The sequence below is a fragment of the Anolis carolinensis genome, chromosome 4 (genome assembly GCF_035594765.1).
Source record: "Anolis carolinensis isolate JA03-04 chromosome 4, rAnoCar3.1.pri, whole genome shotgun sequence".
NCBI classification, from domain to species: Eukaryota; Metazoa; Chordata; class Lepidosauria; order Squamata; family Dactyloidae; genus Anolis; species Anolis carolinensis.
This window is the reverse complement of record NC_085844.1, coordinates 161,576,426-161,821,355: the sequence shown is the minus strand read 5'-3', so window position 1 is coordinate 161,821,355 and position 244,930 is coordinate 161,576,426. Positions and strand designations below refer to the sequence as shown.

General features: G+C 39.2%; 5 protein-coding genes across 28 annotated transcripts; 3 read left to right on the top strand and 2 right to left on the bottom strand.

The window, feature by feature from the left end:
• Positions 1–11,888: 11,888 nt before the first annotated feature.
• usp33 (ubiquitin specific peptidase 33) lies at positions 11,889–56,968 on the bottom strand. Of its 5 annotated transcripts, none has more exons than XM_016994873.2 (24): positions 56,946–56,968; positions 48,325–48,445; positions 46,441–46,494; positions 44,982–45,044; positions 41,829–41,981; positions 37,065–37,167; positions 36,477–36,546; positions 33,731–33,844; positions 32,721–32,799; positions 32,020–32,422; positions 31,105–31,245; positions 29,524–29,636; positions 28,299–28,471; positions 28,117–28,211; positions 27,640–27,673; positions 25,391–25,436; positions 23,323–23,503; positions 23,061–23,187; positions 20,722–20,888; positions 17,762–17,843; positions 15,744–15,852; positions 14,971–15,073; positions 13,941–14,009; positions 11,889–12,955 (listed from the first exon to the last, which is right to left on the bottom strand). In XM_016994873.2, exons 2-24 carry the CDS (start codon positions 48,403–48,405, stop codon positions 12,798–12,800), a joined length of 2,718 nt encoding a protein of 905 aa, XP_016850362.2. In that variant the 5' UTR covers positions 48,406–48,445; positions 56,946–56,968; the 3' UTR covers positions 11,889–12,797. The 5 variants fall into 5 exon arrangements, with proteins under 5 accessions (XP_016850362.2, XP_016850360.2, XP_003223123.2 ...); XM_016994871.2 differs by lacking the exon at positions 56,946–56,968 and adding an exon at positions 54,958–55,104; XM_003223075.4 differs by lacking the exon at positions 56,946–56,968 and adding an exon at positions 54,958–55,104 and having other exon boundaries at positions 28,117–28,187.
• Positions 56,969–57,066: 98 nt separating this feature from the next.
• On the top strand, positions 57,067–114,899 carry miga1 (mitoguardin 1). The gene is made up of 16 exons (XM_003223077.4): positions 57,067–57,344; positions 60,572–60,741; positions 64,677–64,854; positions 66,419–66,555; positions 68,126–68,252; positions 69,610–69,746; positions 70,448–70,571; positions 86,485–86,585; positions 88,631–88,749; positions 88,912–88,984; positions 90,628–90,714; positions 91,942–92,040; positions 92,779–92,913; positions 111,139–111,192; positions 112,267–112,383; positions 112,517–114,899. The coding sequence occupies exons 2-16, from the start codon at positions 60,643–60,645 to the stop codon at positions 112,736–112,738; spliced, it is 1,809 nt and encodes a 602-aa protein (XP_003223125.2). The 5' UTR covers positions 57,067–57,344; positions 60,572–60,642; the 3' UTR covers positions 112,739–114,899.
• A 2,636-nt stretch (positions 114,900–117,535) lies between these two features.
• nexn (nexilin F-actin binding protein) lies at positions 117,536–170,045 on the top strand. 11 transcript variants are annotated; one of them, XM_062979559.1, is made up of 15 exons: positions 120,652–120,901; positions 146,049–146,195; positions 147,692–147,777; positions 149,330–149,521; positions 149,680–149,758; positions 151,186–151,334; positions 155,229–155,273; positions 157,205–157,402; positions 157,592–157,771; positions 160,378–160,563; positions 162,568–162,765; positions 164,012–164,233; positions 166,827–167,012; positions 168,369–168,726; positions 168,809–170,045. In XM_062979559.1, exons 3-15 carry the CDS (start codon positions 147,751–147,753, stop codon positions 168,820–168,822), a joined length of 2,034 nt encoding a protein of 677 aa, XP_062835629.1. In that variant the 5' UTR covers positions 120,652–120,901; positions 146,049–146,195; positions 147,692–147,750; the 3' UTR covers positions 168,823–170,045. The 11 variants fall into 11 exon arrangements, with proteins under 11 accessions (XP_008112329.2, XP_008112332.2, XP_062835629.1 ...); XM_008114122.3 differs by lacking the exons at positions 120,652–120,901; positions 146,049–146,195 and adding an exon at positions 117,536–117,629; XM_008114121.3 differs by lacking the exon at positions 146,049–146,195.
• Positions 170,046–174,341: 4,296 nt separating this feature from the next.
• On the bottom strand, positions 174,342–198,880 carry fubp1 (far upstream element binding protein 1). Of its 7 annotated transcripts, none has more exons than XM_016994875.2 (22): positions 198,680–198,878; positions 194,798–194,888; positions 193,873–193,935; positions 193,043–193,084; positions 189,451–189,490; positions 188,160–188,209; positions 187,999–188,070; positions 187,373–187,430; positions 186,355–186,517; positions 186,172–186,270; positions 185,971–186,072; positions 185,445–185,547; positions 185,247–185,347; positions 184,273–184,414; positions 183,321–183,481; positions 181,830–181,981; positions 180,734–180,813; positions 179,657–179,782; positions 178,876–178,950; positions 175,081–175,140; positions 174,850–174,995; positions 174,342–174,485 (listed from the first exon to the last, which is right to left on the bottom strand). In XM_016994875.2, exons 1-22 carry the CDS (start codon positions 198,791–198,793, stop codon positions 174,477–174,479), a joined length of 2,049 nt encoding a protein of 682 aa, XP_016850364.1. In that variant the 5' UTR covers positions 198,794–198,878; the 3' UTR covers positions 174,342–174,476. The 7 variants fall into 7 exon arrangements, with proteins under 7 accessions (XP_016850364.1, XP_062835628.1, XP_003223100.2 ...); XM_062979557.1 differs by having other exon boundaries at positions 174,346–174,485; positions 174,826–174,995; positions 198,680–198,879; XM_016994876.2 differs by lacking the exon at positions 174,342–174,485 and adding an exon at positions 174,492–174,627 and having other exon boundaries at positions 198,680–198,879.
• A 276-nt stretch (positions 198,881–199,156) lies between these two features.
• On the top strand, positions 199,157–229,143 carry dnajb4 (DnaJ heat shock protein family (Hsp40) member B4). Of its 4 annotated transcripts, none has more exons than XM_008114133.2 (4): positions 199,157–199,358; positions 218,169–218,795; positions 224,153–224,727; positions 227,380–229,143. In XM_008114133.2, the coding sequence occupies exons 2-4, from the start codon at positions 218,585–218,587 to the stop codon at positions 227,611–227,613; spliced, it is 1,020 nt and encodes a 339-aa protein (XP_008112340.1). In that variant the 5' UTR covers positions 199,157–199,358; positions 218,169–218,584; the 3' UTR covers positions 227,614–229,143. The 4 variants fall into 4 exon arrangements, with proteins under 4 accessions (XP_008112340.1, XP_008112341.2, XP_003223128.1 ...); XM_003223080.4 differs by lacking the exon at positions 199,157–199,358 and adding an exon at positions 199,392–199,571; XM_062979563.1 differs by lacking the exon at positions 199,157–199,358 and adding an exon at positions 201,496–201,611.
• Positions 229,144–244,930: the final 15,787 nt, after the last annotated feature.

The window sequence follows — 244,930 nt, the reverse complement described above, 5'->3', positions numbered from 1 at the left end:
GAGGAGGGAGCAAGCTTGTTTTCTGCTGCCCTGGAGACTAGGATGCGGAACAACGGCTTTAAACTTCAGAAATGTTTTAAGAAGAAAGACTGAATGTGGAATCTATTTCCAGAAAGTACCAAAAACCACAATCTCACCACAGATTCCCGTTCTGATGGTTCCTCTTGAGAACTGTTAACTGTACATACGGAAGGACATTGCTACAAGCACATCTTAGCTTGTCCCATGAAAACAGGACAAACAAAAAAGAAATGGGCACACATCTGACATCAGAACTGGGAATATTAAAAACAAACAGGAAGACGTTTCAATTGTTCTGGACACTTTGTCACAATTAATCTTAAAGTAAGCCTACTCTACACAGAATTAATCCATGGGTGCATCTACACTGTGGAATTAATAAAGTTCAACACCATTTTAATTGCCATGGCTTCATATTTTGGAATCCTTGGTGAGGGGCACTAGCTCTCTTTGGCAGAGAAGACTGGCTTGTTTTCTGCTGCCCTCAAGACTAGGACGCGGGACAATGGCTTTAAACTACAGGAAAGGAGATTCCACCTGAACACAAGGAAGAACTTCCTCACTGTGAGAGCTGTTCAGCAGTGGAACTCTCTGCCCAGAGTGTGGTGGGGGCTCCTTTGGAGGTTTTTAAGCAGAGGCTGGGTGGCCATCTGTCAGGGGTGCTTTGAATGCGATTTTTCTGCTTCTTGGCAGGGGATTGGACTGGATGGCCCACAAGGTCTTTTCCAACTCAATGATTCTACATACACAGTATGTCTGACCTGTAGCATTTCCAATAATAGTCCCGTATTTACGCCTCTTCCAGCACCTTGAAGGCGATGACAATTTGGATAATCCTCCCCTTCCTGATGATTTTGACAAACTAGCACTTTGGCCCAGGTTTTTCTAGATTTTATCCAAGATTTTATCCTTTGTCCTTGAATGTGATTTTTATGACTTGTTTTTATTGTTATTTGATCTGTTTTATTGCTTTGTTTTATTGTTGTGGACTGGGCTTGGCCCCATGTAAGCCGCCCCAAGTCCCTTCGGGGAGATGGGGCAGGGTATAAAAATAAAATTTTTATTATTTTTATTATTATTATATAAAAAGTCAAAATTGGTTGGTTGGTTTGTACCACAAAGGCTCCTACAAGGCTTGACTGATCTGCGACAAACTGGGTACACAGTTCCTTCATTATCTAACTTAAAATAACTGTGTTGTTTGAAATATAATAATAATAATAAGAAGTAGTAGTTTATTTTTATACCCCGCCTCCATCTCCCCCGAAGGGGACCCGGGGTAGCTTACATTGGCCAGCCCCGGATAAAACAATAACAATATAAAATACATCAATAGACAAAAACATACACAATTATAAAATTTAAACATTAACCAATAAAGATGAACAAACCTAATAAAACACGAAATTAAAAACTGCAAGGTTGAACACCTCTTGGGGACCAGAGCTGAAGGGAAAGAAAAGGTGAAATAAAACGTGACTGGGAAAGAAAAAGAGTGAAGCAACCTGTATGAGTGGAAGGAAGGAAGGGGGGGGGGGAAAGGAAAGGGGGGGAAGATAGTGAAGGGGACAAGGAACAAGGGCCTGATTTAATTTGATTGAAGAGTAAGTTAAATTAAATGAATAACCTTAGTCTTTAGGGTTAGAAGAAATTGGTTGATGATTTTGCCATAAAAAACACAGGGTGATTGGGCAATAAGACGCAAGCAAGGAAACAGAACCCAGCAATAAAGAACCCAGCAATAAACAGCCCATCACTTCCTTGTAGGTGCAAAAAGGGATCAATTGAAGGTCTGGGAATGTCAAGTCACAAGCAGGGCAATAAAGCCCCAACCGAGAGCCGCCTTAGATGTAGGGATTGGAAACAGCATTTTGATGTAGCTTGATCTTGATCAATTGGGCCAAATTGAGGGTTCAAAAAAGCCCAGGTGGTATACTGATATATTGAATGATTGTAATCGGGAAATTGTGGGAAAACTTGTTTTCCTGAACTGTTTTTATAAACAGCTAATCAGAGGTACCTTGGGAGGATGAAAGGGGAATGGAAAGGAAAGAGAGCCTGGAAAAAGGATGTTGGGAGGTGTGAAATGTTATTGGAAATCCCATAAAGCCCCAACTGAGCGGTGTCTCAGGATGGCACTTCCTTTCATGCTCCCTGCAGGTCTCTATTTTACAAAATAAAATCTGTGTATTTCATCTCAGCCTCATTGGGAAACTGGCCTCAGAGGTTAAAGAAAAGGTTTGCCTTAAAGAAAAGGGGCATTGCAATGAGGAAGGGAGGGAAGAAGGAGATGTAGAATAGAAAGCAAGGGAAGAAAGAAAGACGGGAAGAAAAAGGGAGAAGGTGTATGCGGGAAACGAAGAACGAAATAATAATAACAAATATAAATTTTTATTTCTAACCCTCCCTCTTTCCTTAAGGGAAGTCAGGGCGGCTTCCAGAAACAATATAGCAAACATTCAATGCCATGTGTAGTATAAAAATACGCAAAACAAAATAAACAATTTAAATTAACAGTTAAAATAAACAGTTCAAAATCAATGAATCAAACTATCTTAGAATTAACATAGTTGATCAGGCTTCATAAATAACACGTTTAAGCAATTAAGAGCTGTATAAAAATACAGAAATATAAAAATATTAAAAATATACAGTTACCCTGTGTTGCCATGGAGACATTGTGAGGTATGCTGGAGAAAGGAGAAAGCAGGCAAGCAGTGGCCCCTCAGGCACTGGGGAGCAACACTGGGTATATATAACAGTTGTGAAATGTTTTTTTTTTATTGTGATTGTTTTTATGATTGAATGTTTTACACTATTTACCTGTATTGCCTAATTTATTGTTTATTTTTCTGGCATTGAATGTTTGCCTTTTATGTTGTTAGCCACCCTGAGTCCCCATGGGGAGATGGGGCAGAATATAAATAAAGTTTGATTGATATCTATCACATGCCCATATCTATGCTCACACACATAGAGGATTTCCCATAAATGTATACACCCTTTGATAGCTAATACAGTGTTCCCTTACTTATCGCGGGGGTTACATTCCAAGACCACCCATGTAAAGTGAAAATCCTCAAAGTAGGGACACTATATTTGTGTTGTTTAGTCTCACTGATGCTGTCCGACTGTGTTGTTTACAATCTCACAAAGCTGCTTCAGCCTCCTTTTCTCTCCCTTCAGCTTCTCCTTCCTTCCTTCCTTAGGCTTCTCTTTAGGAAGGAAGGAGAAAAAGAGAGTAAGGAAGGAAAAATCATAATTTTTATGGTTTATTATATTTTAGTGTTTATTGAAAAACCACGAAACAGCGAATCCGCAAAAAGCGAACCGCGAAGTAGTGAGGGAACACTCTATGACTTTCTGCAGTGCTTCAGTGTTAATTTATTGTAACATGAGAAAGCCCCTCATTAAAGTCAACAATCACGTTTTACTCCCAGATGTATCAGTCAATGCCACACAGTACAGATTACAGTATATGTACTTTTAAAGAGCCCATGCTCTCGCCTATACAATGCCTGAGGACATCCATGTGTCACCCTCTCTTTGGCATCAAATGTGGGGACCTTCTATATGTAATTTTTTGTTTCTTTGTGAAGCTATTTGTATAACCCCACTACTGGGCACCAACCATCCTTTGTAGTGGCAGTAGTTCAAGGGTAGTTGGTGCCCAGTTGTGGGATTATACAAATAGCTTCACAAAGAAACATAAAAAGAGGTAAAAGGTCCCCACATTTGGTGCCACAGACGGAGTGACACTGCACCATGTTTCTGAACTCATCCAAAAGCAATTACACTCTGGTACTGCTCTCAAAGGCATAAAAATGTAATGCAGAAATTATTACATAAAACATATGTGGAAGAGTTATCTAACCTGTGCAAATCCTGACTGACCTTAACTTATTCACAACTTATACGTCTAACAGTCCTGTGGCAACCCTAAAGTGAACCGAACCTATCGTAAGATTTCCTTGGTGAGATTTGTTCAGAATTGCTTCCTCAGAGGCTGAGAGAGTGTGACTTGCCCAGTGGACTTCATGGCTGAGTGAGGATTTAAACCCTGGTCTCCAGAATCATCCATTGCTCAACCCACAAAACAGCACTGGCTCACTATTCATCCACATATATAACCATCTTATTTTCTCTAACACAACTTTTCCTCACAGAAGTCCATAATATCAAACTACTCTTAGCTGAATGTGCCCTTTAAACTTAATTGTAATAATAGCGTGGAGAAATCACATGCCTTGGTTTCTTGGAAGATTTGTGGTAATGTAATAAGTATGCATGTTAAATCCTATGCCATAATCTCCACTGCACAAAAACCTTTCTGCATGCTCATGATTATATTGCAGATTATAGATTGTGGAGATGAAAGAGATTTTTGTGTTCAGTTACACTAATAGGACAGAAGGAAACTGAATTTCAAAAGCAAACCCTCAAGTTCAGTGGAATTTTCTTTCAAGTGGAATGCACTGAAGTGAGACTTTATAGTAACATAGATTCTGTTAAGGTAAACTATTTTTGTGCTATGCCCCAAGACATCTGTTTTCCCCCAACAGGAACACTCTGCTTCTACTCAAAAACCTTTAAAAAGGAGTCAAAGAGGCAGTAATGTATTTCTTGTACACACAAAAATTTTTCCATGGCAGCAAGTGACTTCAGATTTAACTGACAAATAAATTGTGCATATACAGTATGCACTTTCAAGTCGTCTGTTGACTTCAACCCCGTGAATTTTATAGAATTTTCTTAGGTAAGGAATACTGAGAGATGGTTTGCCAAATAAACTAATTTGAAGTTTAAGGAGATCATTCTTGCTGAGAAGTCTTGAATACTTTATGACTGCAGTTGCGTATTAAGTAACTGTCCTGGTATAACACTATTCTAGGTTCCAGATAGAAAGTAGAATGCATTGCACAGTATTGTATAATGCAATATTATGTTAAAATGTAATAAGCAGGATGGACAACTTTCAGGGTGCTATACTTTATTCCTGCATGGCATTCCTACATGGCCCTTTGGTCCCTTCCAATCCTAAAATTCTCTGATTCCATTAACTTGCCGCCTTATCTCAGAATACCAATCAAATGTATTTGAGGCAGTTGTGAGACAAATTAACACAGTACAACATAGTGTTAATTAATGGGAGTCATTGGCACATATGAATTTCTTAAATTTTATCTGCTAGGGGTGCATCTATACTATGATTAATGTAGTTTAATGTTATGGTTTAATACTATAAAATTCTGGGGATTTGTAGTTTGGTGAACAGTTGAAGTGGCAGTTAAAGTGGTGTCAAACTGCAGTATAGATGTACCCTTAGAAGTCTAGAATATGTATGTTATTTGTGTGGACAAGGCCAATCCCACATACAAGCTACGGCAGAATTAATAACTTGCACAGGCAGTATACCTCTTATGCATAGGCCTGATGAATTTGACATAGCTGTATATATCTCATTCTGTCTCTGAGCTGATGAGAGATGACTGATAAAATGGAATTATTATTATTATTATTATTATTATTATTATTATTATTATTATTATTATTATTATTATAAACAACTTTATTTGTATTCTGCCCTATCTCCCCAAGGGGACTCGGGGCTGATTCCAACCTAAGGGTGGATTCCAACATACTGTTGTAAATACCGTTGAATTATATAAATGACTTCCCAAAATATCAGTAGTATGGCTTGCTAGGGAGATACCAAGTGAGGGAAGAGAATAGTAGGTAGTAGACCTTGTCTCTGATGTGTTTGATATACTTGCCAATTTTCTCTGAGAAGTGATGTTTCCAATCAGTTTCATGTAGAATAGCAGAGTAATAACCATATGAAGTGATCCCACTGGGAAAAAAATCCTTTCCTTTCCTCATTGTTATATTACGTTTCCATAAATTCAATGAAGAATGAAACTTGAAACAGAAACACACACCAAATAAATAAATAAAATGTATTGAAGTGATAGACAAAATGGTGAAAAGCAACTGATGATTATAAATACAGTGAATAATGCAGTAGCACAAGTGGCAATAATATTAAACAAGCACAGCAACTAAAGCAATAAATACGTACTAAAACAAGGTATAATAATTAAGCAGTTAGAATGTCATTAACATACAATGAAATAGTAAATTGTTATCAAAATATAATAGATGTCAAATAGTAGTTCAGAAAAAATATCAGAATAAACATTAAAGCTCAGATTAATCTTTCATCCATTATAGTGGTACATCACAATGTTTAACTTTTGGTTATTAAAGAAAAGTATATATAACACTCTGATGGACAGCCCAGGATTTTAGACCATTACAGCAAAACAAAATAAATCTCAAATTAAATTAAAACAAAAAGTCCAAAAAGCCAAAAGTTCTTAACCCAAAAGTTTTTTTACCAGCAAAAGGTGTTTAAAAATACTACAACAACAAGAGAAATAAAGGTTAACAGGAAAAAAAGCTTTAAAAGGCAAGTATATTACAGGCTTTAAAGGAAGAAAGGGTAGTACAGAGAAAAAGCCTGGACCTTGAGACTCAAAGTGGTTAAAGCATAAAACCTGAGCAGAAAGATGACCAACACACAGCAGCCTCGTCCTTTGTTTCACACATTCACAAGATTGGGTGTTTCAAGCAATACCCCTTCCCCTTTTTGCATCCTGATTAAGTGCTATAACCTCTATATTAATTAATATACCAAAACATACAATGTGAATTTGATTTAATTGTGAAGTCTAACCTTTAAAACTCAAAAGGAATAAATCACTGGTAGATCAAAGATTCCACAGAGTGTCCAGCCGTTATTCCATGAATCTGTCACCCAACTTTTATTTAAAGGAGAAACATGGATTTTTAATCTTGAAAAGTAGTTTAAAGTTTAAAAGTGAAGCAAGGGAAATTATCAGACTCACATAACAAGGCCTATACCAACTAACATGAATGTAAAAATAAGAAGTAATTTTTAAATAGGAATTATTCCTATTTTATGCAAATTATAATATTGTTGTGTAAAAAAGAATCACAAAGCACAGAAATAGAATTTCTTAATTACTTTAACACACATCATTTTAAAAATCATTTATTGACCGCTATGCTTATCCTGTGCTATTTCATACTCTAGAGACAGGATATAAACTGCCAGCTTCTTCTTCTTCTTCTTCTTCAGCATTAAAGTTTATTTTTAATTGGTGGGAGATTTTGCAAAGAACAATGTAAATGTTGCCTTATCTTTAAACATTGTTCATTAGACCATCTTATAGGATGATTTGTTTTCCATGGCTTTCTTCCAATCTTGTATTTGGTATCTTGTTCTTAAAGGCAGACTCTATTCTAGTGGTTTCCAACCTTTGGGCCTCCAGGTGTTTTGGACTTCTGCTCCCACACTTCCTAACAACTAGTAAGCTGGCTGGAATTTCTGGGAGTTGAAGTCCAAAACACCTAGAAGCCTAAAGGTTGGGAACCACTGCTCTAGTCTCTAGTTATGGCAGTGGTTCTCAACCTGTGGGTCCCCAGATGTTTTGGCCTTCAACTCCCAGAAATCTTAACAGCTGGTAAACTGGTTGGGACTTCTGGGAGTTGTAGGCCAAAAGACCTGGGGACCCACTGGTTAAGAACCACTGAGGTATGGTTAGTTAGCAGTATTGTGAAGATGCATCATAACATTTATAAGCCAGATTTTTCCTGAATCAAAATGTCTGTTACTTGGAAGCCATCAACCTTTAAGCCTTAGACAATGTCCTTTTAGTAGGCTTCCCATAAGTAATTGATTGACCACTGAAAATAAATGATTGAAAAAAAAGCCTAGAATCTGATCCAACAGTTTTTCATATGTCCTGTTGTGGTAGCTTAAATACTAACCAAAATAGAAGCACAAAAACACACTTTATAGTACAAGAATTTAACATCATACATTTTTTATGATGGGCAGTGGAAGAATAAAGCATCACATTTGCTGTGACATTTACTTAGAACTTCTATTTCTAGAACACGTTATTTTAGATTCCCTTTGATACACAAAAGGTTTTAGTCGAAATTGGTTGATTTATTTGCAAAGATGACCTTCAGAACTGTGGGAATGTTATCGTGGCACTGAAACTGCTCCTACATGAACTCAAGATCCCTTCTTTCAAGCATTTATTGAGTTCATATGGTAGTGGCAAGATGGAAATTAAAATGACATTGTGATTAAAGCTTGGGTCATGTAACTAAATTGGGTCAATTCTGACAATGAACAGTAGTCTGATTTAATTTCAGTCTCCTTTATTTGAGCTGGTTTTTTTGTTTTTTGTTTTTGTTTTAGTAATAATAGCCATTTAGAAGACTTCTACTTCAAATTCAGTTCAGGGTAGAGCTAGTGCATCACTTCCACTGTATACTGTTTTGCCTTTTTTTGTAAGAAGGAAGTTCGCAAAATAGAAAATGTTCTCCTGTACTTTAGAAAGATAAGGTAATATGCAGTGGTGGTGTTCTGCTTATAGAAGCAGGATTGAGCATCATTGTAGGCAGGCAATCAGTCCTCACTCCTTCCCATAGCAACCTCAACACCTCCCTAAAAAACTTGTCCTGGTGCGGTTCTACAGAGACAGAATATCCCAGGATCAATCCAGAATATCAAACTCCAGATTGGCCCAGGTTTGGTCCTTACTGGAAAGCAAGGTGGGTCTTTATCACTAGCCTCCAATGAAGATGTGCCCTTGGGGAGTAGGAAACCCCCTGGTGTTGGTTTCAGATTGTAAAGACAGTGGAAGGGGTGAGTTCTGTTACTTACACCAGTAAACCATAACTTGATCAAAGTTTTAATTAGCAATTTTGATTCATCTTCCACATTTAATCCACAAAAATAAGAGCAATTAAAATTCTGGCAAAGAGGAAGTTCGACTAATTGGGTTGAAAAATCTCATCAAATGCTTGAGTCTCCTTTTGAAGATTTGCTCTGGTTGGGATGAAGGACACAAGCATGTAAAAATGTCAGCCTATGCAACATTTCAGTTCTTTTTGATCTACAATTTGAAAGGTGGCAAGAAGAGAGAGATCGGTTGCTATAGGAACCAGGACATCTTTCCTTGAAACAGCATATTACAGAAAGGTAGCTAGATAAATACTGTACGTGCAATACAGTTAAACCAATTAATGCTTTAGTTTCCTTTAGAAACTAGTCTGCAATTCAATAAATGTTTTGAATGATAATACACTGGGGTATATAAGAGAAATACATTACTTTTTCCATACAAAATCTGCTAACTATTCTGCCATGTACACATATTCCAAGGGCAGCTACTTTAATATTCCGGTTTTAAACATTTATCGAGCTATTAATTATTTGAGCAAAGATTCTTGGCTGCAAGGGTAGCTTCCTTTAGCATGGCAAGAACATATTTTCTGGGTGCTACAACTTTTCAGCATCCAAAGTATAAAATATCATGCTCTGTTCTTATGCTTTAAACATTTTTTTAAATGTAATAATGTCACTTATATGGACAATCTTATACACAGAACATCCTGAGAAGAGAGGTACAGCTAATTTTCTCAACTTCTATATAAAGCTGGTTCATCATTACAGCATGACCAAGAAATAGAAATGAGGGTAGAACTTTGGAAATGAAGACATTTAGAGAGGAACAGGCTTCACTGTCACTGTTTAGATTATCTTTAATAAAAAGAAAATTTATTTTCTCCTATTCAAATATCTAAGTACAATTATTACAGTGCCTTGCAGAAGAACTCACACATACACCCCTATTTGTTGTGCTACAGCCTGGAAATGAAATTGTCTTTTTTATCACTTTAAGTCCACAGGATACTCAACACAGTACAAAATATTTTTGTTTTGCATTGTAATTATCTTCTGCAGACTAAATGGCGGCCCATTGTAAGTAAAACACAACTTGGATAGACTGTTGGGTTAAAAAAATTGGCTTTCTACCTCTGACATCAAATAACTAACTGGATGCTTGATTTCTTTCCAGAATGACTTGGTTTGTAACATTTAAGAAGCAGCTTCATTGTAAACACACGTCACATGCAATGGGGAAAAACAGTATGCCATTTCCAAGAACAGGAGGTTGTTTTTAGAATGATGTAGTTTAGTTTTAATGACTGAACCCAAAATGCATTAAGTGGATAAAAGTTGCCCGTTCGTGTTTCCTGTGTTACTCTGCTTTAAAGTTTTATTCATGTTATATCTTCACCAGATCTGAATAAAAAGTGGAGAGGCAAGGAGTCCCTCATCATCACTTTACCAAAAAAGCAGATATACAACTTGTGTAGCTGTAACAGAGAGTTTATAAAGTGTTAGATTTGAGCACTAATATTTTCTGCATCCAGCCCTTAATCTTGCTGACACAAAGCAAAAATATCCATATACTGCCCTCCATATATACAAACAATGATTTCTAGAGAAATTCAAATATAGGCTGGGTATTCTTTCTCTGGAAATCTGAAACCTAAAATGCTCCCAACTCCAACTGTCCACATAGGTAGCTGGGATAGTGACTCTTTTGCTTTCTGATAGTTTAAGGTACAGCCTTTGTTTCATGCACAAAATTATTAAAACTACTGTGTAAAAATACCTTCATGCTACCTGTAGAAGGTGTGTATGAAACATAAATAAATTTTGTTTAGAATTGGGTTTCATCTCTAAACTATTTCATTATGTATATGCAAATATTCAAAAATCTAAAAAATTCAGAATCCAAAACGTATCTGGTCCCAGGCATTTTGGATAAGAGATACACAACCTGTGTCTCACTCTCACCATGAAAAGACTTGCCGACAGATGAAACATTTCAATTTCCACAGAAAGGCAAAGAAGTTAAAACCAATATTGTTTTCTATAACCGCTTATCTTTTTAACTTATAAAGGAGACTGGACCTTTGTATCCAGTTAGGTTATAACTAATTATTTTGGAGAACAAGAACTGCTACTTGAGAAACCACTGTCTTTCCAACAGCTGTGATATTAGTTTGGTTTATACCAAGATACTAAGGGTCTTCCATGCGTTTTGTTTTCCAAGACACAGACAGATGAAATGCAAACCCAATATTTCTAAGTATGTTCATAGATCATAGAATAATAGAGTTGGAAGAGACGCCATGGGCCATCCAGTCCAACCCCTTCTAAGAAGCAGGAAATCGCATTCAAAGTACCCCTGACAGATGGCCATCCAGCCTCTGCTTAAAAGCCTCCAAAGAAGGAGCCTCCCACCACAATCCGCGGGAGAGAGTTCCACTACCGAACTGTGGTGGAAGCTCCTTCTTTGGAGGCTTTTAAGCAGAGGCTGGATGGCCATCTGTCAGGGGTGCTTTGAATGCGATTTCCTGCTTCTTGGCAGGGGGTTGGACTGGATGGCCCATGAGGTCTCTTCCAACTCTATTATTCTATGATCTATGATCCTACTTAGAAATATTGGGTTTGCATTTCATCTGTGACCAAAATATGACTAACAATTTAAGGTCACCCACACATCCCTTACAGATAAATCTGCATACAGAGAATCTGAAGCCACTGTATCAAAGTGATGTGGGGGATAAGATTTCTTCCATATGGATGTTTTTATCTTTACTGGATTGTACTTACAAACAAGGAGTGCTTTGTGCTTCATCATGTAGTGAAACAGTTTCAATACAAAGCTTCATACCAGAATAGAATATAACAGTTATAAGCACAGTTCACTAAGATTTTAAGAGACTTGCTGACCTTTTTCAGTTGTGTCTGATTGTCATTTCAATGGCAAGTACTGAAATTTTAAAGAAGCTTTTGAAGATAACTCCAGTCCAAACAATTTCATCTTTCATTTTTTATACTGGATAATGTAATGCTCGTTTATATTCCTAAACACACAGCTTTTCACTATGGATAATTTTCAAACACCTTACCATTTTAAAAACTGTTTTTATTGATCTAGCATTTAATAATATTGCTTGTATGGTAGCAATATTCAGGAAGAAAGACATTTGGGTGACATTCAACACTTCAATATGAATAATCAAGAATGCTTTTGCAATCTTCTTGTGTGGATTCAAGTCAACGTCTGACATCATAAATCATGCCAATGAGCATTGCCTAACTATACAATATTTCTTTCCACATGAAACTGTGCATTAAAAAAGTCTAGAAAATTTCTCCAATGCACAAGCAATAAACATACCCACTTCATGCGCTCAAGAACACTCTTAACAATTATGGTTTTGCTTAAATACATACACTATTGATTATACTAGATTATATATGTCAAAATTATCTTAAATATTAGATAAGACGTTATTTATATCTGCTAACAAAACAATGTTCTATCTGAATCATTCATATACCTGACACACTGAAACAAAACCATTTGACAGTTTTAGTTCATTATGTTTCTTCTATACTGCAGTGCAAATAAAAGCAACACCTAACTTTTCCTGAGTTTTCATAGGAAATTAGAAACATAATTTATCTGTTAAATTTCATCTCTTTCCATCTAAAGGGTTCTCCTTTAATCTTGTCTTGACTAAATTTGATTTGAAGAGTCTGTAAAGATCTGCTGAAAAGAATGGTTAAATCTTCCATCGGTACTTCACATACTTACAGTTAAATGAGACAAGTAAGTTACATTTTCAAAACAAGACCTGTCTTTGAAAACTCTAATATACTTTTAGAATCTGTATACAAGTGCCAATTGATTTTCCACAGATGAAGTAATGCCCAATGTCTTGTCACCTCACAAATAAAACAGCAAAACAAAAGATCTCGGGAATGTATGTTGAGTTGAAGATCACTCCTAAAAACACACACTTGATGGCTACAGAGCACATGTTTCCAACTCAATCTTATCTTCACTCTGTAGTGATTCAGGTTCACTTTGAGCAACTGGTGGCCTTAGTACGATTTCTGGTCCTCCCCCATATATTGACTGTAGAAAATTCCATGTTTCTTCAGAAATCTGTCCGGAGTCAGCTCCTAAAAAGATATCAATTTTTGGTGAAGATAGTGTGGACATATGAAGATTTCAATAAGTTTTAGTATATTTTGCTTGGAACAGAACAACCAAGCATCTCAACCTAAGCACATACAAATATTTATTGATTCAGGGCAATTATTTAATTTCACTTCAGATTCAGATTCAGCTCAATCTTATATGTAATGTGATATTCTGTTGCCAGGAGTAAATGTTTTATTACATCTCCAAGTCATTCAAGGAGGTGACATTCAAAACAAGTATTGACGTTAGAGCAATTCTATCTCCCACAACTTTACTCTCTCACTTTTTGAGCATATATTTTCATGTAACTCCCAGAAAATTTGTCCAGATGTTTTCCCTGATAAAAGGTATACTCTTAAACAAAGGTATTTCTAAAAACAGAAGATAATCTTTTCATAACATCAATATACTGACTGAAAACAAATTGAGCACAGACTTTTGAATCTGAAGTTCCAATCCAATTCTATTTTTCGTCAGCTTCAAGGATGATATAATACCTTGTACAAACATGAAAAGCCTCCATATACTAATAGTTTTTATATGCTGATTTTAAAATGCAAAATTGCTCAACTATCTAGATCTAGAGTAGTGGAATTCTGCTTGCATTGGAGGAATGCAACAGAGAGGCAATTTCATCCTAATTGGCCCCCTTTAATCCCCAGAAGGGTTGGGAGACCCTCCAGAACAGCAGGGGATGTGATACAATGGGAAAAAGAAGTTATGGAAGTCGCCTCCCTACTCCTTTCATCTGCTGTGGAGTTTCCAATGGATCCTGGTATCTCCTGCAAAGAGAATGAACCCTTCTATTTACATAATGGCTAATTCGGATCTAGCAAAAGTGCAGTCTTTGTATATGGCAGAAATGGGGATACACACACAACAAATCCTACACACATAGCATCATTGACAGAAAAGGAGAAATAACTGCATTAAAAAATCAAAATATTATCAATAAGTCCATACCTTGTTTCAGAACAACATTACCACATTTGTTGACAGCAATTTTGGCATTATCAATGGGTCCTGGAGGATCTAGTATACAGAAAAAAAAATATTTGTTGGAAAGTTATGGGCAATGCAAGATTTAAGAAGTAAACAAAGAAACAACAGATAAGCTACATTTGTACTTTCTGCTTTGTTTATTTTGCCTGCTCCCAAAATTTAAATAAATACTGAGTTATTAGCACAAGGTTCATGTGGGAACTTACTGGGAGAAAATCCAAGTAACTTTTCTACAGGCACACAAGGAACCAGACATCTTTAGTTTTACTTTTGTCTTTTTTTTTTTACACATTGGTTGCCCTTGTACAATAAACAACTTTCTAAAAACCTTTCTGGAGAACTGTCATTTAAAAACAATTCAAACAAACTATCAATTAAAAACATAATGGAAGCTCCTTAAGCAGCAGGCGTATATAGGAGCTTCCATTATATTTTTAATTGATAGTTTGTTTGAATTGTTTTTAAATTACAGTTCTCCAGAAAGGTTTTTAGAAAGTTGTTTATTGTACAAGGGCCGGGCTGTGGCGCAGGCTGTTGAGCAACCAGCTGCAGCCAGCTGCAACAAATCACTCTGACCAAGAGGTCATGAGTTCGAGGCCAGCTCGGAGCCCCGCGTTTGTCTCGTCTTTGTTCTATGTTAAGGCATTGAATGTTTGCCTTATATGTGTAATGTGATCCGCCCTGAGTCCCCTTCGGGGTGAGAAGGGCGGAATATAAATACTGTAAATAAATAAATAAATATGCATAGATCCGTTTGAATCTACAAACAGAACATCTTCCACTGGTTTCATTGCAAGCTGCAGTAGTTTCTTGTATGCACGTGCATCATGTGCCAAATCCTGTTCTCATTATTATTTTTTTGCCTTTTTTAAACAAAGTATCTGCATGTTGTCAGACTTGTACCGGGGTAATTTACTGATGGATAAAATAGTAAGTGCATAGTATAGTAAGCTCTACTGCATATGTGATAAACTTTCTGGAAGCTACTCACCACTGTCCTTGGCCTTCACAAACCCCTCCCATTCTCTGAACCACTGCATACTGATACAATAGAATATGGACGGCGAATCTTCTTCCTGGAATGCCTTATTGAGCTGAAAGACGTAAAAACAAGTTCTAAGACCACAACATTTGTGCTCCTTATGAAGTTCCCTTGTGTATATTGGGATATATTTCTGAGCAGTTTTCAGAATTATACTCTTAAGATGTTCCAGTTAAAGCTACAGAATAACAATTCCAATAAGAATTTTTTTTTATATTTTTATTTGTTATATTTACCCCCAACTGTGGAACTCAAGGCACTTAAAAAAGCTACAACAATGAATAGCTTTTTTAACATTATTCATGTTTATGAATAAGGTAATACTATTATAATTTCTTTACTATTTGATCTTGCATTCAAAAACAAATCTTTTCAAGCTTGCTGTGAATCTTGCCCTTAATGTTATAATTTTATTTTCACCATCACACAGCAAAGTGGACAGTATGCATATTGTGGGTGTGTGGGGATCATTACAAATTATGAAGACCTGAATAAAAATTAATGTAGACATCTTGACTTGAAACTTTAATTGTCCTTGTGCGAACAGAAACTTTCCTTTTATTTGTGGAATCATCCAATCTGCCAAATTAGATTGTGGGGCCAATTCCTTGTAGTGGAGGCATACCACACACAGAATGCTTTTCAATGGTGATCCGAATCATTAATTTTAAGAACATAACAAAAAAAAACCCCACATCTTTTTAAAAGGAAGAACAGATTACCCGAATAAACATTTCCAGTTCTGTCTTTCTTCTTTTCTCTATTTTCTCTGCTTCCACTTGGCAGGTATGGCAAACATACAGATGGTTAACAGCTGGTCCTCCGCCATACCTATAAATTGTGGAGTATTAAACAATCCTTGATCTCTAATTTGCATTTTGAGATATATATATATATATATATATATATATATATATATATATATATACACACATACAATTATTATTTTCCATTAAACAACAAATACATTTATTTTGATCAATATCAGCTTCCTACAAAATTAGTTTGATTTAATTAACAAAAAAAGTCTTTCTCTACTACAGGGGTGGACATTATGTAGTATTCCAATTATTACTGGTTTATGGTTCCCAGCACCTCCGGTTAGCATGAGAGATGCTGGGAGATGCAATCCAATAGCAAAAGTGGGCAGAGTGCAGCCTTCTAAATGTTGTTTGACTCCCAACTCCCAGTACTTTTCCTATTAGCTATGCTGACTAGGCCTCATTGTAGGTTACAGTCCAGAAGCATCTCTAGACAGCCCTGATCTCCAATAATAATAAACTACAAACATTTTACCTATTCTTATATGGAAATATGAACTCCTTTTTATGTGTTTTCAACAAGTACAGCTTATGTGCATGTAAGGGGATTGCCTAGCACTACCTATCTGAACCATTTTATCCCAGTCTCCAGCAAAAAGGGCCTTTACAGGAATAGCAACTTTTACAAACTTTAAGAGGAAAAGAAACCTATTGATATGTGGAATTCAACATTAAAGAACACATTCGCTATTAACATATTAACAGTATGTTCTGCTGTTGTCTAAAGTTAAAAGCTGAAGGAGATGTCCATAATTTTTTTAAAAAGATGCAGTAGGGATAGGGGGAAAAGCATATGAGACCCCACTCCCAAAGTATAGCTACCCCATGAGCCTGCTATAGAGCATTAACTTCAGGTAATTACTTCAGGCTTAAGTCTTCTAATACATATGTCAATATTCTCCACAGAGCTTACATTTCATGTCATTAGTTCAAAAGTTTTGGCATATGAAAGACAACATTCTGCCCTATTTTATCTCATTCTATTAAGTGAAAATTAAAACTGGAACCCAAACCTCTTGTGGTGTGTACTGTAAGCTATATTTATCCACTACGCTATACCTTAGAGCTAAATAATCTTGGCAAGGATTGTTTGGACAAAAGTAGAATCAGAAAACATAATGCAAACATATTTCTGGGACAGAAATAATGATGAATTCAGAACATCCAGTTTGTCAACCTTGCATATATTTCAAATATTTTATTATTTTGAAAACTCTCTTCCCTTAGTTTAATTACTCTAAAATGAATAGTATACAGGATTTAAAGTCAAATCCTTCCCATGTTTCCCATGATTTCAGCTGAACTGTGTTCAGTAAGACTTACTCCAAAGACAGCATGTGCACAAGTGAAGCCTCAATTCATATTTCTTTTCGGGTTTAGAGAATAAGAGGTTACTCCACTCTTTCGCACTGACACATGGACAAGGCACTATAATATCACCTGATGGTGTCAATAGCAGTATTTTTCTATCTCTAAATTGTGTAGTTTGTTAGAAGCCAATCCCAAAAGTTTTATTAAAAACACAAAGATCATTTTAATTTATGGAAAGAAAATATTGTTTAAAAAGAAGACTTTGATCCAGCAGAGATTTACATGAGCAAAACAGTGGATGTGATCTTCATATAAGCTCCTTTTTCCCAGCAGCCGCTTCCCTACAACCACTTTCAATGCTGTTATGGAGGATCACATTTGTAAGTATATTTGAAATATCTGAAAGTATAAGGGTGAACAAAAATTGCATCCCTGCCTTTTGTTCAGATGTCTTTGTTGAATTAAAGATCTGAGAAATCAATACTCCAAGAGAAGCAAGAAAATATGTTGTTCAGTTCTGTATACAGTCTATAAATATCAGCTTCTTTTTACCAGATACTATTTGCCTAGATTAGGAAAAACATTATGTTTCACTACTGGAAGCTTACCTGCTATACAAGTTATCCCAGATGTTCTGAGGCAGCATTACGACCAGGTCCTCAATAGATGTAGCCTTGTATGGAGGAACTCCTGAAGTGAAGACAATTTCAATGAATATTTTTATCATTGTAAAATATTTGTAAATTAGCTTTGTTTCTGACTATAACAAAAACAAATGACAGAAACTTTCATCAAGTTGAGTAATTCAGGCTGTTATAGTTGAGTCCGCTGGCAATATTACAAATGGTAGTAGGAGTACTAGTAGAGTGAGCAGGTGCCAGATGAAGAACAGCAAAGGAAACGGATTGGGGAGATACTTATGGCACCTTCTGAAGAAGACACGTTTGAAGGGTTTTCAAGTGACGAGGAGTCAATGAGTGAAGAAGGAGACGGGATGGATGTAAATAGAGGCACTAAGAGGGTTACTCGGGAGCAGGAATCAGATGAGGAATGAGAGAGGAAGAAGCTCCAGGATATACTTACTACTCCCACAGAGGATGAGTCGTTTTTGGGTTTCTCTGGGGATGATGGGTCTGAGAGTGATGAAAATGTGGAGGGCACATTGGACTGGACTAGGGTACAAGAAATAAGGGATATGTGTGCAGAGCCAACTTCTAGTGATACGTTTGTGGGGTTTTCGGGACAGGAGGATTGGCAAACAGGTGATACATCAGGGTCATGGGGAAACCTAAGTCTTGATAGGAGATGGAGGAACTGGAGGGATGATAGCCGGGGTTCACGTGTGACGACAGGAACAGCTGTGGGGGATGATGATGGGGTGGAGGCCAGCTCATCTTCGGATAATGATGTGTAAGTTAAAAGTGGGGTCTGAAATGGGGATCCTTTGCAGAAGGCAAAGTGTCGTTTTGGCGTAGGTTTGTCACTGCCTGTTTTTCCTGTTGGGCTTTGGGTCCTCGCTCTACAGTTTGGCGTTCCTGGTTCCTGTGATTCTTGGATTTGGACTGGACTATCGTGAGTGTGCTTTCTCCCTTCCTGGACCTTTGGACTGGCGACTTCGGCTCTGTTTGGCGACCTTTGGTAATGACGTTTGGATTGGCTTATTGTGGATGCAGCTTTCTCCCTTCCTAGCTTGGATTGACTTGACTTCGGCTCCGGTTACCCACTTCGGAAAACTACCTTTGGATTGGCTATCGTGAGTGCGGCTTTCCCAATGAAACCACAAAATGGTGTTTCGTCATTCCTCGGCTCTGTTTGTCAACGTTGCCACGTTCTCCTTAGTGTTTCAAATATAACTTTTCCCAAATTGTGTCTAATGAACCCCCTCAACTTTTGGATTAAAAGGTTTGTAACAAAAGGCTTGTGTGACAAAGAAAAAACTCAAAGTAATTTATTCAAATCAAAGAGTTGAATCCTGACATAATACACTAGTAGTATTGTACTTCTAAACATGATTTGTGGGACACTATTGGAATTACTTTTATAGCTTCCATCTGAGGCTGCATCCTCAAAAATGTGAAATACATTCATAATGTCCAAAAGAAACAATAAGTTGAGTAGTTTGATTGTCAGAAGAAGTACCATGCCAAATCTGAGAACTTACAACCAAGCTATTATTTCAATCAGACAACTAAAGAAAATAAAATTTTCACTGTAAGTATTTCTTTAGAACGCTACCATAAAATATACAGTAATCATAGCTGCATATGTGAGTCAGTAAAACAGCATCCAGCCATTATGGATTAGATCCTCAAGGTTTTTAAAAGTACTGGATATGAATAAATCGTAAAATGAATAGGATTTGGGTCATCTTTGTCATTTAGCACCTTTAGAGGTATTCTGCTTTCAACCCAAAACTAAAATTGTCCAAGAAATTGTAAAATTATATAGGTTTTTAGGCCTGTTACTGGGCTTATTGGCGGCATTGATTCAGAAAATTGCACTAGATAAGACTACATCAGCTCTAGTTTCTTATATAGTTATATGATTTTGTATGGGCAAGCAGATGAAGACTGGTATAGGGCATATATTCTGTATCTCAAAAACTAAAGCTGATAGGGGGAAAACTGGTGCCATTTTTGGAACCAGCAGGTCAAATATACCCAGAAACAAGGCTAACATTTGAGGCACCAAAATGTATGTTGGTCAGTGTTATTATTCAAGGTATAGTCTAAAGAAGGTAAAATCCTGAGCTAAAATATGTTTCTGTTTGGAACAGAACATTGTTCTTCTAAATGGGGAAACTTTAAAGTGTGTTTTAAAATGAAATATTCCCCTATATCCTGTGAAAGGCAACAATTACAAAACCAGCCTCTAATTTCACTTGAAGTGGATATATATGATTAAGAACTTGATTCAAAGAAATTCATGAGCTCTTTTATTTTGGATCTCACTACTTTGGAAGTAGAGTTGATACTGCTTGTGTTTTGCACCTGTCCAACTAATAGAAAACTGACATCCTCTACCCTAATGCTTTTGCGTATTGTTTCGTACCTGAAATCAGCGAGTGCTCTTTGTTGATTTAGGGCATACTAGAGGGGTTTTTTTTAATAACAGGGTCAGATGTTTGGTTTGTAAGAGGGTAAATGAGTGTGTATGAAAAAGAATTCAAGTTTGTGTGAGCACAATCAGCAAAGTAAATAATTCCTATCTTATACAAAACTATGATCTAAGGCCACTGATGATTATTTTAAGCATTCATGAGCAAATTACATGAAATTGATGTGTATAATTTTAAATCAGCACTAATGTAGCCTTCAAAAGGGTGCATAACTCAAAAGCGTTAAATGCTAAAGAAGCTGTTCCTACTCTTAATAAAACAATAAGGGAGGTCAGGGCACATGATCACATCCTGAATTCATTAAATAAGATACTAAATTCTATAAAACGGCAACAGTGAAACTCTACTGGCAAACAGGCAAGGTCAAGGAGACAGTAAATGTATTGTTCCAAAGCAACAAAAGAAGCCTTAATCTTCACAGGAGGACAGTTTCCATAACAGCACTCTCACCTCCATGTATGCAGAGGAAATCGTTATTTGAAATAGGACCTGGCTCTGCAAAAGTTCTGTATTTATTCAGCCACTGTCGGGAAATGTAAAATTGGAGGAGGCTTGGTTCCATCACATTTAGATTTGACAGCTTTTGTCTCTCTCTTTTGGCTTCTTCGTTGCTTTTTCTATTGGAAAAAAATAATATCAAAGATCAATAACATTCAAACGAGTCATGGGCACACAAGGTAATGGTGAGGAAACAGATTTTATCCAAGCTTCTGTTGAAAATAAGAAACCATGATCACTTTTATTCATATTGAAATATTCAGTTCAAATAACACACCGATAATTTTTCAGATTCATAGGCCAATATTCAGTTATTAGTCCAATCAGATTAAACAACATGAAGCAGCGAAAATAAAATACGTACTTAGACACAGATTCAGACACAGATTCAATAGATTTACTCTACTTGGAAGTAGCTAGGCCCTCTTGCTCTGTTTCTCTATAAGCTATACTTTCAATTTAAAGGTGTCTAATGTCTCTTCCATGATTTTATGATTCTGCCTCTGTCTGCATTGAAAGAGCAGCAGCAAAAATGAGGATCTAAAAGTATTTTTACCTGAAACTGTAAACATATTTTAAAATACCCTATCTATTAAGGAAAACACAGTACAAGATCAGTATCTGTGAGGGATACATACGAAGACACCCCCGTGGATACCTGAAGCCACAAATAATAGTGAAGCTTATATTTTGATCACACTTGGGCCAGAAACATATCATAGGATAGCACTGGAGGTTCTATAGCTAGGAATAGGTTTTTAACTGGTTTTAAGGGTTTAAACTGTTTATTTTTAATACTGTTCATAAGTTTAATTCCTTTTAAATGTTTATATCATTTTAGATTTTAATTGTATTGTATTGGTTTTACTGTAAGCTGCTGAGTCTCTTTTTAGAGAGAAAATGTGGGATATTATTATTATTATGAATAATAATAATAATAATAATAATAATAATAATAATAATAACAATAATAATAGATAGCTACAAACACTTCTGTAAATTATGCTCAGCTCTTACTATGCAGGTTTGCTATCCCATCTAAGAAGAATGCCTGTAGATATACTGGCAGTTTTCTGAATAAGGATCACTACAATTAGTTTCCTCTTCATTTTTAATTTTGGGACCTATATCTTAAGGCAAGTTCAATTTCTCTAATCAGTTAATTCATCATTTTTCAGAGCCTAGATTTCTTCTCTCATTCATGGAATGTATTTGCTGCTAAGGCTGAAACAGTTGTTTTTTCTTCCTGATTTAGCTCACATTTCCAAATGAAAAAAAGCCCTCAGTTACTAGAGCTTATGCGTTTCAAGTAACTACAGTGAATCTCCTTGTTCTTCAGCTCCCAGCTGCTGATCTACTAACAGCGTCTTCCTGTTGCAATTGCATTTTACAATCCTTTTACATGCACACTCCTATGAATTGAAATGAGGAAATTGCAGTTATCCATTCAAAGAGATCTCTCTGCAATGTTCAAGTTCACTACAGTTACAAAATCCTGCACATCTGCAGGGAGTATAACAAATTATAAAGTAACAGGACTATCACATTTAAAAGGATAGAATCTGAGGCACTTCAGATCATACTTTAATTTTCCAACAGAAATACATAGTTGTCAAAGCAATGTTTTCACGGTCATAGTTAATATGATTATAATATTAAAATCAAATCTCTTAAGCTTATCCAGTGCATGACTTCATAAAAAGGCATGAACACTGCTTTTTGTCTTCTTTTTTTTTTTTGCATGGATTAAGGCTAGGCCAACAATTCAATAAGCTCCAAGAACAATATTAAAGGGAAAACATGGAGAAAAAAGGTCCCATGGAAAGAACAGGAGATGGTAAAACTGTAAGAATGAGGGTGGTGCACCAAATTTCTGCACACAAGCATCTTCAGAGAACCAAAGCTTCCTGTTCAGCAGCTGATCAAAACCCTAAGTAATAGAAAGAACTAGCCAGCTTTGCTTGTCCTTCTCTTTAAAATTCATGTGTAACAAACTTAAAAGAAATTTACTGAAGACAATGAGCTAAACTCAAGCTCCACGTTCCATGAACAGATGGGCCCTTCTCTCCATTTGGGAAGGGAAGGAATTAACTAGTAAAAAGAAGCAGGGAAGCAAGCTGAGCCATCTTCCACCAAATATTAGAAAAGTCCAAGCAGGAAAGAGAAAAATAAATGAAAGACATTCCCTGCCCTTCAGCTGATGGCGATGAGAACTCTGCTCAAAGGAGGCTTCTGCTGGCAATAAAGCAATCATAGCCATTACATCCAGCATTTTTCACTTGCTTTCTCACCTGTAGAAGAGGACATATGCTTCGGCATTTTGGACAGTAGATTCTGTTACTTCAGTGACGCTCTGATCATCAAATTCATACCATCGGTTATTTAAGTTGTTCCGGCAATAAGCTATATAATGGCCATCTGAATTCAAGAAAAAAGGTAATGTTCAATTTCAATGCAAGCAATGATTAGCTTTTAATTACACCACATTTCCATATAATGCAGTATGCCACAATATACACAACTAGAAAGAAAGCATATACTATATGTACTTACTGATGGCAGTTCCATGATGGCAGATGACTGATAGGAGATCATACATCACTATCTGAGCTGGACTATCCTTAGCAAGAAAAGGTTGAAGATCAAGCCCTTCCAAGGGAAAGGACACATGGGTCCCGATTTTTGTAGAAAACATAAGGTCATGCCTGAATCGCTTGAGATGAATGCATAAAATCTGGAAAGAAGAGTTGTCACTCATTTGTAAATTGATGTTTACCTCATTGTAGTATTAGATTATCAAACGATTTAAATTGTTAGCAAACTGGTTCTGTGTTCTCATTAAAATATAACTCTAGCAGGGCCATTTACAAATGCCATGGCTTCACCATGTCTGCAAGTGCCTTAAGCAATATGTCCTCTGGGAAGGAAACATACCCCTAAGCATTGCATCCTCCCTGTAGTGTCTCAGAGACCCTCGAGTCATGACCCCGTAGCCATTATGGATCAGACCGAAGAAGATATGGGGTTTGTGCCCATTCAGCAAGATTCTGCTCCGTTCCAGATGTCCCCTGTTGACAGTTCTAGCCCACAGTTAATTACAAAGGCCCTTGAGTCAGAGCCTGGTTCCCCAGAGAGCGCTCCTTTTGATCGAAAATTGTTTTGGGAAACATCTCGCTCGGAGAAGCAGAATAGGATAAAAAGCGCTAGATTAGCGGAGAAAGCAAGCGCTAATTAAGCCAGTTCCCTTGAGAGTTTCCTGGGAGGTTTGCATCTGGCAAGTTGTTGACTTTAGTCCACTTTCCCTTGGGAAAGAGTGTTCAGACACCTGGTTTGAGGGGAGATTGAAGTCCCATAAAAGTTCTGTGTGCAGGCGGACCTTTGCGGTGTTCAACGTGTCAGTTGAGGAAATCACATTGACTCTAGTATCTGCGACGCACTACTCTCGAGTAGACCAGGCGTTGCATCTCATCTCCCTGCCAAGCCTGGACAGCGATTCAGCTCTACCGCCACTAACTTTGCCTTGCCTTGTATCCTAGCCTCGAATTTGAAACCTGGAACTCTTTGACAGACCTTGCTGTAATCCCCACTCAAACAGCTTAGAAGTTTGAGTGTGTTTCGGTTATCGGATTTAAAACTTTGAACTCTAATACTGAACATCTACTTTCGTATTACTGGACTATATTTGGCCTTTTCTGAAAGGACTATTGCTGGACTATATACTCTGCTTATTTTTGTTTGACTCCTTTATTTCTTTAATAAAGATATTAGATTGTTTATTGGCTTCCGTGTCTGGTTCCAAGTGCTCACGCTGCCCTAAGGCGTCACACTCCCAGCAAACCAATTTCTCTTCATCGTTGGAATTTGCCCCCTACTTTCGAGCATATTTTCCTTTGGGTGCCCCTCTTGCTTTCTCACCTTCCTTATGACCTCTCTCTCCTATAAGAATTGTTTATTCAGTAGTTAAAGCAAGTGTACCACCCAAAATACATTTTACTAATCCAGTTTATTGGGATGTAACTTTTTTTTTGCTGAGAGATACTACCATATATCTTTCCAACCTCTTTTACATATCATGTAATCTCCAAAACCACAAGAATGAATGATTCTTGCATGGATTGCTACTTTAATAATTAGCCAGAAACATCTTATGTATTAAAGGATACATTCACAGATGCATATTTATTCTTCATTAACTAGATTGTCAAGTGATAACCTACGTATAAAAAAAGCTATTATAAAGTATATATCAAAGATATTTAATTATCATGCCAGAACAGATCAAATGAAATCCTTCTCCATGGAAATAATTCACATATCTACCTACAAATCACACTATGGAAATAATATATTAACTGAACAAAAAGCATATGAAAATCATGCCTAACTATATAACCTACAAAGAGAGCATGTATGGCTACAACATAGGTTTTAGCAAGAATTCTTTTCATTTACTTTAGCTGAAAATCCATCTCAAAGATCTTACATACTGAGTAAGTGATCCAATGTAATCAGACATAAGCATATTCCAGGACATTAAACAATGCAGCTATAGTTTAGTATTCACATTGATCCATTATTAAAAATCAGCAATGATATATAAAATATATTTCTAAAAAATTACCTCAGGAAAGTGTTGAACTTTGCAGAATTTTACTCCATTTCTTAACCTAAAGAAAAATAAGCATTTAGCAGAATTTTAAAGATAATTTATTACAAATATAGACAAATTGTTTCAAAAATGCTAAAAGAAAATGGTATTAGGAAGGATAATAAATCCATTAATTCTGTCCCACCCACAAACACTGAAAAAATATCCAGAAACCACCTTTCATAAGTTAAACATTATAGTTATACACACTATTACTTCATACATCATAATGAATATATTAAGTCTTTTTATGCAACTAAATAATTAAGTCCATACAGGATGAGGCAGCACAGGGTTTAAATTATTGTATATACTCAAGTATAAGGCAAGAGTGGGTTTTGGAGCCAGAATTACGGATTTTGACGTGTCCTGTGAATGCCACAGGTCTTTCTGTGGAGAGGAAAAACATATTCAAGTCCTTTCTCTACTCCACACAGAGAAGGGAAGATTCCCTTTTTTGGGATAAAAGTTAAAATACAGTATTAAATTTTATCACAAAAAGGAGTGATTCCCCTTTCTAAGTAGAGTGGTGAAAGGTGAGAGCTTAGTCCATCCTGAGGTAAACAAAAAGAGGCACTGATCACTTCTACTTTCTTAGTGCTCCTTTTGAGGGTAAAGTCCTCAAATTCTGCTAATTCTTTCCAACCCAGCAGTAGCCCGTAATCCTGCTTCAAAATCTATGTCATGCTGAATCTTTAGAGAAACATGGCCGGGGGGGGGGGGGGGGGGATGCTGTAAGAAGAGTAAGAAGAGGGAAACAATCCCTTACAACTTTGTTTTTTGATTAGAAAACATAGTTATTGAAAAGAAGCAACCCCTGAGTTACCAACATCCGCCTTACAAATTACTCATAGTTAAGAATGGGGATGAGCTAACAGGAAGTGAGAGAAATCTACCCCTCGGAGGAGAAATTCACTTCTGGAAGAGGTATTATCATGGGGAAAAAGTGTCTCAACTGATGCTTTATTACCAACCCTTGTTTCTACAACAAGCCAAATATTTCAAAATCCAAAGTGAGGTGAAATATTCTGAACAGTGGAAAAGAGCAAAACAAACTCCACAGGGGTGTTAACCCTTCCCTAGGCTATCCAAAGCATATATATTTTTGGCTGGATTTACACTTTAAAAATGTACCTGTTCCAACTTACATACAAATTCAACTTAAGAACAAACCTACAGAATTTATCTTGTTTATTATTTTTGGGAATGCCTGTAAATATGGGATGTGTGTGGTCTTCTAATTATTGATAGATTGGTGCTCCCTTTATCCCTAAGCTAGTATAATCAACAGTAAAGAACCACAGAGTGGGAAGAGACCACATGAGCCATCCAGTCCAACACCCTGCCATGCAGGAAAAGCATCATCAAAGCATCCCCGGCAGATGACCATCCAGCCTGTTTAAAAGCCTCCAAAGAAGGAGCTTCCACCACACTCTGAGGCAGAGAGTTCCACTGCTGAACAGTTCTTATGGCCAGGAAATTCTTTTTAATGTTCAGGTAGACTTTCTTTTCATATGATTCTCACCCTGGTTTAAATCTTTCAGTTAGCCTGAGAATAGATCCACTACATTACTGATATTCACATGAAAGAGACTAACCATTCAGCAACTAATGCATTAGATCTACTATAGTGATACAGTCACCTCAGTTAAAACTTTCTGCATAGAAATAAACAATAAAAATTCAAGGACTCGTTACACATATCCCAATTTTTCATACACAAAAGACGGGTTGCAAAAGCTCCACAGTATGCACATATATGGCAAACCCACACTGTTCATATCCCCAGCAATCTGTTGCATACATCAAAGATAGATACAATCCAGTCATCCTCAGTACATAACTCCAATTTCTGTTAATAGGAAGAACTACTGCAGAGCAGAGAGCCAAGATATCCTATGCCTAAGTAGCCACCTACATGTACTACTCAGAATTTAATTTCCAGTACTTGCCAAGATCTAAGGCAAGTAGTCACTTGCAAATTCAATGCAATACTTCAGTCCTACACACCTTTGCATGGAAATAGGTAACAGGTAATTTAAAGTAATTAAAATCTCAAACAAAGAGACTTAGTTTTGTAATTGAAAAGAAGATTCAATATAAATAAACCCACATACAGAAAAAGTACTCCTAATAATCTCACTGCGCAGTGCTGATTCCACAGTTTGCAAAAACATTTAAATAGAGGTATATTTGAAAACTTTTACAAATAGACCACTTACTTTTTACATTTTTCACAGCTGTACATATTGTCACCTGCAGACACCACAAGGAAGGAAGCATAACCATTATTCCAAAACAATTCAAGCACTTCACTATCCACAAGAACCTACACTGGACATTTTTAGTTTTGCAATACAGTATTTGGACAGTGTTTTCACATGATAAAGAACATGTATCTTAATAAATTCAAGGATCAAGTCTTCAGTTAAAACTTAAAACATACTGATGTAGATTAAAAAGGGTAATGACTTCTCAAATGAATATTCTGACCATTTTCTCTTTGATTATACTTATTATCAACCGATATATCTAAAACAGGATAATGGGAAAATACTAAAAACTTTATTTATTTAATTTAGATCCAACTTTTCTTCCATATGGGACCGAAAGGTACAAAAAGTAAAAGGAAGATATTAGTCTAATGAGAAGAATATACTATTTTTTAAAACCTTTTACCAAGTATGACATTTTCTTACCTTTCAGTTCATCTCTAGCAAAAAAGGCAGCGAGGCAATCTTGTAAGGTAACTGTTGGGCCCCAAAACCAGCTAGGAATACATGAGACAACAAACCTGAAACATCATTGATAAAAAAGCAAATGTTCTGCTAGTAGAGCAGAAACATAATAAAAAACATTTAAGCAATGCAAAAAAACCAACCTTTTGAAATATTCCACAAAAAAAGCTATCCATCCTTGAGGAGCATATGCTTCACCACATGACCCTGCTTTGACAAGAGATGTCTGATGACTTGCAGAGTGCAGCTTAGCAAGGTCTTCCTTACCTGGAATAGGCAATGATAAATCCTGGAAAGTTTCCAGGGTAACTGACACCTATGTGAAAGAATAAGACATTAGGCCAACCATAGTTTTTAAATGACTCCAAAGAGTTTGAAAATATTCTGAGAATTTAAGTTTACATTTAATCCATTTACATCCTGTTTTCAGTCTATCAATGAGACTTTAGGAATACAGTGTTCCCTCATTTATCGTGGATGTTACGTTCCAGGACCACCCGCGAAAAGTGAAAATCTGTGAAGTAGGGACACTATATTTATTTTAATATTTATACATTATTTTAGTAGTTATACACTATTTTAAGTCTTTATAAACCCCGTGCTCATGCTTCTATCCTCCTCCCTCGATTGTGAAGGCACCATGCCCGGGTTGCAGGAGGACGTACGTGGGCCCTGACCGCCATCTGGGAACCCAGAGGCGTGACTATAGCGAGGGACGGTAGTGGCGGCAGCGATTGAGATGTGCCCTCTGCCACCTGAGCACCATGAGGCAGAGAGGGAGCGGCGAGGTGCCTGGGATCACCTCGCCTCGGGATGTGGCCCCATTGAGAGCCGGGGAAGGAGGGAACCCATGAGCCTGGCCATCGCCCCTCCATGCCTCGGCTTCCTGCAGAAGGCGCGTAACAAATGGCAGCCAGGGCGCTCCTCTGGGCTGCCGTGGTGGCGGTGATTCCCAGGTGAGGTGCCAAGGAGAGATGCAGCTGGCCCTCCATTCCTCGCCTCCTCCTCCTCCGGTAAGACCCCATCTTTCCCACCTGTCTCCTTGCCTGAAACCATGGGTCCGCGAAAAGCGAACCGCAAAGTTGTAAGGGAATACTATAACACCATAAGCCGCACTTGCAATTGTGTATATTGTTTGTTCTAGGATCACTACTAGGTGACAAACACAACACAATTGATCAGCCTGATCGCTCAAGCTATATTAATCCAGTCATGCTTTGCATATAATAAAAAGGCGTGTTAGTTTAATTTTAAAAGCTTTTTTCCATGAAAGGTAACTTAAATCATAAATTATGGGAACAGTTGGTAGAAGAACATGAAAACATATGGAAAAGATGGAAAGAAAGAGAGCTTCTTTCCCAAACTTACCCGATCACAGGTCAGACACTGCACTGAACTTACAATAGTTCCATCAAATATGTCTGAAATAACACTCCTGTATTGTTTATGTTTCTTCTTTTTAGAGGATGATGCAACTGGAACTAATATAAAAAAACAGAAAGAAATAAAACAAAAATTAGAAGGCACTCATTGCCATACAATTCCCAAAGTGTATACCCAGTGGAAAATATGGGAGGATTCTGCAGAGAGACTGCCTATATACATCTATGGGGCCTGGGTAGGAAGAAGAAAAACTGGGTGGGAATCAAAAGGCAGAAAGTAAAGCTGTACCAGTAATTTATTTCCGAGGCTGTCTTTGGCTAAATCTGAAGATTCAAGCCATGCGAGGGGAGTGAAATGTACAAAAGCATCATAAAAAGCAAATCTCATTTAGCAAGATAAAAGAGAGAAAATTCTCCTGTCAGGGAATCTTCCCAGCTAGCAGCTTTGGAAAAAATGTATTAAATATGAATACTGAATAATTACACAATCTTGGGGAAACCATAATGTACTTAAATTAAGCTGCAAAAATAATGCAAATCCCCAATGATAAGCAATCAACTAGGAGAACTACAATACTATATATTATATTTATTTATACCCTGCTTTAACTCCACTAAAGGGACTCAAAGCGGCCTGACATAAAAGAATTTGCACAGAATTTAAAATGTACAAATATACAAAATTAAAACAGAATGAAACACAATCAGCATTAAAAAAATTCTAACACTTGTTCTCTTGTGTACTTGTTCTCAATTTCAATAGCTGCCTTGATATATACGTAAATATATTCTGCCAACTAAAAGGTTACAAAAACACCAAAGGCTCAAAATAAGAATCAGACACAAACTTCTTAATGCCCCATCTCACGGCTTTAGTATTTGAGAAGCATGCTAACATGGCTCCCACAAGATCACATGTGTCTAACTCAAGACCAGGGGCCAAATCTGGCCCACCATGTCATTTTATGTGGCTCTCCAGGTGCTTGACTATAATTCCTGTATTCTTCATCATTAAACATCATGACTAGATCGGATGGGAGCTTTGATACAGTAACATCTGGAAGGCTGCTGTCTTTAATCAGGATAGTGGGATTTGGATACTAGGCTTCTGGGCATGGTGTCTGACATTGCCTTTTCCCGTCTCAGAGCCACAAGTGCTGTTGGGCTGCACTTCCCATTACCTCAGGCCGTATGGCACAAAATCAAAAGTGAAGAGAGTTCTCTTTCAACCACATCTGAGGACCCAAACTGGGTAAAAATTAAACAGCATCGAACATAATGTAAGCAAGTTACAGTTGGCCTTCTGGTATCCATGGATTCTCCATCCATGGATTCAACAGCTCTTTGAAGGCAACCATAATGCTGATGTGGTCCTTGACGGAAATGAGTTAGATACACCTGTACTAGATGATAGTAAAATGCAAACAACAAGCATCTCAATTCAGTATCCACTATGAAGAGATGAAGGGGAACAGAATAATCAAAATGTATAGGGAAACCCTATAAAAATGTTAGAAACAATATAGCCTTCAGAGAAATAAGAGAGTAAAATTAGAAAATGTGATACCCTTTTTGTGTGAGGGTGCCAGCCCAGACCAGAAGGAACTTGATTTAGGGGGGCTGGTTGATGGTCGTGCATTGCTTCCATCCTTGGAAGAAAAACTTTGTGGAGCTGACACATCATTCATATGAACATCATTGACATAATCTGTAAAAAATAATTCCTTATTGTACAACGGATCTACAATTTTCACAAATGATAGAAAGGTATTTGGTACTTGTATTTTCACCAAGTATTATTAAAGTAAAATTATGACAATGAAGCTGGTGCTACTAGCTTGCCAAGACCAAGATTTTAATTTATGTTCCATTTGCCAAGGGTTTCAAGAAAGTGGCACATCATCCTCCAGAAAACATGAGAAATAATGGTAAGAAAGGCAGAAAATGAACAAGGTTTGAGAGTGAAAGAGTATCTCACACAATGGAAGAGCTGAGGAGATTATATGTCAAGCTGTCGGAAAAAGAGGAAAGCTATGGAACAATAGTTTAGAAAGCATAGTAAGTGACTACTTTGTGACTACAGGGAAAACCCATAAACCAATATTATTGTTTTTCCAAGAGTAGTGGCCCAACTTTCTGGAATCTGTCGGAAGCCCCAATACTTTTCCCCCCTAGTTTTTTTTTAAGTCATCTCTCACATTTACAAAAATAACGAAGTCTGGTCCCTTTCTTTCTAAGATTACGGCCCTTCATTCTTATCCTTTTTGAAAAATCCAGGTATAACAACATTAATATTCATATATTCCTTATTCCAAAATCAATACAAAAATATTCCATTATACAAGAGTCAACTGTTGGTTTATATTAGAGACATGTTAAAACATGTTATGGTAGTATGCTGAAACAAATGCTGGGAGAAGACACATGGATGGACTATTAGGTAGCCATTGCTGTGACACTGAAGTTGCAGTCATATAATCACCTGAGTATCTGCTGTGTATTTGCACTTTTACTGTTTCTTGGTTATTCAAAAGTTCAGCCATTTCAAATAAATTGTTTATATCTTTTTCTATGTTTTCCACAGAACCTGCTGGGTTCATTTTGGTACACAAGGATTTCTCATTCTGATGGTCTTTAGATACACTTTCCTCTTCCTCAATTAACATCGCATCCTCTGAAAGGTTCTCTATCACAGGTTTTGACCAAGATTCAGCTTCTTCTTTGTCAGTGTTGTCACATGACTCAGAATCTCCATCTGACTGGCTCCTCTCGTCTTCTCCTCTCTCTTCTGCAATTGTTGGGCTAGTATCTTCTAGTGTGACAACAGGCTCTTTTAACTCTTCATGTAGCAAATCCATTAAACAACGCAGAAATTCCTGGGCATCCTGGAATTTAAAACAGTATATTTTTATTGAGATAAGTAATTCAGAGAAGACAGAGAACATTATTGTTTTCCAATATGATTTTCCTGGAAATCATATTCTGGACCTCGGGGGACAAAGATAAATGAGGGATATATGTAGTGATGTGGGTTCAAGGAGAGGTATTTTAAAAATCAAAAGATGCTTCAACCTGGTTTTCTGCCATTCTGTCCTCAGGCTAGGAGAAAACAGTTTTCAGGTATTACTACTAAATTATTTCTCTACTGCAGCATTTATAGATGGAACTTTAAGAAAAATGTACCTGTTGGGAATAGCCTCGAAATGCCGGATTAACTGTTTTGATTCCTTGGAACAAATTTGTAGGGACAACAGCTCCAGGTCTGGAAGAAAAGGTGCTTTAAGGGAATGCATTGTACAACTTTTCAAACTATTTAGAATGCGTCACTTTACTACTACTCAACCTGCAGAAGCTCCTAGAACAGTAAATCAAGACTCTCATTTTATAGTAAAATCCTATCATGTCTATTGCGAACTAAATCTAAGTCCAACTAGACTTAAGTAGACTGCAACTTTTGCATATATAGCTTTTGGTACAAAGACTCTGTCTCTAAATATTACAACTATTTCTGAATCTGATTAGACATTTGATGATGTAAACTGCTTGTAATACTGATTGAGTAATAACCCCTTTCACCTATTATTAGAAGCTTCTTCTCTCTCATATGTTACAATTTCGTAAGCTCAAAAAAAGTGTAAAAACCAATGTGAGAAGATGACTAGGGATAGAGACTTACACTTCTTCAAATCAAGCTGTTCAGGAAAATAAATTGAACTCCCAGAGGTAACTTTCTAGTTATTCCTGGAAACCGAGTGCTGGACGATATGCAGGTTTGCCTGATATAACATTCTGAATGTTATATTTTTATCATGCATTTTGGCCATATGCAAGTAAAAGCATTACTACATTACATTACAGACTGAAATTCTAACATATGCATTGACACAGAAACACAGCCAAGTGATTTCAATGTGGTTTTTCCCCAGATATGTATACACAGAATTGTACTCAAAGAGAAAGCTTAAATCACCAAACATGTCATTCTGCTTTTACAGATATATATTTGAAAATTTCTTATTAAAACTAAAGATACAGAAATTACCACACAATTAAAATATGGCATTTTGAGCTGAAGCCTGACATCACTTAATAGTCAAGTTCAAGTTCACAAGAAGTCATATTCATTGGCCTTTAAGTGAACTTCCAAGAGGCTGACTTACAAATAATATGACAGAATGGAAGTAATACAGTACCTGCTTTTATGCCAAAGTTCTGTCATGAGCTTGTAGTAACTTCTGCATATAGCAGGTTTCTTATCAGTCCGAGCTAAGTTTCCACAGTCAAGGAAAAACTGTGTCAATGGTGGGCTGGTAATAAAGAAAAAGAGCACTAGTAATGTGAGCTAGTACCAAATACGTCAATATTCTTGTCACCATAGTTATGTAGTTCCTCATTAGGTAAACTCCTTTTTAGTCTATGGCTGGGCTGATAAACTCATTACTCCACTTTCTCTTTCTTCTACTTTGTTATTGTAAGCAACCTTACATGTTGCTCATGAAAACGGTATTTTCACCACTCCGAGCAGTTCTAATACTTAGCAAAATCAGGCCTTATCATTACACAATGCTGGAGGTTTCAAAATTATGAAGTGTGTTGTCAAATGCAAAAACCTGGGCTGCCAATTAACACACAAACTTTACTTTAAGTCCCAATGATTTTTGCATTACTTAAATTTAATGAATACAACTCTTCATACAAAGTTATTTGCTGGGACATAACCTCTCCATTACACTAGAGTAGTAACTAATTCATCTCTATTTTATACATAAATAATTTATGATGGAAATAAGGAAGTTGTTGTGAATGAGCCTTCTGGGGTCAATGATACTACTGATAGTAGCAGGAAAAGAAAGACTCCTCGGGAGCAAGACTCATTTGAGGAGTTACAGAGAAAGAGGCTTAGAGAGATATTTGAGGAATCAACAGATGAGGATTCATTTGAGGGTTTTGAAGGGGAGGATGGACTTGAAATGGATGTTGGGGATGTGGTACGGGCAGAAGAGGATGGCATGGACTGGACACACGCTCCAGAGGATTGTGATGGGGAGACTGGGCTCACTGGTAATGGGGACGCTGAGGAAACATGGGATCCCTCAGGATCAGACCCAAGGTGGTCTAATTGGAGGAGTGGAGATAGTTCCACAGCTGCGGGTAGGTCTGGGCGTCGGCAGAACGGTTCCAGCTCGGATGAGGAATGGGAGCAACCTGTGGGAAGGGCGGTGCCCGGCTCAAGTACTGAAGACAAGTTGTAAATAAATTGAGGGCATTTGGCCATTGGGCCCTTGCGTGTGGCAAGGTGGTTGTTGGGCGCCATTGGGTTTTGTGTTCGTGTTCCTGAAGACTGGCTTGAGACTGTGCAACCGACGTAAGTTTATTCCGGGTTACTTCTACGACAGGGGCTGGAGCTGTGTGGGTTTTTCTTAGACTGCACTGTGATTACTGTCTGCATTAGTTCGCCTCCGTCGTTTTGGCTACTTGTGTCAGCCCATTGACGAGGACTTTGCTGTGACGACTTCTCATCTTGGACCTTGGACTGGACATCGTTTTGGCATTACTCTTCGCTCCCTATTCCGGCTTGGCTTCGTTCTCAACCCTGTAACTACTCTCCGTTGTCGACCGCTGGCTTTGTTCCTGACCATGAAGTAACGCTCCGCTCCCAATTACAGTTTGGCTCCTGGTTCTGCAGTTACGCTCTGTTACCGACCGCTGGCTTCGTTCCTGACTCTGCAGGTACTCTTCACTCCCAATTCCTGTTTGGCTCCTGGTTCTGCAGTTATGCTCCGTTACCGACCGCTGGCTTCGTTCCTGACTCTGCAATTACTCTTCGCTTCCAATTCCGGTTTAACTCCTGGTTCTGCAATTACGCTCCGTTACTGACCACTGGCTTGGCTTCTGACCCTGCAGTAACTCTTTGCCCTTCATTACCTTGTTTCTGGCACCGGTTTGTTTGCGCTGCCTCCGACGGCAAAGTTTGGCCCGGTTTGGGACATTATTTGTTTTGAGCCTTAAAACTATTTGTAGCCCAGTTGGGATTCTGTTTATTTTGGACCCTTGAGAATTCGGCCCGTAGTTTATTTTGCCTTCTCCAAAGTATCCTGCAATTTTGAGCTGAATCTAAGCAGTTTTGTTTTAATCCGGATTATATCTCTGGATAATCTGGATTATACTCCGGTTTGGTTTTTTGGAGTTTTTTCAGTTTAAATGTTTTTTCACACTGAAGTTTAAGTGTTGCAACCTCCTGTGTTTGTTTTATGAGCTATTTTGAGTTATACAATAAACTGTATTTCCATCCATTGGCTGGCGTCTGACCTTGACAGAAGTAGAGTTCAAAACTTTCTTTTAAAATATTAAGAAAAAGTCTTTGTTTTATCCACTGGCATTAGAACACATATTCCTTTCTGATGTGGAATACATACATTTGATCACTTGTCCTTCAAAAGTATTTCACTGCAACTTTTGAAACTTCCATAACTAGAAGTTTCCAGTCTAATCAATTAAACTGTTCTAAAACAATTAAGCATACTGTAAAAATTAAAAAAAAATCTTTCTTACCCTCAGTGTCATGACACTATTTGACTTTTTTAGGACATAAAAGATTAACACCAAAAATCCCTGCTCTTAATGGGAGGCTTATATAATTATAGGAAGATATATAGAAAGAATATTCATACTATTTAATTTGAGTTGTACATTTTGGAGCATTGCGAAGAAACATACTTTAGCATGCACTTTATCAGAATTTTCAGTTAGTCTCAAAGAGCAGGCAACTTCTATGGCAATGTTTATGCAAAGATGTTGTATATGTTAGAGAAAGGCTAAGGTTTCAGTTACCGTTACTGGATTCTTAAAGAGTTACTGATCTTCAACTCTAGGCTAGACTGCTAATTTGTCTGGAATTTCAGACAGCTGAAATACAGTCCTAAAAATAGCTTTTCTTACCAATTTGAAAGAGCTTGTAAAGCTGCATTCATGTAACAAGTGTTCCCAATGTTTTTCAAACCGGTCAGTCCTGCAAGGAAGGGGGAAATTGCCAAATGAGCCAAAAATTAAATCACTGTGATATATACAAGGAAAACTAATCCTCATAATAATTTGCAATCTTAGAATTGGTTGAAATTACCACATTCCATTGCCTATTATTATCACTCCTGGACAAAGGAGCTGACAAATACTTATACCCATCTATTTCAGGAGTTTCAGATGTTTGCACTTTTGAAGCACACAGAATTCCTTACTAAGTTTACAGCAAGTGACATGCATTTGCTTGTATACTAACAGTTATGTTTGGGTTTCATTTTACTGTTCACATAGCATGCTTTAGCAGTAGATTAAAAGTAGCCCATTTATGGATATCAGATTCATTACATGAGCAAAGCACTTTTGGAATACAGACTGCATGGGAAAACTACTATGAAGACACTGATCAAAAAAAGCAAAAGCACTGACTAGCAAATAGGCAAATATATTTACCACAGAAGCAACTTGTGTCAGTGACTGTTATTCAGGTGAATTATCTACTTAAATTACCTCTTGCCTTGAATTCATCTTCTTCATCTACTTGTATATCTAGGTCATCAAATGTTGCAATCAGAGGAATTTTCAGTGTTGGGATGCTAGGCAACCTAATATCCTTCAGGAAAAAAAAATAAAAAGCATAGCATAAGAAACATTTTTGTGAATATGATTGTCTTTGCTTCCTCTATACAACACAAATTTATTTAGGGTTCGAATACATATTACACAAGCAAAGCCAAAAATATAGTGATGTGTAAATTCAAGCCGAGCATCTCTTATCCGGAATGTTCAATGTATACAAATTTTGTTTCATGAACAATATTATTAAAAATATTGTTAAAATCTATCTTCAGGCTATGTGTATAAGGTGTTTAAAAATATTGTGTTTATATTTCAATCCCATCTCCGAGGTATCTCATTTTAATCATGCAAGTATTCTAAAATTCAGAACACCTTTGGTCTCAAGGATTTCAGGTAAGAAATACTCAGCCTATAAAATAATTTGGTCTTAAAACATTACATATGAAGCAGTACAGATTGCATATTGGAAGATCAACCAGCTGTGCTTGATTTTGTCTTTGTTGGAACACTGAACATAGTGCTGCAACTGATGCACACTGAAAAGTGCATTACAAATGAACATTTACATAATATTTCTGATATACAATTGGCCCTCCACTTGTACTGGTTTCATTTTCACAAATTGCAGCTGTCTCTGCTGCTGCCCTATGCCATTTTTAACAGTGACTTCAAGTCTTGTGAGACTGAGGGAGATCAAGAATGTGTGATGAGGCTTGTAAATCCCTAAGAAAAATGCCATAGGACATAGAGTAAGGCAGCAGGTGGGCATACTAAGGCCAAGCTGACCAGATAGAATAGAGACACTATGTCCCACAGCAGCAACTGCTGCTCTGCCATGGCCTTTTATTTGTGGCAATGTGTCCAGCCACTGGCTTCTTCTCTGCCTTTCTCTTCCCACCTAACCATTTCCTCGCAGTCATCCTCTACTTGGATGCCCAGTTCCTCCCTTCCTTTCTTTGCCTGCCCATAGCCTTTCTTGGTGCCCAGGTGGAGGAAGGAAATAATCAAACAGGTATGTGGAGAAGGAAAGGGAGGAATTGGAAGTCCCTTCCTTTCTACACCTGTCATTTTGCTTGCTGCCTTCCTCCCTCCTCCGTACCCACCTAGTGAAAAAGGTCAAGGGCAGGTGGAGAAAGACTGCCCAGTTCTTCCCTTCCTTTCTTGGCCTGCTCAATTTCCCACTGTCATAATCTGTCCTGCAGCAAGCGAGCAGCTAAGCGGAGAAAGAAAAGAGTGCCCTGTTCCAAGCAATGAGGCAGGCAGAGAAAGGAAGGCCCTTCCGGTTACTCTCTTCCTTTCTCCACCTGCCCACTTGCTCACTGCCTATCTCCACCTAGGCAGCAAGCCAGTAGGGAGGCAAGGAAAGGAAGGAATGCCTGGTTCCTCCCTTCAGAAGAAGATCAACCTGTGCTTTATAAATTACAACAAAGCCTTTGATTGTGTAGAAAATAAAAAATTGGGTGTGTCACAACATTTCATTGTTCTGACAAGCAAGGTGTATCCAGGACAAGAAACTACTGCCAGAACACAATACAGAGAAACTGAATAGTTTCCAATTGGCAAGAGGTCAAACAAGGCAACAGAAATTATGGATCCATGCCGCCACGTGCACTCAAAATGTTTTTTAACTCACAATAGATATCTTTGGATCTAAGCAATTATTGTCTTCTCCTTAATGAAACCAAATGTCAGCTTTTCTCTGAAACTCTCATCTACATTGCCATATAATGCAGTGTAGACTCATATAATACAGTTCAGCTGCATTATATGAATCTACACTGACTGTGTTATATGATAGTGTATATAAGGCTATGAGTTTTTGCACTCATGTAACAAGCTTTCTCAATGTAAAAGTAGTTATCACTTCATAAACAGACTTGTCTAGAGTTCTCCAACCTTCAAAAGTGTCGCACTAGAGCTCCCATTATCCCAGTCAGCAAAAAGAAATGAATTCCCAATGTTATATTATAAATACATTCACAATTCTGAGATAAAATATATAATGTAAGTAATATAAACAAACATAATATGAGATAAGCACTACTGTTCTCATTAAAAAATAAGAAAAAAAATCCCCTGGAGATGATTGAACACACTCACAGGCAAGCCTAAAGTGGCTGTTCTGATTCTAATGATTAGTACATTCATGTAGAGTTGTCTAGGTGCAGCCAGAAGAGTGTTGTTGTTATATATATATATATATATATGTCTGTATATATCCTTTTTTTTGGTGTCAGGAGCGACTTGAGAATCATAGAATCGTAGAGTTGGAAGAGACCTCACGGGCCATCCAGTCCAACCCCCTGCAAGCAGCAGGAAAATCTCATTCAAAGCACCCCCGACAGATGGCCATCCAGCCTCTGCTTAAAAGCCTCCAAGGAAGGAGCCTCCACCACACTCCGGAGCAGAGAGTTCCACTGCCGAATAGCTCTCACAGTGAGGAAGTTCTTCCTCATGTTTAGGTGGAATCTCCTTTCCTGTAGTTTGAAGCCACTGTTCCATGTCCTAGTCTCCAAGGCAGCACAGAGCAAGCTTGCTCCCTCCTCCCTATGACTTCCCCTCACATTTTTGTACATGGCTATAATAATAATAACAATAACAACTTTATTTTTATATCCCGCCCCATCTCCCCGGAGGGACTCGGAGCGGCTTACATGGGGCCATGCCCGACAACAATACAATAACAGCAATAAAACAATAAAACAAGATCGGCAATAAAACAATGGCGCATCAATAAAAACATAACATCAATAAACAGTTATAAAAGTCAGCACACAGCATAAAATGGTTAAAAACAGGGCTAAAAACACGGAGCTGGGCCAAGGGGAAAAACTTCAGCATGGTAGAGGTAGTTTCACAGTTTAAAAATCAATAAAGTGCAAAATAATCATGGCCAGGCAACCTATTATTAGATGGGCAGGAAAATCGACCCTATAATAATTAACCCTCAAAGGCTTTTTGGAAGAGCCAGGTCTTAAGGCTCTTCCGAAAGGAGAGTAGGGTAGGGGCCTGCCTGATCTCCCTAGGGAGGGAGTTCCAAACCCGGGGGGCCACAACAGAGACGGCCCTCTCTCTCGTCCCCACCAGCCGCGACTGCGAAGGTGGTGGAAGCGAGAGGAGGGCCTCCCCCGACGAGCGGAGAGAACGTGCAGGTTCGTAGGGGGAGATGCGGTCTCTAAGGTAGGTGGGTCCCAAACCATTTAGGGCTTTGTAGGTGATAACCTGCACCTTGAATTGGGCCTGGAAAATAAATGGCAGCCAGTGGAGCTCCTTGAACAGAGGCGTTGAATGCGCCCTGTAAGTTGCTCCGGTTAGAAGCCTGGTTGCCGAACGTTGGACTAATTGTAGTTTCTGGGCCGTCTTCAAAGGCAGCCCCACGTAGAGCGCATTGCAATAATCCAGTCTAGCGGTAACTAAGGCATGGACCACCGTAGTCAGATCAGACTTCTCGAGGTATGGTCGCAGCTGGCGCACAAGTTTTAATTGTGCAAAGGCCCTCCCGGCCACGGCTGACACCTGAGCCTCAAGAGTCAGCCCCGAATCCAGGAGGACCCCCAAGCTGCGGACCTGCACCTTCAGGGGGAGTGCGACCCCGTCAAGCACAGGTTGCCACCCAATACCCCGATCAGACGAACGACTGACTTGGAGGACCTCTGTCTTGTCAGGATTAAGTCACAGCTTGTTCGCCCTCATCCAGGCCAATACAGCGGCCAGGCACTGGTCCAGAATCCGAGGGGCTTCCTTGGATTTTGGTGGAAAAGAGTAGTAGAGTTGGGTGTCATCCGCGTAGAGATGGCACTGTACTCCAAAACTCCGGATGACCTCTCCTAGCGGTCTATCATGTCTCCTCTCAGCCTTCTCTTCTGCAGACTAAACATGCCCAGCTCTTTAAGCCGCTCCTCATAGGGCTCGTTCTCCAGAGCCTTGATCATTTTAGTCAACCTTCTCTGGACCCTTCCAACTTGTCAACATCTTCCTTCAACTGCGGTGCCCAGAATTGGACACATTATTCCAGGTGTGGTCTGACCAAGGCAGAATAGTGGTTCCGAAATAACTTCTGCTAGTTCCTTCAAGAAACTAAAAATCACTCCTGGTGTGATAGAACTGGCCATCTGCAAAGTCGTTGCCCAGAGGATGTCCGGATGTTGATGTTTTACCATCCTGTGGGAGGCTTCTCTCATGTCCCTGTATGGAGCTGGAGTTGACAGAGGGAGCTCACCCGCTCTCTTCGGATTTGAACCACTGACCTGTCGGCCAGCGGTACTGCTGGCACAAGGGTTTAACTCATTGCGCAACCAGGGGTTCCTGTATATATTCCAAAAGGCAGTTAATGTAAAAAGAATGCAATCCAATGCTACACGAATAGAAGTCGGCTCCTCATGGCTACTAACATTCCTTGCCTCGATTTGCCCCACAGGGTGATCCAAATTTTCAGGGCAAACTGAATATGTTTGGTGGAAAATAACATTAGGAGATCACAACTGAATACCTCTGTGAATTTTCACATTTTTCATTAAACTTTCTTATAAGTGTTCATCTGAATACTTTTGTATAGAAAGTATAAAAACCTGAATAAAAATTTACTTGAAACATTTTACAAACTCTATGGAAACAGAAAGAAAACCAAAGAAACAGAAAAAAAAATTACAAAGCTATTTTCATATAAGATCCTAAATGAATTATTTGCCTACTTACCTGCATGTTGATGTCTGGAGCTTGGTGAGACAGTCGTACATTTTGCAGCAAAGAATGTGATCTCAGTTTTCTATCTAGAAACACTTCTTTGCTGCATGCATAACACCAGACACGTAATGTCGTAAGATTAACTGTTAGACAGTGCTTTGTTTCCTAAAAAAACAAGATCAGTGAAAGTAAGAAAAGTAACAAAACTAAGTTTTTTTTATTTGTAAGAATAACTAATATAGAAGATAAAGCTTTTGATGAAAGGTAATAGAGTAACTATTACATTTTGGATACTCTTCCCAAAATGATAACTAGAAAACAATAAAACCAGCAGATAATCTCCTCATATGCCAATAAGATGCTGTGTTGCATTTCACTTCAGATAAAATTTTAGCAGGTAACATCCACATGTGACCTGTGTCGATTGAGGCAATAATCACTTACTGTGTTTCCCCGAAAATAAGACAGTGTCTTATATTAATTTTTTCTACCAAAGATGCGCTAGGTCTTATTTTCAGGGGATGTCTTATTTTTCCATGAAGAAGAATTCACATTTATTGTTGAACAAAAAAATGAACATTTATTATATACTGTACATTAGTTGTCATTACAAACCAGCATAACCAGGCAAACTGTGAATCCCATCAAGAATTTCTTGTTACTACCAATATTTCCATGTACAACACTCTATGGTACGTACATTTACCGATCCTGCATGCTCTGGTGTTCTGTTCGATGGGCATGCTTCCAAACAAAAACTTTGCTAGGCCTTACTTTCGGGGGAGGCCTTATATTTAGCAATTCAGCAAAACCTCTACTAGGTCTTATTTTCTGGGGATGTCTTATTTTAGGGGAAACAGGGTAGTGACATGGGCTGGAGCTACAGGACATAGAAAATGTCATGGACTTCTGTTGTCAAGTATGCACATCATGGAAAACAAGTTGAACACAGCACAAACTAAATCTGCAACATAGACATTCTGTATTCTATTGCTGAGGAGGCCTTGTGAAAAATGATTTGTGCCTGTTTGGGAAAACACGAGTCTGCTTCTGACAGCTCTCCTGCACTCTCACCTCAAGTCTGGTTGAAAGCAATCACAACAAGATGAATGGATGAGATTAGAAAGCAACAGAATTACAGATCTGTGATTATATGTTAGGTGGGAGCATACAAATCAATGTTCTGTTTCCTTCCTATAACTGAATACATGCAGCTCAAATGTTTTCTCCCTATATGAGATTCTCTAGTTTCATCATGCCTTTTTCAAATACAATGAAATCTACCCAGTGCAATGCCTAGCAGCTCTTCAGAACTAGGGAAAATGTCGGCCGGGTTGTGGCACAGGCTGGAAAGCAAGCCAGCTGCAACAAATCACTCTGACCAAGAGGTCATGAGTTTGAGGCCAGCCCGTTCCTGCGTCTTGTCTCTGTCGCTGTTCTATGTTATGGCATTGAATGTTTGCCTTTGTGTGTGCAATGTGATCTGCCCTGAGTCCCCTTCGGGATGAGAAGGGCGGAATATAAATGCTGTAAATTGTCTGTTGACTTGTTTGAGTATCTGGTTCTTTGGTGGCAGAACTGGACTCTGAGGAAATCAATTAATCTGTCTATGTTTATCAAAGAGAATTGTTCTTGTGCAATATTGTTGGTTGCAATGACGAGTAGCGTGGGTCTAATTTATAGCTCATATAAAGGGTTATATAATGTTTCCTTCATGTTCTATGTGTATGTGTTGTGCGGATGCGCTCACACATATACGTCTTTCTTTCTAATCTCACTCATTCTATATAAGGTGGTGGGTGAAAAATAAATGGGATTTTCCAAAACAGTTTTTTCTTTCTCTCTGAAGCTCAGAACAAGAACTATGGCAGGAGAGAAGAATGAAATCCTGGATTTTTTTAATCTGCATTCCAGCAAATAAGCTTTTTAACTATTTGGTGAAAAAATAATACATTTTTCCCACTAACCTTCCTATCTCTGGGTCAATGTGTCATTAATTTACTTCTTTGTCTGCTCCAGTTATTTTGGCTTTGCTCAAGAATTATGAAAACTCTGGATTTTTTTTTACTGTTTTATTTTAATCTTACATACTATGCTGGACTACTTTAATAATATCAGCTCAAGAATAACACCAATAATGGAAGGAATTTTTGCTTCTGAAAAACTTGGAGTTGGCTAAAAGGAAATTAGATTATAAAAGCATCTTGCATTATTTGACACTTTACAATAAAAGTTAACTCAACTATAAACACGAGAACCATATTTGTAGTGTCATTAATTTTTGTTTCTCTTGCTACAAGAAATCTATTTCCTATCTTAAAAGTAGAGCCACAAAAGAATGTGGTTGTGCTAGTTATACTTTTAATAGTGTTTTGCAATCATATATCTCCTCCTTACATCAGCTTTCTGCATTATAACATGTTTGGTGCAAGGAAGTACAATTCTCAAATAATCTCCCAAAAAATCTTGGGAAACATTTTACACAACTTTCTACTTTGAATGTAATGACTCTCACATTACCACTTTAAATAAATGTTTAGTTGCATATTATGGAAATTAGTGCACATTTACCATCCGTTGGATTACACTATACCATTTACCAATAAACATGATGACAAAGTTATTAGTTTCCAACACAATTAATACTATAACTATAGGGTAAGATTTAATCATTCCAGGCTCTGAATATAAACAGGAACTGTTCATACACAGCTGAAATCCAAATCTATATTATTATTTTTTTCGTGTCAGGAGCGACTTGAAAAACTACAAGTCACTTCTGGTGTGAGAGAATTGGCCGTCTGCAAGGACCTTGCCCAGGGGACACCCTGATGTTTTTAGCATCCTTGTGGGAGGCTTCTCTCATGTCCCCGCATGGAGCTGGAGCTGATAGAGGGAGCTCATCTGTGCTCTCTCCAGGTTGGATTCAAACAGGCAACCTTCAGATCAGCAACCCAACCTTCAAGTCATCAGTCCTGCCAGCACAAGGGTTTAACCCACTGCACCACCGAAGGCTCCACCTATATTTTTGTACATCTATATTAATAAATATTAATAAATCAGCTGTACAAAAAACATAGCCATGAACGTCATCCCAGCACACTTGAAAATTTTCAGAAATTTTGACTATGTAATATTAAAATTTAAACAGACACATAAACATACCTGAGAATGTATGGTGCTGTGATCTATATGGGATTCTCCACAACCAACATATGAGCATCGATTCTGTTACACAAAGCAAAATAATTATTAACAAGCTGTAACACATTGTATCTTCAGGAGCTCAGTCCGCAACAAGTTCCTCACATATGACAAATTATTTTTATATTCTTAGCTTAATAAGAGATATCCAGATTCAACTGAAAGCTTCTGAAAATGAAGGGAAAACATGTAGTGCCAGAAGTAGTTTCCAGTTGAAAGGAATACTATAGTGCTTTTTGAATCAGATTCAATGGTAAAAGCCATACTGAAAGCCAACAAAATGAAAATTGATGTCAATGGCTCTGTAACACACTTTTTCAGCATTATTTTAAATCACAACTAAGTATTTTCTACTGATTCTTGCATATTAAATACCATGGTAAAAGCTTAGGAGCAGTGCTAGACGTGGCAATACTGATGACCTCAAGCACCTCTGCACACCTGTACCATCATAGAGCTTATATCACAATTAAGGACTACGTATTTTTAAAACAGCTAAGTAAGACATTCAATTCAACAAGTTAAAGATTTTTTTTTCGCGTCAGGAGTGACTTGAGAAACTTTGTGAGAGAATTGGTCATCTGCAAGGACGTTGCACAGGGGACGCCTGGATGTTTGATTTTATAATTAATAAGTTTCTAATTTCATTCTTATATAGAGAAGAGCATTCCTAAGTCTATCATGCATCAATTGTAACTTTTTAAAAATAACACTTTAAAATGTTTTATTTTATGCATACTTAAAAAGGACATATTGATACAATAACTTGAACATGATACAGATACCCTTACATTATGCAACCTTTATTATAATAAAGAACATTGAACTTTTAATGACTAACAGAGCAAAAATCTAATATTAAGAAATGTTAAGGCAAATGCAAATGACTTTCCCCCCAAATTATTTATGAATTATTTTCATCCACTTGAGCATAGCTAACATAATACTGCTTTCACAATAGATTTGAATATAAAAACGAATTTAAAGGTGATCTCTTCATACAACAACTTAAAAGAAACATATCCCAAAATGCCAAGCAATGTACTACACATACAGTAGAGTCTCACTTATCCAACATAAACGGGCCGGCAGAATGCTGGATAAGCGAATATGTTGGATAATAAGGAGGCATTAAGGAAAAGCCTATTAAACATCAAATTAGGTTATGATTTTACAAATGAAGCACTAAAACATCATGTTATACAACAAATTTAGCAGAAAAAGTAGTTCAATACGCAGTAATGCTATGTAGTAATTACTGTATTTATGAATTTAGCACCAAAATATCACAATATATTGAAAACATTGACTACAAAAATGTGTTGGATAAGTGAGACTCTACTGTACTAAACTTCCATTACAGACTACCCAGTAGTAGGTGAATATTGTTTCTTGCATATTATATAGTAATTCTGCTTACCTCTAAACATGCCCAAAGATTTGGTCCTTTTATTTTACAGTCTTGGCAAGTGCCCTATTAGAAATGGTAGAGAATTATGCAATTAATAAAATTAATGGGAAACAAAACGTAAGAAAAGCAGAAAATAACCACACATTATTCTTATTCTGGAAAAATGAAATGTTTTGTAACTGGCTAATTAAGGAAATGTGCTATTTTTATAAACTGCCAATAATTGGAGGTAAAACACATACATGAACTCTATTCCATGAAATCCATTACTGTTCTATATTTTTGGTTCTACTATTCCACAGAGTTCCTATACAGCAGCTTCTGTCATTATATCTAATTAAAAATTATATTGCAGAATGCAATTATTTTATTTCATATTCTAGGTTGAACAATGCCTAGCTATACGTATCTAGAAATAAATAACTCTTACTGAGTTCAACAGAATTTATTTCTAGTAAAGTATACGCAGTCAGTCCTCGAGTTATAAACATCCAACTTACGAACAACTCACAGTTAAGAACAGGGATAAGACAACAGAAAGTGAGAGAATTATACCCCTAAGAAGGGAAAATCTGTCCAGAAAGAGTTATTATGGGAAAAAGGTGTCTCCACTGAAGTTTTATCTCCAACCCTTCTTTTCATAACAAACCAATTTTTTCAATATACAATTATCACATGGACAGAAAGTCAGGTGAAATCTTCTGAACAAGCAAAACAAACACTACAGGGGTGTTAAGCCTTCCCTAAGCTATTCAAAGTATAATACACACAGTAGAGTCTCACTTATCCAACATAAACGGGCTGGCAGAATGTTGAATAAGCAAATATGTTGGAGAATAAGGAAGGATTAAGGAAAAGCCTATTACACATCAAATAAGGTTATGATTTTACAAATTAAGCACCAAAACATCATGTTATACAACAAATTTGACAGAAAAGGTAGTTCAATACACAGTAATGCTATGCAGTAATTACAGTAGAGTCTCACTTATCCAACGTTCTGGATTATCCAACGCATTTTTGTAGTCAATGTTTTCAATACACCGTGATATTTTGGTGCTAAATTCATAAATACAGTAATTATTACATAGCATTACTGCATATTGAACTACTTTTTCTGTCAAATTGGTTGTATAACATGATGTTTTGGTGCTTAATTTGTAAAATCATAACCTAATTTGTTGTTTAATAGGCTTTTCCTTAATCCCTCCTTATTATCCAACATATTCGCTTATCCAACATTCTGCCGGCCCGTTTATGTTCGATAACTGAGACTCTACTGTACTGTATTTACGAATTTAGCACCAAAATATCACGATGTATTGAAAACATTGACTACAAAAATGTGTTGGATAATCCAGAACATTGGATAAGTGAGACTCTACTGTGTATATGTGTGTGTGTGTGTGTGTGTGTGTGTGTGTGTGTGTGTGTGTGTATATATATATATATATATATATATATATATATATATATATATATATATCTCTGGAGTTACACTTTAAAAATGTACCTATTCTGGCTTTCATACAAATTCAACTTAAGAACAAACCTACAAAACGTATCTTGTTAGCAACTTAGGGACTATCTATATAGGACTGCAGCTCATAAGTAAAACATTTAAAGGCAATATTAAATTCCCTGCCCCAAACCTTAAAAAAAATTTTTAAAAGGTAACTGTAACAAAATCTTACATTAAATACAATTCACTAAAGATACAGGAATAGATGTAGAAAATACATAATGTCTACATCTCAAGATTTAAAAGGCAATTGTTTTATTCATTTAAGAAGACAAGCATGCTGCCTTTTTAGAACACTAAGATAGATGACAGGAGTTGAACTTTAATAAAAAAAAATTAAGAAAGCAATAAACTAATCAATTAAGACTCACATGAGATTTTTGTATTAAGTCTTCTTTAGTGATTTCACCAACAGATTCCAAATGTGAGCAATCATTGCTTAAAGCTGACATTTTAAGAGGAGTCGCTTTCAGGCCCAGGTATTATCTACATCTTGAAAAGAAACACAATGATTGTACTCAGAGGGGTGACTAGGAGAACCAACAAGGTTTAAAACCAAATTATGCAGTATAAACTGTTTATGATAGCAGAACAACAAAACTTGGGCATACAGCATGTGCCTATAAAGTGCTTTTGATCACGTACAAAAAATGCAAATTGAAACGTCTCTAAACAGATCAACAGATTAGTTTACAATTTTGTTGCCTATTACAGCATCTAGCATTTTGAGAAATATTTTAAATGAAGACAAAGGCTGAACATTATTAAACACTGCATTTGTTCTCAACCTTTGGTCCTCCGAGTGTTTTGGACTTCAACTCTCAGAAATCCAAGTCAGTTTACCAGCTGTTAAGAATGGTAGGAGCTGTAGTCCAAAATACCTAGAGGACCAAAGGCTGACAATCACTGATATCCAAATCATATTTGCTAGAACTTAAATGGGTCACTTTCAAATATTAAAAGGGAAGCTTTCAAGAATCAAATTCAAATAAAAAATAAAAATTCAGCAACTTAAAAGGATTTCTGAAAACTGTGTAAATACTGTATTTGTAAGGATTTTTTTATCAAAGGAGAAAAATCTGAACAAGGATCTTGCTTCACAATTTAAACAATACAATGATGCATCTAAATGTAGATATCAGACCCAAGAGAAAATCTAACAACTCATATTTAATGTCAAAACTCCCAAATAATCTGATGTGCTCAACCATACTGTAAATAAGAACACACTACAACCTTTGTTCTTGACCCAGAAGTTCTCTGTTCCACTGAGGATGGGGATGAGCCCTGCTCTTGTGGGCTAACCATACCCATATTTTCAGTTTTTAAGATCTGGAGAAATTCACCACTAAAAGAATCCTCAGTTAAGAAAATTTCCGAAGCCTCATTTATTTAGGGTTTTTTGTTTGTTTTTGTTTTGTTGTTTTTTGGTGTCAGGAGCAACCTGTCGCTTCTGGTGTGAGAGAATTGGCCATCTGCAAGGATGTTGCTCAGGGGATGCCCGGATGTTTTTGTTGTTTTTACCATCCTTGTGGGAGGCTTCTCTCATGTCCCCGCATTGAGCTGGAGCTAATAGAGGGAGCTCATCCGCGCTCTCCCCGGGTGGTATTCAAACCTGGCAGCCTTCAGGTCAGCTACCCAACCTTCAAGTCACAAGGCTTTAACCCACTACTCCACCGAGGGGCTCCATTTACTTAGATTAGGTAACTAATCCTAAGAGCAATTCTCAAAAATAGTTCAGTATTCATCATCACAATGAAGATAGCATAGCTAAATAAGAGAGACATTGTCTGATTTCAGATGTGACATGAAACTATGGCTAAATATTATGGTAATGAGTCTAGACAAGCTTGGGCTCAATCAGTCCTTCCCAACCTTTTTCAATCACAAGTGCAAGGACATTAGACACTTTCACTTTGATTATACACAGTTTAGTGATGCAACCAAACCTTAAACTGCACTTCCTTAACTACAATTTACTAAAATAGACTGACCTCAAAGGACAGTTTATGGCTTTCAATAGGCCACTATGATTAGCTTAAAGTTTAGGAATAATACTAAACAGTTGCAGTTAAATAAGAAATAAGCAAAAAAATATTCCAATCTATTCCTCACAGCTGCACTGGAGAAGAAAAGGAAAGAATTATATGAGATCTAAGATTTGTTTAGTGATGCGAAAGCATCATTTTGCCTGAATGCATTAGCTACAGATAGAAAGCGACTGAACATCAAAATTCATGCCTATAATTCTTCCAAGTAAGAAACAGCATTTTACCTCACAACCAGATAGGGTCAGTCAGTTTGAAATGAATTTATTTAAGCTGGTTAAGCAGGATTTAAATCAGATTTCCAAATCTAAAACAAATAATTCAATTTAGGGTTGTTTTGGATGTTTTAGGGTTCCAGTTTCCTTCAATAACAGCCAGAGTGGACTATGAAAAGAACCAATGAGAAATGTATTTCAGCCACATATTGAAATAATACCTGCTCCTAAGGAATATGGCACATTGGCTGGGTATACACTATAGTATATTAACCTACAGACAGTGTAAGACCACTGGAAAGATCCTGATGAATTTCAACAAATTAATGTGCAAATCTCCCTGGAAACAAGTTTTCATCATCCCGTTATAAACCTAGGTACTACTTTATGAGAAATACTCCTGATCCCCCTGCATCAATAAACGAAGGTACAATGTTCCCTCACTTATTGCGGAGGTTAAGTTCCAGGACCACACGCAGTAAGTGAAAATCCGCAAAGTAGGAAAACTATATATTTATACATTAGTATTTATACATTATTTTAGTAGTCACACACTATTTTAAGTCTTTATCAACCAATCGTGAGTTGATAAATTGCCTCCTTCTCCTCCCGTTGCCACTTGGGCTCCTTTTCTCTCCCTTCAGCTTCCCCTTCCTCCCTTTCATAGGCTGTAAATTGTAATTTTTTATGATTTATAATATTCTTTTAGAGTTTATTGATAAACCTTGAAACAGCGAATCCGCAAAAAGTGAACCGCGAAGTAGTGAGGGAACACTGTATATGCAGTCCTTTCAATGACAAGATAATGTTTGTTAATTATTTTGAGTGAACCATTGTACAGGGATACATTTTGCTGGGCAAAGTATTCAAAATAAATAGCAATGTAGAATACCTTTGGCAATTATAGTTATCACATTAAACAGTTCTTTTGAAATCCTGAAATACATCAGTCACTGTTAACTACTAGGGAGACAGACAGTATAGAAATCCTAGAAGAAAATGAGGTTGAAAAAGAATTCCTTGAGTCTAACTCCACTGTCGAAGTTGTAAAGACCCAAAGGACAAATGTGTGATGACACATAAACCAAGGAAACGCACAAGAAGCTGGACAAATTCATGGAGAATAAAGCTATCAGTGGGTACTAATCATGATGGCTATATATTACTTCCTATACCACTGCTGTGGAACATGACTAAAGAGCAGTGCAATGCTAATGTCTTGCTTTTGGATTTGTTTTTGTGTGCCTTTAAATCATTTCTGACTTATGACAAAACTATGATGAACCAATTTTGGGGCTTTCCTTGCAAAACTTGTTCAGAGGCAATTTGCCTCAGTCTTTCTCTACTGCTGGAGTGTGTGACTTGTCCAAGATCACTCAGTACGACTTCAAACACTGGTCTTCAGAGTCATCATGCCTTTGAATTTCACATAGAAATTTGATTGGCTACCAAGAAGACTGAATGTATGATGAGAGACGCCTTTGAATTGATCCAGCATACTCTAATGTTAAAAGTTTTTCAAGACATACAAAATAGACCCTTTAAAGATACCCTAGGAAGAATATTGAATTTATGTAATCTTTCTTCTCTACAATGTTGTGTATGATTTCTTAGGGCCCTTCCACACAGGCATATAACTCGAATATCAAGCAGAAAATCCCAAAATATCTGCTTTGAATTGGAATATAGGGCAGTCTGGACTCAAGATAACCCAGTTCAAAGCAGATATTGTGGGATTTTCTGCCTTGATATTCTGGGTTATATGGCTGTGTGGAAAGGCTCTTAGAGGTTATCAATAAACTCTGCATCCACATGATACACAAACACTATCTCTATAAAGTTATAATTTCTGTATAGTATTGAGTAACATTCGTTGAAAGTGATTTAAAATTTGGTAGCTTCACAGATGAAATTAGTGTAACACTTCATATCTGTAGGGGACACATTTCCTGACTTTGCGTGGATTGATGAAACCACGGATAGTGCCCAACCCCAAGACGTCTGGCCCAATACCACCATAGAGTCACACTGGAAGATCTAGAAAATGGCTAGAATACATATTATGTTAAATGTGAATAAATGAAAGAACAGATACATGGGTCGTACTATATATCCAATGCAGTCCTTAAAACACAAATCTGTGTAACATTAAGAAAAACAGCTTCTGCTTTTACTGACATTTCTCCTTTATTTTTTAGCAAATGCCATTAATCTTTCAATCTGTTTGAAATCCGTATCTTCTCACAAAATGGGTGGGTGGACATTACAATTCAGGATGAGAGCATCTGTAAGTGTTCTCTAATTACTTGTGATTCCTGAAACAATCATACAAATTTGTCTTCAGCAGATTTCTCTCCTCACAGCATGTACAGATGTGTTGAAATAAAGTATTGTAATTCTATTATCTAATACCGTCTTCCTGTTCCTCATTACATCCAAAAACAAAAGTGCAATACAAATCAGTGAAGAATCAGCAACTTAGATATAGAATCTTAAGTCTTAGAAAGAGACTAGGAGCCCCTGAACACCTTTCCATTCTTTCTGAGGACATCTGTCCAGTTATACCTGCCTGCTTTTCCCAAGAGAGCCGTCTTTCACACAAAAAAATATAATGCAAGTTTGCATTCTATTACATTTTGTATGTGTCCTGTTAAAACAGAAGCAGTTGCAAGAATCTAAAAGTAATGCTAAAATCTGCTCCATGGTGCCTGCACTCCTCAGTTTCAATTTGGGGGGGGGGGGGGGGGGGGGGTATTGGTGTTGAGAATCTGCCGTTCTGCAGTGTATTCTGCAGATTGATTTTTTTGCAGCAGAACTGCTGTCCCTGCACTACTGCAAGCTGCAGTGGTGATTTTAACCATTCTGTATACCAAACCTTGCTCTGCAGCACAGAAGGGCTGTCCCAACTATTTATTAAGGAAAATATCTGAACAGGCAAGGTAATAACATGAAACGAAGTTTCACCTCACCCCCTTCCTCTCCCTCTCTACAGCAACATTCCTACTTTATATTATACCATGAGATAGTAAAAACATGGTATTTTATCAACATACCTCTTCATCCAGATGACTATATTCTCTTTCAACATACTTTGTTTCAGGCAATCTTTTAAAATATGTTTTATTAGGGATAAAACATGCAGGGATAGGGAAGAAACGAGTAAACCCAAGATTGTGTGGGACAAATATGAAGGTAGAGAAGACCACCTGTTGTATCCCTTCCTTAAACCACAATTCCCCCAGTATGTTATGGGGGAAAGAGCAAGTAACTTTTATAAAGAACTTCTGTAAATAGACCACACTCCACAGATATACAAACCCCATTTGCCTAGTTTCCAACAGACCTCACAACCTCTGAGAATGCCTCCCATAGATGTGGGTGAAACATCAGGAGAGAATGCTTCTGGAACATGGCCATACAGACCAGAAAACACACAGCAAACCAGTGATTCCGGTCATGAAAGCCTTTGACAACACCTAGATCACACTTTATATCAAAATTTTCCAGCATGGTAAAGACATAACCTAGACCCATGTTTTCTGTTCCCAAATGTTTTCCTCCGATAAGTGGTCTTTCTCTTAAGCTGTCAACATGTAGGAAGTAGAAAGTTACTAAATAACACTCATCATAACATCTTCCATTCAGTATTTCTTTCCAAGGCCAGCTGAATGTCTAGATTCAAACCTATTTGGGCATTTTTGTCTTTTGAGCCCTTATTAGCAACTCAGATGGTTAGTCTGAAAAGGGCATTTTGCATGTACTCAAAGGTGATTGTTCTTATTCTTATCATCACTGCTTAATTGCAGCTGATAAAATAACCTAATCAGTGTGTCCAATCTGAAATTGCAAAACACTTTATTACAATGTAAATGTAAAATATTTCTTTGCCCCATATCTGATCCCACGCATTTCCAGGACTGAACACTTGTTGTACACATATTCCCTAAAAAAATGAAAAAGGAATGCCTTAATATCAACAGCAGGTTGAGGCATTTCCTGTGTGCAAGTCACCTATCAACTTATGACAACCAGTGAATTTCATACGATTGTCTTAGGTAAATGTCATTTTCCCATTTCTGTTTTTTTAAAAATAGAACCTATGGCACCTGATACAAGTTGATCAGTCTTTATCCAGAATTCTAAAATAGTACAAAATCCAATTTTTTCCACACAGGTGGCTGAGAGAGTGACACCTTTGCTTTCCGAGGGTTCCATGCGCAGGCATTTTCTTGCATGTACAAAAACATATATTAATGTCATGTTCAGACTTGGGTCCCATCTCCAAGCTATTTCATTAGTTATATGGAAATATATTTTCCATATGAATAAATAAATAAATAAATAAACGAACAATCCCAAAAGTAGCATTTCAGAGAAGAGAGGCTCAACCTGTATGCAATGGTGGTCTCCTGAACCTGCTAAGCCTCCAAGATTAAAAGGGATGTGGTGCCTTTAAGGTATTTAGGCTTGGGCATCTTTTACCCGCAGCTTGACCAAAATGCCCCCACAGAGGGAATATAACACAGCACCCTTCCAATAGGACTTTGCAGCCTTTCAATCCAGTTTAGGCTGCAACGCTATGCGAAAGGAAATGAAACCTTACAGACCTCAGAGAGGGGCAAACGTGCTCAGAGGCTTTCTCTCTTCCCTGTGCAAGTTTTGACACAACACTCAGGCATAAAATCCTCCAACATTTCTCTCAATGCTACAGCCACAGCCGCCGCCTCCTTCTCCTCCTCACCTGTCTGTCTCCTCCAAGGCTCATCCGGGGACTCTGAGCGCGCTGCTGAGGCCGGCCAGAGATGGAGGACAAGAGAGAGAGAGAGGAGACGCCTTCCACTTCCTCCTGCGTCTTCCTTCTCTCCCTCCCTCTCCACGCATGCGCACGCAGCACCGCTCCCAGGCAAACCGTTGCCCCCATTCTATCGCCCCAAACAAAGATGGCGGCGCTGACTTTTTCGAAGGCGGAACTACGAAAGAGATATTTGCCTTTAACAAAGATGGCGGGGCTGATTTTTTTTTAATCCCTAAAGCGAGAGCGCCAGAGATATTCTCTTAATAAAGATGGCGGGGAATGATGCGTCCTTTTTGTTATAACGAGCGCCTCCCTAGAAGGTGAATGTAGAGATAGTCATGATTCACACACTAACGTATATAGACTGCCTCGCACGCCTAAAGCTTGAGAGTGTGCTCTCGCTCATCTTCAGTCCTGTCTCCTTCCCTAATCACTTTAGATTATTTTCTAATTTTAGGATCTTCTTCCGCAAAGCAGCACACACTTTGGAGTCAACCCCACTGACAGAGTAGCAGATCATAATAGAAAAATCCAGTTTGCCTTTGTGGTGATTTAACACCGCATCTTGTGCCTTGTTCTGATTTCTAGTGTAATAAATTCCTCAAAAGCAGGAGCAAAAGTACATTTTTAAAATAAAAAACACCACTCACAAAACAAAAGAATTCCAGACATGAAACAATCAGGACCAGCTAACACTCCCCAACAAAGAATTCCTCCCAGGCAGGAAGCAGCCAGGCTTTGAAGCTGCAAGCCATTCAGTGCCAATCAAGCTGGCCAATTGCACCATTCACACTTGCCTGAAGCAGACAAGAGTTATTTTTCCCTCCCTGGACCTTCCACAGATACATAAACCCCACTTGCCTAGTTTTCCAACAGACCTCACAATCTCTGAGGATGCCTGCCAAAGATGTGGGTGAAACGTCAGGAGAGAATACTTTTGGAACATGGCCACACAGCTCAGAAAACTCACAGCAACCCAGTGATTCTGGCCATGAAAGCCTTCAACAACACAAAAGTACACTTTAAATTCTCAAACAAAAGTTTGTGGGGGGATATTCTGGCCATATAACCCAGAATATTAGGGCAGAAAATCCCACAATATCTGCTTTAAACTGGTTTATCTGAGTCCATACTGCCAAATATCCCAGTTCAAAGTAGATAATGTGGGATTTTATTCAGACTTTAGTCACTCTGTCATCAACAGCCTGGGATTTGTAGCTTTACAAGGCCTTTAACCTCCTCTGCCAAAGAGCCCTGGTACCTCGCCAAACGACTACTTCCAGGATTCCATAGCATTGAGCCATGCTAGTTAAACTGGTACCAAACTGCATTAATTCTACCGTGTAGCTGCACCCTTAATTCCATTGTGTTCTGTGGGATATTCAGCGGAATGTTGTTCTATTTGAAATACTCATACTAGATTTCCCTGAAATCTGGATCTTATATTAACTTTTGCTTCAAAAGATGCATTTTGAGGGGATGTCTTTTTTTGTTTCATGTACAACAATGTACATTCGCCCATGTGCAATAATTTACATTATCATTTATTTTAAGTATGAATGCCAATCATATTATTTATATTTTAATTACATATTAATATTATTTTATCATTCAACCGGGGTAGGCCTATTGTATCATGCTAGATGCAGACATGGGCAAACTTTGGCCCTCCAGGTGTTTTGGACTTCAACTCCCACAATTCCTAACAGCCTACCGGCTGTTAGGAATTGTGGGAGTTGAAGTCCAAAACACCTGGAGGGCCAAAGTTTGCTCTTGCATATACTAGAGCTTATTTTCAGGTTAGGTCTCATCTTGAGGGAAAATGGTGTAGCTTCTGCATGATGCAGTGAGTTCGAGTTCACAAAAAGCCTATATGACACAAAACCCGTGAGTCTTTCAGGTGCCATAAAAAAAACCTTTTTGCTGTTGGTTACCTTTTCCTTTGATATGGTCGCCGTGAGTTAGGCAATGTTCTCCAAATTGAGCATTACTAAAAATTTGGTAGCCTCTGTTTTTCCTCACGCCGTGGGCTCTAGAAAGCTACATCTCCTGCAGAACATGGCTCGGACTGCCGCCAGGCCCAATGAACTGAAATCTCCTCCTCCGCCACAAACCAGTAAGGGAAGCCTTTTGCTGAGGAGTGAGTGGCGCATTGGCTGCTGCCCTTCAGAGAGACTGGTGTGGACCTGTGGCCGGCCCTGGAAAGATGCAGTGCTCTGCTTTTCCTCTCTCTGTGGTTGTTCCCTCCCAGACTTCATTTTAGCCACTGCAAGAGCGCCTGCTTGCTGCAAAGGAGGGACTGAGGAGCTCTTCACATCTGACACACCTGACAGGTAACCCCCCCCCCCCCCAACCAGGCCTTCAGGGCTACTCTCCCTTTTTGTGAGGGAAGATATGACATTGATATGGCTTCAGCTTGACGAGAGACATTTCTGATCCCTTTCAAGCCGGCAACTGACTCTCTTGACAAAGAGGGCAGGAATAATGGGGTGGTTTGCTGTGAGTTTTTTGGACTATATGGCTATATTCCAGAAGCATTCTCTTCTGATGTTTCGCCCACATCTGTGGCAGGCATCCTCAGAGATTGTGAGGTCTATTGGAAACTAGGCAAAGGAGATTTATATATCTGTGGGAGAAAGAACTCTTGTCTGTTGGAGGCAAGTATTAATGTAGCAATTGGCCACCTTGATTAGCATTGAATAGCCTTGCAGCTTCAAAGCCTGGCTGATTCCTGCCTGGGGGAATCCTTTGTTGGGAAGCCCTGGAATTCCCCTGTTTTCTACTTTTCTAATTTTTTATTTACTGTCTTGATTTTTATAATTTTTTTTTAATACAGCAGAGTCTCACTTATCCAACACTCACTTATCCAATGTTCTGGATTATCCAATGCATTTTTGTAGTCAATGTTTTCAATACATTGTGATATTTTGGTGCTAAATTCGTAAATACAGTAATTACTACATAGCATTACTGCGTATTGAACTACTTTTTCTGTCAAATTTGTTGTATAACATGATGTTTTGGTGCTTAATTTGTAAAATCATAATCTAATTTGATTTTTAATAGGCTTTTCCTTAATCCCTCCTTATTATCCAAAATAGTCGCTTATCCAACATTCTGCCGGCCCGTTTATGTTGGATAAGTGAGACTCTACTGTACTGGTAGCCAGATTTTGTTCATTTTCATGGTTCCCTCCTTTGGGTTGAAATTGTCCTCATGCTTGTGGATTTCAGTGGCTTCTCTATGTAGCCTGACATGGTGGTTGTTAGAGTGGTCCAGCACTTCTGTGTTCTCAAATAGCACACTGTGTCCAGGTTGGTTCATCAAGTGCTGTGCTATGACTGACTTCTGTGATTGAGTTGGTCTGCAGTGCCTTTCATGCTCCTAGATTCGTGTTTGGGCAAGCTGCGTTTGGTGGTCCCTATGTAGACTTGTCCACAGCTTTGTGGTATACGGTAGACTCCTGCAGAGGTGAGAGGATCCCTCTTGTACTTTGCTGAGGGGTATCCTTTACCTTGTATGGTTTCCCAAAAACCACACTGATGAGGATCACCTCTGGAAGTAAGCCCACACATTTCGGTCTATGAGCAACCTGAGGTGCATCTACACTATAAAATTGATGCGGTTTAACACCCTTTTAACTGCCATGGCTCAATCCCAGGAAATCCTGGGAATTGGTATTTTTAAACAAGGTCTTAGGCTTCTCAGCCCGAGGGCTCACCAAACGACAACTTCCATCATTCCATGGCAATGAACTACTGCAGTGAAAGTTGTCAAACTGCATTCATTCTATATACACAGTGTACATGCACCCCTAAGGCACAGAAGGTGGCATTTCTGAAATGCGAAATGGTGTGTCTAGCCTAGGCATGGGCAACTTAGGTTCCATGATTTCCTATGTAATTTCCTGTACAATTAAACCACTTTTTTCAATATCATTTTAAAACCACATTAAACCAGGATATGAAAGAAGGAACCTCTATCCAAGAGGTGATAATTTGAATGTGGAGCTTCCTTATTCCATGCATGGTTTGGTAAAGATCTGAATTAAGGCTATAGCAACACATGTAGTATGCAATATGAGATGAACTAGAGAGCTTTACCTTTATTTAATCATATTTATTATCCAACAAATAGTGACACCCTATCATGCCTACAGTATCAATGAGGCATGGGCAAACTTTGGCCTTCCAGGTGTTTTGGATTTAAACTTCCACAAATTCCTTACAGCTGGTAGGCAGTTAGGAATTGTAAGAGTTGAAGTCCAAACACCTGGAGGGACAAAGTTTGCCCATGCCTGCCAGTGTGTTACAATCACAAACTTTCATTAGAAACTCTTCTGTTTTTTAAATGTTCCTCACACACCCCTTCATAAATTCAGGCATGCCTCTATATCAACAGATTCAGCATCCACCGATTCCATCATCCATGGGTTTTTGGAAAATATTCCTCCCAAAAATGGATTCCAAAAAGCAAACCTTGATTTTGTTGTTTTTATATAAGGGGCATTGTTTTACTACACTATTGTATATAATTCATGAATTTGGTATATATGGGGGTCTTGGACCAAATCCCAGTAGATATTGTGGGTTCACTGTACTGTAATGTCATTTTCTTTCTACTGCAGTAATGGAATCCAAAGACATACACTGTGGATTGTAGGTTTCCTAGCATTAAACTGAAAAAACGGTGCTCTTTCATTCATGCCCCCCCCCCTTTAATTTCAACTCCTCCTCAAACTAAGGAATCTTAAATCCCATCTACACTGCCATATAATTCAGTTCAAAACAGAAAATTTGGATTCAGAAACTGGATTATATGGCAATGAAGATCCAGCCCCAGTGGTATTCCCAGTGGAGTAAATGTTTCTTGGATGGCTGCCACATGGTTCTCTCTGAAAAATCAAAAAAGCTGTTGGCAACCATCATAATAATTTTGTAGGACTGATAAAAAGGTACCTGTAGCCTTAAAGCATTGCCCCTTGGCTCTTTTTCCTTGCAGAAGGATTATTTCCTCACATTCTGCTTTTTTCATGTTTTGACGGTAGCTAAAACTATTATGTCTACAAAAGCCCTATTGTGTGTTTTAATAATCTTATGTCGTAATAGTTGTTCTCACATTCTCCAGATATTTGTAGCTAGCTCAGGACAGCTACAATAAGAATTGTAATTCTAATTAATATTTTGTTGTATTAGCGTAAATAGTGTTTTACATGTTCATCAGAAAAATTGGGCATTGCAGAGCATTGGAAGTTATTATTTGTGGGACATTTTGTGAGAGCCGGCTATTCATTGGTACTTTACTGTGCTATTGTTGTACATGTCTTTTCAAAAGTAAATCCTAATGCATTCAGTGGAGCTTACTTTATGATTGCCTCTTTATTCCCCTCCCAATTAAAACTGGAAAGGGTAAGCACCTTATGGGTATTTTCCATACCATCCACTGCAGTCTCCTTTCTTTGTGCTTTTTCAATTCTGGACAGAATAATTTAAAATTAAATTGCTGAAGAAACTTCTCAAGGCATGGAGTGTATAATGCAGTCTCCGTCTCTCATTGGCAGGTTCTCTTCATCATCACATGCCAGTATTTTGACTTAGTTTCTCTCGATGATGCTTTGGGAAAGAAGGAGCCATGTCAAAAGATGCTGTTGGTGAGACACCTTTTTCTCTGAGGACCACAGCTTTAAGAGTTTTTGATCTTCCCCTTTCCTGGTACTATTCACTAACTCAGGTAACTATTGCATTTCTATTTTTGTAGTGCTTTTTGTAGTGTGTGAGGATAATGTTTACCTCACATGTGACTATTTTATAATGTTGTCTACTATGATGTGCCATATTTAACTGAAATAGTTTTTAAGCAAGATTTTGGATTGTCAGACCTGGTCATTATAAAAATGAAGTATTTTGTGTTATACATTTATTGTGCTAAGAGCCACACCCTTTGTATCAGGGTTTAATGGAAAGCTTCAGGGTGTGTTTCCTTTTTGTTTCTATAAATTTAGCAGTGTTTATTTATTTCAGGTTTGTTATTTATGTCTTAATTTATGCCTTAATAGTGACACTTCATTTTTTTATGAACTATGAAAGCAGAAATCGTTTAGCACAGGCAGTTAAGTGGGAGAGGGGGACATGTGTAATGTATGTAAATAAAGCAGGCTAGGGTGGAGTCTTAACCTGAAACATGGCTGCTATAAAGCTGTCTTACCATCACTATCAGTCACAATTTAATTTAGATACATTACTCTTGACTAAATAATGGATGCATTGGTTTGAAGTGGGCCAAATTTAATTGCATTAGCGTTGATGTTCTCCAATCTAGAATAATAAAGGCTTTTATTTCATTTACTTCAATGAGGAGTGAAAGAATCAAGCAAGTGTATTTGATTTATCTCATAAGACAGAAAAATGAATTGGCCGTTTAAATATCACGAATTAGAAATCTGACTGTGAATGTGCAAACCAACAATGTACTGTCATAAAATGCAATATGAGGGTGGCTGCGTGGCATCCAGGGAAGACACTAAAGGGAGTGCTTTATCCAGCAGTCGAGTTTGCTTGTGCAGAAGGGTGTCTTGATCCAGGGAACAGCAAATATAACACTGTGCATTGCATTTGCAATTCTTGTATTCCCTATGATAACTGTAACCCATGCACCATTTCTTCATTGTTACCTGTTGAATAAAATAACTTATTGAAAGGGCTACAGCTTCACTAGTACTCTTGGCTCTGTTGAGAAGGGTAAATAACATAGGCATAGCAATTAGCAGTTGCCAAGAAATGTCAGCATAGGCAACATAGCAGTTTGAATGATATATTTGGCACCTAGAAATAATGCAGCCAATGATCCTATCCTAGGAGATACATGCATAACGGTAACATATTGCAGGGTATACTGAATCATATGTTTTTGCTACAATATATACAGTAGATTCTCACTTATCCAAGCTAAACGGGTCGGCAGAAGCTTGAATAAGCGAATATCTTGGATAATAAGGAGGGTTTAAGGAAAAGCCTATTAAACATAAAATTAGGTTATGATTTTACAAATTAAGCACCAAAACATCATATTTTACAACAAATTTAACAGAAAAAGCAGTTCAATACACACTAATGATATGTTGTAATTACTGTATTTACGAATTTAGCACCAAAATCTATATATATAAATGATTCTGACATTGCGGCGATGCACTAAACAGCATAACGACACCCCCCAACCTCGAAAACTGGCAAAACCCCCCAAAAATCCCCGCCTCAAGGCCAAGACAACACAATTAAACAAAAACCACAATCAGAACGCCAAAAAGGGCCAAAAACAACAAAAGGCCATGTGCGCGTGCGGCAACACACAATCCTTTCAACCCTTCCCGCGTGCACACACACATAGCCCTCGCCTGCGCACTCAGCTTTGCCCACCGCTGGCACCACCGCCATCTTCCCCGCAGCTTGGAAAGGAAGGATCAGGGGGAGGGAAGGGGAGGGGAGGCAGTCCAGGCCAGCCACCATGGAACAAACCCCATCCCGGCAACTCCGAAAAGAAGGCAGAAGGGAGGGGGAGGGGAGGCACCCCCGCCCACCACTCCCTCCCTCCACTGTCCTCCTTTCTTTCTTTCTCTCCCTTCCTTCACCTTCTCTCTTTGACTCTTTCAGAACCAGGGCCGGCCCGAGAAAATTTTAAGTATTAAGCGGGGGGGGGGGGGAAATTGTGCTCCCCCTGCGCTGCGGGAGGCGTGGCCATGCACTGTGGGAGGCGGGGCATGGCTAGACCTGGCCCCGCCTCCCACGCCCTGGCCCCGCCTCCCGCGCTGCTTGCCCTGACCCCGCCTCTCGCACAGCGTGGGAGGCGGGTCCAGGGCGTGTGGCACGGGAGGCGGGGCCCAGACGGGGCCCCGCCTCCCTCCCTGCACGGCCGGGCCCAGCTGGCCAGGAAGCGGTGGGAAAACCTCGGGCCGAAATGGGCGATCTGCGCTGTGCGTATGCGTACAGCTCAGATCGCCCTTTTCGCCCAAGGCTTCTGGACGCAGGCGCAGATCGGCCGGCGACCTGCGCCTGCGTCCAGCAACTTTGGGCGAAATGGGCGATCTGAGCTGTGCGCATGCGTACAGCTCAGATCGCCCTTTTCGCCCAAGTCTTCTGGACGCAGGCGCAGATCCAGACCTTCTGCCAACCCAGAAGTTCAAAAACATGCAAATGTGAGTAGATCAATAGGTACTGCTCCGACGGGAAGGTAACGGCGATCCATGCAGTCATGCCAGCGGCCACATGACCTTGGAGGTGTCTACAGACAATGCCGGCCCTTTGGCTTAGAAATGGAGATAAGCACCAACCCTCAGAGTCAGACACAACTGGACTTAATGTCAGGGGGAAACCTTTACCCTTTACTTTAACTACCACCAATTCCTCAATACTTTCTTTCCCATATCACCATACTTCGCCACAGCAATGTGTGGCCGGGCACAACTAGACTATATATATATATACTGTATAAAAATGTTACGCTCGTTTTATTTTGGAATAAACAAAGCAACTAAACCAAATCACACAAAATTTGGCCACAAAAGACATAGTCATCCAAAATATGTCTTTAAATAAATAAATAAAAAAGAAAAGAAAAATAAAGTCCTAATTAGAGGAAGAGGAAGAACTGTTTTTTCCCATTGCTGCCAGTTAGAAGGCTAAGCTCTGCCCACTTTGTCTCCTAGCAACCTACTAAGCCATTTAATGGCGCCCAGGGCCTCTTCAATCAGGCTTCTTCCACACTGCCTATAAAATACAGATTATCTGATTTGAACTGGATTATATGGCAGTGTAGACTCAAGGCCCTACCACACACCTATATAATCCTAAATGCAAAGGCAGGATAATCTGCTTTGAACTGGATTATCTTGAGTCCACACTGCTATATAATCCAGTTCAGTGTGGATTTTATACAGTTGTGTAGAAGGGGCCTCATGTAATCCTGTTCTTAGAACAATATAATCTGTAAAATCAGGACAGTAAATAAAGAACAACACTCAGAAAACAGGGGAATTCCAGACAGCAAACAATCAGGGCCAGCTAACACCTCCTAACAGGCAGGGAGCAGCCTGGCTTTGAAGCTGCAAGGCCATTAAATGCTAATCAAGGTTACTAATTACAGCATTCATACTTGCTGCACTGAGACTATTCATTGCTATTCGACCTAGCCAAACAAGAATTCCACAAGGTAGAAAGCGGGCAGGCTTGCAAGCAGCAAGGCTATTCAGTGCTGTTCAACCTGGCCAACCAAGATTTCACCTAGATAGAAAACCCTCAGGTTTTGAACCCACGAGGGTACTCCATCCCATTCAACCTGCCCAAGGAAGGACGCTCCTATATAGAAAGCGGCCAGGCTTTGAAGCAGCGAAGCTATTCAGTGCAATTCCAATTGGCCACAGCAACGTGTGGCAGGGCACAGCTAGTAATGTATATGTCTCTTTGAATTTATAGACATATAAATAGTTTGCTAGCAATATATTGAACTTAAGCTTTTAAACATTCTTGGTACTGTTTCAAAATTAAAGTTGTAATTAAAATAGAATGTGTGTGAGAGTCATATTTCCAGTATGGATTTTAAAAGTAGACACAAACCAATCTATTATTTCAGAAATATGTGTGTGATATATTTCTTTTTCAATTTCTTTTCAGATTAAGATCTCACCAGGTCTTAAAAAATTATTTGTGGTAACCGCAGTGAGTGCTGTATCTGTGCTGTTCCTTGCCCATCATTTCAAAAGAAAACGTGGGAAGAAATCCAGGAAAGTATCTCCATGGGAACCAAGTCATTTGGTGTTAGACCACATGAAAACATCTTCATCAGATAAAGGTAGGCAATAAGTCTATGGAAAAGAAGTATCCGAAACCTATGGTTTTCTAAATACCCGAAATAAGATATGTACATATCTGAGAAAAAGGTTGCATTAAACATAGTAGGACTTGCTTCTTCATAAGAAGGTACAATACATCACATGACAGCAGGTTTAGCTGCGGAGGTGATCATGATAGGAATGGGATAAAATTGTAAATAGTTTGTGTGCTTTTTGTGGAAAATTGAGATATATATAAGTTATCTAGTAGACTATCCGTTAACTGGAACTCAAGCAACTGGAACTCTCAAGCAACTGGCAAAAGATTCACAAAGCTGTTTTATAATACAATAAAATACAGGCAAACTTATTTATCTTAATTTGATTTTAATTACTGTATTTCAAAATTAATATCAAGCCAATGCAGAGTTTATGCTATGGTATAGTATGGAGTATAGTATTAGTTAGCCCTATTTTTAATAGTACTGTAACTCTCTACCAACCAGAGACTACATTTCCCAATCCCTATGGGTGTCAATTAACTGAAAGTCTACTACCGTTAAAGTGTGTGGGTGTGGGTGGGTGGGTGTGGGGGGGGGGGGGTAACTGCCTGAGTTTCATTAGAATGACTGTGAATTATGGTTGCCAGCAATTACTATCAGCTGGCATGTCATGGGACAAATGGATTCTACTTAAAAGTATGTGTGGGTTTGGGGTAACCATCCCAGAAGCTATGGAAATGAGACACAAGCATCTGTGGAGCCTGACTTGTCTCTGTCCCCAACCTCAACCCCACCATCACCATGGTCATCTACTAAGATATATTTCAGTAGGATATTACGTGCATACAGTAGCATGTGTGCATTTGTTTGTCTGTTTTTGTCTAGGCTGTGTTCTCAGCCAGTTCCTAAACTGCTTCTTTAATGTATAGATAAGTAAAACACACATGCACTCACCAAAGGGGTTAGTGGGTTCATGGCTTTTCTCTCTGGGCTGCAGGATGTGTGTGGACACTTTTAAACACACTTGTTTGAAACACTAGATTTGACGTCATATTTGTAAATAAAGTATTTTTTTGTATTTAGATAAGATTTAAGTAAATGGCTTTATAGTGTGTTCCTTTCTGGTCTGTCAGTGGAAGTATTTGGGAGCTTGTCATTGGAATGTTCCATTTACAAGTGGTCTTTCCCCTAACCACAGGCCCAGTATATACATGCACGTAGTGCCTCTTATTGTCTTATCCACCATCCTCAAATCTTGATGTCTGCAAAATATGCATACCACCTCCCTAGAAAAAGTTATCAATAACTGATAATAACATCATAACTGTATACTAAGAATCACGTCATCCTTTTTTATTTCCTTGCTAACATTGTAGAATATACAATTCGTCCTGCAGTGAGAGTTTTACCATTTTTGCATGTTCTCCTACTATCTTAAAATGTTTAAATACAACTGCAGTTTTGGGGATTTCTTTATTAAAACCCAGTTATGATCATATAAGTGCCACATGTAATAGTGGAACTCACTCTTGAATAGACATGCATAAGATTGCAGTCTCAATCAACCTGTTTTCCTCTTCAGGATCCAGTTGTTCCAGCAGTAGGCAAAATCTATCATTGTCTTTGAGTTCAGCTAAAGAAAAGGGATTTCAATCCTATTTAAATGCAAATGGAAGTCTCTTCAGTAAATATTCTGGCTCAGTGCAGAGCCTGGCCTCGGTAAGTACAGGTTATGGAAAGTTACCATCGGGTACTCAATAAATCAGTTACTGAATTTTCTTGATATTTTCTCATAACTTATCAGTATGAAGCTTCCATGCTATCTCCTCTGGAACTGGCATCATTCCCTCATTTAAGTTTTCTGGGAAAACAGAATAATGATCTGTCGCAGCATGGCATTCCATGATTGTCAGTTCTGCCATGATTTTAAAGAACCAGATCCAACTTTGGGATGCTATACGAACGCTAGCATTTCATTGCAAAGAAATCTGGCAAAGTACTTGTGATTCCCCCTGACTGAAAAGTGTTTTAATTGCCATTGTGAATGTTCTTGAACCCAAGAATTATTTTTTAATTCACTAATAAGATGTTCAGGAGAGGGAATGGGAACAAGATTTATTCCTTTAATGTTTGCTCAGCAGGATTTTAATCTGCATTGGCTACACATTTGTCATTGCATAACTTGCAGCAAGATTCTTTCTATTCTCCCATTATTTTTCTGAAGCTTGTCTGCTAATGAAAAAGTGTTTTAAAAACTGAATGAATACCAAGACTTTTTCTAAAGTTGGGATTTGCTATAGAAGGTATACTAATGAATCACTCAATTTTTTCTTTCCCATTTTTGGATGCATTGGGAAATACAGTGGATACTTTATTTAGTTCCAGAACCCCATGTAAATATGAGAAAATGGGGATGATTATGCCCCATATTATTAAATGGATGTGACATATACATCAGTGATTCTGCAGTCAGTTAAATGTATAGATCTGGAGCCCATGGATTGAGAGGTCCCATTTTATAAAGTATGTACAGTATGTTAAATATCGTGTGTATATTTAAAGGCAAACTCACATTTATCTAACCATGGGAAAGCAGTTTTCAAGAACCAACATAGAACGCTGTGGGGAGACTATGTTAAATTTCAATCCCTTTTCCTTGCTACTGAAGGCTTCTTTCCCCAGGTCAGTATTTTTCATTTCAATGTCAAATTTGGCTCCTTCACAATTTTTTTCCTTTTTGGAGAATTCTTCACTCAAAAGGTCACATGAATGTGCAAATATGCTCTTCTTCTTTCTATTTGTTCCTTCTTTTATACCATATTCGGAGAAAGTTACCTTTTTAATAGATATTATGACTATGTTTTTCACTTTATTGTTGATGAAATTTCTCTAGTTTAGGGTTATGAAAAATGGAAAGGAAGACAATTTTATCATCTATATTGTATTTTGAGATAAGTGGAAATAGAGGGAGACACCTGCAAGAAGATGGGTGCAAAAGCCAAACGAGCAAAATACAGCCAGCCTGTAGGAAAAGAAAGGAAGACATTTGTTCATGGGTTTGAATAGTATTGCAGTGAAAAGATATATTGGAATTGTCACTGTCTGCAGTGTTCCAGTCTTTATTGATGTTTTAGAGTGTGAGAGAGTTTTTGATACATTTTGCTAGATAAAGCAGAATAGTAACACTAATTTATAACAATATAAGCTGAAACAACTAGCTAGTGAGACCAAAAAGATGAGATAATTGAATATATATTTAAATGATTATATTTTACTTTTTAAAAATTAGGTTCAAAGTGCCACATCCTGTCCTAGCTGTGTATGTGTCAATTCCAATTCCTGGGACAAAGCCGATGAAGATGATGTTAAACTAGTTAATATCCCAGTAACTACTCCAGAAAACTTATACTTGATGGGTAAGTGAGCTGCCTTTTCAATCTATAGAATTCTTCCCTGTATTTTAAAGTACTTCAAAGTTAATTGTCTAAGGCTTGCATGGTGTTGTAAAAAACAAAATATGTTTTTGCAAGACATGATGGAATATATCTGCAACGCGTGATAAAAACATAGAAATATTTCACAGCAAAGTATCTCACAAGCCATGAAGCACAGCCTTAATCCCCAGGTAGAATTGCTTGCACACTAAGCAAAGATCAGGAGCAAAGAAAATGACTAGAAGTTTTTGGCACTTGAAAAAAATTAACCCCTCCAATGCCTGTTTATTCATCCACCACCTCCTTGTGTGAAATCTTTCCCCAATCTGCATAATGGAGCTGGAAGGTACCTGGTGTAGTTCTGTCCAACTATGGAAATGTATCTGTGCACTGTCTGACCTGGAAATGCTAGAAATTCAAGTGGCCGAAGACATTGCCAGCCCAACAGTATCATACAATGTAAATCCGAATGTTCCATCTTCTATGCACAGATTGAGTGTGTCCATATTGTGTCATGAAGCTGATAAAGGAGAACTTTCACACTCATGACTTAAGTATGTATAATTATAAAGCTTTAAGCTCTGCCACCACAATTGTAAGATCTTGAGCCACATGTAGCTCATGTCACAAGTCTGTAAGGTTTTCTCAACCTGTATCAAAATGTAAATATAAAATGTTGATATATGAATTCATATATCCACGTTTTGATATTCAATGTTAAAAGAATAGTGAATGGTTGTACAGTAGAGTCTCACTTATCCAAGCTAAACGGGCCAGCAGAAGCTTGGATAAGTGAATATCTTGGATAATAAGGAGGGATTAAGGAAAAGCCTATTAAACATCAAATTAGGTTATGATTTTACAAATTAAGCACCAAAACATCATGTTATACAACAAATTTGACAGAAAAAGTAGTTCAATACGCAGTAATGTTATATTGTAATTACTGTATTTACAAATTTAGCACCAAAATATCACGATATATTGAAAACATTGACTACAAAAATGGCTTGGATAATCCAGAGGCTTGGATAAGCGAGGCTTGGATAAGTGAGACTCTAGACTCTAATTGTACTTAGAACAATTGGACATGAAGGAATCCACAGTTGTCTTATCCAGATCACACTCACAGACAGCCATATTATTTCTCCTGATCTATTCATGCAGTCAAGACTACCTTGCCCATATCTGGAGATCAGGTACATGGTAGAAATACACTTGCAAAGTAAATGGCTTCAGCCAAATGGAAAAAGCATATGATACAAGGGAGATCTCATTAAAAAATTGAAATAAGGTTTGTTTTTAAAAATCAGATTTAAAAGTGGTGCAATTTTTTCAGGAATGGAACTTTTTGAAGAAGCACTGCGGCGATGGGAGCAGGCACTGACTTTTCGTAACAGACAGGTTGAAGATGAAGCCAATTGTAGTGCAATCAAGCTTGGGGCAGGGGATGCAATTGCAGAAGAAAGTGTTGATGTGAGTAAATGTCAGTATTTGAATACATTTTCACTAAAACACTTTGGAAGATTTTCAGAAATGATGGAAAATATATACCATGGTCCAGCGAAGAAACTACAGTTGTTCAAGAGAACTTTCTGAACAATTACTTCCCTGAGACACCTTGACAGCTTCCCTGTATCAATGTTCTTTGTTGTCATTCCTCACTAGTATGTTTGTGGCATTCTGTTATAAACAGAAGCCTCAAAATTATCTATCACTTTTTTCTTTAATTGTGATAGCATTTACACTTTTAAAGATAATAGAATAAATCTTCAAATAAATATTTTGTTTCTTTAAATATATGTGGTAGCTGTACTGACAGCACCTTCATTTGTGTGCCTTACTCCAAATATATTTATGTGGAAATAACTGTTCAACGTGGATGTGACATCTATGTATATAAGATTTCACTGTTTAGTTTTCCTAACAAGAACCTCTTTGTAAATAACAATCTAACTTTGCAGTTCATGGTAGGTCAGCTGTACTTGATCTTAGCCAAAGGCTAAAAGGCTTAGCTGTTGCAGTATGTCATTTTTCAGGTCCTTTGGTTCCTTCATGTGGTGTTATATACATAATTAATAATTGAAGGTACTTTTGTTGAGCCTTGACCATCTCAGAATTCTCCATGAAATGTAAGCGAAAAGGATCCATTTACATGCTACATCTTCTTTTTACAGGATATCATTAGTGCTGAATTCATTCACAAGCTTGAATCATTGCTCCAAAGAGCATATCGACTCCAGGAAGAGTTTGAAGCTTCCCTTGGGGCATCTGACCCAGCTTCCTTTCACAATGATATTGGTGAGATATCTTTGTCTCTCTGTGTTGTTCTTCATAATAAGAGTCCTGAAGAAGTGTGAGGCAGTACCAAATGATATAAAATTATTTGTATTTGTACTTCTACATTTTGCTCAAAGAACCAATTCCATATTAACAAAAAGCATATGAAGTTATTTGTTTCACTGAATCTTGCTCAAGAACTTCTGATCAAATGGTTGATGTGAAATATGCCCTCAAAGTGTCCCTGAATATAGCTTAAAGAGTTAGTAGCAGTTTGGATAGGAAAGTGGGGTAAAATGGTTTAGTGTAGTGTCAGCAAAGAAAGATATGATTTGCCTGGACATTGATGCCATCTTCTATTTTGTTAGTAATACACTATTTTGCTAGTCTTGTAGAAGATGAAAGAGTGAAGAGCCTTCCAGATATTGGACCGCAGCTCCCAGCATTCCTCACAATTACTGATGAGAGCTGTTGAGAATTGTAGTTGAATATACGGGAGATTGTACTTTTCCTGAGGTTGTTGTAGGGAATCTGTATTGTATCTTTTGTGCAGTTGGGCATATGGAAAATAATCATAGGGAAGTATAAAGAAGATATTATTATAAGGTATAGGATGCATAGAATCCCCTTCGGGGTGGGAAGGGCAGGATATAAATGTTGCTAATAAATTAATAAATGAATAATAAATAGAATCATGCATAGGATGCATGGAAGAGGCCATATGGGCCATCTAGTCTAACCCTCTGCCATGCAGGAAAAGCACTATCAAAGCATCCCTGACAGATGGCCATCCATCCTCTGTTTAAAAGCCTCCAAGGAAGGAGCTTCCACCAAACTCCAAGGCCGAGAGCTCCACTGTTGAACAGCTCTTACTTCTGATAAACAAGTCATCCATGTTCCCCAATGAAGATTGGCAAACATTCAGCATATCAGTGAAATACAATAGCAAAATGTTTCTATTTACCTGTAAGGCTGATTTACACTGCAATAGTATTTTAAAAAATTAATTTGCAGTTCTATGTAACTTCTATAGTGGGAGTGAGTCCGTAATTGCCTGTTGAGAGGAGTCATGCTTTTACAAACTGAGCAGACTTTTTTTTCAAACTTCAGAAGAGGGAGCATACATAGTGCCATTGAAAGAGATGTTGTATAGGAGTGTCCTTGAATTTGGATACACAGATGATCATATACAGTAGAGTTCCGGTTATCCGACATAAACGGGCGGGCCGAACGTCGGATAACCGAAACTGTTGGATAAGAGGGAGATCCTATTATCTCTCCTGGCAAGCTGGGTGCTGCCAAGAAAAACAGCTGTTTTTCTAGACAGCAATGTGCAGAGGGCTGGCCAAGACAGTGCTTGGCCGGGAGGGAGGAGACTTTTCCCTCCCAGCTTTAACAGGCTCGCTGCTGTCTAGAAAAACAGCTGTTTTTCTAGGGAGCAACGCACAGGGAGACTTTTCAGGTGCAGGGTACCCACCGGGAGGGTCAAGATGCTGGCGCGTCGGATAATACAGTATGTTGGATAAGCGGAAGTCAGATAACCGGAACTCTACCATATATGTTTCAAGTTATTCAGACCTCAACAGTCTTGACTGCACATCTCTGGCTTTAGGTAAAAACCTTATACACAAGAGATTTCACTCATTGGTTTATTTAAATCACTCCCTAAGCTTGAAATTGGTGAACAAATAACACATTTAAAGAATACATATTTTTGGGTTTTAAACTCAACAATTTATTGAGGTGCACACATAGAAATTCTAGTTCATATCTCAGTGTTCTGTGGATCTCTTATAGCCTCCTATATCTGCTTCCATTTCACTTATTTCAAGCAAATACTTCTCTGTATGGTGCCCAAACATCCTGGGGTAGGTTTTGCTGAAGTAATCAGTGGAAATAATTATACTTGAAGGATGCCAAAGTGGTTAGGTCTTCCAGCCTATTAATTTAGCTTAAGTGCTATCCCTGCTGCCAAATGGATTTATTAGTCACAGTTTCTTCCTGGAAAGTGTACATTTTAAGATAATCACAAGTCTCTGGTTTTACTTTCAGGTTTTTATAGTATTTAGGTCTGAGCCAAATGTTTCTACAATAGGCTTCAATTGCTGGTGTGTAGTACAGATAAGCCTTTCACCAATAATCTTTATAATTATGCATGTGTGTGTATATAGAATGTATCTCTATAGATACAGGGGACATAGTATACAAGAACTGTGAAAACTATCTATATATATCTCTATTTATCTATCTACCCAACTATTTATCTTGTAGTCAGAAACTCTGTCTTCTGTGAAGTGAGTCAGGCATATTTGTTCTAATACTGTTTTATGAGTTTAAAATACAAATGGCCACCAGAGGTCAGCAATTACTTTTTTATGATTATGCTTGCTTACACACTAGTTTAAATTTAGTTAGTGGGTTCTTATGGCACTTTTTTCAGCACCTGTTACAGTAAATCAATACCCAGGTCCTTGAATGACAGCTCTGATATTAGAAATCACACTGCTACACGCTGTGTTGGCTGCATCTGCATATCAGATGCTGGATGTCAGTTTCCTTTTTAATATTTCTTTCCTGCAGAGTCAGTCTGCTTCTATAATTCTCAAAGGCTTGAATGAATAATATATGTCTGAGTACATCCGGTGTTGAGTAAAGGATTGAAAATATGTCGAGAGAGTTGAATAACTGAGTAATACAGCCTTTTCATTGTCTTAACATGCTGTTTCCAAGCATTTTGAAAAACAGTTTTCAGTATTTCATTGCTACTTCTTCAGATATGATATTTTGTATTTTGCATATTTCTAAAAAAAATACTTTATTTTGTATATTTTGGAGTAGCTACATTGATATTTGATGGCCAAAAGAGTAATGTACAGCATTATCAACAATTTTATTTCACATCTACTTCTCCCCAATGCTTGAAGTGGGGTACCAAACAGATTAAAATCCAATATATAATTTAAAACACATCAGACCATTAAAAACACTCCTCAAGTATGTAGCATTAGAACTATTCATCAACTTAAGTACCTTATCAAGATGCAGATCTTGATGAAGCAATGGCATTTCAATTGATATTGAAGCGTTTTAAATACATAGTGATATATGCCCCGGGGTCTTTATTGGTTGTTGTAAGTTTTCCAGGCTGTATGGCCATATTCCAGAAGAATTCTTTCCTGGCATTTCGCTCACATCTATGGCAGGCATCCTCAGAGATTGTGAGGTCAGACCTTACAATCTTTGAGGATGCCTGCCATAGATGTGGGTGAAACGTCAGGAGAGAATGCTTCTGGAACATGGCTATACAGCCCAGAAAACTCACAGCAACCAAGTGATTCCAGCCATGAAAGCCTTTGATGACACATTCCATCTGGTTTGGTACTTCTGTGTGAGATGAAACACCATAATCTGATAATCTAAACAAAAAGCAGGAATCGTTTTATCGAAAATTCTAATTTATAGAAGGGAATTTTGATGCTGAAATCTGTGTTTTTAGATGCATTCTCCACGACAACCGTGAAGGTTTTGAAAGTAATTGCTGCTCCTTTTACTCATGCAAATACAGTAGAGTCTCACTTATCCAACATAAACGGGCCAGCAGAATGTTGGATAAGCGAATATGTTGGATAATAAGGAGAGATTAAGGAAAAGCCTATTAAACATCAAATTAGATTATGATTTTACAAATTAAGCACCAAAACATCATGTTATACAAAACATTTGACATAAAAAGTAGTTCATTACACAGTAATGCTATGTAGTAATTGCTGTATTTACGAATTTAGCACCAAAATATCACAATGCATTGAAAACATTGACTACAAAAATGCGTTGGATAATCCAGAACGTTGGATAAGCGAGTGTTGGATAAGTGAGACTCTACTGTACTTCTTTTCCTGGGCCAAAATGCCCAAAAATCACTCCAGCCAATTCCAATTTTATTTCAAGCAGATTTCCTTTATCTTGCCCTCTTTTGTGTATCCACCAATCTCTTTCTTACCCATTACCTAACAAATTGCGAATTGCCAGCTTTCTGTTGTCACCTGATATTTTGTTTTACTTTTAAAATCTTGTTTGATTTTTTTTTCAACTGGCTAATACTTTTAGTGAATCAAGAGCCCTCGGTGGCGCAATGGGTTAAACCCTTGTGCCAGCAGGACTGCTAACCGACAGGTCAGCGGTTCAAATCTGGGGAGACCGGGTGAGTTCCTGTCTGTCAGCTCCAGCTTCCCATGCAGGATCATAAAAGAAACCTCCCACAAGGATGGTAAAACATCAAAACATCTGGGCATCCCCTGGGCAACGTCCGTGCAGACGGCCAATTCAATTCTCTCACACCAGAAGCCATTTGCAATTTCTCAAGTTGCCCCTGACACACACAAAAAGTGAATCAGGGTTAAAATCTTCCAAAACTATATGCTGATTTCTTAGACCATGTCCCATCTAGGAACCTAAAAGCATTTCTCTCCTACCCCCTACCCCCCAGAATCTGACAATAAGCATCTATTCTCAATGTGCAAGACTATAACATACAACATAAACTATTCAGTTTTTCCCAAATAATTTCTCCACATTGGTCATTGAAATGGAGACTGTCAGAAATCAAAAACAAAAATAAAAGACTCATAGCATATTTACTGTAAGACTTATGAGTTTTGTTTGGGCTAACCTTTTGTACATTGCATTTCACCAGATGTGTGAAATGTTGCCTTAATTGGCAGATATTTATACATATACATGTTAGGGCATGGCAGGGAAATAGAAAAAATAAAAAGCAAAAGAAATAACAATGATTATTAACTTTGGTTGTTTAACAAAGAAAGCCAAACATAGATACCAACCCTGAAACAGACATTTAATGCAATAGCCAGAATTATGAGCCCCTCCTTGTGCTATAAAGAACCATGAACATGCATAAGCACCTCCTGCACTTTTCCTTACTTCATATTCCATTTTAGGGTATCTGTTCATCTACCTTGCCATGAGTCATGAGGACTCTGCATGGCTTCTCTCCAGCAGAAGTATTGTACTTGCTTCATCTCATGGATACCTTTTGGGCCAACAAACCCTTTATAAAAGTACATATTGTCTGTCTGTGTCGCCTGATGACAGAAACTCTCAAAAAGTAAAACAAGTCCTTTTTAACATGGCTATCCACATTAGCCTTGACTAATGTTGGTCCTTTTTCTCAGAGTGTTTGTTTCCCTTTATTCTATAATGTCCCACTATCAGTGAATCACACTGGATATCTCTCTCGGGATCACTCACTCTTACTCTCAATGCCATGGCCACCACCCTCTTCTTCTACCTTTCTTCTGCCTGACAAGTTGTCTCTTTCTTCACTTTTTTTTTCACTGTTCCTTTTCCCTTCCCATCCCTTCCTCTAAACAGAATGTTTTCCTTCCTTTGCTTGCTCTGCTTTCTTCACTTTTCCATTTTCTTTTCCTCACCTCTTTCTTTCTTCTTGCCTTTTCTTTTTACCTGTCCCACCCCCAAATTTCTTTTCTCCTCTTCTTCATACTGGTCTGCTCTGCAGGCTGGGCAAACAGAGAGAGAAAAGAAACCATATCAAACTTGTATTTTTCATTTTTTTAACTATCCTGTACTAAAAAATACTGCTTCTATTGGGAATGGATACGAGAGAGAGCTGGACCATAAGGAAGGCCGAGCGAAGGAAGATTGTGGTGTTGGAGGAAAATTCTGAGAGTGCCTTGGACCGCGAGAAGATCAAACCAGTCCATACTCCAGAAAATAAAGCCTGACTGCTCACTGAAGGGAAGGATATTAAAGGCAAAGATGAAATACTTTGACCACATAATGAGAAGACAGGAGAGCTTGGAGAAGATAATGGTGATGGGGAAAAGGAAAGGAAAAAGGAAGCGGGACGACCAAGGGCAAGATGGATGAATGTTATCCTTGAAGTGACTGGTTTGACCTTGAAGGAGCTGGGGGTGGCGGCCTTGCGAATAAACAACAAATTGGGAAAAGCTGAGACCCAAAGACCCAAACAACAAGTGATTGCAATATTTGCACATGACCTCTCTTATAACTGCAAGAGTTTGAATCTAACCCAAATTTCACAAACAGATATGGGAGAGACACGGCTTTTGTCAACTTTCATGCTGTTTGCTTTATTCATGTGTGCTTTTTATTGTAGGTTTATTGAATATTTATTTGGAATCATAGAACTTTCTGGATATTGTTAGTTTAGTTTTAAATATTTCGGAATAAGTTCCAGTGTAAACTGATTGTCTCTTTTTATCATCTTAACATCAAATGATTTAATATCGTGAGGGAAGTAGCCATTCTCAAGCTATGAATGGCAGTAACATTATACATCAGTAAGTTAGAACTATATTAATGTTTGTGTTTTATTTGGGTTTCTTATTCAGAGCATGTGCTTACTCTTTCTGAAGACCATATGTTTCAGTCATTGGCATTAGTCACAGCTTAAAGATAGGCATTAAAGTTGGGATGTGAAAGATGACACTTAAGTCCCCCTCCCCCTCGCACCTCCCTTTATTATTATCAGGTGGAGAACAGGAAGGTTTTAAGAACTCCACTTCTTTTAGAAGTTTCCCTTTCCAGAATAGAGGAGAAAACCACAAAGGTTTGAATTAAGGGGTACACAGTGATGTAATATAAACACATTCTTTCAAAAAGGCCCAGTTAACCATGAAATAAGCATTCCATATGTGAAATGTTTACGTTCTCTCAAGTCAAAATTTACTTCAGCAAATGAGTTTATTGCTTGCTTTTTGAATGTGTATATAGGCTGCAGTGGAGAGTTCAGTGTGCCTCAAGATTTCTGTTGTGCTGCTCAAAATTCTCCTGAGGCTCCTTTTGTACTATGGGGGTTTCAAAACAGAAGGGCAGTGCCAATCTTTCAGTCCTTCAAACAAATTCAAAAGCTGGGGGAGGTGGTAGGCTTCGGTCTGCTTTGTTCTTCTGAAGTTTCTGAAATATGGAGGAGAAACCTTCCCATTATTCTGTAGAGATTTGTCTTGATGGCACAATATGCACTTTGAAATTGTGTGACTTTTCTTACTGCTTTTGGATTATTTGTGGGGCTTGATGCAATAGAGATGAGCCATCTCTCCCTTTGGTCAGTTCTGCATAATGAAACAAGTCAATGGATTCTCTTCTCTGATAATTCCAGGTTTTGGAGTACAAGTCAATATGAATATGTCACAAAAATGTACAAACTTTCAAGTTCTATAAAGCTCTTTTTCAGGCTAGGTACTGAAACAACAACAACAATAATGGATAGAAGAAATGGAAAAGTCCAAGTTGGTCTATATGTTGTAACAATCAGATCTTCAGTTTTAAGAGATAAAGCTTAGCAAGAAAAATACATCATTTATCTTAGTATTTTTACAGATGATGTTGTCATTCTCCTGAAATTCTCAGCTTCTTCGTTTGCATGATGAATGTTGTCATCATAGGCACAAGTTTTGACTTGCTACCAGGACTTCACAAATCACACACACACACTGTTGAAAAGAAACAAACGGATTCCCAGTCCTTTTGGTAGGTGGATTCTCCCAGATCAACTTTGTCTTCTGAGAAGAAGTCTAGTGTTTTCGCACAGCAACATGTTCTTTTAAAAAATGTTCTCTGATTCTGCCATTGTGATGACTCATGGGCCTTGTAGTCCTGTTCCTAGTACTATTGTGGCAGACGAAGAGGAAAATATGGGATTTTCGCCGGTTCAGCCAGAGCCGGAGCCTCTTCACCTGCAGGATGTTGACGTTTGCCCTCAAGAATTCAGCCAAACAGGCCTTGGGCAGAACTCCCCCCCGTATTCCAGGAGGGAAAATTATGCTAAAGATAGGGGAGCCAGGGAGGCTAATCGCAGAAGCCTGAGAATCGCTGCCAAACAAATGGCTGATTAGGCCTTGGGAAATTCTAAGGAGTCATGCATCTGGACAGAGTTGGGTTTCGCTTCTTGTTCTCTAGGGAAAGAGTTCTGTTGGCGGGAAAACGAGACCCAATATAGGTGTTTGTCGCAAGGGAAACCTTGCGGAGTCAATTGATCAGCTTGAGGAGAGAGATCGTGTGTGGACTTCGTAATCCCTGTTCCCTGCTTCCCGGATCAAGTTTCAAGTCTTGCCTTGTCTCACGGTTTTGCCACGGACTTTGTTTCATGCTTCATGTTTGCCTCGTTTTAAGTCTTGGATCAAGTCAAGAATCAAGTTTATTTCCAGCCTTGTTGTCAAGCTTCATTGGACTATAAAGACTTTGTTATTTCCCCACACTATTGCTTGGCAAAGTGTGTGTTTCGGTCAAGTGGATTACAACTTTGAACTCTAATATCTTATATTGGACAATACATTTCTGGACTATATTTGGCCTTATCTGAAAGGTCTGCTTCTGAACTATATTCTTCACTTGTTTTTATTGATTTTATATATTTCTTTAATAAAGATATTAGATAGAGACTGGCCTCTGTGTAAGGTTATTGGTGCTCTGCAGCCTGGGTCCTGACAGCCATGAATCAAAAGCATTTTTCCTTAAGATCATAGCCGATTGAAATCTTTGTACTGTCTTCACCTACTTGACAAGTGTTTGAATTTTTCAGTTGGTATAAGACATTGTAGACATAGTATAAGGATTTGAGCATTGGAGTATGACTCTTGAGACAAGGTTTCAAATCCCTACTAAGCCACAAAGCCCACTGAGTGACTTTGACCAAGTCATCCTCTTAGTCTCAGAAGAAGGCAAAGGCAAACTACATCTGAAGAAATCTTGGCAGGAAAATGTCAGGGTAAGATCACCTTAGGATCACTGTAAGAAATGACTGGAAGCACACAACAAGAAGCGATGCCCCGACTGTTTGACAGAGCCAGCTACAGGAAAGATACTTCTTTTTTACAGTGGCTTCACCAGTGGTAGTTTGTTTCCAGTAACAATTCAAAGTATTAGTTGTAACTATAAAACCCTTCATACCTTAGAAAACGCCATATTATCGGAACAGTCCATGCCATCAGTACAGCCCAATCAGTAGCTAGGAGGGAAGGGTAGCAGAGAAAAGGATAGTAGTTTAAAAAACAAACAAACCAGCAATAAGAGCTACATCTGTTAATGCTTATCTGTTGCAAGATCCAAATCCAGTTGCAAGTAAGAAGTAGTAAAGCAGAGCCTTAATAGGGCTAGACTAAACAAATGAGTGCAAACAGGCCTTTGAAAGGCTTGAGATCTTGTATTTCTGTCTTATCCTCATAGTGAGTGAAATGTTTGCTTATCCAAGTCCTAATCCTCCAGTAACACTGTTGGAAGGCATGCAGGTAATACATTTTTTCAGTGTCTTCCCATCTCCAAAGGTATGACATCTCAGAAAAGAAATAGGAGCAATTAACCTTGACATATGCTGGTTTCTAAAAGGAGAAATAATTCATAGGTTTCCCTTTGTTTTTCTAATAGGCAATTGATACTGTTATATCAAAGGGAAGCCAGCTGTACTAGGTGTTAAAACACAGCTTGTCATAAGGTACTGGTAGAGGAGGAGAAAGAAAGTCATAGTTTAGAAAGTCACAGAAGGGAATGATTGTAGAAGAGTTGTTTTTAATCCCTCGAGATTTGAAGGGGGTGGGAGATGATATGATGCTTCTGCAATCCATTATATATCTGTTACCTCTTAACAATGTGTTATATTATTGTAGCAATCATCTACAATTTCAGTTGTTGCCTATATATATATATATACACACACACCCCCCCACACACACACACCCCATCACTTGGATCATAAAAATGTTAGCATTGACAAGTTTATAAAAGGCTAATCTCTTTCTGGGGTGAATTGGGTTAGGATACTTGCTTTCTACGAAGTCCTATGAATTACCAGCATCTTGCAATCCAAATGTCATTTGGGATGATGCCTGCTGCATCCCATCCTACATTATTTCTCATGGTTTCCAGAGTGACATTTTAGGGCAATCCATTGTGGGTGTGAAACTTTAAGTTTGGTAATTTATGTCATAATCCAAACACATGATTCAAAACTAGGCTAGTTTACAAATCTGAGGGTCTATACTTTTCTGTGCTACTGGTTTTCGGCATAAGAACATAATGCTTCATAGCATCAACATAAATGTTTGAATTTTTAGGACGAGTTCCTCTGGACAAATCTTGAGGAATGCTCCCAAAAACAGTGTTGAAGAGAAATAGGAACCCCCACCCCGCCCCCGTCTCATTCTTCTGAAGGTTTCATCAAATTTTCCAAATTTTCAAATCTATTAGAGTTCAACAAGGCAAATAGTTCTTTGTAGACCACTGGTTAGCAGAGATACATCCAAAGCAATACAGATGCTTAATCACATCCTGTGTAAAACATGCACACAGCGACACAAGTATTTCAGAATCCAGCATATTCTAAATCTGTTTTTACATTAAGGGGCATAGTGAGACAAAACAAGTCTTCACTTTCTTCCCTCACTTGATCATGGAGTGCTGGGTTTCTATGAATCACCCATGTGGAATTTGCTTGTCCTGCTGTCCCTCAAATGTGAGGAATGTGTATAGAGGTCTCTGATTTTATTCACGCTTTGCGAAGCTCAGAGAAAGAAAATGCCAATTACTGTGCTTTTGTTGTTCCCTTTTCCTCAATTTTCCTCAGTTTTTTTTAAATAAGCTTATGTGAATAAGTCTTACTGGCTTTTGGTGAGGGTGATTATCTGTAGCATGACTAGAAATCTGGCTTACAATGAGACATTTCTTCTGTGCTCCCTTTCATTATTTAATCAAGTGTAGTAGATCTGTTGTATGCTTCCTCTTGCCAGAGGTTGGAGAAGTTACTTTTTTGATCTTCTACTCAAGAATTCCCACTCAGCTCTCAGGTCTGTTGTGGACAGGAGGAGAAAGGCTGAACTTTGGTCAAATTCATGGCAGAGTCACTATTCATCAAGATACCGGCTGTTTCATGCATCATCCATGTTCAGAGATTATATGCCTTCTCATATTTTGCCAGTTGCTGAAGAACTATTGTGGAAGAAGGATATTGCCTTCATGTACTACTTGTAGGTTATCTAGCAAACGATAGTTTCCAAAATCCTCAATTCAACATGCTCAGCAGCCATACAACTTAGAGGATGCTGGGAGATGTAGTTCTTACAGGTAATTTTCCTGAGTGTGATCTCAGACTACTGTGGCAAATGAAATGTTGGACAAGATACATCTTTTGGTTTGATTCATAAAGGGGTTTCCTACAGTATAGAAAGTAGACTCCTTCTCCATCTCTATTCCAGCCCAGTGAGCCTTTTCACAGGGCCCCAACGCTTTTCTTTAGTCCTTAAGGTGGCAGGCAGTGGGCGATGTGAGCTGTCAGCAGAGTCTGGAAAGGATTGGGAATGATGGCCTGGCCTAGTGCCTGGCATGATGTTGAGCCAAAGAGCAGGCTGGCTACTGAGAACAGGTGGGCTGGAAACAGTGATCGGCCTTGATGTTTTGATCATAATAAAGGCTGGAAAGAGACCTTTTTTCCAAGCGTCTTTTTGGCGGGCAAGAGGGGGGGCTGCTCTTTGAAGAAGGAAATGTTGTTCCTGAACAGTGTTCTTGTAGTAAATCATGTTTTTATTTAGCTAAATACAAGTGGTAGGCATCCTTCCAACCTGCCATACAATGAGATTGGAAAGCAAACTCTTTTGTAAAAGGTGAGGAGCAGGAGGTGATAGAGGCATGATGAGGCTGAGAATGAAGACAGTGCATCTTGTGACACTGGGACTTTGTTAGGATCTGGGAGCCCCTTGGGAATGCAGTGCATCTACTAACTAAAAAGAAATCAAATCATAAGTCTCTGCCTTCCTCTCTCTGGGGGGAAACTATTATTATTAAACTAGGGGAACTCAGGGTGGATTTTAACATACAACGGCAAACATTCAATGCCTCTATAGAACAAACAAATACCGACATAATAATCCCAGAAAAACCCTACATATGAAAACAACATTAGAACCTAACATCAATAAATTAAACCAAACATAATCAAACAAAAATTATATGAATAAAATCTGAACATAAAACATCCACATTTATTTACAGAAGCCAACTAGAGTTCACAGTGTTGTGTTGTGTGGGTTGGTTGTGTGGCCAATGATGGTAACTGGGCTGACGTGGACTAGCATGCTTTGCCTGATGCTGGTCTTACGTTTTCAGGAGGATATAATGGAGGAGAGCATTTAAGAATGTAATTCTTCACATGAACAAAAAGATTTAATCTTTTCCAGGCATCTTGGTACTCTGCTACCTTTAGACCAAAAAGGGAAAAATAAACATTTATTTTAATGTTTTATCTCTATATTTTGGCCACACTGGCTTAATATAACACAAGGTAGAATTATTTCTATCTCCTAACTTATTCTTGCTTACTTCCAAGATGGATTTGCATTTTATTTTATTTTACTTTCGGTTTACCATTCTTCTCCCCCCCCCCCCCCCCCCAGGGAAAGACAATAAATTATACCATCTCCAAGTTTGGTATAGTTGAGAGTTTATTTTGTTAATAGGAGTTGGAACAAGGGATCTTTGGCCAATCTGCAAATAAATTATCCCAGCTCCACTCCACCCATGACAGAACAGCTGTGGCAAGATATGCCATGGTATTCATGGTATACCTGGTATCATACAACAACACAGCTGCTGCCTGAGTTCTTCACCAGCAGAGTGGCACTTAACGCCCATCTCAATCAATATTTTGGGGTTTAAATATATGGAATTAGGTTTATAATCCTTTGTTTTTGAAATTATGTGATCATATAATTTTTTTAATTTAAAAATATTTCATCAAGCCCTAGAATGATGTATGAAATTCACTGCTTCATGGGAGAACTGATTTGAATATATGTCAGGACAGAGAAAATGTCATTCATATAAAAGAGGTAAAGGTTTTCCCCTGACGTTAAGTCCAGTCATGTCCGACTCTGGGGGTTGGTGCTCATCTCCATTTCTAAGCCAAGAGCCAGCGTTGTTCGTAGACACCTCCAAGGTCATGTGGCCGGCATGACTGCATAGAATGCTGTTACCTTCCCGCCAGAGCTGTACCTATTGATCTACTCACATTGGCATGTTTTCAAACTGCTGGGTTGGCAGAAGCTGGAGCTAACAGCGGCCGCTCACGCCACTCCTGGGGTTTGAACCTGGGACCTTTCAGTCTGCAAGTTCAGCAGCTCAGGTGCTGTAACGCACTTCGCCACCGGGGCTCCTTATAATTCATATATATGAATTATTTTTTCCCATGTATGTATGTACAGTAGAGTCTCACTTATCCAACACTCGCTTATCCAATGTTCTGGATTATCCAAGCCATTTTTGTAGTCAATGGTTTCAATACATCATGATATTTGGTGCTAAATTCATAAATACAGTAATTACTACATAGCATTACTGCATATTGAACTACTTTTTCTGTCAAATTTGTTGTATAACATGATGTTTTGATGCTTAATTTGTAAAATCATAACCTAATTTGAATATTAATAGGCGTTTCCTTAATCCCTCCTTATTATCCAACATATTCATTTATCCAATGTTCTGCCGGCCCATTTATAAGTGAGACTCTACTATATGTATGTATGTGTGGGTGTTGCTCTTTGTGAACTCTGATTTTATTTTTCGGTAACTATTGGTTTAAAAAACCCCCAATGTTATTCACATTCCTAAACAGTAGAATGTATTACCTGATCTTCAAAAATACGTTTCTTAAAAGATAAGAACTAATCCGATAACACTTGAAGACAAGATAAGATCTCAAAAAAACAAAACAAAAACCTATTGCTTCTAAAATAAGTACACTGTAAGTATATATAAAGTAACCAGCATATCAGGCAGTTAGGCCCTGGACATCATGAGAATCTGGGGCTGGCTGGGTGGATCAAGCAGCTGTGCATTCCTAGAGCTTTCTTTGTACCGGTGTCTCCTGTCTAAAGCTCCCCTAAGCATTTGTAGAATATACAACTTGAATATATGCAGCTCTAAAGAAAATCATGCTATAACAAAGTGTTTCCTAAGCAGCACTTTGTCAGTATGGATAAAGGATTTATTGTAAATGAGAGATTAAAGTCAGAGGCACAGCTAAAGCCAAACTACTGGATGAGGTCCAGATCCCTGCAGCTTGAAGGGCCCCCAGATGCAATGGTCACATGTGTATTTTTTTCTAAAAGTATTCAGGCAAGGATACATGACTTCATCTTCTGCTGTCCCTCTTGCTACACTCTGGTACTTTGCACACTTACAAGGCATCTTTTCTTCTTTGAAGTCATGCCTGGCATCTTCCTTTCTCTAAAGAGCATCCAAGTGGCCCCATGTTGGCTCCTTTGAGACATGATGGAGACATTAAGATGTCTCTGTGTTTATGCCTGCCTTTCCAACCTTTCCCCCTCCCCACTGCATATTTTCTCAAAAGAAAAAAAGGCAAAGAAAATGTTTCTACCTGGTCGTAAATGCATGAAAATGAGTGGGGGGAGTGGGTTATATAACATGCAGGAGAAGAGAAAGGAGGAGGTTTATAGGCTCCAGAAGGTATTTTCCCCAGGATCCCCTCCATTTCAACAGCATCACTAATTAGAGGTATAGTTGTTCTTAAAATGTATTCCATCTTATTTTTGTCATTCAGTTATCTGTAAGTCATTGTGTTACCTCTTTATTGGGCACTACTGTCTTGAATTGTTTCTCTGAATATAGATAGGCCATTAGGCTTCATGACTGGTAGATATTTTATAGTTCTGTGGATCTGTTTGTAAGAAGAGACTAAAAATAGTGCATAGTAGAAATGCTTGAGGATGGCAGTTGGTAAGACTGCAATTGATACTTTATATAAATTTCAACCATGAAAATATATGGTTCCAAGCACTTGTATGTATTGTTATATGACAATTTGGAGAGGTAGTCCGTAAATAGTTTCCATGCTGGAAAACCTGAGAAGTCTTTTCTCTCTCATAAATATAGCTAACCCAAATGACTGAGATACTGGATTTGCCCATCCCAAATATTAGTTACAAATTTATTTTCCATTAGAAATTCAATCTATTTATTTAACTGTAGCAGTATCCAAGATTGTACATCCAATGGCAGAACAATACAATCCAACAGTATCAGAAAGGGAAACTTAGTCCTGCAGTCCTCTATCAACCCCCAAATCAGGACCAGAGGGCCAGGGAAACACGTGGAACAATTTTTCAGGAAGCAGCAAGCATTGAATAGTTCGGGTCCTGCTTATCTTCGTGACCACATCTCCCCCTACGAACCGACGCAAGAAGCATGGTTGGTGGGGAAGAGAAAGAGGGCCTTCTCAGTGGTGGCCCCCTGGTTCTCGAACTCTCTTCCCTGGGAGATTAGACTAGCCCCCACTCTGTCCACCTTCCATAAAGACTTGAAAATTTAAATGTTCCAATGTGCCTTTGAATGATGGTTTAGCCCCTGATTAGGTTCTGCCCAGCTCTGATTTATGAATTGGTTTTTCAGCACTTTACTCTCAGCCCCAGCCCTATAGTCTATGTTTTGCACAAGCCTATGTCCTGCCCTCTCGAATTGGAACATGCCTACTTTTCTGACTACTGCTTGTGATGTCGGTTGATGCGTTTTTATGATGTTTTTACTTCTCTGGTTTTAAATTATTTAATTACTTTGTTTATTTGTTATAGGTTTTTAACTGTGTTTTAGCTTGTAATTCTTGTTTATACTGGGCTTGGCCAGGGGAGATGGTGACGGGTTATAAAAATAAAGTTGTGATTATTGTTATTATTGAATAACTATGATTTATATTCCACTTTTCCAGCATAAATTCCTGTTCCCTAGGCAGCTAATGTTGGTAGTTGTACTTGTCCAAGAATATGGTCACAGAGGTGAAAGAAGCACATATTTTAACAGGAGAAAAGTGGAGAAATGCAATGATTATAGGCAGTCAATGAAATATGTAGTTAATTTTTATTTCCTTCTAAAGATAGAGACACAAATAGTACTGTGAAAGATAATACAGATGAATTCAGTCTGCGTGATACATTGAGCATTGGATCAACAGATTCATTTGTTTCAGCGGCAGAGGTAAGTTGAATCAGTGTCCCCTGCTTTATTGCATCTCTGAAGTCTTGTAGGTGAATCAGTGGCCTCTACTAGGTAGTCATTATTGATCTCAGAGGGGAATGATCTGAAAAATGTGTACAAGTAATGATTTTTTTGAAGTGTGAATTCATGAGATATAATGAAATAGTTATAGGTACATAAATGACAGACTTTTTCATCCCAAGTTTCCTGGTTTGAAAACATACAATACATTAATATGGGATAAAGTGATAGACTGAGAGTTCTCATAAAGTCACTGAAAATGCAAAATGACTGATTGGCATCTCATGTTGATGACAAGCTAAATAAGTGTATCTCAAGTAGAATGGCAAGTTTTGGAAGCTCAGGGGTATCACTCTACTGATATCTGTAGTCCCTAATTGACTGGAAAAGTTATTATTAGTCTGGGACAGCTGTATGTTAGATTTCATCTGTCATTTAGTTTCCACAGAACAGTAGTTTTAGTGTTTCTCTGATGGTGAAGGGAGAGCTGTGATGGAAGATAAAGATTATTTTGTACTCCTCATTGGCAGGGCAGTTTTCTGTTTCTGCCTGAATCACTGAAAAGAAACCTACATTCATAATAGGAATCTGTGTTGAAATGTTAAGGGATTTTATAGACAATTGAAAAGTTGATTAATTAAATCTAATGTAAAAGGAGTTTGTGTACAACAGACAGCATATTACACTTTCTACAAGAGACATGTTTGCACCCTTTTACTGGATGCTACTTAACAAATGCAGAGTCAATAATTTTGAAAAGAAACCAGAGTAGCTGGTTTGTCCAATATCTGGAACCATTCTTTTATTGGGTTTGCAAAGACTGAGTCTAACGAGATTAAAACATCAAAGTCTTAAACCTGGTAATGCTTCCCCTCAATCATTATTTTGATTGATGCTTCCCATAAAGATGATCAGTTAGCTTGTTTTCCGTTTCAGTGTAAATTTTACCAATTTTCATTTCCTGAATTTTAAAGATGGACAGGAATTCAGTAGGCCATCATATTATATAATATTTCTGAAGTTTGCGACATCATTTGTAAAACAAGTGCACATAAATATGGGCACAGAATGTACTAAAATGCATATATTTGAGGAAATGTTGCACAAAATACATAAATAAAATAATGTATTTTTTTAAATGAACACAAATTCTGTATTGCTAACAATGATGTTTGCCAAAGTGTTCAAAAATCACACTTTAAAGATGTGACAAAATGAGATGTTTTTCTTAAAAAATTGACAAAATTTCTTAACAAATGTTTTTTTAAAAGTGAAAATACAAAGTCTTTCAGAGCTTGTTTCTTAATTTGATTGTTGTATGTGAATCACTCTAGAAATAATTGGGGTTGGTACTTCAGGTCACTTCTGCTGACCAATTCTAAATATAAGTCCGAGAGACCAATGACAGTGATTTGCTGAAATTTTTTAAAAATCGATTTCGTAAGTGTAGATTGTATGGAATATAAAAAAAATTGTAAACACATAATGTGACTGATGCAAAATTCCTTAAGAAAATACTGAGCTATGAAGAATATATAGTGTTTCTTTAAAGTGACTTAATCAGTTTATTTGTACTTACCCCCACAGTGTTTTTACCTGATCATTAAGTCTCCCTCTATTTCTTTAACCATGCAATATATAGCTGGGCTCCACTGGAATAATATGGAATGAAATTTGGGCTATCTCAGTTTTCTTTTTGTTCATGACGAGGAACTTAATTGCCTTGCCTTGAAGTGCTGTGTGTTCTTATTCCTTCGTTCTTAATCTGCCCTTTGGTAAAATATAAGAGTACAGCTTTTAAGTAATTCCCTTGCACATATACACACAGGAATGAGTTGCCTTGGCTTTTCTGGAATGTGCCACAAAAGCACTTGAAGCATTCCTGAGAGTACAGCTGTTGTACAGTGGCGAGACAAGTGTATCAATGCCATTTTTCTTTTACATTTTTCAAGAAAGAAATATTCACGTCCAATTTAAACTGTTACTGGTACTAAGATATTGTCTTTAAAAGTCTCCTTTTCTAGCTTACAGAACACAAAGAGAACCGTAACTCTTATAATCTGGATTCCTTTTGCCATTGCCCATTATATGAAGAAGCTATGCACTTGGCAGAAGAGGGCAAGATTTATTCACGAATTTTACGGTACCATTTTATGTGTTTCTCCTAATATTAACTGCAAATATTCTAAAATGTGAACTGACCTTGAACCATTCCTAGTCATGCTAGACTCAAAGTGCAAGTCTTCAATTCTGTTTTAAATGTGTGGGGTTTTTAAAATATCTTACTATGCTTTTATGTGTGTAGGACTGAAATATTGGAGTGTTTGGGAGACAGCGATTTTCTTGCTAAGCTTCACTGTATCCGACAAGCTTTCCAGGTACAAAGTCCAGTTTTGTGATAAAAATTGTTTGTTCAGATAAATATAATCTTTCCCAACTGTAGGCAGGCAGATATTAGACTACTTCACCCATCCCCCACAGTATGGCTATGATGGCTGGGAATTATGAGGCATGTGGTCCAACAACAATCAGGAGAGAAATTGGGAAAGAGTGATCTAGAATGCCCTCTTTTTATTTTAACTAATGTATTGGTGAAACTCACAAAGTTAAATCTGATAATGTGACTGGGGAGGATCCAATTATATAAACATTGTGTTGTGGTCTTTGCAAGGCATACTTCATAAGAACAGCTCTTAGATGGAGTCATGTAACTCCTTGGGACAGCTTCTTACTGTACTATTTATAAAATCATAGGATCACACCATTGAAAGAGACCACGTGGGCCATCCAATCCAACCCCTTGCCATGCAGGAACATACAATTAGAACACTCCCAACAGATGGCCACCCAGCCTCTGTTTAAAAACTTCCAGAGAAGGAGACTCCATCACACTCCAAAGCAGAGAGTTTCGCTGATGAATAGCGAAACTGGCAAGAAGTTTTTCTTAATGTTTAGGTAGAATCTCTTTTCCTGTACTTTGAAAGCATTACTCAGTGTCGTTATCTCAGTAGAAAACTAGGTTGTTTCCTCCTCTGTATAACATCCTTTCAATTTTTAAAAACGTCTACCATGTTCTCTCTTAACCTTCTCCTCCTACCGGTAAGGTTAAATGTGCCCAGTTCCCAGCTCCTCATAGAACATGATTTCCAAATATTCATTCTTTTGATATTAAGCACTATTGCCTTTAAACCTTATTGTTAACCATGCCTTGATATCCTGAATACGTACAGCTGAATTGCAGTGATAATCCCTAAATTACCGGTAAATGTTTCATAGCTGATATACATAGGATGGGATTCCCAGAAAATATATATTTCTGACATTCTAAGACAGTATTTAATTGGAAGTTTTGGGATTAATAAGTTTTCTCTACTAAGAATTTGGTCTGAGTTAGGTAATAGCCATTAACCCAGGCATTGGAAAACATGGGCCCTCCAGGTGTTTTGAGCTTCATCTCCCACAATTCTTAACAGCTACCAGCTGTTAGGAATTGTGGGAGCTGAAGTCCAAAATACCTGGAGGGCCAAAGTTTCCCCATGCCAGCATTAACCAGTAAGAGGCAGCATTCTTCCCACCCCATACACTATCCATATCAACAGTGATCAGCTTGGTCTTTTTGAAATTATTCAGAAAATATTTGATAATATATAAGGGGCTGTCTGATAGCATTCTTTATGAAATCTTTAAAACAGACAAAATTAGGATGAGTACTTTTTCCATCTCCATTTTTCCCAAAGAAACCGATATACATATAAGGTTGGAGGTGCCAGCAACAGCAACTTTGTAGGCCGTTTTCACACATTTTAAAGATGGGAGGTTCAGGGATTGGTACCCTGTCCTCCTTGCTAATATACATGTGTTTAGGAAATGACAGATTCGCAGGGAGAACTGACAGAAAGTGATTTCAGTATGTTATGGGCCAGAAGTGAAGTGATCTTGTGCATTTGGCTTCTAATGTGTTTAGATGTGGGTCAAGGATTTGAAATGTATTGCTTTAAAATGTCTGGTGATTTTCCCCCAGATTATCCTTTCAGACACTGCAAATCGAGTATTTCTTGCAGAAAGTGGTAGAAAAATTCTGTGTGCTTTAATTGCGAGAGCAAGAAAGGTAAAATGCATTTCTGTTAATAATTTATATTTAATGTATATGTCTATTGTGTCAGTGTGTCTATCTAACCAGATTATTAAACACATACAGTAAACAGTTAATTATTAGATTTTGTTAATGTACAAAAGGAATGTTTAAGTTTTAATTGTATCCCAAATGGAGATGAAACAAGTATTCTCATTTTCAATTTAGAGAAATGAATTTGAAAGATAAACTGTTTTTACAAGTACAATGTAGGCTGATGTCTAGCAGAAATGTTTGGTATTAGTTTTTGGACATAGATGTTGATGAAGGTGCTTACATGCAGACTGAGTGTGCACATATATGATGAATGCATTTGGTATTAGTCCTTGCATACAGATGGTGATGAAGGTCCACATGTACAGTAATTCCAGTTTATGGAGCTGATCCATTCTATTTGAAGCAAAGTAACACCTTGACTTAAGAACTTGATTCATTCCGTCTCAAAACAAATTTCCCATTGAAATGCTATTAATTTGTTCTGGCCTTCTGAACCCCACCCTTTTCTTGGTTATGTGTTTTTAAATAAGAAAATGTACTTTATAAATAACAAATAATGTATAAATATGCATTCACATGGAAAGATCAAATTTAAAATGGTAGCACAAAGTTGTGGCAAGGCAGCACAAAGCACAAAGTGAAGAGGAAGAAGCGTCATTTTCTTTATACTCTACTCATTCCAGCCTCCCTCCCTCCCTCCCTCCCTCCCTCCCTCCCTCTCTCTCTCTCTCTCTCCATGAAGCCAAACATACCAGGAATAAAAACCACACAAACCTAACTAACCCAAAGTTCCTCAAAGCGAACAAGAGCAAAGTGGATAGCAATCTTTCAAAGCGGATAAGAGCAAAGTGGATAGCAATCTCTCAAAGCGGTTAAGAGGATGAGGCACTGAGGCCACTCCCTTGAAGCCCTAAAGCCCTGTACTGTCATGCTCCCTCTAGCATTAGTTCTTAACTCAAAACACTACTTGTATGACAAAGTGAAACCCGGGCTGGGCAATGGCTCTTAACTCAAAATGCTCTTAAGTTGGGATGCTCTCAAATTGAGATTCCAGAGCAATAGAAATCTAAATCACTAGTAGAGAAGCACTGGGTGCCCATTGGCATGTACATGGAGCATTAGACTTAAGCCTCCCTTTTGACTTCTAGGTAACTGTGCATCAAATGATATATATGCTTTCTCTGACATTTATTGTTTATTTTACAGAACCCCAATAAATTTGAAGAAGTGTTTGATGAAATGATCACTTTTTTAGAGCAAACAGATCACTGGGCTAATACTGAAATTGAGCTTGCTGCTTGTGGAGTAAGTATATTTCATTTATATATGTTTCACTAGTTTAGGTACCCAGCAATGCCTAGGTTAGAAATTTTGTAATACAATTTGTAAGAAATAGCCATTATTTACTTTTGTTTTTTATGAATGTTTCCAGTAGAAAATGCATAAAGATATGGGTGAACTACAACTCCCAACATGTTTCCCACCAAAATCCTACCAGTATGGTCATGTTGGCTAGGCGTGGCAAGTTTGATCCAGATCCATCATCGATGGGAGTCACAGGGCTCTCTGGATTCAGGGTGAACAATAACTTCCAGCATCATTGGTCAATTCCTCCCAAACCCTGCTAGTATTTTCTGTTGGTCATGGTGGATCTGTGTGTCAATTTGGTCCACATCCATTGTTGGTGGGAGTCACAGGACTCTCTGGATGTGGGAGCCATCTTAAAAATGCACACGCACGCGCACACACACACACACATATATATTGACTTCTATTTATATAGATTTGCAATAAGTGTAGTATCAGCATTTGTTGACCAAGTATATTTTTACTTCAGTCTAGCAGTTTATAATTGTTATCTATTTCAATACTGATCCTGATTTTTGTCACTATTGGAAAGTACCCACTTTGTAATTTTTGTTAGTCTATTTAAATAATATAATTAGGTCAGTATGAACTAGCTTTTCTGGTGTAGTTTAAATACTGTATTTATTATTAAATGGGTACAATAGTTTTCATTAATTATATCACATCCAAATGTAGGTGAAACATCTCAATTTCTATGATGTTGTTCTGGACTTCATATTAATGGATTCCTTTGAAGATTTAGAGAATCCACCTATGTCTATACAGAATGTGGTTAATAACCATTGGTTGAATTCTTCATTCAAAGAAACTGTAAGTATCTATGTGCTACATTCTATTCTATGGTTCAATATTTCTGAAGGCTTTTTCAGTATCTATAGGATAGATTTTACTAATGGCATTCCTCTGAATAAATTTTAAATATGGAAGAACCTGCATTGTAGCTAAGAAGTAAATTTGAGGTACTGACAACAGAAACTCAACTCAAAATACCTCATATCCTGTAGTTTCATGGGACTATCTGTGATAGTAGCTCCTCAGTTATGGGATGACCTTTCCAGAGAAATCTGACATCTATCCTTATAGATGTTTAATGTCTTTTTATTTTATTCTATTCATATTTTTCTTTCTGTTTTTTTTAAATTACTATGTGCCCGTGTTGCTATTTTATTTTAATTTTATTGGTTTAATTTATATCCTGCCTTACTTTATATCCTGCCTTTCTCCTGGTATGAAGTCCAAGATAACCATGTTCTAAAATTTTCTGAACTATAGTACTTTAAGATTTCCATATTATTTGTTGTTTTGTTTATTTTAGATTATCCTGTTTTATAATTGCTTTAATTGTGCTTTCTTTTTATTCTGCAAGTGTGTGTGTGTGTATGTGTGTATGGTATCAGTATATCATCAGTGGACTTTAACTTGTATTTTAACTCTGTGTATAGTGTTGTATGTGTTTTAATAGTGTTTTATCTCTTGTTTTAACAATGCTGTATCCTGTCTCAAGCCACAGGGAGAAGCGGGTTATAAATTATTATTATTTTATTTTTATTATATTTTTGTATGTCACTGGAACAATGTGATGTTACAAAATAACAGCCAACCCTCCCCTATGTATACGAGATGAGAGAGATGCGTAGAGAGATGAACAGTTTCTAGGATTACTAGGACTGTGTAAAAATTCGTTTCTGCACCGTATGTTGGATCTATTTAGTAAGATCCATATATACTACACAATTTTTGAACCACGAGCGATGCCCACGCAAAAACCTTAAGATTCAAACACTCACCTATTACTTTTTGGAATAGTTATGTAAGTTTCGTAAGTGGCTCCAGATCTCTGTCATGGGTGCCGCTTCTCCCCCAAAAGGGATGGGTTTGGTTCCCCCAAAGAGCCCCAAGGAGGATGGCAAGGCCCTGAGTTGAGCGAGACGCCCCACTCTTTCCCCATAGGGGGCTGCAAGGGGAGGGGCTGGAGCGGGAGGGATGACTAGTTGGATGGCCTGGCAGAAGAAGGAAGAAGCCCCTCCGGCACATTGCTGGCCCAGAGAGACACAGACAGAGACTGAGAGGAAAAGAAGAGAGGGAGGGCGAGGAGGGCAGTATGGGGTGCTGCTTTCTTGCTCCCCCCCCCCTCTCTCTGCTTACTACTTTGTGCCTCTTCCTACTCCCTGAATGTTTTGGTGGAGTAAAACCGGTGTTTATTCTCTAAAGGGATTTTAAGATAAAGGGGGATTGTTGGGAGTTGAATCAATCCTGTGAAGTGGGCAAAGTTGAGAGGTAGTAACTCCAAACTCTACTACTCTACCTAGTAGGTTTCCTATTATTATTATTATTATTATTATTATTATTATTATTATTATTATTATTATTTCAAAGGCTGGATGGGCATCTATTAGGGGTGTTTTGACTGTGCTTTTCCTGCCTGGCAGAAGGGCGTTGGACTGGATGGCCCTTGGTGTCTTCCAGTGAAATAGCACTACAGTAGAGTCTCGCTTATCCAACGTAAACGGGCCGGCAGAACGTTGGATAAGCGAATATGTTGGATAACAAGGAGAGATTAAGGAAAAGCCTATTAAACATCAAATTAGGTAATCATTATACAAATTAAACACCAAAACATCATGTTATACAACAAATTTGACAGAAAAAATAGTTCAATATGCTGTGTAGTAATTACTGTATTTACGAATTTAGCACCAAAATATCACGATATATTGAAAACATTGACTACAAAAATGCGTTGGATAATCCAGAATGCTGGATAAGCAAGTGTTGGATAAGTGAGACTCTACTGTATTAAGTTTATGTTGGTTAAAATTCCCTAAAAATAGTGGATGTGCAAATCTTTCTGAAGCTTCGAGGGGGAGGGGTGATTCACTGGTTATGTTGTATCATTGTATAGAAATTCAAAGAGACAGCACCTGTAGTTTTTTTAAAGTTGTTCATAAAAACTTTTAAATATTCCCAAAATCAGTAAATGTGGGAAACATTCTGAAACTGGGGGGGGGGGGGGGGCACTTAGAATGGTAAACGTGTGCTACAATTGTAGCAAGTTTCATTGCAATAGCCCTAAAACGGAAAGAGGGAGGAGCTCCATTCATGTAAGGAAAAACTAACAACCTTTTTGGAGCTCCATAATAATTTCCACACGGGTTTCTTACAACTTTTTCAAAACACTTTAGAATCAAAACAGGGATTGCTTGATTTTCATTAAGACAAACAAAGCAGTTTTTAAAATTGTGCACACCTCTAATGATTACAGTGGTTTCTCAGTCTCTTACTTTATGACAAATTCACAAGCCTAGGTGTCAGCTCACCACAGCCGCTCCTGAATGAACACACAAGACTCTCTGTGATATCACCAGAAACTTTTACTGTAGGAAACATGAACATCAGAAAAGCCAAGAATGGGATACTACGGCCAACCCTCCTTTATATACCCTCCCCCTCATTTGAACAGTCTCTTCCCGCTCAGTAAAACCCCGCGCAAATTCCCCGCCAAGTCCAGCAGCCGTTTCTTCTCCAAGTCCTGAGCCGCAGGTGTCTTATCAATGTCAGTGACCCTGAAACTCAGAGCCACATCCAGGCTCTAGTGGCAGGGTTCTGACATGGCGTCCTCCTCCCCTTCATCCTGGAAGGAAAAGATTAAACACAACTATTGTTCTCCGCCGTCCAGAGTTCCTTTATACTTTTTTAACAGGCTGCAATGGAATACCGGGTGTACCTTTCCTAGGTCCTTGGGTAGCCTCAGCTCATAGGTCACTTCGTTTATTCTTTTTGCTACCCTGAATGGTCCTATATAGCGTGGAGCCAATTTCTTGGATGGGAATCCCAATTTTAGGTTTTTTGTGCTCAGCCAAACCAGATCTCCTTCGCCCAATTTGTCCCCCTCTCGGCGCCTACGATCCGCAAAGAGCTTGTACTTCTTTTGTGTTTCCCGCAATGCCTCTACCACGGTTTGCCACCCTTGCTTGATTTTGGCCGGCCATTCCTCGTCGGTCTGGCCCTCCCCTTCCTTCCACTCGGGTAGCCTGGGGAAAGGTGCCACCTCCTGTCCGTATACTATTTCGAATGGGGCACGACCTGTGGCCGAATGTACGGCCCCGTTAAAAGCCATCTCAGCAAACGGTAGAAGGTCCGCCCAATCATCCTGTCTATAATTGGTGTACATCCTTAAGAATTGGCACAGTGTCTGTTGGGTACGTTCGACCCCCCCGTTGGTCGCGGGATGAAAGGCCGAGCTCAGGTTCCTTTCTGCTCCTAACAGCTGTAAGAATTTTCCCCAAAATTTTGCAGTAAATTGGACTCCCCGGTCGCTAATTATTTTGTCGGGACACCCATGTAGGCGATATACATGCTTCACATACAAATCAGCAAGTTTTTCAGCTGAAGGGAGTTTTGGCAGGGCCACAAAGTGTGCCTGTTTTGAGAATAGGTCCAATATTGTCCAAATGTATCTGTGGCCTCTGCTGGGGGGTAGTTCGCCTACAAAATCCATGGCTACGCATTCCCATGGCCTCATGGGCTCCACCACCTTCTGCAATAGCCCCTGGGGCTTCCCCGGTGGTGTTTTTCCCTCTGCACATAATTCACACTGCGTGACGTACCCCCTGGCGTCTTTCCTCATTCCGGGCCACCAGCATTGTTTGGCCAACAGTTTAATAGTCCTGGTGGGGCCTAGATGACCCGCACCTTTGTTATCATGGTACTTCCTTAACATTTCTCGTCTTAAACATTCAGGGATATACAATTTCTTATTTACAAACACCAAATCCCCACACAATTCTCCCTTTTCTTTGTTAGTTTGTAACCATTTGTCCATTCCATACGCTCGCTTCAACTCTTCCTCCCATATTTCTCCTCCCCCCGTGGAAATGGCAGTACGTTTGTTTTCTTTGGCCGCTTGTGCTCGAGTTAGTACTGCCAGGCCCCATTGCTTATCTAGGAATAGGCTCCCTTCAGATTCCTGAATTCCTCCCCCGTGCTGAGGCATCCGAGAGAGAGCGTCAGCGAGTATGTTATGTTTCCCCTGGAAGAATCTGAGTCTGAAATCAAAACGGCTGAAATATTGGGCCCATCTAATTTGCTTCGCCGATAGTTTACGAGGGGATCTTAGATACTGTAAATTTCTATGATCAGTCCACACCTCAAACGGTGTTCCACTTCCTTCCAGAAAGTGTCTCCAGCACTCTAGTGCTTTTAGAATAGCTAAGGCTTCTCTCTCCCAAATTGGCCAGTTTTTTTCTGTATCGCTAAACTTTTTTGACAGATAGCCACATGGCTTCAGGTTCCCCCCCTCGTCTTTCTGTAGCAGAACTGCCCCATATGCCCGGTCTGACGCATCGCAATGTAATACAAAGGCTTTAGACATATCAGGGTGCTGTAGGACAGGCTCCTCAGTAAAACGCTTTTTAAGGGCTTCGAAAGCTTCCTGGCATTCTATTGTCCAGGTCAGTTTGGCCCCTGGGGCCTTCACTTTGGCTGTTTCTCCCCTGCCTTTAGTCTTTAACAAATCCGTTAATGGCAAAGTGAGGCGCGCAAAGTCCTTGATAAATGTTCTATAGAAGTTTGCGAACCCTAGGAAGGATTGCAGCTGCTTCCGTGTTTTGGGGGCTTCCCACCCCCTCACGTCTTCTACCTTCGCAGGGTCCATCGCCACTCCCTGGGAGGAAATCCTATACCCCAGAAAGTCTATCTGGTCTTTATTGAACTCGCACTTGGCAAGCTTCGCATACAGTTTTGCTTCTCTCAACTTTTGCAGGACTTCCCTGACTAGTTCTATGTGTTGCTCCTTAGTCCGAGATATTATCAATATGTCATCTAAAAAAACAAAGACTCCCTTGTACAACAATGGATGCAACACTTCGTTGATTAATTGCATGAACGCGGCACCTCCGCCGCACAAACCGAAGGGGAGCACACGATAATTGAATAATCCGAATGCACAGGAGAAGGCCGTCTTCCACCTGTCCTCTGGTTTGATCTGCAATTTATGGTACGCTTCAATTAAGTCCAATTTAGTGAATATCTGTCCCTCCGATAACTGGGCGATCAAGTCCTTCACTAAGGGTAGGGGGTATTTATTTACAGAACTGATTGCATTCAGGCCCCTGTAGTCAATGCAGAGCCTCAGCGTTTGGTCCTTTTTCCGCCTGAACAACACAGGCGCCCCTAAAGGGGAATTTGAAGGCTCTATGAAACCCCTCGCTAGGTTTTTATCAATGTATTTTCTCAGTTCCTCCTTTTCCCTAGCCGACATTGGGTATATTTTTGCCTTGGGAAGCTCTGCTCCTGGGACTAGCTCTATCTTCACTTCAACTCTCCGCTTCGGTGGGAAACTGTCTGCTTCCTTCTCATCAAATACGTCCACAAAATCCCGATACTCTGGGGGTAATTTATCTGCCAGTTCTGCTATCCTGATAGAGTCTTCCTCCCCCCTTTTCCCCGGCTCCCTCTCCACTTCCTGGCTCCCTTCTTCCAACTTCATCCTGAAGATCATGCTCTTATCCTCCCAGTTGATTTGCGGGTTGGCCTGCCCCAGCCATGGCATGCCTAGTATAACATTATAGCTGGCTATTTGTGATATCACAAATGATACCTTTCCTTCCCAACTCCCTATCTTACACTTTACATCTTCGGCACTGTACTTAGCTAATGATCCCGATGCTGTGGATCCGTCCAACTGCGAAAAAGCTATTGGGGATTCTAGGTTCGTTCTTTCGCATCCCAATCCCTCGGCTAATTCAGGGGAGATGATGTTCCTGGAACATCCACAATCCACAAATGCTTTGCAGGTTGCTTGTTTGCTGCCACTTTCAAGCTGAATGGGGACCACTATCATGGCTTTGTCCTGACTTACCAACCCCCCCGAGTGGTGCCTCATCGGTGGTTCTTCCTCGGCGCGTTTCCCTGCCACGGCTCTTGGTTTGGGCGGGCCTCCGCCTTCCCCTTTTCTCTGCCAGCACTCGGCAGCCCTGTGGCCCAAACGGCCGCACACGAAGCAGCCCCTCCTGCTGGTGCTCACGTTCCCTGTCGGCTCCGTTCTCCTCCCGGCTGGGGTTGATCCCTCCTTCCGGCTCCCCTCTTTCATCTGCGGCCGCTGCTGTAGCCCTCCTCGGTGCCTCCTCGCCTGGGCCAGCGATGTCTCGATGCGCCCCGCCAGCTGAATCCATCCGCGCAGTGTGTCAGGCTCATCACGATGCACCGCCCAGGAGAGGATCTCCCGCCTGAGCCCCTCTTTGAAGAGTTCTATCTTTGTCACTGCAGACCATTCCGGCACCTTTTCAGCGAGGCATTGGAACTCCTCCGCATACTCAGATACCGATCTCTGCCCCTGGGAGACGGTCTTCAACTTCTCCCTCGCCCGGATCTGTTCCAGTGGATCTCGGAAACGGGTCTCCAGGGCCCCCATAAAGCGTCGGAGTGACCCCAGACATGGGTCGCGCCGCGCGTGCAGTTGAACGTACCAGCTGGCCGCTCCCCTCTTCAACACTGCACCAATGGCCCGTACCCGGCTGGATTCCGTTCTAAAAGTGTGAGCATTGTCCTCCATATAGCCCCTCACCGTGGTCAGGAAAAAATCCAGTTCAGAGGACTCTCCCCCAAACTCGATCCTTAGTTCCTCTCGTCTCGGTAGGGGTCCCTGTGGTGGCAATCCCCAATTCTCCGCCCGTCGCAAGCCCCCTTGCGGACCAGTGGGCCCCGCTGCTGCTTCTCTTGGCCCTGTGCCACGCCCGGCATTCGCCAGGGGCACCAGGGTCTCAGCTGGGAGCGTAGCCGGGATTCTCGGAGGCTTTTCCCCTTCGTCGTCACTCTCCTCCACCCGCGTCAGGCTTGTTTGGATCTTGGGCCGGGCACCGGGCTCCTTTCGCATTTCCCTTCCCTTCGGTGCTGGGAGGTCTGCAAAGCCCTGGCTGCTTCCCATGCTCACGTCCCACATTGAGCTAGCCCGAAGTTCCCTTCCTCTCTCCGGCTCCGCCAAAACTGCCAGGCGCTCCATCGCCCTCGACATCACTGCCAGGGTGGTCTCCATCGCCGACATCCTCTCCTCCAGAAACACCATCCTCTGTGGGCCTGGGGAAGGTGAACCTTCCTCTCCTCCGGTGCTATCTCCCCGCACCACTCCGCGCCTCTGGGTTACCCCATTTGGCTGGGCATAAGCGGTGGATGACGCCAGGGCCGCCAGCTGGTGGAACTCAGCGTCCGGCTCGGGAGTGGCCCTTTCCGACCTTCCTCCTCCTGCGCCCAAGAGCTCTTCATCCTCCACTTGCATGTTACACCTCACCGCTACAGCGGGATGGTGTCCGTATTCTTGGCTTAGTGTCAGCTCACCACAGCCGCTCCTGAATGAACACACAAGACTCTCTGTGATATCACCAGAAACTTTTACTGTAGGAAACATGAACATCAGAAAAGCCAAGAATGGGATACTACGGCCAACCCTCCTTTATATACCCTCCCCCTCATTTGAACAGTCTCTTCCCGCTCAGTAAAACCCCGCGCAAATTCCCCGCCAAGTCCAGCAGCCGTTTCTTCTCCAAGTCCTGAGCCGCAGGTGTCTTATCAATGTCAGTGACCCTGAAACTCAGAGCCACATCCAGGCTCTAGTGGCAGGGTTCTGACACCTAGGAATCCTGTTTTAAGTTGTGGATTTGACTGAAGTGTTATGGGTTGACCTGACAGATCAGAATGCAGATTTTCTGACTCAGAATTCTTATTTTAATGAGTAGCAAACCAGATGCCTCTTCGTGTTCGTAGACAGGTCAAGAACATAATGGTCATTTCAATTTGTCCACTGGAACATGATATTCATAAGAACTAATTGTTCTTGGAAATAGCATGAATAGGAGCACCCTGTTAACTGGCCAAAAAGTCCTTACTGCCATCTGCACAGTCCACTGTTTTATAAACATTTTCAGTTAACAGCAACTTTTATGGGTCTCCATATTTTCAGAGGGGAAGTGCTACAGGGCTATAAGCCAGGACTGAACTGGACTGCCCTGTCGACAGATATGTTTCTGTTAGAAGAATACGATGTGTAGTGTATCTGGAGGGCTGAGATATTTTCTGTAGTAAGTTGTTGGGCAATGTGGAGGGTAATAAGCAACTATTTGTCAGCTGTTCAGGTGTTCACCTGAACATCCACAGGGCTAAAAGTGGAGAAAGGGGTGTGAAATTGTACGTACACTCCACCAGGCCCATTCCCAAGCACTTGGAAGTAAATCATGGTCGACTGAAGACAAAGATCTGAAGAGGGGCCTGAAAATTGGCTGAACAGAGGGTGTAGAGCGCCTATTCAGTGCACAAAGATGAATTTATTTCAAAGTGTTTAGAGACACCAATGTAGATTTTATGTGCTACCCACGTCCCCATTATCTGTTCCCGCATTCTTACATTCCTCATTTCCTTTTATCCATGTCAGCTAAAAAAATCCAGTGGGTTGTTACACATTTAATCCATTTTATGTGTTCGATAACAGCCTATCATCTCTTCTTTCTTTCATTTTTACCTTTGTACTACATAGAATTATCTCTTGTGTTTCGGCATCCTATTGGACACATTTCAGTGCCTTTTTTGGAAGCTTTGGTTATAACTGTATACAATTCTCTGCATCCCCATTTCTTTCTTTTCTCTAGTACATAGCCAATTCTATTATCTTGTTTTTCTTTGTTCCTTTAAATGGCCACTCTACCAGGTTATTCACTTAAACTCTAAGTACATTCCTTTGCATCAAAGATGGAAAAAATATGGCCCATGGGGCCAGCTCCGTTTTGGTGGCCCTTTATGTTTCCCACGGTATTTATGATGAAAAACAAAATGCTGCTGAAAAGGCTATTGCCAAATGGGTAGTTAGCTTTTAAGCATTTGCAATCCCTTCCAAAAAGTAAAAAAAAGTCCTGGAAATGACTCCAGGTTGCGTGTGACCTACAGTTGGTGCATGTAGTGAGAAACAGTTTCTCCCTGTGATGAGTCATGGGCCATGTAGTCCCATTCATGGCACTGTAGTCCCAGATGAAGAGGAGAACTTGGGTTTTTCACCGTCTCAGTCAGAATTGGAACCTTCCCAGCCAGATCTGGGAACCTTGCACCTGCAAGAGATTTGTCTTCCAGAAGTCTGTCAAACAAGCCCTGAGCCTAAATCTCCTGTGTTTTCTCGCCACGAGTTTTGTAAACAACAGAGAGGAGTTCAAGCGGCCTCTCGCAGGAGTGCTAGGATAGCTGCTAAGAATTTAGCTGATTAAGCCTGTTTTCCATGAGAAACTTTAAGGAGTCATGCATCTGGACTCAGAGATTAGCTTTCGTTTCTGGTTCCCCGGTGAACTGTTCTTTGGTGGGAAAACTAGACCCTATTTAGGTGTTTTACCCACAAAGAGATCTTGCGGAGTCAATTCGTCAGCTACTGGAGTAAGTTGTGTGTGGACAACGCGCTCCGTTTCCAAGCCTCGTTCCTGTTTCAAGCCTTGTTCCTGATTCCAAGCCTTCGCTCCCGTTTCCAGCCTTGTTTACCTCCACGGACCTTGCCTTGTTTCCAGGACTCAGCCTTGCTTTGTTTTCCGGATTTTGCCAAGTAATTCCACGGATCTTGTTCTCGCTCCTCGTTCCTTGTTGCCTTGCATCAAGCCTTGTTTCAAGTTATTTCCTAGCCTTGCTCAAGTTCATGGACTAAAGGACCTTGTCATCTCCCCTCACTTTGCCTGGCAAAGTGAGTGTTTCGGTTATTGGATTACAACTTTGGACCTTAATATTTCATATTGGACATTGTTTTCTTGGACTAATTTTGACCTTTCCTGAAAGGTCTACTTCTGAACTATTTCATACACTTGCTTTTATTAACTTTATATATTTCCTTAATAAAGATATTAGATAGATTCTGGCCTCTGTGTATGGTTATTGGTGCTCTGCAGCCTGGGTCGTGACAGTTTGACTCCGCCACCCTAAGCACCAATTAACCTAGGCCAGAATGTCTACCGGAGCCGGACCGGGAGGCCAGCCACTCAGCTACACCATCGACAAGGAGGAAGTGGACCGCATCCGTGATAAACTCAATGCGCAGGAGGGAGAAATAAAGGGATTGAAGGAACGCGGAATCCGTCTCCCGGCCCTGGCATTGCCAACCAAGTTTTCTGGAGAAGCTTCTAAGGTTCATGTTTTCCGTCGCCAATGCCAGGCTTATCTAGAGGCCCGCAATGCCGAGTTTCCCCAAGAAGACATCAAAGTGGCGTGGATCTACAGCCTTTTAGACGGGCCAGCGGCCAACTGGGCGACGGCACTGTTCGACCAAGTTTCCCCACACCTAAGATCAGCGCAACACTTCTTGGATCACATTAAGGCGACTTGGGGGATCGAAGACAATTTGGAGGCAGCCGGCCATAAACTCCGGCGCCTCTCTCAGGGGGACAGACCCTTGTCCCAGTACATAGCCGAGTTCCGAGTGCTGGCCCACAGCACCGGATGGAATGATATAGCCCTCAGAGGACAATTTCGGGAGGGTCTCAACATCGAGATGTTGGAGGAAATTTCCAAGGTGGATCCCCCCCACTCTCTTGAAGCACTCATTGATCAATGTTTACGAGCTGAAGTCATGCTTGCCAACAGAAAACAATGGGTCCGAGGCCAGAGCGGTAGAGCTGGGGTGAAACCTCCCGCTCCCACCAGCGTCCAGCCGCGTCCAGTATGGAGACCCCCACCACCAGCCCCATATCCCAGGGGGAGCGAGGAGGTGCCGATGCAGTTGGGCAATGTGCGTCCCAGGTTAGATGCCGCCGAGAAGGCCCGCCGCCAACGCCTAAATCTCTGTTGGTACTGCGGAAACGGGGGCCACTTCGCCAGAGAGTGCCCAGCCAAAGGGAAGCCCGCCGCCCGTCTGGCGGCGGCGTCCTCCACGGAGACGAAGACGTCTGAGGCGGCTGGCGCACAGCCGGCGGGGGAAGCCAGCGACCGGGCGTAGAGAGGCTCGCCAACCCGGTCAAAAAACCCACTCAAGAGCCGCCAACCGGGGTCCTATTTCTTCTAGTGGTCACCTTGTGGTCAGCAAAAAAGGGGCCAGTCATGGTCCATGCCATGATAGACTCAGGAGCCACAAACAATTTCATTGATAGAGAGTATGCCGACTCTCTGGGATTACAATACCATGACTTCAAGAATGCCCGTGTGGTGCAAGCCATCGATGGCCGCCCCCTCAAGACGGGCCCCGTAAGCCAGTGGTCGGAACCCACCAGAATGTGGATAAGGGAACATATGGAAGAGATTTCCTTCTTTGTTACCGAGGTTCCCCATTTCCCTGTGATTTTGGGAATTCCATGGCTGACACTTCACGACCCAAGCATCTCCTGGTCCAACAGAGAACTGCAGTTTGCTTCAAAATATTGCCAAAACCATTGCCTTGTAGCCAAGGTCTGCCATGCCACAGACACTGAACCCATTATCACCTTGCCCAAGAAGTACTCAGAATATTGGGATGTATTCAATGAAAAAGAGGCCGAGAGATTACCCCCACATAGACCTTATGACTGTGCCATTGACTTGGTGGAGGGGGCCCCGATCCCGCGAGGACATCTCTACTCCCTGACTGAACCGGAGCAAGAAGCTCTCAGGGAGTTTATAGAGTCAAACCTTCGCAAGGGATTCATCAGACCCTCTCAATCCCCAGCCGCTTCCCCAGTGATGTTTGTGAAAAAGAAATCCGGGGAATTACGCTTGGTGGTGGACTATAGAGCATTGAACAATATCACTAAGCGGAACAGCTATCCCCTGCCCTTAATCTCGGACCTACTAGACCGACTTCGAGGAGCCAAGGTCTACACCAAGCTGGATCTTCGGGGGGCGTATAATCTAGTTCGCATCAGAGAAGGGGACGAGTGGAAGACCGCCTTCCAGACTAAATTCGGATTATTCGAGTCCCGAGTTATGAATTATGGATTATGTGGAGCTCCCGCAACGTTCCAACATTTTGTCAATGACATCTTTCAGGATTATCTAGATCGGTTCTTGATCATCTACCTGGACGATTTTTTGGTGTTTTCTAGATCACAATCAGAACATGAGAACCACGTCAGAATGGTGTTACAACGATTGCGAGATCATGGACTTTATGCCAAGCTGGAAAAATGTGCTTTTGATCTACAAGAGGTAGATTTCCTGGGGTACCGCGTCTCGCCACTAGGGCTCTCCATGGACCCGGCAAAGGTTTCAGCAGTATTGGAATGGCGGGCGCCAACCAACAAGAAAGAGGTGCAACGATTTTTGGGGTTCGCGAACTACTATCGCAAGTTCATTCCAGACTTTGCCCGCTGGTCTGACCCAATCACCAGCTGCATCCGTGGGAAACAGCCCTTCCGCTGGACAGATCAAGCAGAGAAAGGGTTCCAGCAACTAAAGAAATTATTCACGTCCCAGCCAATCCTTCAGCATCCAGATCCTGAAACCCTCTTTGTCGTGCAGGCGGACGCCTCCGATGTGGCAATTGGGGCTGTACTCCTACAACCGGTGGGAGATCATCTTCATCCTTGTGCCTTTTATTCCCGTCAATTGACCGCACCAGAGAGAAACTACACCATTTGGGAAAAGGAACTATTGGCCATAAAGGCAGCCTTTGAAACTTGGAGACATTGGTTAGAAGGGGCCAAATTTCCCATTGAAGTCCATACTGATCATCGGAATCTAGAGCATCTAAGAACTGCCCGCAAGCTAAATCAGAGGCAACAACGCTGGGCTTTATTCTTTGAACGTTTTAACTTCCAAATTCATTATGTAACCCCAGCCCAGACCAAGCAAGCAGATGCTCTGTCACGAAAACCGGAATACGCTGCAGGGCGCAAGGAGACCTTTGAATCTCAGCTGTTACAACCCGAGAACTTTGCCACGCTTACAGTGGCCTATTCGGACTATTCAAAACTATGCATTTGATCCTAAGAGATTTCTGGTGGCCCAAGATCCGCAAGGATGTGGAAAAATATGTCAACACCTGCCCAGTATGCCAGCGCTCCAAGACAAGAAGGGAGAAGCCCTCAGGGCTTCTGCATCCCCTCCCTACCCCATCCCACCCATGGGAAATAATCTCTGCGGATTTTATCACTGATCTACCACCTTCCTGTGGATTCACCACAATCCTAGTGGTGGTGGACCTTTTCACCAAATTAGCCCATTTCATTCCCTGTGAAGGCCTTCCCACGGCCAAAGAGACTGCAGATCTATTCCTCCAACATGTTTTCAGATTGCATGGATTGCCCAAGAGTTTGGTCACAGACCGTGGGTCCCAATTCACCTCTCGTTTCTGGAAAGCACTACAAAAACTATTGGGCATAGACTCTCGTTTATCTTCGGCTCATCATCCCCAAACAGATGGGCAAACTGAGCGCACCAATGCCACTTTGGAACAATACCTTCGCTGTTATGTGAACTACCAACAGGACAATTGGGCTTCCCTGTTATCGTTGTCAGAGTTTGCCTACAACAATGGGGTCCAGGCTTCTACTAAAGAAACCCCGTTCTTTGCAAACTACGGCTTCCATCCACGTTTCTTTCCTCCTGTCATTGAAACCTCAGAAGTTCCCGCAGCAGAGGACTGGCTGCAGGAACTCACAGCGGTGCAACAACTTTTGCTCCAGCAATTAGACCAAGCCAAGGAGGACTATAAACGTCACGCGGACAAACATCGCCAGCCGGGCCCCGAAATCAAGGTAGGAGACCGGGTTCTTCTGTCCACTCGCTTTTTGCCCTCCCATCGCCCTTGCCGGAAGTTAGATGCCCGTTTCATTGGCCCCTATCCAGTGGTGGCGCAACTTAACCCCGTGACTTTCAAACTCCAACTTCCGCGCTCAATGCGCATTCATCCAGTGTTCCATCGCTCCCTACTCCTTCCGGCGGATGGTGTGCGCCCTGATACAGACCGGCCGGCCCCCCCTCCTGTTTTGATGAATGGGGAGGAGGAGTTTGAGGTTCAGGACATTTTGGATTCTCGCTTTCACCGCCGCCGCCTACAATATCTCATTGACTGGGTGGGTTTTGGCCCCGAGGAACGCTCTTGGGAAGACACTTCCACAGTCCATGCTCCTGATCTAACCCGCCGCTTCCATCAGACCTATCCCGCCAAGCCGCGGCCTCGCGCCTCGGGGAGAGAGTCCCAGTTTGAGAGGGGGCTTGAGGAGGGGGATAGTGTGATGAGTCATGGGCCATGTAGTCCCATTCATGGCACTGTAGTCCCAGATGAAGAGGAGAACTTGGGTTTTTCACCGTCTCAGTCAGAATTGGAACCTTCCCAGCCAGATCTGGGAACCTTGCACCTGCAAGAGATTTGTCTTCCAGAAGTCTGTCAAACAAGCCCTGAGCCTAAATCTCCTGTGTTTTCTCGCCACGAGTTTTGTAAACAACAGAGAGGAGTTCAAGCGGCCTCTCGCAGGAGTGCTAGGATAGCTGCTAAGAATTTAGCTGATTAAGCCTGTTTTCCATGAGAAACTTTAAGGAGTCATGCATCTGGACTCAGAGATTAGCTTTCGTTTCTGGTTCCCCAGTGAACTGTTCTTTGGTGGGAAAACTAGACCCTATTTAGGTGTTTTACCCACAAAGAGATCTTGCGGAGTCAATTCGTCAGCTACTGGAGTAAGTTGTGTGTGGACAGCGCGCTCCGTTTCCAAGCCTCGTTCCTGTTTCAAGCCTTGTTCCTGATTCCAAGCCTTCGCTCCCGTTTCCAGCCTTGTTTACCTCCACGGACCTTGCCTTGTTTCCAGGACTCAGCCTTGCTTTGTTTTCCGGATTTTTCCAAGTAATTCCACGGATCTTGTTCTCGCTCCTCGTTCCTTGTTGCCTTGCATCAAGCCTTGTTTCAAGTTATTTCCTAGCCTTGCTCAAGTTCATGGACTAAAGGACCTTGTCATCTCCCCTCACTTTGCCTGGCAAAGTGAGTGTTTTGGTTATTGGATTACAACTTTGGACCTTAATATTTCATATTGGACATTGTTTTCTTGGACTAATTTTGACCTTTCCTGAAAGGTCTACTTCTGAACTATTTCATACACTTGCTTTTATTAACTTTATATATTTCCTTAATAAAGATATTAGATAGATTCTGGCCTCTGTGTATGGTTATTGGTGCTCTGCAGCCTGGGTCGTGACACTCCCCTCCTTTATATCATTTATTTCCACACGCCAACCTTAGCCTGCATTTATGTATTCCTTAATTCTGCATCCATTATCTATCTATGCGTGTGCCTGAAAGCTTCTACACACTAAAAGAAAAGGCACCAACTCTACCATGTAAGGCTCTGAACTCAGAAAGAGGAAGAGCTGTACAAAATATACCTTTATGACCTCCCCATCTTTCCTCCTCTTTCTCTTTTCAATTGGTTTAGGTATGCATAGATTTCCTGACAAAGAAGAGTTAAATGGGAGTGAAAAATTTATATTTGTATTCTCTGATGAAGTAATATTTAGCCCATGAGTTTCATGTAGTAGAGGACTTGGACATCAGTGTTGGGAGTGTTTTTTTACCTCCCCTGGTTATATATGGGTTTTTGTCAGTGGCAATTTACTTCCTAGTACTAAAAGGGGAATTCTTTTCCATTCCATTCAAATTCTGTTATGCCCTATGGGAGACAAGAGTCTAGGTTTGCCATCTGTATATTGTATTATTTCAAGCCTTATTAGGGCAAAACTGCTTAGCTGATTCAAAAAGTATTTAAAGTATTTTCGCCCCCTTGGAGATGGATCTTTCTTTCTTTCTTTCTTTCTTTCTTTCTTTCTTTCTTTCTTTCTTTCTTTCTTTTTACAATGCTGCTGAAATAAAAAAGTATGTGCCTCTGTTCATGTTTTTCATGGCTACAAATAAAGTATATCTGGTTTTTAAAAATCTTCTAATGTGAAACATTTGGGGGCCATTGGCTTGAATTTAAGTTATAATAAAATTAGAATATGAAAACAAAGAGTTTAACTGCCATATAATTAAAAGCTATATGTTTCACAAGGCATTTCAAAAAACTTTTGCTGCTGCCCATAGTTGGCCAGAAGAAATATGTAATAGGCGATGCCTTTCTCTAGAGCTGTTAACACTAATTAATACAATGAACATTCCTATGTTTACTGGACTCTTCAGAGCAGCTTATCTGAAAGCTAATTTTAGAAATTAGCTTTCCTATTTTTTTCGAGCAGAGGTCAGGAAATGGCAGCACACACATTCACATCTCTAACCAGGATCAAAACATTTTGGACCCTGCTGGAGACCTTCATTTTTTAAAACGCTGCTTTGGGACTGGTATGGCCTCTGCTGGTTGATAGGCATGAAAAGTCAGTCTCCAAGCCTGCCAAAATTGCCCCACACCACCTTCCCATTTATAGTTTCCATACTTCACAAGTATTAACTCAATTTTGGTTTACTATGCAACGTATTGGGATTTGAAAATGAAAAGTAGTATTCCCTGGGCTATATCCATCCTTTTAATTTTCTCAAATAGCCAGATTCACATCCTGCAGGAAATATTGTACATCCATAGATAGGATACTTGTAGAGGTCCAGTTGACAGGACTTAGCATTTATGGAATAATTGCCATAAGCTGCGCTGAGCCCATGGGATACAGAGATATGTAACTCAGATAAGATAATTAAATTATATTGTAGCCACAAATGTAGGCAATTTCTTAAACTTGTAATTGTGTGTATGTCCATGCATGCCTTCAATTCACCTTTCAACTTATGACAACCCCATGAATTTCATAGGGTGTTTAGTCAAGGAATCCTCAAATGTGGTTTTACCAGTTCCTTCCTCTGAAATACTGACTACAACACCTGATATTAATTGGCAGCCTCCCATCTAAGTTCTACCCAGGGCTGACCCTGCTTAGCTTCCAGTAGCTGATCTGGTGCCTTTAGGGCAGTGGTTCCCAACCTGTGGTCCATGGACCACCAGTGGACCCCAAGAACTCAAATATGGTCCGTGGCTTCACAGTTACTACACTCGTTGCAACGAGAGCCACTGGTCTTGCGAAAACCTCTTATAGTGCCGAGGCAATGGAGATGACAAGAGGGGAGAGGCTGATTACCCACAAAAGACATGACAACAAGCCTCCTGACTGCTGCTTCTCCTCCTCTGTCCCCCTGAGTGGAGCCGTTCCATGTGGCGCCTGGAAGCAGGGGAGCCTTGGTGTCTTCGTTTTTAAGTCTGTTCCTTGGGTTATTTGGTGTGCTGATTCAGAAAATTGTATTGGATAGACAGCTCTAGATTATTAAATATGGTTTTCTGTGGGCAAACAGATGGCTACTACTGGATGGCATATGTTCTGTTTCAGAAACTAGAGCTGATGTGGTCTGTCTAATGCAGTTTTCTGAATCAGCACCACAAATAACCAAACCAAATCTAGTTGACCAAAAACTGATTCGTAACCCTTTTGGTACTAATGTTAGAGAGCGGTCCCTGGTAAAAAAAAAAAAGGGTTGGGACACTGCTTTAGGATATATGGGTTGTTACGTATTAGTAATGCAAAACAAAATATCTATTTTCTCTCCTGAATTTATATTACTGTGATTATGAGTTTTGTAATTTTACTTAATATGTAATAATGATACAGTGTTAAATAATATTACAAACCCTGTCATCGCACAGTGTTATAAATCAGGGGAAAATATGAGATTTTTAAAGTTGTTATTCATAAAGAAGGAGCCCCGGTGGTGAAGTGTGTTAAAGCACTGAGCTGCTGAACTTGCAGACCGAAAGGTCCCAGGTTCAAACCCCGGGAGCGGCATGAGCGGCCGCTGTTAGCTTCAGCTTCTGCCAACCTAGCAGTTCAAAAACATGTCAGTGTGAGTAGATCAATAGGTACTGCTCCGGCGGGAAGGTAACGGCGCTCCATGCAGTCATGCTGGCCACATGACCTTGGAGGTGTCTATGGACAACGCCGGCTCTTCGGCTTAAAAATGGAGATGAGCACCAACCCCCAGAGTCGGACATGACTGGACTTAACGTCAGGGGAAAACTTTACCTTTATCTTATTCATAAAGAGGAAGTATTTCAAATGTCTAAGCATGTTTTGTTTGTTTATTTGTTTTAGGCTGTGGCTTCCAGTTGCTGGTCAGTCTTGAAACAAAAAAAGCAAAAAATGAAGGTCAGTTTTCAGTGTCCTATTTGTAAAGATAGAAGTCATTATCTATTGCTATAATCAGTGATGAACACAACTAGAGATCAGCACAACTATCAACTGTGTCTGACTCAGCTGAGAATGATATATATACCATTATGATAGATCACAGACTTTAGGAATTTGAAAACAGAGGCATAGAATCCCATCCCAAAGCAATATTTGAATGTGCAATGAAGCAAATTAGTATTAAGAGGAAAACTGTATGTGAATAACGTACAGTATGCAATGTGAATGAACCATTTTCCATCATTGGTGCTTAGATGGAAAGGGGACCCGAGTGTCATTGGATCCCACTAGTTAATGTTCCAACCATGAGAAACTGAAAAGATTATCCATGAGTATTTTTCAACATGATAAACTTCCTTCAACTAAATGGCAAAGTATTGGTCATTTTAACATTGACATGTAGTTGTAAGAAATAATTAAATACCATTTTACTTACATTCAGAGAAAAACAATGATCAAATGTTCTTCCAAATTAAATTGTATTTAATCTACATGCTTAAGTGTTGCTCAGTGGTTGGAACAGCCTCAATGTTCAGTTAAGTGCAGAGTTTTAGGTATAACATTTATGTTTACTGTTCTATGGAAGAGATCCCAAGATTTTCAAAACAATATATTTTAAAAACAAAAAAATGGAAAACCAGCCTTACTTTAGTCCATGGCAGAAACTGATCTGTGCTATGTCTGTATAAATATACATTAAACACTTGTTAAGACACATAGTGAAATAGATTCACCTGGCATTGCTGAACCTCTTAGTTAATATAAAGGTGATGTGAAAGGTCACCCTTTATGCCAAGTGATTGCCTTGTTATACCATATAGATCTACTCAAATGTAAGGCTCACAGAGTTTAATAGGTATTAAATGCAGCTTTAGGATTCTAGCCTTTACAGCTGCATATATACTGGGTGGGGTGTCCCTTGAGATCATTGGGACATATTCTGGATAAATATGTGTAGCATTTCAATGTTAATGTAAGGCACCAATTACTTAGTATTAATTTCTGATTAAAATATGTTAATTCTCTCACCAGGTTTCTGATGGCTTCTTTGCCCATTTCTACGCTATTTGTGAACACATTAGCCCTGTTCTGGCCTGGGGCTTCCTGGGTCCTCGAAATTCTCTCTACGAGTTATGCAGCTTCTTCAAGGTATTAAACTTCCTTTTGCCCTAAGAGTGCCTATTGCGTATATAGTAACCAAAAGGGTGAAACCAGAAAGACATATTTGTTGTGAGTCTTGGAATTTGCATAACTGAATTTGCTATGCCTTTGTTTTCACTAGGATCAAGTTCTTTATTTCCTGAAGGACATTTTTGACTTTGAAAAGGTGCGGTTTTCCACAATAGAAAATTTAACCGAAGACCTTATGCAGTTGTTGATTCGGCACACTGAACTCCTTCTGGCTTACCTTGGGACCGACTCCATGAGACACGTCAGCGGCTGTGTCAGCACATGCGGTGGACCCACGACAGCCAGTGGCCTTTTGGAAGCCAAAGTACAATGAGTTTCCTTTTTTATTCTTAACATGAGCACAATCATTTGCCTTTTTCTCCCTTAAGGAAACTTGTCATTGCTTCTATTTCTTTCTAAGCAAGTACTTGAACATCTACAATGTTGTTAAATATGGTCTCAGGGAGGTTTAAAAAATTCGGAAATTGTTGCTTAAATACTGTATGTGTCTCAAAAGGACAAGCTCATTGTCTCTGGATCTATGTCCCAACCTTTTTTAAATAGTTAACTTTATTTGTGAAAATGCTGTAATTTGGCTTGGATAAATTATTTGTAACTGAAAGTGATACAAGATATGTGGTATAGTAACTATATTTGTCTCTGAGGTTTATATAGTAGCAATTCCTCAGTAGAAAGTTTAAAAAGCTCAGTTGGCCATATGTTTGCCAAGTTATGCACCTTTTTTGTCTCTAGAGACATGTGCACTTTAATAACGTGCAGTGACAAACGATTTAACTTCATCTTGATGTTTTGCTTGTGTAAGCTATCATTTACAATGCTGCAGAATGAGTAAATGCATCTAGCATTTAGGGGAAAAATATTTCTGTGAGTTATTACTAAACTTAAGTGCTAATTTACATCTGGGCAAATTCCTCTTTCCTGTTCTTTTGAAATCATAATCTGGTGAGGCCTTAAACAATCATTTTAGAATAATTTACAAATTGGTTTAATTTCCTTCCAACTTTAAAGAGCTTTTAAAACTTTATACTACTTACAAATAAGCTAGAGCCTTGTCTTGTTTGAATGTAGCATTGAAAGTCTATTTTTAAGAAGAAAATGTATGTCAAAAATAATCATGCAACAAACATAAATATGTGTTCTGTTACCATTTTGAATTTTTGTGTTCTTTTTTAAAAACCCAGGGTTTGATTGAGACAAGAACAATACAAACTACTGGAAATATGTTTTTCTATATGTATGTTGTACAAGGAAGTTGGTCCTTGGAAATATTTGTGAGGCTGGATCTACGTTGCCATATAGTCCAGTTTCAGGATTCAGATTAGCTACATCTATACTGCCGTGGCAGTGTGTTAAAGCGCTGAGCTGCTGAACTTGCTGACCAAAAGGTCCCAGGTTCAAATCCCAGGAGCAGAATGAGCGCCCGCTATTAGCCCCAGCTCCTGACAACCTAGTAGTTCGAAAAGATGCAAATGTGAGTAGATCAATAGGTACCGCTCCGGCGGGAAAGTAACGGCGCTCCATGCAGTCATGCCAGCCACATGACCTGGAGATGTCTATGGACAACGCTGGCTCTTCAGCTTAGAAATGGAGATGAGCACCAACCCCCAGAGTCCGGTCACGACTGGACTTAACGTCAGGGGAAACCTTTACCTTTTTTATACTGCCGTATAATCCAGTTCAATGCAGTTAATCTGCATTCTGAAAATTCATTATATGGCAGTCTAAATCCAGCCTGAAAGTATCAAATGGGAATTGTACAAATATTCAGAGAAATTGTTTTGAATAACCCAGGGATATATGCTTACAACACAGGTTTATTCTACAACACAACATGATCAGTTCAAACAGTTTGATTGCAGGCTCTAATGAAATGACTGTCGTTGCTATCAGGTGCTGTCTGCACATTTTTCCATAAAAGTGCCTGTATAACTGTCTGTTTTCCAAGTGTCCTTTTTGCGGGGTGTTGAAAAAGATAGGATTACCCAACATTCATTGCACAGCAAATTATTAGATCCCATTGGGTAAGCCCTGTGATCCTGATGCTCCCACTATTAAATCAATGCAACTGGACTTTTAAAAATGCAAAATGTACAGTATAGTGTAGTAGTGGCTTGAGTATTGGACTACAACTCTGGGAGGCCAGGGTTCAAATCCCCACCCAGCCACATAAATTGATCTCTTAGCCAGAATAAGGTAATGACAAATCCTCTCTGGACAAATTTTGCCAAGAAAACCATGTGTTAATTTCACCTTAGTCTTGCTATAAATTAGAAGTGACATGTGGGAAACATAACAACAGTGCTTGCATGGGCACCTCCTCTCTCTTGCTACAGTATGTTTTCAATTTTCAGATGTTTGTACAGCGCTTTTTTCTTCAAAACATTGTCAACATCCATAAATTATTCTTTAAAACGTGCTTATGAGAAACTAATTGTCCATGTTATGAGAAATAAAAATACAGTGTTCCCTTGCTACTTCGCGGTTTGCCTTTTGCACCCTCACTGTTTTTAATAAACACTAAAATAATAATATAAATCATAAAATAATATTATAAATCTCTTATAAATCCCTCTTTCTACTTCCTTCCTAAGGATAAGTCTAAGAAAGGGAGAGAAAAGGAGGCTGAAGCAGCTTTGTTTTTGCTGCACAAGGCAGTGACAGCGGCGGGAGCATGCATGTGCGTGCTTGAGAGGCAAGGAGGGGACAGAGACACTACTTACAACACAAATATAGCATCCCTACTTCGTGGATTTTCACTTTTTGTGGGTGGTTTGTGGGTAACCCCAGCGATAAGTGAGGGAACACTGTAATAACATACCTCCAAAAGCCATTTGGTAAAAGCAATTCAGAAATGTCTATCAAAACAAAAATGTTTGCATCCAGGCAGCTTCATCATCTGTGAGATGGTGTAACCATTTGACATTCAATTACCTCAGAGCTCCCTCCTCTAAACTGTGAACTTGCTCAAAAGCAACTTTAACATCACCTCCGGACCCATCCCTCCATACCTCTGTATTATTTAGATTCACCTTCAGTGTTAGTTGTAATCTTTGTCATGCTGCTGACTTTATTTATTTATTTTATTACATCACTTCTACCCCGTCCTTCTCACCCATCAAGGGACTCAGGGCGGCTTACAATATAAACATACACATCAAAAAAACAGTTTACATCAGATTTTAAAATCCATCAAGATTAAAAATTACAATAAAATTAAGAGTATACATTTAAAAATATGCATAATTATACATTTAAATATACATTTAAGGCATTTTTCAATGAAGACTTTAATTCTAGTAATTAAATTGCAGATGGGTATGGCTGAAAGAGAGCATATTGAAATAGTGGATGTGACTCTTAATGAGACATGCCACATTATCACAAGATGTCTATGCCCTACACCATTGGAGAAATTATATTGTTTAGCTGGTATTGCACTACCTGACATCCACCAAGAAGTAGCAGCCAATAACAAAAGCATCAAGGCATTGATATCTCCATCCCATCCTCTGTTCAGATATCAGCCAGTCTGCCAATGCCTTAAATCAAGAAATAGCTTTCTAAGATCTACAGAGATGCTCGCAGGAACACCTCAGCAAGTGAGAGTCCAAAAGTGGCAGGCTAAAACCCGGAACCTCATTCCATGGCTAACACCAGATGGGAGACTCTCTCTTGGGCACACAGCACACAGAAGACTGGGCAACATGGAAGGCACTGAACAGACTACCCTCTGGCACCAAGAGGCGCAGAGCCAATCTTCAGAAATGGGGCCACAAAGTGGAGTCTGCGATATGCAAGTGTGGGGAAGAGCAAACCACAGACCACTTATTACAGTGCAGTCTGAACCCTGCCACATGTAAAATGGAAAACCTTCTTGCAGAGACACCAGATTCACTCTTAAATGGCTAGATTCTGGTCAAAGGACATTTAGTATAATGCCAAGTTTTTATCTTTGTTTGTATTTCTAAATACATTACAACTGTACCCTTGGTTTCGCTTCTGATATGATAAATAAATAGCATATTAAAGGCAGAAGGGCATCATAAAACTTAAATCAGCTTGAAGAAGGAAAGGGAGATTACCCTAAATATTACCACTGAACAAGAGCAGGCATTTGACTGCCATATTCAAGCCTGAAAACCTTATTTATATATACATTCACACACTTTAAATCCAGAGTTTAATGCTCATTAAGTAAAACTGTAGAGTGTGCAGTGTCTTCAGGTTTGAGTATAGCAATCAAGAGCTGCAATACACATAAGGAGCTTTCCTGCCTCTTTGTAGAGAGATAGTAACAAGATGCGGTACTTGTTGACAATACTGCTGCAGTTTTAGTTGAATGAGTAAACAAATTAATTAGTTCATTTAGTCTGGGTCTCTGTTCCACTAAAAGCATTCACCAGCCTTTGGTGTTTGAAGGAAGGATAATCAAAATAAAAGCACACAATAAGCCAATTCTAAGTCAAAATGCTACTACTACTACTGATGATAATAATCATACATACACATACATAGAGCACCCTTAGATCCAGGATGATGTGGTGGTTTCAGTGTTGGGCTAGGACTTTGGGAAACTAGAGGCCATGGAAAGCCACTGTTCAGGTCACACACATTCAGCCTCAAATAGCAAGGAATGGCAACCCTTCTGAACAAATCATGCCTCAAAAATCCTATTAAAACTTTGCCTTACAGGTGTCATAAGTCAAAAATGATTAGATGGCATACAAGAGCACAACCACACCCTATGTCATAAGACCTCATGACAACCACTAAAATTATCTGTACAGATATGTATTTCCCACACTAAATCAGAGGCTGAAGTGACTTGTCTTTGATGTTCACACATTAATGTTACTGCAACAGTGGAACCACCTAGAAATCTGGAAATGCTGATGTTAAAAGTGGTCTGACCCACCAATCTAAATGCTACCAAAATACTGAGAACACTCAATGAGTTTCATGTATCTGGTGCTGACTGGAGTTCATGTTGCTACAATTATCTGGTAAGTTACTATTATTAGTTCCTTGCTCTCCATGACTTTAGTGCTATAAAAAAGCTACCAGGGTCTAATAGCCTCCAGAAACAGTTGCTCTAATACATAAAAAAGAAGCTGCTCAGGAGTTGGGTGCTGTCCTAAAGAAGAACTGCCAACAACTGAACCAGAAACATTTGTGTACTGGAAGGATCAGGGGAAAAATAACACGTATGTATGTTTTTAATGACTAAATAATAGCACTAAGGCTACGTTTGAGACCTAGCTGGAGTTGCTGTCTGGAGTGTTGGAAACAGTGTCTCTGCAGTTGCAGTTGTTGACATTATTTAGCATTTGCACATATTTGGGCCTATATGAGAACTGCTAGATTGCCTTACACTGTCTACTGCCTTTCATTGAAGTTAGGATCCAGCATCCATTATCTGCTCCTGTGGAGACTAGGAATCGGAGCAATGGGTTCAAAATACAGGAAAGGCGTTTCCACGCAAAGAACTTCCTGACTGTAAGAGCTGTTCAACAGTGGAACTCTCTGTCGTATAGTGTGGTGGAAGCTCCTTTGGGAGCTTTCAAACAGAGGCTGGGTGGCCATCTGCCGGGAGTGCTTTGCTGGTGGATGGCCCATAGGGTCTCTTCCAACTCTGTGATTTTATGATCCCTTGCCAGCATAAATAACAGCCATACTGGCCAGAGGTGGTGAGAAATAGGGGGTCACATATTTGCAAGCTAAGCTCAGGAGAGCAGCTAGAAGCCGGTGAAGGCATACTCAACACAGCAGTAATATAAACCAGACCCACTCTTTCCCCCTCATTGGAAGCAGTCCAGTCTCAAAAGACCCCCTCCCTTAATGTTCATCAAGAAAGGGAAAGCACTCTGCACCTGTTCAGAGACAACTGCTGGTGAGGACAAAAAGGCACTCCTCAGGAAACAAACATCCAACTTGCAAACAACTCATAGTTAAAAGCAAGGTTGAGACAACAGGACGTGAGAGAAATTTACCCCTAGGAAGGGAAATTCACTCCTGAAAAGAGTTGTTACTGAAGCTTTATCACATATCCTTGTTTCCTCTTGTCCTTTTCTGAACATAGAATTCCTACCGGCTGTTAGGAATTGTGGGAGTTGAAGTCCAAAACCCCTGAAGGGCCCAAGTTTGCCCAAGCCTGATTGATAGCATCAATGCTGTTGGGTATCACTTAAAAAGTACTGCCATGGCTCAATGGTATAGAATCCTGGGGGATTCTATACTTGGTTGTTGTGCATTTTCTGGGCTGTATGGCCATGCTCCAGAAGCATTCTCTCCTGGCGAGAGAATGTTGACAAGCTGGAAAGCGTCCAGAGGAGGGCGACTAAAATGATCAAGGGTCTGGAGAACAAGCCCTATGAGGAGAGGCTCAAAGAGCTGGGCATGTTTAGCCTGCAGAAGAGAAGGCTGAGAGGAGACATGATAGCCATGTACAAATACGTGAAGGGAAGTCATAGGGAGGAGGGAGCAAGCTTGTTTTCTGCTGCCCTGCAGACTAGGACGCGGAACAATGGCTTCAAACTACAGGAAAGGAGATTCCACCTGAACATCAGGAAGAACTTCCTCACTGTGAGGGCTGTTCGGCAGTGGAACTCTCTCCCCCGGACTGTGGTGGAGGCTCCTTCTTTGGAGGCTTTTAAGCAGAGGCTGGATGGCCATCTGTCGGGGGTGCTTTGAATGCGATTTCCTGCTTCTTAGCAGGGGGTTGGACTGGATGGCCCATGAGGTCTCTTCCAACTCTACTATTCTATGATTCTATGATTCTATGGCGTTTTGCCCACATCTATGGCAGGCATCCTCAGAGGTTGTGAGGTATATTGGAAAACAAGGCAACTGAGGTTTCTATATCTGTGGAAGGTCAGGGTGGGGGAAAGAACTTCTGTCTGTTGGAGGCCAATGTGAATGCTGTAATTAATCACTGTGATTAGCATCGAATACCCTTGCAGTTTCAAAGCTTGGCTGCTTACTGCCTGGGGGAATCCTTAGTTTGGAGGTGTTAGCTGCCCCATTCATGTCTGTGTAATTCTTCTGTCTTCAGAGTGCTGTTTTTTATTTACTGTCCTGATTTTAGAGTTTTGTAATACTGGTAGCCAAATTGCATTCATTTTCATGGTTTCCTCCTATCCGTTGAAATTGTCCACGTGCTTGTGGATTTTAATGTCTTATCTGTGTAGTCTGACATGGTGGTTGTTAGAGTGGGTAATAAATCAGGGCAATAAAGAAAGAGAAGCACTCTGAAAACAGGGGAATTCCAGACATGAAACAATCAGGGCCAGCTAACACCTCCCAACAAATGATTCCCCCGGGCAGGAATCAGACAGGCTTTGAAGCTGCAAGGCCATTCAATGCTAATCAAGCTGGCCAATTGCACCATTCACACTTGTCTGAAGCAGACAAGAGTTCTTTTGCCCTCCCTGGACCTTCCACGGACACATAAACCCCACTTGCCTAGTTTTCCAACAGACCTCACAACCTCTGAGGATGCCTGCCATAGATGCGGGCGAAAGGTCAGGAGAGAATGCTTCTGGAACATGGCCACACAGCCCAGAAAACTCACAGCAACCCAAATGATTCCCCCGGGCAGGAATCAGACAGGCTTTGAAGTTGCAAGGCTTTTCAATGCTAATCAAGGTGATTAATTGCAACGTTCACACTTCCCTCCAACTGACAAGAGATCTTTCTTCCATCCTGGACCTTCCACAGATATATATATATACATACATACATACATACATACATACATATATATACACACACACACACACCTCTTGCTTAGTTTTCCAATAGACCTCACAACCCTTGGGGATGCCTGCCATAGATGTGGGCGAAACGTCAGGAGAGAATGCTTCTGGAGCATGGCCACACAGCCCGGAAAACGCACAATAACCCAGTGGTTCCGGCCACGAAAGCTTTCGACAACACATTGATTCTACATTTGTTTGAGGAGGGCTTTCGCCTTCTCTGCCCAAAGAGTGCTGGTGGTGCTTCTTTAAGCCATGGGGTTCAAGAAGCCTCCATGCGACAGGGGAAGATGCGCCCACTCTCCCTTGAGGACCCTCCGGGGGGCGATATTTATAGCCTCCCATCCCAAAATAACCCTCCGGGGCCGAGAGAGGCCCGAGGCGGAGGCGCTGAGGGGTGTGAGGGATGTGAGGTGTGTGTGTGTGGTGCGCGCGCGGCGGGACAGCTGCGTCCGCGAGGCCGGGGAGGCGCGCGAGGAATGCGGCGCGGGCTGCGCACCGGGACTTTTATGGAAACTTGCAGCGCCCGGCGCCGGAGCCACAGCCAAGGGGCGAGGAAGCAGGAGCAGCAGCAGCAGCAGCAGAGACGGGAGCCGCGGCGGCAGACGCTCCCGAGCCTCTTCTTTCCCGCCCACCCAGGCAGACAGGCCGCCATCCGCTGGGATTAACTGCTGCAGGCCGAGAGAAGAGGAGGAGGAGGAGGAGGCGCCAGGGGCCCGCAGGTAGGCGAAGGCATCTATGGCGGGGGTCCCATCTCCACTCAACATTTGCTGGCTTCCAACAGCAAACTGCCGCAAAAGAAAGCCCTCCGCGTTTTGCATTTTGTGTCACTGCCACCACCTGGGCCTCATACAGATTTGAAGCCGCATGAAATGATCAGCGTAGACGTCCCCCTCGCCTCTCGCCAAAGTTTGGTTCCCTCAGTCACTGGTTTCCCCCATGGTTCTGGAGCAGGCTTGGGCAAACTTCGGCCCTCCCGCCAGGTGTTTTGGACTTCAACTGTGAGTTTTGCGGGCTGTATGGCCATGTTCCAGAAGCATTCTCTCCTGACGCTTCGCCCACATTTATGACAGGAATCCTCGGAGGTTGCGAGGTGTGTTGGAAGCTTGCACATCTGTGGGAAGTCCAGGGTGGGAGAAAAAACTTGTCTGTTTGAGGCAAGTGTGAATGTTACAATTGCTCACCTCGATTAGCATTTAATGGCATTGCAAATTCAAAACCTGGCTGCTTAGGAATCCTTTGTTGGATTCGACAACACAAAGGAAGAGTCGCCCCCACTTGGCACCCAGGAGGCGCCTCCAAGGGCCCTTCCAGACAGGCCCCATATCCCAAAATCCGAACCCAGGTTTTCTGCTTTAAACGGACTTATATGAATCCCCACGGCCAGATAATCTGGGACAAATAGAAAACCTGGGATCAGATCCTGGGATATAGAACCTGTATGGAAGGATCCTAAGTCGCTTTGTTGTCGCGACCCATGCCTTACATACCCTTCCATACCCTTCCACACAGTTGAATAAAATCCCACATTTTCTGTTTTGAACTGGGAAATATGGCAGTGGGGACTCAGATATTCCAGAGCAGATATTGTGGGTTATTCTGCCTTGATATTTTTGGTTATAAGGAGCCCCTGATGGCGCAGCGGATTAAACTGCTGAGCTGCTGAACTTGCTGACCGAAAAGTTGGCACTTCGAATCCGGGGAGCGGGTTGAGCTCCCGATGTTAGCCCCAGCTTCTGTCAACATAGCAGCTCAAAAACATGCAAATGTGAGTAGATCAATAGGTACCATTCCGGCGGGAAGGTAACAGCGCTCCATGCAGTCATGCTGGCCACATGACCTTGGAGATGTCTACGGACAATGCTGGCTCTTCAGCTTAGAAATGGAGATGAGCAGCAACCCTCAGAGTCGGACACAACTAGACTCAATGTCATGGGAAAAACCTTTACCTTTACCTATTGTGAGTTATATGGTTGTGTGGAAGGGCCCTCAGCGGGTTTTCCTAGGCAAGGAATACTCTGAAGACTATTGTCAATTGAATGTTTTGCTTATGTTGGAAACTGCCCTGAGTCCTCTGGGGGAGATAGAACGGTATATAAATAAACCATTATTATTATTATTATTATTATTATTAGCGGGTTGAGCAGCCCTTCGGCTCCCCCCAAAAACTCCTGTAATGACTAATGCCATGGAAACACTGAATAGTGAAACACAACAGGCGTGAGATGGTGGCACAAGAGAGGGGGTTCTCTCAGAGAAAGACTCCAGAAAAGGCATGGGCAAACTTTGGCCTTCTCTCCAGGTGTTGCTTTCAGCATGCTGAGGTCCCTCTCCCTTTACTTTGGAAGAGAAGCCGGAAATAAAAAGACGCTGGGGATAGATAGATTGGCAACTTCAAGATTTTTGGAGCAAAAGAAGGGAGGATGACTGAAAGGGAAACATTTGGAGGCATTGCCTTGAAGAAAACGGTTCCTTGTTGAGCCTGTGACATCTTGAACGAAGCAATTTGGGGCCAGATGTCCTGCATTTCTTCAGCATATTGCTGCACTCCAAAAAACAGATCCCAGAGGATTGCCTGCTCTTTTTCCTTCCTTCCTTCCTTCCCTCCCGCTTGCAATTTTATTTATCTGAGTTGAAACTGAAGGCACTTCCCTACTGTGTGCAAGGCACAAGAGGCAGAGGAGCTGAACTAAGTCCTGAAGATAACAGCTTGGATTATGTGCCTCCCAGGGGTCAATGTTAAGGGAACCTTTTATTGAAAGTTGTGTAGGACTGGCTAAGGAGATGACAACTGGAACTAAGGTGCTGAGCTAATATTAGAGCCAAGGCAGTGGTGGCTGATGGTGCTGGCCAGATGAGTGGGTGGGTGATCTCTAAACCCTTGCTCTCGTCATTTGCTTATCATGTGGAAGTCAATATGCCCGTACTAAACCAAGCCGCTGTTCAGAGTGACATTGAAAATATGGCCAGATTTTAACCTTCCCCCAAAAAACCTTCCCAGTGTTAGTTGCTTATATTCGCTGTATAAGTTTAATTTACTGTATTGATCAGAGTAAGATAACATAACAAAATATAACATCATCATATAGGGGACAGATTGGAAAAGTACTATCTTTACAATTGTATGGCAATACTTGTAATGTTGAAAAAATATATAGACTAAAAAGCAATATGTAAAGGCAAAAATGGAATTTGCTAGTGGAGTATGAGGTGACAGTGATGATTAGCAATATACAGGCAAAACTGACAATCTAGCTTAGAAAACTCAGTGTCATGCGTTTAAGAGGTATTAGAGGAGAATATGCATAAAATAACATTGTTAGACTTGCTGAATGTTTTGTATATAGGCAGCGGAGTCCCAAAAGGAGAGAAAGATGGGATAGAAAATAAATAAATGAAATTGTTTTACCTAACCCAAGGCCACAGAGGATATAATGAAATGAGTGAAATAAGTGAAATGCTTGAAGGTTTCAGTAATAAAAGAGAAAATTTTAATTAAGCCATATATGAAATAAGATGTTCACTATTACATTATAAATAATACTGCTATAATTTGTGTAAGAGAGACAAGGAGATAAAGAGAGACTGTTTTAAACCAAGTGGTATGTGTGCATGTGTATAAATAAGGCATGAATTTACATTCAGCTCCAATATACTGCTCTGAGTTATCTTTACTTACATTTTAAAATAGATTTTATATCAGCTTTAATTGTTGAAAGTGTCTTTTATGTTGTACCAAGCTATTTTACATCATACTTTATGATAAATAAATATAATGGTGGTGCTTTTTATATTATCATATAGTTGGTGTATTTTACTCAATTTAACATTATTTTCAGTATTAGTGTTTTAATTTATGTTGAAGAAAAGAAATGTATATATGCTTGTCCATCCACCTGGGGCTCTTGCTCTGTATACACACACACACACACATTTTAATATGTTAAAAATAGATAGTGGGTGAGATACTAACATGAAGACTTCTCATTCAGATTTCACACTTGCAAAGAAAACCTAAGCAGACTGTTCAAACTACTAGACGAGTGGTTCCCAACTTTTGGTCCTCCAGGTGGTATGGACTTCAACTCCCAGAAATCCCAACCAGTTCATCAGCTGTTAGGAATTATAGGAGCTGAAATCCAAAATACCTGGAGGATCAGAAGTTGGGAACCACTGCACTAGACGTTAAGCCATAGGTGTCTATAGTGCAGTGGTTCCCAACCTTTGGGCCTCCAGGTGTTTTGGACTTCATTCCCCACACTTCCTATCTGACTGAGATTTCTGGGAATTGAAGTCCAGAATACCTGGAGGCCCAAAGGTTGGGAACCACTGCTATAGTGTGAATGTCTATCTTTCACTGATCTATGAGTTACATTCTTTTCTGACAGGGATAACCCAGTCACAGCAGCCCATGTGCTGCTTCCAGATTAGATTACTGTCATGTGCTCTGTTTGGGGATGCCCTTGAAGATTATTGAGAAGCTGCTGCTAATACAAAACACAACAACTAGACTGTTTTGTCAAAGGCTTCACAGCTGGAATCACTGGGGTGTTGTGTGTTTTGCAGACCGTATGGCCATGCTCTAGCAGCTTTTTCTTCTGACTTTTTGCCTGTATCAGATGCACCTCAGCAAATGTGGAAGGCTGATTGTCTGTTCACAGACCTAAACAGTTTTGGAATTTGATAATTGAAGGAATCTCTTCCTGTATATATCTGCCTGAGGACTGAGATCCCACCAGTGCCATAATATACTATGAGAGAATGTGTGAAAGGGTCTTTGCTGCTGTGACATACTGGCTGTGGAGTAACCTTCCCTTAGGGACCTAGTTGGTACCAACACAGGTCAAAGCAATTTTTAATTATTATTGAAGTCTTTGGCATCTAGCTAGTTTTACCCAAATCTGTACATTGTGTCATGGACGTCAATTGCTTGAACTTATTTTAACTGTCTGTTTCTTAAAGTTTTTTTTTCATTTGTCCAATGTTGAGTGTTCTCTAGGAATATCTGTCTGTTCCAGTGTAACTTTATGATTAGCTTCCTCCACTCATGTTGTATGACCTAGAGATTTTTGGAGACAACATCTCACTAGTGCAGAGGTTCTCAACCTATGGGTTCCCAGGTGTTTTGGCCTACAACTCCCAGAAATCCCAGCCAGTTTACCAGGAGTTAGGATTTTTGGGAGTTGAAGGCCAAAACATCTGGGGACACACAGGCTGAGAACCACTGCACTAGTGTGACTGGTTAACTTCCTCTGGTCATGATGTATGACCTAGAGATTTCTGGAGACAGCATCTCACTAGTGTGACTCTATGGCAGGCATGGGCAAACTTTGGCCCCCCAGGTGTTTTGGACTTCAACTCCCATAATTGTGGGAGTCGAAGTCCTAAACATCTGGAGGGCCAACGTTTGCCTATGCCTTCTCTATGGTTAACTTCCTCTGGTCATGTTGTATGACTTAAAGATTTCTGGAGACAACATCTCACCAATTTTCAATGGAAGTTCACCATAGAGCAGTGCTGCACAACCTGTGGTCTTCCAGGTGTTTTGAACTTCAGCTCCCAGAATTCCTGACCACTGTGCAAGCTAGTCAGGGCTTCTGGGAGTTGGAGTCCCAAACATTTGAAGGGCCACAGGTAGTGCACCACTGCCATAGGATCATGCTAGAAGACTTAAAAATTCCTAAGCAGATGTTTTCCTAGGTAAAAACAATAGTAATTTAAACATATTTATATATTCTTATATTTGTGGTCCTGTGCCCAGCAAATGTGAAGGAATGAATGCACTCCAAAATCTAAAATTGTTCACATGGATGACTGAGAGTTGACACCTTTGCTTTCTGAAGGTTCAATGTACACAAACTTGGTTTTAGGCACACATTTGTTGAAAACACGTTCTATAAAATTACAATTGAGCTATGTGTAGGAGAGGCATATGAAACATAAATGAATTTCTTATTTACAATTGGGATGTCTCCAAGAGATACGTGCGAATATAGGTACAGTAGAGTCTCACTTATCCAAGCCTTGCTTATCCAAGCCTCTGGATTATCCAAGCCATTTTTGTAGTCAATGTTTTCAATATATCGTGATATTTTGGTGCTAAATTCGTAAATACAGTAATTACAACATAACATTACTGCGTATTGAACTACTTTTTCTGTCAAATTTGTTGTATAACATGATGTTTTGGTGCTTAATTTGTAAAATCATAACCTAATTTGATGTTTAATAGGCTTTTCCTTAATCCCTCCTTATTATCCAAGATATTCGCTTATCCAAGGTTCTGCCGGCCCGTTTATGTTGGATAACTGAGACTACTGTATTCCAGAATCTTAAAAAAAATCCAAAACCTAAGCATTTCAGGTAAGGGTTACTCAACCTGTGTTGTAAAAGCTAGTGAGGCAATTCATATCGTGCACCATGAAAATGGGGAAGTGCTATATAAAAATCTCAGTAGTGTTGCTATTAGTAATTATTTAGAATCATAGAATCATAGAATCATAGAGTTGGAAGAGACCTCGTGGGCCATCCAGTCCAACCCCCTGCCAAGAAGCAGGAAATCGCATTCAGAGCACCCCCGACAGATGGCCATCCAGCCTCTGCTTAAAAGCCTCCAAGGAAGGAGCCTCCACCACAGCCCAGGGGAGAGAGTTCCACTGTCGAACAGCCCTCACAGTGAGGAAGTTCTTCCTGATGTTCAGGTGGAATCTCCTTTCCTGTAGTTTGAAGCCATTGTTCCGTGTCCTAGTCTGCAGGGCAGCAGAAAACAAGCTTGCTCCCTCCTCCCTATGACTTCCCTTCACGTATTTTACATGACTATCATGTCTCCTCTCAGCCTTCTCTTCTGCAGGCTAAACATGCCAAGCTCTTTAAGCCGCTCCTCATAGGGCTTGTTCTCCAGACCCTTAATCATTTTAGTCGCCCTCCTCTGGACGCTTTCCAGCTTGTCAACATCTCCCTTCAACTGTGGTGCCCAGAATTGGACGCAGTATTCCAGGTGTGGTCTGACCAAGGCAGAATAGAGGGGGAGCATGACCTTCCTGGATCTAGACGCTATTTCCCTATTGATGCACGCCAGAATCCCGTTGGCTTTTTTAGCTGCTGCATCACATTGTTGGCTCATGTTTAACTTGCTGTCCACGAGGACTCCAAGGTCTTTTTCGCACACACTGCTGTCAAGCCAGGCGTCCCCCATTCTGTATCTTTGATTTCCATTTTTTCTGCCGAAATGAAGTATCTTGCATTTGTCCCTGTTGAACTTCATTTTGTTAGTTTCGGCCCATCTCTCTAGTCTGTCAAGATCGTTTTGAATTCTGCTCCTGTCTTCTGGAGTGTTAGCTATCCCTCCCAGTTTTGTGTCATCTGCAAACTTGATGATCGTGCCTTCTAACCCTTTGTCTAAGTCGTTAATAAAGATGTTGAACAGAACCGGGCCCAGGACGGAGCCCTGCGGCACTTAAATGTTATATTGTAAATGCTAATTGGTTTTCCTTAGAGGTGAGATGTTGAACTGTAATGCTTAGAATTCATTAGCCTTAGCTAAGCTCTATCAGGTTACTGGGCACTGCCATTGAACAGCATTTGGGGTGGGGGGTGGGGGCAGACAATTCCCATTTAGTTTTTGATTCAATTTTCAAGAGTTTAAACAGCACGCGGAGCTTAAATGTATCAACTGCAGAATTTCATCTCAACAAGTGAAATGGAAACAGGGACTAGGCGATAGGGTATGTCCATCATCAGTCCCTATCTTACCTTGCATGGTGATTGTATCCTAGAGCAGAACGTCCAAAGAAGGCCAAGGTTTTGCATTTTAAAAATTTGTTTAGAGCATCCTTTCTTATTTTTTTACCTTGGAGCAACCTGGAGCTCCATGGCCAGCTGCCAGGTTAGGGTAACTATTCAGGGGAGCTTAATTGGGTTCAGCCCAACTGGGTGGACTGGATTCTGTTCCCACCTCCGCTGCAGTTTGGAAGTGAAGCATATAAACCATTTGGCTAGATCCAGAGCTGCTCAGAAGCAGCAATGTTCCAGAGCAGCCATGGGTTTAGGCAGCCATATATATCCGTCCTGAGAGAATGAAGTTGGTGGCATCAGCTTTCATAGCCTAGGAATGTCAAATTAATGTAGCTTGATACCACTTTAACTGACATGGTTCAATGCTGTGGAATTATGGGGAATGTAGTTTTACTAGGTTTTTAACCCTCTCTGCCAAAGAGTGTGTTTGCCTCCTACAAATTACATATCCCAGTATTCCATATCCTAGAGCCATGGTAGTTAAAATGGTGTCAAACTCCCAGCCTAAATACACTTCCTCAGATTCAGGTAGTGAAGAGAAGCATTTGTGAAAGTAAACTTTAGTGTTCGAAAGCTCATGCTATTAAGTTTGTCTACTCAAATCTCTAAGATTACAAGATCACTTTTCATATTATATTCTGGATTGATGGCTATGGAGACATCTGAGCTCACAATTTAATGCAGCTTAGAGTCAGCCTTAAAGTGAGGCAACTATACAACACATGCACAAAAGTGTGCTGCACCATGCTTTAAGCCCTTTAAACCGAGATAAACAAAGTCAGGGGATACTCTGAAATATGCGCATCAGCACACTCTAAGGCACATCACATGGTGCCAGTTACTCTGCAGAATGCAAATTGCTGTGTAGACACCTGAAGCACTCTGCTGATCTTGGAATTGGTTTGAAGCCAACCTCTGTGGTTTGTGTAATGACTATTCAGGCCTAAATCAGTTCTAGGATTTCCAGTCTAATTATTCACACACGGTAACAGCTTTCTTCTATGCCAGTTTGAAACTGACCAAAGCAGTCAGTTTAGATGTGCCCTAAGTCTTGAATTCTCTTTCCTGATAGGAAACTTTTGTGTCTCTGTTTCTATTGTTATTTGATTTTAATTTCATAGATCTTCTTGTACATTTTAGGCATTTCAAAATATTTCTTATTTGTAGATAGCCCACTTTGTTTTGAAACTGGTTGGCATTGAATTCATTATTAGATTAGATTATTATCATTAGTTATGCCACTTCGTTTTCTTTCTTTGTAACAGAGGTATTTGCTTGTCTTCAAGGTTAATGGGCTTTTTTTGTCCTCTCTGGGTTGTTTTGTTTTTTATGTGTTGTGTTGTTGCCATGGCAAAAATGATTCAAGACAACACATGCTCACAGTGTTCTAAATAGTGAAATCAATCCATGTTCCATGCAAGCTGCCTAATTGTGCTAGACAACTCGTCCTCCAACTCTTAAGACATGCAGAAAAGCAATAGATTAACTTTTGGTTCTCATATGATACAGGGTTCATTTTCTCCATTATATTTCAGGTTGAAATATTTCTATTGTAACTTTTAAGGGCATTTTGAACCACTCGTTTTAAACAATCCCATTTTTGAAGTGAAAACAAGCACTTTGGAAGTGTATTATTGGTTGTAGTTAGAATATTTCTACACTGTCTCTCCAAGGTAATCCCAGTGGGATTAAGCCAACTAAAGGAGCCACAGTGGCGCAATGGGTTAAACCCTTGTGCCGGCTGCACTGCTGACCTGACGGTTGGGTTGCTGAACTTGAAGGTTGCCGGTTCAAATGTCTGTCAGCTCTAACTTGCGGGACATGAGAGAAACCTTCCAGCAGGACGGGTATCACCTGGGCAACATCTCTGTAGATGGCCAATTCTCTCACATCAGAAGCGACTTGCAATATGTTCTCAAGTTGCTCCTGACACAATAAAAATTTCAACCACCTATGGCTCAAATATATAAGAAAACAAAACAATACTCTAGCACTCATTGGAATTGTTCACCATTTTATGCAAGAGCTGCCATTTTTCTAAGCCAATGGTATATTGAGCATCCACAGTTTTTGGTATTCATAGTGGATAGTCCTGGAAACAAGCCCCAGCAGCAGAAACCAAGTGTCCACTGTTCTCAGGTCCCTTCTACACTGCTATACATTCCAGATTATCAAAGCAGATACTCCACATTATCTGCTTTGAACTGGATTATATGAGTCTACACTGCCATATAATCCAGTTCAAAGCAGATAATCTGGATGTTATATGGCAACATAGAAGGGGCCTGAGGAAGCTTGTAGGAGCAATCCTCTGCCTCTTTAACACTGGTTAGTTTCATTCAACTTGAAAGTCTTGCTTCTGAGTAAACATGGATAGGGTGTCAAATTCCCTTTAAAAACTGGAGTTACAAAAGCAGGTTTTGATTATGAGATGGAGATCAACTGCTAAAAGAAAACATATTTTTTGAAGAAGTTCTCTTGGCAAACTTCATTTATGCACCAAAGCAGTCTTTGGATGTTGGCATTAAAATTCAGTTTTATGGGACTCTTCAGTTCAGTGATGTTTCCAAACATGTTTTAAAGTGACCACAAATGGAATTTTGTCTGTTTTAAAGGGGAAAATGAAAGTTACATAAATTCTTCAGTATCTTGGCATATATTGTTCCTAACGCCTACTTTTCAGCTTCTAAACCCAGTGGTAGTAGATAACAGCATTTACTTCAGCATTTGTGAATGCTTGATGAAATTAAACTTTGAACATTTGTGAATAGATTGGGGAAGGTAAGATGGTGTCCATATTTTCATTCAAGCAAGAAAGTTGGTTTAATTGTTCAGTGTTGTGGTTTTGCTGATTGTAGTAGATATATAATTTCTTTGATGTACAATTTCTTCTTCTCTTATAACATAATGCAACATAGTGATGGAAAATGGGATGCTAAAATGGCATATGCATGATGGATTCTGCATATGAATGTGGAAAAAGTAATCTAGCTAACAAGATTAAGGAAGAAGTCTTGGAACAATATTCACCTTTTTCTAATTTACGTTCTGCAAGTTTGTAGTGAAATGGAAATTGGCAGCGATTCACCAGAACATGCTGTTAAGGAGGGAGGGAGGGAGGGAAAGGTGGGGTATAAATATCTCTAGAAATATAATGCCTGGACAGCTGCTGCAGCCTTAACAAATGTATTTTTTTTTCTCAATGAAGAATGTAAGGATAATAGTAAGTTCACATTCTATATAGTCTTTCAGAAGTTTATTGAAAGACCACATGGAAATTATATAAAGAGCTCAACAGATTCCAAACAAGAAATGATGGAACTACTTAAATGGAACAGGTGGTGGAATGGTGGAAAATAGATTATTTCTGCTTTTGGATATAAATTCCATCTTACATGTATCTATAATAATAAAAATATGTGCGTAACTTTCAGACACCTGAAACTTAACATGAATACTAAGGATATGTTTAAAGTTAACAGTGTGACCTTGGGATTATTTTAAAATTAATTGCCAGATAATACTCTTATATAAATCTGTCTCATGTATAAGTTGGGGGCAGGTTTAGATTTTGATATGACCTGTGGATATGTCAACGGTCATTATGCAGAGAGAGGGAAGTACATACACTACATGAGGGTGCTAGCCATCCCCCATCACTGTTGCCATTGTTCTGCCTAGGCATTCAAAGAGGCCTTTCACCACTCTAGTCTGAGAAGATGATGACTCCATTCTTTTAAAAAAATAAAAGCTAAGGTACAGAAAAGACAACCCATCCTTTCTCTGAGTAGAGTGGCAAAGAGAGAGCTTACTCTAAGTTAGGAGAACCTAAAAGAACCACCAATTTCCCTCTATTCTCATTTTACTACCTGGATATTCAGAAAGACCAGAAGAGGTGCTGTAGTGGAGAGAGAAGACCACGTTGATTCTCTTTTAGGTTCTCCCAGGATGGAAGAAGCACTCAGCTTTCAGCATTCTACTGAGAGAAGGAGATGCTTTCTTTTTTATAGGAGTTAAGGTACAGTACTTACCTTGACCTATGGACAAGTTGGTCCAGGTTTTGAGGGCCAATTTTTAAATCACATTTCTAGACAAATCTACTCAAGTCTAATGTGCCATCAAATCTAACACACACCAAAATTTTCAAAACACCGAAACAAAAGCATTTTCTGGTGAATGTAATGTGCAGCAAAAAATGTACATTCTTTGTAATTTGGTCAAAAAAGGTGCAAATTATAGTGGCTGCATGCTTTCTTCTTTAAAAACAAAAGCGTGAGAACATCAAAGCTTTCAGCAATGGAAAATAAAACCTTGGGGTGCATCTATGCTGTAGAATGAATCCACTTTAACTTTAATAGGAGCTCCAGGCGCTCCTGAAGTAGCTTCCCCATTTTCTTTGGCTCAGCACTAAGATTATCATATTACGTGAATCTAATGTACACCCTAATTTTAGGAAGGTGATTTAGCCAAAAAGGGTGAGCATTAGATTCAAGTAAATACTGTAGTGTATGTAGTACTATTTTGAATTATAATCTGTCTGTGGCCCTATCTACACTGCCAACAGGCTCAACAGCCTGTGTCGGGCTGTGGCGCAGGCTGTTGAGCAACCAGCTGCAACAAGTCACTCTGACCAAGAGGTCATGAGTTCGAGGCCAACTCGGAGCCCCGTGTTTGTCTTGTCTTTGTTCTATGTTAAAGGCATTGAATCTTTGCCTTATATGTGTAATGTGATCCGCCCTGAGTCCCCTTCGGGGTGAGAAGGGCGGAATATAAATACTGTAAATAAACTGTAAATAAATAAATATAAAATCCAGATTATGTTCTTTGACCTGGATTATATGCCAGTGTAGATTCATATAACCCAGTTCAAAGGAGATAATATGGATTATCTGCTTTGAAAATATAGATTATATGGTATTGTAGAAGGGGCCTCAGTTAAGTGGAACTCAAACCACCAGTACTGCTTGGTAACGTAGAAGGCAGTAGGAAAAAAAGAAAACCAGAATCCAAATGGATAAACTCAATGAAGGACAGTCCTGAGTCTGTAAGACCCAAGAAGGGTTGTTGGTGATAGAGTGACTTGGAATCTCTCATCCCTTGGGTCAAAATTGGCTTGACATCAGTTAAGATGAAAAATCCCAGTAAAACAGGCATGGTCTGAATAAAAGTTATATAATAATTTATTTTTAAAATTTTGTTTCCTGGCCAAAATCAGGTAATAGCAAATATGTGGGTTTTGGCAACATTTCCCAACAATATAGGAAGTTTTAAGGAGCAAATAAAGAAAACTGCTAATGAAATTATTATTTTTATGTGAAAAAATGTCTTCTTACAACTCAGTCACACATACTTCACACACAAATCTTTATAAAAATTATGTTTAGTCAAGGAATAATATATTTTGCAGCCTGACTACCACCACCTCCTTAAATATGGAGGTAACTTTCATGTATGATAACCCAGTGCTGATCAGTAATAGCTTGCTAAAATAAAAAAGAGCCAACTGGCTCAACTCCAGTCCCCTACCTTCTTCCACTGATGTCTTTAGAGGGGAGAGGAGAAAGCAGAGAAAAGGGTAGGGTTCCTAATGAGGGAAATGTTCCTGCCCGTTTTATGGACTTGTAATTCAGGTCTTGTTATATCTGCTCATGCAGGTGTTCAGGCAGCTCCCCTTGCCAAAGAGTACTTGTTCTCACTTGTATTAAAACAGGAATATGCTTACATTTTATTTTACATGTTGTTCTTTCTGTAAATATTAATTCCTCTTGTTGTTTAATCATTGCAATATGCACTGCACCTAAGGCTTCATCTTAACTATTTCTTCTTTTGGTCAAATATCTCACTGTTATCATCTGGTCTAGATGTCATACATAGTGCTCTTCTCCCACCTCCTCTTTGAGAGGTGAGGATGAGCCATGAGTCCACAAAAAGGATTTATAAAGAAAAATTAAGGCAGGCAATTGAAAGCGAGCATTTAGAAAAATACAAACATAGATCTTTCTTTTAGTCATTTAAGGAAAATAGTTATAACTTTTTATGTATGTTCTGAATTTTATTTGATAACATATAGCATGTGAGTACAATTACATTTTATTTTGTTTTGTTTCTTATTTAATTTTCCAAATGATTAAAAAAAAATTATTGCTTAGTTTTCCAGAATCTACAGCAAACTCTGTTTTCTTCTGTGGTGAACTTCATCTGTCCCTACAATACGTGTTTGTCTGTGTAAACATTTGCAAGTGTACTGCAATAACGTTCTCCACACTAGAGCAAAAATGTATACATGTAGTCTGTATTACTTTATTTATCTACTGTGGTAATCTGAGGGCTAATCTCCTCCTCTGAAAGAGATAGAGCAATTTTATGGTGTATAGTTGCTCATTTTCAGTTTCCTAGAAGATGACAATCACTAAATTGTTTATTTCGGCTAACCGTAGCTTACAACAGATAGCACCTTTTTAGTGACATACTTAATCTTAAATCCATTTTATAATTGAGCATATATTTTTGTGACCATTGCTTCTCTTTGCACTGTCCTAAGCCTTCCTTCCACCCCACCACAGAACTTCCAGTTATGTTCTGATAGTAGCCACTCATAACCATTCTGTTGCTGGTGAAGAGCAAAGGGACTCAGAATAGCGTCAGAGCGAGACATGGACTGATGGAATTAACTACTGAGACTTCCACAGGATCAATCATAGCTGTAGGCATTGCTCAAGGGGGAATCTGTATAAGCCTGCCTTTTGTGAATGTGAGCTATCTTTATCTTTATTATCACATAGCAAATTTCATGATTATAAACTTTAGATTTTAAATTCCAGATTTTGACTTCATACACAGTCAGCTTTTGATCATTACTGGAGTTAGGGGGATCAAACCCTTGTGAAAGCAGAATATCTCAGTCCTTCCAATCATATTTAACATGTATACAAAAAGAAAAGTACAGTCTACAGCAGTGGTTCTCAACCTGTGGGTCCCCAGATGTTTTGGCCTTCAACTCACAGAAATTTTTTGCATCACTTAAAGATTTATTCTAACAATATAAATGGATTAAATTCCCCAATTAAGAGAAAAAGTGTAATGACTCAATTGGAAAAGAAAAATTATGACATAGCAGCTTTGCAAGAGACCCATATTGCAGTAAAACATGGAGGTTATTTGATTAATAAGAAAATTGGGAAAGAATTTATTTCATCAGATATAGTTAAAAAGAGGGGCGTGATTATATATGTTAAAGATAATATACCAGCGATACTCCAATTTAAAGACATGGAAGGCAGATATGTAGCAGTAAAAATTGAGATTGGCCAACAATCTATTCTTATTTGTAATATCTATGCCCCGAATGGGCCGAAGAAAAGATTCATAGGCGAATTAAGGAAACAAATTTCAAATGTCAATTTTGACCATCTAATCCTTTTAGGGGACTTTAACGGGGTCTTAAATGCTGGGATAGATACAAGTAAAAAAATTAAGAGTAAAAATTACAAAAAATCAAGAGTACTCCCAAGCAACTTTAAGAGCCTAAAGGACGAATTTGACCTCCAGGATGCTTGGCGCTTCCATAATCCAGGTACGCAGGATTATACATTCTATTCAGACAGGCACAAGACCTGGGCTAGAATCGATATGATTTGGCTTTCTAATTCACTATGCACCAAATTAAAAGAGATCAAAATACACCCCAGAGACAAATCGGATCACTGCCCCATAACAATGAGTATAAATAAACCAAAAAGGAATTTTAAATGGAGAATGGATGAGAATTTATTAAAATTGGAGGAAGATATTAAGAAAAATAGAGAATTAGCAAAAGAGTTCTTTTTAATGAACAACACACCAGACATTAAAGAACAAATAATATGGGACACATTCAAAGCAGTGCTTAGAGGATATTTAATACAACAAAAATCGGAGAAAAAGAAGAAGAAGAACAAAGCTATGGACAAAATAAAAAAAGAAATAGAAAGGCTGGAAAATAATTTGAAAATTGATCCGTCAAATATGGGAACATTAAAAGACTTAAGAAATTGGAAAAACAGGAAGACACAAGAGGAATTGGAAGAAACTGCTAAACAACTAAAATACATAAAACAATACAACTTTGAAAACGCGAACAAACCGGGCTCTTGGTTGGCAAGGAAATTAAGGAAGAAAAAACAACAACAATATATAACCAAAATAATCAAAGACGTGTCGGATGAGGAGATCCTGGAAGCATTCAGGGAGTTTTATACCAATTTATATAAAAAAGAAGAAATAGACCCAGATAAAATATCTCAATATCTAGGCGAACTCCGTCTGTCAAAAATAACAGACCAACAAAGAGAGTTATTAAATAAAGAAATTCCACTGGAAGAAATTAAGAATGCATTGAAAGTAATAAAACCGAATAAAGCTCCGGGACCGGATGGTTTCCCAGTGAGCTTTTATAAGGCACTACAAGAAGAGACTCTACCATACTTACACAAAATTATGAATAAGGCATTGGAAAATGCAGAAATTCCCGAAACGTGGTCCCACGCAGAAATAATAACCATTCCAAAGGAAAACAGTGATTTGACAGATTATGAGGAACTATAGACCAATATCTCTATTAAATTCAGATTATAAAATCTTTACAACAGTCCTTGCAAACAGATTCAAGGAATTCTTACAAATTTGGATTGGACCAGACCAGAAAGGCTTTTTGCCGGGAAGAAATATATGTGAAAACGTAAGATGCATGGTTGACATTATCGAATACTATGACCTACATTACGAAAAAGAGGCAGCCTTACTCGCGATTGACGCTGAGAAGGCGTTTGATAACTTAAATTGGACCTTTTTAAAATTGTTAATGAGGGAAGTAGACATTGGTCACCAATTTTTAAATGCCATTGAAGCAATCTATTGTAAACAAGTTGCTAAACTAAGCATTAACGGCCATCAATCCAGTAATATTGTAATTGAGAAAGGAATGAGACAAGGATGTCCTCTCTCACCTCTCATTTTTATTTTTGCACTGGAAACGCTAATTAGAAATATTCGTAATGACAAAGAGTTAAAAGGAACCAAGATAAAAGGTCAAGAATATAAAATTCGAGCCTTCGCTGATGACATAATTTGTATAATTGAAGAACCGAAAAATCAATTACGTAATTGGATCCAGAAAATAGAAGATTTCGGCAAATTAGCAGGTTTCAAAATTAACAAAGTAAAATAAAAAATCTTAACAAAAAAATATTACAGAAAAAAACAAAGAAAAACTTCAGGAAATTTCTGGCATAGAAGTGGCATCTAAACTAAAATACTTAGGTATTACGTTAACGGCGAAAAACGCCCAACTACTGAAAAATAATTATCAAGAAAAATGGAAGGAAATCCAAAAAGATTTGCAACAATGGAAATTCACAAATATATCACTATTTTATTTATTTATTTATTTACAGTATTTATATTCCGCCCTTCTCACCCCGAAGGGGACTCAGGGCGGATCACATTATAACACACATAGGGCAAACATTCAATGCCCATAAACACATCAAACAGAGACTGAGAGACACACGCAGAGGCAAGTTAACCTTCTTCTGAGGGGATGTTCGATTCTGGCCACAGGGGGGAGCAGCTGCTTCATCATCCACACTGACGGCACTTCCTCATTCCAGGTCGTAAATTAGTTAATCTTGCCTCCCCACTTTAGTGGTACCTTATCTCCTACTTGATAGATGCAACTATCTTTCGGGTTGCTAGGTCAGCAACGAGCAGGGGCTATTTTTTATTTTTAATTGACGGGTGCTCACCCCGCCACGGGCTGGCCTCGAACTCATGACCTCATGGTCAGAGTGATTTAAGGCAGCTGCTCAACAGCTGCGCCACAGCCCGGCCCCCGACTATTAGGACGTATTGCGGTAATTAAAATGAGTGTACTGCCGAAATTACTATATCTCTTCCAAAATCTACCAATTATAAGGAATCTTAAAATTTTTAGTGAATGGAATAAAGAAATATCAAAATTTATATGGAAAAACAAAAAGCCTAGGATTAAATATGTGGTGATGACCGATTCTAAAAACAGAGGTGGATTTGGCCTCCCAAATTTGAAATTATACTATGAGGCTTGTGCTTTAAAATGGGTTAAATCATGGGTAAATTTGACGGATGAAAATATTTTAGTGTTAGAAGGATTCGACTTAAGAAGAGGGTGGCATGCCTACTTATGGTATGGTAAAAGATCGGTGGAAAAAAAACTTTGGGAATCATTTCATTAGGACTTCATTATTAAAAATCTGGGAGAAATACAAAGGGTACTGGTACAGTAAAGTACCATTGTGGGTGTCGTCATTGGAGGCCAATCAGAGACACATATTGGGCTGGAAAAACTGGCCAACATACAAAGATGTATTAAATAAATCAAATGGTATGTATATACTAAAATCTTTGGAAGAAGTGAAAATTAAATTTAGAAATATATCATGGTTCCAATATGCGCAAATTAAAGATCAATTTATAAAAGACAGGCAATTGGGATTTTGCAAAGAGGGGGAAAGATGGGATAAGTTGTTGCAAATTAAGAAAAAGGAAATATCGAAAATGTACAATGTTTTACTGGAATGGTCTACGGAATCCGAATCTGTGAAGCAATGTATGGTAAACTGGGCAAGGAATATTGGACGTCCGATAAGATTTGAAGAATGGGAACAAATTTGGAATAAAAAACTAAAATATACATACGCTTGGGACTTGAAAGAAAATTGGCTAAAAATATTCCACAGGTGGTATATGACTCCAAAAAATTTATCATTAATGTATAAAAAGTACCAAAAGAATTGTTGGAAATGTAAATCATTTGAAGGTTCCTTCTATCATTTATGGTGGACTTGTGAAAGAGTACAAAAATTTTGGAGAATGGTTCACGTAGAGACCCAAAAAATTTTAGATAAGAATTTTACAATGAAACCCGAACTATATCTACTAGGAATCACGGATAAATCTTTAGAATTAAACACAAATGATGATAAACTCTTTACATATATTTCGACAGCGGCCAGAATAACCCTAGCAAAACAATGGAAGACAGATCAGATCCCACGGACTGAGCAATGGTTGGAGAAACTAGAAGAAATAAAGAACATGGACAAACTAACCTGGTATTTGAAAGAAATTAGAGGAAAGCCGATAAAGAAGACGAATTGGGAAAAAGTGGAATTATATATTAATAGAAAATGTTAATTTGTAGAATGAACCTGGACAATGTAAGAAATGTAAATGTAAAGTAATGTACCGAAAGGGGAAAGAATGGAAGTTTTGTTTCGAATACCCTACCCCAACCTTCCCTCCCCTGTTTCCCTCTTGTTTAATCCCAGTATTATGTAACCCCTTCCCCCCTTCCTAACTGTAACCCCCACTAATTTACCTTGTTTTTATAATGTATTGCACGCTTGTTATTTCACCTTCCTATAATAAAAATAATTTTTAAAAAAACTCACAGAAATCCTAACAGCTGGTAAATTGGCTGGGATTTCTGGGAGTTGTAGGCCAAAACACCTGAGGACCCACAGGTTGAAAACCACTGGTCTGCAGATTCAACTGACCTTCCTTTTGCAAGGCTGGTAGGTTGAATGGAACCAACTTCCTTCGCAAAGCAGAAGCAGACAGCTGCCTGGGCTTACTGCCTCCTCCGTTACTGACCTATGCCATTTTTAATAGGGACTTAAAAGTCTTGCCTTGCATTCACAGTTTCATGAACCTTGCAAGAGAAACTGGGAACATGAGGTGATACTTATACATCCCTATTAGAAATGGCCTAGGGCACCTGCAATGGCCTTTGAAGCCTCTGTAAATCAGGCAAAAGGGGATGGCATCATTGTTCTGTGTGGACAGCAGGCCATTTAGTATCCTGGGCATCAATCCCCATAGGATATCCAGATTTACTCCAGGTTAAACTGTATTAACCTGAGGCGTCATTTGGGCACCTCAGGCCAATCTACTGACTTATGGCAATATTAACATTTTAAACTCAAATGTTGCATAAATAAAAATTTGAAAAGTTTTTAGCCAGATAAAGCACATTGCTGTTTAGTGGATGGTAGATATAAAATCAGTGGTGGAAACGAAAATTAAGAGTTCAGAAGTGAAAGAGAAAAAGAGAGGAGATCAGATTCACAGGGTGGGTGTAGTCTGGACAAAACTGGATCATGAAGTTCAAAAGCTGTCTCAGTCCCAGCACACTATATTCTTATATAGTCACTCCAAGTATTTATGGCTCTAGCTCCCGAACTTTAATTATCTGGCTCAGCTGTGAATTCTCAAAGTGTATCTCTTGAATCAGTCACACCTGTGAGAATCCCAAACTGTCCCAATTCTTGCCTCATAGCTCTACATAACTATGTCCTGTGGAGCTGGAATTGTAGATAGCTGCTGCCAGGAAAGCCAAGGCAGAATAATTTCACTTTAAATGGACTACTGAAAACTTCCTGTCTACCCTTCATCTTTGTTTAATTCTATCTAGTAGTTACTTGTTCCACTGATATATTAGTTGAATGTGGTTTTTATGTGTTGGGGAAATATATGTGGTAACTTAAAGCTACTCAGCAAGAGATGTGGCTAGATATTGGGGAAAATCACATTTAAAATAGATTCCTACCAGGAGTCTGTGTCTAATTTGTGCACTTGTTAAGTACAGCTTACTATTCTCCCCTATTCCTCACCTCAGCTATTACAGTAGAGTCTCACTTATCCAACATAAACGGGCCAGCAGAACACTGGATAAGCGAAAATGTTGGATAATAAGGAGAGATCAAGGAAAAGCCTATTAAATGTCCAATTACGTTATGATTTTACAAGTTAAGCACCAATACATCATGTTTTACAACAAGTCTGCCACTTGTTTGGGAGTGTGGCTGCACTTGCATTGTTGTTGGGAGTATTGGCTCACTGTGCATTGCTGCCTAGAGAACAGCTGTGGATCCGTGTTGGAGGCAAACTGCGTTGGATAATACAGAACATTGGATGAGCGAAGGTTGGATAAGCGAGACTCTATTATATTATGTACTTGTATTTTTAGCAGCCAGAATGATCCTGTCAGGCTACATAATACTTCATCCATTCAACAGAAAGATAATATTGTGAATTTAATAATTATATGTGTCACATAACATTCTGTTGAAAAACTGAACTATTAATAAATTTACTATACTATGTTAAAAAGTTAAGTCCTACTATCAAAATTTCCCCAGGCAGTCATGCATGATAAACATAACTTGTAGAGTAAGATCTTGTGTTAATTTGACAGAAATGCTTTCTAACAATTGGGAAGAGGTGAAGATGTTATGACAGCAACATCAAGCTGTTACATTAAGCATGGGCCACATAATAAATAAATAAAAAAGAAGATATGGTTTTCACCATGCATCTGTCAACAATGCCCATGTGAAGGCAGTCCCTGGAAAGCTAGAGCATGTAGAAATACCATAATAAAGCTATTATAACTGTTCTGATATGGCCATTCACATACTCTGATTTCATTTTAGCAAATAAGTATGATTAAAAAATAATAAACACATATCCATAATGTTTCTTCTTTTTATAGTTGGTATAACAGTACTTCAGTTTTCCCAGCAATGCAGTGTTGAATAGAAAGATATGAAAGTTGTAGCTTTATGATACTGTTACAAGAGATTTATAATTAATCTGAGGCTTAAAACTGGCAATACCTTGCGGAGAAACTAGTTTTCTGCACAGGTCTGGGCCAGCAGTTTTGGAAGCAGATACGTTGGCCCTGTTGAGGGAGTGCCTCCTGCCTTCTCTTCTCTCTGCCTCATTTTTCCTTCAGGAAATACTTCTTTTCCTCTTAAAAAAAGATTTGAGAGGTGTACGGTAATTTTAGAGCAGAAAAGTGGCAAGGTGATTGTTTGGGTCTTTCTATCCCTGCAGAGAAGTCTGGGGCTCAATTTGGTTTGTTACAAATTACTTTCCCAAGCTAATTTTAGCTTACAATGAGCCAGACTTGTTACAGATTTGTTACAGATTTGTTACAGAGGTAAACAGGAAAGGATTATGTGTGAAACAAGGTAAAAACAAGACAGAATGCTTAATGAATCCTTGTTGCTCCTCATCCTTCTCCACTCCTGAACAGAATATCAGGTGCAGCTCCATATAACATTTAGTCTTGACCTAGGGAAGACACTGGATAATATAGACAACAAAACAAGAGTGAAGTATTTATTTTACTTTCTCTTGCATGTGGGAATCTATGGAAGAAAGCATGGAGTGCCTTTTTTTAAGGATAAGGAACAGAAACTGACATTTATTTATGAAACATTGTCTTTATTATACGCTCAACAGAGGTAGCAAATAAACCAGTATACATGTTCTCTAATATTCAAGTGAGTTTACACTACCATATAATCCAGTTCAATGCAGTTAATCTGCATTCTGAAACTAGACTATTTGACATGGTAGATCCAGCCTCTGTCTGGCAGTTGGGCCTATACTATAGAATTAATGCAGTTTGACACCACTTTTACTATCTTGGTACAATGCTATGGGATCCTGGGATTTGTAGGTTACGAGGCATCAGCACTCTTTGGCAGAAAAGGCTAAAGAACTGTAAAACTACATCTCTCACGATCCCATAGCATTGAGCCATGCAGTTAAAAGTGGTGTTGAACTGTTCTAATTTTACAGTATAGATGCAACCTGAATAGTAGGCACTGTGTGAATAGAGGTGAGTGATATCACCATGCTGTTTTAGCATTGAATCCATGTTGAACCTCTTAAAGTAAAATCACTCTTTAAAGGGAATAGTTGCACCTGTAGCCTGTGGAGGCTTCATGGCTATACTCCATTCTGTACATTTTCCATATCCATTTAAAACCAAACAGATTTAATTCTTCTCTCTAAGTATTGTGACAGTCATTTATCAACTTTCTGGATATAGATATAGATTTCCTCTTGTGATTTAGCCAAGAAGTGAGACTTTAAAAAACTTTTCATTGAAATATGCTAGGTAACTATAATTTCATACATATATTAGGCTATTTGTAGTTATTAATTTTGTTACTGCTGTCTGTCTTTGCATTCGGTTCACAGATCATTAAAGTTTGAAACAAGCATTTTATGTTCAAATTGGAAAGAAATTGGCAGACAAAAAGGAAAAAATGGAAGAAAGAAAAATTCCAGTAACACCTTTAAGATTAATTCAGCTATTTTTACAAGAATTTTCCTAAATATCATCTACTTCTTCAAATTGAGTGCAGTACTACAGTAGTCATAGGCACTGATGCACAGTTATGGGAGCAGTCTCAGATCATCAAACAATGAAACTGGATACAAGATTAATGGAATTTGATTGAATAACTGCATTTGGAATCAGTTTGTTTCTTAACAATTTTCAGGGGTAGCTCAATGTAGAACACATAAGAGTAGACTAAACTGGACATGGCTTGAGCAAGGATCAAGAGGCAGCGTGGTTTGAGCGTTAGACTCTGGATACTAGGATTTTATTCTCTCCTTAGCTATGGAAACCCACAGAATGTCCTTGGGTGAGTCTCAGCCCAAGAAAACCTTGTGATAGGGTTGTCTTAGGGTCACCATGACTTGGAAACAACTTGAAGGTGCAACAACAATACAAACCAAGAATCACTGGGGTTTATGCTTAAAGCAAAACAGAGGAGAGAGAGTACAATTGGTAGTTGAATGTACGATGAAGCAAGTAATTCCTTCTACCTGTCTATTCTCATAAAGAACTTGACAAAGGAATACAGTAGAGTCTCACTTATCTAACACTTGCTTATCCAACGTTTTGGATTATCCAACGCATTTTATAGTCAATGTTTTCAATATATCGTGATATTTTGGTGCTAAATTCGTAAATACAGTAATTACTACATAGCATTACTGCGTTTTGAACTGATAACAGTGTATACAAGCAGTCTCCAAGTTACAGACATCTGACTTACAAATGACTCATAGCTAAGAACAAGGGTGAGACAACAGGAAGTGAGAAAATTACACCCCTCAGAAGGGAAATTCACTCATGGAAGAGTTATCATGTGGAAAAGGTGTCTCCACTGAAGCTTTAACGCCAATCCTTGCTTTCACTAAAAGCATTTTTTTTTTCAAAATCCAATTATCACAGGGACAGAAAATGTGAAATTTTCTGAACAAGGGCACAGACAGCAAAACAAATTCAACTTAAGAGCAAACTTACAGAACCTATCTTGTTCATTTATTCCTGATGCAACAGTTCCCCTGGCCAACAATGCTTCTATCTTATCTGGACTAACTGAATAAGTAATAGATAGATAACACATACACTACCATGGATTAATAAATACATAGCATGTTATATTAGTAAATGTATCATGGCAAAAGTATTTTATTGTAGCTAAATAAATAATTTTAGTTGCATGAAAGTGAGAAATTTGTATCATTGCCTGTTTGTTTGTAACAAAAGCTTTTGCAAACAAATATTCTCCAACACTTCCCTTCTCAGCAACTAGTGGGGCTGGGCTGTGGCGCAGGCTGTTGAGCAGCTTCAATAAATCACTCTGACCATGAGGTCATGAGTTCGAGGCCAGCCTGTGGCGGGGTGAGCACCCGTCAATTAAAAAAAAAAGCCCCTGCTCGTTGCTGACCTAGCAACCGGAAACATAGTTGCATCTATCAAGTAGGAAATAAGGTACCACTTATAAAAGTGGGGAGACAAGTTTAACTAATTTACAACCTGGAATGAGGAAGTGCCATCAGAGTGGATGATGAAGCAGCTGCTCCCCCCTGTGGCCAGAATCGAACATCCCCTCAGAAGAAGGTTAAATTGCCTTTGCGTCTGTCTGTCTCGGTCTCTGTTTGATGTGTTTATGGGCATTGAATGTTTGCCCTATGTATGTATAATGTGATCCGCCCTGAGTCCCCTTCGGGGTGAGAAGGGCGGAATAGAAATACTGTAAATAAATAAATAAATAAATAAATAAATAAATAAATAAATAGTGCAAGAACCTAATCAGGATGTGGATTTTGTTCACAATAGGCTGGGAAAATAAGGGCAAATGAAAATGGTTGAAATGGAAAAAATAGGACCTCAGAGACTGAGTTGATGTGTGAATGTTTATGTATTTCTATTAATCTGTTTAAACAAATTCCTGATTTTATATTTAAAGTGCTCTCAGATTTCACGTTGTGCACTCTGCCTGTGTAATACTACATACATTCCCAGTTTGTGTTATATTAATGGGGTTTCAGAGATGTGCAGTAGATTAAGTTGGTGCAATGCAAAGGGAGAGATTGAATAAGAAAGATCAATGGAAGAAAATAAAATATTATTATGGTGGACTTTATTACAAAAAAGCAGTCTACCACTATCTCCCATCTTACGGACTTTGTTACTAAAGGGTGGTCCTTTCATGTTATCATTTTATTATCTTAGTGTTTTATTGTTATTATATTGTATTACTTTGGTTATTATATTGTATTACTTTGTTTGAAGATGTTGTTTTATATGTATTTTATTTTTCTTATTGTTTGTTTTTTGGGCTTGGTCTCGTGTTAGCCGTCCTGAGTCCCTGCAGGGAGATGGAAGCGGGATAGAAAAATAAACTATTATTATTATTATTATTATTATTATTATTATTATTATTATTATTATTATTATTATAATATGAATATAGTTATTGTACTGCATTTGTCAGCTTGCAAGGCATGCCATAAACTTTTTTCTGTGCATGATAACGTTTGAAAAAAAACTGTTATTATAAGAACAGCTGAAGTATTTCAGACATTTGAGCCTTTTTTTTGTTTAGTCCAGCTATCATTTTGTGTGTTTAGAGATTGGCTGGGATATTCTAAATTTTTGTTAGACGTTACAGATCAAGGGATGGAAGTTCATAAGGAACATAAGAAAGCATGTCATAAGAATTGCCTGCTTTGTGTCTTAGCAATTATTAGTGATATGTATTACAGTTGCCTAGTTGGATTTGAGATAGTCTTTCTCTGATTTCAATCTTATATAGATTTTGGAGCAGGATGGGTGCCTTAAAGCTCTCTTAAGCAGGATAAAGGTACCTGTCCTCTTTCAATGTCAACCTCAATTTTCAGGTCCCATGACAAGAGTTGAGGTTAGTGACAAGAACAGAAGTGTGTGGTCTTCCATGCCTCCTCCTGCTTTCCACTGATGAGGCAATAGCTGTGTTGGGAAAGGACAGCTGTAGCTGAAAGTTTGGATTTGGAAGCTGGGGAGAATAGGTACTTTCATCATACTTGTTGGAACTTTATGGTAACTTGTCCTAATTAATGATCTTTTCAGGATTCAATTTACAGGTGCTCCATCCCATATACAACTTGGTATCCCTAGCATATGTTTAGTGCAGGCATGGGCAAACTTTCTAACTTGGGGGCTACATGACGGGCCAGAGTGGGGTGGGCGGGCTGGGAGGGAGGAGATTCTCCCCAAGCCCCCTTCCTGCCCTTTCCTCCCCTTCCTCTTCTCTTTCGGTGGCAGAAAGTGAAGGAAATATGGGAAACATTTGGATCCCAAAAGGGTTGGTCTTGTTCAGGATGAGATGGTGGACAAGAGAGAAAAAGTGTATCCAGTAGATCCTGTATTGCCTACTCCTGATATAGAATCCTAGAGTTGGAAGAGACTCCAAGGACCATCCAGTCCAACCTCCTGCCATGCAGGGAGGCACAATCAAAGCACTCTCAATATAAGCCTCTGCGGAAAAGCCTCCAGAGAAGGAGACTCCACCACAGCCCCAGGCAGCCTATGCCACTCTCCAGGAAGTTCTTCCTAATCTTTTCAGCTGAATCTCTTTCCCTGCTATTTAAACCCATTGCTCCCTTGTACCCTGGTCTCTAGAGCAGCAGAAAAGTTTCCCTCCTCCTCAATGGGACACCCATTTAAATCTTGACACATGTTTCTCATGTTCCCTCTCTACCTTCTCTTCTCCCAGGTAAACATCTCCCAAGAGGAAAGGAGGAAGGAAAAAGATAAGGAAGGAAGGGAGGGAGGGAGGAAGCGAAGGGTGGAAGCGAAGGGTGGAAGGAAAGGGAAGGAAGGAGGAAAGGGAGATGGAAAGAAAGACAAAAGGGAAGGGAAGGAAGGAGAAAGGGAGAGAAGGAAGGAGGGAGACAAGAGAAAAGGGAAGACACAAGGGAAGGAAGGATGAAAGGGTGGAAGGATTGAAGGAAGGGTGGAAGGGCAGGTAGTGAGGGAGCGAAGGAAGGAAGGGGAAAGATGAAGAAAGGGAGGAAAGTGGAAAGGACAAAAGGGTGGGAAGGAAGGAGGGAGAAAGGGAGGGAAGGAAGGGAGTGAGGAAAGAGAAGGAAGGAAAGACAAAAGGGGGAAGGAAGGAAGGAAGGAAGGAAGGAGAAAGGGAAGGAGGGAGGAAAGAGGAAAGGAAGGAAAGACAAAAGGGTGGAAGGGAAGGAGGAAGGGAGAAAGAGGGAGTTAGAGAAGGAGGAAGAAAAGAGAGAAGGAAGGAAGGACAGAATGGTGAGAGAGAGGAGGGCCTGAGAAAAGTGCTCAAGGGGCTACATCCAGCCCCTGGGCCTCAGTTTGCCCATACCTGGTCTACTGAGATTAAACAAAATCTAAACAGGGTAGAATTCAGTCTACAAGTGTAGAATTCAGTCTACAAATATGGACACTCAAGCATGTATGCTATCCCTAATTATTACTAAAAACCTTTTTAAACTACATATTACTCAGGTGATGCTGTATTAATTTTTTTCTTATAAAGGTGAAAACTGAAAACATACATTTTTGCACACATCTGTTGCTGGATCAACGAAGATAGCCATGAATGACGTTGCACAGAAAGCAGAGGTATGTATAAGATTTAAAGGAGAAAGTAATTATAATACATTGTAGTTTTATTGTATGATCCTAAAAATAAATAATGTTAGATCTATAATTCTCATGATGTAACATTGATATGTCTAGGGATGGTTCACATTTGTTAGGGAAGGAAGATGCAAATTTTGTTATACTAGCTTTTGGCCAATCCATGGATAAACAGATCAATAGGTATCGGTAACAATGACTTAATACTTTTTAGCAATAACATTTTCTCCCATAACTTGCCCCATGTGATACAGGTTCTTGTGGGTTTCTTATTCCAACATGAGTTGTTTGATTTCCAAACAATATAGCTATTTAGAACATCAATGTTTACTATATTTAAAAGCATGCATATCCATATTCTGGATGCCCTTCTAGTAGGAATCAATCATGTCTTTTAGGATTTCCATTTGCCGTGGGTTAGTCAGCTTCCAAATGACATAAGCATGTAAAGAGCCAATGTCTATTTGAAAACTTGCATATTCTTGAAAATCCAGCCATATTAGTTATCAGTTACAGATGTTTTTAGATTAATGTCTATCCTCAAACTAGGACCAAACAAACTAGGACCAATATCCAGAACAATACCAATAATTTGGATTCAAGTTGTTGTTGATGATGACAATGATTATGATCTTAGGAAATAAACATTTTGTATTGTGGTTTTGTCAGGTGGTAGAGTTGATTGCAAAATATGCATTTAATATTATCCATGGAAGGATCACACTGAATAATTATATAAGAGCAATTTCAGGTTTTTAGTTATATTAAATGAGATAGAATTGTCCCCCAAAGCTGTAAGAATAACATTTTAATTTTTCACCAAATTTAGTGGGAAAATACCAAATGGAAATTCACTATATTCTTCATGATAGATGAAGAATCAGTGGAAAACAGAATGATAGAAAGCTTGTGATTTCCCTACAAGAATTGTCAAAACATACTTGATTCTATCTATTGATGTGGGAATAAAATAGGGGTGGAACAAGAACAGCCCGTGGGCTGCATGTGACCCCCCAAACCTCAGTTTTGCAATTCTCCAAAGCCTCCTGACATCCTCCTATTTTACAATCTTTTGGCATTATTTCATGTCTCCCAAATGTGCAAAACTGAAGACAGTAGCTTACCTTTTCCCAGTATTCTTCAATTCTCCCCTTAGTTTTTGGGGGAGTAGTTTTCAGCCAAAAATGGCAACTAGATGCGACATGACACCACTTTTAGTGTGCCAGTATATACCAGGCTGACTGGTTAATGGGACTCAGGAGTGAAACTTGGCTCCTGTTCCCTGCTCACTTGCCCATCCTGGGTTTAATGTATGATAGTCCATTCAGGATCTAGACTTTGCAATTATAAAAATGTCCAGAGGCTTTCTTTTGGATTAAAAATTATTTGGATTGAATAATGGGATACAAAAACCTGTATTCTATTTACCGTATATCTCTGTTTCTATAATCTCACATTCTGTCTGATGCTCTATGTAATTTCTGTGCTTCTACAATCTTTTCTCTGTCTTTTCCTTCTTTACACCTTCACAAAGATTCTGCTTTCTTCATCTAAACCTGTCCAAAAGTCCTTTGTGCCCAAACTTCGAAAGGGAGATGTCAAGGATAAATTTGAAGCCATGCAGAAAGCAAGGGAAGAAAGAAATGAAAGACGATCTAGAGAGGAAAAGCAAAGAAGAAAAGAACAATATGTTAGAGAGAAAGAATGGAACAGGCGAAAGCAGGAGGTCATTTCCTTTTGCAAATACTTGTTTCTCTTACTTTTATTTTCTTTAATGCTTTGACACTGGTATAGAATCATTTATCCTATTTAAAAAGCTCTGTAGTTTTGATTTTAAATGTCTGAAATGACAGTCAGCATTAATACCTTTGATTCATTATTTAGATGAAAGAACTACTTGCTTCTGATGATGAAGAAGAAATGTCTTCTAAAGCAGAAAAAGCTTATGTTCCAAAATTGACAGGTAAGAATGGAAAAGACAATGTTTGTTGTTATGAAGGGTTTGTCCTTCATCGTTCATGCTCTAGCATTACTGAGCTCTCTACTTTAAGTCAATTAATGCAGAATGGTAAAGAGCCACAATAGCACAATGGATTAAACCCTTGTGCCAGCTGAACTGTGTAGCGGATTGATGATGATAAATGGAAGCTCTTACATGTGCCCATGATCCAGTGTCAGCTGCAGAACAATAGCATGCCACTCAGGTTTGCGGAACAAAAATACAGGAACTTTACTGATTCCAAGAAATAAAAAAGTAGTATTTACAATGATCCCTCTGATCACTTACAGAAGTCTACAGTCATAAATAGTCCTTTCTCATTCCACAAATCTGCTTCAGAGAAGAATACAGTCCTGGTTCTTCTCCCTTTTTTCTCAGTAGCAAACAGGACTCAAAATAGCAAGGCCTCTTTTAGTACACTACTCTCTTCATCAGCAGTACGCAGTCAGCATTGAAAACTTGTCCAAATAGGTTCTGTAGCAGCATAGCAGAAACATTATCAACTCAATCCCCAGATTTTTGCAGGCTCAGCCAATTGTCTTCATGCACTTCATTTTCCAGTGAACACACATAGCACAGTGCCTTTGCAAACCATGACAAACTGCTGACCTGAAGGTTGGGTTGCAGACCTGAAGGTTGCCGGTTGGAATCCATGAGACAGAATGAGCTCTCGTCTGTCAGCTCTCGCTTGTGGGACATGACAGAATCCTCCCAGCAGGATGGTAACACATCTGGACGTCCCCTGGGCAACGTCTCTGTAGGCGGCCAATTCTCTCACACCAGCAGCGATTTGCAATCTGTTCTCAAGTCGCTTCTGACACGATTAAAAATGCAGAATGATGCATTCAGAACCACATCTTTGTGTTCTGGGTTAACACTTCTGCCTGCACTTTCAGGACCAATTTTGGACTTTCAGGACCAATTTTGAGTGTTAGTGATATGGAATGTTCTCTAATGACTGTGTACATTAAAATTATTTATTTATTACGTTATTTTCTCCTTTCATAGATGTTTTGTGACTCTCCCAGGATCTTTATCTTGTAAAAGTGACATCTATCAGGGACAATAAGTTGTGCTTTCTAGTTTGGAGGCACCCTTAGTACTTCCCTTCTTTCACTGCAGTGCAAGATCAATACTTAATCGACATTTGTCCTTGTTTTATAATGCCTTTGGTTTTTAATTTATAATATTTTTGAAATATTATAAATCTGAGTATTGTGACCATCTGTTGTTGTTGCTGTTGTTGTTGGTTACTCACCACTTCTGGTGTTAGTATTCATAATTTAAAATAAAAACCAATGTTTAAAGAATGATAATTTCCTCCAGTGTTGCCAAGAAATCAGAGTCTGAAATTACACTGAAGTTTTAATTTTTACCTTTGCTGTTCATAGGAACCGTCAAAGGGAAGTTTGCTGAAATGGAAAAGCAGAGACAAGAAGAAGAACGAAAAAGAATGGAGGAGGAAAGGCAGAGAAGAACTGAACAGGACCTGATAGAGAAAAGAAAAATTCAGAGAGAATTGGCAAAGAAAGCACAAGCGGTATGCCTATAGTGATTTATAATTTCAGATTTAAAAAGAAATACAATTTATAAACGTACAATTAATACACGTGAAGCTTCATGCTGCATAAAAAGGGAGGAACTCTGCAATCTGCAGGTGGCATGCCAGGGCCACACCATGGTCACCACCAAAGGGACCATTTATCAATTTTAAGACATTTTCCTTCCCTGAAATTCCATTAGAGCCTGAATTGGGATATTATTAAAGTCCATTCAGGTTTGGACCCTGTGAATAGTATTTCTCCACCATCACCATACAAGGACCCATGTGGTACTTTCAGGTTTTGGTAAAATTGGTTGGTGTGGCTCATGGGGGTCTAGGTGAGTGGGAAATGGGTGGGTGTAGCTGCTAGTACTGCTACCACTCTGTCAGTCTATGAAAACAATCTCCCATGTCAGTATTGCACTTATTAACAGAGCTCTGTATGTGCATGCAAATATATAATCTACTATCTGGTTATAGGACACACATGGTCTGTTTGGCTACCTGTTGAGGAAGCTTGTAAATCTACTCTGGACTGTAGTCTAAATTTTAAAGAAGTTATTTAATGGACCAAACTAGACTTCAGCACCTTGAATAGCTACTTCAATGTTTGGGCTAATAGAACATATTCACTATCTCAAAAAACAACAACCAAGAATCCATAAGCTCTCGTTAAATAGAGGCTCTTACTAGAGCCCAAGGCAGGGGGAACAACAATCTTATTGTGTCTCATGCAATCCCCTTTCCCACCTTTCAGGAGGCTCAGGGGCAAAGGGGGGAAACGATTTAATTAATGTCTTCACCTTCCTAAATCTGGATAGTCTCATGGGGAAATTCCACTGTGGATAATAGGAATCCAAATGTTAGCTTTTTCATTAAATCATAGAAACTAATTGACTCTGGCTTCACTGCACCCAAATCCTTAGGCCAATGAAAGCACTAACTTTCTCTTAACTTCTTCGTTGACACAGAAAATAATTTCTTGTAACTATTTATAAGTTCAATAACATAGTGTGATTCCATCTGTATAGAACTCTAATATCAAGCTTATGTTTATTTTTTTGAGATCTAATGTCTGGCATTCTGCTCCTACTGCTTTCATTTTCTTCACAAAAAGACAGAATTTTGTATGCGAGTATGGTTGCTAAAATTATTAGATCAGACTGTGATGTCCTGTACAAAACTGGAAATAAAGTTGTGCTGCCAGTAAAGTACAACATGTTGCAAGATTAAAGACAGCGCCATTAATGCTTTCAATAATATGAACTGAAACTGGATGCTGAAAGAGTAAGAGGGTGTTTTCTAGCACTTGAAGAAACCAAATGAAAAACAGAGATGAAGTAATCAGAAACATGCTTTTTGTTTGCCTAGAGGTAGTGAATAGTATACTGGTATACCATGGGATATTATAAAATCTATATGGAGTTCCTTTATAATATCTGGACAACTTAAAAGAGTTATAGTGCCTTGAAACTGATAGTCTTTATTTTGTTTCTAAGGTCTTGTATAAAAAATAACCAACAACTTTGTTTAGTTAGGATGGGATTAAAGGAAGCCAAATGATTGAGATGGCTGACCTAATGCTAATTGCATAATATTTATGTAATTTGCAAATAGGTCAGTTATGTGATGTGATGACTGTCCGTGACTAAATATTAAGTACCATTAGATTCCAAGGCATCCCATCCCGTATAAGAACTCTTGCTACCTTGTTTTCCCCAAAATAAGACATCCCCAGAAAATAAGACCTAGTAGAGGTTTTGCTGAATTGCTAAATATAAGGCCTCCCCTGAAAGTAAGACCTAGCAAAGTTTTTGTTTGGAATTATGCCCGCCAAACAGAGCACCAGAGCATGCAGGATTGGTAAATGTACGTACCATAGATTGCTGTACATGAAAATAATGGTAGTAACAAGAAATTCTTGATAGGATTCACAGTTTGGTTATGCTGCTTTGTGATGATATCTACTGTACAGTATATAATAAATGTCCATTTTTTTGGTTCAACAATAAAAGTGAATTCTTCTTCATGGAAAAATAAGACATCCCCTGAAAATAAGACCTAGCACATCTTTGGGAGCAAAAATTAATATAAGACACTGTCTTATTTTCGTGGAAACACGGTAGTATTGAGTGAAATTGCCCATATTGGCCTTCTAGTTTAACAGTAAGGCTGTCAGCTCTTTGAGTCACCTATATACCTAGACTAACTTGCATTTCTGTTAGCTTCTTCTCAATTTCTCTCTGTGGTGCTTTTTTGAGCATTAGGCTCTCCCCATGGAGGACATTGAAAAGCTAATAAAGTACTCTCACTTTGACTGTATGCAACTTTAGCAGTTGTGCAACTGCTAGATTTAAAATATTGTATATAATAAGGGAGACATCTTTATTCGGATTAAGTACTGTGTGTACCACAAGAAATACTATCATTGATATTTTGCAGTGGCTTTTTGGTACCCTTGAATTTGGCCATACCTCTTTGAGTGAAAAGATACAGGTTGTACATTTATCTTCTTGGAATTTGCTTGTTTAAAAACATAACAACATGCATATTTTTGTGGAGTAAACTGTAATTGCCAGGATTTCCCTGGAGTAGCATTAGTATTGTCATAATGTGAAGTACATAGCTAATAATTGCGTAAATGGGCAGTTAGCTGACTGTGACAAATGACTGTTACTAATTAAATCCCAGTGTATTTCATCGAATTAGAGAGCTTTATGAGAATGGCTTTACACCCAACATCTTGTATTTCGGAGGCATGCATGGGTAGAGTCCTCCCAGATGTGAAGGAAGGGACTTGTATGAGAGATTTGTGAATGATGCATCAATAATGAGGAAACAGGAACATTTTAGCTTCTGATGTTATTAAGGGGTGTACACCATGGCCTGTGTTCCGTACACTTTAGTGTCCATATTGTGTGCACACATGGATTAAACAGGAAGACGCAGATGAAATGTGGAGAAGTAAACAAACCTGGGATTAACTGTGGTTATGTGGACATTGAATATCTGTGACTACAGGATCCATCCCTCCTTTTCAGGACACAAAACTGAGAAGGAGAATACCAAGGATACTATGCTTTCCAATATAAAATCATTCCCTATTTACTCATTATGAAACTTGCACAATTTGTGGTTTACTGTTATAGTCTAGTTTGCCCAAGATTATCAAAACAGGGCCTCAACAGTAAACTGGTGAGTTTTGTTCAGTCTTCTTTGTTTAAAAAGGCCTGTAACTTTCAGAATTTTGGTTGAATAAATCTACATTGGATTAGGATAATGCAGAGCATGGAAAGGTTGTATTTTGGACTACAATTCCTAGGACACCCTAGCTAGTAGTATTCCACAAAAGTATTTTTTTTGTAAGTTCCAGTTCACATGAGTCAAACACAACGTCCAAAGGCACGCCACATCGTTTTAAGTGGCCCATGATGCCTTCAGTGCAAGGGCAAAATAGTTAAATTTATACAGTCTTACAATTATGAACAGCCGTTTGAAGGCAACCATAAGGCTGGTGAGTTGGACACCCTTGCTCTAGTTTGACTTGGTAGGCCATAAACTATTCCATGGTGCTGGTTGGAGGTTTTGTTGTGCTCCTCAAAATAATTTCCACCTTTTAGTGAATCTCAGGTCTTCTGGTATCCTGTGCTGACTAAAGGTAAGGCATGCTAAATTCTGGGTTTTTCATGGAGCTGAGTGGTGTTACATGAAGTGAAATGCCTGACCAGTAGTCATAGATTAACGTGTGTACAGTGGAAGTTGAACCATACCATATTTATACCTTTTAATGTCACATTTTGATTTATAATCACACATCCAATTGCACAATATATTCATTTGATGAAAGGAAAAGAACTAAAATAACACTTGTATAAAATTCTTATTCAATAGATTGATGAACAGTTAAACAATTCGGGAACTGAATCGGCATCGGAGGTAATCGGACTTCTTTACACTGAAACATTCGCCTTTATATAATTCATGGTTATTACTGTGTAGAAATAGCTGTGTTTAAAGTGCTCTGTGAGTGTTGGATAACAATTTTGGGAAGACAGACAAATCAGACTGGATAGCAGACTATTTTCAGATTGATAATCATCTCTTGTACTTACGGTAATTGTGACCTCAGAATTACTATTACCATTACTTCATTTTATATGGTGTCTTGACTTTTTCCTGGTTTGTAGTGACTGTTGATGACATTTACATTTGCATAGTTAGTCAGTTACTATACTCTATTCTTTGCTTGCTAGAAGAAAAGAGGTGTATCTCAGATTTTGAACTTCTGTGGAAATTGAGGTGAATTTTGAAATGCCATCTGCTGGTTGAGCTTGGAACATTGTGCTCCTTAGAATCAATTTACCATTGGGTTAGGTTAATGAATGATCAAATTGCTGTTATTGGATAGATGGAATTATGTAGCTCCAAGGAAAATGTTATGGGCTAATAGCAATCAAAGCCCCTATTTCATTTATTATCTGCACTGACGCGATGCACTGATGTGATGCCATTACTATTATGTTGTAAATGGATATCTATACCAGTGATCAAGTGAATCATACCTATTTATAATAAAGGATTAAAGTTTCACCTGACAGTTATGATTTAAAACTTTTTTCATTTTTAAAAATTCAGTTACTCTCCTACAAATTGCTTAATACAGAAAAATTAAAAGAAAGTTTTAACCAGCACACAACTAAAATGTGATTTGCTGAATATGACTGAATATGAAGAGTATGACTGCTCTTCTCATAAAATACTATCTAATTATGGTTTTTAATACTCTTTTAAAACCAGATTTAAAATAAATAGTATTTGTTTGATACCCATTGGACATTTCTCAGTAATGTTGATTATGACATCTAATCTAATCTATTGAAATATATTAAATTCAGACCAGCATTTGGAAGACATACTAAACTTATGTTTCTGATTAAGATTATTTCCACTGGTCTCTCTCATGCAAATGAGATGCTTTAATTCTAACTGGGCTTAATTTTTACTGGAATTAACTGAACTGAATGTTTGAGGACAAGATCACTGGAGTTAATATTGTAGATGGTGTTGTTTTGTGTTAAAGAGAACCTTTTTCATGTCTCTCATGCTTTAGGGCAGTACTAACTGAGGTGGCTTTTATTTGTAAAGGCAAGGGACATTTTAGAACAGATTCCTTTAGTTTTCAAAGTTGTATAAACATATGAAATGTAAGAGCAGACTGATCTAAGAATGAGTCTCCAGCTGGTATCTCACCTCTGTCATGAACTTACTGGGGAGGAGTAAGTGAAGGGACTGTCTTCCAACCTCTCTACTAGTGATATAGGAGCAATACTGTCCTGCCTTGCGGGGTGGTTGTAAAAACCACACAGCTTTATCTACACTGAGTAAAACCTGAATGTTTCATGAACAGGGTTCTTCTCATGAGACACTATTCTAGAAAAAGGGAGAATTGTAATTTTCATCCATTTGTGTTCTTCCACCAAACTTTTTCTACAGACCACAGGGGAAGGAGATACAAAAATGGCCACTCTTTCTCTAGCAAGAGTGTCTGCTGGATCAAAATCTCTTCTGCATACAGAAAGAGTCCTTCTGTTCATTCAAATATATGTATTTAGATCATTTATGATCCTGTTCATCAATTCAAGTGCAACTCGTGTCTAATGTTTGTCAGACTCTGTATTCATCTTCCTCCTGTATCCTGTTACTATCTAGAGGTTAGCTGACTATTGGAAGATGGTTTAGGTCCACTGTGCCACAGACTGATCTACTCACTGTAGGAAAATGAACATTTTGGTGTAATTGTAACTATTCACAGGCAGTAGTAGCTGTGTTGTCCAGATGTTCATGGCGACATTTATTTTTGACAACAGGAAGGTGATGATTCTTTGCTAGTGACAGTAGTTCCTGTAAAACCTAGCAAAACACCTGGCAAGATGAAAATAAGTTTTGAGGACCTAGAGAGAGAGAGAGAAGAACAAGAAAGACGAAAACTTGAAGAAGAAAAGCGTTTGAGATATGAGCAGGAAAAGCAAGCTCTCAGGGAAGTCAAATATTTTTCACCAGATGTGGTAAGCAAAATGGGGGAAACACCCCTTGCATGGTGATCATAAGCATGTTTGCTTGATAGTAAGCCCTATTGTTTACAAAGTAACTCACTTCCAGATAAGTGGGCTTAAGCTTTCAGAGAAAGGTGAGATGCTAAGTGTGTAGGTTACTGTCAAGAGGTTTTACATCTAAGTAATAAGCTTTCTGAATAGGATGAAAATGAAGATCCTGATGATGAAGGAAAAGATTCTCCATCTCCTGGTAAAGTGAAATTAACATTTGAAGAACTGGAAAGACAAAGACAAGAAAACCAGAAGAGGCAAGCAGAAGAGGAGGCAAGGCTACGTTTGGAAGAAGAAAAGCGTGCCTTTGAAGAAGCAAGGCAGCAAATGGTAAGTTTATAAGGATATGTTCCATTATGTCAGGAAATGAGATGGTTTACATGAAGCACAAAAAAGAAGATGAATTGTCTCACTGCATTTGTAAATCACCTAAGAATGCCAAAGAAATTTCATGTAGTTCATGACCTGTAGTAGTATTCATTTTTCAGATCTGGAAATCAAAAATATAACTTAGCCTTTTGTATTTATGTGTTATGTTTATTTATATCCACTTTTTCTCTCCATATAGAGACTCAAAGCAGCTCACAACTAAAAATATTTCAATACAACTCAAAATATACAAATATTAAAACAGTATTAAACATTAGTATTAAAACAATCCAGGTTAAAACCATAAAAGCAAATAAACTCACATCACAAAATCACAGCAGCCCTTGATGGTCTTAAACACCTCTATCTTTAAAAGCCTGCCGAATAAAAAGATTTTCGCCTGCTACCGGAAGGACAACAGAGAAGTGGCCATTCTGGCTTCCCTGGGCAGGGAGTTCCAGAGTTGTGCAGTAGCCACTGAGAAGGCCTGCTCTCTCGTTCCCACAACCAAGCTTGAGACAGAGGTGGGACTTAGAGAAGGGCCTATCCTGAAGATCTCAGGGCCCGGGCAGGTTTGTACAAGGGGATGTGATGGCTAAATAGCCTGGACCTGAACCATCTAGGGCTTTAAAGGTAATAACCATCACTTTGAATTGTGCCCAGTAACAGACTAGCAACCAGTGGAGCTGCTGCAACAGGGGGGTTGGCCACTCCCTATAGCCAGCCCCAGTGTGCAACCTGACTACAGCTCTTTGGACCAGTTGAAGTTTCTGAGCACTCTTCAGACGCAGACCCATGTAGAGCACATTACAGTAATCGATATGAGATGTAATTAAGGCGTGTACACTAAGGCGTGGCCAGTTGGTGCACAAGTTTTTGTGCAAAGGCCCTCCCGGCCACCACCGATACCTTAGTCTCCAGGTTCAGCACTGAGTCCAGGATGACCCCCAATCGCTCAGTGGGCCTGAAGAATTGCCCACTGTACCCCCACCCCTGCTCTTGTTTTTTTAAACACTTTTTTGTGAAGTGCCCTGGAGGGATGAGGGGAAACATGCTAGATTCCTAATCACCACCACCAGTTGCCTTGGGACCAAGTGAGCTCTTTTCCAAACCAGGAAGTCAAATAAAAGTTACTTGCAGTTTTGAACAAAGATTTTCTGAGGATTTAGCACAGCTAGGAAAGATCTCCCCGTTGGGGAGATGGTGGCGGGGTATAAATAAAGTTTTATTATTATTATTATATTATCATCTCCCCAAACATGGCAGCCTTCCCCCCCCCCCTTCTCCTAAAACAGTGGTTCCTAAGCTTTTTTGACCAGGGCCCCCTTGATCAGGGCTTACTTGAACAGGGATCACTTTAAGGCATCAAATAGCTGCCTTTTATGTAAAGCCGCCTTGAGTCCCTTTTGGGGTTGAGAAAGGTGGGATAGAAATATCAAAAATAAATAAATAAATAAATTTGACCAGGGCCCACTTGACCAGGGACCACTCTCCAACATTAGTACGAAAAGGGTTACGAATCAGGTTTTGGTCAACTTTAGATTCAGTTTGGTTATTTGGGGTGCTGATTCAAAAAATTGCATTGGATAGACCACATCAGCTCTGGTTTCTGATATAGAACATGTGCCATCTAGTAGTCGCCATCTGCTTGCTCACAGAAAAAATATTTAATAATCTAGAGCTGATGTGGTCTATCCAATGCAATGGTCAGCTCTGCAGAAAGGAGCGGAAAAAATTTAAAATAAAGAGGAAGGAGGTTTGCAGACTGGGTTTTCGTTCTCGTGGTCCACTGCTGGGCTGCGGCCCACAGGTTGAAAACCACTGTCCTAAAAGGAGGTAGAGTTGAGAACCACTATCCTAAAAGGAGGTAGAGGCTTTTTGAGGCTTTTAAAAAATAGGGAAGTCCCAGAAGCTACTTGCAATACATGGTCTATGCTCCCTCACCTGTTTCAGAGGATGAAAAGTTTTCATTCACATTGTTATCCTGAAAAAATTTATTATGTTACTTTGCTGTACATACTAGACAGAGAGACATATATCTGTTTTAACCATAATCATAGAATCGTAGAGTTGGAAGAGACCTCACGGGCCATCCAGTCCAACCCCCGCAAGAAGCAGGAAAATCTCATTAAAAGCACCCCCGACAGGTGGCCATCCAGCCTCTGCTTAAAAGCCTCCAAAGAAGGAGCCTCCACCACTGTCTGGGGGAGAGAGTTCCACTGCTGAACAGCTCTCACAGTGAGGAAGTTCTTCCTGATTGTGAGAGCTGTTCAGCAGTGGAACTCTCTCCCCCGGACAATAATCTTTGGTATTCAGCAATCAATAAATTTTGCCTTTGTTGCTGCTGCTGTTGTCATCAAGATATCTTTGACTTATGACAAGTACCCTGCTTAGATCTTGCAGACTCAGCACCATGGCTTCCTTGATTGAATAAATCCACCTGCCTTCCACTTCACCAAACATTGTCTTTTCCACTCAGTCATGTTGTCCATGATATATCCAAGATATAGCAGCCTCTATTTAGTCATCTTCACTTTGTGTTAATCCAAATTTGTTTTCCCCAAAAGGTAAATGATGAAGATGACAGTGAAAGTGAACATTCTGTCAAGGAATTCCATCCTGCAAAACTGATACTTACCTTTGAGGAATTAGAAAGACAGAGGCAAGAAGAAGAAAAAAGGAGAACAGAAGAGGAAGCCAGAAGGCGCATAGAAGAGGAGAAAAGGGCATTTGCTGAAGCCAGAAAAAGCATGGTAATGCAATTACTTTGACGTCTGTTTTTTTACATCCCTGGACCAGGCTATATATCAAGGATGAATGAACTACAAGTTCCCAGCAGAACAGTATAATAACCAGTGATAAGCAATGCTAGGAGCTGCAGTACAACATCTGAAAGGTTCTGCTTTGGCCATTCCTTCTCTATATGGAAAACAAAAGCAGTCAGGGACAAATTTGTAAATACAGTAGAGTCTCACTTATCCAACATAAACGGGCCGGCAGAATGTTGGATAAGCGAATATGTTGGATAAGAAGGAGGCATTAAGGAAGAGCCTATTAAAAATCAAATTAGGTTATGATTTTACAAATTAACCACCAAAACATCATGTTAGACAACAAATTTGGCAGAAAAAGTAGTTCAATACGCAGTAATGCTATGTAGTAATTACTGTATTTATGAATTTAGCACCAAAATATCACGATATATTGAAAACATTGACTCCAAAAATGTGTTGGATAATCCAGAACGTTGGATAAGCGAGTGTTGGATAAGTGAGACTCTACTGTATAAAGAAAAATAAATGTGCTCAGATCTGCTGAAACACTGAACTGTAGCTATTGTGTGCCTTCAGATTGTTTTCGGCTTATGGCAACCCTAAGGGGAACCGGTCACATACTGTGTTGGCTCTTCAATTGAGAGTAGCAGGAAATAATGGATTTGCTTTGAAGTGTGGGATAACTTGTTTATTTGTAGCAACTTTGCATAATGCACCCATGACCCTAAAAAACAATGCCCCTTGCTTTCCCACTGATCTCTTCTCCTGCCTTGTTCTTTTTTTTTTTGGGGGGGGGGGGATTTATTTTTTTCCTGATGACTGCTCAGGCTTACTGTCCATGTTCTTCCCCACTCCCCATTTACCAGTCGGCATTACTGCTTTTCTCTGAATATGCAGAAGAATGATGAGGTCCCACAGATGCTTAACAGTTAGTTTGGTAGTGCACTTGCAAGTTAAAAGCTATTCTAGGTGAGAAGTAGCTTTGCAGAGAAATCAAGTCTTCCGGCCTTAATCCTAGAAAGAAATGTCCTGGCACATGTTGGGTGAAGATGGTACTGAAAGTGTAATTAACCAGTCCCCCCCCCCTCCCCACACACACACAATTTTTGTTGTTCCTTCAGTCGCCTCCAACTCTTTGTGACCTCATGGACCAGCCCAGGCCAGAGCTCCCTATCGGCTGTCGCCACCCCCAGCTCCTTCAAGGTCAAGCCACTCACTTCAAGGATACCATCCATCCATCTTGCCCTTGGTTGGCCCCTCTTCCTTTTTCCTTCCATTTCCCCCAGCATCATTCTCTTCTCCAAGCTTTCCTGCCTTCTCATTATGTGGCCAAAGTACTTCATCTTTGCCTCTAATATCCTTCCCTACAGTGAGCAGTTGGGCATTATTTCCTGGAGAATGGACTGGTTTGATCTTCTTACGGTCCAAGGCACTCTCAGTTCAAAAGTGTCCATCTTCCTTCGCTCCACCTTCCTTATGGTCCAGGTCTTGCATCCCGCCACCATATAGTTCTCCATCTCTGAAGTGCTCATGTCCAGCCATATAGGTTTCTCATACTTGGTGCTAAATGCCTCTGACAGACAAGCAATATGCATTCCCATTATTATATCAGATTAATACAAATATTTCTGAGTTGCTTTTTTGCTAAGTAAAGCTATGCAAAACTATTTACAGTTCAAATAATTAAAAATGTTGCAACATAGTAACAACCAAAGGTTAAGGATATGAAAAAAGTCAAGGCCCTAGCTCCATCATGACAAAGCTACAAACGTGCATCTGAAGATTTCTTTGGTTTAAATGACCTGTCTAACGAAACACAGCTTTCCAGTTGATTATTTACATCTGGGGAAAGAGTAGAATAAAAAGCAGAGGTACAGGGCTTCATTGTGGGCAAATATAAATTTTCAGGGAATTCTCATTTAATGATGGCTGATGACTTGTGTTGAAGTTATAACTACTGAGACAATAAATTATTTCTAACAGGGCCTAGAAGATGAGCTTTCGCCGATGTCAAAAACGGTATCACAAGAATCTCTCACACCTGGAAAACTGGAAATCAACTTTGAGGAACTACTGAGACAAAAAATGGAAGAAGAAAAGAGGCGTACAGAGGAAGAACGCAGACAAAAAATGGAAATGGAAAAGCAAGAATTTGAACAGCTGAGACAAGAAATGGGAGAGGTTTGGCTATTACTTAATCCCCCCCTCCCCCCAATTTTGAGTGAGAAGGATGTTCATAATCTGAAAATTACTGGTTTGGGTCAGGATCCAGCTAGATCAGGGGTCCCCAAACTTTTTAAATAGGGGCCAGTTCACGGTCCCTCAGACCATTGGAGGGCCAGATTATAATTTTTTAAAAAAAACTATGAACAAATTCCTATGCACACTGCACATATCTTATTTTGAAGTAAAAAACAAACAAAAAGAGAACAAATACACCCTCAATGTTAATAATAATAATAATAATAATAATAATAATAATAATAACCATCATCATCATAAAAAATAATAATGAGGGTTGGAAGAGACCCCTTGGGCCATCTACTCCAACTCCCTTCTGCTCTTGTGCACCACACCATAATCAAAGCACCCCTGACAGATAGCCATCCAATAATAATAATAATAATACCGTAATAAAGGTGATAAAGGGAGGAGAGAAATGTGCACGGCAGGGCTGGATAAATGGCTCCGATGGGCCGCATATGGCCCGTGGGCTGTAGTTTGGGGACCCCTGAGCTAGATGCTTAGAAGTCAGAATCTGCAACATCATGAACATCCAATTTGATTTTGGCAATAAACCCTAGATTCCCGTGAACAAATCAGTTAGAATACTTCTGGTGTGAGAGAATTGGCTGTCTATAGAGACGTTACCCAGGGGACACCTGGGAAGCTTCTCTCATGTCCCCACAAGCTAGAGCTGACCGATGAGAGCTCACCCCATCTCACAGATTTGAACTGGCAACCTTCAGGTCAGCAACCCAGCCTTCAGGTCAGCAGTCCAGCCAGCACAAGGGTTTAACCCATTGCGCCACTGTGGCTCTACTTTTGTTTAATGAAGGGGGACAATGTGACTTTTTCTGGTTCCTTGTTTTACACTACAGCCTTTTGTGATAGCCCATGACTATTTGGAAGCAACACTAAAAGGGATCCTGGGGGCGGCAGTTGGAATAATTAACAATTACACTCTGCCATTGTCCAGTGGGAAGCTCTGCTTGATTGGAGTCCCATATTTTTGTTCACAAGGGCCATTCAGGAATAAAGCCACAGGTAGGAGTGGATGAAAGATGAAATAAACAGCGACCAAGATGTTGTAAATCCATGTCAATGACTGACCATATTAAAATGAATGGAGCTTAGCATCATTGATAATTTCTTAATAAGGAAAGGTGCTCAAAAGCAGGTAGTTATCCTTATTTTTTTTTATCAGGAGGAAGAGGAGTGTGAAACCTTTGAACTTAGCAGAGAATATGAGGAGCTAATACGATTGAAAAGAAGTGGCTCAATTCAAGCCAAGAATCTGAAGAAAAAGTTTGAAAAAATTGGGCAGTTGTCTGAAGAAGAAATACAGAAAAAGATTGAAGAAGAGAGAGCAAGGAGGAGAGCTACGGATCAGGAAATAAAAGAAAGGGAAGCAGAGAAATTTCAGGAGGTACACTGATTTTTTTTAATGTCTCGAAAGAAATAAATGCAGTTAATTTTTCAGCGATATGATGGCTAGCACAGGCATCAAATTGCAAATGTTATTCTTAAAGTATTTAAAATGTTGTGATTATTATTTACTACTATATATAAATGCATGTATAGCCAGCACTTGATAGAGATAGCACCGAAGCAGTTGGTATAAATTAATTTTTCTACATGATTAATTACTTCACAATTTTATCCAATAGAATTGTGATAATAAAGTGTAGTGATTACAGGGCTTTGAAATATCACTTATGATTAACAGGTTTAGATGTAACTACAGGATGCAGTTGACCCATGGGAAAAGTATGACGACTGCAAAAATTCAATCTCTTCCAACTCTATGATTCTAGAGTGTTTATGTTCATTCAAATAACCAAAATGTCATTTTCTATTGCCCTGATTTCCACAGGTCAGCTTTTGTAGACTGACATGAGTGTGAGTCAAAAAACGATGTAAAGTTTTTTTTAAAAAAATTAAATATTTTATTAGGTGCTTTAAAACAACAAACACTGGAATATATGTATATATGTATGTATGTATGTCAAGGCAGTTGTTTCAATGAACATCTCCTGACACAGACTATTAATTGAACATATCTGTTTTGGAAACTGCACAGAACATTTCACCAAGATGAAAACTGCATTATAAGCAATCTTTTAGCAACAATGAATGATAGAACTTTTTTTTCATTTTAGAACTTTGCTTTCCTTTTGTAAAAATGGAAGTCTTGATGATCACTTGTGATTGTGATCATCCAATCACTTGTGATTGTGATCATCCTCCAGGAGCCCCCAGTGGCATAGTGGGTTAAAGCCTTGTGACTTGAAGGTTGGTTTGCTGACCTGAAAGCTGGCAGGTTCAAATCCAACCTGGGGAGAGCGCGGATGAGCTCCCTCTATCAGCTCCAGCTCTATGCGGGGACATGAGAGAAGCCTCCCACAAGGATAGGAAAAACATCCAGGCGTCCCCTGGGCAACGTCCTTGCAGATGACCAATTCTCTCACACCAGAAGCGACTTGCAGTTTCTCAAGTCGCTTCTGACACAAAAAATTGCTCCTCCACTGCCACTAGTATAGGGTTATGTACGGGCAATGGAAGTCTCCCAATTCTCACATAGCACTAATGTCATTAATGGAGATCTGTCCCCCTCTTGGTCAAGAAGCAGCTGATTGATATTTCCACCCCTACTTGTGCCAAATATCTCTGGTTTAGGACGGAATTGTGTTGGGTCTTGCTCTGCTTGTCACACCAGAAGTCACCCATAGAGTTAGAAATGACAGCTGCTGCTTAAGCCAACAGAACAGATCTCAGCTGCAGCTTTCCCTAATTGGAAATTGGGTTGAGATTACTATGGTGATTAATCATATATATCTATCATACATGGTTCTGGCCCTATTTGTGCTTAAACTCATGCTTTATTTGCCCCCTTTTGCTTTGCTTTTGTTAGCGTATTTCTGGGTACCAAGCTACAATTTGTGACCCTCGTCAATATTGTCTTCACATCAATTGAAACTTGCTCGAACTCACAGATCACTGAGTTGTATGAAGACATGCAGATGATAAAATGACATCATATTCAGGACGTTTTAATATTATGTTTATGATTTTGAATATTTTACAAAATCAGTCATATGAAAGGATGCCTCATGAATAATGAGGCATCCTTTTCATATGATTGATCTAACTGCTTTAGAACTGACTGCCTTCCGTACAGTTCCGTACATGTATTTCCTTGACTTTTGACTACTTTGCTACCTGTCCGTAAAGGGGAAATCCTGTAATTATTTTGCTAGCACTTTAGTAATGCTAGAGGACAGGGCAAGTCAAGGGACGTTCTTCTCTGCTATATGAACTTGTCAGCTGCTGCAATTCAATCCCCTTTAAAGACTAGACAGCTGGTAGTCATTTATAATTGCAGCTTTATCTTTTCACTTATGTCAGCTTCTCACTTGTTGTAGTCTTATTTTGATAATTTTTTTAATAGAAAGCTAACTTCTTACCACTAAATGGTGCCTATTGGCATCTTTGCTAAATGAATGGATTCTAGAAGGGCAATATTGTGACAATCATGACAAACTTTTTGCTCTTTTTGCTGCAGTCAACAAATTCATTTTTATAATTACTTTTAGCTGCCAACTTCAAGTACAGTAGAGTCTCACTTATCCAACAATCGCTTATCTAACGTTCTGGATTATCCAACGCATTTTTGTAGTCAATGTTTTCAATACATTGTGATATTTTGGTGCTAAATTTATAAATACAGTAATTACTACATAGCATTACTGCGTATTGAACTACTTTTTCTGTCAAATTTGTTGTATAACATGTTTTGGTGCTTAATTTGTAAAATCATAACCTAATTTGATTAATAGGCTTTTCCTTAATCCCTCCTTATTATCCAACATATTTGCTTATCCAACATTCTGCCGGCCCGTTTATGTTGGATAAGTGAGACTCTACTGTAGCTCTAAAGAATAATTAAAAGGTTGCCTCATTACTTGACATACTTTTATTTCTTTTTCTCTCTCCCTCCCATTCTTAAAAATTTCTTGTAGGAAGGTGAAGTAGATGTGAAGCCCGCTGCAAAATCTGAAGCTCCATTTACTCATAAGGTTGACATGAAAGCTAGGTTTGAACAAATGGCAAAGGCAAGGGAAGAGGAAGAACAAAGGAGGATTGAAGAGCAAAAAATGCTACGCATGCAATTTGAGCAAAAGGAAATTGATGCAGCATTGCAAAAGGTATCAAAAGCTAATGGCCTTTTTAAAGAGCATTGAGTTTTTTCCTAGTATTATGAATGGGAAGAGTTAACACATACTAGGATTCCATTAAGAAATACCGGTACTTAGGAGGCACAACTTTATGTGGCCAAATTTTTTATCTTTATTGCATCCGCCTATCTTTTCTTTTTGTCAACCCTGAAAGATGATGTGGTCCAATGCCACCTTCCTTCCTGTCAGGATAGAAGTTTGAACCCATTACTTGACCAGTCTACTGCACAAGACTAGATCTTAACACTCTGTATATCAAGTCTATTGATGGTCCCACAAATTTCCTAGGTTTTTCCTAGACAACAGGTTACATGGAAGTCAATTAAATCCTATGCAAATTGAGGTAGCCACGGTCTTGCTTTCCTGAATAATTTTTATTGAAATGACCAATAAATGTAAATGTTATCTCCAAGTTGCTACTTAACTGGTACTTAACTGGCTACATACATGGCCCCTCACATCTAATTGCTGTTCATTAGAGCAAGAAATAAGATCAATTTAATAGTAGCTGTATATTTTAATGAAGGAGTAATTTAATCTTTAGATTTTGAATGAACTCTGAAGCTGTTTTTCTTTTATATTAGTCCTAGTCATTATCAGCCCTTCACATTCACTGGGGTTAGGGGCCCAGAACCTGCATGAAAAACCAAGAATAAAGAAATTGCTATGCTTTAACCTGAGAAAACACCTTTAGGAATTTCTCGGTCCTTCAGTAGGGCTGTGGACAACCTCTGCTGGAAACTGACCCTAACAGGAACACACTGGAGAACCTATAGAGTTGTTCACTGTAGAAATCTCTCGGTCCTCCAGTGTGACTGGAGAAGTTGACTATAGAGTCCCACTGGAGGACCTAGAGATTCCTAGAGAACATCTTAATCAAATCTCTGAATAATCAAATCTGCAAGAGTGCAGACTAATTTGTAGCTTCACAAATAAAGGTGTTATGCATACTGTCCTTCTGACAGAGAAAGATAACTGTACATTTGATTCTAATTAGCCAAATCTTTGGATAGCACAACCTAACTCAAATATGAAAATTGTGCAACTATCCAGACGTTATTAATAGCAATTCCCAGAAGCAACAATGGTACTGTTGGTAGTTAAACTTCTGGTCTTCATAATCCCTGCCCATGACTGATGGCCAATTCCAATTGGATCTACTGATTTACCGCTCAAAAATGGATTCGGTGTAACTACTCTAGCAATGGAATATAGGCCAAGTCTGCTGATTTTGGAAGGGTAGTTATAATGCAAGCACAGGTACTGAATCCTCCATCTGATATGTAAACACTGCACATTCCTTCACACTTTCTGTTTTAAACGCAGAAAAAAGAAGAGGAAGAAGAAGAAGGCAGCATTGTTAATGGCTCAGTATATGAAGATGAAGAACAGCAAGCGCGCTCAGGGGCTCCATGGTTTAAGAAGCCTCTTAAAAATGTGTCTGTTGTGGATACTGAACCTGTGAGGTTTACTGTGCAAATAACTGGAGAACCAAAGCCAGAAGTTACATGGTGGTTTGAAGGGGAAATGCTACAGGATTGTGAGGACTATCAATATATTGAGAGAGGAGACACATATTGCCTATACTTACCAGAAACTTTCCCAGAAGACGAAGGGGAATATATGTGTAAAGCAGTAAACAGTAGAGGAACAGCAGCTAGCACATGCATTCTCACCATTGAAAGTAAGAGCTAGCATAAGTCATCAACTTTTATTACATTCTGCCTATCTTCTCTTAACGCTTTTCTCTCTTCTCTTCTCTTCAGCTGATGACTATTAAAGTATGCTTTTTCTGGAGCCTTCCTTCCCTAAATTTTACTGCATTCATCTTTTCCTTCTGTGGCGGGGCCAACAAGAAGTTGTCTATCATTCCTCAAATAAGATACTCAACTTGCCTGAATCCCTCTTGGTTTCAGACTGAAAATTGGCAACAAGCTGGTTTTATTAAGGATACAGTGGCTTAATCTACACATGTAACCAGCACAAGTGGCTTATGCCACCTCAGTGCTTCAAGTGCCAGAAAATTTCCATTAGACCAGTGAAGCTATTCATACAAAGTTTGGCATATGGTTCCAGCAACTTTCCATCATGAACTATATACATTAGTATGAAACGTGATCCAAGTGTAGAATTAGTTGCTTAGAAAGCCACCTGCTCTCTTAAGAACCTTATTGTGTTTGGTGAAATTAGGCCAAAGTGAGAAGAAAAAGCAAAATTCAAGCAGTATTCCTAGAGCCAAAGACTCATCCATTCATTCTCCACAAAATGTTGGTGTTTATTTCTCTGGTCCTGGAAGCTTTGTGGGGCAACAAGTATGTTCTTGGTTAAACTATTAAGCCAAAAGGTCATTTAGTGGTTTAAGTTAGGCTTTGTTGAATGCAACATTTTCCTTTTCTTCTGTGTTAATAAAATTACATCAAGATTTGTATCAAGTTTATAATAATGCTTGAAAACATATTTATGTAACTACAAAGTATACGCACAGTTCTAAGTTCTAGTTATTTGAAATCAAACATTTACATTTATGTGTATTAGACAGTAGACACTGTCAAGCATCTAACTTGAAATACTGAACCATATATGAATAATTCATATGGAAGATGTTAGCATTATAATAGTGGATGGATTTTCAGTGTTGCATCTCATCTTGTATAATTTAGAATCATCTCACTACATTATTTACAACTATATGATACATATGTGATTCATATCCGCCCCCATTCCTGAAGTAAACATGTATTACACCTGTGATTTCTGCAGTATGGGATGTAATTAAGTGAACTTCAATACAGGCTAATACATGCACTGGAAACTCAGAATGAAGAGATGTGATGCGTTTGCAGAATCTGCCATTTGATTTTGATGTAATATTACATTTCTTGGCCAGAACCTAGATTTACATTTTATGCAAGAGATAATGGTTTATCTTTGAACGTGACAGTGTATCAAATTGTTTGTATGCTGAAGTAATAGGAAGGTTAATAAATATGTTCGGTTCCTACAGTTCAATACTTTTCTTCATTTCACAAAAGCAGGAGTCACCGAACACTTAATTAAAATGTGGAGTATAAAAAAATGGAAAGACAACTAATATAATTCATTAGTTTACATTTATTGAGAACTCATACAAAAACATTACAATTAATGGGCATTCATGAGTACATACAATGTCGATATTGCAAGCTCAACACAACATACTGTAAAGCATTTGATTTACCTCACGTCCAAGCTGCATCTCCCTAAGATACTTCCCATCACAGTTGCCTTTAAAAGACAGTCTTCTTTTTTTTTTAAAACACGGGTAGTTTCTGTAGAGAATACTATCTCAGGACAAAAATGCATCTTGCATGCATATAAGATAAAGGTTGCATAAACACAAAAGAGTTTTATAGGGTACTACCAGCAGACAATGTAGATCTACATTATGAATTCTGTTAAGACCTAAGCTTCTGGCTCATGAACTGCTAGTACACAAAGAAAACTCAACAGTTCTACCCTTCAGCTTACAAAAATAAAGATTTCCTAACAGCTGACAAGTCTTATTTTTCAGGAAAAAAAATTAATGAAAGGTGCAGCCTACCTAGCAATTAAGATCACTAACGGGTGATTTACACAAATAAATCTAGATAACTGCTTTTTTTAAAACTAGAAAAGCATATCCTACACAGAAGACATACTGAAGGGTGATCTGTAAATGTTACTATAAAGTGAAATCAAGATTCTGTTTAAAACATTAATTACTCTTACTTCTGCCTAGTATTACATTTCCCCCCTTGCTATAGCACACGAACTGCTCAAGGAAAACTAACAACCTAGGAATTGGATCACAATGTTCTGCTCTATGACTGATTCAACCTAATGTTTCTGAAAGAAATGAGACAAACTGAACAGTAGAACTACTCTTAGTGCAAGAAGAGGCCTATAGGTCCATCAGCAAACGTAAAAAAAATAATAAAACAAAGATAGCAAAGCAGATCTTCGATCATCTCCTATGTGAACCATTTAAGCTATATTCCTCGCCTTTGAAATTAAACGTCAGTTTAAGCTACATATACTGAAACTGGAGCAAAAATAACCCTTATTTTAAAACTCTGAAAGAACCCAACAATGACAAAGCCCTTAAGCACAAACCTAGTTGTTAAATATAAAAATGCAATCCTGACACGTTGAACAGCAACCGAAAATGACGTGTGCCAAGGGAATTCAAGTACAACTATTAATTTTGTTGTGAAAATGCAAGACATATCTATGCTTGACTATTTAGCAAAGTGCAAATTGATAGATGGTTTGTATTATTATCACATAACAAATTATGGAACATTTATGGTCAGGCAAACAGCACTTTAAAGAATGAGAAGCGATTAAAACAGGCAAATTATACCCTACACCACCATAAAGTATGGGATACATTTAAAATCGGTATTGTTTTGCCAATTTTACCTTCTACATGGAGCCCTTCTATGGTCCATGCTCATCGGCTCACCATGGCCATACACTCAAAGGAATCCTCTTTATTGGAAGTAACTATCTCAGGACCTGATTTTATGAGCTATGATTTGGTGCTTGCAGCATCTTCAGCACTGTGTGTGAAAATGAAGGCAGGATTTTTGAATAATTTTCTTTGATGCAGATAAAAGCAGGACTTGATAAAACCAAAACATTGTATTAAGTGATGAACAAAAAACGGATGGTACTGCCTCAGCATTGTCTACTTAGAACTGAAAAATTGCACCCGTTAAACTATCTAGAAATAAGCCATACACAAAACATTTAAACTGGCAAAAATATACAGCAGTTCAGCTGAAATAGCAAGGTAAGGAAGGAGAGTGCTATAAAAAGAAATATTTGCCAACTGTTAACATTTATTAACTGGCATACATGCTTTCTACAACTATTCTGCAAAGTTCAAGTCTAAGTTTCCTCTCTGTAAAATTAAGCAAACTAGATTAATTTTATGGTGTATACCTGAAACTTGCTTTGGGATTAAGAGAAACACACAGTATGCTTGAATAAGTAGTAATGGGTATAACATCCTTTGACATTATAAACATTTTTGAAGGCTGTTGAAGTTCTGACCAATATTTCCTGTATCTTGAAAAAATATTTTATATTCATATGTCACAACTCAGCTATTGAGGGAAAAATAGTAAAACTGACTTACTCAAAAATTACTGTAGCAATCCACTTAATCTTTTAAAAATAAAGATACACATTTACCCAGAAATGTCAGTAATTGTTTCAGACTTTCCACTGGAATGAAACCATGAATAGCAGAATACATTTGGGGAAAGATATTAGCAGATTGCTTTTGAATACACAAGCACAGAAAAAAATCTCACAGGGACAACATTAATATACTGAAATATGTATTTATACACTTCCTTAGGTTGTGCTTACCTGTGCTTTTTGCAGCAGAACCTAAGGTGGAAGGTCTGGGAAGGCACTGTGAAGTATAAATAATTGCACTGTTTGCAATTAATAAAGATTTTATACTTTAAATGAATCAAAATCAACAGCCTCCATTTGGTGAATGATAAAGAATCTGGTGAATTTTTTGTTTTGTTTAGTTAGTAAGTACACCATTCTCCATTAAGCTACAAAGTAATCATGCAAAATATTTGATCTAGAGACTTCAAAGCCTACGCTACATATATTTAATAACTTCCTAGCAGGGTTTTTCTCTCTTCAAAATTTAAATCCTAACCTACATTGGGATAAAAATAATTCCTTCCTGATTCTACAGTACAACAAAATGCATTTCTATTTATCTGTGCAGTAAAACTACTTTTATTTTAGACCCTTTTTTCTTCTCTTGCAGCCACCCTAAGCGTATACTCCAAAACAACAAAATCATTTTCCAAAGGCTAATAAGGGTTTATAAAATGAACGTATGTATACCTGTATCACCAAACATATGCAGACAACCAAACACAAAACAACCTCCAACCTCACAAGCATTTTTAACTTTTCACAATGCACAAAAGTTTTGTTCTCTCAGGGTATCTTGTTTCTGAACCCCTAGTGAATGATGTTACTTAGGCAAATGACAATTTCTTTAGCTAAAGCTAAATGTCTCAAGAATACTTACCCATAAAGCTTATACAAACAAATATTTTATGCATATCTAAGTTTCTGGATTAAGAAGCAATTAAAGATTTTCTAAGATATGAGCACTGTATTTTATTCCAACATAATATTTCACACAGTTTATGGCATTGGCATTATGTGGAACACTGACAAAAAGATACTGTTGCAGTTCATCATTTTGTCATTTCTGATGTACTTACAGTGCAATGCTCCTTGAAGGAACAATCAAGGATGATACACAGCACAGTCCTCCTCACCCCTACAGAGCTAGCTCTATACTGGCTGGATCAAACCTGCACTTCAACAGACAATGGCAAGACAGACTGTATTGCATGGAATCTAAGATATGCAGAAAAGCAAACAGTGGAATTGATCAGAATTTTCAGTATGGGTTAAGAGAAGGCAAATATTGTACGGAGATTTTTTGATGCAAAATATCACTTATTGACTAATCTTCAGCATTTTAAAAAAGACCTCATCTGCAAAGCAAGTCCCTAAGACAAATGCAGTTCTAGTACTATAAAACATGTCATCCTTACTACACTGAATTTGGAAGCAAAGTGCTGCAAACTGACTACTTAAGCACCCTTTGCCTTCTACAGTATCTGAGTTTAGTAACGTGCCTGAAAAATATACTTTAAGAATGAAATCACGTATAAAAACAAATGTTAACTATATAGCAGTTGTATGGGTCTGAGACAGTGGTCATGAATAAAAAAAAAAGAAATTGCAACTGTTAATGCAGTAAAGTATGTCAAGAAACACCTTCACATACATGCAATTTTTAATCGAGAAGAAAGAGGAGAAGACCAAGATGCTAAACAGAAAATACAATAACAAAAGAGATCCTGGTATATAACTAATTCTGCAAGGGGAGAATATCAATGTGAAGCCCAAACTTCCAAAGGGGGAAAAAAGTCTTATTTGTGTACATGTACAGCATTTCTATAACAAATCCTTGCATTCTCAAGTATCCACATATCCAACTTACCGACACAGGAGGTTTCATATTATTTATTGTAAAGCACAAAACAGGCATTTAAAAGTGATCAAGTATACATTGAAAAAGTACATTTATATCACAAAGCATTGACCACATAATAGTTGCAAATACATTTGCTGGAATGTGTACATCTACACTAATGTACTAAAAACAAACCAATTTCCATTTCTACACAGAAATATTACCTCCTATCAGAAGTGATAGATATTTTGTACATTTTCAAAAACACTATTTTTTTTAACCAAACAAAAATTATGATCTTCATCAAGGCGTCTGCATCCATACATTTAACAAAGGTTTTTTCCCCCACATAATGAAGCAAATACTGTATTGTCCACTTCTTATTATTGGCCCTGTGCGAAGAAATACATAAGAAATACACAAAAAGTTAAAGAAAATCTTTTTTACATTGCTCTAACTCAGGAGTGAAGCCTTTAAGAAAGAAAATGTTGTTAATGTAATGGTGGTGGCTTCCTGCATGGCTTTTCAAAAACCCTGGGGGGAGAAATTTTTAGATCAAAAGCACTGAGCGTATGCAAAGGAAAGACAGAACTCCAGTTAACAGAGCATGAATTCATTTACTAGTTACTCATTGCCAGGAAAAATGCATACTCCAGAAATATATCAAAGTGGGAGACATGCAAAAAAAGGAAAAACAAAAAGCCCACAAAATAAGTAAAAAACCAATCTCACCCATGTTATTCAAGACTGTTATACCTGTGGTGCTGGAGGGTGTTGCGGCATTCCTTGTGGACTTGTCTGGGCATAATAGGCCGCCTGCTGTCTATAGTATTCAGCCCAAGCGGCGCTATAATCCGGCTGGCCTGTGGGTGGGGCTCCGGCTGGAGCGGGAACGGCCTGGCCTGGAAGAGGGACAGATTACACAACTCTGGTGCCGTAAAAGGGACAATAGGAGCTCAAAATAATCTCATTTCTAACAGACATTACCTTGCTTCTTGTAATATTCCTCCCAAGCCTTTGAATAATCTTGTGGCTGCCCTGGTTGACCTGAAAAACCCCCCACATTTTAATGTAAAAATGTCTCCCAGGCACACCGAAATTACAGACAAGAATACAGTGGAAGAATTCTTTGCTGTTTAGAAGCTCAGTACAAAAAAGAGGTGACATTAAGTTTGTATTTTCTTGTACTTTTTTTTAAAAAGGCGGCTTTAAGTTAAACCCAACAAGACTACTTGGCACCCCCTGTCTGTTTCTGAATTCAGCATTTGCAAGGCATCTCACAGAATCCTACTTCTCAATGGCATAATCCGTGGCTATATTTGGGGATTTCCTGTGCTATAGTATACAAATCATAACCGGCACGTTCACACATAAATCTCCCAAAATTGCTGTATTTCTTAAATTCTAAGACGCATCCTAATTTCAGTACCACCACCAAAAATGCATGATATACCTGCGATTCTAAAATGCACTCCATTTGTAGAGATTATATAGAAAAAAGTGTCTTACAATGGAAGAAAAACAGTGTATCTCATGTGTACATGAACTTATGCCAACTACACATGATGTTAAAGACAACTCTGAATTATTAAGTGTTAAGGCAGTTTGTACAGGAGGCCATTTGCCAAGATTACTTCAAAAAGTAAACACAACATTACTGTTAAACCACTTTAAAAACAATGTTCAAGTAGATGTTTGTATTTCAGTGACTGAAACAGCATGCAGAATGAGGGCAGAAAGAAAGGAGTCAAGTACTATCAGTTCGTTGTGTTGTCGAAGGCTTTCATGGCCGGGATCACAGGGTTGCTGTATGTCTTTCTGGAAAATGGTCACACAGCCCGAAAGACATACAACAACTCTACTATCAGTTCATTGTGACCACTATTGATTAATTGGGTATATTTTAAACTATATAATTTCAAACCTGCTTTTTCAAGCATATTATTTTGTGCATTAAACAAAGTAAAGTCCCCACTGTTGTCATGGAGAAAGCTAAATTCTCCACTGTTATCATGGAGAAAGCCAAGAAGGTATATATGGGTCGATAACTTTTAAATGATTGAGAAAGTATGCAAGACAATAAATTGTCAGAAGAAAAACTGAGTATGCCTTATTTTTTTGAAACATTTTTTTAAAAATGAACACAACCTCATTTGTGGTTAAGAACAGTGAGTTCTTAAGTCTGGTATCAAAAGAATTCTCAGGTATCCCCCAAAACTGTATTTCTATCCTACCTAAGAAATTGGGAACCAAAGATCATAAAATTATCTTACTATCTTCACAGCAAAATATTTGAAGCAGGTTAGACTATAAAATAGCGACCAACCTTCAATGTATAAAACTTGGTTTAAATCAATTATTCCTAATCTCTGGCTCCAATTTTACTCACACCATCATACAGGCTCCCTATGCTAGGTATAGCATGCAACATGAAAATGAAAATAATGGCAGACCATATACCTAGCAATGAAAAAAATAACATACTGCAAAGCTAGGTGTTACCCCAACCATATTCAAAATAATCAGAACTTGGTTCATAAAGTGTATTTTTATTTTGAAAACAAGACAATTCCAGTTATAACCTAAGGATAGGATAAAAATGGCTGAAGAAAAAGGAATATCCTGATATTTACCATGTTTTCTAGTTATCAGAGCAAAATTGCTCAATGTCTATGTGGAATTCTATGTGACCTGTGGCTACTAGGCTGTACTGACTGGCTCAGACGGAACAGCATTTGGCAATTTTTTGCTAAGCAATGGGCTCTTTGGAGAAACGTAAAACTGTCTAAAGTCTAGTGAATAAACCCTCTGCCCCATTATGTTTTATAAAGGCTAGAGTTGTTAAAATCAGAAATTTATTTCCCCAAACAATGCTACTAAGGATATTTTATATTTTAAAGGTCTCAAATGAAATAATGGAAGTGCCTTAGAAATCCACTTTGGCCATAGCCAGCCTGATTAGAACTTGGGAGCAGATGTCAATGCAACAGTGTGAGGCACGTCTACTTCTTTACAGCAGTGTATTGACTTCCCCTTCCACCTGTCAAAAGTTACTCTGAAATTCTGAAGCCACAGAGCCAGATTACAGAGTTGAGTAACCTTTTTACTTGTTAGTAGCTGGATCTTCAGTTTTTAATCAATGTATTTTGTCTTGAAAATTTGACACAGTAGTGTATAGAGCAGTCTGTAAGATTAACACTGATTCAACTGCAAGTTACAGCTATGCTTTCTATCCGTAATTATTAAGGGTACTTAATTCTTTGTGGACAGTTTCTCAAAGAGAAATAACCAGGATATCTTCATTCCTATAGTCTTCAGTAATGAACATTCTCAATTGCAGAAATACCAGAAAGTTCTGCTTCAAAACTTTAAGATCACAGGGTTAAAACCCATGTTGAACTGGTGGCCACAACAGAACCTTTCTTCACTCCTCCTTTCTGCAACCCACTGGGCTTGCTGAAAACTGCTTCTAATGCAACCCAGCCCTGTAGAATTGGTTTTGGAGTGGGGTAAAAGGAGTGCAATGACAAGAACTGCCTTCCCCCATTACTGTGCAGGACCGCCCACTCTCAGAAAAGAAACATTTGGAACAGTCATTTATGGAAATATGCCTGTAACTTAAATTAACTTAGAAGATGCAGATAAGTAGCCCTCAAGGCAGTTTTAGTCAGAATTTACAGTCCACAGGGGGAGACTGCATTTTCCCCAAGACAATGGCTTGGATGGACATTCACTTACCCTGTTTCCCCGAAAATAAGACAGTGTCTTATATTAATTTTTGCTCCCAAAGATGCGCTAGGTCTTATTTTCAGGGGATGTCTTATTTTTCCACAAAGAATTCACATTTATGGTTGAATTTTTTTAAAAATGAACATTTATTATCTACTGTACAGCAGTTGTCATCACAAACCAGCATAAACAAACTGTGAATCCTTTCAAGAATGTCTATATTATATTTTATTGCTATACTGTTTTTAAATTACTGTTTTAAATTTCTGTTCGTATGTATATTTATGTTATTGTTGGGCTTGTCCCTGTGTAAGCTGCCCTGAGTCCCCTCTGGGAGATTGAGGTGGGATACAAGAATAAAGTTATTATATTATTATTTTATTATGACACAGCAAACAAGATAGATATGCTGGATTTCATATCACAAAATCACAAGTCGAGCACTCCCCAAGTGTCTAGGACTGTGTGATGTATTATTATTATTATTATTATTTCTTGTTACTACCTTTATTTCCATGTAAAACAATCTATGGTATGTACATTTACTGATCCTGCATGCTTCCAAAGAAAAACTTTACTAGGTCTTTACTTTAGGGGGAGGCCTTATATTTAGCAATTCAGCAAAACCTCTACTAGGTCTTATTTTCTGGGGATGTCTTATTTTAGGGGAAACAGGGTAGCAATTGCAGATAAAGACCACAAGGGTTGTCCACAAGGTCAAGCCCCGTTGGGTGCCCACAAACAAGTCTTATCTGCTCTCCATATAAAACAACGGGCCTCAAATTTCATGCTACTTGATGCTGAGTGTGAACATATGACTATGGAATGTGGATTTCCCAACTAAAGATAAGCATTCAAAAAATGCCAGCTCAATTTTTATTTACCTGCAACAACAGACTAAAAATGATGCCTACAATAGGAAGTTCAGGAGTACCTACTGTGGACTTCTCCTAATTTTAGTTGTACAACTGCCTATGAAGTAGTGCCTTTTACAAACAAAAATAATTAAACATTTTATTTTAACCACTCATACATATGCAGAGAAAGACGTACCCATTTTTTTATAGTATTCTTCCCATGCCTTGGTATAATCTACCTGTCCTGCTGGGGCTGGATTTGGCTGATCTCCTGATTGAGCAGAAAGTTTAAAAAAAAAAAGAAACAAAAAAGAGTTTTGGATGTATGTATGTACACACAGACAACACACATTCAGCTCTATATGGATTTTATACACATACCATGCTAAACAGCTAAATTTCTACAAAATATATCTCACAGAAAAATATAAATAAAATGGAAACATTTTCAATTATTTATCTAATAATTCATAATGTAAATTATTTTTGGGGGGAATTTATTTTACTGAGACACAAAAATGCAACAGCAGTATCAAATAGAGGTGAAATACAGAGCACTAATTCCCCCGTTGTTTCAACCACAATAGTCATCCAAGTAGTGATCAGCACAATTTTAGTCAGAATTTACAGAACAGCAGGAAAGATTGCACTTTTTGCAAAGATAATGGCTTGGCTATTTAAAAACTTTAATTTAAGGATTATTTAATCCTAACAGAAGGATAATTTATATTATACCAATAATATGGTATGAGGCAAGGGCTGTTGGAAAGAGCCAACTGCAAATCTGGTAGGATATATATGAATATTTCATGTATATGAAATATTATGTCTGAAGGAAAACTTAGCAATTTTTTCAACCTACACAATATTGCAAATCTGATTTTACAAGGTGCATAATGTTTTAGTGAAATCTATTTTCTAATGAATGGTAGCTAAACTGCAGATATCCCAGGAAATCAATTAAAGCTCTTTCCTACCTTGCCCGTTGGTCTGAGTGGCTGGTGGAGCACTAGGCGGAGCTGCAGGTGGCGGCTGTGCCTGCTGCTGGTAATAATGAGCATAATAAGCTGCCCACGCTGCAGAATTAGGATCTGTTGGCTTGCCTAAAAATCAAAAGGTATTTTCAGTTCACCATATCATTGATAAATGTCAACAACTGCCCTACTTGTTTAATATGGCTTCACACTTCTTTTCATTTTAATTTTACTGTGAGCAACTTAACATAGAAAATGCCATCCCAACCAGAATGTCACAACCCTATTGGGCAAATATGCACTTTATTGCTGTAAGGCATTGCTTTTTAACTGTGGGTCTTGACTCCAAATTGAGTCCCCTTAGTTCAATGTTGGGGCTCTAAATATTTTGGCAACAGTAAAAGGTTTCTGACTCATTTACACTAATCTGTTAGCAACAACATGCAATGGGCTCTCCAAAAGATGCTTCAGATGTACTCCACAAAAAGGAGCAAGCCCAATTGCTGGCTTATTTTCAGTAAATATTAGATTTTTTAAAATACCCATTTTATATATCAACGTATCTGGGATCATGTAAAAATGTCTCGGGCAGAAAGGGACACAAGTGGAAAAAGTTTGAGGCCTTGCAACAGTTGCTAATCTGATACCTTCCAATGTTTTGGATCACAACACCCATGTGATCCTTGATCATGTGTGGAATAGATGGGAATTAATAGTCCAAAAACATCTGGAAGGCACCCGTTTTCCAACTCCTCCTGTGAATTTTATCTAAAATTGCTCATTTGCAATTTAGTTAGGTAAAATGCATTGAAACAGATTACAACTGTTTTCTGCCATAGAAATTAATTCCGCAATTATATATTGATACTCTCCAACACAAAAATTCACTTTATCAAATTCAGACCTATAAACACAATTGTCAAGAAACCTAGACGCATCTATTAGCAGGCTTCTACAAGTGAATAGGAAGGTTTAAGTCGTTGAGCAGGGTGGGCAAAGCAGCATCTGGATTGACATAGGAGTGATCAAGCATGTTTTTTTCTACAAACACATGTAGATGAACAGTTTGCTTCTTCTTACCAGGGTCAGGAGGATTTGGTGGCTGCCAGTGTGGGTAAGCATTACCCCATCCTTGTGGTGCATATGGTGCTGGAGGACCACTAAAATGCAAATTTTACACACAAGACTATTATTAAGCGGAAATGGAAATTATGTTTTTTATGCATTAACTGATTGAATACAGGTGATTCCACAATCTGTTCTAGGTTTAACATTCTGCACATAAAAGGACTGTACTAATAGCATACAACACCCTTTTACAAGTGGTTTACAGCACATTATCCATGATGTAAAATTATTTTAAAATGACTTTTAAAAATACCATTGATCTGCTCAGTTCAAAGCTACCCTTACACAATTTAGTGCACTGACCCAGTAAAATTAATGCAATGGATGTGCAAGAAAAAATTAAATAGTAAGGCAGTCTAGTTTTTAAATGTAATTTTAAGTGTATTTTACCTTTTATATTCATGACACAAGCATTTAATTTTAAAAAATCATACTCAGATGTATATGTATTCACCTTGCTTTTAAACTCTATTGTATTGTGTCATATTACTGTTAGCCGCCTTAAATCCCTATGGGGAGAAAGGCGGGATAAAAATAAAAGATGATAAGCATGGTTTCGCAGGGAGGTACTATCTATTTCTTCCTTGTCCTAAAAAGCTATCACAAATTGAAGTCTAACTTTCCACAGCTTTCATTTCTACTCCAAATTAATTTTTCTTAAAAACTGTCTGAAAACAGTTTTTGTATGGATATGTGTGTTATGCAAAGCTATGCATGGTTAATGTTGAATGAAAAAGCTTAATGCTTAGAAAGCAAGTATTACTTCACACATTCTGACTGAGTGTTGGTAGTTAAAAATAATCATGGTTTATATTCTAGCTGCCCCAGAATGAAATTACAGACAGAAAGGAAGGATTCTCTTGAAAGCAAATGTCTAAACGTTTCCCCAGTGACCTTTCCAAATCTATTACTATAATTTACAGAAACCTGGATTGTGTAATTAGTTTTTTTAAAATGTTGATGAAAGAATTTTCCCTCCACATGAATGATTTTTAATCCCATGTACGTATTGCCCTGTAAATGTTATTTCCAACAGAAAGTTACTTACTGAGGTGCTGGACCAGGAGGGCCAGGGGTGTAAGGAGCTGGATTGTAAGGCCCCATTGGGGCTCCTGGAGGCGGCCCAGGAGGCCCGTGTGGCCCAGGAACAACCCCATGAGGCCCATGTGGCACAGGGGGACCCAATGGATTCACCGGACCCTGCCAAAAAGACACAATGGAAGTTAACTCCTGTAGTCACCTTGATTTCTTTCCATCCACTGAAAGCAGTACCTTGTCCACAAATTTAGCAAAGTCCTATTCTCCAAATGTTTCCTTCATAGAAGTAATTCCTGTTTGCTACCACAATGGCTACTGCTGGAAGAATGGTTCCCTTTCCCATCTAAAACATCCTTCATACTTTTTTTACTTGTGCCTCCTTTTTTTACTTGTGCCTGATAATTTTTTGCATCACCCCAGATATACAAAATAAGTATAGAAACACACAACTTTCCCCCTTTCTCAAGCAGTAGCCCAATCCCTCCTCTTTCTTAGTCCAACACAATTTTCCCTTCTCAACCAGGACCCTAATTCCTCCTCTTTGTCCACACATTTTTGGCCAAATTGTTCACAACCTCCACCACTCACTTTCGCAACCCCATTTGTGATTGCAACCCCCACTTTAAAAATCTTTGCACTGGAACAGGCTTGAACAACTTGCAGCCCTCCCACTCCCTGAAGCCCTAGCCAGCTGTTCCAACTGTCAGGAATTCTGGGAGCCGAAGTCCAAAACACCTGGAGGGTTGCAAGTTGTGCAGAGCTGCTCTAGAGAGTTGGGTTATCTCATGGAGCAGATATGACAGGAATTCCATAGCAACAGCTGATATGTTCTATTTCTACACAACAATTTTGCAGTTAACATTTTCATAATGATCACCACTAGGTTCTCTGTATTATCTTATCTCTACATTGAAAGAATTCAAACTTAACATATTGAAAGACAAGTTTTTCACTTGTTGTTCCCAGGATAAACTGGAACTGTTCAGAGCAAATGATGTCATGACTGCCAATCAAAGTACCCTACGGCACACAAAGACAAATCCATTGATAGCTAGCATATTACTGTACTCAAGTGCAAAACTATCAATGGCTGAATGTTATGTGTGTGTGCCTTATTGACAATCCATTAATTTTACAAGGTTTTTAAAGACAAGGGGTACTCAGAACTGGTTTTGCCAGTTCATTCCTCTGAAACAGTCTACAGCACCTGGTTACCTTAAAAGAAAATGTTATGACTTGGACTGTGTTATTTTAATTAATGTTTTAATTATTTTGGATTTTAATGTGTTTGAGTATTTATCGATGTATATATGTGAGGCATCAAATTGTTGCTTTTGTAAGGCTGCTCTGAGACTCCTTTGAGGTGAGAAGGGCAGGATACAAATAAATAAATAACAACTATGCACTAATACTGTCTAATTGTCCTCACCCACCCTGCAGAACTACCAGTTTTTAACCCATCAGAAATTTAAATAATAAGCAGATTTTCCAGAATACTCACTCCAATCTTTTCTTCTATGAGCTGACGAGCATAATCAATCTGTTGTGGTGTCCCCCGGATAGTAAACAATTTCATGTTAGGGTCTGCATTCGGTGGAGGATTCCTTTGAAGTTCTATTCTAGCACCAGATTGTTGGCTAATGCTCTTGATAGTTTCACCACCTGGGAAAAATTAAGTAGACAAACACCAAGTTCTATTTAACATATTTAACAAAAACCATGGTCTCCTGAACATTTTTATCACACCTTAAAGCAAATAGGACCTCTATTATTGTTTTGCATTACCTTTTTGTACCAACTTTAGTCAAATACAGCAATCTAAACTGTATTTTGCTACCCTCTTTATTTCATAAATTTTTTGGGTTCTAAGAAGAGGTCACAAACCCTCTTGTTCTTAAAGGAAAAACAATGCTACTATACACAGACCATCATCAACTCTGCTATAGATCATTCAGTGTTGCTGACAATGTTTCATTACATTAACTTTAAATAAATCTGGATAAGCAAAATTGTGAACAACTAATCTATAGGATGTGGGTTTAGATTCTTTCATATGCAGGTAAGACTTACATGTTGAATATCAATCCACTGTCTTCCTATTTGGAACAGTGAGGAATCCAGCAACAGGATGTATAATAGCCAAATAAAGTCATCTGCAGTCAAGCTGGCTGCACCAAGAAGATGGATGGGTATGTGCTGGAGCACCCTCGTTTCAAAAGACATCTCAGTAGAGGCAATTGAATTAATCTAATTCACATTTTGTGAAGATGTTTCTGAAGGCCATTTGGCCATTCAACAAATATGACAAAAATATTTATTTGTATGACATGTGTATAAAGGGGCTGGACTACAGAATGTAAAATGGCCTCTTTTAGTTCATCTGCTACTGGAGCTCTCCGAAGCAAACAAAAGTTGAATAAGCTTCCTCATTGTAAAGAAGTTCAGGATCTTACCTTTCCCAATAATTAATCCAGTCTTTCCCGTGGGCACAATAAAATTGAATTCTTGCAGTCCACCAGGGGGTCCCATGTTCCAATTGCCCTGACCTCTACCTCTTCCACGACCTCCAGGCCCTGGGCCACCAGGATTGCCAGCCTGGATTGATATGGAAAAGCAGCCAATACAGGAACATTATTGAAAACTAACAAAGTGAATTATTTTAATATGTGACAACATCTCAAAAACTAGTTCACACAATTATTTCCTTAAAAAGAGCCAATTCTCTCTTTGCAAAAGACAAAACACCTGTACTGTCTTTTCTGATCTGTTTAATACCATAAGCAAAATGTTTTAAAAGTGCCTAAATTAAGAATCTCTTCATCAGTTTATACCTAGAAGTTAGACACAGCACATGGCACTTTTCACGACAGGAACTATTTCAGAACCTGACTTTTTTCTAGAAAGCAAGATGACATGGAGTCTGTCATATGCTTCTGTGTAATAGGCTAGCTTCATCATGCAATCAACTTGGTTTTATTTTTGGAACCACACTTCCAGAATGCATGAATTCTTCAATATCTTTTCATAACTAGAAAGTGTAACAATTGTGTTCATGAGGGATATCTATCAAATACCAATTCTGCAATCTTAGGTGTAAGATCAAGATTTTCAATCACACAACAGTAATTTGTGGGAGTGTTTCTTCTAGGTCAAAAGGAGTATCACAGTTATGTACAGAGTAATTCAGCTAAACAAGGTTTCCACACACCTATTTAAATTATGTTTACGATTTAACACTTCTCCCCTATTTCTCCAATGTTATTTTGAATTTTAAAGCCATCAACATTTTTCACCATTAAAAATGGCAAGAAAATATGTTGAGTTTAACATATTATAAATGTAAATTCAGAACAAAGAGTTTTTACAGAAACTCTAAACCAGTATTTTGCAGTCAACCCAAGAGTATGTTTACAAACTATTATCTAACCTGAACACTTCGAAGGAGGTCTGTAATAATTTCTGCTGCATGCTGGCATCTGTCTGGAGGTCCTGTGATTTGTGCTATTCTGTCAGGAGTTGTTCCATCATCTGAAAAGTGAATGCAATGTTTTAATAAGTTTTTCTTAAATATTACAGATGGAGATTAAATTTGCAATTTTAGTCCTGCATTCAGAAAGTAGCTCACCTGGTTTAAACTGGATCCTCACACCAGCATCGTTCTGTATCTTTTTTATCATTTCTCCATTTCTTCCAATTACAATCCCAACAGCGAATCGTGGTATTGGAACCTTAAAGAAACAAAAGATATTTTTAAAAAAGTTTCAGAATCTGTTTGAAATCAAATCCAGTTTGTTTTAATGTATAGCTTTATATAAACCAAACCCTGATTTTGGCACAACTCAGGGTTTACTAGTAGCCCACATGAGAAAAGAAACAATTAAGTGAAGCTGTCAGAGGAAAACAAAAAAACAGCTAAAAGTTCTTAAGAATCCCATCAAATTAATTTCATTGTATATTATAGGATTAACTGGATCATTACTAAGGTGTGGACAAGTGGTTTTACAATTATCAATTTCCTTCCAACTTGATAGTATTGATAACCAAAATAATTTTGCATTATTCTTGTCTAATTATTCTACTGGTATAGATAAAATAAGTCCTGCAAAACAAAAACACTACAGAGTATATTGTACAAATGTTCTCATACTTACATCTAGCCCTTCATTGCCTCCTATTCTTGATCCATATTCATTGCGCACCTCTCTAAAACCACCTTGATCACGAATGAGATCTAAAACCATTTCCTTTGCTTGCTGAAAGAGAATTAAGTATAATTTAGATTCCATAACATTTAAAGCACGTCACATATAGAGAGAAGGTGGGTTTTTTTTTGAAGTTTCAAAATTTCTTACTTGAACTTTGTAAGGATCTCCTGTGATCCTGAGAGGTTTGTCTGCTCCAGTGTTCTGTGGTCCATCTTGAATCATGACCATCTTAACGCCTGCTCTCTCCTATTTAATAAAATTAACCTGTACAGATCATGCAAATTCGGAATGTTCATGCATTTACCCAAAGGTAGAATGCCAACAGCTTACCTGTAGTTGCTTTATTGTCTCTCCACCCTTTCCGATAACCAATCCTGCTTTGCTTGCTGGGATCATAATTTCCTGGACTGCATTTCCTGGACCATCACCATGATGGAATCCTGGTGTAGGTCTTCCCTTTTCAACTATCTGATCAAGCAATCTCTTTGCAGACCTTGAAAAAAATTTATGAGAGTAACAGTTCTGAAAATCAACAACTATCAACTGATAGGAACTGGTGTTCACTAAAATCAAGAAAATATCACATAAATGACTAAAACTGCACTTTTATAAGCAGAAACACTGTCAAAAGGCATAAAGTCTTTTTAGTCCTATTCCATCCTATCACATAACTGGAACTGGTATTTTATTGTCTGCAGAAATATCAGAAATGACAGTTGAGAAACTCCTGAGTTATATTTGTACTGTCAGCAGTCAGTTTAAAATGGGAGATAAAATCACATTGTGTTCTGGGCTTGAGAACAAGATAATAGTTTCACAATTGTATATTATAACTTGACTATAGTTTATAATACTTTCAGTCTTGGCTGCTACAGAACAAATCTGCAAGTCATGCTAATAAATCATTGAATTCAAGATGAATCATTCTCTTTGTATTCACTTCAAATCAGAAAACACTGTATTAAATATATTTAATATGGTAATATTTTTATCAGCAATTTCCATCCTGAGTAGAACATATGGAAATGTCATTCATGAGAAGTTTGCAATGGAAGAGCATCAAGAATAGGTTCAAATGCCTTTATTATTAAAAAGTACTTGTAACAATTTTTGTCAAACATTAGAATATATGCTTATTAAAAATGGAAGCAAACATTTTCTTTTCAATTAGGTGTGCCGCTTTCTAACAAAAAATGTATTTTCGTCAAGCTTTGCAATGTGAGCCATAACTAATGGACATCAAATCAATTTCTTACAATGTTTAGCTATGTTCTATGAGATATGGCACACTTCAAGATATGAATCATGTTTTGATCGGATGGCTTTAAATTTCTATGTAAACACTTACTGTACTGATTCTGGAGTTCCAGTTAACATGCAAGATCTTTCAGGCATCCCGCCACTATCTATAAAATGGAAAGAGAATGAAATATTAGCAAACACAAAATAAGGAAGTAATCAGTAGTTAAATTTAAGGTTTAATCACTCCTTCTAAACCAATTATTAAAAACCAGACCACCCAAAAGTAATCTAAACTGTAATTCAGTATTAAACCCCGTTCTTTTAATCATTAACTTGGACTCCATATACAGTAGTCTCACTTATCCAACATAAATGGGCTGGCAGAACGTTGGATAAGTGAATATGCTGGATAAGAGATTAAGAAAAAACCTATTAAACATCAAAATAGGTTATGATTTTACAAATTAAGCACCAAAACATCATGTTATACAACACATTTGACAGAAAAAGTAGTTCATTACACATTAATGCTATGTAGTAATTACTGTATTTATGAATTTAGCACCAAAATATCACAATACATTGAAAACATTGACTACAAAAATGTGTTGGATAATCCAGAACGTTGGATAAGTGAGACTCTACTGTAATTATTTCAGACTGCCAACATGGTCATTTTTAACACTAATTGCTAGTACTTGAAATAAACAGTGTAGCAAATAAAATAATTACCTGGCGCAATCTGTATTTTGCATCCAGATTCTTGCTGTATGCGAGAGATTTGTTCTCCTCCTCTGCCAATTACTTGAAATGAACAAAGACATGAGTTATTGCACTAACAGCATTGTCTACATGTGTTTGTATGATACTATCGTAGTATTTACACTACTTACTGAATCCAACCATTCCATCAGGAACTTTGTATTCTTCTGTCATCACAGATCTGAAAAAGTAATAAAAACATTTGTACCTATCTTGGAATTCAAATATCTCTACTGAGTAATACAGTATTCCATGCTTCTCATTATGTTTAAGTCCAATTGATGCTTTTTTATATCTGTAAGGTTTGTTAGATGGAAATCATATGAATATTAACTCTAAGACCTATTAGTTGCCAATTATTTCCAGAGTCAAAATCCTCAAAATATTATCAGAGCAATGCAAGTAATTTATATATATTTTATAGAATTTAGAATAGCTTTTTCTAGCTTTAACATTTAAAGATACAAGACACAAAGAAGCCCAAATATATGGCGAATTGTTATTTATATGGAAGAAAACTTATAAAATTTATATGACCATATTATTCTTGTTACTGAACATAGCATGGTTAAAATAATTACATTATATTTTATCAACCAAGTTCATAAAAGACTGGAAGAGCAATAGCAAACCTCAAAGTAGCACACTCTAAGTTTGAAAAGTCTAGCAAAAGTAATGACTATGTTCTTGTTTCTTTATTTTTCCATGTGAGAAGCATGAAGGTTACTGTTGCAATGCAGTGATGTACTAAACACAACACTATTTTTTTGCATCCTACTAAATAGACTGGCATCTTGATTTTAAGTACAGTAGAGTCTCACTTATCCAAGCCTTGCTTATCCAAGGTTCTGGATTATCCAAGCCATTTTTGTAGTCAATGTTTTCAATATATCGTGATATTTTGGTGCTAAATTCGTAAATACAGTAATTACAACATAACATTACTGCGTATAGAAGTACTTTTTCTGTCAAATTTGTTGTATAACATGATGTTTTGGTACTTAATTTGTAAAATCATAACCCAATTTGATGTTTAATAGGCTTTTCCTTAATCCCTCCTTATTATCCAAGATATTCGCTTATTCAAGCTTCTGTCGGCCCGTTTAGCTTGGATAAGTGAGACTCTACTGTACGTGTGAAGAGCACCAAGATTTCCTCAGATCACCCAAAAAATTAATGGAGAACACTGTTCTGGTGGGAGGAATTAAGAGGAAGACAACCGGACACAATGCAAAATTGTATTTTTATAACATGCACACTTTCAGAAGAGTGCACCCACATAAGCACTTTACACCTATATACCATATCTTGTATTATCACAAATTGCAACAGTTATGTGCTATTATGAAAGAAACTGCCAAGAGAAGCCAAAAGAGAACTGTCAATTGTTACAAGAAGCAGGTAAGAAGAAAAACATCTTACCTCTGTTGTTGATGCATGGGTGGCATCTGGTTTCCAAAAGCTAAAATCAAAGATTGTGTATTCAATTATAGTTGATAACAATGAGCTTTAATAGTTGGACCTTTACATTTGCGAGTTTAGTGTTTACAGATATGATTACTCATGGATTTGACCAATATGTTATCTCTAGAATCTCAATGTCGTCCAGAGTGACTGCACGGTCAACTTTCATCAGAGGTTATTATTGATGTTCTCCCATGTTTTAAATAATGCAATTTTCCCATTTTTGGGGGGATCCTACATCTCTAATTCCAGTGAAAGTGGAGGACTTAATATATTTGGCATTAGAAACATATCATTCCTTAATGAAGAAAATATTTTATTATTGTCCTTAAGGGAAAAGTATTCACCACCTCAGTCCTAAATGTCATAGTTGCCTTAGGCTCTCTGTGAGGAAAGTGTGTTAGAAACAAACATAAACCTGCAAGGGTCTTAAGATAGAACCAGTGTGGTTTAATGGTTTGAGTATTGTCTACAGCTCTGAAGATCAGGGTTTGAATCTCTACTTGGGTTATGAAAACCCACTGGGTGACTTTAGGCAGTCACCGGTTCTCAGCCTCAGAGGAAGGCAAATGCAACTCCCGCTGCACAAATCTTGCCAAGAAAGCTTAATATAGGGTCACTGTTAAGTCGGAAATGACTTGAAGGCACACAACAATAAAAGGACTTAAGATCTTCTGAAACGACTGTGGGATAGGGCCTTTTCAGTGGCACTATTAAGGCATGGAACAACTCTCATCAAGTTCCTTCTTTGCATCCTAGTTTTACAGTTACATTCTAATACTGTTTTTATTATTGTTTACTTTTTAATTACTCATTGCCAGCGACATAGTAAATATCTCACTGTTGAAAGAAGGGATGGCAAAAAACCCCTTGATATTTAGCCCACTGAACTCAATATTGGTAGCATCAATACCACTTTAAGTGATGCTGTAGAACTAGTAACCCCCCGAGATAATTTAAAATGTAACCCTACACCTATTTACAGGGGAGTAAGCTCTACTGAACTCAGTATTTCTTCCACCTGAGAAGATAACCTTAGGACTGTACTAAAAAGGTAAAGGTTTTCCCCTGACATTAAGTCTAGCCATGTCCGACTATAGGGGGCTGGTGTTCATCTCAATTTCTAAGGTCATGTGGCCGGCATGACTGCATGGAGTGCCATTACCTTCCTGTCGAAGCAGTACCTATTGATCTACTCATATTTGCATGTTTTCAAACTGCTAGGTTGACGGAAGCTGGGGATAACAGCAGGAACTCACTCTGCTCCCTGGATTCGCATCACCGACCTTTCGGTCAGCAAGCCCAGCAGCTCAGTGGTTTAACCCGCAGCGCCACCAGGGGCTCTACAGGACTGTACTGCTAAATATTAATTTTACTGTTGAAAATATTAGCATTATTCAGGTTTCCTAACTGTCTTTCAAAGATGAACTGTTTCAGATATTGAACTCTCAATTTGATCTTCATGGACTTGAGAAAACTCAAGATGTGCATGAACTGAAACATGTTTCTGAACAATTATATCTATTATAGTGGGTTTTTTCCAGAACCTTGATCTGATGGAAAAAAAGATGGAATTTTAAACTAAAGAATGGGCTTACTGGCAGCATTATATACCTTTGTGCAGGATATACAGTATTACCGTTAGATGGCACTGCTTAAAACTCAATTAAAATTATGGGATGGAGCCAATGAACCATGAACAAAATGAAAAGAAGATTCAATGTGTCTGTAAAGGCTATTAGATGGTAGGATAATTTAAATCACTTAGCACAATTCTTACAGTAGAAAAACATTTTTCGATTTAGTATTTTCATTTAACAGAATCTTAGACTAAAATACAACTTAGCCAAAATACATACAAAGCAAATGAAAAAAGCCCCTCTTTAAGATTTCCTCACACAGAATTGCCCTCTGCCAAGATCAAATAGAAATTTTCAGAGAGAAAGGGCTAGATCTTCCCACTAACTAGGGTTTTTTTTGGAGGGGGGGGGGGGGAGAATAATTTGTTTGACATTCTTGTCTTCATAGTTCTACTTGTACGAGAGACCTGATCCAATTTACATCAAATATCTTACTACAGGGTGGGCCAAAAATCACAAAGAGGTTTCAATATTTAAAAATCAGGAATTGCCAACTGTGGGAGGCTGCATTATCAGTTCCCCAGGTACCTCCTACAAAGAAATTTTTGTCCCCAAATTACTTATTTGCTTGCTTCAGTGCTGGGGAGAAAGATCCCAGTGGTCTGTGGTAATGTCAATCATGCCCTTTTATGAAATCACTGGCTAGTTTTGGTCAGAATGCTAGCAGGTTGCAGCCCACCATGAAGACCATTGGGAGAGGAAGATATGTACTTTGCCCATACCTGCACTACAAAGGCTACTGCTACTGCCGAAGCACTAGCAATGTAGTTATGCAGTACAAAAAATTAAAACTTAATTGTATTTTTAATCCTCCCTTTCCAAGAGCTATAGCTCTAAACACTTTAGAGAATTTAGTGTTGGGTGGAAGATGGCTTTTGATAGCAGAAACTTAATAGTCTGGCTTTTTCATACTCTTAACTCTAAATTATGGAATAGACAAAGGAAAGATGCTTCAACCATTCAAAGATTTTTCATTCCAAAACATTATTGCTGAAATTCCCATATTTAAATCAAATCCTATTTGTACTTCCATAATCAAAGTTAAGGGTGAAAAGAATATCTGATGGAGAGCTAAACACAACTAAATGCACACCCTCTGTAAGATTTAATTTGTAACATGCACATGCCTGCAGAAATGTAAGGGCCTATTTCTAAGGGCCTCACATTTATCCACTTTAAATCTGATTTCTGCCTTCTGCAGAATTCTGGGGTTTGTAATTTGGTGAGGCCCAGGACCTGTCTCGCTGAGCTGGTTAAAGGCCCCTCCCTAAAGTGGATTTAAAGTGGATCCAAACTCTAGTGTAATGAAGCCCTAAATACCAAATACACTCCAACTTCTGATAAAACTAGGAAGATCTGAAGTAAATATACTAAGATGTCAACATTTGCAAATATACTAATTCTATTAATTTTTAGAAACATCAAGTACTCCTCTAATCTGGCAATTTTAAGGCCCATTCCCTCAAACGTTCTGAAGAGCTGATAATACAGAGGGGCTTCAAATGTAATGTCATCTCCACAGCTAATAAATGCTACTAAGTATGGAAGAAAAGAGTCAGCAACTGTGTGTGTGACTTCAAGATGCTTGTTGACTTATGGCAACCCTACAATTTTCATACAGTTTTCTGAGGCAAAGAATACTCAAGAAGTGAGTTTTGTCAGTTCCTTCCGCTAAAATATAGCCCGTAGCACCTAGTATTCACTGAAGGCCTCTCACCTAATACTACCTCATACTGATACTGCTTAGCTTCCAGGGTTTGGTTACTTCAGGTTATTTTTGGCAGGTCAGTAACTGTACTATATACTAATAGATAATGGTATGTCATCATTATCTGCAGATTAGGACACTAAACACTCGTTTTTGAAACATGTCTTGATGATTACAAAGTAATTGATAAAAATATACTTACAATCATTATTTGGAGGAGCAACCTTCTTAGGCTCTGGTTGATCTGCAAAATTAAGATTTTTAAAAACGTTTTTGATAACCAATATAGAAATTGTAAATAAATGGCTGTTCCAGAAGTGCAAAATGCAACTTGTCCAATGCACTTTAGCATGTTTTGAAAATTCAGGGAACAGATCATCTAAACAAGGAAAAATCTTTGATGTTTAACATTTGGTTAGTATAATCACGGGAAAAATACAAAGCACTTCCATTTATCAGATGAAATGTTGAACAATTTAATAAGGCACACAGGTTTAAACGCACTTTTATGGACGTCCAGTCTCTATAGAGTAGCAAACAAACATTTAATCATATAATTAGCAATTTGACACTAAAGCTAATGATGCTTCTGTAACAAAAACTGAAACGACCACCATTGTGATAAATCATCATTTTACAATTATGTCTGACAACAACCACAATACTAAATAGAAAATCAAAATTTAAAACTTAACCAACAAATAGCAATACGATTTCAGTCTGGGAACTGTCATATAGACTTCCTAGCTAAACACTGAAACTTTCATGGTGTAAGACTTCAAAACAGTAGCTTCAAAGCCACTACCATTGAAATCCGTTTAGTATGAGTGAAAGTAGTAGGTAACTAATATCTGATAAAAATTATTTCAAATGTTTCCTTCCCACCCCATATTCAGGAATAGATGGAACACCATAATTAAGTGCAGTAAAAGACACATATTCCAAGAAATATCTGTGTCATCCATTTCAAAAGATCCACTAGTTCATTTCACGTTTACATACTAAACACAGGTAATAAATAAAAATTCCTGCCTTTAAAAGGAGAGGGCATTCCCTCCCAGTGTGTTGTACTGCTCGGACTTGTCCAAGAGCCATCTACACATAAAATAAAAAGAATACATTACATACATCATTTGAAGCATCATTAGCTCATTTTTGAATATCAAAAACCTCACTTTTAATAAAAAGGGACTTAAATAAAGTACTCAAGTACTCCTTGTCAAGAGTCTTAGAAATTTCTGTAAACAAAACCACAATCCTTCAAAACCTATTTATGCCTCTGATGTCAGAAAACTATCTTCATGAATTATTAAAAAAAACTACACAATACGTTGAGAAAATATATTAAACCTGGTTAAGATCACAAGCTTTAAGAAACAAGAACATTTGCTACATATTTTAGTATTTTTTTAAAAAAACCCACAGCATGATTTTAATAGGGTTTAAACATGTTAAGAGTAAGACATTTCCCTCCCAAATTTCTAATGCTTGTTTTGCCAAAATAGATATAGAATGCTGCACCTGAACAATACTACTCCAATAAAAATCCACCAGCTTTGAAAAGGAATAATGAGCATTAGTATATTTGCAATACATCAAGATTGCAGAAGCTAGTAATCTTTAATATAAGTATGTCAACACTATACTTAAGACGCATTCTAAACAATGCAAATTTTACCTACCTTACCACAGATTTAAAAAGTATGAACATTACTATTACATCATCTACTTATAAAAGCAGATGTAATATGCTACCAGTTAACTTTATTACAGTCATATCTAAAGATGAACCCTATGTTTAATATAAATCATTCTGCTTTCTAATCAGAAATAATAATGAAGAACAGGAAATGTAAAATATGATTTTAAACATGTCCAACAACTGCTAGTTATTATAATATGCAGAATAAAATATATTAGCAGCTTATATGTTACATATATATATATTACAGCATACCTCCATCTTCAAGAGGTCTTTTTTGTCCCCCATAGCTGTAATCATTTGAATTCACTGATGTCCCTGATTCGTTTCCAATTTTTGCTGCAATCTGTAAGAAAATAAAGACAAAGATAGCAACTTCCTTTATTTGCGTTAGGTAAAGGTTTCCCCTGACGTCCAGTCGTGTCCGACTCTGGGGGTTGGTGCTCATGTCCATTTCTAAGCCGAAGAGCCGGCGTTGTCCATAGACACTTCCAAGGTCATGTGGCTGGCATGAATGCATGGAACGCCGTTACCTTCCCGCTGGAGCCTATTGATCTACTCACATTTGCATGTTTTTGAACTGCTAGGTTGGCAGAAGCTGAAGCTAACAGCGGGCGCTCACTCCGCTCCCCGGATTTTAACCTGGGACCTTTCGGTCTGCAAGTTCAGCAGCTCAGCGCTTTAACACACTGAGTCACCGGAGGCTCCTTACAAATATTTAAAAACAGTTCTCCCAGGCCACTTCTACACAGCTGTAAAAAATCCAGATTTTCTGCTTTGAACTGAATTAACTAACAATGTAGACTCAGATAATCCAGTTCAAAGCAGATGTAGACTATCTGCCTTGATATTCTGGATTATATGGCAGTGTAGAAGGGCCCCATGACTACAAATCCCCTAATATTAGTTTGAATCCATTAATTAACTCTCAAGATTCACTGAATGGTATACAATTGTTACTCTGGGGGCTGATAATCTAAAGATAAGAAATAAATGATTGACTCAGTTCATCAACAAAGCCCATCAAAAACTGTAACTTCCAGTATTCCTTACTCTTAGATTTGCTGACTTGGGCTCTTGGCATTTGCAAATATCTGAAGGCCCAAAGAATCTATTTCATTTTTGGCATGTGTAACCATGCAATCAATTCTGAAGTCTTGGAGTTTACAGGGAACTGACTGACTACATTATATGTCAGGGCTTTAAAAACTTTTTCTACTCACGACCCCTTTTCATCTGGGATATTTTCTATGAGTCTGGGTATATATGTATAGTGATAATAAATCTACATTTGCATGGCTTCCTAAACAAGCTGATTTCCCCCTTTATGAAGTACAGCTAAAGCATTTTCTACAGAGTCCACTGTGAATATTGCATATTGTTGCTAACAGATTCATGTAGATGTCTGGGTGGCACTCAGAAACTTTTTACTGTTGCCTAGTTTGTGTGACCCCAAAATTGAGCTAAGGGGACTGGGACCCACAGTTTAAGAAGCTATGTTATAAGTAAAGATTACTTCCCCTGACACCAAAGCTATTCCACCTACTGAGTTCAGAAACTAGTGCTACCATAATCTGCCAAAGGAAGTGCTAGGCTAAATATGTGGCTATGACTGTTACCATTATGGGTCTCTTTCAGTCCTCTGAGGTGCGGATACAAGAATATAGCAACACTCCATAGATAATTATACTACATCTCAAAGATAATTATACTACATATAGACTATTTGCATTACTATTGTAGTATTACGCTAGTATACTGGACATATTATGCAAGCAGAACTTCTCTGTGCTCAACCAGTGAAGTGATGAGAAAAATGGGGAAAGACCTGTTAGCATTGTGCTAGCTCCTTCCAGAATGTTTGACTACCTGGGAAACGGTTGTCCACAGATCCATAGCAGTGTGAGAAGGCTTGCTATGGCAACTGCATGTCGTGTGACAAGGTGAAGAGTAAGGGCAGTTCATTTATATCTGAGCAGTGCAGATTTGACTTTGATATCTGAAGAATCACTCTTGAGAATTACTTTAACCTTTACTTTTATACATCATGCAAGATGTGGAATATGTGGGACTCTTTGATCACATATGTATATTCTACACTGTTATAGTGCTATTATTTGCTTTAACCACCATGGCAACGCTTTGTGGTATTCTGGGTTTTGCAGTTTCATTCTCTGGCTGAGAATTCTCAATGTCCCTAAACTACAAATTCCAGGATTCCATAATACGTTGCTATGGAAGTTAAAAGTGGAATCACAGCACTGTTTACAGTAAAGCATGATAGAACCAGAAGTCTGCCAGTCTGTCTCTACTAGGCCTCATCAAGTTATTGTGAGATAAACCAAAACAGAAAAACAAATTCAACTGAAGTGAGTTTTCCTTCTTAGAATGGCAAAGAAAAAAAATCTGAAACTACTCACAGAAATGAAGTGATTTTACTGTTGCCTGGTTTGCAAGCTAGAGAAACAAGATTTCAGCGTTCTTTCTGCTCACAAGAACACTTTTGTAATTACAATTTTTTAAATTATGAAGACTCTCTGGTTACTAAATGACTAGAAAAGGAGAGCAAGAGAGAAAAAAGATGCATGTGTTGCAAAGTTTTATTCTGGCAGCACATACTCCTTGAGGGAATGATGGAGCTCTTCAATTTGAATAAAGCAGGGCAGATTATCTTGAGAGCAGCAAAGAATTGAAAGTTAATTAAAAGAAGGCTGAGAGGATAGCCATATTTAAATATTTGAAAGGATGATGTTACATTGGGGGGGGGGGGGGGGAGACTTGTTTTGCGGAAACCAGGGCAGGGAGTAATGGATTCAAACTGCAGGAAGAGATTCCACCCAAACATTAGGAAGAACTTCCTGGTTGCGAGAGCTATTCGGCAGAAAAATATGTTGCCTCAAGAGCGTGGTGGAGACTGGATGGCCATCTGTCGAGAGGGTTTGGATTGTGTGCTGCTGCCTGGTAGGTAGTTGGACCCGATGACCCTCAGGGTCTCTTCCAGCCCAGTGATTCTAAGGACCTTCCAGACCACTGTATAAAATTCCACATTTTTTGCTTTATATGGATTAGATTATATGGGCATGGACTCCGGCCCCCTTCACACAACTGTGTAAAATCCCACATTATTTGTTTTGAATTGGGTTATATGGCAGTGTTGACCCAGTCCCCTTCTACACAACTGAATAAAATCCCACATTATCTGCATTAAACTGGGATATACGTGTGGACTCAGACAACCCAGTTCAAAGCAGATATTGTGGGATTTTCTGCCTTAATATTCTGGGTTATATGGCTGTGTGGAAGGGCTCCCAATTCAAAACGGATACTGTGGATTATTCACTTTGATATTCTGGATTATAAAGCTGTGCGGAAAAGCTCTAAGGCATGTGATTCGAAAACTCTGCCATTTGAGTGTCGATAGGTTGTTCCTCTATTGTGTGTAGTGAACACGATAATAACAGGACCCCTTCCACACAGCTGAATAAAATCCCACATTATCGGCTTTAAACTGGGATATATGGCAGTGTGGACTCAGATAACCCAATTCAAAGCAGAGATTGAGGGATTTCCTTGATATTCTGGGGGCCCTTCAACACAGCCCTATATCCCAGAATATCAAGGCAGAAGATCTCACATAATCTGAGTGTGGACTCTGATAACCCAGTTCAAAGCAGATATTGTGGGATTTACTGCCTTGATATTCTGGGATATAGGGCTGTGTGAAAAGGCCCCGGGTTATATGGTCTTCCTCACATGAGAAAAAAACAAACAAACAAGACGAATTTCCGCGATACACAAAAATGTGTAACGCAGTCATTGTGAGGTGCAGAAAGAAAGGATGAAGAACCTTGAAGCGCTCTAATTGGCTCTCTCCACATTGTTCCTTAATTAGCATGAGAGGAATTAATTCCAGGCATAAGGCCTTTTCTTTCTACCGCTTTGTGCTCCAGAATGTTAATGGCGGCGGTTCCTGAGGAGGCCCGAGAAAAAAAGAAAGCCTTCCTGAGCAGCCTCCGGAGCGCAGGGCGTGTCCTGGGGGGGGGGGGGAGATCCGCGGCCTACTTAGGCGCCAGGCAGCGAGGCCGGTGGGCCGAGCGGCCTCCTCCGCCGCCTCCTCCTTTTCCTCACGATACCCACCTGCCTCGCCCGTTGCAGCGCGTCTTTAAAAGCGTCATTGACGGCCCCACCGCCTCCTCCGCCTCCGCCGGGCGCGCCCGAGGAAGGAGGGGGCACAGTCGAGTAATCCGACATCTCCTCTCCGCCGCTTCCTACCGCGCGCTCTGCCTGCCAAGAAAGAAAGAAAATGGCGGCGGGCGGGATCCTTTCACATTCCTGCGTCGCATCGTGTTCACGGGGAGGAGGGGGCGGGGCGAACGTATCTCGCGAGATCACAGCCTATTGGATTAGAAAAAGGCGCGCGAGATTCCTATACTGTACTATATGGCACGCTGTGTCTCTCACTCAGAGTTGGACTTCAACTCCTAGAGAGCTTAGATAAACCTCATCAGTGGCCGGGCATTCTGGGTAATGAAGTCCACCGCGTAAAGGATTTGAAGGGAAGTCTCGCGAGATCTGTGCCAGGCCGTAAGCTTTGCAGGAGACTGGTTGGCGTGGAAGTGGCATTGAGAGAGTAGAGAGGGCCCGCGCGTGCGGAGTGGGGCGGGATCTCGCGCGACTTGTGGAGATGACACCTATTTCATGAGAACATAACCCTCTCGGTTCTGTGTGTGTGTTTACATAGCGCGTGCCGCTGAGACGTTTCCTCAGTCGACGGCGAGCGGAGAGGTCTTGTTGCTGCACTTGCCTCGGCTAGCGAGTGAGTGAGGCCTTTTCCCCTCCGAGGCGTAGCTGTGGTAACGGGAGTTGAGGCCAGGCTTAGCCTGAGCTGCCCTTTTGACTATCAAGCTTCCCCCCCCCCCCCCATTGCTCTTCAGAATGGTTGGGACTGACTGAAGGAGTCGTTTCATAGCGCTTTGGTTTGAATCTCAGCTTTCACCCTCCTTCTGGGGAGCCGAGCCACCATTTACAGGTTGAGTAGCCTTGATCCCAAATGCTTGGAGTCAGAAAGAGTTTGGATGTTGCCATATTCGCAGGTGTATAAGGAAATGTCTTGGAGGTGGGAGCCAAGCCTGAACACGACGTTCGTTTAAAATTCATATATATAGGCTTGGGCAAACTGGGGCCCTCCAGGTGTTTTGGACTTCAACTCCCACAATTGTGGGAGTTGAAGTCCAAAACACCTGGAGGACCCCAGTTTGCCCATGCCTGCCTTATACCCACAGCATGAAAGTAACTTCATTTCATACATGATATTTTTAAATTTTGTGCATAAAACAAACATTTTTAATATATTGAACCCTCAGGAAGCAAAGGTTTTATTATAGCCATCCATGTAGATTTTGGAGCATTTCGGGATTCTGGATAAAGGATGCTCAACCTCCTACATCTATCACAGGGCAGTTAAAAAGCCGAAGAGGACTTCTTATAAATGTATTTGTTCATGTTGTCATTAAATTGCAGTGGGGCTTTGCAACATACTGTTCTTTGTGTTGTCGAAGGCTTTCATGGCCAGAATCACTGTGTTACTGTGCGTTTTCTGGGCTGTATGGCCATGTCCCAGAAGCATTCTCTCCTGACAATTCGCTCGCATCTATGGCAGCCATCCTCAGAGGTTGTGAGATATATTGGAAACTAGACAAGTGAGATTTCTATGTCTGTGGAAAGTCCAGGGCGGGAGAAAGAAAACTTGCCTGTTGGAGGCAAGTGTGAATGTTGCCATTAATCACCTTGATTAGCATTGAATAGCCTTGCAGCTTCAAAGCCTGGCTGATTCCTGCCTGGGGGAATCCTTTGTTGGGAGGTGTTAGCTGGCCCTTGTTGTTTCCTGTCTGGAATTTCTTGTTTTCAGATTGTTGTTCTTTATTTAATTATTTACAGCAAACGAGAGTCCTTTCTCACACCCTGGACCTTCCACAGATACATAAAACTACCTTGCCTAGTTTCAAATATACCTCAATAGCTCTGAGGATGTGTGCCACAGATGTGGGAAAAATGTCAGGAGAGAATGCTTCTGGAACATGGCCATACAGCCTGGAAAACTCACAGCAACCCAGTGATTCCGGCCATGAACGCCTTCAACGACACAAGACAGAATAGTTAAAAAACCAAAGAGGACATTTTATAAATACATTTCTTCATGTTGTCTTAAAACTGCAGTGAGACTTTGCAACATACTGTTCTTTCACTTTGTTAAAATAGGCACGTTGATAAGATTTATATAGTGTGGCTTTACTTCCTTTTAATCTTGTGATCTAAATTGTTGCTTATTGGCCATGCTTCAGAGGCTCCTTCCATACAGCTAAATAGAATCCCACATTATCTGCTTGGAACTGGAATATGTGGCAGCATAGACTCAGGTATTCCAGTTCAAAGCAGATATTGTGGATTATTCTGCTTTGATATTCTGGCTTATATGGCTGTGCGGAAGGGCACAGAGACTACCAAATGACTCTGGTTATTGTGTTGTCAAAGGCTTTCATGGCTGGAATCACTGAGTTGCTGTGAATTTTATGAGCTGTATGGCCATGTTCTAGAAGCACTCTCTCCTGTCATCTATGGCAGGAATCCTCAGAGGTTGTGAGGTATATTAGAAACTAGGTTAGTGAGGTTTATATATCTGTGGAAGGTCCAGGGTGGGAAAAAGAACTCTTGTCTATTGGAAGCAAGTGTGAATGTTGCAATTAATCATCTTGATTAGCTAACACCCCCCAGCAAAGCATTCCCCCAGGCAGGAATCAGCCAGGCTTTGAAGCTGCAAGACTTTTCAATGCAAATCAAGGTGATTAATTGCAACATTCACACTTGCCTCCAACAAACAAGAGTTCTTTCTTCCACAGATATAGAAATCTCACTTACCTAGTTTCCAATATACCTCACAAGCTCAGAGAATGCCTACCGTAGATGTGGGCGAAACATCAGGAGAGAACGCTTCTGGAACATGGTCATATATCCTGGAAAACTCAGCCACCCAGACTCTGGTTATTGCTGGAGCATGGAGAGGAAATCCAAGGTGATTCATAAAGATGGACCCAATTTAAAGGCAGTATATTTCAGGATGGTAACATCTTCAATTACATAAAAAGTTACAAAAAGATTTATTATCAAGCGTTACTTACTAATCAATTTTAGCCAGAAACAAAACTAAAAAGTAACACTGCAAATAGAGAATATCCCTTTAGGTCCTACGTTGTGGGGTTGCCATCTTGCAAATGGCTGAAGCTAGGGGCTGTATGTGTGCTGGGAAAGGCATCTAGCGGTAATCCTTTGAAACTCTATGCCCCACCCTTTCAAGGGGGAAGCATTTCATTCAAAGGCGGTTCGTGGTTGCAGAGATATAGCTAATTCGAATAGAATCCATCTTTTTAAAACACCCTGTATATTAAGCTTCATGAAACAGTAATATGTACTAATAAGTGTTCTATAATAGGGCTTTTGGGAGAGGGGCAGGGGAAAAAGGAGGCTGGGAGTATTATGTGGTTCCATGCCTTTCTATTAGGAGACTAAAAATAAACACATTAACTTAAGTGTGGGGTATGATTCACTTCTTTAGATGCCCTGGATTCAGTATTTGGGTCTTGAGTTTATATGCACAGTATTTTTTCATAGGTATGAGGGATTAGAGTTCAGACTCTTAATTGCCAGGATTTCAAAACAACAATAAGGTGTAGCCAGGACTGACATAGTGAGTGAGCCCATATAAGCTTGTCTCAAGTCTTCTGAGATGAAAGGCTCATGAAGATTTCTAGGATCCTGTGCGATTTCATAGGAAGGTTAAATTTTGAAATGGGAGGCCAGGACCCATCATGAGGAAGGAATTTTACTGTTGTCTGGCCAAAGGCTTTGCCTGACCCAGAGTAGAAAGAGCAGGTGGTTCACAACTGTGCCAACTTTTGGTGTGTCATTTGAGGGCAATATGTTCCATCAGTACTTGAAAATGCAGGATTTTGGGGCATTCTGTATAATGCTTATATAGGACAATTTTTCTGGCTGTTAAATAAATAACACTATTTGCAAGAAGGGACCTCTGGCAACCCTATCTATGACCTGTGTTAGTTAATAATACAATTGTCACCCATATTAATGTCACCCACACAACCATTTTCATTCTGCATGTATAACTGAAACTTGAATGTTGAACTCTGTAAATCTGGAAAATAGAGTTTAATCCCAGAGATTTTATGCTAAAATAGAAAATGCCTTAAATATGTCACAGCATTTTTCTGCAGGAACAGAGTAGCATGGCTATTGGCTCTTTGGAAGCCTGGATACAGTAGAGCTTACTTCTTAAAAAATGGGGTTGCATTTAAGAAATGAAGAGCAGTCCGTGAGTTAATAATTTTGGTACTTTAGAAGGTGTGGTAGTATGGACTCTTCTTTGTTAGAACAGTGGTTCACAACCTGTGGGTCTCCAGATGTTTTGGCCTTCAACTCCCAGAAATCCTAACATCTGGTAAACTGGCTGGGATTTCTAGGAGTTGTAGGCCAAAACACCTGGGGACCCACAGGTTGAGAACCACTGTGTTAGAACAAGGTCTTTACCTTAGGCTCCAGTCTTCAATTTTGAAATGCACCTCATTGCACTGTTTTTGAGGCCAAAGAAGTTCATGTGAATCCCACTGTTAGTTTGGAAAGAGTGTCTGAAATGTAGGGGAACATGCAGGCCATAGTGAAGGCCATAGCTGCCATTGCCTACAACAGAAGTGGTTCCTTGTCACCTGTGCATTTAGACAAGGCTAGTGCTTCTCTTGTATATAGAACGTTTCTGTGTGAGATTCTGATGTCATGAAAGTTTCTGTTGCTTTACATGTGTTTATCAGCATGCAAGAAGACCCCTTTGCTGTCCCATGCAAACATATCAGTGGGGGTGTTGTGACTGCGCCTTCGGGGATTATGGTTGATGGGGATGGAATTCGAAGAGGAAGAAAAAACCCTCGTGATGAGGGTTCACTGGAGGAGTTGCGCAGGAAGCGACTTAGAGAGCTATATGGGGGATCTTCTGAGGAAGATTCAGATGGGGAGATGGATGCTGAGGAACAGGTGGTGGCTGGGGAAGCGGCCACTGAATGGGCACAGCCACCGGAGATGTCTGGGGATTTGGGGTCTATGGATACTTCTGAACCTGGGGTTTCTGCAGGAGCTGATCCCAATTGGGATGCTTGGAGAAGGGAGGATGGTTCTTTAAGTGTTCATGGGGCTAAGTGTGGGCAGGATGATTGGGACTCCGACGAATTGCTAGGTACTCCAGATCCACGAGCTCTAGCTGTGTGGAGCTCAGACTCGGAGTAGATTTGGGACACCTGGTGTTTGGGTGTGAGTGTTTGGTCACCCAGGAGGAAGGGGAATAAAATGGGAATGTTTGGCCACTGCACCTTGCGTGTGGCAAGGTGTTGCTGAGGCGCCATTGGGATCTCTGTGTTTCCATGAAGACTGGACTTGGACTATGATTTGAATCTGCTGTTATCACCTAGCTTGGCTCTCGCTGTGTCTTATCGTGGACCTGTTTTGGATGACTGCACCCTCTTCAGACCTTGGATCGGAATTTGACCTTGCTACTGCCTTCGCCCTGTGATTGATGACTACTATCGGCTTTTGACTCCTGGCTTGCTCTTTGGACACCGCTGTTATCTCCTGACCTGAGCTTGGAATCCCGGACGACGTCTTTTCACCATCCTTTTGGAGCCTTCGGCTTTATCCACATTGTGGAAGCAGTCTACTGCATTCTTAGTTTGTTTGTTTGTTTCCTGACCAATTTGGTGTTTTCTTTTGGGAACTGTTCCTTTGAAAACTACAGAGCCGGCTGGCAGGGCTTGGACTCAGAAAGTGCAGTTTGCACTAAGTTTGTTTAGCTTTGTTTTTACCTGCTTGTGTTGCTGAATTATATTTTTGTTTGAACTGCTCTTGAAGCACTGATAGTGAAGTGTTTCAAGGTTTTTTCTGTGTTAACATTACTTTTTGGCTTATCTGCTGAATAAACTCTATTTTTGTTCGCTAATTGGCGTCTGACTCTTGACAGGGGGAGTAGCATTTTTCCTGCAGACACACAGTATGGAACTAGTTCCATAGTCGTGTCCCCCCCCCCCCCCCCCAATTACTTTTTGATTCTTAGAATACACATACTGTGATTCAAGATAGGAGTTTCATAATAAGAAGGGCTGCAGTCTATGGAAAGATTATGAGTTTATCAGTCTTTAAGGTGCTAGAAGATGTGGATGTGATTGTACAATTATTCCCCCCCCCCCCCCCCCCACGCACACTAAAACACACTTTAGAGGTGAGATGCTTATTTCCCCCCTATTATGTGCTGGTTTTGAATTAAGAGTAATAGTAATATAAATTACAGATCTGAAAAATAGTTTCCAGTAGTTTGGGATTTTTTTCAATATACTTTGTCCCTTAATTTCTTTGTCTAGAATCTTTTGGGAAATACTTACCGTATATACTCGAAGATAAGCCGAGTTTTTCAGCCCTTATTTATGAGCTGAAAAAGCCTCCCCTGGCTTATATTCGGGTCAAGGTCAAGCCAGCAGCGGAGCCTGGAGGCCACAGTATGTTTTCTTTTCCAAAACCTCCCTCCTGTGCTTCTCCTCCCAGGCTGGTTATCTTATTTTTTTTTGAGAGAGAGAGAGACAGAGACAAGAAGCGAATGTTTTCAAAAGCGAAAGGAGACTGAGAGAAACCATTGCAAGCCAGATTGCATGGGTAGAAGGGGGAGAAAAAAAGATATTCTTGCAAATTTGCACAATTCATTGCTATTGCTATTACTACTACTACTACTACTATTATTGCAAGAACATTTGAGTACAAAGGGAGGAAAGGAGGGAAAAGAGAGCAACAGAAGGTGTGTATTTCTTTTTATTCCTAAGGAAACAAAAATGGGGTGGGTTTTTTTGGGAGGGGGAGAGAAGTTTTTAAAAGCCTTTTTGGCTACTTTTAGAGTTTGAAAAAGGGAGAAAGAAAAGAGGTGGGAAAGGGCAGGAGAAAAGAGGACAAAGTTGTTTTTAGGGGACTTTGCTTGCATTTCTTCCTTGGGTAAATGCATGCCCCAAAGCTTCTAAATATTTATATAGATGTTCCCCCTACAAATACATTAATATATGAATTTTCCTCTCATATGTTTACAGGTCTTTGTAAATCCTATGTTAATATAGATAACTAGAGATTTCCATGTACCTGTATATCTGTTCCTATATACATTAATTTTATATATTAATTTTATATGAATTTTACCCTCACATGTTTGCAAGTGCAGAGGGAAAATGCGCATAAATAGGGCTTGGAAATATTGCAGGAGGAAAATGCACATAGAGGATTTGCAAAGGTTTCAGGGGGAAATACACATGTGAAATTAGTATATATAATGATAGATCTATATCTAGCCCTGCATTGTTTATGTAGGCATTATATGTTTGCCTGTTACTATTTTGGAAGCTGGCCTGAGTCCCCAGGGGGAGATGGATAGGGCAGGGTACAAATGAAGCTGTTAATGATGATGATGATGATGATTATAAAGTTATTGTTGCTTTTTCACTTATAGAGTTAGTTTACTATTTTTCTTTGAAATACAGTAAATATTCAAAACATTTAACCCACTGATGCCTCAATTAATGTAATTTTATTGGTATCTAATTTTATTTTTGAAATTTACCAGTAGCTGCTGCATTTCCCACCCTCGACTTATATTCGAGTCAATAAGTTTTCCCAGTTTTTTGTGGTAAAATTAGGTGTCTCGGCTTATATTCGGGTTGGCTTATACTCGAGTATATACTGTATGTATAAATCTATCTTGTGTAATTTTGGCTTTGAGGCCAAAATTATGGTTTATGATATGACACTTGGGTAAGTCAAAAGTTACTCCTTAGAGAGAGGAAAGCATCAATGCCACCTCAGGGGGCTAGCTACCCCTGGGTGCTGCCACCACCATTTCCCATCCAGGTGTTTAAAAAAGAAATGGTGCCATGATAGAGAGGATAGAGGGAGTTAGTGCTTCATTTAGGTTATTCCAGTGCAGACTAAGCTCTTGCCTTTTGTCACTCCACTCAAAAAAAGGGAATTGGTTCTTTTTGGTATTAACATTGACCCATGATTAACTAGACCCAGTTTTTTAATCAATTTTTTGACTAAAATTTCTAGACTTAGATATGAGTATATACAATATATCAAAGACATTTTATTTGTACATACTCTAACAGCAGTACTAGTACAGGTTGGGCATCCCTTATTCAAAATCGTTCACATGAGTGACTGAGGTAGCGACACCTTTGCTTGCTGATGATTCCGTATATACAAACTTTGTTTCATACACAAAATCATTAAAATACTGTTTAAAATTACCTCTAGATTATGCTTATAAGGTGTATGAATTTTATGTTTAGACTTGGGTTTCATTGCCAACATATCTCATTATGCACTTTTGGTCCTAAGCATTTTGGATAAGGGATATTCAACCTGTATACCTCAGCTAATGATTTAAGTGTGATCCTTTGTGTTATTTATTTAACTGGTGGCTTAGTACCAGAGACATAAATAATATGGAAAGAAATAGGAACAGAAGAGCATGTTTCAGCAAAATGTTTATTCATAACTGTGTGCACATGTGAAATGAACCAAGTCAGTTAAACCTTGTATGAGAAAACACAAATATTTTAAGTCTTCTGGAGACCAATGCTGGAAGTAACTGCCATTTACCTTGCCATTTTAGGTAGGAAGAAATACCTAAAATAAGATTATTTCTAAGCTCACTAAAGCTCAAGCTTTATTGCTTTGTTTAACACAGATACTCTATTGCAATCTAACACTGAAAGTCTTCAGCTCTTTTCCCCCCAGAAGGTGAGGAGGAGGAAACTAAAAAGTATTTGTAAAATAGAGCTTCTTTTTCAGAGGCTTTGTTAAGTGAGGTATGCCTGTATACGGTGCTTGTGATTTTTTTTAAATAGATGATGCACCAGCAGTTTCTAGGCTGTGGATTTCATAAAGTCCTCATATGCTCTACTATGTGGGAGAGGCCAGGAACAAAAGGAGGATAGATGGGATTATGTTCCTGTTGCCAGGGAGATAAAAATATGTAGAGCAGACCCAATCTCAGTTAGAGAATTCTGAAGAAATAAGAACTTATACAAATTCCCCTGAGATGATTTAATCATACATGTTTTTGTTGGTTCACCTTCCAGCTTGATTTTTAGCAATTTGTACAATGTTATCTACTTTCAATGTTTTTAGTTTCTGTCCATATTGGAGTCAATTGAGGTCATCCCCATCTGTTAATTTTTGTATGTTTATCTCAGTAATAAACCTTCATATGTCAACCACTTCTGGTTTTTATTAGTCTTGTGAAATGCTTCCTTGTGTGGAGATCCACATAGATATCTTAACCTACATTTGTATCTCCAGTTGGCCCTCCACATTTGTGTGAGCTAGGGAGAACCCCTGCAAATATGGAAAAACCGCTAATATCTGCTGGGCCCTCCCTGGTCAGGGAGTGAAAATGGGGCACCACTGTGGTCTCCATAAGGCTTGCTTGCCTTCACTGAGTCTCTGCTTTTGGAAGGAGAAACAACAAAAAAGTGCACACCTCCTCTCCTTCCAATGACAGAAGCTGAAGGTTGGCATGGGAATGCATTCTTCCCCTCTTGATTTCAAAGGCTCTACCTCTCACACATAGACACAAAAAACCATTCACTGTGTATCCCTGCGTTGGGCTAGGAGAAGATGGAGCAACAGGCATTGCCCTAGCCAAGTGTCTCCCAAAGTCCAGAAAAACCCTCTTTGATGCCTGAGGCAATTATGTGTCCCATGAAGGAGGAAGACAGGTTGCATACCTGGAGCTAATTCTTGGGTCATATGTAAACTCTCATAACCCTGCCTTTCCTCCACTCTTTGTATGTACTCTCTCATAACCATGCCCTTCCTCCACAATTCGTGTTCTGTCTTCCCTTAGCTTCTGAGGCTGTTTCTTAGGTAGCCAAAGAACTGATAGTTCAGGCAGGAAGTGTTCAGGCATGGAGTACCGGGGGGGGGGGGGGTTATCTGCAAAAAGGTTATGTTAAATTCTAGAAAGTTCAGAGCACAGTATAACCTATTTGTGCGTTCTTAGATAATCACTCAAAGAATAACAGTTACAGGTAATATCCTATCCTCAGGTTATCCATAATTTTGCCCTCAAAACATGCCCTCAACTTATACATGAAGTTGATTTATACATAAATATATACAGTAGCTTTGTTTCAGAAATGTATTACAGTTGTCATTTTGTTATATTTTGTCTTATACCTGGAAAACCAAGTTGAGAAATACGCTGGATTTAATAAATAACTATTATATACTCATGTACCCTTTTCCCTATTTATACATTCCATACATGTCTGGTTTTTCCAAGCGAAGAAGGGGAGAAACCTGGTGCCCCTTCCTTTCTCTGACTGCCTAATTGATTTCTTGATGCTTCTCTCCATCTGGATACCCAATTTTTCTGCACTTTTGTCTGCCTCCTCCCTTGACCTGTTGCATCTGAATTATGCCATTTTTCATAGGGATTTGCAAGCTTCATCACACATTTGTTGTCTCCTTCAGTCTTTGCAAGGCTTGCAGTCCCTATTCAAAATGGCGTAAGATAGCAGCAAATAATTTTGTGAAAGAAATTCTGCAGAAGTCGAGGGCCGACTTCTGCAGAATTTTGTCTCAAGCCCAAAGCTTCATGATGCCTGATTTGCTCCTCCCTGTCCACTGAGTTAAAGTTTGAACACTCTCCCTCCTCCTTACTAGTATACAACAACTGAGTCCTTTTATTCAAATAAAAATATCTGAAGGATGTTTCTGACCTTAAACTGAGTTCCTTTACATTGCACCCAGTAGATCCTGCCCTGACAGGTTTTTGGCCTCTGCATGCTTACATGATTTGTAACATCCAATACCAAATCCAGAGGGATTCTTTGTTCCAGCTTCAAAAAAATAAACCTGCCCCTCTGTGCACATGTGTGTATGTAGTGATGGTGGCAACCGGCTTGGAGATTATCTCAAAAAAGGTGGATGACCTGTAATAGCTTCAAAGGATTTATTTTTGTAACTAAATTGTGGAATGTATAGCGTTTTTGCTATTGTTTGCAGAGCAAATAGTTCTTCCAGGCAAGTGGGGATAAAGACATATTCTTATACAGATTCAGAAACCTATTTTGATCATGTATAAAATGTAGAATATAGTACTAAATATGCTATTTATACAGTAGTATGAAATACTTCACTATATCATTTTGTATCTTATATAATGAAGATAATATATCTTTTCATACAAGTGTGCTATGATTGAAGAGTGTTCTTGGACTTGCCTCCTGTTTCTGGATTTTCCAAGAGCAATTCTCTGGTCCTTTTAGCAACATGCTAAACTAGATTGACTATTAGTATGATTCAGCAGGGGATCTTACGTTCTTTGTAATTTTTCTGAAGAGTATGCTTTTTGAAATGGCACCAAAAGGCCAGTTGTGAAAAATAGAAAACTTTCTATAGTTTTCCTAATACTGTATGTGGGTTGATTTGAAGAATATATTTCAAGATCAGTCATTGTTTTTTTTTGTCAGCTCTAATTTGCCACAAGTCTTTCATTTAATTAACTTTAAGCAATAGGATCCAACAGCTTCTTAACAGCTTTTCAGTATAACAGAGTCAGACTTCTGCAAACTTTAACTTTAGCTCTGTGAGTCATATTCGTGTGTGTATCTGTGTGGAGAAAAGCCCATGATAGTAAGTATCTGGCACGGATACTTGGAAACATAGTCCACTCCCTGGAATACTTCACATGTCTAGAGATGAAATGTATGCTGTTCCTTTTTTGGTAAAGTATTGATAGCATTAATTTATTTTAAATCTCATTGGATTGGAACAGTGGAATAGGCATAAAATGTACCTTTTGCAGTGCAATCATCTGCATGTCTTTTTTTTAAGATATAAACCTCACTGAGTTCAGTATGATTAACTCAGATAAGGTATCTAGGAATGCCATCTGAAAGTTTGATTTTTGTCATTCTGCATAAAATGCTATTAAGTATTCCACTGATTAAATGATAGTGACAATTGAATAGATTTCATCTGCAAATGCATATGCCACCAACTCCTTTTTTCACCATTAAATTTAAAATCGTTACAGAATATCTTTGCATGTATTGGCTGGCTCTGAATATAGTGCTAAGCCAAAATATTTCTTTACAAGGATATGTTTTAACAATCCTTGGATATATGTCTTTCCCCTCCTCTTTCAGTAAAGCTCCTAGGAGATTAGGAATATCTACTTCTATTTCAGATCAGCTATAGTTTAACCTATCATTGGAACTCTAGATGGTGGCTAACCTTAAACGATCTTCATAAAAATTGGATATGAAGTTGACTGGTTGCATTGAACCTAATTGTGTTACCCTGTTTGTCCAAGTTCAATTGACACACAAAGTTATATAAACTGAAAAGCAAAGGCTTTTGATGTGTTGTCGAAGGCTTTCATGGCTGGGATCACAGGGTTGTATGTTTTCCTGGCTATATGGCCATGTTCCAGAGGTATTCTCTCCTGACGTTTCGCCCACATCTATGGCAGGCATCCTCAGAAGTTGTGAGGTACCTCACAACCTCTGAAGATGCCTGCCATAGATGTGGGTGAAACGTCAGGAGAGAATACCTCTGGAACATGGCCATACAGCCCGGAAAACATACAACAACCCAAAGGCTTTTGATTTTCTCTGTACAGTTATGGTGGAGGAAGAAAATTGAGAAAAATGTACACAGAAGGCTGTTTCGTTCATGGAACTAGCTATTTTTGGAATAATGTAGGAGGATATGTACTTTCCCTCTGATAATTGCTCTTTTAAAATAGTTGTGAAACATTTGGTTTTTATTCAAAATTTCTGACAAACATTTATGCACGAAGATTAAAATTATTCATATGATATGTTTTTGTGATGTAGCAAACAAACAAAAATATATCAAGGAATTTTTTTTGCAGGTCATAAACCTTTGTATACTTATTGAGTGCGTGCAGTTGTTGTGTCATGTTAATTTTAAGCTGCACAGTGTTCAGTATCCTTTGTGTGACATTGACCTATGTATGTTTCATTCTATGTTAGACCTGGCACAAAGAATCTTTACACCATCTGATTTGAGCTTTTACTTGGCAAGTGAAAGTCAAAGCAAGGATGTTTATATAAAATTGTTTCCCACTTTGTTCCGGAACATGATAAACTGTCTCATTTTCTCCCATTTGAAATAAATCAAGCTTGGAAATTATTTTGTCATTCTTTTAGAGCATTTTACTTTTTATAATATGAATGTGCTGTTTCTGAACTAAATTCTTGTCAAGCATTTATCTGAAATTGATAGATTGTATGCAAGATGGAAAGAAATCATCACTATCGTTTTACTGTGGAAGCTTCCATTCCCAGCTCTCTGTCATCCTTTTGAGAGTGCAGGGAAATGATTAGGAAGAAGGATGTATCAGGAGATTTGGTAGGGTGGCATGGAAGAAGAGGGAAGGGAACACCAGTGACTGCCATTGAATTTGTTCTTAAAATCAAGTAGGATTAGAAATAAGAAGACATATTAGGTGGTTATTTTCTGTCTTCTCATAGAAGCTATTCCTATTAGTTCCTCCATAAGCTTCTGCTTCTTGTTGAGCTATAACTTGCTACCTGTAAAGCTTGCAGTTCACTTTGTTTCTAGTATGTCAGAAAAAGCCTGGGAGAACGATCCTGTGGTGATGTAGATGATGATAGAGAGGGAAAATGCATCTCTTTTTCAACATTTCTTTTGATGTTAGGCATATTTTAAATATGAATGGTACAGAGTGAGACATACCCTACTCACACTTATTTTGGCAAAAATATTTAATTAATATTTAATCCAAACCTTAAAAAGAATAGCATCATGTTAGCAACTTGCTCTCATAGAAATGTCACTTCCAGTATTCACTAATAGAATGAAATAACTTCTTTTTGTAAACCTAAGGCAAATACTCAGAACTATTTGTAATCGATTCCATATGGTCTGGAATCATAGGACTCCTTGCAGAGCAGACATTGTGTAAGAGGGTTGCAACCCAGATGCATATATTAATATATTATTAATTTCCTTTTGTGATGCTGTGGGCAACTCCCCTTTCCAATACTCCCCCCCCCCCCACGCAGTGGCAGTGGGTGTGAGGCAGACAGTCAAGCATAGGAAGAGCTTAGGAGCAGCTATAAAGAGGAATGCCCTCTGCATTATTGCAATATCTCAATAACAATGCCCAATCCAGCTTGGCCAGGAGACATGAGGTGCTCCAAAATGATAATGCAGCATCCTCGGGAGTTCTGAGTAACAATAGGGGCCTCCAAATCCCAAGCAAACCATCCCCTGAACTAGCAGTGTGGATCTGTGCCCTTGTGGCCATCAGAGAAGTGCACCAGTAATATTGGGAGCACTTGCAGAATTCCAGTGGGTAGATGCTGAGTGGGCAAACACTGGTACCATCTTTGTTCTTGTCCATCTTGCCTTATGTCTGCACCTCCTCAGTTGAGTCCAGGTGTGGCCAGACAATAGAGGAGCCTCCAACACCCCATCTCAGAGCCACAGCCCTCACAGGAAGTACAAGAAATACAACACAGAAAGGAGTGAACACCCAATTTTGCTTTGCTTTAGTATCCACATTTCAATTCTTAAGCCACAACTGGCATCTGAATACAGTAGCTGCTGCCTGCCCCCTGGCATGAAATTGTGTATGCGGCTACCTTTAATAGCAATCCTTGATAGAGGAGGTACAGCAATTACTGCACTAGGAAGAGGAGGATAATCTATTGTCTCTACAGATGCAACACCTACAGTACACTCTAAACCCAAAGGTGGACTGGCTAAGCTAGTCTAGCATTGACCGAGGACAGTCTGTGTTTGGAAAGGTTCATGATCACAGCAGGTCTTGGACAACTGGAAGTGGACCTTTCCACTTCTCTTGCAAATGCCTAGCTACCAAGGTTTGTCACCAGATACCTATCAGATTTCATAGATGCTTTCACTCTACATTAGCTGCCGAGTCTTCGCTACACCTTCTCACCAACAACACTGCTACATTGACTGATGGGAAAGATTCAGGGAGAAATGTGGTTGTCATGGTGATCCTGGTAGTGCCAGCCTGGTTCTGAAGACCCTGGTTCTCAGAATTTTGCAGCATTTGCCATCGGACTAGCTACCACTACCTGTATGCCTGGTGGTTCTATCATAGGGACAAGCATATCAGCTCAATCCAGCATGAATATTCCATAGATGGGATGTCCTCATTGGTGAAAACATTCAATGGAGAGTCTCTGAAGGTGACCAAAGAGTTTGGATAGTTTAGGAGGTGGACACCTCTTTCAGATTGCCTGGTCAGAACTTGTTCGGGGCTTTATTGGTTATCTAACACCTTGAATTGGGCTCAGAAAATGACAGAAGCCTCTGCACAAACTGGATGGACTCTTCATGCTGGTTAATAGCATAACGCTTTGTGATTAGCAGACATAGTCAGTATTGGTGAAATAGACAAAACTAGTTTTTTAGTACAAATGCTTAGTGCTAGGTTGTTACTTCTTCCTTGAAGTCCCCCTCTCCCATTTTCTATTCAATACTAAGCTTTAGGTTCTACAAAATAGTAGGTTAGTTGCTTTCTGAGTATAACCCAAGATTCAACATTTTGTAATAAATGGTATTTTAAGTGACTGTTAGAGATAATTTCCACGTTAATCCCCACAAAACTTTTCAACAGAGCAATACAAGTTGAAGATGTACTTTGAAAACCTATAGAGGGTTCAGTTTTCTTCCAGTGATTAAGGAGGGTAGAATTGGAAATTTGCTGTATTAAAATATCATTTTGGTTGTCTACAACCACCCAAGACCAGGATTGTGGTATACAGTACTTCTCTAAAGACATATCCTAATGTGTTCATTTGCTTGGTTCCTGTGATTTAATTTTCAGTATGCAGATAACCTACAGTACATATCAGTCTTTTCTCTAGATTATATTAAGTATTTCTCATATTTTTATGTATCTGGCAGTATTACTAGTTTGAATTTCTAAACATTTATCTGATCTAGTGACTTGGCTTCATTACCCTGATTCTTTCTCTCCATTTGTATATTTATAGATGTGATCTTTTTGGAATGTGGCTTGTGGTTCATTTGCTTGGTGTTCTATGTCCTTTTAAAACTATGATTTAGCCTGCAAAATTGTAGCTGAAAGAGGGAGGTGGTTGTCATGGGTAACCAACTTACAAATTTATAAATGTTTTACAGATCTCTTCTTGGAAATTTAGCTGTTTTAGGATTTTATTTACATATGTATTTGTGTAAATTTAACACATCAACTCATTATAGAAAGATATCCTTAATAAATTTATTTATGAAGAATATTGCATGTCCTATGACTACACAACTACCTATTGAAATGATCCCATGTCTTTGACATGAAATGATTGTTCAAATAAGAATGTCTTGGCATCATCTCTAAAAGATTCTCTGTTCCACAGCTGGAAAAAGTGACTATTCAGATATTTTTACCCTTTTTGTGTTTGACACACACAGAATGTTGTATCTGACACACAGAGTATGTAGCTATGTTGTTAATTGCTATGTTTAAAGATGTTCTTGGCAACTGTACAGACAAATCTTCCAACTAGCTAATGAAAAATAACATCAGTTTAACAGGATTCTTGAATGAGCAGACATTTCTGATCTCAGAGAGAAGAAGCTTGTTGGGTTGTTCTTGAGGACGAAAAACGCTGATGCTGAAACACTGGCTTAATTTTGTTTGTTGCAATCTGTTTTAAATGTTGTTTTATTTATATCCCACCATTTTCCCGATATAGAATCCAAGACAACTCACAATGTCAAAATACAGGCAGCCCCTGAGTTATAAACATCCAAATGACAAATGACTTATAGTTGAGAAAGGGGCTGAGACAACCGGAAGTGAGAGAAATCTAGCTGGGAAGGGAAATTCACTCCTGTAGGAGTTATCATGGGGAAAAGGTATCTCAGCTGAAGCTTTCTCACCAAGCCTTTGTTTCCCCAACAGGCCAAATTTTTCAAAATCCAATTACCATATCACAGGGACAGAAAGTAAAGGGAAATATTCTGAACAGGGTTAAATACAGCAAAACAAACATCACAGAGGTGTTAACTCTTCCCTATGCTATCCAAAGCTCATACAGAGATAGACATAGCTATAAATAAACTGGAGTTACACTTAAAAATGTACCTGTTCCAACTTACATACAAATTCAGCTTAAGAACAAACCTACAGAACCTTTCTTGTTCATAACTTAGGGACTGTCTGTACAATTCAAACCTTGGATAATACCATTCAAACATCATACAGTTCAAACAATCGATATTGCAATTAAGTATAAACAGTCAATATTTTTAAAATGTTCAAGAAGATTTAAAAAAGGTTGCATACATAATTATAACAATAAAACATGGCCTAATTTAAAAAAACCTGCAGCTCACTGTCAGAGGCCTAGGTAAACAGAAATGTCTTCACCTTCCAGGAGAAAGAGTAGGGAGGGGTCAGCCTTGCCTCCTGTGGCAGAGAATTCCACACCAGACGTGTCTGTGATGGGACCAAGAGGAGGCCCTCCCTGCAAAGATCCCCCATTCTGGTATCTGCCTTTATCTGAGGAGCTGAACATTGCTAGCTTTGTAAACAACAATTACATTTTAAAAGACAACACTTTGATGAAATAATTTAATTCTTAACCTGATTCCATTAAAATTAAACGTTAGGTTCTGCTATAAAAGAATAGGCTAGATGCCTTCAGTTGTTAAGCAGATATGAAAACATATAGACTTACAGACTGTATAGATTCAATTCTTTGCCCTTCTAGAAATGAGCACAGGATTTCAGAAGGTCTTAAGCTAGATTGGCTGTTGGTCTGATTTTAGGATAAAGCTTTTGCTTCTGTTTCCCTCAAAGTTCTTGTCTATTTTTGGTGATTTAAGAATGCTCTCATCAAGTTACAATAAAATTATGCTATGAGCTTGGAATTATAAAGAATTTAGGGCCATGTGAATCATTTTTTTCTTCTCTTTGATGGTTAGACACGGATGCCATCATTTATATTGCCAGAACATTCTCCTCCTTAGTATAACTCAGACTTGAACATGTTTAGTGGACATGGAAATTTGATAAACTGCTGCAGGTTAGAAAGGAAACGTGGTGGACTAAGTGTCCTGGACAAGAGCACTCCAAACTGCATTATTTCATTACAGGTTCTACTTACACTTCTTTTAAAAATAAAGAATATTCAAGGCTCTATCTATAATGGGGAGGATGGACAAAAAGAGGGAGAAAGGTTTTTCAAAGTCTTCTCAGGACTCACTGAGCAGGCTGCCTCTTTTGTTAAGGAACAGCTAATGAGAATGAATTTCTAGGATACTGGTTGAAATTTCTTGCATTGGTAGAAAGAAATTATAGTCTTGATATAAATTCCAATTCTGTTAAGAGAATTTTAACAGCAAAAGATAATGTCCTGCAGAAGATAATTTGCCTTTGTGGATGTTATATGGCTCTGTCTCATCCCGAGATTTAGAAAATGATTGATTGCATTTCACTGTACTTATAATGTCTCAATTAAAACATTAATTCTGAGAATATAAAACAGTTCTGTAGGTATCAGAGAACCACAGGAATGGTCCATTGTTTAGTTTTGAGTGGTGCACATAACTTTGGCTCAGACTTAACAGAATGCAAACTGACAAAGAAAGAGTGATGGGAGAACGAGAAGGCTCTTAACAGTTATATTGATGGACTTTTTGGAGAGGAACATCTATGGTATGACAATAATAATGATAATCCTAGGGTTTCTTACATTTAATTAGAGGAGGAACTGGGAACTGTAGCTTTTCAAATATTTTTGGATTTCCACTTCCATGAGCCCTGGCTTCCAAAACCAGCATCGAAAGCTTCTGGGTGTTGTCGTCTAAAACATATAGGACCACTGCTGATCAACGTAGTTCACAAGACTTGTGTGCTAACTGGGGACCACCCTGTGTTCTTATTTTGTTCCTGGAAGATCTGAAAGTGGCCCAATATGAATGTCAAGTTACTTTTCTTCAACATATTCTCTTCTAGATGGTCCAACATACAGAGATGAGAAAATGTGGGAAATGGCAGTGCAAAAATTGGTTCAGTTTGACCACTGAACAAAGTTGATGTACATTTGGGGGAGGTATCCTACATGTCAAGTTATCATAAAAGTTTCAATATTTCATACATTTGCCATCTGTGCTGTGTGTGTCCTTAGTGTTTTAGTAGGACCAGTTATTGTTTCTTTGGAGGTGATCATGAAGTGGAGTTTTTAATATTGCACTCACTTTTTAAATAGTTGAAATAAAATGCAGTATAATGAGAATTGAAAGGGAGGGGTAATTTTTGGTTTACAAATACTTATTAGTGTGTTTCTTGCTCTTTGTCCTGCAAACTGATTTTCAGAATTAACAGAATCAGATGTTTGTTAAGGATTAAGAACTCTTTTCCTACACGGATTGGCTGTTCATCGTATTGTCTAAAATCTGACCATTCTCTATTCTACAGGTTTACACAGAACAGGAAATAGCTGCAAAATCTTTTAAAATGGGATTTTCATTCATCTGCAAAGAGGAATGGACACTGAACAGTTAACTGTACAGAAAGAAAACACTGCAGAGTTTTGGCTGTAGTTAGCTTGGGAAGTGACGTCTTACGGCATTTGCTGTTCTAGAAAGAGCGGAGACACGTTTGTATAATTGGGAGGACTCTGGGTGGCAGTGTCTCTGCCGCTGTGTATATCTATCTTTATAAAGCAATTGGGGAGAGGGAACAAGGTGATGAGCAGCCTGCCTGCTGCTCTAATACAAATATAGTTCTTGTGACTTTGGTGAAGCGGTTTTCCAGCTACATTGCATAGCTGAAATACAGGACTCTTATATCTAAAGAAATAAACTTTGGAAAATAAACTTTGAATATTCAAAATGGGGAAGGATTATTATTCTGTTCTTGGAATTGAAAAGGGGGCATCTGATGAAGATATTAAGAAAGCCTACAGAAAGCAAGCCCTTAAATGGCATCCCGATAAGAACAAATCTCCCCATGCAGAAGAGAAATTCAAAGAAATTGCAGAAGCATATGAGGTGCTGAGTGATCCCAAAAAAAGAGAAATTTATGATCAGTTTGGAGAAGAAGGTAAGTTTTTTTTCAAATACATTTTGTGATAGTTTAAAGTAGAAAGAAACCTTCCTTTCAGTTGTGTAAAACCGTTCAAGCTGCTGATTTGAACTAATCATAAGAGTAACACATTTTGAAGATCTATTTATATTTCTAACATTTACAATACATATTAATTTAACTTAAATTTTGTTTGTGATGGTTCCGTTTTATTCAGCTTTTTAAAAAGTTATTATTGGCTCATAATTGATTCATTTTACAAGATCACACAAAATGGGACTTTTCTTTTGAGTATTCCTTACTTGCTATATTTTGCCCTACTTTTTTTTTCAACAAAACAAAATGCCATATCATTAAAATAATACTTTTATTAGAAGATGGACATTCATGGCCAGTGCCCAAGTGTCCAGATTTCAGCTAATATTGGCATCTTGCCTTGAGACGAAAGAATTTGCCTGATGTCATGAAATACCAGGAAAAGTTTTCAGCTTAATTGTAAACAAGGGAATGAGGCCCAGGGAAACTGTGTTTTTCTTGAAATTGTTACTTTAAAATGGCTTATATTTAGTTTTGATTTCTTCTTAAACTTTCTTAGAGTAGAACTTTCATAGTTGAAAGTCCTGCTGTAGATTTTGAACAAGCTTTTGTTGGTGCCACTGGATACTTGTGTTTAAGTTTTTCCTTATTGAGACAGGCCTATTAATTTTAGGAAGATATGCTTGGATTACACACAACCCAGGCCCGTAGCCAGGATTTTGATTCGGGGGGGGGGGGGGCTGAGATTTTGGTTGGGGGGGGGGGCTGAGTCTGAGTAAGAGAGGATCTACCCTAGCAAATCTTTTGTATCGTAATCCCAATACCACCATGCATATGGGATATATTGAGCATGGTGATCAGATCATGATATTAATAAACGTAAAAGTTTAAATAGTAAATGTAAGGCCTTCTCGTGGACCACCCTGAGAATTTCTGATCTGATCTGATTAGAAGGATGTCTTAGAAACATATACACACTGTATTTTGTACATATATACACGTAAAAACGCTAGTTGTATTTTAATGGTTGTACAGTCCCAGGATTGGTATTTCATTTGCACTGTTGGGAAGTATAAAGTAACATGACAACTGATTTGTTCATAAAGTAAAAGGTCATCGTTATTTATACATTCTCAGTTTTTAGTCTCCCTTTCATTGCTGCTTTTTTTAAGATCTTCGGTCTGTTTCCTCGGTGTGTTCTTGCTCCTGTGAACATTTACTTCCTAGTGAATGTCAGAACTTACTTTATATTTTTGAAATGAGATGTTAGGATGAATGAAAGTAGATGTCAGAAGTCTGAAGTGCAGGTCTTATACTTCTATATAAAATATGAGTGATAGTATCTTGAACAAAGTGATGCAGCTATGAGTCTTGGTAGCTGATAGAAATTTTCTGGTGCCCAGAACATAGTCACACAGTAGGCGTGAAGCTCTTTTTTTGTAGTGATGAGACTTGTCTTTTAAGCAAACCTATATATTATCTATCCTAGGATATGTCAATCAAAAAAACACATGGTGTAGTTTGTCAGCAGGCTTGGCGTTATCTATTAGTACTGCATTTATATATTTAACTACAGATATTATCAGCCAGAGTTAAGGTGGGAATCTTATTATCATTGAATATTTTGTAAATCTTTGGCTCAATTCAGAGGAATGAATTGGTTTGTTTGGTGGGCCTAAGTCAGTGCAAGTTCATTTAATTCTGAAGATAGTGCCCTAAAACCTCACTGAAGATTTGTACTCTCTTATTGCATCCACTTGATGATAACAATAATTTCTGAGTTTATCCAAGGCAAGTTACTACTGAATACTCATTAAATCAACCTCATGTATAGGTTGAGGGCAGGTTTGGGGGCCATTTTCCCCCCAATTTTGATACTACCCAAAGGTCACATCAAAGGTCATTCCAAAGAGAAGGGAGAACGTCAATATTGGTCGGGGAAGAGGGGCTCTCAAGGGAGGCAGCCACCATTTCTCCACCCGAGCATTCAGAAAGGCCAGAAGCAGCACCACAGAGGAGAGAGTGAAGAATGTTGGTGCTTCTTTTCGGTTTCTCCTGGGATAGACTAAACTCATGCCTCCTTCTACTATATTTAGAAAAATTGTGGTTCCTTTTTAAACAAGGTGTAGCACTCACATTGACCTATGGATAAGTTGAACCAGATTGTGGGGTTGATTTTTTGAGTACAAATTTCTACACTTATACATAAGTATGTAGGTTATGTTGCCATTTTTGTGATAGCCTAAAATCTTGTAAATTTAAATGAGTTATTTAGTATATAGTGATAGGATAATTATACAATATCTTATGCTAATCTTCTTGTTTGCTTATGAAAATAAGCTTATGAAAGTAACAAGTATATGTTTCATGTCTTCGTCAGACAATGTTTGGGTGTTTCTTGTTCTAATGTGCTCCATAAGGATTAAGCTGCTGGTTTGAGGACTTTTATTAAACAATTTTGAATGTAGAACATTTTAGTTGGATTTATAGGTAAAGGTTTTTCCTTGACATTAAGTCTAGTCATGTCCGACTCTGGGGGTTGGTGCTTATCTTCATTTCTAAGCCAAAGAGCCGTCGTTGTCCGTAGACACCCCCAAGGTCATGTGGCCACTGGCCAACATGACTGCATGGAGCACCATTACCTTTCCGCTGGAGTGGTATCTATTGATCTACTCACATTTGCATGTTTTCGAACTGCTAGGTTGGCAGAAGCTGGGGCTAACAGCGGGAGCTCACCTTGCTCCCTGGATTTGAACTGCCGACTTTTTGGTCAGCAAATTCAGCAGCCCAGCGGTTTAACCCACTGAGCCACTGGGGGGCTCCAGTTGGATTTATACTTAATCATATATACAGTGGGCCCAGACTAAATTAAGTTGTCTGCCATAATTCTGTATAATCTTGATGTGTTTTTTTAAATGTGGCTAGATGTCTAGGTTCAGGTCAGTGATACTTAGAATCCGATTTAACCCATTCTGCCAATGGAACTGAATCCATTAGGGTAGTCTGTCAATTCCTTCCCACACCCTGACAATCTACTCTGATTTGTTATGGGGCAATATGAAGCAGGTTTTGTGGAAAATGCAGTAAGTGTTAGAAGGATGAAAAGTTCTTTTTCCAAATAAAGCCTGCTGAAATGACCCAGAATTTCACCCCAGGAGTGCTTGGAGTTGTGCATGGTGCACAGCATCAGAAGGAGGAAAGCAGACCACATCCATCACTAACCCTAACCCTCGCCAGTTCCCGGCCTGTGGGGGGCCTGCTTCTCCTACTCTTCCTGTTGCTTTGTCTCACATATGTTCATTTTGCTTGGTTAATCCTGTGATGCTACCTGTGGCATGGGAAGCTGAAACGGCAGTCTCTGCGGCCCAGCTTTCAGATGGGACTAGATGAGGTAATGCAAGGGAGGGCACAGTCCTGCTGCTCGCTCTGACTGCCTTTCTAGGCTCCTTTCATTTGCTGTGCTCAGCACCTATATGTGTGGCCCAGTCACAGGAGACTTGAAGGCAAATGGGTGAGCAAAGAAATGCAAGGAGCAAATGGGTGGAGAAAGACAAGGAGGAACCAAGTACTTAGGCAGAAGAAGTTAGCAAGCAAACAATCAATCAGGCAGGTGGAGAAAGGAAGAGCCACTCAGTTCCTCCCTGCTTTTCTCCACTTGCTCACTGCTTTCCTTACCCAAGTGTATGGTTTCTCTCTTCCTTTGCCTGCCTGCCTGCTTGCTTACTGTCGTCTTCCACCCAGGCACCTGATTCCTTCCTGCCTTTTTTCTGCCTGGGTAGAGGAAGGCTATGAACATGAAGAAAAAGACAAGAAGGAACAGAGTACCATGGGGGAGAAAGGGAGTGAACAAGCGGGTAGATGAAGAAAGACAAGGAGGAACCAGACAAGAGGAGGCTCAAGCACCTCCTCACGAAAAAGAGGTTTTGGTAGAATGGCTGCTGCTGGACATTGTGAGTATCTCTGGTTCACCTGGATAACCAGTGACACCTCCTTTGAGCAGTCTCTTTTTATTGTTTGATGAGAAGAGTGATAAAACTGCAAAAACTTTAAATTTGGGAAGTAAGCGTAGGTGAAATTAATCACAGCAAGTAGGCGGGTGTCATGATGTAGGAAGAAATGGCAGGCTTGAAATAGTCTAGGTAACTGTCAGCATAAGTGTGATAGCGTAACTTTGCAAGATCTCTATTTAAATCTGACATGCATGGTTTGAAGCACTTCAGTGTTGTGCAGATTTGGACTTCAGTTTCTACATATGAATAAGTACACTTAAATTCAGATGAACTTCCAAATAAAGGCTCATAATCAAATTTGTAAAACTAAGATCCATAAAATTGGAAACTATAGATGTACCCATAGACTTCATTGAATGTGTAATGTCTGCAATAGATAAAACTTTGGAATATGAAAATGTCTGAATTTCAGAAAGTAAATGTTTAAGTATTTGATGTGTGGTGTGATCATCACACTCACCAAATTCACCTTTCTAGTATGTTTCCAGCCTGTTCTGGGATGGAGCTTCCTGTGTTGTTCTGGCTCCTCCCCAGAAAGGGCAATGCTTTCCATGTGTGATGGAGAAAGCACTGTCAAGAAGGAGCTGTGCGCGAGGCAACAGATTTGCCCCACTGCCTCTCTCTTTTGTCTGGCCTTTGTGATAAGGTCGCTAGTCTTCTGCCTACTTTGAAACAAAGCTCAGTGTACTGTATAGTAAAGTTTATTTTTTTACCACTATAAAATTACTCCTTTATTTAAGAATCTATTAACTTATGTTTCTATGCTGTTCAGACAGCTGGAGTGTCATCTCTGTTACTTGTGATTGATTACCTCTATGAGGTTATTCACAGAGCATCTAACCCTGGACTCCTGTCACCCTCCTTTCTCACTTTTTGTGAATGACATATTGGGGTTACTAGTTAGGATCCTAAGGTGGCTTCCACTTTGGATTAGCATGCCTGCTCTTTGTAGTTCAGGATTTATGTTTTTATTACCAGTACCCTGACAGTCTCCTAAAAAAATAGGAATAACCAAAATCAATTGGTTAATTTAATAAAGCCTGTTTGCAAACATCAGCATAAATGCAGGCTAACTCCTGCGTTCAGAGCCACAATTGTTATCTGCTTTAACTCTCACTTCACACATTCCACTACCATCTCTTTCCCTAATCTCTCCTCAAAATTAAAACAGACCCCAAAACTGAGTGTTAAACTTCTTGCTTCTAACAGATGGGTTAATTGTTAAAGTCTGGCCTGCTCATTAACATATTTTAAGATTGTAGCTGAAATGACTACAGATGTTGGTATTTCAATTGGGAATTGTTCAAACCTGTTTGTACTCTTTTGTAGGTCTGAAAGGAGGAGCTGGAGGACCAGATGGGCAGGGTGGTACCTTCCGGTACTCTTTCCATGGAGACCCACATGCTACATTTGCAGCATTTTTTGGTGGTGCAAATCCTTTTGAAATCTTCTTTGGTAGAAGGATGCCTGGTGGCAGGGACACCGAAGATATGGAAATCGATGGCGATCCATTTGGTTCTTTTTCAGCTTTTAATATGAATGGATTCCCAAGGGAAAGAAACACTGTTGGTAACCAGTCTCGTCGCAAGCAAGATCCCCCTGTTATTCATGAACTCAAAGTATCATTAGAAGAGATTTATCATGGTTGCACCAAAAGAATGAGAATTTCCCGAAAAAGACTCAACCCAGATGGTAGAAGTGTCCGAACTGAGGATAAAATCCTTACTATTGATATCAAGAGAGGATGGAAAGAGGGCACTAAAATTACATTCCCAAAAGAGGGTGATGAAACACCAAACACTATCCCAGCTGATATTGTATTTGTTATAAAAGATAAAATACACACACATTTCAAGAGGGATGGCTCAAATATTGTCTATCCTGTGAAGATTAGCTTACGGGAGGTAAGTTCTCTCTTAAGCTCTGATATATGCCACTAAACATCCTTATATATGCCTGGATTTTCACCATTGCAATTGTCCTGCCATTCTGCTCATAGGAGGAGAATAGCTTTCAACTAATTTGGGAAGTTTTGGGTGTGGGTTGCCTTTGTCATTGTGTGAATACCCAGTATGATGCCCTATTCACGAAATGTTACCACAAATGAAAAAAAATAATCCCCATAATAAAGAGACTATATGGGAAAATTAAGCTCTAACTGGAATATTTTAAGGGGAAAAAGTGCCACAGCAAAGCAATTCTGACAGCAAATTTGAAAATATGCAAAACTGATTTAGTTCTGCTTGGCTAACATTTCAGTAGTCACCAATCTGTAACCAAAATGGTAAAGATTCATAAACCAGATTGAACACCAGTAAGATTGTAATAAAATAATGATGGATTTAGGTTTAATATGATAAGTGCATATTCTGTTGTTGGTGTTATATCATGAGAAGGAACTTTGTGGGCACCAGGGTCCAATTCCCTCCAGACTCCTCTTCTATGAATACACATTCCCCCACAGGAGCCCAAATATCAAGTTACTGCTTAATATGTACACATATTGAACCCAAATACTTCCATTTTCTTCTGCATTTCCTTTCCAAATGGCAACATGAAGTGACACTGTGTACTTCCTGCCACCATTTTGAGAGGGACTGCTGAAGAAAAGAGTATAGACCTTAATTTTATGCATTTAGAGACTGTTTCTTTCTGTTCTGTCAGTTACAAAATTAGTGCAGCAGAAATCTCAGAAAATAAAACAGTGGTATCAGTCAGCAGAGGAGGCTGCTTTCTGGTGGTCTTGAATGGCTAGACCACCTTCTCTTAAATTCAGGGACTCTTTTCAGAATAATGAGCAATTTGCTTTGGTTACTTTCTTCCTGTAGTTTGGAATTTTATCCGCTAAGATTTAGTCCATATATTTACCTGAGCTTGAACTATTATTGGTATGGACAACAGGGACTCTCTTGATGATGCTGGACTACTGCTCTCATTAGACATAGGCAGCATAGAAAACAGTGAATGATCATGGGCGTTATGGTCAGATGAATTCTGGAGATCCAGAGTTGCTCACTTCTACTCTAGCTAAACCAATATTAGGTCTAAAACTAGGGTTATACAACTGTATTTATTCAAATGTAATACACACCTTTTTCAGCCAGGTTACATTGTGAAAATTAGACTGTGAACTACTCATTCTTTAAACCAGGGGTCCCCAAATTATGGCCCATGGGCCACATGCGGCCCATCAAGCGGCCCATTAAAGCCATTTATCTGGCCCCTATGGCAGCTGCTCTCTCCTTGTCCGCCAAGGAAAGTGCCTTTCCCTCTTCCCTGGCGCCGTGCGCACCTTTCCCGCCGCTGCCGAGGAAGGCGCGCACGGGCCAAGGGAGAAGGGAAAGGCATGCGCCTTTCCCGCCTCCTCCCTTGCCCAGTGGGTGCCTTCCAAAGCTTTGCTTGTGTTTATAATGGTATTTTAATTATGATTTAATTAAGAATTAATTATTAAGGCATGCTTTGCTTGTGCTGTTGGTGCACAAAGGCAGAAAGGGGGTTGGACTAAATGGCCCAAGGGGTATCTTCGTACCCTCTTTATTATTTTATTATGATTATAATTAACACTGATGCTGTATTTGTTCAAAATAGGACATGTGCACTGTGCATAGAAATTTGATCATAGTTTTTTAAAAAAACTATAGTCCGGCCCTCCAACAGTGAGGGACCGTGAACTGGCCCCTGTTTAAAAAGTTTGGGGACCCCTGCTTTAAACTAACTGCTGAGCAGTCTCATGATCCTAGGTACCTTTGTAGCTAATTGGGCATAGGATCCAAGCGACAATGATCAATAGGAATGCTGCAATGGCCATTCTTCAGTCAATAGGACACCTCATTGGATTTCTCCCCCCCCCCCCCCGCCCCCGCTTGGGTTGCGATGCAGTTGAGGACCTCCCAATGGCGCCTTCATTTAAAGGGGCCACAGTCACAACCTGCTGCTCAGTTGGGCTGAGGAGCCCAGAGCTACATCATTATAGTAGCTGTTGTTGTGGCACCATGTGAGGGAGGGTGCTGGGTGGGTTTGAGGGGGGACAGCAGTGGCACCCACCTTAAGGATGTGGCTCGGGATCCTCCCCAAATAGGTTCTCTTCTTCCTACTCCTCAGCCCTCAACACAACTGAGGGAATAGGGGCTGTGGCCCCTTTAAATGAAGGCACCACTCAAAGATCCTTTTAAACACGGCACATTACATTCAACAGCAAATACTTCTTTTGATTTCAAGATTTTAAAAATTGAGGTGCGCATTTGATGCTATGGCACATTTAGGTTCTTGTAAATATGCTACTTGAAAACAATAGAACTTCCTTTTGAGTAAATGAGCTCGTCAGAAATTGGGTGACACAACATACTGGTATACAAGAATTAGTCTCTTGTTTGTGGCAGTTAGACACTGGGCTTTGTTTACATTAATTTTATTTGAAATTTGTTGCAAGTCTAGGACCTTTTAGCATAAATCTTGAAGTTTTTCTCAGTCATATTTCATGCAATTTGTTCACTTTATGTGATTTGAATAAAATGTATACTTCTGTCTCTAACTTTTCTAATATTACATGTTTTCAGGCTTTATGTGGCACCTCAATTAATGTTCCAACAATAGAAGGACGAACCATACCAATGACAGTGAATGAAGTTGTAAAGCCTGGGATGAGAAGAAGAATTATAGGATATGGTTTGCCATTTCCAAAAAACCCTGACCAGCGAGGTGACTTAATTATAGAGTTTGAAGTAATCTTCCCAGACAGTATAGCTCCAGCCTCAAAAGAAGTACTCAGGAGAAACCTTCCTGTTTCATAAGAAATATGGTGAAAGAATTGTACTATGAGTACACTTCAGACTGAATACTTTTCAGGTTTATGCTGTAAACGTGCAATCTATAACTGTGGAATTTTTCTTTTATGTTTTGGGTAGGAAAGGTAATTATGCCATGCTGCATGAAAATAGGATGGACAATACAGAAGACTTTGTAATCAAGTATAAAGCTAAAACCACTTGCTGTGTACTGGGTCTTCCATTTCAGAACATTTTATTGAATATTTTGCTTACATGTACAAACATAATCTTTGAGTGGGAGAACACCCCTTGCATATATCATGGAGTGCTTCACTTTCAAAGCACTTTATTTCACATAATTCTTTTGAATTCTTTGTGATGTATTGTACTGCAGTATCAGAAATCACAACTCATGGTAAGGATTTGTGTAATGTTTGCAGTATTTATGTTGCGTGTAATGTACCCATAAGCCTTGTTTACATTGCACATTGTAGAAGGCAGAAAATCTGAAAATGTTTATAAACCCAAAAGAAACCTCAGAGTTTCCTCTGCATTGTTGTATATGTTCACTGTTTTCTGCCTTCTGTGTTTTTCTAGTAGTAGCAGCCTGATAGAAATCCTGTTCTAAAATGCGCCCCTTTGGGCATAGCAGATTCAAAGATGGAAACAACTGGCAAAACAGTTGCTTGAATGCCCTTTGAACACATGTGCTAAAGCTACATATTTAGCCCTCTGAGCAACTGCGAAGACAATTAGACTATGGGAATAATGACTCCAGTCTTTCACAATTCTAGTCCTCTTGCATGTTTTGTTAGCAGTGAAGTTATATATAGCCCTTTTTAAACTAAAAAATTTTGAGCCCATCTCAAATTATCTAAGAGAAGAAAGAGCAATAAAAAATCCTCAAATCCTCTAGTTTCCCCAGAAAGTGTTTTTAGCGCTGGGACGCTTGAATGGCAAGATCGGACTACTAAACATGCCTTCAGCAGTTTGTCTTGAACTATACTACAATATCTTAACCTTTAAAACATTTTTGTTTGTTCATAAAAATATAATTTTATTTAAATATGAATCTGTTAGTGAACCACATTATTACACAATAGCAGGAGTGGACAAAATTCTCATCAGGGGCCTAGCCAGCATAGTCAATGAGGAATGCTTTTTGTAGGATGTACGGTAGTTCACTCTGTCTACATTTGGAGGGCTGCACTTAATCTATCCTTGACCAACAGGGTAATAAATTGACTACTGTGTATATTTCCATGAAGGAAAGTCATATATTAGCAAAACTAAAATGATTACAATAATCCTGTAAGAAAAAATGTTTTAGAAATGACACACAGTCTAATGTTTTTTGCAAATTCTCAATGCAAAGAGTACAAACATATAATATTGTCAAATTTCAAAAGGATCCAGAATGTTAGTTTTCATGACGCTAGGAGTGGAGACTAGAATGTCACTGCTTTTTCTTTATGCATATTGTTAATGCATTTTAAATAGCCTATATGGTCTGTATTGCATTTAATATATTTTTTAATTAAAACATCATTTCTATTTGTCTTTCTCTCGTAATATAAGTTGAATGAGTGATTTTTTGAAAAATTCAAGAAAAATACAAAATTTTAGATACATAAAACTACCAAGATTAGACAATGACATGTTATACATTACAACTGAACTACAACCAAGCTTTATAAACTTGCCACTCTCTGTCTGATAGTCTTTATTTATTTATTTATTATTTAAAACATTTATATTCCGCCCTTCTCACCCCGAAGGGGACTCAGGGTGGAGCACAACATGTATACGGCAAACATTCAATGCCAGAACATAAAATAAACCATAAATATACATAAACACTAAAATTAGTTATCTTCACATTAAAACCATTATTTAAAACCATTACAAGTCAGCCGCACCGTATCCAGTCAGCAGAAGGAAATTTCCTATTGCTGCCGTTATTGCACTGCCCCAAAGGCTTGGTCCCACAAGCAGGTCTTTACCATCTTTCTAAAGGACAGGAGGGAGGGGGCTGATCTAATCTCACCAAGAAGGGAGTTCCATAGCTGCAGGACACTCGATGAAAAGACTCTATCTCATCCCTGCCAATCGAGCCTGTGATCCCCGCCAATCGAGCCCCGCCAAGAGCAGGGCCTCCCTAGAAGATCTTAAATCTCCACAGTGGTTCATAGAAGGAGATGCGGTCAGACAGGTATACTGGGCCGGGGCCGTTTAGAGCTTTATAGGCAAAAGTTAGCACTTTGAATTGTGCTTGGTAGCTAACTGGCAGCCAATGGAGCTGACGCAACATGGGAGTTGTGTGCTCCCTGTACACCACCGCAGTTATTAGCCTGGCTGCCTCTTGTTGGACTATTTGAAGCTTCTGAACAGTCTTCAAAGGCAACTCCACATAGAGTGCATTGCAGTAGTTCCTTATTAGTCTACTCCTTTTAAACAGTTCTATATAAGGGAACAGTCTACTAGTTCATGAACCCCAAAGTTAATAAATGCCCATGTCCTTGATGTGAAAATGTAAAGAACAGGCCTCAGTCTTTCGTAAAGTTAGTCAAAGATTCCTCCTTAATCAACACCATCGATTTGTCAATTTCTGCTATCCCGCATATCTTTATTAGCCATTTTTTTGTGTTGAGATAATTGGGTCCATCTTTGTGCAATTATCATATGATATATTGTAACATTATATACCCCACAACCTCTGAGGATGCCTGCCATAGATGTGGGCGAAGTGTCAGGAGAGAATACTTCTGGAACATGGCCATACAGCCCGGAAAACACACAACAACCCAGGATTAAAATGCAAGCTAAATACATATCATCATGCAATATATTCAAAAATGTATTCTAACACATTTGTTTGGTGAAAAAACAACAGTGCCAGAATAAAAGCTTGGTTAAAATATTACTGTGTAAACTTGTGTATAAGTCAACCTCATGTATACGTTGAGGGAAGTTTTGGGGTCACAATTACAGATTTTGGTAGGACCAGTTGATAATTCAAGAGTAAAAATGTGAGGCTCTGCACAAGGCTTCTCAGATCCATTCCACAGAGAGGCAAAAGTGCCAGAGCAGCCTTGGGACATCACATCTGGCCCTGACCACTGCCGTTTTCCCATCCAGGCATTCAAAAGGGTCTTTTGCCACTCTACTCAGGCAAGGGAGATGATTCCTTTTTATAAGAAGTTAAGGCACAGTATTAACTCTTATCAGAAAATATAGCATCCCCTTCTCTGAATAGAGTGGTCAAAGGTGCAAGCTTAGCCCATCCCAAGAGAATCTAATAGAAACACTGTTCCTTTACTCTCCCCACACAGAACTGCTTCTGGCCTTTTTAAATGTTTAGGGTATTCAAAATGCCTATTTCTTTTCTGGCTGATATCATAGTAGTAATGAAGGAGGAGTGGAGTAAGCCTGCCTCCAACAGGCTGAATCTGAAATGTGCTGGTTTTTACCATTCATCCCATGATAATATGTCTAAATTACAAGTGCCTCTGGTTGATGTGGACCACATTGATCACAAGGGAAGAAGAGGGATTTGCGCCGATTGGTAAGAGACCCAAGCCCTCTTGACTTGGGAGGAATCTCACCTATTGATAGAGGCAAAACTCTTTCAATGCACACTGCAGAACAGACTGGCTCAGACATAGATCAGGAAAAATTGAGGCTTTATCCAGAAACCTTTCTAGTGAGATAGTTTGGACTGAGGGAGATGGACCTTTTCACATCTCCAGCCAACCACAAGTTCAGTAGATTCTGTCATGGTACAGGAAAGGGAGCATAGGGCATTAATGTTTTGACCTCTCCGTGTCTCAGGGGACAATTTTATATCTTTTTCCAAGTTCCTAAAGGGAAAGAATAAGGCTAAAGAAGTCATCATAATTCTCATTAAGCCATCTTATACAAGGAAGTGTTGGTTTTCAGAGATGGTTGGCATGGTGACATATTCCATACTTTCCCATTCAACTAGATTTAGCTCAGAATCAAGTCTGTCACTTCAGCTCTCTGCCTATTGTGAGGGACATATTGAGAATGAGGCTCATCAAATAGAAGCAGTGGATATCATTATTTCATACTGGAGACCATCTACCAACAGAGTATATGAATACATCTTCAGAGTGTTTCAGAGGTGGTGAAAGCACAAGAAGCTGGACCTCCTCAAGGTCTCAGTTGTATCTCTCCTGGACTTCCTACAGGCTTAAGGTCAAATACAGTGAAAAGAAATCCATCACATCTTTTCTTCCTCCTAATGGGATAGCAACTCTTTTTGTTCCCACATTTACAGGTTCATCAACGGTCTATAGAGGGCCTCCCTCACCACAATTCCAATGGCTCAGAGATTCCCATTTGGGAATTGCACACAGTCCTTAAGACTTTGATGGTTCCTCTGTTCAAACTCATCAGAAAATCATGTCGGAATCACCTGTTGTAGAAGGGGCTTTTCCCCACTGCAATCGCATCGGATTCTGGAGCTAGGAACCCTGTCTACATGCAAGGAACTTCACATAATTGATCTTCATCCCCAAAATTAACTTTGGGAGCAGGTGTGATTCTCATGTCTTTTTGCCCCAAATGAGACAAACCCTGGATGTTTTCAGAGTCATCCAAATGCCAAACAGCATCAGACGTAACTCTTTGTCTCTTTTAACTCACCTTCTATAGAAAGGAAAGTGACTATCCATCCTGAGTAGATGAATTAGAGAGTACATTGCTCTTCGCTATGAGTCACTGGGAGTCCCTTGATCTGGCCCTATACTTACTACATTTGCTTACTCTACTAGAATACAGCTATCTTGGTAGCATTGGCCACCCATGCCCCACTGTTGGAAATTTGCATGATTTTGCCGCATGGTAGTTACCTTTCTACTTTTGCTAGACACTATAGGCTGAACGCCTTGGCTTGAGGGTTTATGTGGCTGAAAGGTATTCCACCAAATCATTATGTAATAATCAATCCTGAATGCCAGCTCTGCCCACCCCACTAAAAGAAGCTATCATATGTTCTACACAAGGATATTCCTACTTTCACTGCTGTGAAAAGTGACATCTCACTTGCAATATCTTTGTTTCCTGCAGTGAAGGGATGAACAGCCTATTCACTCTGGTATGCAGTAAGATTATGTCATTTATAGCATCATAGTTATCTAAAGGAGAGAAACCAAGGCTCAGATTGACATTCTCTCCCTGGGTTTTCTGTTAAGTGTTTGTTTCTGTTCTTGGGCTGTGGCGCAGGCTGGAGAGCAGCTGCAATCAATCACTGCAATGAATCACTCTGACCAGGAGGTCATGAGTTTGAGGCCCACTCGGAGCCTATGTTTGTTTGTCTTTGTTCTATGTTAAAAAGGCATTGAATGTTTGCCTATATGTGTAATGTGATCCGCCGAGTCCCCTTCGGGGTGAGAAGGGCGGAATATAAATGCTGTAAATAAATAAATAATAAATAAAATTCCATTCTTTCTTTCGCATGCCTGATACCAGGAAAAAATAACCTAATATTCTTTATTAATTGTCATCTGAAGCTGTAACATTGACTGGCTTTCCTGGAAGTTGCTCCCTCTAGTTTGTTTATTCATTCAGTCGCTTCCGACTCTTCGTGACCTCCTGGACCAGCCCATGCCAGAGTTTCCTGTCAGCTGTTGCCACCCCCAGCTCCTTCAAGTTCAAGCCAGTCACTTCAAGGATACCATCCACCCATCTTATCCTTGGTCCCTCTAGTGGAAACTTTCAAAAGGATCTGAGCTATTTCTGCTTATTAAAGTGGGAAGAACAACACACATGAGGATGTTCATCCTTTCACTGCTGGAAATGGATGCATCACAACTAAAACAAATGCTACTTTTCATGCACCTATCCAGATTTCCTACCTTTGTTTCTAATACCCACTATTAACCCACTATCAGTTCAGTTCACTTCCCTTTAGTCTAGTGTCAGCCCCCAGAGTGTTTATCAAACTAATGATAGCCCTTATAGTCCTGCTGAAACTCTAAGAGATACATATTTTTCCTGCATCTCAATAATCTCATCATGGAAATTATTCTCTCTTCAATGGGACAAATAAGGATTGGCCGTCATGTTTTCCACTCTAAAACAGCATGGTTTCTTTTCTTTTTTTCATGTCAGGAGCGACTTGAGAAACTGCTTTTGGTGTAAGAGAATTACCTGTCTGCAAGGACGTTGCCCAGGGGATTCCTGGAGACTTGATTGTTTGTATCCATCCTTGTGGGAGGCTTCTTTCATGTCCCCATATGGGAAGCTGGAGCTGACAGAGAGAGGTCACTCACTCTCCCCGGATTCGAACCACCGACCTGTCGGTCAGCAGACCTGCTGGCACAAGGGTTTAACCCATTGCGCCACTGGGGACTCCGACCATGGTTTCATGATGAATGAAAGGAAGAGTCGTTCCTTCATGGCAACAGATACCATGAAGGGATAGATTGCCCCTTCAGACAGAATACATATCGTCCCTATTTATAGGGATTATGTGGCTTCCAAGCCTTAAAACAACTTCCTTAGTTGCCAGTCTGTCTCTTGGCACAATTAAAAGTGGTAGGTTTTGTTTTGTTTTTTACCATTAAAGCCCTAAATCCAGGCCATCTGAAAGACCATAACTCCTTATACCAGCCAGAAAAGGTTTTAAGATCTGCAAGAGAGGGCTGCCTCAGGCTCCCATCAGGGATATTTGATGAAAAGACGGGCCTTCTCCATGGTTGTTCCCAGGTGATGTAACACCCAACTTAGATTTGGTTGGCACCTGGCAGGTGAAAGCCTTTCTGTTGCATCCCAGATTTCTTCATGCCTTTGAAATGTGAATTGTGTTCATGGTATGCAGAAGTGGTTTGCTATATTTTATTTTTATTAATAATTTATTTTAAATATGTGTTGTTTAATCATGGTTTTAATAACACTGGCATTGAATTTTTTAAAGTTTGTAGAACTGGATTTTCAATAGATTGTTTTATATTTTTATAAGCCACTTTAGATTCCATGTTGGGAGAAAAATAAGGTATAAATTCAAGAATTTTTTTAAAATGGGAAGTCCTTCTGTTTATTAGATCTATTTCTGGGCCCTATGATTTCATGTATAAATTTTGCAATGTAGGCAAGGTTTCATCACTGGTTGCTCAGACCATTCCAAGCTCAAGCTCTCATTTCCATTCATTGTTGCACTTGAGTCCATCTTTCCCAAGAGGACAGTTTCTCCCTCCCATAGTGAATGAACAAACACAACCTTTCACAGGATATTCCCCTGCAGGATCCTCCCAGACTAGTCCTTACATCAAGCCACATGGGCTAAAGACAGGGTAGGTGTGATGAGGGTAGGGAAATCATCTGTTTAATTTCCAAACGGGATGTTGCAAAACTTTAGGGAAAACCAACAATCCCAAACACTTTACTTATCCTGTCGGGTGAGGTCCTCTATGTTTGAGGGCGATACCGTTTCTTTCTTGTTACATGAGTTTTCTACCCAAAATAAACTTAGCTTTTTATAACTCACAACTCCCATCATCTTGTCCTCATCTTACTATCTTCTAGAAATACAATGGCACAAACTAGACATCCAGAGCATCCTGAAACACAGCAACATATCCATGAAATCCAAAGCTTTCTTAATTTTTTTATTTTCCACATCCTTGGAGACAAAGGTTTCTTTTTTCACCCTAACCAGATGGGTTACAGCAGTGGTTCTCAACCTGTGGGTCCCCAGGTGTTTTGGCCTACAACTCCCAGAAATCCCAGCCAGTTTACCAGCTGTTAGGATTTCTGGGAGTTGAAGGCCAAAACATCTGGGGACCCACAGGTTGAGAATCACTGGGTTACAGCATGCGTCATCTTGGCCTGCTTAGGCCTCAAAATGTAATAGCCCACTTTACCAGGGGTACACAATACAGTGTAGGATTAATACAGTTTGATAACACTTTAACTGTCATGGTTCATTATGGCACCTGGAGATTTGTAGCTTGGGGAGATACCAGCACATATTGGCAGAAGATCTAAAGACCTTGTAAAGCTATAATGGTCATGATTCCATAGTACTGAGCCAAGGCAGTAAAAGTAGTGTCGTACTGCATCGGTTCTGCAGTGTAGATGTTGTAGTTGAGCCAGTATGCAATGTTGCAAGTAGTAGTAGCGGTACCAGTAGGAGAACAAGGCATAATCGTGAGCAGGTGTCAGATAAGGAACAGCAAAGAGAATGGATCCGGGATATACTTATGGCGCCTACTGATGAGGATACATTCAAAGGGTTTTCCAGTGGCGAGGAGTCGATGAGTGTGGAAGGAAATGTGGTGGATGGGAACAGAGGCACAAAGAGGGTTACTCGGGAGCAAGAATCGGATGAAGAACGGGAGAGGAAGAAGATCCGGGATATATTTACTGCTCCCACAGATGATGAATCGTTTATGGGCTTCTCTGGGAGTGATGGGTCTGGAAGTGATGAGGATGGGGAGAACACAATGGATTGGACTAGAGTTCAAGAGATTGGGAACATATGTGCAGAACCAGTTTCTGGCGCTACAGGACATGGGGATAGGCAAACGGGAGATATATGCGAGTGATGAGGAAATCTAAGTTTTGACAGAAGATGGAGAAACTGGAGAGATGGAAACAGGGGTTTGGGTGTGGAGACAAGGACAGCTGCTAGAGATGATGATGGAGTGGAGGCCAACTCATCATCGGATAATGATGTGTAAGTTAAAAGTGGGCTCTGAAATGGGGAATCTTTGCAGAAGCAAAGTGTTGGTTACGTATCGTGTGTATTTTGTCCCGGCCTGTTCTCGTGTTGGGTTTTGGGTTCAGGTTCTGCAGCTTGGAGTTCTGTTACCTGGGAATCCTCGACGTTTGGACTGGCTTATCGTGAGTGTGGCTTTCTCCCTTCCTGGACTCTTGGATTGATTTGACAACGGCTCTATTTGACCACCCTATTGACGACGTTTGGACTGGCTTATTGTGAGTGTGGCTTTCTCCCTTCCTGGACTCTTGGATTGATTCAACAACGGCTCTATTTGACCACCCTAGTGACGACGTTTGGACTGGCTTATCGTGAGTGTGGCTTTCTCCCTTCCTGGACCATTGGATTAATTCGACTACAGCTCTGTTTGACTATCTTTGAGATGATGTTTGGACTGGCTTATCGTGAGTGTGGCTTTCTCCTTTCCTGGATCCTTGGATTAGTTTGACCACGGCTGTTTGACCATTTGGGAAACGGAGTTCGTTCGGACTGCTTCTACGGCGACTTTGGGACTTCGGTTGGCTTTGGCAACCCTTGTTTGCAACTGACTCTTTGGAAACAGCGTTATCTGCTGGCACCCTTTGTTACAGCGCTGTTTGCTTCCTGTTTATTTTGACTGAGTTTAAATCCAGGTTCTCTTTCCGTTTAATCTGGATTTTCTTTCTGTTTAATCCGGGTTATTTTCCGGTTGCTTTTTGAGGCCCAGTTTGGGTGAACTCTTTAAGTTTTAACCAGAGACACTGAATTAAAGTGTCTCTGAGCGTATTATTGCTTTATAATAAACCTTGTGTTGGACTTTAAAAGCGTGTGTGGCTTTTTAAGGCCTCTGTGTCTCGACAGTAGATGCACCCTAGGTTAGCAACTGTGGCGGTTGCTTTCTCTACCAATTCACTCCTGGGGAAATCTTTAGAGCTGCCACATGGACAACACTGACATTCACAGAGCATTAAAAACTACCGGTAGTCAAACTTGCATTCACCAGGGCCACCAGGGTCAGAGAGTCCTAGAATATGTCCTTCTGCATTAAAACATTCTTCCCACCTAGCTACAGATGCTTAGGTAGCCAGATGACTTGGATGGTTCCTTCTCCACCTGAGAATGGCTTGTTGAAGTACTCAGTATAAAGATCCATTGTTGCCATCTAGACGCACCTTGGTAGTAAGACACCTTTTAGCTTTTCTCTACATGAGGTGTCTTTTTCTCTACTTTCTTGTTTTCTCAGTTTGTGAAGGAATTGAAGCAGTGGGAGATGAGAAGCCAACAAAACTTTCTGTGACAGCAGAACTTGATCCATTCACAAATGATTCTTTCTCCTTGGCAATAATGGACCTTCATAGAAAGCTCTGTGATGTGCTGTTCCACAACCAGCTCATTTCTTCCAAACAAGGATGGTATCACAATAGTTAATTAAGAGTTAATGCATTGTAACTGTAAAGACCAAATTGTACTTGGCAAGAGACTGTACTCCTGGCCGCTCTGGCAGCAGAAATTGCAAGGTACTCCACCTTTTCCTCAAATAGGCAGAACCGAGGGCAACCCAACCAAAAGATTTAAAGGAATGTACTTTGCCTTGAAGAAATTTCTTGGGGATTGTTTTCAAATCAGAGTATCTTTTGTTTGTTCTGAACACATTGCTAAGAAATTTCCTCTAGTAACTCTAAGTTCTTATGACAACGATAATGAGAACATTCTTACCATAATGCATAATTTTATAAATATCAGCTGATATCCTTGTTCAGTCTTTACAATGTCATAAGCTAGACAGAAGACCTTGTAAATGTTGGTATTCATTGCCACAATCACAAATACTTCCTAAAATGTACTTGAATAGCCCGAAGGGACACACTATTTGAAGGATTGTGTATTGTTTGGTGGCAGGGTGCTGAAGAATGAAATGCCTAATCTCCTCCTGCCAGCAAGCCATGCTGCAATTTGCTGGTGGGAAGGGGCTAGCTATGTCACTCTTCAGTGTCCTACTTGCCAGCACTGTAGAATGCATTTGACTGATGCAGCTATCTGGCTTTTAAGGGGGTTTTTTTGGAGGGTGAGGTGGGCATTGGTAGATAGATTGTAGCCACATTTCCTCTGCAGTATCTCAGCCATTTAGCCCTTGGAAAAAAATATTTCAGGCATATCTGATACCTTTTGACAACATTGATGACATCAGCTGAAGCTCCAGGACGGATTGGGAGATTTCAGAAGTGGGAGTTTATCAAAATAGAAGTGTAGCAGCCAGTGTGCAATCACATTGTCAGCATCATCAGACAGGCAAAATACCTGTCCTATGACACTAGGACTTCAGTTGAGGCATGGACCCCATCAACTCCCATCACATCACACAAGGCTTTGTGCCTTAACTGAAATCCAAGTGTGGCAACATGGGAGGCTTCTCGTGTTGCATAGTAAACAACCGGGGGGCGGGGGGTCGCAATGCTTCCCTTGTGGGATGGGGTAAGGGGCAAGGCAGGCAGTTTGTGGAGTGGGGCAATGGGTTCCCCACTCCCTCCCATGGCCCCTGCTGGATTTGCCACGACCCATGGCAAATCCCCCCCTCAATGAGAGAAGAAAATAAGGCTGATTTGCTGATTCTCACACTGATTCTCTTGCAGAGTACAACATCTTTTACAACTTTTCATCACATCTTGATACATTCCTTGAAATAATTTGTTTGAAAACAAGTGCTCATGCTAGGTTTAAACTTTTTACAGTGGGTCCTCATATTTGCAAGAGTTTGGTTCCAGGACCAAAACCCATGGCTCACGACTCATTATATACAATGATGTATTAAATGTTGTTCTTCATATAAAATTGTTAGTTTTAATATCATTGCTGCTGATACTATATTCAAGCCTTGAATAGTTGAATCCATGAGTACAGAATCCATGGATTCAGAGAGCCGACTGTATACAGTTTGCATATAGTTAATATATTCTACAAAAATGTTAAAAAGATTGATATTGTAGTCCCCCTGACCTACTGTCAAATTTATAGCAATGCCTTGAACAAACAGAATAAATAATTTAAACCAATGAAGATTGGCAAGAAACCTTGTCTCCATAATTTGATATACTCATATCATTTTTATTATGATGCCATTGATCAATATTTATTATTCACCATTATAGTTTTTAAAAGTTGTGTTTAGATTTATTGCTGCATAATGAAATCCAAGAAGAAAATAAACATCCCATCCTTCTATTTTCAAACATGGGTATCGTACTTACTTTACTGGCTGCTCATTTCTAAAATAGATAGCCTGCTTTATTTCTTCTAAATTGTTTTCCATCTAAACAAATCTTGGCGGCTTTATTTTCAAAATATGTAATATTTATTCAATAAAAAGACACAATAAAACACGGGATTATTAGATATATAGAGCTACCAAAACTAAACAACTACATGCATTCCACTACTATTAAACTATAAATAAATAAAAAAAGCCAAAACCAAAACATACACCGAGACTATGAATATGCAACAGTCATGCATGTGAAACTCTAGGTTATGCATTCATAACTGCCATACAGGATTCTGGCTGTTGAATTTCTGTGTGGACAGTGAAGTTTGCCTTATGATTTTGTGATATTCATAGCATTTGTAATGCAGAAAAATGTATGTGAAAATATTTGAATTAGTCATACAACAACAACAACAACAACAACAACAATAAACAATTTTATATATAACACGCCATCTTTCCCCAGAGGGACTCAGGGTAGTTTCCAAAAATATAACAGAAATGTCAAACATGGTAAACAAATAGCAATCAAAAGGAAACAAAAAAAAACAAACAAACTCAATATAGCTAGTAAAACAATAGGAATTAAATGAAGATAAACAAAAAAAATTATACACATAATAACCTTGAAAATATGTATATGTGTGTGTGGCTGGGGTGTCCCCTTACACAAACAAGTTCCCACTTCCACAAATAGCTAGAGCCCCCACTACGCAGTGGACACCAATGGCCCTTCTTCCAACGACATTGCAGGTTAGCAAATGCCATTTTTTTCGTGCCAGGAGCGACTTGAGAAACTGCAACTCACTTCTGGTGAGATAGAATGGGCCGTCTGCAAGGATGTTGCCCAGGGGATGCCTGGATGTTTTTTGATGTTTTTCCCATCCTTGTGGGAAGCTTCTCTCATGTCCCCGCAAGGATCTGGAGCTGATTGAGGAGCTCATCCGCACTCTCCCCAGGTTGGATTTGAACAGCCAACCTTCAGGTCAACAACCCAAGCTTCAAGTCATCAGTCCTGCCGGCACAAGGGTTTAAACCACTGCCCCATCAGGGGCTCCATAGCGAACATGATGAACATATTCAAGAGCCCTGCCAGTGTCCTTCACAAACACCATTCTGCCCACCACCCAAGTGAAGGCTTTCATACGGGGACAATGTCATCCTAGATTTTCTGTTTTCCCTCCACCACAGACATGCCAATGTTTCTTACTCTTTCAATTGGTGTGGAATTTGCATGACTCCGCCCACTGCCTCTCCCTTAACCCTTTCCTATTCTTTTCTATGGCACACAGCAAACAGATGAATTGATCAGCAACTGAATATACTAGAGTGGTTTGGGGAGAATTCACCAAGATTTATAGGAGTTGTAGGTAGGTATAGTTCACCTGCAATCTAAGAGTACTTTGAATTCCACCAACAATGGACCTGGAACTAACTTGGCACACAGAACCCCCATGACCAACCAAAAATATTGGAGGTCTTTGGAGGGATTTAGAGGAGTAAGTTCACCTACATTCAGAGCACACTATGAACCCAAACAATGATGGATCTGGACCAAACTTGGCATGCATACACAATATTCCCAAATTTGAATCCTGGTGGGTTTTGAGGGGAATTGGCCTGTACATTTGGGAGTTGTAGGTACTGAAATGTATAGTTCACCTGCAATCAATAATCACTCTGAACTCCACCAAAGATGGAATTGGATCAAACTTGGCACACAGAGGCCCTATGACCAGCAAAAGATACTGGAGGTCTTTGGGGAAAATTCATCTTGATTTGGGGGCAGGACTGAGAGTAGGGCCTCCTTTGCTGACCACAGTGCTCGTGCTGGTTTGTAAACGGAGATGCGGTTTTCAAATACAAGATGCAACAATATCCTTTTTATACTGGAACAGACTAATATGGTTATCCTTTACAATTCTTTAGGGATAGTGGCTCATAAGAAAATTTAGGGCAAGAATAATTTTGGAGGTATTTTCATTCTCCCCCCCTCTCCTTCAAATCATATATTTCAACCTGTGAATCTCACACAAGAACGCTTGGTTTCAAGAGTGTTAACATATGATCTAAAGATAATGGGTTTCATAAATTTCAGTGGTCAGAAGGCGGTTGATGCTTTGTTTGAGATGGGATTAATCACCGAATGTAGCATTTACTAGAGTAATTGCCTCAAAGGGAAGTCAACAATTACACAAATCCCACTAGTTATCTGGGATTACTCTAGTTGGAACTAACAATTAGTCTACATTCGTTGTGTAGACCCTATCCTTTATTTGGGTTTCATCAGAGACTGATTTTGAATCCCTGCTTAGAGATGGAACTTCACTGGGCAGCCTTTGACAAGAATCCCACTTAAAATAGGCAGAGACCTTGCTCCAGATCAGGACTGAAACGAAGTGTTCTTTTTCATGGCTATGGGTGGAGTGGAGTTTGTTGGGAATGTTCCTTGGTGTTCCTGCTTTTTGAAGAGGAGCTTGTTAGGGGCAGAAGAGATCCTGGAGTGCTGTTTCATGCCTGATGGTGATGGAGACACAACAGAAGTGAAAATGTTTGGTTTGTGAGTGACACTGGGGGTGAATCTAAACTAAATATGTCATGACACATTAGTTTGTTGGCTGCAGTGTGTAGGTGTGTCATGTGAACGAGAAATGACAAAAATCTTGTAAATGTATATTACCTTACAAATAATATATTTAAAAATATAACTGAAAGGTTTCATAAGATATATTATGTCCCCATACATTAGAATTAATGTATGACCGTATCTCTTGTGAGGGTTACAAACCTCCGATTGCTAGTAAAACTGAATTATTGTCTCCTGAAATGAAGCAAGTTTAAAAAGTGTGTCACCAACATGATATTTTTTTGAAATCTCTGACCTAACTGAAGTGAGTTAGAACTGGGCTGCCCTCAGGTGGGTCTGCTGTGTCCTCGGAAGCATGACATGTGGGGCAAAAGCATACTTATGTCTAGGTAGAGCTGGAGACAGTGATGTTTGGGCTGGAAGTAGGATTGGAGGTAGTGGTGGTAACTGTACTTGAGCCTACATGTATGTATCTGTGGCTCTTATACGGGGTGGACTTAACCTCTGGTTTGCCAGTAAAACTGAATTACAATGTCACGAAATGATACACATCTAAAAAGTGTGCCATCAACATGAAACGTCTGAAAAGCTCAGATCTAAATGGCGCCATATAAATTGTTTTTATCTATATATATAAAAATGTAATTTGTGTTTTATTATGGAGTAAACAACAAAACCACTGAACCAAATCACACCAAATTTGGCCAAAAAAGACATAGTCATCCAAAATATGTTTTTCAAACAAAAAAACCTAGAAAAATGAAGTCCAAATTAGAGGACGAAGAAAAGCCGTTTTCCCACCTAAATGCCAGTTAGAAGGGTATGCCTCACCCACTTCGTGTCCTAGAAACCCACTCAGCAACAATGGAGCTCAGGGCTTTTTCACTCAGCCTCTTCCACACTGCCTATAAAATACAGATTATCTGATTCGAACTGGATTATATGGCAGTGTAGACTCAAGGCCCTTCCACACACCTATATAACTCAGAATGCCAAGGCAGATAATCCACAGTATCTGCTTTGAACTGGATTATCTTGAGTCCACACTGCCATGTAATTCAGTTCAGTGTGGATTTTATACAGCTGTGTAGAAGGGGCCTCATATAATCCAGTTCTAAGCAGATAATATAAGATTATAAATATAATATCAAAAATTACTGTGGTATAATAATACAGAACAATATAATCTCTAAAATCAGGACAGTAAATAAAGAGCAACACTCTGAAAACAGGGAAATTCCAGAAAGAAAACAACCAGGGCCAGCTAACACCTCCCAACAAAGGATTCCCCCAGGCAGGAAGCAGGCAGGCTTTGAAGCTGCAAGGCCATTAAATGTTAATCAAGGTGGCTAATTGCAGCATTCATACTTGCCGCACTGAGACTATTAATTGCTATTTAACCTGGCCAACCAAGAATTTCACAAGGTAGAAAGCGGCCAGGCTTGCAAGCAGCAAGGCTATTCAGTGCTGTTCAACCTGACCAACCAAGATTTCCCCTAGATAAAAAAAACCCCTAGGCTTTGAAGTCATGAGGCTACTCCATCCCATTCAACCTGGCCAACGAAGGATGGCCCTATGTAGAAAGCAGCCAGGCTTTGAAGCAGTGAGGCTATTCAGTGCAATTCAAACTAGCCAACCAAGATTTCCCCTAGATAGAAAACCCTTAGGTTTTGAAGCCACGAGGTTACTCTGTCCCATTCAACCTGGCCAACAAAGGATGCCCCTATGGAGAAAGCAGCCAGGCTTTGAAGCAGTGAGGCTATTCAGTGCAATTCAAATTCCCCTAGAACACAAGTACCCAGCCTTCCAAGCAGCAAGCCTTGTATTCCATTGTATTCCAGCTCACCAAACAAGGATTCGCATAAGAAGAAAATGGCCAGGCTTTGAGGCCATTTTCACTGCTATTCCACCTGGTCAACAAATGATTCCCATAAGCCACAGCAACGCGTCAGGTGACAGGATATTCTCGTATGTAATTTCCAAATACACACAATGAAGTTCAACATTTAGGTTACCCTGAATTTGAGGCAGATTACTCATATCAATTGAGCCTTGAATATTACTACTGCTCACATGATGGTTATGTTTCATGATTTAACTTTATCAAGTGCCAAGTGTTTTCATTAGTAAAGACTGGTATTAGTCACAGACAGCAAAACAAACACTCCTGTGGTGTGTGTTTGGGAGGAGGAGGGCTTCTACACTGCCATATAATCCAGATTATCAAAGTTGATAATCCACATATCTTCTTTGAACTGAATTATATGAGTCTACACTGCCATATAATCCAGATCAAATCTGATAATCTTGATTTTTTATGGCATTGTAGAAGGGGCTTTTGTGTGTGTGTATATGTATATATGTATACATATATGTGTGTGTGTGTGTGTGTGCGTGCGTGCATGCATGCTTTGGATAACACATATATAATACAGTATATAAAAGCTTTGTATAGATAGATAGATAGATAGATAGATAGGAGATAGATAGATAGATAGATAGGAGCCTCCAGTGGCACAGTGTGTTAAAGCGCTGAGCTGCTGAACTTGCAGACCGAAAGGTCCCAGGTTCAAATTTGAGGAACAGAATGAGCACCCGGTGTTAGCTCCAGCTTCTGCCAACCTAGCAGTTCGAAAACATGCCAATGTGAGTAGATCAATAGGTACTGCTCCAGCGGGAAGGTAATGGCGCTCCATGCAGTCATGCCGGCCATATGACCTTGAAGGTGTCTACGGACAACGCCGACTCTTCAGCTTAGAAATGGCGATGAGCA

Coding starts and splice junctions, on each gene's coding strand:
- usp33 (XM_016994873.2), bottom strand. CDS start 48,405: ATGTCAGCTTTAAGCAATGATTGCTCACATTTGGAATCTGTTGGTGAA. Junction 20,889..23,060: donor GCATATGTCCTCTTCTACAG/GTGAGAAAGCAA, acceptor TTTTTCCAATAG/AAAAAGCAACGAAGAAGCCA. Junction 17,844..20,721: donor TTTCCTCTGCATACATGGAG/GTGAGAGTGCTG, acceptor TCTTCACTTCAG/GAGTTCCTCCATACAAGGCT.
- dnajb4 (XM_008114133.2), top strand. CDS start 218,585: ATGGGGAAGGATTATTATTCTGTTCTTGGAATTGAAAAGGGGGCATCT. Junction 218,796..224,152: donor TGATCAGTTTGGAGAAGAAG/GTAAGTTTTTTT, acceptor ACTCTTTTGTAG/GTCTGAAAGGAGGAGCTGGA. Junction 224,728..227,379: donor TGAAGATTAGCTTACGGGAG/GTAAGTTCTCTC, acceptor ACATGTTTTCAG/GCTTTATGTGGCACCTCAAT.
- nexn (XM_008114122.3), top strand. CDS start 147,751: ATGAATGACGTTGCACAGAAAGCAGAG. Junction 151,335..155,228: donor TGGCAAAGAAAGCACAAGCG/GTATGCCTATAG, acceptor CTTATTCAATAG/ATTGATGAACAGTTAAACAA. Junction 167,013..168,368: donor TTGATGCAGCATTGCAAAAG/GTATCAAAAGCT, acceptor TTTTAAACGCAG/AAAAAAGAAGAGGAAGAAGA.
- fubp1 (XM_016994876.2), bottom strand. CDS start 198,793: ATGTCGGATTACTCGACTGTGCCCCCTCCTTCCTCGGGCGCGCCCGGC. Junction 186,518..187,372: donor GGAACTCCAGAATCAGTACA/GTAAGTGTTTAC, acceptor ATTTTTTTCAAG/GTCTGCAAAGAGATTGCTTG. Junction 185,548..185,970: donor GAGGCAATGAAGGGCTAGAT/GTAAGTATGAGA, acceptor TGTTTCTTTAAG/GTTCCAATACCACGATTCGC.
- miga1 (XM_003223077.4), top strand. CDS start 60,643: ATGTCAAAAGATGCTGTTGGTGAGACACCTTTTTCTCTGAGGACCACA. Junction 60,742..64,676: donor GGTACTATTCACTAACTCAG/GTAACTATTGCA, acceptor ATTTCTTTTCAG/ATTAAGATCTCACCAGGTCT. Junction 88,985..90,627: donor GTATCCGACAAGCTTTCCAG/GTACAAAGTCCA, acceptor ATTTTCCCCCAG/ATTATCCTTTCAGACACTGC.